Raw genomic sequence first — 243,793 nt, forward strand, 5'->3', positions numbered from 1 at the left:
ATCGTTAGTAGAACAGTTTTTTTTTCAGATTTGAGTATGAAAATCGAGTTTTTCATTGTCTTAAATAGGTTTTTTTTTTGTTTCTGAGAACTTTTACTCTCTTTAAAAATGGGCGACCAACGGTATTAACTCCTTATCGAAGGAACATTCATGTTTTAAAACTTTGCCGGGAATGAAATTCGATCCTAGGTCCTCGGCATGAAAGGCATGTGCTTCGAGTCAAACCCAATAACGCAAATTGTACGTTTTGAGCATGAAGAACATTTGAGCCAAACAAAAAAAAATCGTCATTTGCGGGCTCATTTACAAATTGTCAAATTGCATTTCTGCGATATCCTCCTCTCGAGATTATGAAACCACGTCGTATCGATTACATTGTTCGCAATCCCCCCACTTTCCGTGAACCGATTGAGCTTCTTCGAAAGAACAACTGTTCCTGATCATGGGATTTGCTTTGTTGCAGTTCACGCCACCACCACTTGAACTTGAACATTCAGCGTCGATTTGTTTATTTATTTCGGAAGAAATGCTCTTACCAAGAACCGGCATCATCAAGCTGATGCCGTGCCTGTTTCGGAGGATTTATTTTTGCCATCCAGTGGATCATGCGGACTTTGCTGTTGAAGTGGAAATTTCGCGGCTTTCCAAGACCGGATAGATTTGCGCGGGGTGGTATATGTTACGGACGAACGAATAACAGGTAATGTGCCAATTAACTCGAAATCAAACGGTTCATCGAGCTGTGATATGAGTTTAACGCTTTTTTTAAGTGGAATCAAAGGTGCTGACTTGTATTTGAATGGGATCGTTCATTAAGCGTTCGGTGTAGATATAGTTACGTTAGCCGTTTGGATGCACCCGGATCTTCAGGTTATAATCAACAACGCCTACGTTCTATTTTCACCCATCAGATCAAGAGTGGTTTGCAAAGCTTCGAATTACCTTTACTCAGGTACTGCTGCTACTCGTTAATGTTTATTAATCCGCATAACTCTTCATTTATACCTTCGTTCGAGCAGGTAGATTACTGCGACCCACGTAATTTATCACCCACTCTTCAAGGCTCGGAGGTTTGTTCCATTATTTCTCATTAACCCTCTAATACCCAATCCCGCCTTTAGACGGGGTATAGTTTGAGCATTTTTGTAATTTTTGTTTCGTAGAAAATCAATTTTTTTATATTTTTGGCTGATATTTATGACTGTTCTGTATATCTCAAAATGGTTTTTGGTGTATTTTAAAGCGTATTTACATTTTTCAAAAATCATTGAAAAATTGATGTTTTAGTCACCTTTTAGAAGTCATTGTTTATTTTGTATTGAATCGCTACAATTAACATATTTTAAATTTTTCCCAAATCATTCTATCCTTGTTTAATAGTTTAAGGGAATCGAATACACTCTAAATTTTTTTTCCTTAGAATTACACGGAAAATAAAATTTTCTGTGAAAAAAATTTAAAATAATAATATTTCAACAATAACCATAAAATCTCAAAATGTTTTCATCTCAAAAACTCCGTTTCCCAAATTGACTTTCAGGAAAAATATAAAAGTGTAGGGATGTTCAAAAATAAAAATTAGAAAAATCAAAAACTGAAATTCACGAAATTGAGAATTAAAAAGAATCATCTTCCAAAACATGTTTAAATCGATTTTAGATGACGAAAAATGATATTTAGATCAAAATCAAAAAAACAAGCCCAGGTTAATCATCATCAAAAATTTGGGTATTAGAGGGTTAAGCTTGCATAGCTGCCGGCAGAATTGGGTTTTTAAATTTTAGAAAATATATTAATTTTTTGCTTTTATACGAAAGAGCACCTTTTTCTGGGCCACTATGATTTTTTTCAGATTTTTAGAACCTTATTTTGGTACCGAAAATCAATTTCAAATCAATTTTTTGAAATCACCTTTTGACAGCTGGGCAGCTGTTTGACAGCTCCGCCCAGTACAAAATCCGACGAGGGGTGATTCGACAAATCGCTCCCATACAAACTTCAAATTGATTTTTAAATAGGTTCCCGGGCTTCAAAATTCATGAAAATTTGGATTTCGGCTCAGTTTGACATGCAGATTCAGAATATCGAATTATCTCAACACCGTTAAAGAAGCCAATTAAATCCCGACCATAGCGAATCTCTTCAAATCCAAGCAGCAAGTAGGTATGTACCGTCATGAAGCTCTCACTGCCGCCAATCCGCAGCATAATCATGTCATTTACGGTTTTCTATCGCACATTGCGGCCACACATCCCGCGTTCCTCCAACTCCGGGACGCCAACGTCACCAAGTTGCCAATTTGAAAGAAGAACCATTTAGGTACCTGCATCCTTCTAACCCTTTGTGGTCACGGTAATGACACACGACACGGCACATGCTGGGCTTCCTCACCCCCCATAAAACGGGTCTGATCCGGTGATGCGGTTAGAAGACCTGCCAATGACAGGCCGGAGCGGGCGGCGACAAAAAGGGGATAGGATGCTGCCCAGCACAGCAAACACCAGCACCAGTATCACTGATTAATGTGATCAATTATTCGGTGGCCGGTGTTGTTGGTTTTAGATATAATTTATTTCCAGTTTCCAACCCACCGCAGCAGCTTAGGGCGGGTAGCCATGTTTACTGATGCTTAGTTCCACCGACGGAGAGGGCCAATGAACCGGTCTCTAACATGAGCGTGATCTCCTGTGCGCCACGGTTTGAGGGAGATAGCTATTGACTCATTAGTGACGTGATGGAGGATAGGGTCACCGCCTGTTTGAACAGCGGAGGTAATCACTTTCAGTACGTGGCGTGAGTTACACATGCACTTTACTCTGGCAGACAGCGATTAGGGTGGCTCGGTCCAGTGAAAATCTAGGCTAATTTGCTAATATCCCTGCCAGCGGGGAAGCAGGCAGCTAGAAAACATCAGATCAGCAGATTCAGTTGCTAGGTTGAAGCATCAGCAGCTTACAGGATCAAGTGCTGAGAGGACGATGATTAATGTTTTGCAATTACAGTTCAATTAATGTGATAATTATGCATGACATTTATACGGTATTCTCTGGTGTGTTGGGCTCCGGTTGAGCCATATCAAGCTACCGGAGAAGCAGATGGTAGTGAAACACTGACACAGACTGGTTTCTCGTTGCTGAGCTGAATCGATGGTGTGGTTGTGGTTGTCCCACAACCTATGTAATTAGGGATTTATTCATTTATTTGATTTGCATTCGTGTGGGACGCATAATTGCTGCCTTATTTGCACTATAAGTACAGTTTATTGTGGCAATGCAGAAAATATCCCCGACCTACATATGTGGCCACACGGCCAGCAGAACAAAAACGCCAATGGATTATTTGTTTATTTACGAGGCACTTTTGAGCTCCCAAAAAACAGCACCGACATTGACACACGAATAGCTTTGCTCGTATCGGATCAAGTCCATAAATTTCTGCTCAACTGTGGCACACTTCTCCTTTATAAATCTTAATCCTATTGCGAATAATCTGTTTCGATTTGGGGACAGTGTGCCAAACTTGGCTATCAATGCCAACAAACCCCAGAGGAATTAGTGGTGCCGATTGCAAATTCAAACTCAAAGAGTTTTAATAGAGATCACACGAGGCTTGTGGGTGAGGCCGAATCGTGTTTGCTTTGTACAGTTTCGATACTACCCCGTACACGTAATCCCCAGCTCACGATTTTCGGGTTCTGTCTCATTTCCAAATCGACAAGATCCCAGCTTCACCGTTTGGTATAGTGTAGGGGTGTAGGTACCGTAGCATTTGCATAAAAGGTAAACACAAACTCGAAACATACGGCGAGAAATTCTAAGCTCTCGATTTAATGCAACTGCATACTCCCTAGACGGCCATATTGCCGACACTTATGAGCCCTAGTCGAGTTGTTTAAAAGTTTCTCGAACATACTCGGCTCGTGTTTGCTTCCGAAATGCTTGTTGGAAATCTGAGCGGGTCGATGATGTGCGGGTGCTGGGTGGTAAGCCGGAAACTGTTTCGACATTATATGTATTTGGGTCGGAAAGGGATTGAATGTCTCAACTGTGCTCTCTCCTGCTGATGCTACCGGAAGTAGATGCATTTTTCAACCACATATGCATAACTCAATTGAGGATGCATTTTTACTGTACTGTTGTTGGTTTGCACTCAGTAGCACAATGAGTGCAGAACATGGGATCATCAGAGAAGGGCTGTCAACGGTATGCATGTTTGTATGTTTTCGTTGTTGGCCATTCTGGGAATAGCGGAGAAAAGTTCAAAATTTACATACAACGAGGATGACACACTGTGTTGCTCAGTTGAGTTTATTTACATGAATATGTTGAAATTATGTGCTGTTGGGTTTATTGAGTATACGTAAAAAGTTCTAAAAACGGCCATTCGGAAACGGCCATTGGAACCAATTAGGTAGCGAGAACTTTCAAAATGTGAGAAAAGTTAACATGTTCTAGGAATGTTTTGGATGGAATGTTTTGTAATCAAAATTATACAAATCGTATTATTGAGTTTGCTCTACTAACACGATAAGATGCGATACCATAAGGGCAGAAGTCATATTCATGAAAGTAGGGCTGTTAGCCAAGTTGACTCCTGCCAATGAAGTTTTATAATTTGGAAAAAAAAATCTTGTTTTTTGTATGTAGACAAAAAAGTAACTTTTCTGAAATACCATGATTTTTTTTCAATTTCAAGAAATTTGTTTTGATATCTAACTGCTTAACAGCTACAAAATCTGAAGAGGAGTGATTCAACAGATCGCCTTGTAAATGCTCAAACTGACTAGCGCCAAAAATCATGAAAATTTAAGTAGAAGTAGAAGTAGAACCAATGTTAATGAAGCCAGATAAATATTGTTTCTTATTCAAACCACCAACCAATCATTTGTTCTCACTCCTACAGAAAGTATTTTAGATTTTTCTCAAATAGTTCGAAACATTTGAAAGGCATTTTGTCTTATTCGAAAAATTCTCATTTCCAGCGAAATTTTTTTTGAAGAATCTCTGATGTTTGCAATGTAGGGTTTTTATCTAATCCCCGTCTTGCTAATCATCGACCAATAATATTCGAGTTTATTCTTGCACCTCGCCCAATGCTTCACGACCAGTTTCGATTCACATCTCTTACGTGAAACTATGGTACATAGGATGGTCAAAAAATATGATTTGATCATTGCTATTTATTCGGAAACTCAATCAAATTCTTCGCAATCCAAATCAAAACATTTATTAAAATTACACAAATTTACAAAATAAAACGAAAGTCGTGAACTTCTGTCAACGACCAAAATTTTTGGAGCACAATTCAGGGCTGATTTCGAAACCGACCTTCAAAAAATTTTAAGTAGAACAGTTTTTGAGTTTTGGCTTAATATCCAGTTTTGCAACTTTTCAAAATATGTAATTTACTAAAATTCAAATAGATTGCGTTTTGTTCAACCAATTTTAAATCTTTTTTCATAAATTAAAAGCTGAATACTATACCATTCGATCATCTGAATGCAGGTTTTGCGTCAGATTGATGAAATTCAAGATATTGGCGAGTTTTAGGGACGATCTTCTTAAATTTTAGCAAGATTCCCAAATTTTTTTGAAGAAATATATTTTTTTTTCAATAAGAAAAAAACTACTTAAAAACTCTTTTTCAACGTTTTTTTGACATATCATATGTAGGCGGGTTACAGTAAAAATTTCAGCTCAATTGGAGCATTTATTACGGAGAATGAGATGTTTGAAGTGAGCGACTTTGCTTAAAAATAGAACAAAAATCGATTTCAAATCATCAACCTTGTATGGAAAGTCGAAAAAAATCCGCTCAACTGTATTTTTTTTCTTTCGTGTTTTCGAACTCAGGGCATGATTCTACACCAAAAATGATCATCAGCTTACCGAGTTCAAAAATGCTGTAAGCTAGTGTTAAAATTGAGCATAAAACCTTTAAATTGAGAAAGTTATAAATTTAAAATTATATACGACCAAAATATTTCAGTTAATATTTATACCCATCAGATCGCAAAACGCCATCACAGTGCAGCGAAGAAATCTTTCTCTGTGGTTGTGACATACGATGTTTCGTATGCACCAAAATCCACGCATAAATTTGCCTGCATCTTCCCTGGGACGTAGACAACTGTTTGTTTACATTTTACCGACGGGAAAAAAACAATTTATTTCAATAATTGGGCAGCTTTTGCTGCATTTCAGAGAAATCCAACTTTGAAGTGCTACAGAGCTTTTTTGGGGTATGAATTAAACACAGTTAGTCGCGTTCGGTCATTTTTACCGAAATCTCAACTGCTGAGCGTTCGGTAATGGATTTTTACTGAAATTCTGCAAAAATCTACAAAATTTCGGTAAAATGTTATCGCTTATCTGTCAAACTTTAGCAAAGTTCGGTAAATGTTCTCTGCTTTACCGAATGTTTCTGGTAAACAAAACTTTACGGTTGAGACTTCGGTAAAATATTTCCGAAGTCGGTGATTTTTTTTTCTAAGTGTGAAGGTCTATAAAAAACAAAAAAAAAATGTATACGACTTCAGTGAAACGAAATTGTAACGTAACATTTTGAGTAATCAATCGATTTCTATAGGGCGGGTTTTTGATAGTCCACATTTTTTTACTTCTATCTTATGCGTCATTGGCGAAGGTAAGTTGGAATATCTTTAATTATTGGCTATTTTCGATCTGATATGACGGGAATTAGCGCATGTGACGAAGTAAATTTCTACCATATTAAGATTATTTCCAAGAAATTTCCTTATATCTCTCAGATAATTTGCAGTCATTACAACATGTATTTAAGAACTATTCAGAAACAGTGTACCTCACATTATGGGTCACAGCTCACTAGTGGGTCGCCATATGATATTAGTGGGTCACGAAAATTTGGGCACTATCATAAAAAATTGGAAGCTTTTCCAGTTATGTCTCTTTTGAAAATAGATGATTTTTTTTATTTTATTGCCATAGCTGAATAGTTTTTGCAACAACTAGTGTGTAAATAAGAAACTTTGAATTCAAAGTTCGATTTAAAAACTTAAATTTGTTGATAGATTTAGGAGATTTGACACAAATTGTAATCATTAGGGTCTGAAGAACTGTTGGCCCCAAAAGGTTGACAAATTTAAAAAAAGTTTTGACCGCAGAAAGAGAAAATCAAGAAACCTTGATTTATTTTTATTTTTGATATACGCTGAAAACATTCTGAAAATCTAGCGTCAACCATTACTACATTTGTGGGTCATAAAATGCTTTGATCATTAAAAGTGGGTCGCGCCGTGAAAAAATGTTACAAACCCTGCCATAAAATGTTATCCAATACAAGAGTATGAGTGGCTTCTGTAAAACTACCATATTTTCAAGCTTTACTTTTTTAACTCATTCCTATCATTTTTCTCTGAGTACGGATCTTGAAGTAAAATCCAAAAATTTATCCTAAAGTTTCATTATCTGGGCACCACAATTTCAAGAAATCGTAACTGTTTTGGAAACATCGCCTTGTCACAAAGCTGCGTATCATGTTTTATGACTCTCACGCAATTTACAACTATCACTAGGCAGAAAAATTGGCTCCTCATTCCCATAGTAGCAGTAGTTGGTATAGGAGAGATGAAATACGATCTACAGCTTTGAAAGAGAGTAAGGACTGTATCGGAAATTAACTATAAACATTCACAATTGCCTGAAAAATAATCTGTTCGAAATAAACAACACTTTTTTTTTTGGAGATACTATATAAATCTCTTAAATAAAGAATGGCAGTTCTGATTTTCAAAAAATAATCATTTAACTGGGACTTTTATCTCAAAGATTGCACACATGTTTTAAAAATTTTGCCCACCTCCTAAAAATTGAAAATTGCGAAAACTGTGGGGAAATATTTAATTTTTTCTCTTATTTTTGCGCAAATATATTCCTTTCCAGAATGCTCATGATATAGGAAAATTATTTTTATCAAGAAAAATTCCTTTCGCAGTTTAGGGCAATTCTTAAAAATGAAAAAAAGGCCATTTTTCGAGGAACTCTTTTTTTATGCGTCTTCAAAGAACGATTATGCAAATTAAAAAAACATAAAGTTGAAAACTTGCAGTTTTTTTGATTGGGTATGTATTTAAATCTATTGAAGAGGTAGTATTACCAGAGAACGGAATTTTATAACCTCTGAAGATATTTAAAACATAGTGTCAAACTTCGGCCAAAAAGTAGGTGTTTTTTGGGATAGACCATATTCTTAATGTTTTTCTATCCAAAATAAGAATTTGAAAAGTCGGTATTGAGTGATATGTAATGTGTACATAACTACTAGTAATAATCATTATTTTCCAGATTTTTCCCCGTACATTTTTTTTCGCTACAAATTATTGAAACATTAAAAAAAATGAAATTGTTATTTTGTGTGGTATACTCATAGAAACATATTTTCAATAATACTAAACATTTTCCAAATTTCTTCAAGCTGTTCTAAACTTAACTATATTGTGAAGATTTCATAGAAGAATCGGAATAAAAAGACCAACCGTGCTACGAGGTAGAGCATTTTGAATGTTTATAGTTAATTTCCGATACAGTCCTTAGTTTCAAAAAGCAGTTACATATTTTTAAAAATGTTGGTTTTGACATAGCTTACTCATACTACAAAAGAGACGACGACAGAGATACTTAATGACCGAAGAGATGAACCAGCCTCGGGCTGAAAATCTCTCTAATAAAGATACCTAACCTAATACTTAATGACCAAGGAAGTCAACAGTTGTTCAAAAAAATTCTGAAAATGTTCACTCATCAATTCCATTAGCTTTGTAATGTTTTGAACATTTTTTGGGAAGTATTTCGATTAAATTTCTAGAAAACTGCATGATGAACTTTTGATGAACACTTTTTGGAAAAACTTATTGGAATAGCTACAGAATAAAGGAACATAAATATCGTTGAAGAATTGTAAGAGGATTCCTAAAAAATCCTCAAACTCCTGGAAGTATTTCTGCAAAAAAAAAACAATTTAATTTGTGTTGAAAATAACCAAAAAGCAATAAATAATTTTGTAAGTATCCTCAATGGAATTTATAGATCAGTTTCGTAAAGGTTTCTGTGAAGTTATTTCTAGGAATTCTAGTTTGGTTCAAATGATATAAGGACTGTTCAATTTATAAAACGGACAACTTGCTTGTGCAATATCTTTTTTATTTTTCAATAAAATCGTTATCAGTTTTTTGCACAACTTTCAATAGCTATTTTGAAATGTAGGAAAAATATAACATTGAGTAAAATGATCTTTATTGTGTAACTGGAGCGATTTTCGTGAAACATCAATAAAAACCCAGTTCTCAAAATTCGACATAACTTTCCACATATTTAACATGCACATTTTCATGAAGTTTTCAATGTATTGCAATCTCATACTGTTCTACTGAAGGTAAAGCTCAATAGTTGGTCAATAATAATGCACAAGGCAGCCTGCAGCTTGATTTAGCGAGTTGCCTTGTTTTCATAGTAATTATTAAAAAAATATTTATTTAAGTCCTGTATTGCAAAAGCACAACGGCTTTCTGAGTGCTACAGAAGAGAAATTTACTTTAAATGGCATTCTTCATCAAAAATTTAATCCATAAAGATGGTCATAGTAAAAAACTGCATACTTTTTGCTCCAGTTAATGCAGTTTTTCGACTCTAGCGAATCTTGTTATTATTTATTTTCAACAAAGTTGGCCCTATGCTGTTGTACGCCTTTTTAATAATAATTAGATGTAAAGTTTTCATTTCTAACATCATTGTCATGCTAAATTTTGCATAAGGTGGCATTGTTATTTGGAAGAACCTTCAAAGAACGAAACTGTTTTGATTACTGTACGTGCAATGGCGCACAGTATCCAAACCAGCAATGCTATTAAAAAGCGGTTTTCTGCATTTGAAACCACATTATTCCTACTTTCGACTGAATGCATAAAATAATTGTTTATTTAATATTTTCATGTCCTTTTTGCTTAACAATTGTATTTTATTCAAAAAATTGAATCTGACTTGAGACTTTGATATCTCAACAACTAATTTTCCAATTGAGTTTAAATTTCGCCAGAATGTTTATTACTGATGCTGCTGCAGCATGGCACTTAGTTTTCTGATATTAAAAACGATATACCATATGTGAACAGTAGTTATATTTATTTTTCAAATTTTCAGCAATCAAAAATTTCACCTCATTTTACATCTGGCCGATTTTCTATAAAATAAAACTATATTTATTCGATTCAAAAATGATTACCATAATGATAGATGATGTACTGAAAAATGAAGCAAGGGTGGTTAAATTTGAACTAGGCGTATTTTTTTTATAGCCTTGTAAAGTTGTCCGTTTTATAAATTGAACAGTCCTTACTTAAAACGAATAATCGTGCAAATGCTAAAAAATTGTCTTGCGTAAATTCCACAAAAAAAACTGGCAATTTCTTTCATTTTCAAAACAATTAAGAGGTTTTTGGAATAAGAAGAAAAATTGTCTAACAAAAATTAAAGTAGGAAATTCTTTACGAAATACCGAAAAACAGCTTAAAAATTACGTTGAAATCAGCGAATTTTTCCCTTGTTGCAATGTAAAAATGTTCCAACGAACGAACACTAAAAACATTCAATCTACGGCACATAGTGTTTTAGTTTTGTTTATTTATGCGTCTTGGAAAATCGTAAAAACTCCGTCGCTTATATCTCAGTCAATGTAATATCAACTAAATTGAATTTTTATGCACGTGTACAAAAATATGCATCAGGAAGACCTCACATTCAGATGTCTTCTTGTTTGTATCCGTTTTATGATCCCAGTGCAGGAAGAAGGCCGAAGTATTTCGTTCGAGTCTTTTGTTTCTAAAGCGGCCCAACAATCGGTTATGGAACATTCTTGTGCCATGACGTCATTGCCTGTAACAGATTCAGGCAAGAAATAAGACACAAGAAAACGCGAAAATTGTACATTCACACCACCAACCGACTTGTTTGATTCATGGTTCTTGTATTTCTTTTTATCTTCGGCCACTTTGCTTAAAAGAAGACAAACGTTTTCCACTTAATGTATACGGTGCAGCTCACACAAACAGTTCCCATTTGAACAGGATGATTCGTTCATATTTATGCAAGATCGATTTCGATGAATAGCTTTCGGTATGACTCCGGAAAAACAACAAGAATCGAATTATCAGCCAGGAATCGAACAAACAATCCCAGAATATCCGAGTCAGCTTTTTGCTGATTCCGTGCACGTTTTCGCCTGGCACGAGTGGTTGAGTGTATTCCAAGTCGAGCTCCCACACTATGCAACGGAATGACTGAATTGGAATTAAATTGCCTGCCGGTTGGTCAGTTTCTATCCTGATATGTTCAAAGAATAACCGGTCAGCCGGCCACGTCCTATGCATTCCTACGAGTCCTGCCGATGATGCTGGTCCGACCATCGGAACCACCCGACGCAACTACACAGCAATTTTATCTAGTTGCACTTTGGCCTCGATATCCGCTTCGCAAACGTCGCATGTGAACCGTGTCACGGAAATGCCAACGGGAAAATTTTGCTGTTGATTCAATTCGTGCAGCAGAGGGCGAAAAACAATGGACCGACCGACACAGTGACAGGATGGACGATGGTCCAACAGGGCATTATTGTTTATTCCATGCACGTGTCCTCCTGTTTCTCTGTGGCAGGGTATGCGGACTTACATAGTTTAGGTTGCTCTGCTCTGGATGCCATCCCGGTTGGTGTGTTGTGAAGTTAAAGATGAAATTCACGGCTTGACTCGAAGTGACGACGATAAGATACGCTTTTCCTGACAAATCTCTATTGACTTGTTTCATTGTCCGATAAATTCCGGTAAAGACCTCACGTGTTGGAGTTCCTAATAACATGGGTGCTGTTTTTCCTTCGCCGATTCTGAAAGGAAATATTTCTCGCTTCGATTAGTTTATCAACAAACTTATAAGTGTCTCTAACCTTTACCTAAATAAAAGTTAAATGGATCTTGTTCGGACATTTTATTTTGTTATAAGTTTCCGCGATTTGTATTATATTCTTCATTTTACTTATTCTAATTTTACAACTATGTTGTCCACTAGGCCACTACGTGGGCGCGGGATTTTTTTGTCAGTGTCAATCGACGATGTCGACGAGTGTCAATCGACGAAAAATTGGCCATGCTCGGCTGGGAGTTAAACCCATGACCATCCGCACACATTCGTTGTTCAATCTACTAACACTCTAAATTTATTTTCTCTTTTCAGATTACCTGTTGCAGCTGTCCCGCCAATCCGAGAATAAAACGCTCAGTTTGTTCTCGACCGTGTACCAAAAGATGTCCCCATTGTCGCGGGACCCGATTCTGGAGCTGTACGGCACCATTCGGAATCATCTGACGTCGACGTCCTACCAGGACGATCTGGAACTAGTCACCGACAAATTCTTCCGGGATCTGTTCCCGGTGGCGTATCACCACGCGGTGGTCCATGCCGATAAGGATGTGGATTTTCACAGTGATTACAAAAATTGTCTCACACACACCTACGACGATCTGAAGCCGTTTGGCAACATCCCTCAGGAGCTCTCCAAATCGTTGGTGGCCAGTGTCAGTGCTGCCAGTGTGTTGTTACGAGTACTGAGCGAGGGAGCGGAAGTACTTCACAAACTAGACGATCTAGGAACGGAAAATTTACAGTCATCCTGCAAAGCGGCCCTGTTGAAAATGAACTACTGTGCTAGCTGTAAGGGGCGAAATCATCACCACGCCAAGCCTTGCGCCGGATTGTGCAAAAATGTGATGAGGTGAGTGCTCGCTTTATGCAGCTCCTCTTTTGATTCGCCAGGACTCACGACTAATAATGACTCAATCTAATCACCATTTCCCAGGGGTTGTCTGATGCAGTACATCGGCATCCTGAACCAGGATTGGTACACATTCACCAACGCCATCGTACCGCTGATCAATACGGTACGCTCGGCTGATGGCATCGAAGCCGAGATCAAAGCCCTGGATGGAAGGCTGTCCAATGCCATCATGCACGCGATGGAAAATGGGCCCCAGCTGGAGATGAAGGTAAGTGTGCCCGTTCAAGCAAGCCCATGGCTCATTTAAATTCCCTCATCTAATTGACAGAGGTTCGGCCTGTGCGGTGTGTGTGCGATGACCGTTGATTGCTGACGCGGTGGTAAATCGAATCAGCAGTTTTCTGATACAAAGGAGCTTATTTTTCTGCCATCAAGCAGTTCCGAACGAACGCGAATAATTAATTGCTGCCATGCGTGTGTGTGCATGTGACTTCGTTCGAAATTACCGTGTGGCGTTTATTTAAATTTCTGCAAAATAAGCACAAAATGATTCGCTTCGATTGACAATACACGGCAATCGCGAGCGCGGTTCAACCTTTTGTGAGTCCTCCAATTCGACGCAAATTTGTCGCAGCGTCATACAGAAAGCACTACTGCTTAATGAACGTTTCCACTCCACAGCGAAACGATGTTGCAGCGGTTTCTGTGGCGTTTAATTTGGACGGTTCTTTCGAACTATTTGTCGTCAATGCTATCAATCGTATGCCGGTTTGCTGAATTTCTGTAGGGAATAGTGATCTAATATTCAGTTTAATTTTTCCAATGATTTTTCCCGCCTAAGTTATATAAAGAGATTACCATTTGTGTTATAAGTTGGGTTAAACATGCGGGCAAATGTTCCTGCCATAGATCAATGTAATGTTGCTACACATTGAGATTTGTATGAAGCACCAATACTAGATGGGCACGCTCTTCGTTTATAACACACTGTGTTCAGCAAATATAAGCAACCAAGCGTCTCCATGTGTTAACTTCTAAGATAAGAACTCTACGAAATTTTTAATGATGAATGTGAACTGAAAATTTTCAGAACACACTTCAGGGAGAATTGAAGTGAAAATAAATAAATGATGATTAACCTGGGCTTGTTAGGGGAATATCTGTAAATAAAAAGAAAATCGCGTTAAGTACTGTTCCTTTGAATTCCACTAAGAATTTGCATCTTTTGACAGATACGTATTTCGACCTCAACTGTAAGGTCGTCTTCAGTGTCTTGTACTTGACTCGACTCGAGTCAGCAAATATATTTTTATAAATGCCCAGAGATACACGTATAATGAAGCTAATGACCGTGTTATACGTCTTTTTATGCGGTAAAGTTACATCGTATAGGATGCAGCCCCTTATGCGTACCAAAGTGGAGGTGATATACGTGCGTTTGTGGTACAATAATAACGCTATATGACTTAAAGCAATACATTATGCGATGTACGGTGTGAACTATTGCGACGCAATATATCATCTTAAGTGACGTAATAATATTTGAAAATAAATGTTGCCCTATCAGTTTTATATTCATGACATTTGGATTACTGAGCCTTAGACTGAGCCGCACTCTGTACATAACACCAAACACTATATATGAAACTAGCTGAATAATTATGAACGGTGTTTATTGAAATATGTTTGGTTTATCTGCGCAGTACGTGTTTGGCATCTGGAGCTTAAAACGACGAAGCGTGGTTTTCTGCACAGTTTTCACTACCCCTCTTTGACTCTGATTGTGGATAATCAGGTTCACAAAACAAAAAAAATGTGACTTTGATGGCTGTACAAGCTATAAGAAGCTTTTTGGCACTGCATCCGTAGTCAAGCAGTACCTCTTTCAATGTTATCACATAACAAATCATTGCAGCTTGTGTGAGTGTGTATGCACACTTTAACGAGTTCATTTTTGCATTTATGCGATTCAACTTGTACACCAATGCAGATTAAACTGGTATAATAAAAAAAGTTCCAAAATAAAAGTCGTATAATCATCGTAGTATGAAATATGCGTGTATGTCTGTATGTGTGTATATCCATCGCCCATCTACCGGCAGTGCTTTTATGGAAGAAAAACGTCTGCGTCTATTTTTTATATATACTGATATATATTAGAGTGGGTCATCGTTTACATGGAAAAATGAAAAATTCAATGGTATCCCATCAAATCAAAGCTTTTTTGATCCCATTTCAGGACCCAAATAACTGTGCAAAATTTGAGCACGATCAGTTATGTCTACGTTTTGCGCATCGCGTTTGAAGTTTGTATGGGGTTTTACATGGGAAAACACACTTTTTGGCATTTCTCTCATAACAAGCTCAAATTTTTCTATAACCATGTAACCGATAAAGTGAAAACATAGCCTAGGGTTTCCTGAAAAACTTTCTCGAAGACCGCGAAGTGATCTGATGCTTATGAAAAAAGTTATAGCGCTGACATTGCTTGGCGAAACAGTATGATTTTGTTGCTATTGTTATTACTTTACATGTTAAAACATATTCACATGCATGCGGTTCGTTGGTTATAACTATTTTCACAAGCATCGGATCGCTTTGCGGTCTTCAACAAAGTTTTTCAGAACATCCTAGGCTATCATTTTATAGTATCGGTTAAAAAGTTTCAGACAAACTTTTTCAACCTATGACAAAAATGCAAAAAAGTATGTTTTCCCATACAAAATCCCATACAAATTTCAATTGCAATGCGCAAAGTGTAGACGCAACCGATCGTGCTCAAATTTTGCACAGATACTCAGGACCCGAAACGGAACGAAAAAAGCTTTGATCTAAGAAAATGGTTCCGATGACCCACACTAATATATATTTAGACGCAAATATTTCAAGTCCTGGAGATAGAAAGCGATAGCTCTACTGCACATCTTACGACCCATTTCGAAGATGCCTGGACTTCCACGTACATCCTGAGGTCGTCTTCTGTAACAGTAAGCCCCGTATTAATGGATCCAGACATCAAATGGATATCTGAAATTCATTAACACTTCCTGAATCAAAAACTTGAATTTTTGTTTCTGGCACGTATTTAGTAGAGTAAATTTCACATGTATGAATAAAGTGATGCAAGGAAAGGTCTCACCAAATTTCGCATAGTCTGCCAGTACTCTCAATTTTCCAGCAACGATATATCCAGCAGTTCTCCAGCAGCGGTTTCGGGACAGACCCGGGTGGCGTAGACCCGGCCATAGTAGCGAAGTTGTCGAATCAAATTCACAACATAATTCGACCAAAACCCCAATTAACCCCATTTCACAAAACTGGTTTAGCTAAACTTCACAAAATAAAAAGCAGCGGCACATTTTTCACTAAAATCACTTCACCCGAAGTTTTTCTAAATGTTTTCAGCAATACAAAACCTCACCGGCCATTTGAACTTTTCTTCAGCCGAATTGAATTCAATTTCACGAAGAAGCGAAAAAAACGTGACACAAAGCAACGATGCAGCGACCCGCGCGCACGACCTGCTGCAATCTCCAGCATTTGGAACTTAATCATCGTAGTATGCAATTACGCTTATATGAATAATTTAATATTATTGCAATAAAACATCAGCATATCGTTAACGAATATACGATTTAAACTTAAAATAGTACTTTATACGATGTACTGCGTGCATCCTACCCGAGCAAAGTCTGCCAGCAAATTGAAAACTAATATTGATGTGGTGATATTGCGAATTATGATAACTCAGGTTGTTTTCGTTTTGGTCGTTTTAACATCAAAAATGAGAGCAGAAAAATGTTCCCGTAACAGCAACTGTTTTTGCTATCAGTACGAAAAAATGGGAAATCTTTAATCGTTAAATATAGAGGTCTTTAGAATAATATAAAATACTAAATATAATAAGATAATTACACTAATGGTACATTCTTAAAGTTATTATACAAGGTTGGCTAAAATATTGAAATACCGTCAAACGGGGTTACTTGCAACAGCGGTGTAACTTGCAACACGATGACATACACTAAATGTGAAGCATTTTCTAATAACAATGAAAATTAGTATGCTCTACTATTTCGGTTATAGAGATTATGTGTATCAAAGACCGATTTAGAATAAAAATTAGCTTTGTTTCTTTGTTTATGGTTTAGCTACACTGTTAAAACGGATTGCTCATTTTATGCCATAAAATCAAGTATGAAAATCGTGCTTGACCTCTCCCTTATGGTAAGTGCGATAAGTCTGATGACCTTGCTTGCAGTTAGGGTACCTAATAGTAAGCTTAGCTAAACGGTAAAAGTTTGATAAACTTATCCACTAAGTAATGCAAAAAATCATTATTATATTCGACAACCACTATGGGGTAACTTGCAAGAGTTGAATTTGACGAAACCTTCTATTATTTACCTTCATTTCACGATATAGGGTGATGATGGGTATTATCGGCAGGTTTGTTCTCTTCGTCATGGGGGGTTTTTGTCGGCCAAATTTCCTGAAACTTTATCGTATAACTCAGCTTGATTGGGAAGGATTTGAGACAAAGTCTGAGTTCAGCAGCTTTCAAGAAACCCCCCTTGACGAAGAGAACAAAACTGCCGAAAATACACAATTTCCCCTATATGACAGAAATAACCGAAATGGATCATTTATTGATTACGTAACGCGTTCATTTTCAAATGACAATTCATTTTTTACAGTTTTTTTTGCACGTGACCTTCAAACATTGTTAGGAAATACCACATTTTGAAGTTTTATTCATGTTTCATCATGTTAAAAGTTCAATTTTTGTTCATGAACGCTGTAAAGCAATCACCAACATCAATTCTGAATCTAGATGGAGTAAATTATTTCAACTTAATATCCAAATTAGCGAGTTTGACATTTACAAAGTAGAATAGGTGTGTTTCAATCATGTTAATTTAGCTGAAATTGCCAAACACCACTTCAAACTGAAAACTACTTGAAGATGACTCACTCTACCTTTTCAAGAAATGACAATTATCATTGTTGACATTTTGTAATGAGTGCTAAGTCACGAGAATCATATATATTTTGTGTTTGAGGAACGTGAGACCTGTTGCTGAACGATATACTCTCGCTTGCAATAACTATCAATCCTTTCATGAAAAAATATATGTCAATTGGTTAGTGTACATCTTTTCATGGTAGGTATGTTTCATGCATAACATCAACAATTTAGAATACGATTAAATACTAGAAAGTTAGTGCTGTTTAATGATGGCTTACTTAGCTTCATGCCCTATGTTGCAAGTTACCCCACAGATGGAGAAACTTGCAACAAGCATGTATTTCGCACCTCCTGATTAGGTGGCAACGTATTTTGGTAAACCAAGTGCTGCGTAGTATTCTACTCGGGGTAATTAGCGTACACGATGCTTCACAGGATGTTTTAAATGTTTATATTTTCAATAATATTGCTTCAAAGTCGAAAAGTGTTGCAAGTTACCCCATTTGACGGTAACTTAAAAACTTATTTTTTACAAAAGTTTGAAGTGACAGCAAAATGAAATCTAAATATGGAATCAAATTTAGTCAAGACTAACAGATATCAAAATGTGATATCAATTTGCTGTTGAATACAAATCGAGTTTTCGATTTGCTATCATTTTGTTGTCAGACTCTGCTCGGGTGATGCGACTCCTGGTTGTCTGGATATAAGCTGGACATATTTCTTTTTGAATGCATCATGAAATGCCTTTTTTATTTTATTCGACAAACAATTTAAAAGGACACGGGCGCCGTCTTCAGCCAAAGGGTGTACAGACGGAATGAAACCACCAGTGGATACGAGGAAGAAACATTTCATACGAAAAGTGGCATAACTTGGAGCTGTAGTCGAACCCTCACCCCATGTCATGGTACAGTAGAGTGGGTCAACGTTGTATGGAGAAACTTTAAATTTGATCATATCAACCCGGAACAAAGCTTTTTCAATCTATATTAGCGTCCAAAGCAACTGTGCAAAATTTGGGAGCGATTGGTTGCGTCCCCGTATTCCGCATTGCGATTGAAATTTGTATGGAAGTTAGTATGGGAAAACGTAGTTTTTGCATTTTACTCAAAAGCTGAATTCTTTTGTCTAATACCATGTAACTAATAACGTTAAAGTATAGCCTAGGATGTGCCGAAAAACTTTGCCGAAGACCGCAAAGTGATCCCATTCTTGAGAAAATAGTTATTCGCCTGGTAACTTAGGCCAAAAATTGAGATTTTATTATTGGTGTTATTCTTTTACATGTTAAATGTTAAGCACCACTGGGCAATCTGTACGCTATAACTTTTTTCACAAGTGTCGGATCACTTTGTGGTCTTTGGCAAAGTTTTTCGGCATATCCTAGGCTATACTTTACTGTCATTAGTTAGAATGTTTTAGACGAAAAATTTCAATTTATGAGAAAAATGCAAAAAAGCACGTTTTCCCATACTAAATTCCACACAAATTTCAATCGCAATGCGGAATACGGAGAAGCAACCAATCGCTCCCAAATTTTGCACAGTTACTTTAGACGCTAAAATGAATCGAAAAAGCTTTGTTCCGAAAAATCGACTTTGTTGACCCAGTCTAATGGTACAGTTATACGCTTGGTGACGCATGGCCACAAGACTCCACATTTTGCTAAGATTGTAGCCTCGGACTCCCACATTAATGAATTTGAAGACACGGACCAGCGGCGTCATGGTCGCGATTTTTTCCGCAGTTAAGTTCGCAGATAGTGAACAATCCTCTGTTCCGACTTACGTAATTTTTTTTGGTCCTTTGCTGTCAGATCGGTGTAACACGCTAAATATAATTTACACAAAATGCAATTCACACGGATGCAATTTACACGGTAATGAATATTATTGGGTACGGACTGGACACACAAAATTAAATGGTTTTCTTTGGTACATCGAGGACTTGAAATTAGTCTATGCAAGGATTCTTCCAATCAATTTGAAGCATATACATAAGTTACTCGATTTTGTCAGCCCCTTTTCGGAACACATTTTTTGCTCTCTTCAAAAACTTAAACAGTTTTTCAAACTTTTTATCCCTCTCCTACGTTCTGCATCTCAGCTATAGTTTGATGATTAATTAATAGTAATAAATTTCTAAAAATATTACCCTGCTTACTGCAATGAAGAAGATATGTTGGACAAATTTTTGACTGAATTCCTATTCGTTCTGGCAATAAATTTGAAAGCATTTTAAGAAAATTCAAGGGCCCAGAAAATTTAAAATATGTAGTGACATAATTTTAGGTAGGTCTCTGAAGAAGAACAATAGGTGAGACTGAGGAGACTTGATGCCTGGGGAGAGTTGTTCCCTTCTTTTTTTTTGTCGGAATCAAAACCAGTATTTTTCTTGCATATTTTTTCAAAACTTCTTTTTGACAAAATACTATAGTTAAGCTACAAGTGATTTCGTTTGTGCGTTGCAATATTCTATAACGGCTGATGGTTGGTTTTTAGTCCTTCGGAAATCTTTTTGGCGATTCCGAAAAATCTCAATAACTTTGGGAAAATTGAACCAAATCGAGTTAAGGACAAGGTATTTGGAGTACCTTGCTCAAAATTTCTAGAGCACCGTTTTTTATAACCGTTGGACGGATTTGGATTAAAATGCTATTGACAACCACTGAACAATTAGCGTGATGCATTTTCATCCAAATCCATTCAACGGTTCTAAAAAACGGTGCTCTAGAAATTTTGAGCTATGTACTCCAAATACCTTGTCCTTAAAAGTTGACAGCATATAGTTTAAAAACAAAATATTATCAAACATGTTTAACCAAATAAGGTTGTTATAAAAATATTCTAGTTACTGCACCTTAGTGTACTCAACAGTCACATGGGGAGTCTTGATCCCGCGAGAATTACATACACATAACATGTACGAAAAATTAAATTTCATTCGGAAGCCTATATTTGCTTGGATTTCTATCATATTCAATGATCAAATGTGTCAGATATTTGATATTTTAGTATGCATCATGAAAAGGGGGATCAAGTCTACCCATTTTCAAAATATAGCATATTTTTACAAATATAAGGAAATTTTACAATTTTAAATACAATATATTCATTAAAAATACAAGAACACATGAACAAAAAATGAAAAGAAAGCATTTAAAGTTTTTTCCCCTTTAAATGAATCATGTGCTCAAAAGGGGGTCAAGTTTGACCCATTTTTGTAATATATTATAAGACAAGCCTCCATAAAAACACAATTTTGAAAACTTTAACAATAATGTAAAGTCTTTATGTTGTGTATAAACTTACAATGGGTGTTTACCTTCCATTCTGTGCCTAGTTTTGTGTTTTCTTTCAATTTACAGGCAAATTAAGAAAAAGAGATCAAGTCTACAGTAATATTTTCAAAAACCTCCGAAAGACGTAGCTTCCCCAGAATTTTGTTTATTCTGACTAGAATACGATCTAAATTCACTTCAAAAGTTGTCAAACGTGCCTCGCAAAACATTTTATTGAAAATCTAGCATTTCTTAGAATTTAACTAGGAATTGCCACTACAACTTTCTTTGACTTCTTCATTGGACCTTTAGGGCTGGAGGGATCATTTATATTATCTACACACTTAAAAAATCTGAAATTTACACGAGACGGAATTATCAAAGATCATAAACATTTTTAAGACTGAATCATAAATTGGATTCAATTTTATACGCAACATGTAAACACTGGTTGGTTGCGAAGAATTTCAACAATTTCAATCCATTTGACCAGAAACGTAGAATCAGTATCATATTTATCAGGCACTCTCTAACTCACTGGAATAGCCGAGAGGTAAGAGATGTGGCTCACAATCAACGGATCTGGATACGAATCCATGTATGTCCATATTTTACTTTTATATGTTGAATCTGTTAATTCGGAAGCATTATTCAGGAAAAGTAAACAAATCATTATTTGTGATCTGGTTTGGTACTCTGTTATTCTAGTTTCATCAAAAAATAGCCTCCAAATTTTCATTCAATGTGTTGTAAAATAAAAATCAAAAATTGATCTCTATTCTCAAATTTCCCAGCACATATCCTTTGGAAATACGCTTGAAATGTTTCTGAAAATAAATACGCTTGAAAACTTCTCTTAAAATTCCGGAAATGCTTTTGTACATTCAGTCAGGTTTCCATGTACACTGACGAAAAATTCTTAAAAATAAAATCTCGAGAAGCTAAAACATACTTCTCAGGAAAATAACAAGTATAAATTAATGATTCAGAATGCTTTTATTTGGCTATAATGTAAAAATACATTGCTGAAAAGCATTCCATAACCATTGACAAACGGTGTGTTCACATAAGGAATCCTTATAGGACTCTGGTAGATGAACCAATTAACACTCCTTTGAGTTTCTCATGCAAGCTTACAACCCTCCGCTATTCTGTCTTGCTTCTTACCCTATTGTGGTGATTTCGTTACCAATCAGGTTGTTCCAGAATTTGAGAAAACATGGAGACGCTTGGTTTTTGGTAAATGGCATTTTACACCACATCCGTTTTTTACAACTAACTTATATTGTCGCTGAAATACGATCAAAATGCATCAATCATAAGAATGACCCCTATGCATTTCTACGGTTAACACAATAGCCAAAGAAAGTAGAAATACATTCATCAAGTATATGTAGGTCTTCATAAAGAGCTCGTATTTTGCATATTCTCATTTCCAATTTGATTATCAGTATCGCACACATCGGAAGACCTTGCACTTTTCCTGACCATATTTGATGGTTCTTCTACGCGCGCGCTTCGATTGTTTTAGACATTTTTTGAGTCTTTCTTGTTTTGTTTGAAGTAAGAAGATATTGCTTATACACTTTTATTCAGCCCTCGGATCGGTAGGATACATCTCAATGCTTTCAAATCGCTATGATTACATCGACCATCATCATCATCATCATCGGCGCAAGCAGACATGGGCTGGCAAACCTGCTGCATCATTATTTTTAAATTCCCATCAATTGGGTTCTCGGTACAGCAGCCGGCAGATCCATCCCTAGGGGAGCCTAGGTTTATGCTGCTTGTATAAAAGGTACTAGATCCCTGCATATCCCGGCGATAGATCTATGTAATCTTCATTTTTTTGTCGGAGCCTTGTCGTCGACAGGACACCGCTTACCCAGACACACTTTCAAGTGGCGTCGAAGCCATTTCTTTTGTTTTTTTCTGCGTCGAATGGAGAAAAGCAACTTTCTTGCTGCTGTCCTTGTTTGGGCGCAAGGCTCTTGAAATTTATGAATGGATTAGCGCTCGCAGAACACATAGTTGGGTGGGAAAAAGAAACTGGTGCGAAGAAAAACCCAATTTCCATTCCATTAGCGCTAATAACATTATCGAAGAGGATCAATTAAGTGGAGCACTGCTATTATTGGGAACTGTGTTTCCCTTTCAACTGTGGTTGCTTACTCTGGTTTTTCACAAGAATGGGAAGAGAACAATCAATCTCCAAGCTGCCTACGTGTTCAACCCTAACACGATTGATACGATCTGCATGACGCACACCATGTCTGAGACCACGGCCAATTCTAATTGCTTCATTAAACGGCCGTCGTGCCGTGGATAATTACTGTTTTACTCGTCTGCTCAATAATTGTCCATTTCAATTCTAATGTTTTTGTTAGCAGCGCGGGATCACGCACCCGATTGGAAATGGTCGTAGAACAAAACGAGAAATCATGCATCTAGGCAGCAATTTAAAATCACTTAACACTCCACGCCGGACGGCGCGGATGGCAACACCAGGCCGAAAGAGAGAGTGAGCATTCAATTACCGAGTGCGACTCCCATAGAGCATCTTGTTAACAAATTATGATCGGTCGAAAGAATTTTGGCTCCGTCGTCGTATCCCCTGGTGTTCCGATGCGCGGGCCAGCTCCGCTTCACCTTAAGAGGTTTAGTCATCAGGTCTTGTTGGGAGGCCCCGCAGACGAAGTCGTGTTCGTCGCGATCGTTATCAGTAGTGGGCATGCCGTGAGCATTCTCAGTCTCGATAGAGGAGGAAAGTTAAATGTTTAAGGTCAATCATTTTGTTTCTTCTAATGCTTTCTTAATAGGGGGAATTATCAGAGTTGTTTTATTGAAAGAATCGTTTTCTCTTTCTATGTTTTCTTTTCTTCAATTTGCTAGCCACTTCAATAGGTTTGTCCCAACAAAATTTAGAAAACCATTCAAATTTTGTTATGTATCCAGAATACTTGATTCTTGTACGATGCTATCACTTTTTAAAAGTTTTGAACATACATTTGAGGTCAACAAAATTGAATATTGCTTATGAAAGAGCTAGTAAATCGAAGATATAACTACAAAACAAAAGTCTTAAAAATGTCCACAGCCAGATAAACCCAACGCATTCTATACCGATTCCCCCTACCAAGCCACACTATGCAATGTGCTTTCCAAGCGAAACGAAGGCGTTGCAGCCAAGAAAGCGCTGGAACTGGAATTTACATAGAATAGCATTCCTGTGCAAGCATGAAGCGTTCTTTTCCGGAGGCTTCTGGCACTGTCAGCACATGCAGTGCTCCCCACACTACCGCACCGCCTCACCCCACTATGCCAGTACTGGCCCGAAGATGAAACTGGTTACACGTTCCTCTGGTATTCCTCACACCTTAAACCACACGGTCAGCCACCACAGATGATCAAAGAAGATCCACCACCACTTGGGCTTGGGTTTCGGTGGCTCCTCTTTGGTTGGTTTGCTTTCTTCGCCAGGTTCTTCGGCGAGGCTCGATCCAGCGTGGAGCGCGTCTGATTGTCTCGATCTTTCACATATGTTGGATTTGCTATAGCCGCATCCAGAGCTGTGAGAACAAACGACGAACTTCATCATAGGCACACGAAACAATCCCCAGGAAGGGAAGGTTGCAGAACGTTTAACCTTTGAATGGTGCACGGGTTAGAATACCTAGACTTTGGAAAAGGGGAAACTATAACAAAACTCTATTTTTGAATGATTGGCTAAATTTGATTTTACATTTTAAAAGTAGCATTCAATCTTCAATTTGAACATTTGGTTAAAATGCACATTAGTTATGGTGCAACATCGCAGAAATATAACACGGTCATTATTATGACCAACTCATGACTTAATTTTACATTGGTAATTTTTTTAATTTTATTTTCATTTCTTTTATTTTTTTATTTTTATTTTGTATTTTATATTTCTTTATTCGACTTGATCTGTATATGATGAAGCCATCAAATGTGGAGTCACTTTATCAAGAGTACACTGTTTTTTTTTTGTTTTCGTTTTCTTTCATTCGTTTATTTCCTTTTTTATTTTTTTTTATTTGACTTGATCTGCATATGATAAAGCCTTCAAATAAAGAAAAGCAGCTTTGAGCAACATGTACCTTTCTTAAACATTTCACTTTTGTGTTGCAAAAATGAAAACTTGGTTTTCCTTTTGTGTGCATTTCAACCTATAGAACCACCAATGACATATTTTGCAAAAATCTATATCACGGTCAAAATTCCATAATTTTTATAAGAACATATGTTTTCAAATAATAATATGAACAAAGTATCTAAATATACCCCAAAGATACTCCTACATGACAACCTTTTATTCAAGTTCCTCCAAACCCACAAAAAAAAAACAAACAATTCATACATGAAGTTTGTGCCCCTAAAGATTTGGTAAAATTAAGAAATTAGATTCTACGACATTGAACCTTACGCAATATGTGCATTACACTAAATGTATTTAGCTTAAAAATACTTTCAATTCAAAATTTCGCCATTTGTTTGCTTATATCCTAAAGCCAGTTTCCCAAATATTCAAAGGTTAACCATATTCTAAAGGCTTCCATGCCGCCTCTCACCAACAACCGTCCCCAAATATCCCACCTCGATGAGCAAACAGCGAAACGGATTCAATTTCCTCGTTAAGTGCGGCCCGCGGTCTCCAAGTAATAAAACACACATAAAACCAGTTTCGCTGGAATTTTTTGAATCAGAAATACATTCCTTTTTGTTGCAGTTTTTTCGCCCTTTTCTACCCCCACTCAACCAACGTTCGCTTCTCCGGTTTGGAGCCGCTTATAATATATTGTCTTGCTTCTTATCGCTTTCCACGAGGTTCTCACCGTCGCGTCGTCTCTCGTTCTACCCAGATTTTGCTCTGCAAGTATCACCTTACACCTCGTTCCACATGCACCGTTCCAAATCATCCGACGTCTTCGGCCACGTCCTTGTTGGCCAGCACACACTCACACACAGACGTCCGTCCCAAAGTTTGCAATCGCGATCGTATTCAGCTTCAGCTCATTCCCAAAAAGAACTTCGGGACGTATCGATCAACTTGCATCGTATTCATCGTCATCTTTTTGGGGATTCCAGTTCCCTGAGCCTCTTTAATTTAACGAGCTTATTGACTTTGGATCTGGGGATTAAGTGATACTGACTGACCGGCACCGATTGGCGTTTTCTCGCGCGCTCGTTTCGTTCTTTTTTAGCTACATACCCAGAACGGCTTCGTGTAGGTGACATTCTGATCAACCTGGAAGGCCTCTCCGAAACTTGTTTGATTTTTACGGACTTGCAAGGCTCTAATACATTTGTCAAACAATATTGGGGCTAGCCTCTTAGAGACGAATGCCCCTTCAGGGTAAAGTCTCTATAAACAAAAAAAAAAAAATGGGGCTAGCTCCCTCCAACAGCCAGAAACCGGGGAGACTTTTTGGCAGATATGCAGAAATGGACCGTACCACCCGGATCGACATGTGAAAAGAGGGGCTCGAATTATTTGTGTAAATATTGTATGTGCTATGTTGAATGTATTTTGAAAATGTTAGAAAGCAACAAAACAACATAATCAGAGTACACCAAATGGACCCAAGGTGGGTGCCATTCGACGATCGGAAGCCGAGTTTGTTCAAGGTTTGTTTGGCTTTGTCATTTAGATGAAAATGTAATAAGAAATACAAACTGCTGGCATTGTTACATTGCCGTTTTAAGGGCATGTTGAATGAAAACGTTTGTAAATTAATAATAGTACAAAAATGGTCTGCATGTAAAGTGGGACTAAACATGTCTGGAGGATTTGCCGTACGGTGAAGATCTGATTCATAGTCCGGTCATCGATGAAACCGGCTTTATAACTTACCGCGAACTTATTATTTGTGTTAGGTAACACATGACGGAAGATGATAATAAATTGGAGGCGTCTTTCGAAATGGTGATCGCTTGGAAGTCCTCATAAACCAAATGGTCGCTTTCTTGTGGAAAGGGACAGATTACCCCTTCCTTCCATTCCTTTGGTAGCAGTTCGTTTTACCATAATCTGACTGTCAACCGGTGCAAGAAGGTAGTCGACTTTTCTGGGCTCATCCATCCTTTGTTGGTTTTAAGTTGGTGAATAGCATCCTTAACTTCCCTCAGTATGGAAGATGGGTCATTTCCGTCCTCTGTCGCATTGACGCAGGACGCAGTCGTTTCCTCCGTTGCCTTGATCTCCCGTGCTTTTAATTGCTCGGAACTCTGTCCGAACCTGACCATAAAAGTAGCTATTGCAGAGGCTCCGAAGATGTTCAGGTCTGCTATGTAGAAATGCATGGATGAGGGAGTTTTTCTAGAAGTTTGGAAGAGGCGGAGCCTGGTTCTATTGCCAAAGACGGGAAACCACCCGGAGATCCGTCGGCATGTAGGCCAATATTATTGATAGACACGGCGAGGAAGGTGCTCGGAAAGATCATCCTCAATAGAATTTTGAGGCACACCGAGGTTGTTAATGGTCTCTCGAGCGACCACCCAAGCAACACACATATTATAATAGAGTTACGGCAGCGCAAGTTTTGGTTGTATAGAAGTTTATTTTACGTAATTTTAACATTGTGTTGAAATAACGTAAAATATACTTCTATACAACCAAAACTTGCGCTGTCGTAACTCTATTATAACATGTGTGTTACTTGGGCAGTTCGGCTTAAGGAAGGGGTCCTCGATCGTAGACGCTATCCTGTGGATTACATAAACCGCCGAAATAGCGCTCCAGTGTACGCGGAGGGGGAATCGCTACTGTGCAGTAGTGACTCTGGATGTAAGGAATAAAGGGTGAGTCGTTAATTATTGTGCCACCCTACCTTCAAGTGATTTGCAAATTGTCTACAGTTAACGAAATTAAACCAAATTTTTACTGAAGTTTCGTATATGTATGTATTTCAACTTTTTGGTATAGGTTCAAATTTAGGATGCGTTTTAGTGAAATTCACGACATTTTCAATTAACGCCCTCCATGTGGACATGTTCAGGCTCCATTTGCAACAAATAATTAAAGCTCTCTGGTTTGTTTATGCGCATCGTGCCTGGTTTTCACCCAGCTCCAAGCTTATGTTTCACTGACAACCGTTCCTGAAACCTATTGACGAACATTAAGATGACCCGATAATGTATAATCATCAATTGTTCCAAAACGCTATAACATGATTTTAGATTTTAGCATGTGATTGTACAACATCTTTTTTAGAACTGTGAACTAAATTTATTCTATATTGAGCGGAATCCCACTGATAACTGCTCAATTCATTTTATGTAAACAATAGACTCTAAGGATAAACTGTACAAAATTTGGTTGATTTTGGTGAAGTAGGAAAAAAGTTACGTTAGTTTGAAAATGGCACAATAATTATCGACTCACCCTTTACGTTCATTTGCGTCAGTTGGCCAACTATTGCCGATGCGTTCCTGCGTCTGGGGATACCCGGGTACCTGTACAACAATCTCGGAAGTTACTTCCAGAATCGAGTACTAGTTTACGACACAAAGGTGGGTCGGCAGTACTTTCACATTACCTTAGAAGTCCCGCAAGGTTGCGTCCTGGTCCCGGTGTTATGGAATGTCATGTCCGACGAGGTGCGGGTAGAGATAGTCAGCTTCGTTGACGGCATTACGCTGGCAGTCTACGGTGTATCGATCGAAGAAGTGAAGTTGACTATTGCCCAGTGCCCACTCGATCATGGTTGTAAAGGCTTGGATGAGATCCAGCAAACTGGAGTTGGCTCACCACAAAACTGAGGTGGTGGTTGTGAACAACCGAAATTCGGAGCAACAAGCGGTGATCAGTGTAGACGATTGCACTATCACTTCGAAGCGCTTCGTTAAACACTTGGAGGTGATGATCAACGATAAGCTTACCTTCGGTAGCCACGTTGATTACGCCTGCAAAAGAGCCTCCACAGCAATAGTAGCACTGTCCCGAATAAGTTAGCTAGTTAGCTAGTGTCGCTACGTCCAAACTAAAGCATGGCGGCCCTACGAGGGGCACGGCGCTAAGTTTCGAAAGCTACCGTGGGAAGCTGAAAAGTACTTGTAGGTTGATGTGCCTGAGGGTTGCGAGTGCGTACCGTACTGTGTCAAACGATACGCTCTGCGTCATCACTGGTATGGTGCTTATCGGCATCCTTATTAGGGAGAACAATGACTGCCAGGATGGACTCCACGGTCGAATGGCAACGCGTTTGGGATAGTTCCACCAAAGGAAGGTGGACCCATAGGCCATAGGTTCATTCCGAGGGTAGATAGTTCGATTAACAGGCGCCATGGGGAAGTAACATTCCACCTGATACAGGTCCTTTCAGGTCATGGTTGCTTCCGACGGTATCTACATCATTATGGTCAAGCGGTTTCTCCCGATTGTGCAGTATATGCTGGTTTAGAGCAAATGGTGGAACACGATTTGTTCATGTGCTCGTGTTTTTGCACATGCTTGCCATATTCGGGGAGGACAGAACTGCGGACAATGTCATCCAGAGGATGTGTAGGGATGAGTTTGGCTGGCAGCGATTAAGTGGCCGCGGAGATAACATCCTGGTAGCGTTGCTGTCGTAGCGTCGGTCTACTGGATTGGATCCGAGCCCGCTCTTGGAAAGGGGTCCACTTTTAGAACCGGGGCAGGTGACCATTCTACCGTCAGCAACCTTCTGGTGCAGTTGATAGGGCCTGAAGGGTAGTAATACCCTTGCCTTCAGTAGGTCAAATCGAGTTGGGCGTAACCATCATGCTTGCAAAAGAGTTGATCGAAGGCGTGGTGGTTGACGCTGCTTCGAACTTGAACTGGCTAAGCGCCAGCATGCTATCTTATGGTGGACTCTCCAAAGCGAGTTCGTTGCTGCAGGCTTCGCAGCTAACCTTGAGGGTGTAATGTGCACTAGCCCCTCTCTGAAGCAATTCCTTTTTGGTGGTTCCGGAGAGACGTAGGGTTTGACGTCCATGGGAATGTGTTTAGTGGGTCGAGAAGAGGGTAGTCCTAGCTTTTATTGTGGAAAACGTCCTTAACTCCACACTATCTGAACTTTCCTGTTTGGGTATCTGTTGTGCATATTTCCCCCCCATGGTTTAAAGCCTGTATCCGCAATAATCGGGACACAGAAGTTCGGCTGTAGCTCTGTAATGAATCGATAAAATTGGCCAAATTATTGACTGAGAACTCTTTGGTGTATGTTATTATTTGTGCCAAATTTCGTAAAAATCGATGTATTACTTTTAACTGTGGATGAAAAACAAATATATGTGATTTTAAGGATTTTGTACAGTCATGACCAATTTTCATTCGCATAGTAGATGGTTCTTTTACGCTACAGTTCAAAGTTCTGTGATGATAATTATGAAATTACGTTAGCAGTTATGATACTTATAGAGACATGTTCTTGCAAAATTTCATCAACTTTTATCAATTGGTTAGAAAGCTACTGATGTTGCTAGGGGTGAGTGTTAGTGGAAATTGTTCGAGTTTTTCATGTGCGATGTTTGCCTATCCATAACTTTTGAATTTCTCAGCCAATTTTCATAAAATGTTCACAGAAGGCAGTTGATTATGTGTTTATTATGTCTGCAAAATTTGGTGATTATTGGTATAGTACATTCAATAGTACAATCGAAACAATAAAGAGTGCTGACTAATTGATGTCTGAGGGGCTAAAATCACGTTCAGTCCCAATACATGTTTCGATTATAAAACTGTTGAGAGTACATCGATTTTTTTTTAAATTTTGCCTATGCAACGAATATAGATTGAGTGGTTTGTGTTCAAAATTTCAGCCATTTCCTTTGCCAAATTCACAAGTTACAGCGCTGACAAGCAAAACTAGGGGCTGTACAAAATACAATGGCGCACATTCTACTGTTTCATAGCTACAACAAAAAGTACTGCACCGATTTACATGAAATTTTGTAGGTGAAATGAACACATCTTAAGATGTTATAGGGCCAAATTTGAGCAATTTTACAGATTTATAGATGTATTTCTATGTCTCGATTATTGCGGATACAGGCTTTACAAGGAAAAAAGAGGGGCCACATCGAGGGGCCAACGCTGTCTCGAGATTCTGCGCGTATAATTTGGCGACATCTGGTTGCTTTAATCGCTCAGGGTTGTACCGTGACGGTCACTGGTACCGTCAGAGCCGTAGCGTGCGGTTGGCCAGGTTGGCCCCCGCCAAGGGCGCCAACCTCAGAGGGGCGCCGAAAAGGCCTAAAGCTATAAGAAAAAGTGTTATGCTAAAGTTTTCTTGAAAGTTATCAAGATTTCACTATTTTTAGTATTTCAGATTAATAATATATTTTTTAAGTTTTTCCGTATTCTCGAAAATTCAGATTTCTCTAGTTCATTTTGAAAATTTACCATAATGTAACCGGAAATTTATTGTATATTTTCATAATGAGCAAAGCAAAAACAATATGCTTTCAAAATTTAAGTGAAAGTTTCTTTCTAAAAATTTCTTAACATACTCTCTGTGGAATGTTTTGATGTAACATTTTTTTATCTGTATTAACGAGATTTTTAGTCCTTGGCTAGTTCATCTCGGGACCCACGCTTTACTTACTGGAAAAACTTGTAATTAGAACGCACGAAATGTTGCTAATTGACAAATTGAGAGATGAAATTTGTGAAAAAATCGCGTTCTGGTGGGATTCGAACCCACGACTCCGTATTCGCTAGACCGGCGCTTTAACCAACTAAGTCACACAACAGGTAATGACAGCAGCAAAACAAACTGCTTGGTGGCTAGGTATGCGGAGTGCGAGAGTAAGTCTCGGCTTCATATAAATAATTCGCTCGCATTTGTAGTTAGTGGGCACAAACAGGAGTGTGTTGTGGATTGAGAGAGATGAGTTTGTGAAATAGAAGTGTTCACGGTGCGGCTTCGGAGTCAGTTTGGCTTTCTACTCCGCAGAACCATTACCTGTTCTGTGGCTTAGTTGGTTAAAGCGCCGGTCTAGTGGGTTCGAATCCCACCAGAACGCGATTTTTTTCACAAATTTCATCTCTCAATTTGTCAATTAGCAACATTTCGTGCCTTCTAATTACAAGTTTTTTCAGTATGTTTCAGACATACCACCAAATCTGGTAAAATGCCAGTTAAATGGGCAATATGTATCATTGCACGCTTTACTTCCCTTCCGAAGGAAGAACTCACATTTTGTGAGTTTGTCGGGAGTGTAGTTCGATCCCAGGTCCTCGGCGTGATAGTCAAGTGTTCTAACCATCACACCAGGTCCGCTCCACAACATCCGTTTCTTTCAGCGATGAGTTTGTAAATTTTTTTCAAGGATATTTTTAGAAGTTCCTTCACAGATTCCTATAAAAAAAAACCTTCATGCTTCTATTTCTCAACACTTTTTGTTGACAAATATTCCTGGGTTTCTCCTGGAAAATCCTGGAATTTTTTTAGAAATTATTCAGATTTTCCTTCAGAAATTCATATAGAGATTTCTGTAAGAATATCTTTAAATATTACTTTCAAGCCCTTCAAAAGTGTTCTTTAGTACCTCCTCTATGCATTGCTGTGGCAAATCCTGCTGAGATTCATTCAGGAAATCCAGAAGAAATGCCTCTGAGAACTCCTTCAGAAATTCTGCCAGATATTGTTTTAGAAAATCATATAGATTGCTTTAGAAATTTTACCATAGTGTCACAGAAAGTCTTCTATAGATTCCTTTAGAAAGATAAAGTTCAAATAGCACTCAGAAAACCTTCCATTGATAGCTTACGAAATTGTTACATGTTCACTAGAGATTGCTCCATAAATTTCTGATAGAATTTCCCTTGAAATGCTTTCATGAATTTCCTAATTAATTCCTCCAGAAAACCATAAATTTGGAATTCCTTCTGAATTTTTTCTAGGTTTTCTGTTTGAAAATCTGTCATTGATTTTATACAAAATTTTCCCAAAGGATTCTTTTGAAAGCCTTCCATGGATTCCTTCAGAAATTTCTCAGGAATATTTTCATAAAACCTTCAAGGTATTTTTTTTAATTGATTTGTCTTTATTTGAGAGACTTTCAGTACTTGACTGGTTCGTCTCTTTCCCATATTTTTTTTTAGAAAATCCTCAAGAGATTGCTGAAGACATTTTTTTTAGGAATTCCTTCAAAAATTCTTTGAGGTGTATTCTTTCAAAAAATTCTTCCAGTGATTCTCCACAAATTCTTACGAATTACTCCACGAATCCCTGAAATAATTGCTACATAAATTCTATAGTTAATTCTTTCTGAAATGATTCCCGGATTTTCATATTCACTGGGTATTCCAGCACAATTTCTTTAGAGATTCCTACATTATTTTATTTATCCACACCAGCAGGAATTCTTCCGAAGATTCCGACGAAAACTCATGTATCAAGAATTCCTTTTGGAATTTATCCATGTACAAGATGTGTCTAATGATTACTGAATATTTTCTTAAAGATCTTCTGGAAAATATTTTGATTAAACTTCAGAAGAAATCTCTGTAACTTTAGTTATTGAAAATTCTGGTAAACAGGCACCAAATTTTTCACTCACTCACGAGAGCAACGATCTATCACACAGTGATATTATCCGGATAAAGCAGCCCGCGATATTTTCCATGCACCCACAGACGATTGAAAAGGCGCTCACTCCGGCTCCTTTGCGTGATAAAAGTATGCTCTCTCCAACTAACGCTCGTTCGCTCTCGCAGCAGAAAAGGGTTGCTCAGTCTGCACCAATCTACGTTTTCACCCGGTTGACGTCTGAGCGGTGCCGTGTTATCTAGATTACCTTGAAAAAAAGTAGATTTTATGTAAACACGGCACCACTAAACGTCAAATAATTAATCTCGTGCCTCGGTGGAGACGTTATGTGGCTCGCGGACGGAGTGAAAATGTTGATGCTTTGTTGTTTATCCGTGAGTTGTGCATGGAGAGAAAGAGAATTATCGTGAGCGCTGGAGTGAGAGATTTTTATTTTTCATCCCATGCAGTGAATAATCATGATCGCGGAGGCGGATAAATCCGGGGATTTTGATCGCGTGAGTGAAAAATTGGATGCCTGGGTAAAACTAATTGAGCTAACCGCTGAAAATTGGTAAAATAGATCGTTTAAGGTTTCCTGAAAACCCCTGAAACTCAAATCAGTATTTTTCAAAACAAAATTCAGTTGAACCAAAAATCCAGAATAAAAATAAATTATGCATTATTTCTGTGAGGAATCTGAAATGTCATTACTAATTATTGTGCTGGTCCTAGTGCAAGTTTTGAAATGCAAAATGTGCTCGTACTCGTACTAGTATGAAAGAACGAAATTTTGTAAAATTTTTGGGCGACTCTCACTGGAATTCCTAAAGAAAAACACGAATGTAAAACATAATAAGAAAATAAAAAAAAAAGTTGGGAGGATTTGTTTCTTTGCAACACCAAAATCTAACTTGATTTTTTTTTTGAAAAAAAAATAATTACTAACTTTTCCAAATTAACATTGTTCAACTGTCGTGGGGCGCCAATCCGGATGCTTGCCAAGGGTAGGGCGCCAAGCGCTACGGCTCTGGGTACCGTACATTGTTGATAATGGAAAGTTTTAGGCGCAGTTTGACCATCATAAGGTTGGCGTCAAAGTTGAAATGAGTTAGGTCCTGGATGTCGATAATGTCGGAAAAGTGCCGTCCGTCAATCAGCCGTCAATTTGCGATTACGCATAACGATATCCAATTTGTTGAATATTGTCCAATGTGGAGAACTTCGCCAACCTAACCCCACCTGCGTTACAAGTTGGCGCCTTTGGGGCGGTGCATGTTGATTGTACTGTTGAAACACATGTTGATTGTGTTGAAGTTGAAAAATCGGCTCTTGATCCTCAACCTGTACATTCTTTCGTCGATCGTCCACCAATCGACCACGCGCCTCTGCATATCGCCCATCACGATTAATAATGCTGTTGTGAGCCTTTCCTCCTGGAAAACAGACGCTCAGACTTGCAGCACGTTTCACTATGAGGTAACAAACTGATTTTCAATTCGATGAAAAACCAGGCCATACTAATCCAGAACCATGTAGTTTCACATACCCGATGAAATAAACACATATATATGATGATATTGTAGAGAAAATTAAAAATTATGTTTTATCAGATATGAAATTTAGCGACCTGTGTACTTTTCAGTGGTTTGAAAATTTTGATTGTCTTCAGTTTCATGCGCAGTCTTGTAAACATTTTAAATTATTTTTTATAAAATAAGCCTGTTAGAGACCATGGAATGTTGATTGGTTAACGTCAAATAGACGAACATGAGGTTTGAAGTTGAAAAAACCCTTTTGTATTTTTTCCTGCCGCATACTGTAGATGAATGATTTTTGTTGGAAATTCTACGAGGAAAATCATTCGAAGGCCGTAAACGATATGGCATACGTGAAAAAAGTAATTGACAAGATGTTAACATGTAAGAAATAATAAAAAAAAAATCTGGTCTTTTTTCGATCAGGTATGACTTAGAAACTTTTTTCTCAAACGTCGCATCGCTTTACGGTTTTCGCTGGTCTGATGTCACATGAAGTATCTTATAAATATCATTCATCGATTTATTTTTGGGAATCAAGCTAAGAGGCAGGCTTTGTCCCAGCGTGGACGTTACTCCAAGAAGAAATAGATAACGGGCAATTCCTGTTGTTACCGAAACGACTTCAATTATTCAATCATGATTGTTTTGCAACCTTCACTTCAATCAGCTTTGCATTAATTTTCCGAAGTCATTTACAATTGCTGTGACACAGATTCGCCAGGAGCCGTTTCACCATAAATCTCAATTTTCATATGCTGCACACGTAGCCTCGTCTTGCCTAATAGAATTCAAATCAGAACTGGACAAACGCGTGTATACTGACGTACAGCAAATTAAATAGCATTGCTGGGTAGTGCAACTGAGCAACTGCACCGCGGATTGACGCAATAATTCATTCGGACCGATCTACATACACTAATTTTCAAAACTACACTAGATCTGTAGCTGTGACCATTTCTCTCCATTGCTGCATTGACAACCCTGTTTTTATTGAAATTTATGAATTTCGCTTGCATCTGTCCCAACAATCTCTAAATCGACCATTAAACCATCAACGACAGGCGTTGAAAATCAGCTGAAAGCTTGACACCGGTATCCAACGTCATCGCGCGGGTACTCCATTATTCAGTGAAAATGCCCAATTTAGGTTGTCAGTTTCAATTCAAAATCGCTATTTCACTGAGGCTCTGCCTTTGCACATGCTCGCCAAACAGACGACCGATAAGACGACCTTGACAGAGAAAGAGATGCTCGCCTCTGGTTTGGGTCTATTTTTGGCATCGCCACCGCCGCCACGCCGGTCCACTAGTGCAGCATAAATCATCCCGGCGACGGACCCGAATACCACCTCCAGCTAGACCAATTCATTTCAATTTATTTCTCCATTTTTTCCCCCACCACACAGGTCAAGAAAGCATGCGGATTGCCTTCGCTGATGCACACCGATGCCCTGACCGGGGCGTACGAATCCACGGGACCCAACGCACTGTTGCAGCACAACAAGTGGATCCTGGCGCCGAACAACGAAATGCTACAGTTCGAGATGACCATCGATAGGAATAAGGACCTGTTCCTGCAGCTGTCATCGACGTGAGTATATTGAATGATCGATAACTTGAAAAGGTGGGGGGACTGTTAGGTTATGGTCATATTTGGGGGTGATGCTTAACTCAATGAAAGACATTTTCGATTCACAAATATGTATTTGCTGTGTCAAGCACATCAATCTAAGTGCTATATGGTCGCTCTGGTGTGTATTGAAATACGAGAAGACACAATAACTCTTCATAGCAGGAATGGAAAATATGGAGGCGCGTGGTAGTTCATAAGATTATGAACTCCGGGCAAGGGCACGGTTGTTAGAATACAAAGATGGCCGCCACAGGTAGTCATGCTACTCATTGCAATTTTCAAGAACACAAATCAGATTATCTAATAAGCCACCAAGACTGAAAATGCCGCTTGTTGCTTGCTCACCAGTAAAGAACATTGAGTTACATTCAATACCCGTTTCTTTCGACGGATCTCTAGATTTGTGCTCTCAAAACATGAAGGAAAATGCATTATTTAGAAAGTGGATGCAAGAGACCTTTACCTTAAGGTGGGTATAGAACGAAGCCACACTTTGAACTTGAAATCTAGTTCCACACCTTGGCCAATTGATCAGCTTTTTTAATACATCGGTCCAGTCGTTATGGGACTTCGTCTGTTTTTAGTTTTAGATCTCGTTTGCATGATCTTGGAGCAAAATCCTCTAAATATAATGAAATAGATATAGGCATTTTTCCCAGTTCAGCTATAGGGTAGCGAGCCACTTGGGCAGTGGCCGGCATTTTGGACACTCTTCGCTGTAACTCAATCAATTCCAAACCAATTGACTTGAAATTTTGTACACGGCTAGATACTATCCGCATCTCACCGCGTTCCTAAAATTGTGTGAATTGGTTCAAAATTGGCTGAGTTATAGCAGAAAAGTGCCCAAAATAGGACCCCTGCCGAGATGGTTTCACTTCCCTATATCTTCCAAACTTGTCTGAAATGGCAGATTCATTTGCAGCGATTGCACAGAATTCAAAAACTAATGGAGTCCCATGGTGATTCAAACCATCATCGGTTCCAATGTAACAAAATGTGATCTCTCTTGAAATGATCTCATTCAATCAGAGCAATAGAACAATAAAGAATGCCATTGTAACGTAGCTGTTCAACGCGTCTAATGTGTTGTATAATAGTTATGACACGTATATGTGCGATCAAAGGCTGCGCCCCGTCGCACGCGGAGCTGTGCAGAATCTGTCCCAAGTGAAGTACCAACAATGGAATTCCTTTGTAGTCTCCTCTCTTCTGGGCTCGACAAGATATTCGTTGTTCCAGAGCTCGCTCAGACTGTACGACACACTCATGGACGTTAATTGTGCGACGCGTGCGCCGCCGGTACTTACTTTGCGAGCGCCGTGAAGTGTGTGTGTGGAGTGAATGGAAAATTGTTCTAATTGAAACAGAACGTTTGACCGTGATGTAATAAGATCGACGATGATGGTGATGAAGGTGGGTGGAGGAGTACATTTATATCAAGTGTAATAATGATTGGTCGTGTTAGTTGTAATTTTCACGAAGAATGACAATGTCTTCCGTTTCCGTAAGGTTCGAAATAATGGAAGGGATGTTTGACGTGTTCGACTTCTTCTGCTTCTCAGCTAACTGAGAGCTTCCTCTGTCACTGATCATTTTGCATGTGTATATCGTGTGGCTGTGGCAGGCACGAAGATACTCTATGACCAAGGATTTCCTTTACTTAGTTCCTGGACCGACTAGGAATCGAATCCGGCACCCTTAGCATGGTCAAGCATGGTCATAGGATATTTGCAGGATTTTCAATCTATAAATTACACCACCAGTCATAAGTACGGACTCACAAAAAGTATTGCAACAATATTGCATCACCCTGACTCACCTCGATATCTCCAAAACCTGAGAACTTACAAAGATGCTGTCTTCAGGAAAAATATTCAGAAGATCAAAAGCAACAACTTTTCTGAAGGCGGCATTTTTGTAAGTGTTCTGGTTTTAGAGATATCAAGGTGAGTCAGGGTGATGCAATATTGTTGCAATACTTTTTGTGAGTCTATACTTATGACGGGTAGTGTATATTTGTAAAACTTTTAGTTTATATAACTTATTCATTGTTTTTTTGTTTGTTCAAAAATTGTACAAAATATTCTCTAAATATATCCAATAGTTTTAACATTTGGCAATACATGTACATAAGGGCTGTTCATTTAAAAAAAATGTTATTTGATTCTCAGGTCCATCCTCACATATTTATTGGCATCGAAAAACAAGTAATTCGTCTAAATTTAATACTTCAATACTTTTTGTAGTTTGTCATCTGGTTATGTTTGTCTATATTTTTTTCCAAGAGATGTCGACCAAGATGGAGTTTAATATGCCTCCTGAAGGTTAGACTTTTTCAAGTTATTGTTGGACTAGCAAACATTTCAAAAATGTATCGGAATCTCAAACAATTTTGTCAGAACTGACGTAAAAACCTGACACCTCAATTTACCCCCAACACGAGAAGAGTGTTATTTGTGAAGAATGGAATTACAAAGTTTAGAAACTTTTTTGTCATCTTCCACTTTGTCATCTCATGGAGCACCATCGATGATTAAGGGCCTGTCTATAAACTACGTAGACTCTTAGGGGGATAGAGGGGGCGGGTCTTGCCAAATTCCACGGTTCATACAAATTTTCGAAAAATTTTCTATGGACAACAGTCTATCAAGGGGCAGAGGGGTCTAAGATTGCCAAAAAAAAGTTTACGTAGTTTATGAACAGCGCTTTCCTAAGTATCAATGATAGTTGAAAAAAAGTGTATTCAGCTAAAAATTTTAAAATCAAGCTTAAGAGCGGTCCCAGCCAACCAGTGCACTGTGGAAAAAATCGACCCAAAAAAAACGGATCTTTTAACGCCGCTGGTTTCGTAACGTGAAGTTGACCATTTCTGACTTAAAAAACTACGAGAAATCGATTCATTCACCGCACGGCACAGGAAGTGGTCCATTTTGCCCCATTTTGCCCTTTTTTCATAAAAAAAGAGAATCAAAATGTACTTTCAAACAACTAACACGACTGCAGATCGTTGAAAATAGCTGCAGGTGTCATTAGAGGTAAATAGAAATCATAAACATTTATGAAAGATCCTTTGAAATGCTTATTTTGCCCCATATGACCCAACAACTGCTGGAAATTGTGAATTTTATATAATTATGAATGGATTTTTAAGGTTACTGATTTGAATTTGATTTTTTTTTGCATAAACAAAAAGCGCAAGATCTGTTATCACCATAATCATCTTCAGTAGTTGTCCAATTTGCCCCATTTTGCCCTATTATCATAGAAAAATGAGAGTTAAAATGTATTAATAAGAAACAGATATGCTATGGAACGTTGAAGTATGTTTTAGTTGCAATTGGAAGCTAACAGTGATCATGCGCATATTTGAAAGATATTTTCCCTATTTTACCCTACATGCCCCTAAAACTGCTGGGTGATAACATTTTTCGTATTGTTTTGTGATGTCACTCGTTGCAATACATGAAGTCCTGTTAATTTTTATATACCGTCAAATGGGGTAACTTGCAACACTTTTTGACTTTGAAGTAATATCATTGAAAATCTAAACATTTGAAACATACTGTAAAGCATCGTGTACACTAATTACCACGAGTAGAATACTATGCAGCACTTGATTTACCGAAATACGTTGCCACCTAATCTGGAGGTGCGAAATACATGCTTGTTGCAAGTTACCCCATCTGTGGGGTAACTTGCAACACGTGACATGAAGCTAAGTTAGCTACTACTAAACTGCACTAACATTCTAGTACTTGGTCACATTATGAGTTTTTGATGTAATGCACGAAAAAAACATTGAAAAGATGTACAATAACCAACTGAAATATACTTTTTCATGAAACGGTTGGTAGGGAATCGCGCCACTTGGGCGGTGGCTTCTATATTCGTCTGTTTTCCACTATAACTCAGTCAAAATTGAACCAATTGACACAACTTTTGGAATGTGGTGAGATAGGTATAGTATCTACCCGTGTCAAGGGGAATGACATATCCTTTTCTAACCGGAATATCCGCATTTATCCGTTTCTAACCGTCGTTAACCGTTGCTAAGCGAGCTGCTAAGTGAGCAGCGGTTGGACACGGTTAGCGACGGTTAGAAACGGATAAATGCGGATATTCCGGTTAGAAAAGGATATGTCATTCCCCTTGACCCGTGTACAACATTTCAAGTCAATTGGTTCAAAATTGACTGAGTTATAGTGGAAAACAGACGAATATAGAAGCCACCGCCCAAGTGGCGCGATACCCTAGTTATTACAAGCGAGAGCATATCATTTCACTGCAGGTCTCACGTCACTCAAATATAAAACAAATATGGATCTCGTGACTCAGTACTAGATACAAAATGTCAACATTGCTTATCGTAATTTCTTAAAAATGTAGAGTGAGTCATCTTTAGCTAATTTTCAGTTTGAAGTGGTGTTTGGCTACTTCAGGTAAAATAACATTATTTAAACAACACCCATACAACTTCGTAAATATCGTAGCCGTTAGTTTGAGCATTCAGCTGAAATAATTTGCTCCTTCGAGGGTCAGAATTGATATTGGTGATTGTTTAAGAACGTCCACAAACTGATTTAATCTTTCAACAAGGTGAAACATGAATAGAATATTAAAATATGGCAGTCCTTAACTATGTTTGAAGGTCTCGTTAAAAAAATGTTAAATTGAGTCGATTTTTTTTAAATGAGCTTGTTACGTAATTAATAAATGATTCATTTCTATCAGAAATATCGTGAAACGAAAATCAAAAATATTTTTTTTGGTAATTTCAACTGTTACAAGTTACCCCATAGTGGTTGTCGAATCTGATAATGATTTTTTACATTACTAAGTCTATAAGTTTATCAAACTTTTATCGTTCAGCTAAGCTTACTATTAGATACCCTAACTATAAGCGAAGTCATCAGACCTGTCGATCTTACCATAGGAGAGATGTAAAGCACGATTTTCATACTTGTTTTTATGGCATAAAATGAGCAAACCGTTTTAACCGTGTAGCTCAGTAATTAACAAAGAAATAAAACTGATTTTTCCACTTAAAAGATCTTTTGTATTAATAATTTTGATAACTGGAATAGTGGAGCATGCTAGCTTTCATTATTATGAGAAAATAGTTCACATATAATGTATGTCATCGTGTTGCAAGTTACACCGCTGTTGCAAGTAACCCCGTTTGACGGTATACAAATACGGTTTATCGATTAGCTTTAGAATCATTCTCGAGAGGGTACAAATAGCTGTCCATTTCACCCCAATTTGCCCTGATTTGTTTTCGCCTTGATTGATTGATTGATTTCCCGCATTTGCTTATGCACGAATTGATGAAATTTTGGTACTGAAAACAATGTAATCGAAAGGACAGATAAAAAATATGACTGGTGGGGAATCAGGGTATAATAAGCATTAATGATAATCTTATTTGTGATAAATATGCACACAACTGATTAAATGAGGTACCATTTGATAACATCGGTTTCAGTACCAATGCTAATAAGGGAAATTAACTTATTCATTACATGACAAAAAATCAGCGCAAAATAATTTATTCATTACATGACAAAAAATCATGGCTAATTGGGGTGAAATGGACAGCTATTCATACCATTCCGAAAATGATTCTAGTATAAATCGATAAACCGCATTTGTATATATCCAAGATGTTTCAGGACTTCATGTTTTGCAATCAGAAACATTACAAACCATACAAAATATGTTATTATCCAGCAGTTTTAGGGGCATGTAGGGTAAAATAGGGAAAATATCTTTCATATATGCGCTTTATAACTGTTAGCTTCCAATTGCAACTAAAACTTATTTCAACGTTCCATGGCAGTATCTGTTTCTTATAAATACATTTTAAATCTCATTTTTCTATGATAATAGGGCAAAATGGGGCAAATTGGACCACTACTGAAGATTATTCTGGTGATAACAGATTTTGCGCTTTTTGTTTATGCAAAAAAATCAAATTCAAATCAGTAACCTTAAAAATCCATTTATAATTATATAAAATTCACAATTTCCAGCAGTTGTTGGGTCATATGGGGCAACATAAGCATTTCAAAGGATCTTTCATAAATGTTTATGATTTCTATTAACCTATAATTGCACCTGCAGCTATTTTCAACGATCTACAGTCCTGTTAGTTGTTTGAAAGTACATTTTGATTCCCTTTTTGTTTGAAAAAAGGGGCAAAATGGGGCAAAATGGACCACTTCCCGTGCCGTGCGGTGAATGAATTTAGCACCAATCGATTTCTCGTATTTTTTACGTCAGAAATGGTCAACTTCACGTACCGAAACCAACGGCGTTAAATGATCCGTTTTTTGGGTCGATTTTTCCCACTGTGCAGTGATCGCATATTATGTCGAATAAGATTTTAAAGTGGAGGAGATAATATTTTACATGCGCTTAAATGGAGGCATGCACGCATATTGCCTCCACTTTATCATCATATGCAACATCTTATACGGTTACTGGTTGTCTGGGGTTTATTCATCCATTGTACAGTAATAATGTTTGTTGGGGTAGCAGTTTTGAAAAATTCAGTGGTGCCCAACTTAGGATTAAGGAGATGAGCAAAGTTTCTCCGAAGTTTAAACAAAAAGTCTGCTTGTAGTTTCGCTAGAAATGAAATTAAAAATTGCATAAAACTAAACACAATGGCGGTTTGAAGTTTAAACAAACAAATTCAAAAACGCTTTTATGATATCATGTTCTACATTTTCCGTACTAATGTTATTTCCAATAGCATTTTTTCAAGTGGTTTCGGTTGACGAAAATCGTTACTTTATTCCAATATACTTTAGATACCTTTACGAAAAATAGAAGAACTATGTGGTCAAAAAATAAATCTACTGATTATTAAAAATGTGTTCTAATTAGTTTGGAAGGGTTGTTCAATTGTTGTGGGGTTTTTTTGTATAAATATTTATATTCACAAACTTCTCAAGGCATACAGATGAAAATAGTTTCTAAAACTTACCATTCGAAGATCTCGAGTCAGTACTTTCTTGGTGTTAATCGATATCCCACTATTTTTTTTTAATTTCAACACCTTTGAGTACACTCGATTTTTTTTGCACGGATGTGGTTTTTGCTGTAACTCAGTCAATTTTGAACCGATTCTCATGAAATTTTGTACAGTAGGCACCTTCAGTACTTTACGTGTACGTGTGCTTTTTTCGGGTTTTGCATTTCAAGGACCATTACATTACATGTATATATTACAACAAAAGTGGTGTTGCACAGCTCAGTAATTCCCAAGCAGAGGCGACGGGCCATGCTGATTTCTCAAGTACCAAAAGTACAATTAGAAAATGGAAAAGGTTTTCAGATTATACATCTCAAGAAGCATTTATCACAGTATACTGTCTCTCCCCGTTGGTTTTAACGACACCTTATGCGACACTAGATCAGATAATAAGTCGCAGTGATAAGTTACCCTGTGAAAAAAAAACCCTGTGGGCATCAAAAACACACTGCCGATTACCTTATTTGCTGTTTTGTTTTGATTCTGCGTTCCATTTCATCCCCTTCCATGAGCAGAATGACGTTTGAATCATTTTTAGTTTGAACGATGTGCACATCAGCGGGGGTCAAACTAAAAAGTGTTCAGATTGGAAGCGGTCAAACCAAGGGGGTTGGGCAGTCGGTAGTGGCGTTACAAAGCTCAGTGGTTCCCAAGCTGGATTCACGGGTAATGCCATTTAGAAGACTCTGATCGTGAAAACATTATGATAACCTAAATGAATTGTCTTTATCAAAGATTGCGCAACAGATTATATGTCTTCCCTACACATTGCATACAAAAACCATACAAAAACACCTTATATTTCTTATTAAATAATCATTTCCAATCTGGCTTAAATTAGCCTATAGTGGATCCCGGGCTCCATTATTGGGTTGCTGGGATCCACTATTGGTTAAGTTGTATTCTCTTACCATGTTGAATCAGGGACAATAGTGGACCCCCAGACATGTTTACATTTACAAATTTGTTTAGAAAGTCGAATTATTGCTTTTCAGCGTAATTCTAGCACTTGGAACTACTGTCTAGGAGCATGAGTCATCGTTTCCCAATTGAAGTACATCGGGAGAAACAGATTTGAGCAGGAAATTTAGGAAAAAAAATTGAGCAGTCCACTAAATATAGGTTAGGGGTCCACTATCGGATAAAATAGCGTAGTATCTATGGAAGAAAACATTGAGAACGACCTAGAGTTTAATGCATAATAACCATAAATGTAACAAAATTATCCATGTCGCGTACATCATTTTGCAGTAGTATGGCAAAAAAGGTCTGAAGCTTTAAGGATTTTATAGCTCAAGGAACACTAATTGCAATAAAGTGTTATTTTTTTCTAGGTTTGATAACCGCATGACTTTATGATAAATTTTGATTGGCTGATATTAATACTACTCAAAGAAGGAGGAAGTATCGAAAGTAATGGAAGAAACGATGACAGAATCGCAAGAGTGCAACGAGAAAAACTGAATAGAAATTGAGGGCCATAATTGAACAACATAATCACAACGACGACCACCTCTCCTAACGTCCTGATTTTGAACGGCTAGTGACTATTAGTTCGATGATCACTACTAGCCCTAGACAGGCAAAAAGATCGTGGTTGTGATCTGTTAAATGTTGTTCGGCTTTTCTTTCGGCTCTATAGATCGGTGCAACTTGTTCAGAGATTCATGCCAGAAAAAAATGAAATAAGTTACGTTCGCTCGACATAAATCTTTCCAGGTTTCCAGCCTGGGATCACGGGCCATGCTAATTTCTTAAGAATTTAGAGTGCCATTAGAAAGTTAAAATGGTTTTCAGATTCTGCATCTCAAGAAGCAATTATACTATAAAGGGATAAAGGGGTGAAATCCAGTGATTCTGAAGTTGGGGTCACGGGCCATGCTGGTTTCACAAGAACCGAAAGTCTGAGCAGAAGGTGTGAAGATTCTGCGTTTCAAGTAGTACCAATCGTCCAATCATTCCCCTTAAGCATCCATGAGTCCTTTTGAGATCTTTCTCAATCCCCCTGAGAATTCCTAAAATGCCCACGAGTTCTCGTGAAACTTCCTGAAATGACTCTGCGACCCCCTGGAACTCCCTGAGAACCCCTTGAATGACATTTAGACCCCCTGAAATGCCTCTGAGGCCTCTTGGGACCCCTTGAGAGCCCCTGAAACTACGTGAGACTTCCTGAAACTTCCGAAAAATAATTTCATTTCGTTTTCACACTTTCACTTCTTTAGAAATTCGTATGGTCCGTGACCATAAATTGAAAACCACAGACATGAAGATACTCCTTCTTAAGATGATTAATCGAATAAAATGAACACTTCTTTTATTATTATTATTATCTTTACTAACGAGATTTTCAGCCCAGGGCTGGTTCATCTCGGTACTTCTTTCTAGCTCTTTTGATTATTGCGAAATTCTTGTGGCCCGTGGACAAAGTTTGGAAATCACTGGGTTTTCAACATAGCTAATTGTTATCAGTGCTCCGTGAGGAGTGAATCGAAAAAAGTCATTTCATCCTTAAATTCATGGTTTTGGAAAATTTCGCGTGGCCCGTGACCATGAATTGGAAACCACTGATAAAACTACATTGTGACTCCCTGAAGAGCAGAATCCGATAAAACTTTTCTCTTCATTCACACACCTTCGGTTCTGGAGAAATTCGCTTGATCCGTAGGTGGGGAACCCCTGAACTTAGCTAAACTGCTAAATTATTGATTTAAATAAATATCTAATAACTTTTTCACGAGTTAGAAACTTTGTAGTTCGAAATTAATCTCCCCCCCCCCCAATTTACGCTCCCCACAGTTTACATTCTTGATTAAAATAATGAACTTTGAAACACGTTTGGCTTGATCAAAAACAAGTTATGGTGAATAAAAACTTATGTTTAATACAAAAATGGTTTGTTGACATGACGTTGAAGTTTTGGCAGTAAAAATCTCTTCTTTTTTTTTTTGAACAAATAGTTAAGTCAAATGTTTGTCGAAGTTTAACATATATGTATATTTTACTAGAATCTCTTCATGTTTAAGAGCCCAATCTTGCCCAATTTTCGGGATTTTTATTTAAAAAAAACCCGGATTGATCCACCAAGTGGTGATAGTGCCTTTCTCGTCGAATATGTACTCATGACGTTTCCGTTGACGTGAGCTGAAATGTTCCTGAGTCATTAGAATACTTTACTTAGAATTTTATCAGAGCCATCATTGAATTGACTTTAAACTTATTGATGGCACATATTCCGACGTTATGTTCAACGTATAGGCAGAGCTGAAAAATATCAGACCTCTCAGTTGACAGCTTGACCTCCTTAATTATCACTGGAGGCCGATCAACACCAAGACAATACAATTTTTTCACAAACACAGATACCTTAACGATTTTCGACAAAGTAATTTCTACACACTTCTACACACGCTATATTTTATTATCATTGGCTACAAGATGCATGTAAAATTTGACAAAAACATGCAAGTAACTGAAATTTTTCATACTGAATCCCATTCAACTTTCAACCACATTGCAGTGCGTGCGGGAGCAACCAGTCGCACAAAAATTTTACGCAGTCATTTTAGACGCGAAAGAGAATTGAAAAACTTTGTTCGAAGTTATTATGATTAAATTTAAATTTTCCCATACAACGTTGACCCAACCTTCTGCATTATTACACCTCAGGAATCTGAAATGAGATGATTGAATGAGATCGTCTTAGTTTTGTCAAGATATCTATCGCTTGCTTTAATTTTTCTCACTTTTGAATTCCGACGAAGCACCCAACGCTAGTTTTGGAATACTACCGGTAGTTTCTTATGTGGTCTGAGACTATTTGCTTGCTTGCCGTTCATCAGGTTATCGGAAAATCCGCGATTTGACGTGTCGCATGCATGCGTTTGGTTCGCTTTTATATTTGGCCACTTCCAGCGGAACACTCGGAACCGGTTTCGGTACACCATCGGTTGTCCCAAATGTGGTCTGAAACTATTTTCTTACTAATTCACTCCCGACATATTCACAAAACGTAGGTTCTTCCTTCGGAGATGAACTAGCTTCGAGTTAAAAATCTCGTTAATAAAGACAAAAAAATAATATTTGGCTACTTCCGGAGGGAACCCGGAACCGGTTCCGGAACACCACCGGTTGTCTCAAATATGGTCTAAAACTATTTTTTACTAACCATTCATCAGGTCGCCTAAGGAGCCGCGATTTGAAGTGTCGCATGCATGGGTTCGGTTCACTTTTATATTTAGCCACATCTGGCGGGACATACGGAACCGGTTCCGGAACACTACCGGTAGAATCTTAGGTTGTCTGAGACTATTTTCTTGCTTATCATTCATCAAGTTATTGAAAAAGCCGCGGCTTGATGTGTCGCATGCCTGGGTTTGCTTCACTGTTATATTTGGCCACTTCCGGCGGGACCTCCGGAACCGGTTTTGGAACACCGGTAGTTTCTTATGTGATCTGAGACCACTTTCTTGCTAACCGTTCATCATCGCAAAGGGCACGATTTGACGTGTCGCTTGCATGGGTTTGTTTCATTTTTATATTTGTCCACTTCCGGCGAGACGCCCGGAACCGGTTCAGGAACACTACCGGTCCAGATATGATCTGAGACTATTTTCCTGTTAACCGTTCATCAGGTTATTGAAAAAGCTGCGATTTGATGAGTCGCATGTATGGGTTTGGTTCACTTTTATATTTGGCCACTTCTGGTGGAACCTTCGGAACCGGTTCCGGAAAATTACCGGTTCAGATATGGTCTGCGACTATTTTCTTGCTTACCGTTCATCATATTATCGAAAATGCCGTGGTTTGGTGTGTCGCATGTGTGGGCTTGTTGCATTTTCATATCTATTCCTTCCTGGGGTACCGATCCGGAACGCCTAAATGGCCATAATTCCGGAACGGCTGGACCGATCCGAACCATTTTCAATAGCAAACAATGGGACCAGATTCCGCGTCGAATGAATCGTCGGTCATTAAAGTCGGTTGAGATTTATTGTCGAAAAGTGACGTGAGTTCGTTTGTACACATACACACACACATATATACACACACACATACACACACACAGACGTCACCTCAATTCGTCGAGCTGAGTTGATTGGTATATGTGACTCGAATCTCCGGGCCTCCTATCAAAAAGTCATTTTTGGAGTGAACATATAGCCTTTCCAGTGTACGAGAAAGGCAAAAAGTGTTATGAAGGTGGAGGGGGTCAAACGGACGATGCCTAATGTCGAATTCGTTTTTGATTCAGTTCCAACCTGGGTTGGAACTGGATGAGATCACAGTTTCAACCCCAACCCGACTTCGGTTTCGCTTGTACTAAAGTTTGTTTGAGTTTGTTTGACGTTTGTTTGTTTACACATTTTCCGCCAATCCAGTTCTAACCCAGGTTCAAAAACGAATTCGACATAAGACATCTTCCTAATCTGACCTTGGTTAAACGCCCGTCTCGTGTTTGTCGCATCGTCATTAATCTGAACACGCGGCTCCCGCATCGTCCGGCTCCGATGCAACGCAACGGCAGCCGCAATAATCGAATGATTATTTTCCATATCACATCCAATTTGAAACTAACTGAAGTCATCAACTCGCCTCGACCGACACTCATCCAACACCTATCGCTGATTGATCCCTATCTGTCGGACGGACCGCAACGGTCCGCCTTCGTCGAATGCAGCTGCTGCAACTGGATCCATCGCGGTGTAGGTACACGGAGTTCAGTTGCACCGTGGCGGTGCATGTGGGCATGAATTTGAGCGGATCTTGCACATTCGCACACAGCTTTGCCCTGCATTCATTCGCTCGCTGGTTCTGGCGGAGCATCTATTTGCATGATAATGATTGTTATTAGTTAGTTCCATTATGACACCCATCAACGCACCACCGTCGCGCCGTTCCTCCCTGAAACCGTTCGGTGTGTTTGGAGCGAGCGAAGTGCAGTGCCATGGCATTGATTGCGAACCGTTTGTGTATTCTGCGCGCAATTTTCGAACCATTAGCAATTGATTAATTGAAGGGGAATTTTAATTAGACATCAGACATCTCGGCGCGGTCGATTGGCGGCTGGTTTTGAATGTCGGGTTCTGGATCAGCTGAGTTGAGCGCGGTTTTTTTTTTCGCTTTTCATAATTGACTGATGCGGGACATTTCAAGGTTATAGATCTAGTTGGGTAAATAGTGGTATCATTTTCGCTGATTGATACCACGTTGGGGCTCAATATGGGTAGAACATCTCCATGTCGGCTAGAACACTTGTTTTTAACTAATTTCTATTACATATGGTAGGCGTCAGGAAGAATTAAAGGAATACAATGAGTTTCAATGGCATTAAATCTAGAACTATAGAAAGAATTACTTATTTTACCGGTCAGACTAAGGCCTGAGTGTCCTCTGCTGTACGTATGAGTCGTCTCCATTCTACTCGGTCCATGGCTGTGTGTTCCGCACTCTGTGGAGGGCCCGCAAATCATCCTCCACTTGATCGACCCCCCCCCTAGATTGCTGCGCACCACGTCTTCTTGTACCGGTTGGATGACTCTTGAGAACCATTTTAGTCGGGGTGCTATCCGACATCCTGATAACGTGACCCGCCCACCGTAGCCTCCCGATTTTCGCGGAGTGCACGATGGTTGATTCTCTCAGCAGCTGATGCAACTCGTGGTTTATTCGCCTTCTCCAAGTCCCGTCTTCCATCTGCACTCCGCCGTAGATGATACGCAACATCTTCCGTTCGAAAACCAAGGCCGCGTTGGTCCTCTGCACGTAGAGTCCATGCTTCGTGCCCATAGAGGACTACCGCTCTAATCAGCGTTTTGTAGATCGTTTACTCTGTGTGACGGCGAACTTTGCTCAATCGTAGAGTTCTGCGGAGTCCAAAGTAAGCACGATGTCCTGCCGCATTGCGTTTCTAAATTTCTCTGCTGGTGTCGTTGTTGGCGGTTACCAGGAGTCCAAGTACACGAATTCTTCAACCGCCTCGATTTCATCATAGTCAATAGAAATTCGGGGTGGCGGGCGCGGTGACTCCTCTCTGGAGCCATCATGTACATTGTCTTTGACACATTACCAATTCGATACGCCTGGCATTATGTTTTAGTCGAATGCACGTTTTCGCCATCGTACCAAATTTGCGAGGTATAATATCAATATCACCAGTGAAACCAAGCAGCTGAATGGACTTCGTGAAAATCGTTCCACTCATGTTTATCCTCGCTCTCCTTATTACATCCTCTAAAGCAATGTTAAACAGCAAGCACGAAAGACCATCGCCTTGCCGTAACCCTCTGCGAGATTCGACGGGATTCGAGAGTGTCCCTGATACTCGAACTACGCACATCACTCGATTCATCGTCGCCTTGACAATCATATTAGTTTATCCGGGAATATTCATGCATAATCTGCCATAGCTAATCTGGATCGATTGTATCATACGCCGATTTGAAATCGACGAACAAGTGATGTGTGGGCACGTTGTATTCGCGGCATTTCTGCAACACCTGGCGGATGGCGAACATCTGATTCGTTGCAGCGCGTTTGCCCATGAATCCAGCCTGGTATTACCCCACGAACTCTCTTGCAATCGGTGATAGACGGCGGCATAAATTTTGAGAGAGTATCTTGTAGGCAGCGCTCAGTAGTATGATCGCGCGATAGTTCCCGCAATCCAACTTGTCGCCCTTTTTGTAGATGGGACACACGATACCTTCCATCCATTCCTCCGGTAATACTTCCTCCTCCCAAATCTTGGTAATGACCCAGTGTAGTGCTCTCACCAGTGCTTCTCCATCGTATTTTAGAAGCTCGCTTGGTAGTTGATCTGCTCCAGCGGCTTTGTTATGTTTTAAACCGGCCAACCTCCTCCTCAATTGCTCAATCTCTTGGAGGGCAAGGGCTGGAAATCTTTCGTCCTGCGCACGTACTCCTTGATATGTTACCACGCCACCTTCGGTGCTTGCAACGTCGCCATTGAGGTGTTCATCGAAACGCTGCCGCCACCTCTTGACCACCTCACGTTTGCTTGTGAGAAGGTTCCCGTGATTGTCTCGACACATTTCGGCTTGTGGCTTGAAGCCTCTGCCGCAGTGGTTCAGGTTCTCGTAGAGCTTCCGTGGTAAACTCATCCATCGTTTCGCGATGTTGTTCTTCCTGCTGGCGTTCTTTCTCCGGAAAACTGAGTTCTGCCTTTTCCACGCCTGTCTATAACGTGCCTCATTCGCCCTCGTACGGTGTTGCAATATAGAGCCCATGCTGCATTCTTCTCGTTTTTCAACTGTTCACATTCGTCGTCGTACCAGTCGTTTCAATGACTCGGAGTCGCGAAGCCTAGTGCTGCAGCCTAGTTGGTAGAAGTGTAGCTGCGCCAAGCTGCTTTTCCGTTGGTAGGGCCACTGCTAACTGCTATACGTAGTCTTGAGCCACTTCTACGTTACACAACTGCTCGATAGCCGCGGCGTTCGACTTCGACGCGTGGTAATAACTATCAAAAGTTTTGAGCGCATGCATACAGCGACTAGGTAGTGGTCCGAATCTATATTTGCACTGCGGTATGCGTAAAAATGTTAAATAAAACAAATAGAGGCCTTCAATAACAATATATTGCTCAATACTTCAGCTGGAATTACACTAAACTCGCGGCTCATTTTCAACTTTCCTATGATATTCCAGGCTGTGTGAAGACGAAGAATACCACACCCGCAACGAAGACTGCTGGACCGGCACGAGCCTCGGAGATTACACGCACGACAGTGCACCGACGATGTCGCAGAAGTACAACCCCGAGGTGCCATACAGCAGCAGCAGCGAGCAGTTCCCGCGGGACAGCCGGTTACAGATGTTGATCGACAAGCTGATCACTTTGAAAAATGTGGCAACGAAAGCGGTATGTTGTTATACGAATTTTCTGGAAAATATGGGAATTAACGTTTGGGACTTTTCACAGGTTTCCAGCCATGCCTTCAAGAGCGATTCGGACAAAATGCTATCCGATATGGCGGAAGGTTCTGGCGATCACTACCGGGAAGACTACGACTCCAACGAGGATGACGAGTACAGTGAAAACGGCTCCGGATCAGGAGAAGGTAATTTTATATTTCTTATGGCGATATTTCACTTCAATGATTCAATTCAATTCTTCGTAGGTCCTCGTCGTCCGGACATCCTGAACGTGAACGTACCGGTCAGCGGCAACAACACGCCAGCGGACGGTAAAACAAGTAATTCCAACCGAATCTCCGTGTCGAGCATAATGCTGACATGCTCGGTGATCCTGCTGGCGGGGTTGGCCGGATCCAGCAGGCACTAATGGTTACCCCCCTGGGGAACAGTAAGCCACTCCTCATACGCGGGAGGGCACGCTTTTCGTACTCGTTGTCTTCTTTCGTCTCATTAACTACTTCATTCAGGAAAATCGCGCAGAGAAACTCACACGCACATGCCCCTCGGTCAACCGTTTGTACTCCGGTCCAGGGGTAGCGCGCGTGCCCGTGTTCATTTAACGCGTCAAAGTCAAACCGTAGGATTGTAAAATTATAAGTAGTTAACTAGGAATTAACAAATCTATTCGTATAGCAATGATGTAAATCAAATGTACACATGCATGAGCCCCTCGTCGTCAGCCAGAGGGGGTTCATGGTGGGAATTCGTCGAATGCTTTAGACATTTGAGGGCAATTCCGAAATATGATTTCAACACAAACACAAAACCTAAACAAAATGTTCACAGAATAAAAGTATGGAAAGCTCAAGCAATAAGTTGATATACTCTTTGTTCTACTTAAAACATTCGTGAAAACAAGTATACTAAAACTACTTGCGTTTGGAAATTTGCTTCCCTTTTGTGTAAAGAGTCAGAAACTAGGTGTGGAAGTGTACAAATTTTACCAAGCAAAACCAACCGTTCTAATCTCATTTACCCCCTACTTGATGGATACAACCAATTTATGTATTTAGATCATGGAAAAAATATGTTAATTTTACTACTGAAAAAAAAAAACTCCCCTCCTTACTAGAGTTACAAGCAAGTATCGCATTCAGAACAACCAAGTCGCCATATTTAATTAAATGATAACACACAATACCCTTAGTTAGGTAACAAACGCAATCAGATATCAGCCTCGACAATACTACACAGACTGGGTCATTCGAATTTCAACTGCTTTGGTCAACTGCGTTTTACAGAATTCTTACAATTTATGTGGGATTGAGTTTCCTAGCAACTGCATAAACATGAAGACCTCTTTGGCAAACTAGCAGCACTGTTGAAAATCAAGATACGTTTTACCAGCGCACCCACGTATGAAGGTGGAACTATGCATGCCCAAGTAACACATTTGCCACAGAATAGTCACTGTGACTTAATTCTTACACATAAATAGTTACTTGCTAGAAGTAAGTCACAGTGACTTCTGCGCAACAGAAATCTACGCTGCCCTGACTCTTCGGTGACAAGTGTGTTATTTGGGTGAAATTTTGAGTGAAGCTTCATAAAAGCTACCCCTCTCTCCTTCTTCTTTTTGATTCAACGATAATGAACTTTTAAGGGCTCAGTATCAGTTCTTTTGTAAGTCCGATTTCAAATTTGCACAAGAAATTTAGCATTAATTTGATATGGCAACACAAGTAGAGTGACAGATTCAGATCGAATTCCTACTCAAAATTCGAGAGATAACTTTTTCTGTTTGGATATCTGTTCACTGTGATCAAACAAATTGAAGATAACTCATATCATATGTGCTCATTCTGCGAATGGAGTGACGTGACAAAAGTCTCGGATTTCTCCGACTCCGACTTGTCATGTCACTCCATTCACAGAATGAGCACAATATTGTCTATTTTAAAAATGCTATTGAAAATTGCACGATGAGACAAAGAATATTTATGGGTTAGAAAAAAAACTCACTTCATTAACGTTGTTGACTGAAATAGTTAAAAATCAAATGACTCACCTAATATATATCCTTTATAAAACATCGTACTGAGAACAGTAAGCTACATAGTTTAACTAATTACTTTCTTTTCCTCCCCTGTTGAATTCCCCAGAAACGAACGCAATTTTACTCTAATCAACTAAATTTAACAACAAAAAAGTATGGTACTGTAGTTAGAAAACTTTTAAATGAAAGCATTATCCGCTCCGTTCAGTTTTGGTTTATGAAGAAAAAAAAACAAAACAAAATACTATGCTAGTGCTATCCAATTGTAAATAGTCCCCGATAATATTTGTGCTAAGCTAAAACACGTGAGAGATGAGACGATTAAAAAATAAATGCTAGTTAACACAATTATGTAAAAAAAAAATAAACAGAAAATGAGACCCTACTCTTTTCAAAACCCACGTTGGGTGGAGAAGAAGAAGAAATACATTGTGCGTGAAAGTAGGAAACCAATTTTCGATTATGTAACCAAAAATGAACGACATCCTTTAAGGGAACACTCACACTGTTTGTCGACTTGAAAAGTATTAGAATTTGCGCCCGGTGCTTGATTCACTTTTTGCCGCTAATATTTTCAACCCCATGGAATGAGAAAAAAACGCAAATATGGAACATTTCAAGGCTATTCTATTGATCGACAATGTGTTCATCTGACCAATTGATACAATCTTACAGCACTACATTTCATTCTTAAAAGATCTATTCAAAAAATTGGATGAAGTTTACTATTACGTTTAAATTATTTCACAGACATACACTCATCGATCATTGGAACGAAAATCATGAAATGTTAACGACCTTCTTTCAATCATTTTTCTTAGTTAGATTCATTTCGGTTCCTTTTTCAGATATGAAATCATGATAGTAAAATCCTAAAATACAGTAATAATTTTTGGTATTGAGAGATACAAAGATTCAAATGCAAAAGACTGTCATTTCAAATGAATAGCCATTGAAATCCATCAAAATCATCTCCACTGAGACAACACCAAACAATAGACCACACAGATTCAGACTGCCATTGTCATTATATGTTATGAAATTGACACTCTGAATCTGCGCTATCTATGTATTTACCAAAATCTCCTTCCGAAGCATCCATTTGCCAATTTACCAACAATACTCAACCAAGCCGTCATGGCGGTATTCATGTGTCATCCAGGAAGAGGAAACAATTGCATCGACTATTGCTCTAAATCATCATTACAGTTTCTCAAAGCCAAGTTACCAAGCAACAAAGTTCGCAAAGTGCAGAAACTCTCAAACATTCATCAATTCGACCGAGTAAAAGGTGGAAGTTGTCCATCCCTAGATGGGTGAATTAGGTACTCTATATGCTCAACCAGTAGACCATGCCCGATTATTTCTATATTTTATATTCGTAACTACGATGTTGCAAGAAATATCAACTCTTTATCGCACTTATGAGAAAATATGTAAGAAACTGTCAGAATGTGCGTAAAAAAGCAAAACATATTTCTTTCTCCTTTTTTTCACGTAAGCCTTCACATTGAACGATTTTTCTTAAATAATATTTTCAACATTTCAAACATTTTCAAAATGCTTTAAAATGTGGAAATTCATGGAAATTTTAACTTTTTTCGAAGCTTTTAAATTCCCAGGGAAATTTTTTGGGCAAATAAACTAGAAGTGGTTCTTAGAACCATTCAATAATCAAAATGAAAGGTAGTCGGTTTTATTAAGGTTCTCAAAATCTCTTCTAGACTAATTGCCTAATTGATCATCAAAATGTTACTGGGGTACTATTCTGTTTGCAAGATATGTAAAAAGATCATATTCAAAATGAACTTTTCGTGAGATGTTTAATTCGCATATTCTTGTACTACGGTCATCAATAATTATGAGAATAATTATAATTTTGAGATCTGGTGGGCATGGTTTACAATACACGACGATGAGCAGTTGGACAATATGCTACATACAAACATTATTCGAAGATGTTGAGAGCACATACTGAACATGATCAGAAGAAAAGCAGAATAAAAAAAAATAGCGCAAACCCATTATTGCCTCCATCTGCTACCGTTACCGCCCATAAAGACAGAAGGCATCTAATAGGCTCTGACGGCAGCAAAAATGCACTCACTCCAATGGGAAATCCCATTTGTATCTGTCATCGTATGCGTGAAGAAATATAAACAAACGTGTTTTGTCTCGTTTTTTCTCACGTTTGCCATACGACTCCCGCCAGGCGGCAGCACTGCGGCGCTGTCAGGGCCTATAGAAACCCACAGAATGCAAAACGGATTGAACCAATATTGGAAGTAAGGATGAAAGCCAGACTATCGACGAGAACTAAATAAAAAAAAATGATTGTGTTTGAACTATCTGTGATTGAGCTAAGGAAGAACATGTATAGGAAAGGAAGCAAGCAAGAGAGAGAGAGAGAAAACAGTTACTAAACTGTGTGTATGTAATAAGATAAGCTACGTGAGAATCTGTAAGTGAGGAACCCCCTACCCCCTTCCCTTCCCCCTTCCTTTCAAGAGGGTGGCGATTAAGGAGTGTATCGGAAATTAACTATATATGTTCAAAACATCCTAAAAAATTATTTATTCGACTTATACATAATTTTATTTTTGGAAGTACTGTATAAATCCTCAGAAAAAAGAATGGCACTTTTGCTTTTGTAAAAATAATAATTTTACATGGACATCAATCTCAAAGTTTAAACGCATGATCTTGAAATTTTGGACACCTCTTAAAAATTTAAAATTGCGGAAAAAATGGAAAATTTTTAGATTTTTTAAAATATTTCACCGCAATAATATTCTTTCCCAGATTGCTCATAATATAGGTAAAAAAATATTTTCAAGAAAAAAATCGACTCCATTTTAGCGCAATTCTTTGAAATGAAAAAAGGTCATTTTTCAGGGACCCCATTTTTTGATGCTCATTCAAAGCAAGATTACGCAAATAAAAAATACATCAAATTGATAATTCAATTTTTTTTAATTGGAAATGTTTTTAAAATCAACGACGAGGTAGCTTTAGTAAAGAACGGAATTGTATAACCTTTGAAGGTATTTAAAACAGACTGTCAAAGTTCGACAAAAAATTAGTGTTTTTTTAGGATAGGCCATTTTTTAAATGTTGAGGATTTTTCGATCATAAATATTTTTTTTTAAGTTGGTGTTCGGTGATATGTTATATGTACATAACTGCTAACAATAATTAATATTTTTTGGATTTTTCGCCGTACAAGTTTTATTCGCTACAGGTTATTGAAACGCTGAAAAATCGTTAAAAAACAGCAATGTGTCCAAAACTTTAATTTGTGAGATGTATTCATTCTACAATATTTTCAATAATGCTAAACATTTTTCAAATTTTTTCAGGCTGTTCTAAACTTGACTGTATTGTGAAGATTTGATAGAAGAACCGAAATGATAAGACCAAACATGCTTCGAGATAGAGCATCCTGAATGTTTATAGTTAATTTCCGATACACTCCTTAGGTGTGGTGGAACAAAGTTCGCCGATCGCTCCCCCAAAAGCGATCGTCGCGAGAAAAATCAGAAATACAAATAATTTATTGTTATTGAATTGTTGTTTACCGAGACGATGCCCGCGGAAGTTGCATTTTTCGTCGCAAAATCGTCATCGTCTCTAAGCGAAAGAGTTTAATCATTTTTTCCCCCCTTAATCAGCGAGGCAGCCGATGCTTTTCTCCGGTCCCAACAGTTGGCTTCCAGTGATAATTTTTAGGTTTAGGTGTTGATTTTTCCAAAATTTCAGTCAAAATTGTCCAACCTGCGGGATGGAGAGATGTTGCAGGTTTAGTGTAGAACACGATTGAAGAAAAGCGTCCGGCATTGAGACCCCCTGACTATTTGTACTTTTTGCAACACGAACCATGAATAACGATCCGATAGATAACGTACATAAACCACGTAAAAACGACGTGCAAAACAAGCGTAGCAGTTCTTTGTTCTTGCAAGTTGAATTGTTTTTCGCTCGTACAAATCTCAAGAGAGATCAGGCAGCGTAAAGAATAAACATTAGTTGGAGAATTGTATTTATATAATAAATACAGCAGGAAAACAGGAATAATATATTTAAAAACAGAAATTAACTGGATAGTAATATAAACAGAGAAAAAAACAACAGCGAAGGTCACTACCTAAAATAGGACGTTGTATTATAGAACTTAGGAAAATAATAAAACAAGAATCATTTCGTGGAAACAAGAAAAAAAAGAGAAACAAATTAAAAAGAGTTATTTTGCTTATGTTGAAGCGTACATGGATAGGTAGATTTGAAGAAAAAACAAACCTATGTGAGAAATGTGAGTATCAAGGTGAAATAATAAACATATTATTCAAAAAAAAAAAACCTCAGTTTTACAAATGAATGACATATTGTGAAAATTCCTTATTATTAATATTTTTTCTAAATCTAACTATATTGGAATCAATGATAATGGGCTTCTTCAGTTTCTCCTAGTAGTGCCTCTTATCCGGATCATTTTCAAGAGGTTTCAATTCTTTTCTACATGACCACTTTGGAAAGCATGCATCACGCTATGTCTGAACCAGCAGATTATAAAAATTGAATGTACATCGGGTTTCTTTCCATAAAACATCAGTATTCAAGCTACATTTTCATTTGCAGAAGGTTTCAAAATATACTATCGGGGAAATTTTGATATTTACACCTTTTTAACCGTTTTTCATACAAATTTGCTTGAAATCCTCATTTTCGGTCAATTTCTCTCCCATACAAAATGTATGGAAAATTTTTCACCGATAGAATATTTTAAAACCTTCTGCAAATGAAAATATAGCTTGAATACTGATGTTTTATGGAAAGAAACCCGATGTACATTCAATTTTTATAATCTGCTGGTTCAGACATAGCGTATACGGTACAGTTACTTGAACAAAATTTTGCGATTTTCTCCGATACGAAAGGCTGCCCATTATCACATATTGCGCATTTCCCACCCCACTGGATCCCTTTCGCAGTTAGCATGAGTGCGGGATCATGAATAAACTGCTTATAACATGCTGAATAAGTGCGCAGAAAACACTGACTCGATTCGATGCGAAATCGCAGTTTTATCCACGTTCCCGTACATATGTTAACTGCGAAAGAGGTCCAAAGTGGTGGGAAATGCGCAATACATACTATAACTTCTGGATAACCAAAACGTGTAAAGGCTTCTCGAAGTTTGGTAATTGTTACATTTGTGGTCATTATTGATTGATTTGCTACTTCAATGTTTCTATGAAAACGAAAATTAAATTTATAATAGTCTATGTATGAAAAACTGAAACTTCGAAAAATATTAAGTCATCGCACAAGCAAGTGATTTCTCCCAGATATTTCCATGAAATAAGTGGCATAGCAAGGTTTTTTTTAATAGCGAAAGTTTCCTAAGTACAAGTTGCATTTCGTGGATCTGTTGATAGCTATGTAGTTCGACTCTTCGTGATTATCAAGAGTTTTTGGAATGGGGCTCACATATGGTAAATTCAGTCTTTTTCATTGACAATTGTTAATGTACACACTTTATTCAAGTAGTTCAGTTAACGCTCATAGCTATTGTTATGATTGCTCTTTGGTGAATTGGTGAAGGGACTATGTGGTGTATTATTATTATTAGCTTTATTAGGGAGATTTTCAGCCCGAGGCTGATTCATCTCCACCGTGGTGTACGGCCTATATTCGCATAGTTGACGTAAGCACCACTGTAGTTTTCAACACACTTTTCAAATTTTAACAATAAATAATGGAAATTTTAGGATTTTTTTTTTCACGTTAACATCTAGTTAGTGATTAGATCTTGTGCTCTATTGAATAAAACTGGTCACAATTATGCACATGCGATAGATATTAGCTTGAGAATGCTTACATTGTCAGTGGTGGTTACGTCGACTATGCGATCATGGGCAGTGTAGATTCAATGAATCGTACGTGGAAATCTTTAAAAAACTCTTTTTTCGAATTGTTGAGAATATTAAAGAAGAAATTTCTTCAGAAATGCTTGGAGGAGATCTTGAGTATATGAAACTTATCTCAAGCAACACACTTGTTATAATAGAGTTACGACAGCGCAAGTTTTGGTTGTATAGAAGTTTATTTTATGTAATTCTAACATAGTGTTGAAATAACGTAAAATAAACTTCTATACAACCAAAACTTGCGCTGTCGTAACTTTTATATAACATGTGTGTTGCTTGGGATGTACGACTTCTTGAAGCAAGCTGAAGTCTTCGTATTATATCCCCGTCTTATTGTTCCACTTGTCCACCTCGTGTCTTTGTTTGATATCCCAGTCTTGTTGCTCCACTTGTCCACCTCGTGTCCTTTCGAAAATCGTTTGTTTGTATACAGGTTGTTTGTTCACTCTACGCTTGACCAGCAGCAGTACGCCACACCATGCTGTTACGTATCAACGAAAAGCCCCATCATCCAATCCTTTCCTCAAATATTTTTGTTCCCCCTAACCTCGACCAAACCGCGAGTTTTTCGGTTCCCCAAAACTAACATAGTTTATAAGAAAAAAACATGAAATTGTAAACAGTTTTATTGCTGTGTGCATTCGAAATGCAAATATCAAATGCGGGAGCACCAAATGCGGTAAGATTTTCTAACAAGTAACCCGATGTCAGTGGGAGCCTTTGCATCCTAGGTTGGCGGTGGTTTTGACTATGGTTGCTATGTTGCCTTTGGTAACACTGTGTTACCGCGTTTGGAGCGCATTTGAGCACCGTTTGCATCTTGAACGCACACAGCAATAACTGAATTCGGCTCCGTTATGCCTGTTGGCGCATGAGCCTCAAATAAATGATTGAGTTTATAAAAAATCGCTGAAGCAACTCACGAAAGAAATCTTGGAGGAATTTGTAGTGAAATCTTTGAAGTTACAGGGGATGGCCAAAATGTTTGGGATAGGCAACTTTTTTTTCTCTCACAAAAAAGTTCAACATGCTATAACTTTTTATAGAGCGCACCAAAAAATCTCAAATTTTGACTGTTTATCAACCTACTACATGTGCATCATTGGTACAAATTTGGGCTCGATTGATTAATATTTCGCAAAGTTAGAACTGTTCGGATAAAACACTATTTTTTAGACAACTCATTTTTGAGCTGTCATATCTTGGAAACCAGTAAACCAAATTGAATGAAATTTTAAACGTACACTAAAACATAGGTACTTTTTAAATGTTGAAAAAAGTTCTCATGGATTGACACTTTTTGGATTTTTCTCGAAAAAATGTAATTTTTTTACATCAATGTCAATAAATTTGCGTGTTGATATCCAAAGATTTTCCACTTCTGTTCTCAAGTTATCTCTAATCAGATATATTAGAGCCTATTTAGATTGATGGAGGAACACATTTAATAATTTTTGTGTGGTATTGTAAATTTCACTTATTTTCCTCTATATGGGTAAAAATTTCATCTCGGTATAACTTAATTCGTCGTGAGAAAATATTGTATTTTATAACGTCGTATTAAGTATCAATATATTGTTGATAAACGTTAAAAAATTCATTCAATTCGGTTCACTGGTTTCCGAGATATGACAGCTCAAAAATAAGTTGTCTAAAAAATAGTGTTTTACCCGAACGGTTCTAACTTCGCGAAAAATTAATCAATCGAGCTCAAATTTGTACCAATGATGCACATATAATAGGTTGACAAACAGTCAAAATTTGAGATTTTTTGATGCACTTTTTAGAAGTTTCGTGAAGCAAATGCGGACGAAATCTTCAAAGGTATCAATAGAAAAATTCCTTATGGAAACCTTGGAAGAATACCTGGAGGAATTTCAGTTGTATTTCTTGAAGGAATTCCTACTTTTTAATATTTGAATCTCTGAAGTATTCATTGAAGGAATTTCTAAAGCACTGCTGCTGCCGTTGTTGCATGGGGTGGCGGGAGGCATCACCACCCCCAGAAACAGCAGCAGCCAAGGCAGCAGCTACAGTGCTGCCGATAAAACAAAACAAAAAGCCGTTCGTTGGATCACTAATTGGTAATAAATCAATAACTTTTTCCACAAGCATCCAATCGTTTTGCGATCTTCGAAAGAAAGTTTCATAAATGATTTTTCTACAAGGAACGTTGATCGATTTGAATTAAGGAGACAAAGGGCGACCTCTGGGATTTTTTGTTTGAAAGTGTAACTTTTCCCATAGTAAATCCTATGAAAACTTTGAACCGCTTGCGCTAAATTATAGTTTCACCGATTGCGCTGAAATTTTGCACAGTTCATATTGGACCTAAATGGAATCAAAAAAGTCGACTGGAGCGAGAATTTGATGTTTGTCCCATACTAATGACCATCCGCATATGAAGCGAACGTGTGACCAACTACGCCACGGGCTCCGGCAGTTCAACCGTCTTGAAAGTTGAAAAGTAGTCCAAAGATTGGTTTACTTTGAAGCAAAAGCGCGGGAAAGAAAATAAAATCGAAAAATATTGAAAAGGTGCGGGATACCAAAATTTTGAAGCTCTTATAGATTACCAGGGGGTGAGAAACTCGGCACACTTCATTTTGTGCCAATGTGCCGGCGATGTGCCGAAGTGTGCCGCCGTACTGGCAGTCATGCTGTCAGTTGATTTGTGATTTTTTTATATATCTGGCAACTATGCGTTTGTTTTGGTTTTCGTTTTGTGTAGTCATAGTCAAAAAATATTTTGTGATGCTGCCTCTATCCATTTTGTGGCTTAGAAGGCTGTTTTTTTGGGAAAAATATCACACCACAAGCTGGAAAATTTGTAATCGCCATCTGTGATAGCCATCTCAAACGCAGAAGCCTAGAAATGTAGCATTTTAGTATTACACGCAGAAAAATGACGCTTGTTTAAAACAATAAAACGCATGGTTGATTTTCAAGCTGAGAATTTACTTATTCCAAAGTTATATTTAATTGTTTTCATTTAGAGTTTATCGATAAAAACAACCGATTACCATCATTTCATATAATGTCAAAAATTTCATTTGTTTCAACAAAATAAAAACCATAAACATGGTCCGAAAGCACTCACACATCTAAAAAATACTTACCCCAACATCGCCACAACGAAGAAGGTGCAGCAAATCCATCACGCCAACTTCCAAGTGCAGCTTTGGTCGTGATGGATAACGCGCAGGTACTCACGACAGCATTCACAAAATGTTTCGACTTTTTTTACTTTTTTTTAGTCGTTCTCCTCCCCATACGCTTACCGACGGTCTAAAAATAGATTTCCGAGCTGCCGCAGCTGCTGCCGTCACCAACACAATAACATTCCGGGTTTGTTAGTGGCAAAAGTGCAGTCGTTTGAATCAATCTATTATTTCATGTTTAAAATACCAAATCTCTGTTTGTTTTAACAAACGGTCAAAAATTTCGACAAATGAAAATATTTGTATTATCAAACAATAGGACAGTTCAGTTTAAACTAGAAATCAGTTTGTCGCTATAGTAAACTGAAAAATCGGTTGATTTGAACTAAAATTTAATTGTGTTTACAATTTATTTTTCTGCGTGTAGTAATAACCTGGGACATTCGTAATCGCTGGCGCGATGGACATCTTAATTCAAACCAAAATGATCTAGCGATTGTTCTCTTAACGACCTGTATAAAATTTCAATCTTCACAGCCTGCTTCACAGAGTTTTGTTGCTCCGTGAAACCTCGTTATTTTGCTACATTCCCAGGTGAGCTCTCAGAAACATTCAGTTCTTCATTTGAGAAATAACTAGAATATTCCGCTTGATATTCCGTCAAAAACATTGCCCGGAGAACTCAGAAATTTCATTTTGTTGCCTTCAGTGTCCCAGATTCTAATCCTCGCCGTATCTCTCATCCGAAATCTCTCATCTTTGAAATATAATATTTCAAAGGACTTGCGATCCCGCCGTTTATTATTGAAATATTTACATTCGATGGCATCTTCCGGGCGCATCTAAACCAAGTTCGAAACCCCTCTGAAAGTCCCTTTGTTTTAGTTTAGCCCGTTTAACCTTTAACATTACATGAAAATACAAGAGGAACTTCCATCAGAGTCGTGTTTTGTGTATCAAAGTTTGGTTTTGTGTTTTTTTTTTGTTGAAAACGAAAACATGGAGAAGTGATGCCAGTTTTATGACAGCCAATCTAAAAAAGGGCCAGCTTGTGCCAGCAAGTGTGCCGAAAGTGTGCCCGGCACATTGTGCCGAGTTTCGCACCCCCTGTGGCGATCCCTGTGTCGATCACAAATTTTCCAGTTTTTGGTGTAATATTTTGGCAAAAAACAACCTTCTCAGCCACAAAATGGATAGAGGCAGCACAGAGAACAGACATCAAGGCTAGAACAAATTTCATTCGGAAAGTTGTGTAAGAAATTAACCGATTGCAGCGCCACGCTATTGCCACTTGTGTTGCCGATTTCAAATGGCCGTTAAATTCCTTACACAGTTTCAGAACTGGACTTGGATCACCGACGAACCGACGTGACAGCTAGAACAAATAAATTCAAATTTGTTGCCCGCGACGCCATGATGAAAAATAGCCGAACACTATCGCCACCTCTATAACGACCCGCGATGATTTGATAGCTCGACACCAAACCCCCGTGTGTTCATATAGGAAACGGTTCGCGTCTGAGCTGATTTGACAGAAGCGATCGCTCGCTTCGCTGGTCGACCGTTAAATTTGGGGGGGACAGTTTTGGATCGCCACTGTCACGTCGGTTCGTCGGTGCTTGGATGTCTGTTCTCTGTGGTAATATTTTCTTAGCGTGTGTGTGAAAAAAAAAACTCAATTTGGTGTTAGATTTTCACAGCGTGTTTTTCATTTGACAGCCTGGTTTGGTGGTTTGTGCTCAAGCTTGCAGCAGGCATCATTTAAACCAGGCTGCCAGCACTTTCAGCTGTTTTGTGTCAAATCAAATCAAATCAAAACAATGCCCAAAATAATTAGTTGGGGATTGTTTCACTCGGTGAAAAACGAAAAATTTTGAATGAAAACCCGTGAAAATTAGGAAGAAAACGTTTCCAAAAGTGCCGTGCAAACATGAACTTTGTAGATGTGCTAAAATCATGCTGGCTGATGACCTTGATCGGTTCGGTTCTGCTAACTGCCGGCACCTGTGTGCTGTTCTGGAATGAGGTAAGATGAGCGTAATTTTTGTTTTACCTCGATTGATTTTAATGTTTGTCTCTTACGTTTACAAAGGCTCGTGCAATTAGCACATCTCTCTCGTTGGACGAGGCACTGAATGATGCCATCACGGTCAGCGGAGAACGGCCTTACGACAAGACTTACGAAGGAAGATTAGTACATTTAACTGGTCCCATTGTTACCGGTGAACCACTGACCGAACCGGATTATAACATTCAAGTGCAGGCCGTTAAACTGAAACGGCGGGTGCAAATGTACCAATGGGTTGAAGAATATGTGTAAGTTTGATTTTTTCTAGTATTTTGATAAAGTTAATTTCAAAATTAATGTTTTAGAGAAAATCGCTATGGCGAAGCAGTTGCTACTGTTCAAACAGAGGAACGTACCTACTACTATACCATGGATTGGCGTGACGAGCTGGTTGATTCACGAAGTTTCTACATCCGTACCGGCCATCACAATCCCACGTCTTTCCCCATGGAGACCAAAGTTTACGTTTCAGAGCGAGTTCACATCGGTCAGTATGAACTCGGGGATGCTATGAAGGAGCGATTCAAAAAATTCATCGAAGTAACTTCGGACACCAGACCGGAAGATCCGTCCGTGAAGCTGCATGCTGGCCTGTATTATCATTGTAATGATATTTGGAATCCGGAAATCGGTGACATCAGGATTCAGTTTGCTTACGCTGGCCTGGAAGGCTCGACGGTAAACAATCTCAGTCTTCAACTAGGCTTCTCACTAAGTACCATCATTCTTGCAATTTCAGTACACGGTCGTTGGCAAACTGGAAAACGGTAAAATCGTTCCATACGAATCATCCCACGCCAGAAAGGTGCTTCTGATCTACCCAGGGGAGCTTTCTCTGCAGGAAACATTTAAACTGGAACAACACTCCAAGCGTTTGACCACCTGGGGCTGGCGGCTAATCGGCTGGATTATGCTGTTTCTGTCGGCCACCTGTTCGGCATCGATCTTGCAATATGTGGCAGCACAAAGTCGCGTTCTTCGGCAGTTCGTGCCGGATCCAAGTTTTCCTGTGTCCACCAATTTGACGATGTCGTTCTCGCTGGCTCTGGCAATAACCTCGGTGGCCTGGATTGTTCATCGACCCATGCTGGGAAGCGGAATATTCTTTGCGGCGGTGTCTCCTTTTTTGTACTGTGCTCGTGGATTATTCAACAACAACTATCAACGCATGGACTGAACTGAAGCGACTGAAACAGGCGGATGATGTATGCCTTAGTGTGCGTAGGCAGCATGCTCTAACAGAAAGGAAGATGGAAAGTTTCGTTTCTTGGCGATTTTGAAAGAGCAGGACATCTTTATACTCGGGGAAGTCAGTTTATTTTAAAAAGTTTCTTTTGGTATTCTAATTTGTTAATAATTCATAATTCAATAATAAGCATTCAATAAGCAAAGTAAAAGTGATTATGAGTCAACATTGTTTATCAAAGTAATAAATTAAAAAAAAACATGCTTTATTTCAGTAATATGTAAGACTAGAATTATTCTAGTCTTACATATTACTGAAATAAAGCATGTTTTTTTTTAATTTATTACTTTGATAAACAATGTTGACTCATAATCACTTTTACTTTGCTTATTGAATGCTTTCCAAAATAATGCATTTTTGAAAATATTAGAAGAAAATTTTACCGAAACGATGAAAATTATTATTAAACGGCTCGGTTTAACGTTACACAATAATTAGTGTGCCATGCCTTGGGCCTTTGACAAAGTTTTTGGCATATCCAAGGCTATACTTAAATGCCATTAATTACATGGTATCAGACACATTTCTACAACTTATAAAAAAAAATAAATAGCGCAGTTTCTGTACTAAATCAATCAATTTAACCGAAAAAGCTTTGCTCCAAGAAATCGACCAGTAGAGCATGATCAGCTACATCAAAAATTATTTCACCAAACCATTTGACACGTGATGCAATTTAGCCCTTTTCGCCCTAAAATTATTCAACAGCGGATAAGTTAGTTCAATGCAGTCAAAAAGCTCATTTGCTGGTTTTTCTTTTCACAAACAGATGGCTCTCGACAAGCTTCGGAATTTGAACACGTTTAAAATCAATCACTCACCCCGTATAATATTTCACTCAAAATTGTACCGGATCATCCGACTCATTCTCGTTATAGGCCATTGTACGAGCTTATCGCTCATTTGGGTTCATTCACAAATTTCATAACGCCAAAATTGGCCTTTCCTGACACCCACCCACCCCTTCGTAACACTATTTATATGGTGAAAAATTTTATTTATTCGGGCTGTAACACCATGAAGGACACCCACCCACCCCCTCCAGCGTTATGACATTAGTGAACAAGCCCTTTCAGGAATCAAAATTTCGTAAATTTGGCAGGTGGGTTGACTCTAATTGACAGTCAAATTTAGGTTAAAAAAAATATATTTCCTACTCTTGAGAATATATTTTTATTTGCTGGAGGTAAAGGCAAACTACCTAGAATGTTTTACTCAATTTTAAGTTATTGGGCTCGAAACCGTTTTTGCATACCCTTTTATTTAGGCTAATATTTTATGCAATTCAGTGTCATAATTTATATTTTGTACTACTCATTTTGTACTACTCATTGGCCAACTTTTCTGTACCGGTTCATAATGCAACTGGAGTTGCATAATGAAAAATAGTTTCATAATGTTCATAATGTTACTCATTTGAGTTGCATCATGAACATTATGAAACTCAAATGAGTTGCATTATAAAAAAAATCATTGCATAAAATTGTGTATGGAACTCGTTGCAAAACTCGACTTTTTCAGCACTCTTCGTATTTATCCAATTCGGCAAGCCTCGTTGGATAAATGTACAACTCGTGCTGAAAAAATCAACTTTTTGCAACTCGTCACATAAATAACTATTTTAAACGTTTTCGCGGATTTAAAATAAATAATCCTGGTGTTTGTCGCAATCGCCTCTCAGACTTGTGCAAGGTTAGCGTGCCTGCCAGCAACACGGCATTGAACGCACTCTTCGAAACCAAAACTGCGAAACTGTCACGCAAAATGCGCCCGCCTTGCGCGCTTGTTTACATCGCTGCGTTTCACGCACACCACCGCAGAAAAGCGCTAGTTTTTGACAGCCGATTTTCAAATTTTCTCGTGTTGCCTTTGCGTTGCGCCAAGACTCAAGTGAGTGGTGGTGGTTCGTTCGCTCGCTCGCTCATTCGATTTGTAACGTTCGTCCGGAAAGTCGTCGCGGTCGCGCAGATGAAAAGTGTTTTTCGGATTGGCTTTGGCTCGCTGAAATAATGGCTAATTTTGTGCACATTGCGTCGAGTGCGGTTTGCAGATTGTGGACGATTGATTCGTGCGGGTGTAGACGCAGTAAATAGTGCAAAAACGGTTCAGGGAGGTGCAGTTTTTGTGGTCAAAAGTTGCCATTGAAAAGTGTTCCACTGTGAAGAATTTTTGCGTTGCGCTGTTGTACAAAAAAAAAAGTTCGTTATACCTGGGGTTGGGTGACTGGAAGCGCTCGATGATCAGTGTTGAGTAGAAGGAAGATTATTGAGTCCGGTTTGTCTTGCAATGGTCGGAATTAGGTGTGAGCGCTAAGAAGGACGAAGAGAAGCTCGAAAAATGAAAAAGTGAGAAAAAGGGCCCTAACCTCGATTTTATGCCAGGTTTGTAAATGTTTACAGCAGGTCTGGTAAATGTGTTAGTGTTACAAACCGGGAGCCGGGAAAATCGGTCAAGAGTTTGAATCTTCTGTGTTGAGCAAAGTTTGATCAAAATTATTTTGTGACCGATTGAAGAAACTAGTGAATTATATTATGAAAGAGTTAGTGAACCTTGACAAGAAGCTGCCCGCCGAAAGCCACCACATCAATCACCGAATTCAGGGGAATCAAAAACAGTTGGATAGTTGCAGCAACGGACCAACGGGCAGTCGAGCGGAACACAAGAGTTGGTCAATCTCGCAGAAAACGGAAAACGAAGCGACTGTAAAAACTAATACAAAAACCGTGGTAAGAGCGGAACAGCAGCCGTTGCATTCTATAGAGAACCGAGATTTGCCAGCAGCGAAGATGGACCACTCCACCTGTGACAAAAGCAAAAGTGAAGGTGAGTTGAATACAGATATGCCATAGTTTACAAAACATGGATTATACTAAATATTTTCCTTCCGGATTTTTCGACGTTGATACTAGAGATGGGAAAATGATTCAATTTTGAGAGTGAATCGCTACCGATTCATTCTTAAAAAACAGTCGACTATTTTGACCGACTCAGCAACTCTTTTCCGTAACTTGATGAAAAACGCCATTTCTCGATGTTAGCCGTTGAACTAATTTGTAATTTTGTAATTTGTTTATTTATTCTTAACGATAACCTGTTAGTGAGTACCTTATACCAGGTCAAGGAATGACTAATATTTTGTCATTCAATAAGTTGGCATGATCTTAAGATTTGTGCTCCTGAAAATTCAACAAAACATCTCCAGAAAACACGCAAAATACACCACAGTTAACTGAAAACAACAAAAGGTTTTCACCGCATCTTTGTAATTTCGGTTTGCATCTGGGAATGCATAGATACTGCAGTTCATGGGACTCCTGCAACACTTATTTCTTATATAATTGTTTCTCAATTTCTTCAAAAAATATTCCTGGGATACCTCTAAGTTGTCTCGTACCATTCCGCTTGATTTTCTCTTTTGAATTCGATGTGAAGTTTTCTAAAAAATGAGTTTCTGACTTCTTGGGTTTCTCCTGGAGTTTTTTTTATTGTATGTATTAACAAGATGTTTAGCCCTAGTCTAGTTCATCTCGAGACCCCCGATTTACTTCCCTTGCGAAGGAAGAACTCACATTTTGCGAGTTTGTAGGGAGTGGGATTCGATCCCAGGTCCTCGGCGTGATAATCAAGTGTTCTAACCATCACACCAGATCCGCTCCACTTTCTCCTGGAGTTCCTTTTCACATTTGTTCAGGAGTTGCTTCTGTGATTAACCCAGATGTTCTTTTGAAATTCCTTCTGGAGTTTCTACGGAGATTCTTTAAGCAATTCCACCAAAAACCGGTATTCATTAAGAATTTTTCTTTCAAGAGTTGCTTTTAAGATTTAATAAGAATTTTCTTTTGTGAAATCTCCTGGAGTAATTGCTGCCAATTATGCTGTAGTTTCTTCTGTAAATATTCACGAAAATTTCTGCTGGGAGCCCTCCTGGTATTCTGTATGGAAATTTTCCAAAAGTTATTTCTCGGAATCCTCCACAAATTCCTTCTGAAAATCCTCTTGGAGTTTTTTTTTTGTGGAAATTTTTCAAAAGTTACTCCTGGGAATCTTGCAGGAATTCTTTCTAGAAATTCTCCAGAAGTTCCTTCTGAGAATCTTGTAGCATTTCGTATATGGATTCTTTCAGGAGATTCTTCTGGGAATGCTTCAGAAGTGGATGGAAGAATTCCCAAATCGAATTTTAGGATCCCAGAATAAACTCCTATACGGATCCCTATAGCAGCATCTGAAAAATTGCCTGTGCAAATCCCCAGAAAAAAAAAAATTGCAAAAGGAATCAGGAAGGATCCACAGAAGGCATTCAAGGTAGAACTCCCAGAAGCAATTTGGAGGAATTATTCGCAGTAGAAATTTCTGAAGGAATCTAAGATGACATTTTTGAAGCAATCGATCGACTAAACTCCTGGGATGGAATCACGAACAATAATTTCTGTAGATTCAGGAGGAATCCACAAATAAAATTTATGGAGTAATTCCAAGAAGCAAGTTCTGTTGGAATCCCTAAATGAGTTTCCTGGAGTTATTAATTGCTCCTGAAAGAATCTCCGGAAGAATTTCCTGTACCTAGAAATTCTTGAAGTTTCTGCAAGGATTTCCAAATTGTCTGAGGGATTCCAAAACGATGTTTTGGGAATAATCAACAGATGGAACTCCTAGATAAAGTTTTTGCAGAAATGTCCCAAAGGAAGTTTTCTGGCGTTCGTAACTAAAGTGCAAATGCATCATTAGGCGCTGTCCATGACCTACGTAGACATGTCCTTGGTCATCTAAATCTCCCCTCCCCCTTTGTTCATTCAAAACATTCGAAATTTGTACGGAGCGTAGACTTTGGCCAGATCCCCCATCCCCTCCTAAGACTACGTAGTTTATAGACCAGCCCTTATATATTTTCAATATAACAGTACAGGGTGTCTACTACCTGAAAAAAACCTGGAAAATCGGGAGTTCTCAGAGAATTTTGTTTACCAGGAAAACACCTGGAATACTCAGGGAATATCGTGAATATTCTGGGAAATTTTGGATCGATAAAAAAATAAAACTTTGAATAAATTTGTGAATAAAAAGTAGCCAATTTTATTACTTGTAGATCTACTCAGAAATAGAGTCCACAAAGTTTACTACATTGTGGGTACGAACAAAAAAACTTTCCGTTGATGTATGAATACATCGGCTACAACAATTACTCCAGAAATTATGTCAGGGTTTCTCTCCGGAATTTCTTCGGCAATACCTCTTAAAATTATCTTACCTTACCTTACCTTACCTCTCGTAGTGTGTTTTTACGAGATTTTTCACGCCATTTGTCTTGGTATTCCTTTTTGAATTCCTTCCGGAGATTCTTCCGGATTCCTACCAGCATTTTTCCAAGACTTCAACTATTTTTTTTCCGGGATTCTTCTTTGAGAAGCTTTCAGGATTCCGGAGTCCGGATCTATTTCTCATGGAATTTTTACTTGGATCAGACAGAACTTCTCTAGAAGTTTTTCCAGTATTTCTCCCAGAGATCTCGTGGGTTTCTACTAGGATTTATCCCGAGATCTCCACAAGATTTTCTCTCAGGATATACCGGCGATGTTGTTGCGGAATTTGTATTAGAGTTTGAGTTGAAGTTCTCGGGATTCTTCTTGAAGAAGTTATTCCTGGGATTTCTACTAAAGCTGCTCCAAAGGTTTTAAGGAGTTTTTCATTAATTTTCTGCAGGAATTCCTTCCTGATTTCTCTCCTGTGATTTCTTCAAGAAATTTCCTATAGCTTTTTTCTGGAGTTTCCACTCGGATTTCTACAGAAGTTTCAGCCGGTATGTTTCCCAAAGGTTCTCGCAGTATTTCTTTTCAGATTTCTCTCGGAGTTTAGCCCGGGGCTTCTCTCAAAAGATTCCTCCCGGTATTGATCCTGGGAAGTTTTTCAGAGTTTTTCAGAATCCTAAACTTTCTCCTCGGATTTTTTGAGGATTTCTTTGATTTCTGCTGGTATTACTCATAGAGTTCGTCCCGTGATTTTTTTCGGATATTTTTCAAGGCTTTTCCTGGTAGTTCATTATCTAATTTCTTGCAATGATCCACCTGAGATTATTCTCTTACAGATTTTTTCAGGATTATTCCCAGAGCTCTTTTCGGAATCTCTTCCAGAAATTATGCATGTTCCTTTTTCGGACACTTTTCAACGCTAATCAGCGGTCAGTAACCTTTCATTAGTAATAAAATCTTGTGAGAATTCTCACCATCATCTTCAGTGAATTGCTTGTTTTATTCTTTATAGAAATCATACGAAGATTTTTTCCTGAACACTTTCGGGAACTCCGGATCAAGAAACACTTTTTGGTATCCCTTCCAAGATTTCTAGTGCGATTCTAGCGAAGGATTTGAATTAGTCTTCAACCTCCATAAAATATCAAATATCATCATCTTCTAGTCAATAAAAAGAAAATCGGGTTAAGTACGGTTCCTTTGAATTCCACTAAGAATTTGCATCCTTTGACAGATACGTATTTCGACCTCAACTGTAAGGTCGTCTTCAGTGTCTTGTACTTGACTCGACTCAAGATTTTCTTTTTATTTACATATATTCCCCTGACAAGCCCAGGTTAATCATCATCTTCTAGTCTTCATCTTCTAGTCTTCATATATCGTATTGTATCACTACACGCAACTCAACTAGCCAGTACCATTCCATTTCATCGCCAACGTCACGACCTTGCAGTTTGACCTAGAGCTTGACTCATCTTTCTAATGATTTGCGTCGACCCATAATTACCCCCATTTAGCTTTCCGCGTTTACTATGTTTGTTGTATGTGTTGTTCGATATGATTTACTTGTCTGTACCTCTAATGACGATCGAATCGAATTTTCCACCCATTACGCCGTGTTGATTTTGGTGTCCATTTTCGATCATATTGTATAACAACACTGCTGCGTGTATTCAGGAACAGCAATAAATTGCGTTTCGCTCGCAACCCCCAAAGCAGGTACATTTCTAGAACCACACTGTGCAATCTACGTCCGATAGCGTTCTACACTGCAGATCTTCGGTTCGGAATTCATCATCAACAACAGCAAAAGTATATACATACAACACACATGTCATTCCGCAATGCAAAGGCAGCGGCGGCGCAGGCAGCAAAAATATTTTGAGTCACATTGACGACATCGCCGGCCACAGTCAGCTCAGCACACGCAGGATAAGCCGATATGCGAAGAAGACAACGCCGCTGCGCTGCTCGGCTGCACCTGTATTGGTGGAGGCGGTAACAAAACCTGTGAGGGAAGAAACAAACTTTGCGGTGTCGATCAGATCGGACGGACACCCCTGCGAGAAGGGGAACAGACGAAACTGAAAACGACCAACAGAACAGCAGAGTAACCGAAGACGAAGAGGATCGCGGCTATTTTTTGCCTACTGTCTTCAATGAAATCGGCAAAAATGTGTGTGTTTTTGTTGTTCTCCTCGGTCGAATGAATGGAAGACGTTAAGAATGCTGGGAAGAATTTAGGCATGCTGATAAGACGGCTCGGATTATGTTTTGGAGGAGCGTGGTAAAAACATAAAGGTAATTTAAGTGATAATGAGGCACAGTTGACAGTTACGTGTTGCACTGCTAAAAAGAGTCGCTCTGGTTGTTTGTATAATTCATTCTTTATGCTGCTTTACGATTCAAAGATAACTTCAGATGAGATGTGGTTGATACATGATACTGCAGAAGCAAGTGAACATTATTGTAAAAATGAGATTCTTGGATCTTCAAAATGAAATAATTTGGATTATAAGTTGTCGTTAAGCTCTGATAGCTCAAAAGCAGCGAATTACAAAACATGTTGGGGGTTTTACTTGGCATAATGCAACAAATGGCAATTACTCACAGTAACTGGCAGCGTAATTTAATTACTAGTTGTATTGCAAATAAAATTCCGGTTTTTTTTAATCCTGAGACGAATTCCTGAATCCATCGCATAACAATACCTAGAGATATATTGAATTTCGTGGTACCTTAAGGACAATTTCTGCTAGTATTCTTTGAGAAACTTGGAAAATTTGAGAAGGGAAATTTCACCAAAAATCTTCTCAGAATTTTCTTGTGAAATATATATAAAAAAATGAAATACCCAATATAATGGTAGTACTCGTTGAAAATATTTGCGGATTCTTGAAGGAATATGTCGTCCTACGGACGATTTTGCAGGTCTAGTTGCTACCGTTTTGATTCGTGTACAGAAGAGCCTGAGTTCCATTGTGCCCTGGTCCGTCCCTTTTATCCTACTTTTTACACTGGTTCGTTATGCATTTCGATTTATGCAGTTGCGTAATGAAAATAATTAGCGAAGTAAAGAAATTGTATATACGCTCAACAATTTGTACTTCTAGACCAACATTTGAATAGGGAACAACCAAAGACAAAATAAAGACCTACAACTCCCATACAACGTTTAAAAATTTTAGGGCGCACGAAGTACTAGAACAAAATGTATAATACCTTCAATCAACATTACCTTGCATTTCACTCTAGATTGTATTTCTAGTACTCCCTTATTGTTGCTAAGGGTCACCCGAGTATCCAACATGTTGTTTATGCATATATAAACAAGAAAACTGATGGCGGTGGACAGTAACAGTAACTCAAACTTCGTGCGATATGTTTTATTATAATTATTCCCTTCTATTTTAGGATTTCATATAATTACATGAGCGACTGTTGAAGAGCTGTTAATGTATCATCTGGCAGGCATATATTCTATGAGGAAAATCTCCCCCGAAATTGCTCTGACTAATTTCAGAACACGGTGCATAATGTCGCAAACAATTTGTCGGAACTTATAACTTTTTCGTGATCCCGACCCGGTCCAGTAGCAATTTGAGGCTATCTCTAGGACTATCTTCATTACATCGGGTCTAGCACTGGACTTCGATGTTTTTACAACAATTTTATGAAGTGTTTCCATGTGTGTTTCTCACTAATCATACCGGGACTCGCTTGGGCCAAGTCTTGGAAAAAACACGCCATAATATCATTGAAATGAAATTGTTGTGTGGGACCCAGTCGGGATTCAGCCCGGTATAATGTAAATAGCTCTTTATCTGATAACCTTTCAATGAGTAATTTGTTCAACGCGGTTGAAATTTAAAGTTTCCCTACGCCCGATAAAGGTTTTTCTTCAAATTCATACATAAAATCCAATGTCTATCCAACGCACAATGCCCAATATACATCCCATGCACGGTGTAGGGGGAAAAACGATTTTCGCGTATCAACAAAGTTTTTAACTTCGCGGATGATTCGGCATTTCAGAAGAGACATTTTTGAGCATGACGTTTGTGAATCTTTAGTATAGTTAAAATAACAGTTATAATTATATAAGGCGTTGCGCGCAGTTGCTATGCCGTATCTCTTCAACCGTTATTACCGGCTTTGAGCTAAAATATACCGCTTGAGTTCAAAAAAATATTATCGCTTTAGAATGTACAGGTGAGATCAGCTTTTGAACAGAATCAGGTTTTCGTTCTGTTTGATTGACAAATTGAAATTTGTTTGTTATTATAAGCTATTACATCGCTGTGGACTACTAAATCACAAAGTTAGTCTAAAATGAGGTAGTCAGCCAAATGTCAAACTTGGGTACCGGGGACCAAATGTAGTTCTAGAAGTACTACCCAGTTTGAGCCCGACTGCTACGTCTTAATTGGGTCTTTGGAACAACCATTGTACGCCTCAGCCTCTTCCATCACTGCTACGCGTTTTTGATTTATTTATAAAAAAAAAAACTTATCTCGTTATCAGATAGAGGGGAATTTTCTCTATCTGTTACTGGTAAGAGATATCATGAATATTTAAAAATACGCCCAGGAGGTACGGGAGAAGCAGACATTGGCAATGGCTGTTACGCTCTGTTCACTTGCAAGTCTAGACTTACATTATTCTGAAAATCTTTCATAATCAATGGTGATATAAATCAAAACTTTAGGACTAGCCCAGAAATTTCCTAATGATTTCCTTCAACATTTTCATCAGTCCGAAGATTTTTTTGGAAATGTCTACATAATGTCTTCCCCGACTTACTGGAGTTCTTGCAGTAATTTATCATCCAGTTTGTTTTTGTTTATTGGCAATCTTTTTTTTTTGTCTGTATTAATGAGATTTTTAGCCTTGGGCTAGTTCATATCGGGACCCACGCTTTACTTCCCTTCCGAAGGAAGAACCCACATTTTTGTAAGTTTGTCGGGAGTGGGATTCGATCCCAGGTCCTCGGCATGATAGTCAAGTGTTCTAACCATCATCCGCTCCTCATTGGCAATCTTTCAATGTCATGGATCTCTATTCCTCTAAGAATAAAACTTCAGTCAAATTGTTTCGAATCAATACATCCTTGCCAGAATTTCCCTAAAGACAGTTTCATATACTGCACTGCACATATTCATCTCTCAGGCATAATCCTACAGAAATGTCAATTGACGTATTCTCGGAAGGATCCTTGTATGATTTTTTGAAGGCATTCTCGTATAAGTCATTGAAATTTATTACTGGAGCAAACTTTAGAGATATTCTTGGTAAAAATTCCTAAAGCGTGTGGAGAAATTCCTTATAAATTTCCTGGAGGCAATCGCTAGCATTTATTTAAAAATAAATGTCTGGAGGAATTTAAGGACAAGGTATTTGGAGTACACAGTTCAAATATTCTCGAGAAATCTAGAGAACCGTCAAATGGATCTGGCTGAAAATGTAACTCAATGTTTACTGTGCGTAAGTAAGCATCAAGTTACATTTTCAGCCAGATACGTTTCCAGGTTCTCTAGATTCCAAATACAGGGGGTGGCCATAGACTTAGGGTGGCCAAAATGTTTGGGATAGGCAACTTTTTTTACTCTTTCATAAATATTCAACATGCTGTAACTTTTCATAAAGTGTATCAAAAATTCTGAAATTTTGACTGTTTGTCAAACTATTACATGTGCATCACTGGTACAAATTTTGGCTCGATTGGTTAATCTTTCGCGAAGCTAGAACCGTTCTCGTAAAACACTATCTTTTGGACAACCAATTTTTGAACTGTCATATCTCCGAAACCAGTTAACCGCATTGAATGAAAATTTGAACGTTTATCAACAATATATTGATACTTCATGCGACATTACAAAATGAAATATTTTATCACGACGAATAAAGTTATACCGGGTTGACATTTTCACGCATGTGGAGAATAGTAAGTCAAATTTACAATACCACACAAAAATTACTAAATCTGTTCTTCCTTCAATCGAAATAGGCTCTAATATATCTAATTAGAGATATCTTGAGAACAGAAGTAAAATTTCTTTGGATATCAAAACTTAAAACTAATGACATTGATGTAAAAAAATACATTTTTCGAGAAAAATCCAAAAAGTGTCAATCCATGATAACTTTTTTAAATTTTTAAAAAGTACCCATGTTTTAATACATAATAGGGCCCATATAGCCGAGGCGGTAAACGCACGGGTATTCAGCATGACCATGCTGAGGGTGACGGGTTCGATTCCCGGTCGGTCCAGGATCTTTTCGTAAAGGAAATTTCCTTGACTTCCTTGGACATAGAGTATCTTCGTGCCTGCCACACGATATACACATGCAAAATGGTCATTGGCAGAGGAAGCTCTCAGTTAATAACTGTGGAAGTGCTCATAGAACACTAAGCTGAGAAGCAGGCTTTGTCCCAGTGAGGACGTTACGCCAAGAAGAGGAGAGGAGCCATGTTTTAATAACTTGTGAAGCACTTATATATTGTTGATAAACGATTGTTGATAAATGATTCAATTCGGTTCACTGGCTTCTGAGATATGACAGTTCCAAAATAAGCTGTCTGAAAAATAGTGTTTTGCGAAAACGGTTCTAGCTTCGCGAACGATTAACCAATTGGTCTCAAATTTGTAGCAATAATGCATATATAATAGGTTGACAAACAGTCAAAATTTGAGAATTTTTGATGCACTCTTTGAAAAGTTACAGCATGTGGAATATTTTTGGAGAGAAAAAAAAGTTGCCTATCCCAAACATTTTGGCCACCCCCTGTACTTTGTTATTAAAAAGAAATTTCTGAATTTCCTAGATAAATTCTTGGAGGAAACTCTGGAAAAATTCCGAAAGAGTCTTTCTTGGGTGAATTTTCAAAGGATCCCCTGAAGAAATGCCTGAAATGCTTCCAGCATGTATGTTCTTATGTCACATGTGTTTTGCCTTGATTCCCTGGATGACTATTATAAGAATTCCTCAAGGAATCCCTAAGTAAACCCCTGAAGAAACTGCTGGTGAGATTCCTACAGAAATCCCTAGAAAATGTTCAGGCAACTTCTTAGAGAAATCCCAATTGAAATTTCTGGAGAAATCGCTACACAAAGTTTGGATGAAAACAATCGTGGGAGGAATGCTTCGAAGCATTCCCGGGGGAATTTCTGAATGAGTCCCTGGAGAAATTTTGGGAAGAACCCCTGGAGCATTTTCCAAGGAACACCCTTTAAACCTCCCTGGGAAAATTCCTAGAGAAATCTGTGGAGGAGTTTCTGAAAACGCCACAATAGATAACTTCTTGATGGGTTTCTTGGAGAAACAAAAGAAACTCAGGATATAAGGACTGTTCAATTTATAAAACGGACAACTTCACAAGGCTATAAAAAGAAGACGCGTAGTTCTAATTTAACCACCCTTGTTTCGTTGTTCAGTACGTCATCTTCCATTATAGTAATAATTTTTGAATCGAATAAAAATAGTTTTATTTTATAGAAAATCGGCCAGGTTTTAAATGAGGGGAATTTTTCGATTTCTGAAAATTGAAAATATATATAAAATTACTGTTCACATATGGTATATCGTTTTTAATACCAGAAAAGTATGTGCCATGCTGCAGCAGCATGAGTTATAAACATTCTGGCAAAATTTGAACACAATTGGAAAATTAAGTGTTGAGATATTAAAGTCTCAAGTGAGATTCGATTTTTTGAATAAAATTCAATTATAAAGCAAAAAGGGTATGAAAATATTAAATAATCTTTTTTTTTATGCATCTAGTCGAAAGTGGGAATAATGTGACTTCAAATGCAGAAAACTGCGTCTTAATAGCATTGCTGGTTTGGTTACTGTGCGCCATTACAGACACAGTAATCAAAACAGTTTCGTTCTCTGAAGGTTCTTCCAAATAACAATGCAACCTAATGCAAATTTTGAATGACAATGATGTTGGAAATAAAAACTTTGCACGCGATTATTATTAAATAAGGTGTACAATAACATACTTACCTTACCGGTCAGGCTAAGGCCGGGGTGGCCTCTGCTGTACATAGTAGCCGCCTCCATTCCACTCGGTCCATGGCTGTTTGCCTCCAGTTCCGCACTCTGCGTAGGGTCCGCAGATCGTCCTCCACTTGGTCGACCCACCTAGCTCGCTGCGCACCACGTCTTCTTGTACCGGTCGGATGACTCTCGAGAACCATTTAGTCGGGTTGCTATCCGACATCCTGATGACGTGACCCGCCCACCGTAGCCTCCCGATTTTCGCGGTATGGACGATGGTTGGTTCTCTCAGCAGCTGATGCAGCTCGTGGTTCATTCGCCTTCTCCAAGTCCCGTCTTCCATCTGCACTCCGCCGTAGATGGTACGCAACACCTTCCGTTCGAAAACTCCAAGGGCGCGTTGGTCCTCTGCACGTAGGGTCCATGTTTCGTGCCCATAGAGGACGACCGGTCTAATCAACGTTTTGTAGATGGTTAACTTCGTGTTACGGCGAACTTTATTCGATCGTAGAGTTCTTCGGAGTCCAAAGTAAGCACGATTTCCTGCCACAATGCGCCTCTGAATTTCTCTGCTGGTGTCGTTGTCGTCGGTCACCAGTGAGCCCAAGTACACGAATTCTTCAACCGCCTCGATTTCATCACCGTCGATATGAATTCGGGGTGGCGGGCGCGGTGATTCCTCCCTGGAGCCCTTGGCCATCATGTACTTTGTCTTCGACACATTAATGACTAATCCGATTCGCCTGGCTTCACTCTTTAGTCGGATGTACGTTTCCGCCATCGTCTCAAATTTACGAGCAATAATATCAATATCATCGGCGAAACCAAGCAGCTGAACGGATTTCGTGAGAATCGTCCCACTCGTGTTTATCCCCGTTCTTCTTATTACACCCTCCAAAGCAATGTTGAACAGCAAGCACGAAAGACCATCACCTTGCCGTAACCCTCTGCGAGATTCGAAGGGACTCGAGAGTGTCCCTGATACTCGAACTACGCACATCACTCGATCCATCGTCGCCTTGATCAACCGTATCAGTTTATCCGGGAATCCGTATTCGTGCATAATCTGCCATAGCTGTTCTCGATCGATTGTATCATACGCCGATTTGAAATCGATGAACAAGTGATGTGTGGGCACGTTGTATTCGCGGCATTTCTGCAACACCTGGCGGATGGCGAACATCTGGTCCGTTGTAGCGCGTTCACCCATAAATCCAGCCTGATATTGCCCCACGAACTCTCTTGCAATCGGTGATAGACGGCGGCATAAAATTTGAGAGAGTATCTTGTAGGCAGCGCTCAGTAGTGTGATCGCGCGGTAGTTCCCGCAATCCAACTTGTCGCCCTTTTTGTAGATGGGACACACGATACCTTCCATCCATTCCTCCGGTAATTCTTCCTCCTCCCAAATCTTGGTAATGACCCAGTGTAGTGCTTTCACCAGTGCTTCGCCACCGTATTTTAGAAGCTCGCTTGGTAGTTGATCTGCTCCAGCGGCTTTGTTGTTTTTCAACCGGCCAACCTCCTCCTCAATCTCTTGAAGGTCAGGGGCCGGAAGTCTTTCGTCCTGTGCACATACTCCTAGATCTGTTACCACGCCACCTTCGATACTTGCAACGTCGCCATTGAGGTGCTCATCGTAATGCTGCCGCCACCTCTCGACCACCTCACGCTCGCTCGTGAGAATATTCCCGTGATTATCTCGGCACATGTCGGCTTGTGGCACAAAGCCTCTGCGCGAGCGGTTCAGCTTCTCGTAGAACTTTCGTGTGTCCTTAGCGCGGTACAGCTCTTCCATCGCTTCGCGATCTCGTTCTTCCTGCTGGCGCTTCTTCATCCGGAAGACTGAGTTCTGCCTGTTCCGCGCCTGTTTGTAACGTGCCTCATTCGCTCTCGTACGGTGTTGCAGCATTCTCGCCCATGCTGCATTCTTCTCGTTTTTCAACTGTTCACATTCGCCGTCGTACCAGTCGTTTCTGTGATTCGGAGTCGCGAAGCCTAGTGCTGTAGCCGAGGTACTACCTATGGCGGATCGGATGTCCCTCCAGCCATCTTCAAGTGTAGCTGCGCCAAGCTGCTCTTCCGTTGGTAGGGCCACTGCTAACTGCTGCGCGTAGTCTTGAGCCACTTCTACGTTACGAAGTTGCTCGATGTTGAGCCGCGGCGTTCGACTTCGACGCGTGGTGATAACTGTCGAAAGTTTTGAGCGCATGCATACAGCTACTAAGTAGTGATCCGAATCTATATTCGCACTGCGGTATGTGCGGACGTTGGTTATATCTGAGAAGAATTTACCGTCGATTAGAACGTGGTCGATTTGGTTTTCTGTTTGGTGGTCGGGTGATCTCCAGGTGGCTTTGTGGATATCTTTGCGGGGGAAGAAGGTACTTCGGACTACCATACCACGGGAGGCTGCAAAGTTTACGCATCGCTGGCCGTTATCATTCGATACGGCGTGCAGGCTGTTTCGCCCGATTACCGGTCTGTACATTTCCTCCCTTCCTACCTGCGCGTTCATGTCGCCGACAACGATTTTCACGTCACGCGGCGAGCAACCATCGTATGTTTGCTCTAACTGCGCGTAGAACGCTTCTTTCTCGTCATCGGGTCTCCCTTCGTGTGGGCAGTGGACGTTGATGATGCTGTAGTTGAAGAAACGGCCCTTAACTCTCAACATGCACATCCTTGCGTTGATCGGCTGCCACCCGATCACACGTTGTCGCATCTTGCCCAACACTATAAATCCTGTTCACAGTTCATTGGTGGTGCCACAGCTTTGGTAGAAGGTAGCCGCTCGATGCCCGCTTTTCCACACTTTCTGTCCAGTCCAGCAAAGTTCCTGCAACGCCACGATGTCGAAGTTGCGGGGATGTAGTTCGTCGTAGATTATCCTGTCACATCCTGCGAAACCTAGTGACTTGCAATTCCATGTTCCAAGTTTCCAATCGTAGTCCTTATTTCGTCGCGTGGGTCTTTGCCGATTGTATCGAGTCGTATTTTCTTCTATGTTATTCGCAATGGGGATTTTTACGGGTGGCTTATTGGGCCTACGCCAACACTCCTGTCTCGCCGGAGGGCCATCGTGCCAGTTCTGTTTAACGTCCCAACCAACACTGGGACGACCACGCTGATGGGGCTACCACCTTGGATCTAGCTGGGCGTGGTGCAGCGTTTCTTACTCAGCCGCTGGATGCCAGAACAGACGCTGTTTGAGCCGCACCTCCTTGATGAACAGACACTCGGATCGTACCTCCTCAATCTAGCTGAAGTCAGAAGGACAACAGTGCCCAGGCTGCACTACCAGCTAAGCACACAACTCTTAGCTGGCGGTCTTTGTCATCGCTTGACCCGTGGAAGCATGAGGTAGGAACTTGTGAGGACCAGAGCTATATTGGACGCTCTCCTTATCGACTCACCGTTTCGCAGCCCAATAACATAGGACCAACATTGTTGAAAATAAATAATAACTAGATTCGCTAGAGTCGAAAATCTGCATCAATGGAGCAAAAAGTATGAAATTTTTTAATATGACCATCTTTATGGATTAAATTTTTGATGAAAAATGCAATTACAAGTAAATTTCTCTTCTGTATCATTCAGAGAGCAATACTCTACTACTCTAGACAAATTTTAGCCGAATCCGTGATGCTATTGCAACACAGGACTTAAATGAACATTGTTTAGTAATTTCTATGAAAACAAGGCAACTCGCTATATCAAGCTGGAGAATGCTTGGTGCATCAATTCTGACCAACTATTGAGCTTTACCTTTAGTAGAATAGTATAAGATTCCAATACATTAAAAACTTCATGAAAATGTGCATGTTAAGTATGTGGAAAGTTATGTCGAATTTTGAGAAATGGGTTTTTATTGATGTTTTACGAAAATCGCTTCAGTTACACAAAAAAGAACATTTTGCTTAATGTTATATTTTTCCTACATTTGAGAATAGCTATAGAAAGTTATGCTAAAAACTGATAATGATTTTACTGAAAAATAAAAAAAGATATCGCACATGCAAGTTGTCCGTTTTATAAATTGAACAGTCCTTATTCGCGAAAGGATCACAGGACGAATTTATGAAGGAATTCCTTTGCAGAACCTACAGGGGGCATTCTTGAGGAAATTCATGGATGGATTCCCGAACAAGTCCGTGGATGAACTCATATAATATTTCTTGGAGTTAATTGTGAAAGAATGCCTTGGAGAATTCCAATACAAATCGCTGGAGGAATTCGAGATTTCCTAGATAAATTTAAAAAAAACCTTCAGGTAATCCTGGAGAAATTCTCTGGTGCATCTTTGGAAATGATGATGGAAGAATTTCCGGAGCAATCCCTGGTGTAATTCCTCGATTAATCTCTGGATAAATTTCTGACGGAATTCATCGAGAAATTTCTGAATGACTGGAGGAATTCCGGGATGAATTTCTGAAGTAACCCCTGGAGGAATATCTAAAAGTATACCTGGATGAATTTCTGTAGCAATCACTTGAAATCTTATGGAGGAATGCTTGGATGAATCCCTGGTGGATTTCCTGGAAGAATCACTAGAGAATTTCTGGGAGGAATCCCTGGAGAGATTTTTGAAAGAAATTTAATGAGAAATTCCTGAAGAAATTCCTAGAAAAATATCTGGAGGAATCCTTGAAAAAATTCATGGGAAAGTCCCTGAAACAATTCCTGGACGCAATCCTGGAGGAATGCTTGGAGGAACCTCTGAACAAATTCCTGGCGAAATCCCTGCAGGAATTAGTGGAGGAGACTTTAGAGGAATCATTAGAGGAACTCCATAAAAATTCAATTTCTGGAGAAATGCCTGGCGAAATTATTAGAGCAATTCCTTGAAAAATCACTGCATTCCAAGAAGAATCCGTGGAGTAAATCCAGAAGGAATCTCTTGAAGATCTCCTGGAGGAATCTCTAGACAAATTCTTGTAGGATATCCTAGAGGAGTTCCTTAAAAAGTCACTGCCGGAGAAAGCCGCGGAGGATGTTGTAGCGGAATCCCTGCAGGAATCTCCAGGTATATCCGTGGAGGGATTCCCGGTGAAATTCCTGAAGGAATCCCATGGAAAGTTACTGGAGGTTACTGGAGGATCCTGCCGAAGTTTTTCAAATAATGCTTGGAGTTGTTGGAGGAATTTCTGAAGAAACTCCAACAAGAGTCCCGGAACCAATTCATTAGCAATTCCCAGGAGAGCTTTCTTAACGAATTCATGGTAAATTTTTTTATAGGAATCTCTGGAAAAATCAGGAGGAATCCATGTCTGCAGTAATTACTGGACGATTTGAACTAATCCTTTGGATGGGCTGCTAAAGCATTTTAGTACCACATTTCTAAGGAATTTCTGGATTAATTTTTGAATAATCTCTGGTGAAATTTTGTGAAACAATTCTGGGATGAAATTACTACAGAAATATTTTGAATAATTACAGATGAAATTATTAGAGCAATCTCTGGCGGAATCCTTGAAGAAATATATGGAGAAATCTCTGAAAATATTTTTTTGGAGGGATACCTGTAAAAATGCCTATAAGGATTTCTAGTAAAGTTCCGTTAAAAGTCCTGAAGTAATCCTCGAAAAATGCACTGCAACAAACACTGGAGCAACCTCTAAAGATATTACGAGTGAAATCTCTGGAGGAATCCAAGGTTGCGACCATTCATTTGCAAAGATTTACATTCATTTGCTCAGTTCAAAAGCATGCTATCGAAAAACAATTGTATGGATGAATTTAACCTTGTAGTTTTATCTGAAAGTTTGCCGAATAACATTGGGGTCGCACACGCATACCAAAGTCGTGAGCGAGCTGTGAAGGCAACTTTCCACAGCGTGGAGAGTTTCCTTAACAGCTCGCTCACGACTTTGGGGTGATACACAAATTATGTCACCAAAAATCGACCTTTTCAACCCCCCTCCCCCCTATGTCACACTTTTCGTATGGGGCCTCAATATATTTTGTAAGGGTTGTCACGCTCTGCAAAACTCCTCTCCCCCCTAAAAGCGTAACGTAATTTGTGTACGGCCCCTTTGGTATTCGTTTGCGACCCCAATGCAATGTTATTCGGCAAACTTTCAGATATAATTACAAGGTTAAATTCATCCATACATTGTTTTTCGATAGCATGCTTTTGAACTGAGATGAAATCTTTGCAAATGAATGGTCCCAACCTTGGAGGAATCCATGATGGAATCACTGCAGAATCACTATGCTGGAGGAATTTGGCGATGCATCCTTACAGAAGTATCTATAAACATTCCTTAAGGTATCGTGGGAGGAATTCCTGAAGACTACTATGGAGTGTGGGGCATGCCTTCCTCACCCCCCTCTGTTTACGCCCATGGAAGACGGAGAAGTTTGGGTGCAGTTTGATCATCATCAGGTAGCGGTCAGAGCGATAGGACTCAATAATGTCGGATAAATGCCTTCCATTAATTAGAACGTGAACATTTAAAACAAAACAAAAAAATAAGTGTAGAACCAAAACAAAATCTACATACTGTTGTAGATAACATAAAGCCTTTAAAGTTCCCACGAGGTGAAGGAACACGGTTCACCTGCCATAATGTCCTTGCCCGTTAAATTATTCTCCCTCACGTGTTCCACTTGACGAGTGCTGGTTGGTAGCGCAACAGCATTCTGTTCTGGAACTAGCACCAACTACGATAAAACTATTCCCAGACTTGCTGTGTTGCTCATTGTTTCCCATTCTCTGCCATCCACTTCGCTTTGCCCCAGTCGACACAGTAAAATTAATAAGCAAAAAAAAGAGATACGAAAATAAGGCAAAAGTATCGTTCTTTCTTTTCTATGTGGAAAACTTCCCAGCCCCCTAACTAGGAGTGATATACGCAAAAACTCCATCCTTAAGCTGTGCTATCAACTTTGGAAACGTGTACTTCTTTTGCTTCTGCACCGCCGTCGTCGTTCCAGATCCCGAAGCCGAAAGACTGCAATTTTATTGCACCGCAGCTGTTTACTTTTTTTCCTTTCCTTTCCTTTTCCAAAGTCCCTTTCGTCGTTGTCGTCAGAATTAATGCAAATGAAGGGAATCACCACGTAGGAGTACGGTTCGTTTCCTTCGTTACTCGTAGGGTACTGTCGTCGTAATCCGATCATTTTGTGTTTATAGTTCTTAAATGTTTCGAAATTTGGAAAAAATCTAAACAGATGTTTTTGTTTAACTTATCGAAGTAACATTTCTATAATATAGAAAAAATTTAACCTCAAGACGAATTAAACTTTCACTACCCTATCACAGAGAATTCAGATCCCTTTCACGTACCTACCTAGAAAAACGAGTTGACAGGAATAAGCAAGCCCAAAGGGCAACTCTGGGTCTTCGACAAACGCTTCGTCATTGCTAATTTTGAATGGAATTTTTCTCGTTGCCGCCGCTAGCTGTCTATTCTTGGTATCATCATCATCCAGCAAGCAAGCAAGCAACCGATACAAAGTGCATCAGTGGAGAAAGTTGTGAGAAAACTGCTGTCACCTTTTTTCGGGCACTAGGTGCCATAGTTAAGACACAGACAGACCGGGGCCCGGGATCAGGATAGGGCCCGCGCACGCGGATGGGCCCGGAAAGAATCCCGAGAATCCAAGAAACATGACCAAGTTTTCTCGTTGACGCAAAAATTTCCGCTTCCCATTTCGGTCTGCATTCATTGCAGACAAGACTAGAATACGGCTGCTGCTGCTGCTTTTGCTGCATCGAGATGGTGCTACTGCATCACACCCACGAAAAACAAAAGTTAGTGGAAAATAGTTTCTGACAGGGAATTGAGTTTACACCCCCCGCTCAGTCCGTGGTTGTTGGCTGGTCTGGCGGAAAGGAAGGCCGCCTCTGAATCGGTGCAAAACTTGGCGCGTTTCTATCTCTCCGTTGGAGCGTGTTGGTGGGTGTTTTCCGCTGGTGATTCCTCAATGCTATTTTAATTGATTAATTACGTTATCGTTTGCAATTACAAAGTTTAGTTTTTCACGGAACTAATTTCGAACTTTGCACGGCGTTCCGAAAGCGGTGGATTTTCTCTCTTGAATGGAGATCTAATCATCCACCCGGAGCAGAATCGCTCGACGCGGGGTTGCTCTCGCTAAATGAGACAAACGAATACATTGTTCCGCAGTCACAACTGTGATGAACTACTGATGAGGACAAAGTTTTGCGACAGCTTGGCTTATGTTTCAATTTGGGTTTGCGATATTGTGAATCTCGTGGCGACGAGACGGGTCTATCGCAGTGAACACCAATCCAAAACAACGAGAACTGATTTTGGATTTCATATTGATACTATACTATACGTATCTCATCACGTTCCAAAAATTGTGTCAATTCGTTCAGAATTGGTTGAGTCATAGCAGAAAAGGGCCCAAAATAGGACCCCTGCCAAGATGGTTCCACTTCCCTATCTTTAATGAAGCTTGAAATTGGACATTTTTTCTGATCTAAGCCGAAATTCGAAATGCGTGGATTACTATTTCTAGCCCAATTAATTTTTACTATAATCTTTAGTAACATGCAAGGTTATTCCATTTCTCTCTATCGTTGGTATGCATTTTCAAATTTTAATTTAGATTTCAGGCCAAACATTTCTATAGGTCCTATCTGCATTTGAGAGGCTCTCTTTGTTCACTTTCTCTTTCTATTATTGCAATGTAATGGTACACTTTTCAACTACTTTTTCAGTACAAATCAAAAGACGGTTGTTTTGGCCATCGTTCTATGCAAGGAGACAATCATAATTGAAATTAACAGCTGAGATATTAACAAAATAGAGAGAAAACAAAGAGAGCCTCTCTTCTGTAGATAAGACCTTTAGACATATTTGCCCTGAATTTATTCTCATGCACTGTCGAAATCGCAAACCCTAGTAGGTATAACAAAATCCATAGGGAAAAATACAGAAAACAATTATGAAAATTCAAGATTAATAAAGATAAATCTGTTCAAGAGAAGTCTTATTCAATGTGAATTAGCAAACAACTAGTAAAAATCTTCGGAAGAATTCTAAAGAAAAAAAATCTCTGAAAAAGTACCGAAATAAGTAATTGTGGAAAGTATACTTGTAAATATATAAAACAATTAGCTGTCCCCGGCAAACTTTGTCTTGCCTACTGCATTTTTTGAGGTATCAGGTCCAAATCCCTTAAAATATCTTATATTCTTCATATTTTTGCTTCATTTACCTTGGGTGAAAACTAACAGAACAAAAAAAGACGACCCAAATCAGACGTTATTACGTGCATAATATGGAACTCTACAAATGTTCTATTTTATTTTTCGATTGGCGCTCAGCCGCGAAAAAATAAAACAGAACACTACAAATGTACTCTAATACACGACGTCACAAATTAACACTTACAATTCAACGCTAAACATAAATATGCTCGGTTATCCCATTGGATAACCTTGCACTCACAGGATGACGAGGTTCATATTTGTTCTAGGTCCATCAGTCATCCTGGAGTTTGTGTTTTGTATGACAGTTGGCGAACTAGTGCAGCATCTGTTACTACTTTCATTGCTTGTTTTCGCCTAGGAATACTAATCCTAATTGGGCCTGATTCGAGATCTCATACAAGCCGTCTACATTTTGATGTCCATGTTAGGGAATGGGTTACATTCTTTTAGATTACACTCCTCCTCTTCTTGGCGTAACGTCCTCACTGGGACAAAGCCTGCTTCTCAGCTTAGTGTTCTATGAGCACTTCCACAGTTATTAACTGAGAGCTTCCTCTGCCAATGACCATTTTGCATGTGTATATCGTGTGGCAGGCACGAAGATTAGATTACACTAGTTTACAATATAAAACGAAAGTCGTGAACTTCTGTCAACGATCAAAATTTTTGAAGAATAATTTAGCGCTGATTTCGAAACCGTGCTTCAAAAAAAAAATTTAAAAATAGAACAGTTTTTGAGTTTTAGCTCAATATTGAGTTTTACAAGTTTTAAAAACATGGAATTTAATAAAACTCAAATATCTTCCGTTTTGTTCAACCAATTTTTAATCTTTTTCCATAAAATAAAAGCTGAATATAATACCATTTGATCATCTGAATGCAGATTTTGCATCAGATTGATGAACTTCAGGATATTGGCGAGTTTTGGGAAAGATTTCCTTAAATTTTAGCAAATTTCCTAAAAATATATGAAGAAATGTATTTTTTTTCAAAAAGAAAAATACAATTTAAAAATTCTTTCTCAGCGTTTATTTGACATATCATATGTAGGCGAGTTACAATAAAAATTTCAGCTCAATCGAAGCATTGATTACGGAGAATGAGATGTGTGAAGTGAGCGACTTTGCTTAAAAATAGAACAAAAATTGATTTGAAATCATCAACCTTGTGTGGAAAGTCGAAAAAAAATTCCGCTCTACTGTAATTTTTTTCCTTCGCGTTTTCGAACTCAGAGCATGATTCTACACCAAAAACGATCATCAGCTTACCGAGTTCAAAAAATGCTGTAAACTAGTGTTATCATTGCATAAAATTACCTGAATATAGGCAATCAAATAGTAGCGCTATTTCATGACCCAACCTTAATCCGGAGCACTACAAATGCTCAAATGACGATCAGGGATACATTTACTAGAACAAATACCTATAACAAGGTGTTTTTATACAATTCTTTTCTCTTCTGGGCTTCCTCCGGTAATGCCTACAGAGATTTCTCAGGGAATTCCTCTAGAGGAGAGTTTCCTAACCTTCGTATCGCGACCCCCCAACTGCTTGCAGGCACGCTTCGACTGTTTTACGAAAAGCGAGGTGACAACAGACTGGAGGGTCACGAGAGCCAAGATTGGGAAATGATGCTTAAGAGATTCTTCTAAACTGTCCTCAAGAGATTCCTCAAGGAGTTCCTCCTGAGATTCCTCCAGGAATTTCTGCAGGCATTCCGTTCCTGGAATCCAGTGAATTTTCAAGGAATTCCTCCAAGATTTTTTCCAGAGATTTCTCTAGGAATTCCTCCAATTCTTCCAAAAACTCTCCAGGGATTCCTCCGAAAATTTATGCAGGAATTCGTCCTGTAATTCCCCCAAGACTTTTACCAGAAATTTCCACAGGTAATTCTCCAAGGTCTCCTCCAAGAATTCCTCCAGGGATTCCGCCAAGAATTTGTTCATAGATTCCTTCAGACATTGCTGCAGGAATTACTTCAGGAATTTCTTAAAGAATTTCTCCAAGAATTTTTCCAAGGATTCCTACAGATATTTCTCTAGGAATTCCATCAGGAATTTGTCAGAAAATTTCTTCAGAAATCTTTCCAGGGATTCCTCCCAAAAAATTCTTTTGTAATTCTACCACCAATACAGGGATTCATCAAGCATTCCTCCAGGAGTTTTCCAAAGATTGCTCCAAGAATTTATCCAAGATTTCCTCCAGGTGAGGTATACTCTCAGATATTCCTCCAGGGATTCCTTTAGAAGTTCCTCCAGGCATTACTACAGGAATTTCTCCAAGAATTCCTCAAGGAATTCATCCAGGGATTCATCGAGAAATTACACCAGGGATTGTTCCGGAAATTCTTCCAGGAATTCCTCTAGCGATTCCTCCAAAATCGCTTTGATCTCTTCAAACATTTATCCAATATTTAAAATTCAGAAATTTTAGGAATTCTTCCATCTTTTTTTCCAGGGATACACCCAAGAATTTTCCCAGGATTCTTGAAGGTTTTTTAAATTATTTCAAGGATTTCTCGACGAATTCTCCCAGCCATTTGTATTGGAATTCTTTAATATGATTTTAGAAGGATGCATACAGAAGCCAAACAAACTCTCCAAGAAGTCATCCAGGAACTTTTTCACAACTATTTTCAAGAAATCTTATGGGAGTTCATCCACGGATTTGCACATGAATCCATCCAAGAATTACGTCAAGAATACCCCCTGCAGGTCCTACAAAGGAATTCCTTCAGAAATTCGTCCTGCGATTCTTTCACGAATGTATCCTGAGTTTCTGACTTTCTTCAAGAAACCCTTCAAGAATTCACCTATTGACGTTTTCAGGAACTCTTCCAGAGATAATTCTAGGTATTTTTCCACGGATGTTTTAAGGGTGTTCCATTGGAAAATGCTTCAGGGATTCTTCCAAAAATTTTCAACTTTATCAGCAATCCCCCCGAGGAATGCCTCAAGAATTTCCTCCAACGATTTCAACAGGGATCTCCTTCCGAAATTCTTCGGGGAATTACTTGGTAAATTCCTTGCGGAAATCCCAAGGGAATGGAATGATTTTCTTTGAGGAATTCTTGGTGGAATTCCCTGAGAATTCCTTTTAAATTCTTAGGGGAATTACTTGTTGAATAACTGCTTGGAGAATTTCTTGGGCAATTCCTTGGAGAATTCATTAGGCAATTCCCTGGTGAATTGCTTGTTCAATTCCTAGGGAGATTTTTTGAAAATCCTCGGGTAATTCCTAGGAAATTTTCAAAGAAATTCTTTGAAGAATTTCTTGTGGAATTCTTCGATAATTCCTTTAGAATGCTGAGCAATTCCCTGGAAAATTCCCTGGGCAGTTCCTTGGAGAATTCCTTGGGCAATTATTTTGAGAATTCATTAGGCAATTCCTTGGGGGATTGCTTGGAAAATTTCCTGGAATACCTCGGGCAATTACTGGGAAACATTCAAGGGAATTCTTTGGGGTATTCCTTGTGAAATTCTTCAAGAATTCCTTTGAACTTATTTGGGGAATTACTTCTTGAACAACTACTTAGAGAATTTCTTAGGCAATTCCGTGGACAATTTCATAGGAAATTCATTTGGCAATTCCCTGAGGAATAGCTTGGTCAATTTATTGAGAAATTCGTGGATGAATTTCTAGAAACTCCTCGGGTAATTCCAGGGAAATTTTCAAAGAAATTCTTTGGTGAATTCCTAGTGGAATTCTTCGGGAATTCTTTTAGAATACTTTGGGGAATTACTTGTTGAGCAACTCTTTGGAGAATTCCTTAGGCAGATCTTTGGGGAGTTCCTTTGGCAATTCCCTGGGTAATTGCTTGGTCGATTTATTGGGGAATTCCTAGGGGGAATTTATTGGAATTCCTCCGGTAATTCCTGGGAAATTCCTTTGGCGAATTACTTGTTGAGCAACTCCTTGGAAAATTCCTTGGGTAATTCCTTGGACGATTCTGGAAAATTACATGCCCAATTCATTTGGCAATGACTGCTCTGACTACTTCTTGGTACATTATTTGGGCAATTTCTCGAGCGATTTCTGCGCAATTCGTTGGCCAATTGGTGAATTGCGTTGAGAACTCCTCAGAAATTTCTTGGAGAATTACTTATTAGGGTAGATAATCAAAAGTTGAACCAAATTGCAGCTTTCCGAAGTAGCGCAAATTTTGAGTGATTTTTACTCCCACATGGAAATAATTTACTACGGCAAAATTGTATGTAAAAGTTTGTATTTGTACCGCATTTCATTAAAAATTCGATTATTCATCAACAATGATTTTAATCTTAATTTGAACCATCGTTATCATAATTTGAACCAATTTTAATCTTAATTTGAACTACTGGCGGCAGCAGCTCGAGCATCTCCCACAACAGCCAATTTCGTGCTGAACAATAGAAAAACACATGGATCTGCTAATTCCCATAACTATTTTTCATTAGGCAGTGGAATTTCAACTAAGAACGTTTTCAACTCTTCAGGAACTTGGAAACTAAATTTGGAATTTTTCATCCCCCAAGAGTAAACAAAACAACCACTAGCGCAGTCTGTTGGCCAACACTGGAAGCTCGCCCCCGTTTACTAGTTCAAATTTAGATTACAAGTAAGAATCACATAAATTTGATAATTTTATGACAAGTAATGCGGAATACTATTCGGTTGGTCGATTTTCTACGATAAATAAGCTTTCATTTGACGTGTTCACATATTGCGTGTAATACAATGCATGAGCTGTACGAGTGCACCGAAAATGTGCTTTCTCTGGGGGGAAATGGGTGAAATTACAGTGGTTTTTCAATTGCCTGTTTTCCATGACAAAAACGCTTTTTTCAATGCTTTTAAAGTCCAAGTTATCAGGTTATATTACGGAAAGCTGTTTAACATCTTTTTCGGAACCAACAATATTTGCCTAAAAAGTACGTCGTTTTAATGGGTGGGGGCTGGCTCACCAACACTTCCGGTCCGCTTTAGTGCTTTATGCATCATTGTGGCCAGGTGTTGTTCTAGTTTTTCCAACTGTATTGTAAAGCATGAGCGGTGATCCTTGGCATTCTTGTGTAAATTGGGGTACTCGGAATGTTGATCGATCACCGATTATTGCTGGCAGATGCAGTGGAAAGTTTGTCTTAATACGTATCAATCGTCTCTGACAAACGAGAAAAACTGACCTCACTGATTACCTGTCTCTGAGCCAAATTTGGTATAGAGTCTTCAGTCTCCGATTAATCGCTTCATGTTAGATGGAGGCTTTTAATCCAATGGGTTACATAGCCGCTATCCGAATGAAGAGAGTAATGTTCCGCGTAATATATCACAAATCAAAAGAGGTGCGGTATATTACGTGGAGCGGATATAGGTACTGAATTGGGTACCAGACCAAGTCCCTGCTGGGTGGCACGAAATAGGTGAGCCATAGACAATAGAATCGTCAATGTCGTAGGGCATAGTATGTGACTATTGTCGAAACCAAAAAAACTTTTAATGCCCAACCAAATCATTAGCAATATCAATTTGCTTCAAACGCGTTCCAGTGATAGGGTTAAGATTAGGATCAATTATTACAATACAATTTCACGTTTCAATATGTGTTTAGTAGTTTTAGAGGTAACAGCCTAATAAGAAATTTTCTGTAGGTTCATAACTTGCCCTCAACGAGTTGAATGTTATATTGCCTCACAACTGTAAGCAACATTATTACTCATTAATAAAAGGTTGTATCATCAATATGGACATAGACTTGCTGAACGAAACATTTGACCAATTAACATCTTTCAGGTATAAAATAGGTAGTATTGCTGTGTGCATTCAAAATGCAAATATCAAATGCGGGAGCACCAAATGCGGTAAGATTTTCTTACAAGTAACCCGATGTCAGTGGGAGCTTTCGAATTCTAGGGAGGCGGTGATATTGGCTATGGTTACTACGTTGCCTTTGGTAACTTGTGTTACCGCGTTTGAAGCGCATTTGGACACCGTTTGCATCTTGAACGCACACAGCAATAGGACAAAACTTTTATTTTTAAAAGTAGTTATCTATGTTCATGATAGAAGAGTAGCGTAAAGTGATACCACCCGTTCCAGATCCAGAAACGTTTCACACTGAAAGAAGGTTGGAATGACAGTGTGAACAGAAGATCCGAACTGCTAGGTGTAGGAAGAAGTATGTTTATTTCCCGTCCCCTTCCCCAACACTCTGTAGAATTTTGATACAACTTCACGTAACTGTTTTGGACGCTTCACTTATTAACAAATTTACAACAAACACGCTATAACAGTATCTAGAGAATCGTGGAGGGTGAGAAACCTGAACTAGTAGCAGTATTCATATAGATTAACAATTATACTCTATTATTTTCAATCATTGCAACATTATACTAATATGTGCGGGCCGCCCATTTGCGGAGTTGTGCGGCCAATTACTCTCTTTCCATTCCAGAAACGACCGTTTTGAAGCAAGAAGTGTCCTAATGGCCAACACAAACGGGACTTGTCCGAAACACACAAGATAAGTACAACAATTTTATAATCAGGCACCCAACTCTTTCTACTACTTTGCTAATAGATAAATACTTTAATATGCATACTTCAATATCAATTATTTGTTTGTTTGCGCCTTTATTTATGACACTATTGAAGCATTCGTGTCGCCGCGAAATAGTTTACAATTTATCTTATTCACATTTTTCAATTCACTTTAAAGTATCTGACACTGCTTTTACAATTGTGTATGTAAACTTGTATCTTAATTATGTTCATTATTAATAGTAGTCTGATAATCCAAGTCTAGTGATTTTTTTCCCAAGGAATAGAAAGAGTTGGTGTCATAATCAATACAATACTTGAAACTGGAAACTCCTTATTTCCCCCTATGGGTTATAGGGAGGGGCGGGACATTCGAGCCTACTCATCAGTGGAAAGGACTTGATATGCTAATCGGTTTAGCATAGGGCAGATACAAGTCTACTGGTAGACGTATCGCCCAGCGAAACAACGCAGATTGGCCACGGCCAGGGGGTGCGTTGATTATAACAGAACAGAATAACAGAAAAAGTACGTCGTTTTAATGAATTTCGAAATGGTTCAAATTAAGATTACAATTTGACTAGTTCAAAGTTTGGTTTCTTACCCTACTGGAACAACTTGTAATTAGAATAAAACCTTGATAAAGGCTTGATAGAGCCTTGGGAAATCTGGGCCTCTCATCCCAAACAGGTATTGAATTTCATACGAAATGCAGTACCTGATTGGGAAACACGCCAATAGCTGTGAGGATGATCATTTCTCCATACACACTTAGAAAAAATGACGGATTACGGTAAAATTTTACCGTAATCTCAACAGCTGAACGTACGGTAAAAAGTTCGGTGATTTTTCAAATCACCGAACGTACTGTGAATCTCAGGAAAATGCATCTGTCAAAATTACCGGAACGTTCGGTACTTTTTACAAATTTACCGTAAAAATCACAGAACGTTCGGTATGTTTGTTTACGAATATTACTGAACGTACGGTAAATTTTACAAATGATCCGTAAATATTACCGACTGCACAGTAGTTTTTCACAAATTTACGGCGATTTTATGAGAGCACAAAAAAAAAACTCTATTTTCATAAAAATGTCGATCATGGGATTGAATACACGGCCTTCTGATCAGGAACCACACTTGTTGCCACTGTACAAGAGAGTCTTGCTTGGAGATGATGCGCAAATTCTAATAGAACTGAAGCTCAAAGCTGACGGCGTGGCTGTCGAACGCATTTTACAGTAGTACGGTAAAATACTCCCATCGCCGGTTTGTTCGGTAAAATATTCACTGATCTCCTGTAAAGTTGTCTGATTTCATCGATTCTTCGGTGATTTCTTAGAATTCACCGATTTTCTCCTGTAATTTTATCGATTTCGCCGTAATACTGTAGTTTGCTTGTTTACTGACCAGTTTCGGTGATTTTTTTCACCGAATACTGTAATTTATTCTAAGTGTGTAGTGATGAGTCTTTTCAGTATGGCAAAAGTAAAGAGGATGACACCACAATAGATCAAATTAATGGTCGCAGTGGTACTATGTCCCCAACAGGGAAAAAAAATTAGAATAAAAAAAAAAATCGCTCTCACTTGTAGTTAGTGGGCACAAACAGGAGTGTGTTGTGGATTGGCATCTAAGCCGAAAAAGAGATGAGTTTGTGATATAGGAGTGTTTACGGTGCGGCTTCGACTTTTCTATTCTGCAGATTCATTACTTGTTCTGTGGCTTAGTTGGTTAGAGCGCCGGTCTAGCGAATACGGAATCATGGGTCCGAATCCCACCAGAACGCGATTTTTTCACAAATTGTACCTCTCAATTTGTCAATTAGCATCATTTCGTGCATCATTTCAGACATACCAGCAAATCTGGTAAAATGCCAGTAAAATGGACAATTTGTTTCATTGTATAATTACTTGTTACTTGGGGAATTTCCTAGATAATTACTTATGGAAAACCTTGAGAAATTCCTTGGGCAAATCCATGGCAAAATCGCTAGAGAATTCATTGAGCAATTCCATGAGGAATTTATTAGAATTCCTCGGGTAATTCCTTCTGGGATTTCAAGGGAATTCATTGAGGAATTTCATAATCATTCCTAATGGAATCCTCTGGGAATTCCTTGATAATGTTTAAAAAAAATCCTCGGAAAACTCTTGGCAATTCCTTCGGAAATTCCTTGGAATATTACTTGGGATATTCCGTGGAGAATTCCTCAAGAACTCCTTGGGGAATACCTTCGGGACTGCATTGGGCATTATCTTGGGGAGTTTCTTAGAAAATTCCTAGTGGGGAATTTCTTGCCTTGGATAATAGCTTGGAAAATTGCTTTGGAATTTATTGAACAATTCCTATGGGATTTTTTAGGAAATTCTTTGGGAAATTCCTAAGACAATTCCCCAGAGACTTTCTTTGAGAATACTTTGGGGAATCCGTGGTGAATGTCTTGGGGAATTGCTTGAGGAATTATTTCACATCCCCAATGTGGTCCGCATAGTCACTTGATCTTAGAATCACTGCGCTGAATGGACGTTGTAGGGCAAACCGTGAAATCTGTGAGTCATTAGGCATTAAAAAATTCAAAACAAATCATCACGTTTGCAAAGTACCCATTCTGTATACGTACATTTTACCGCTGGCCGCTCGGGTTGAGGACGGATGTGTCACTCTCTTTCCCATCCCTTCCATCCCAAAGCGCGGTGTTGAAGTTCAAAAGCACCTGAATACCTACGTTTTTACATTTTAGATACAGAGAACAACGCCGCCGTCGCTGCCACAAGTGACGACCGACCGGTGTGGTGATAGCAAAACGCAAACGTCCCATCTGTGTGGATGAGCGCTGTGCGTTGGTTCGTTTGTAACCAGACTGACGATGAGTGGCCAAAGCATTGTACCGACCGGGATTTATATTTAGCGACACGCGCACATCAATGTGAAGGAAAATTCATTTTCGCCGTATGGAGCAACAAATGTAATACTTTTTCCGAAAGGTGTAGGCAATGACATTTATCATAGAGTTGCAAATTTCTGATGTATGAAACAGTGGTTCCCAACCGCGGGTTCGGATCAAAATTTTGTTCAAACTAACTTATTTTTATTTTATTATTTTTCGAATAATTCATGGTTCCATCTGAATTCCACGTTGTAACATAAACTACAGATTCGTCATCATAAGCTGCATAATCAAACATAATATTTTAAAAAGAATATTGCATCTAGAATTTCAAACGAAACTAAATTTCGTCAAAATTTTCTATATATTCTATAAGACTGATTATTTGGCAGAGGAAGCTCTCAGTTAATAACTGTGGAAGTGCTCATAGAACACTAAGCTGAGAAGCAGGCTTTGTCCCAGTGAGGACGTTACGCCAAGAAGAAGAAGAAGAAGACTGATTATTCCGTGTTTAATATTCAATGAATGACTGTGTGCTTCTCATTGTTATTAAAGTCCTCTTCTGAATGTTAACTTTAAGTCGCACGGCAGGCCAGTAGGTCCCAAAGGGCTCTCAATGAATGTATGCACTGCTGCACATCGCTTAACTGTGTAATGCTGCGGTTCGGTGTTCCCCGTTGACACCCGGTGGTTTGGTCAAAATAAATGACACCTTTCTTCCACGCGCGCCCGCGACCACACCACATTATGATGGCAGACGGTGCGTTTTTCCAACCGATTCGTTTCCGTTGGGATGACGCTCGGTGTGCGAGCTAGAGAAGCTTCCTGCTCCCTAATGACAGGGACTGAAGGTGGGGCGACACAACGCAACAACACCATCCAGTGGTGGTCACTTTCGCGGTGTTTCGTTATGGCTGCTGGTTGGCCCACTCCGCTCTCTCACTGGATGAATTATGATCTAGGTTTGGGACTTTCATGTTCTCAACATCGGCGGAAATGTTTCTACTTTAAACAGATGCCATATCTGTGAATTGCCAGGATCTGGAGTACTGTAATCAGATGAAAATAGGGTCATCATAAAGTATTAATGTTAAATAAAACTGTTATTGCCGTGGTTTTTTTTTTTTTTTTCATTTTATTCAATGTTTGTTTAAAGATGCCGTTAAGATCAAACAGTAAAATTTCCAAGCTATTTGCAATCATATCCAATATACATCGCTGCCTCATATTTTTACATCTGCAGTCGTAGATTTTTACATTTTATAAACACGTCAATCAACAAACTGATTTTTTTTTTTCAATTTTTATTTTGACAAAAAGTGTATCAATCAAAAATCAATTTTATGCTTCTCTTGCGACTGATATAGTCTCATTGCCCCATGTAATAGCTGCTTTTTTAATATGCGTATAAAATGTAACAAATGTTTTTGAAATACATTTTGACAAAAACAATGCACATAAATTCTAAGCTGTGAAAAATAGGATTAAACAACTCGTTGGAATGTGTAGTGCAGCATCTCTCAAAGGAACATAAAGAAGCGATTATTCAACAAGTCAATAAAATTTTACTATTCCATCTTCACTGGGCACCCAAGGCTGTCTGGTCGAAATGATAGCAACTATTATTTGGAGCTGCTCCGATTGGAAACCACATCCAAGCAATAAACTTTGGACGGCCAACTGTGGATGAAGTCCTGGCAAACGAGGGCAGGCTTGGAAGTATAATGGGGCAATGGCTTCTGCTTCAATATAGCAGCAGTGATACGTATCTTTCTAGCCTTTAATGTTGCCCATCAGACGGGCAGTATTAGGAACAACTTCCAACTGGATACTCCGATGAGCTGATGAACATAATAAAAATCAAAACAATCTGAACATTCACACATACACTTTCCGTCCCTGCGGCCCACCGAGTCAAACAACCAGAAAACCTCTAAATAGCTTGGTTGCTTCAGATAAACTTTCGGAGAATTTCACTCTTTGAAGCGCTATCACTGGACAACAATAGAGTCGGATGTTGCTGTTGGTGGTGATGTCCAGTTTACACTCATTCCATTCCGGGCCATAAACCTCTCTCGAACCAAAAGGGTATCGTTCCCGGCCATACTTGACCTCGCCGGTCGCACCCATTCCTAGCCGACAGGACAATGAGGTTATGGTTTAGTTAGAGCATGTTTTTGTTTGCGCACTGACCACCACAAACAACAGCTAGCGGCAGCAGTAGCAGCAGCATGGTGCAATGTTCAAACAAGCACCGCAAGGCGTAATAATGTTGCAGGAATGCTCTCTCTCCAATGCGGACCAGCCAGACCTACGCAAACTGGCATGTTCCGTCTTCAATAACGTCGTTTATCGTTCGTCGTTGACCTTTTCTCCGGTACGAGTGGCGGAAGTAATAATTTAATGTGATCACTCCAAAATGCCTCATTTTCCCGTAGTAGCAAGCAATTAAACGGTCGTTTCAAAAGTGAGATTCGCATCTACCGTTTCGATGACTAATCTCTGCAGCTACTCCGGACCGACATCGACATGAACCTGACGTGTTGTTAGTCGTGAGGAGCGTTTATGCTAATCGAGAAGTATCTCGCCTGACGACGCTCGAAACGGACTTCTTTTTTTACGTGTGGAAGTCTAATTTCCTTATTTGCTTTATTGGCTTCTTCGGCTCTCTCTAGTGTTGCATGATGACTTCATCCTTTTGGGTATATACTTGGTTAGTGGTGATGAAGTTATGCTTCGTTGCTCAGTCGGTGAAGAAGCAATGTTTGCGTACCGACACGCTTAGCTTTTGTGTGTGAGCCAAGCTTCGATTGTAACCGTCTTTTCAAATATGTACCTACTTCAGACGGAGTGCATGTTCGTTGGAGTTTATCTCTTTCCGCCAATCGTGAGTTGTCCATTTAGGTGAGGTCACGCATATAATACGGATGAAATGATTGATATCTTTGAATTGGCAGAATTCAAATACTATACTTGTATACTTGTAGTATTCCGGTCGAAAATCACCTATAAATTTGAATTGTTGAAGTATTCAGCTATGTACGTACATGCGCATCTTTGTGTTGGACAGCAAAATTTGAATTTGCTGACTCAGTGCTTAAAGCCGAAGCTCTACCTATCAAGCTATTCTGGATGCAGGAGAAGATAACTAAGTTAAAATAAATTCGTAAAATGATTGCTGGAGAAATTGTTGGTGCACCTTCAGGCGGAATAGCTGGTAACAAAAATGCTTCATTTGATTCAAAGACCATAGTTATCCGCATTGATTGCCACGAAAAACTTTGAACTTTGATACAGAAATTAGTAAAATTCCAACCCAACGTACTATTATTATCGTTATTATTTGTATTTTTTTTTTCTGACTTAAACTTGATATCTTTCAGCATATGCGTAAATATTTTCTTACGTAACTGAGGCGGGTTTTAAGTATATAGATTAGGGTAAATCAAAATCGGCAATTGTTGCATACCTCATAAGAAAAACATGGAATGTGCAACAATTGGCGATTTACCTTATGTAAAAAGTTGTTTTGGAGGAATTTTAAAAAATAATCCTCATTTTTTAATGAAATATTTAGCTGAATTCTCGGAGGACATTTTGCGAAGAATCTTCGACAGGAATTTCGTAGCGTTGCGTTGCGTGGTAACGGAGTAAGTAATTCGTAGATTGCATACTGAAAATTGTCATGTTAAAACTTTAATACTCCTATAGAGATAAGTGACATTTCAACACACGAACACTAGCGCAAAATTTTCCTCACACAAAAGTGCACGCCGATTCAAAGGCTATTCAGATTGCATATGCAAATATTACCCAATCGAATTGGGTAAAACGGGTAAATAATGATAAAACTAACGTCCGGAGTAAGAGTGCAAATATTTTCCTCGCAGTTTCACAACTACATCTACAAAAAAGGCACGCATACATTTGAACGTGATTACCTCTATTCTAATTGCTTTTGGAATGCTATTTAGGAAGGAACAGCTATCAAACCAGAGATTGAAGTAAAAAAGACATGAAAACTTCCATTGGAGATTCACTATAAGCGAGTGTTGCGACAAGATTCGGTGTAAGTGTATTTGAGTAGATCATGTAGATGTGTTGGTATGAGTGTAAGTGTTGAAGTATATTTAAACACGAACCTTGGGGTGACGTAGCTAAGAGACTTAGTTACTCCATGGGCCCTTTTGCTTCAGGGATGGGGCACAGGCATTTTCACTGTGTCCTGGCTAAAAAGCCTAGGCTTAAGCGCCATTGATCGCTCTCTGAAACGATAAGAAATACGTTATGTGGATGGGAAGGGATAATAAGGAATGGAAGAAACCTATTCATCGAGATGCCAGCGACTCACCGACGCCCTCGTAAATAGAAAGACATGGGACTTTTGTACAGGATTAATCTGGAATTCTTTTTTTTTCCTCGACAGGAATTTGAGTTAATTTCTGACATGAACATTTATTTTTATTAAACCTTAATTGACCAGCGTTTTACATGAAAATGAACCAAGTAAATAGCTGGTGTTTGATATCTCAACGCGTATGCTTCCACTACATCATTTTCCTATCTTGCTGTGTGGGCTTTGATATCTTCTGATTCGTCTTCTTCTCTTCTTCTTCTTCTTCTTCTTCTTCTTTGTGGCTCGACGTTCGCATTGGAACTTGGCCTGCCTCTCTTCAACTTAGTGTTCTTAGAGCACTTCCACAGTTATTAATTGAAGGGCTTTCTTTGTCTGCCATTGCATGAATTTGTACATTGTGTGGCCCCAGTGACCCCACACCGATGAATCACATTAGTTTTGTACACTATTTATGAATCACTATGTTGATCAAATGAGTGATCCATAAACTGTGGTCATTTTTGCCGATTCACTGTACAATGATACACTACGCCCAGGGAGCCGAGAAAATTTTCCCGATTGGAACGGGAATCGAACCCGCCGTCTCCTGATTGGCGATCCATAGCCTTAACCACTAGACTAACTGGAGACCCCGGGTGTTTGATTCGTATTAAGACTGTAAAATAGAAGTTGTTCAGGCGCGAAAGCTAGTTTCAGATGGGTTTCAGTGGGTTTCAAGGAGGTTTAAGGGACGTTCCAGGGCTGGTTTAGGGGGTTTCAAAAATGTTCTAAGTTTCAGGAGTTTTTCAGCGACATTTCAGGGGGTTTTAGAAGGATCTTCAGAGACTTTTCAGGGCGTGTGAGGGGCGTTCCAGGGGGTTTCTACGGTTTGCAATTTAAGGGTTGTATCCAATCCAGGGTTTTCAGAGTGGTGCAGAAGGATCTTTAGGGACGTTTCAGGGATTTTAGGAGCGTTCGGAGGGCCTTAGAGTGTTTCGTACAGATTGAAAGGGCGCTGCAGGACGTGTCAGGTGGTTTCAGGGATGTTTCAAGGACGATTCAGGGACATTTCAGTACGTTTCAAAAGATTTAAGGAGGTGTCAGTACAGTTTCAAGGGGTTTTCATAGGCCTTTGATGGCGTTAATGGAGGTTCAGAAGCGTTGAGTGTTGAATGCGGAATCAGAAGCGCGCAACTATTTTCGTTGGTAGGTCGGTCGATTTTCTCGGTAGTGTGATGGAGACGCGAGTGTTGAATGTGGAATCATAAGCACGCGAATATTTTCGTTGTTCGGTTTTCTCGGTAGTGTGATGGTGATGCGAATATTGAATGTGGAATCAGAAGCGCGCGACTATATTCGTGGGTAGGTCTGTTTTCACGGTTAAGTAAACGATTAATGCGCTGACGCGTTTAATATTGAACGACCATTGTCATATGTACATTACCCTCACAATTGTGTGCGGTGGTCATCGCGACCAAATAAATCATAATTGTGATGAAGACCGCGAAGTGTATTTTTACTTAATTAGTGGATCATATCACGTACCAAAGCTGGCTTCAAGATCCACGCTTTACTCTGCCCTACTAACAAAAACTCTTTCCCGAGACAACTGTGAGGATGCTGTAGATTCCACGGTTTCTAATAGCAACGGTTGTCGAACTAAAATTCCTTAACTTTCCCGATGACCGTAAGGACGTGGCCGGCGCCACTATTGACGTTTAAATATTGAACTCTCGAATTGTGCATATTGAGAGCGTGTAGCTAGTCCCAAGCGCCATTCATTGATTCTCTGAGCAACTTCGATTGTTCTGGTCAATCACGGAGTAGCAACTACGATGTGTATGGTTATCTTTGCTTTATAAGGATTAAGGATTTTAATTCGGAGAAACGTTATCAAACCAAAAAATAACCCGTTCATAACTTACCAGGAATGTTAACAAAGCATGAGAGAAGCGGAATTGAGATTGAAAAAGGAAACGTAGGGATTTAGCCTCATAAGTGAAATCTCCCAGTCAACCAGTGATCGTATAAGAAGTTGAATAAGATGCTAAAGTGGAGGCGATATGCGTACATTTTACATGCGCCTAAATGGAGGCATGTACGCATGTGGCCTCCACTTTATCATCTTATGGAACATCGTGTACGATTACTGGTTGTCTGGGCTGCCCAAGCGGAGTAAAAGCGACCACCTTGAACGGGTTAAGACGGCCACCCCTTAGTTCATAGAACAATATAGCTGCAAACCAATTTAATGAAAATTGTTTGTTAAAAATATGTAATTTCACATATATAAACTCATGTTTGTGTTGTTTGCACTGAACGTAAACAGAAGCAACATTTTTGTGATAATAATGGGTGTTTGAGTATCCAAATTTACAGTGCCCAAATAAAAATAATAAATGGTAACCTTTGGACAACTATGCTAACCAATTTTCCATATGAAAGACTTAAGGGAGTCATATCTTATTCCAACATATGGAATTCAAACATTCCTAATCACAGTTATTTAGAAAAATTGTGCTGGTCCTTCTTACCCCTCTGGTGGGCCGTCTTACCCCGTCGTTTAAAATTAAGGTGCTTTTTAATCACATTTTCAAATCGCTCAAAATTATAAAATTTTTAACAGCAGGGATCGAAAGATAATTTTCTTGCATGCCTAACACTTTGAACAAATATGTGTTAAAACTAGCGTAATTAATTGTAAGTTTTAAGTTATGTTTTTTTAACTTAGGGTGGCGGTCGTACCCCGTCTTCCCCTAAATCATTTTCAAATACGAATTCTAACTTGCCCTTTCTCAAATCATTTTTAATTGACGAGTCAGCTCCAAAATATCCAACTATTTTGTCCTCCCAAATCACGTTGAAATTGCATTTCCTCAAGGTTCCCATTACCCAACAACTCGCAATACGTTCATCCTTTAAATTACCGTCATTCGTGGAAATTTGATACCACACCAAATTACATTTCACCGAACTGCACTCAACAGGGCTCTGGCACCTTCTCGATGCACCACCAACAGTCGTCGTATTTCGCGTCTTTCAGATTGCTATGCCAATCCCGGACTCGATACAAGTAGGTACACCCCCAGCGCCGCTTCTTCGTCGTCACCACCTCTAGCCAAGCAGCTAAGTGGGTGGCGGCCGCGGACAGTCGCATGTCAAGGAATCCGAGTAATTAGAGCGCCATGCACGTATCTTTTTCCTTAGCTCGACGCAGCGTGCATTTTTTCGATCTTTCTATGTACCTACTACGGTCGGTGGTGCGCCGGTCTTAGGATGCAGTTGCATAATCCACCTTTCGATGCAGATTAAAACCAAATTCTCCATCAGCACTCAAATGTGCGGTGATGATTGGGCGCTTGCGGTTTCGAAAGGCAGAAATACTTGAAAGGCATAGATTTTTCACTTGAGTTGCAAATCCTCTTTCTCTGTTTCAATGTTTTGACGAGTAAGTACTTTCATTTGGTAGGTGAGAATGTGTCGAATTTGAAGGATGCCGAATGGTGATGATTTATTTTATTTCTGGTTTTGTGGCAGTGCTTGGCGGTTGGTTGGTCATACAGGGGGGGGGGGGGGGGGGGCTTGGGAGGAGCCCGTGCTTACATGAAATTACTCATCGATCGTTTCGACTCATGTTTTACATTTGAAAACCAGTTGAAGATCTATTTTCGTGCTTGATTGAATGTAGTTTGCTCTGATGGTATTTTTTGGCAAACGTTAGTCGTTTAGAAGTAAAAGTTGTCGCTATCGAATGAAAGGGAAACCATTTTTGGAAAGTGTACCGACGGTATTAGTTAAACAGTTAGTGTGTCATGTTGCCTGGAAGTCCTATATATTCCGCAACAATGTAAATTCCAACACTAACACGATTCACAAAGTTTCTGCACGGTAGATGTATCACAAACTGCACCAATGTAGTACGCTGGTTTCCTCATGTTGAAATTCATCTTTCGTGGGTAAAATTTCATTTAAGCGAAGGGATCATCTCTTTCGGAAGAAATTGCAAAGTATGTCGTTAAAATTAAAACTTTTCTCCCCTCATCTTCCAGCTATACACCAGATTACAATGATAGTAACTATGCTTGAAATAGAGCTTATTTTACATTTTTCCTCTCCGCGATTCATAGCCGTTTCGGTTCATTGCTGACTGCTAGGCTGACAATAGGACAGTAAAAAAAATGTTGGCTCAGAAAGTTTTTGCTTTTGTTCCTGCAATGCAAAGCGATGTCGTTGCTTCGAAACTTTCGGCACTGCTCGGATCGACAGGAAAAGTTCTTCGCTGAAGAACATTTCACTGTCGCGATTTTATCGTTCGCGGACGCCGGCAGTCACTGTCGGGTTCGAGACATTTGGAAAGGGGCATAGTTGGGTTAAACAATTTTCTATTTTTTTTCTTCATGTTTTAGTGATTTGTTTTTCTCATTATTTGCAAATGAAATGGAATTCCGAACGTTGTGTGTTGAAATAATATGGCACATATTTTTTAATTTTCAATGCAAAACCTCGAGGCAGGCTTCTTTGGAACCGGCAATTTGAAACCGTAAATTCCTCTAATATTAATTTCTTTGGTCTTCATTTTTATTATTTTTACTTTTATTACTATCAAGTTATTAACTGGGTTGGGAATCAATAACACAACGTGGTATGACTGTGCTATTTTTTCTGATCAGCTAAGATGCCTGTTGTTACCAAGTAGTCATCTTAAGCTGCTTCGGTCATAGTTACGGGTGGCGAATCCCGCTTAAGCGAAAACTTTTGCTTAGTGCAGTGTCATCAATATAAGATTATCACAGTCTTTTCACACATATATAAAAGTAAAATTATCGTCAGAGGACATGCGTGCACATAAAGTGTTCCAATATTATTGATTGTGATTAAATTTTTAGATGTACAATCGATTAATAGATATTGATCTTCTGTATATTCAAATATGGTAAGGACTATTTTATTTTACTTGTAGTTTACTTAAAAAAACACGAATCCCTTAAACTACCACTGATCGCAACTCGTCCATTTATTACCACATTCTGCCTCACGCATACGACGCGACGACATGATATTTCTCTCGTTTCTCGTTCGTCGAGTACGTCATGTTCTGGACGCTTTACTTCCGCTAATTTGTGTGTAGCCTGGTAGTGTCTGTCGTTGGTGCTTCTTGTCCGTGTCGCCGGTTCCGGAAAACTGTTGATTTGTCTCGTTATTCCAGAACAAGAAACGAAACACGCCGCCGAAAATGCCAACCAAGCTAGCTGAGCTAAGCTTCCTGCAAGAGAGCTTTTTCGTACTCGAAGATTTCGTTTTGTTTCGGTACAACAAGCATCTGTTCATACGCTTTCTATTAGTGGGCTACTCGTGCATGCCGAACACGGAGACATGGGTGTTGTGCACTGGGAAAAAATATTCCTCAATATCGTTTGGATGGATTTTGTCCAAGGTTGCGACCATTCATTTGCTAAGATTTACATTCATTTGCTATTATCTCAGTTCAGAAGCATGCTATCGAAAAACAATGTATGGATGAATTTAACCTTGTAGTTTTATCTGAAAGTTTTCCGAATAACATTGGGGTCGCAAACGTATACCAGAGTCGTGAGCAAGCTGTGCAGGCAACTTTCCACAGCGTGAATGTAATTTACATTCACCGCGTGGAGAGTTGCCTTCACAGCTCGCTCACGACTTTGGTATACGTTTGCGACCCCAATGTTATTCGGAAAACTTTCAGATAAAACTACAAGGTTAAATTCATCCATACATTGTTTTTTGATATCATGCTTCTGAACTAAGAAAATAGCAAATGAATGTAAATCTTAGCAAATGAATGGCCGCAACCTTGATTTTGTCATTCATGGATCCAAGTTTTAAACGCATCCTAAAAGAAGCTCATTCTAATGTTAGGCGATTATCGTTAATTGTTCAATGGTGCACCCCTCGGTAGTGGAAAAATAAAATTACAAATTTGTTAGATTTTCATTTCCATGTTTCATGAGAGTTTCAGAAAGGCTTCGGCGGGGTTCCATGGGGCTTCCAAGAGTGTTTCAGGGATATTTTAGAACAAAACGTACTAAGGCTTTTCAAGACGTTTCATAAGGTTTATTTAAGGACAGACTCATTAGAATCCCAAGATTGCCGCCCCAATGGCCGACTTTTGCACCTACTCACGATTTTCAGCGCACAATTTTCATTTAAAACTAAACCAACGCACCAGATTCTCTAATATTAAGTTTTAGTCGAGTGAGCAAGAACAGAATAAAATATTCACTATCGGTAGAAGTTCATTTCTTAAGATTTGTGTATCTGAAGTTCTGGCGCAATATTAAGCTGGGATTTCAAGACGTTTGTCCTTATGGAAGCTTTCAATGGAGTTTTAGAGGAGTTTCAATATGTTTTTTTATCTGTATTAACGAGATTTTTAGCCCTAGGCTAGTTCATCTCGGTATCAACACGTTTCAGAGTTTTGCAGGTGGTTTCAAATGGTTTCGGGGGATTTCAAGGCGGATTCTAGGAGATTTGGAGGACGCTTTCAAAGACATTTAAGGAATGCTTCAGCAGGGTTTCAATGCGTTCCAAGACTTTTCAAGAGGTTTCAGGGGTTTTAAAGGCCTTGAAAGCCCTTTCAGAAAGGATAACAGAGAGGTTTTGAAAGGCTTCAATTTCAAAGCTTTTCAGACGGCTCTGAATAACCCCTGAAATACTATGAAATCCATTGGAACCCCCGGAAACACTCCGGAAATCCACTGAAAACGCCTGAAACGTCCCCAAAACTCCCTGGAACGTTTTTGAAACACCCTGAAATCTCCTGGAACGTCCTTGAATCCTTTTGAAACCTGAAACACACCTGAAATCCACTGGAACTGCATAGAATGCTTAATAAACCTTATAGAACACCCATTAAACCCCTTAAGACCCCATAGAACGTTCCTGAAATCGTGACCTTCTCCTCAGTCCCAACTGCTCTGAATACAATTGATTTCCAATAAGTTCCTATCTTTCAAAACTATGGGTCATGTATATGTTATCTCTTACTCACAATCTACGACCACTAATAGACGGATGACATACTCCTCTTTTCGATAGCAATGGAAAATTCCTTTAGAGGGATAAAATCCGATTCACAGCTTTGGAAGAAAGTGCTGTTTTGAAAAGCAGTTACGCTCTTTTAAAATGTTGGTTAATCATCCTATTTACGATAACACTTAGAAAGGAACAATGTAAATCTTTGGAATATAGAATTTCCTTGCTTCTCGAAAAATCATCAAGTATAGCTCAGATGGTTTATAAATCTTGTGCCGACTTTTCGAACTCTCTATGAAGAATACCCTCTTCGACTGAGTGTAATCAGTTCTGTACCTTTTTAATTCCACCCTTTAATGCTTATCCTTTGACATATACTCGTATTCCAACTACCCCTTGTAATCTTCCTCAGTGTCAGTTATCCTCTGTTACAATTATTTTTGAAGTTTCTACATAAATTTTAGACTAGATTTCCTTTGTTTAATTCAAGATAATATTCAAGGATTTCAGAACGCGCGCCTGTTTGATGCTAAAACTTCACTGCGCCTGCGTTGTGTACGACGAGCGAGGTTTTTTTGAAGTGTTGTACTTTCCACAAAATTGTTTCATGTTGTACTTTCCACTAAATTGTTTCGTAAAGAAGACCCTTAACTCCAGTTAGCCTAGTGGTTAAGGCTATGGATCGCCAATCCGGAGACGGCGGGTTCGATTCCCGTTCCGGTTGTGAACATTTTCTCGACTCCCTGAGCATAGTGTATCATTCTACTTGCCTCACAATATACAAATTCATGTAATGGCAGGCAAAGAAAGGCCTTCAATTAATAACTGTGGAAGTGCTCAAGAAACACTAAGTTGAAGCGAGGCAGGCCAAGTCCCAGTGGGGACGTAGAGCCTTGAAGAAGAAGAAGAAGAAAAGAAACCTTTTAGATTTTCTGAGGCTTAGAATATCCCAGGGGAATAGCGAAAATTTTAGCCCGAAATAAAACAGTCTTAAAATATTCCTCTCTACTGAAGCGAAGTGTCTAGTACTTGACACTAGACTACCTTACAGTTGAGGTCGAAATATGTATCTGTCAAAGGTTGCAAATTCTAAGTGGAATTCAAAGGCACTGTACTTAACACGATTTTCTTTTTACTTTTGATCTGTTCAACATTTTGTTTTCATTGGAAATGTTTATTCAAAATGGCAATAAGTAACGTGATGTTACAACGTCGTAACGTCAGAATATAGAAAATTCCATCATCACCCTGAGCTTTTATTTATTTATTTATTTCAAGATACTCGTAGCGTAAGAGTTCACTCTTATAAAAATACTACAATCGGTATATTATTGCTGTTCTAATTTACCACTTCTGTATGCGAAAATTCAATGACTACAAAACAAACATACAAAAAAAAACTAACTAATTTATACTTCGTTGACATGCTTCTCCTCGATCACTTTAGTCTCCCCCATTAAGCCAATTCAAACATTCACGACGAAAACTTGTCGCAGAACGTATAACTTTGATTTCGTTTGGAAGCTGATTCCACAGTATGATAGCACGTACGAAAAAAGTATTGCCGTAATGTGAGGAATTGTGATGTATTAAATTAAAACATAGTGTCGTACGCGGATGCTCCTAAAAGGTTGCAGCTTATCAGCGAGATATTGTGGTCCGTAATGTATGATTTTAAACAATGTGGTATAACAGCGAAATTTAAAATAATTAAAAAATGAACAGCCTAAAAGTTGACGCTGTAGATGCGTAACCCTAGAGTATCTATGAAGATTAAACACCCACCGCACACAACGGTTCAAAGCAACTCTTAAACGATCATAATCAGAGGCCGAAAGATTTAAGATCAGTTCTATACCGTAAGTAAAATGTGGCAGTAACAGGGATTTAAACGGGAAGAACTGAAGCTGTGAGTTTTAAATGACGAAGACCAGCATATATTTTCCCGCATTGAGCATTCGCCTGGAAATTCCATTCAAGGTTATTTTGGAAAATGATTCCTAGATTGGAAGCTTTGTCAACATATTGAATTATTTCTCCATTAATACGTAAGTCTGGCAAATGTGGATGAGATTGTTGTCTAGAAATAAACATAGCCTTAGTTTTGGAGGAATTCACAGGTAGAAGATTGCGCTCTGACCAATCTCGAACTCGTTCTAGATCGGAATTTATCAGCAATGCTATGCTGTCAAGATCCGTACTGTTCGAGCAATAATAAAGTTGTACATCATCCGCAAGCATATGTATCAAACAACATTTCAAAACTGAAGGAAGATCATTTATGTATAATGAAAACAGTAAAGGACCTAACACAGATCCCTGGGGTACACCTGACAGAATAGTGATTGGTCCAGAAAGAGTACCGTTGGCTTCCACCACTTGAGTTCGTAAGTTCAAGTATGATTTTATTAATGCCACAGAATCACGGTGGAAGTTAAAATGACTCGAAAGTTTATTCAACAGCTTTACATGTGGGACCCTGTCGAAGGCTTTAGAGAAATCAATGAGGAGTAAAAATGCTATACCTTTTTTATCAATGGTTTGATGGATGTCATCGTGAACCTTCAGTAAAGCTGTTGTAGTACTGCGCCCTGTTCGAAATCCGGACTGGTACGGACTCAAAAGGTCAAACCGTTTAATATAGTCCTGAATTTGTGATTTCAAAATCTTTTCAAAAGCTTTCGAAAGTGAACATAATATGCTGATTGGTCGAAGATTATCTAAACTTTTTCCAAACGGTTTTTTACGAATCGGTAAAACCTTGGCAGTTTTCCATGCTCTAGGGAATTTGGAAGTAGAAACGAATAAGTTAAAAAGATAGGTTATAGGAGTAATAACAAATGGCATAATCATTTTTATGAACCTCAAAGATACACCATCTACACCAACTGCGTTCGATGATACAGAGAAGATTGCAGATGAAACTTCCAGCTCACTACTAGTAATAAATTGGAAACCATTGGAGTTCATCGGTGGTATGGAATGAAAGTCAGTTTCATGTGTAAAGTTGCCACTAAAGAAAGAATTAATTTCGTTACTAGTATTGCAGAATTCAGCATTGTTCCTCGAGGCAGTAACATTTAACTTCTTCAGTTTTCTCCACATTTCCTTACTAGACGACGTAGATTTTAAGTTTGTTGTAAGATAGTCGGTTTTGGCTTTATTAATCATGCAGGTAACTTTATTGCGAAGCCTTTTATACTGGTCACGATCAAAATCTCTTTTACTGAGAACCCATTGACGATAAGCTACATCTCTTATTATCATAGCATTCATAATATCGTTTGACATCCATGGAGCATTTGACTTAGCTTTTGACAAGCGTAGTGGTACAAAACTTTCATAAAGTTCTATGATTATATTATTGAAAAAAATCTAGAGCCAGATCGGAATCGGTAATACTATACAGCAACGACCAATCAATATTCTCCAAGGCGTTTCTAAGGCGAGTAAGGTCGATACGATTATAATCTCTAACCGGTTTTGGCTGGTCAGAACGGATGCGAGTAATGTTGAGCGATGAAAAAATAATGTCGTGTTGTGAGAACCCCGGAGCAGACACTTGGTTAAAGTTAAGAACAAAATTTGAATTGTTCGTTAACAACAAATCAATTAACGAACTAGCCCCTTGGTAAAAATGCTGTTTACACAAAAAAACACCGTAATTTGATAAGACATCTAAAAAACGACTTGTTCTAGGACAGCTTTTCTTAAGATTGGTATTGAAATCGCCTATCAAAACTATGTTCGAGTAATTCAATGATAATTCAGCCAACTTTTGTTCTAATACAGATGAGCAATCAACTCCTGGAGGACAATAAATTACACCCAAGAGAAATTTAACTTGACCAATAAAAACTTCAACAAATAAATATTCAGTACGGTTCAAGTCTCCTACACCTATTATTAGTTCGGAAGCTGAAATTTGTTTGCAACTAACACCTTTTTTGAAATAAACACAGATTCCTCCACCACGACCATATTTTCGATCATTTCTTAAAATTGTGTAGTCTTCAACATCAACAATAGTGTCAGAAATACCGTCGTGTAACCACGTTTCAGTAACACAAATAATGTCTAATTTGCTATTGACGAAGCAGGATTTAAATTCATCCAGTTTACTCAGTTGACGAGCGCACACACTTTGAGCATTCATATGACATAAATTGATGAGATTATCAGGGAGAGCAACGTTCATGACAGCTCTTGGAATATTGGCAATACTTGTATTTGCACGTGCATCATCTCTTGATTGACTAACCGGCATCATGAATAGGAAACAAGTTACATCGTGGATGCGTGAACCAGCTGAAGGGGGTAGGAATAGTGAACGAAAAAAGTAACAAGTCAACGAACAAACTAAAAACTATTTCTAGGTAACTCATATTCATACTAAATAAAGAAAGTGGTAATGGATCATGAATTAATTGAAAAGTATTATTCTTAATATTCTTAAAATTCTTCAAAATAGATCTTACTCCGTCCAAATCAGTACCCAATGAATTGTCCAAAATGTTCTCATGATTGAGAATGTTTTCGAATTCGCTGGCAAGCTAGTATTCTATTTGACTAACAGAATCGCTTTGCTTTGTTATTTGTTGCTGTTTATTCGTAGTTGGGATCGGAAGCGAATGAATTAATGATGAATGGTAATAAAATGAGGGAGTGGTCGATGCAGCTATTATCATAATTAGCACAGATGTTTCACATGTAGTGTATAAAGTATACATTTTAAGTGTCTTGTTATTGAAATAGTATAATAGTAAAGAAAATAGTAAATAATTTTCGAAAACGTGAAGTCGAAATCAGGAACCCTATGTTAAATAAATCATGTCCTGTCCGTTGTTAGTATTAGTAATTGTTGGTCTGTGCGGTCTCTGGCTGAAGACGGTGTAAATTGTCTTTTCATTTAAGCATTTAATGAAATATTCGTCGGTTTAAACCAGCCTCCTGTAACCGCAATACTGCCCCACAGGAGAATAACGAGCCAACATCTCTGGTTCCCACTTCCAGCCGCCTCGTTGAACACAATAGCGGCGGCTCGGCGGCATGGTTCCCCATGACAGCGCAAAGTTTGTAAACAAACATAGTTTCAGGAGCAAAAATAAAAAGCGGTGAAACTTTTTTTCACAACCAATTTTATTTTCACCTTTTAAAATCGTTAGTTTAGGCAAAACATGATTTTTAATTTCGCAATTATTTATTTAAAATTGAAGTCGTAATAGTATCAGCTCGTCTTCGTCACGGGAATAAAGTTTCCATAAAATATAGAATTGTTATTGATATGATTCAGCCACAGTCAATAATCGATCCTGGATTTTGATGCTGACCTCAAAAACATGGCCGCGTGACAGGAGGCTGGTTTAAACCTGTAAAATTTAAAGAAATAATAGTATTGACAGCAATATTTGCCTCAGTGTATGATTTTGGTACGCGCTTGCTTGTCTTGCGTTGGATATTCGCGATAATTTTGACTCGAATTATGATGCCCTGTACTCTCATAATTCTCATCCATTGTTCCTTCCATTGGTTGGAAACGGAATCTCAAGTACTGCTATTTCATGAATCGTTTCACAAATATGAAGAGCTATCATTTTCATGCAAGCACTACTATTGCTGTTGTCAGCTTTTTAGTTTCCCAAGGAACCGGGACAAAGATTTCTAGTTCGTTTAAAGATTTCCAAATACCTTGTAAATTGTCTATTTATTTAAGCATTCAATGAAATATTCGTCGGTTTAAACCTGTAAAATTTAAAGAAATAATAGTATTGACAGCAATATTTGCCTCAGTGTATGATTTTGGTACGCGCTTGCTTGTCTTGCGTTGGATATTCGCGATAATTTTGACTCGAATTATGATGCCCTGTACTCTCATAATTCTCATCCATTGTTCCTTCCATTGGTTGGAAACGGAATCTCAAGTACTGCTATTTAATGAATCGTTTCACAAATATGAATAGCTATCATTTTCATGCAAGCACAGCTATTGCTGTTGTCAGCCTTTTAGTTTCCCAAGGAACCGGGACAAAGATTTCTAGTTCGTGTAAATATTTCCAAATACCTTGTCTGAAATATACATCATGTATCTCGAAGTTGCAGTTGCAAGTGGTGTTAAGATATCAATAAAGTATTTGATTGGTAATAATAGCTTGGTTTTAAAATAGCTTTGTTTTTTGAGTTTATAATGTTTTATTGCATACAAAATACTTGAAATACTTTGAAATTTTAGACTGCTGTGGGAAGACTTAGCTGACATTGATACTGAAAAAAAATTTATTCGGGGACCAACTGTCTCCATCCTTCGAGGATGATATGTGCTATGGGATGGATTACGATTTGCCGCTCCAGACTGCTTGACACGTTTTGCCAGCCAGAAACGCTGAAAATTCATACATGAACAGAAATGTTCGCAACGGCTAGAACACTGGTCGTTCTGAATAGGTATGCGATTCCAAAGTCGTTCTCGACGCCGCCGCCGTCCGTCACCCTGTTCTTGGTTGGAGTTGGGTGTTAATAAAAGCTACGTCGTCGTTGTCGTCGTCGTGTTAAGTTTTGTTGCCATGTCGCGCGCGTGAACATTGCTGCTCATTGCTGAGGTATGCAAATGCAATGTTGATCATCATCGCTCAGCGCTAACGGATGTTCTCGCGCTTCCATTATTGTTGTGTGTGGTGTAGAATCTGTGTTATGTAAACAAATATTTACTAGCTACGGGCCAGAACACGGCTAATCTGTCACAAGGTGCAACGGTGAGGCCTCTTCGGTGATGATGAATGGGGCCCCGCATGCAGAAGTGGGTCACTTTTGTGTGATTTGATGGTACAATGTGGACTCAAGGGCAGTTGTCATAACTAAGCTGCCTGGTAGCTTGTTTTACAAAAGGGCTGAATAAAAATTGGAAGAATATGGTGTAGTATTTGAACATCCGGAACGCTTTTCATCCATCAACACATACCACTTTTAAATAGCCTGTTTCTATGAGCATTCTCCTAGTTATCAACCATCTTTCTTCCACGACTTTAAACAACTAACTATGTCAAAGTTGTTTCTAATTTACAGTCGTAACCTCTTCTCACCTCACTTAAAAACACCGTCTAATTTCTTATCCGCACTCCGTAAAATCAATCTTTGTTGCGGCAGCTCAGACGTGACCTTCCGCGGAGACACGATTACGAACATAATCACATGCACAACGACCCTGCCGAAATCAATAGACACACTTTTAAAGACCCCGTCTTTATTCAATTTCGGTCCGCCACCGAACAACCGTAGGTACCGAAAAGGTAGCAGAAGCAAAAATCGAGAAGCCCAAAAGCGCCCATAAACACAACCGAAGGCCCCGTTTTTGTCCCATGTGATGGCGTCCTTTCACCTTCGCTATAGACACCGAGCTTGTTTAGTCCTTTTTTGTTGCTTTCCCTGTAGGCAAAGTTCACGTGTTTTCCCCCTACGCGAACGACGACGGATAACAATCGACCTTGAGCTTGACTAACGACGGGGGTGGAATGGATCAACAAGCGATCTTTTTCTTTCGTTTGATGGCCCATCCATCTATCTTGCTGCCTCGTTCGATTCCGTTAACGATGGTTCCACCAAATCCTGTACGGTGCGAGATTAAAGACAGTAAGCGCTTTTACGGGAAGTCTTTGCTGCAGCTAAAACGAATGGTGGTAATCCTTCTGTTCTGGGATTGTCAATCAGCATCAGTCCTACCATTTGAAAGAACGGCTAACGAAATTTCAGAAAATGAAAAAATGCAGCGCACATTCTTTAGGAGAGTTTGCATTTTATATCTATTCGGTTGAACGAAAGTGAAAAAATAAACACTGCGACGAACGTGACGTGACGACTGCGTCGACAATTTGCGTCTCCTTTAATTTCTGACGGGAAAAACTGCGCTGGCACGTAGAGAAAAAAAAATAAAACGATGACAAATGTGACCGTCTTTTGGGAACGGGTTAGTCACCGAGTGCCAACAGAGCCGTGGGAAATATTTACTCGCAATTCTTTTATTTGGTAAGCAATACGGATCCGCTCGAGCGTTTTAGTTCCCGTGGAAGGATGTGTGTTACAATTGTAGGTAACAAAGCGACCTAATACTGTGTCGAAAGAAATGAAACATCTTTCAATTAGTTCAATTAATTAATTAATGCGTTCAGGCAGAACGGTTTCTTTTGGACAGGAAAATGTTAGATATTGTTTTAACTTAAATTGGAATAAGAAAATATCAGTGAATCAAAATTCAACCATCGCGCAACAATAACGACAATGTCGCAACCTGAATTTGTTGCGACATTCTACCCAATGCGACATAGGTTTGTCCCAACTTGAACAGAATAGGACAAAGATCGTGCACCACAAATTTAGAGATTTTTGAGCCTTGCATTGTGATTTCCGAGCGGTAACTTCGAGTCGGTAAACACTGCAACGCTGCTGAATATGGATCAACAAAAAGTTTCGATATTGAGTCAGTAATAATTGATTATTCACGAGTTGAAAAGTACGCAACAAATTCAGCTTCCGTTTTGTCTGCAACAAAAATTTTCGAGATCATGTCATTATCTGTTACCAGTTGGGATAAAGACTAATCGCCGCGCCTTCTTTGTTGCTTGTTTTGTGCCTATTTTGTCTGACAATTCTCTTCACTGGAAAATATATATTTAACCTAATTTTTTGGACAATTTTTTGGAGAATCTATGAACAAATCTCCGAACGAATGCAAAATTCATGGATATTGTATCGAAGATTTTTTACAGTTAGACATTGAGGAATTGTACAAGGAATCTTTGACAATTTTTTGAAGGAATCCCTGGAAGAATTCCATGAAGAATCCCCGGTGGAGTTTCTGGAAAAAAAAAATCGTAAAAAAGCTAGTTAGCAGAAATTCTTAGAGAAATCTCTGAAGCAATTGCTACAGTAGATATTCGGTAAATTACCGAAAAAAAGTTTAAAGTTTCCTCAAGAATTTCCCCTTAAATTTTTCAAGGAAACCTTGGAAGAGTTTCTGAAAAACAAATTAGATAAAACACACGTTATTTTTACATCTTTCTCCGACAACAAATAATCTTCATGTGGGGATTTTTTAGTTAGCCTTATGAATTAGGCTTTGGATTGCCAATCCGGAGACGGTCAATTCCCGTTTTGGTCGGGTACTTTTCTCGACTTTCCTGGGCATAGTGTATCATTGTACTTGCCTCACAATATACAATTTCATGTAATGGCAGGTAAAGAAAGACCTTCAATTAATAACTTGTGGAAGTGCTCAAAGAACATAGGCCAAGTTTCAGTGGGAAAGTAGAACCACAAATAAGAAGAAGTGGGGATTGTAACAATGCAGTGCAAAGGTATTCTTGGCCCTAGTAACGAAAACCATCACATCCTAGCATTTTTTGCATTCGCAACTTGGTCTTAGCCGAAACTCATGAAAGTTATCCAGTACCACACTACCCAGTAAACCAGACTTGTACTAAAACTTTTTAGTACAGGAACTTATCCAGCCGGTACCGCAATTCATCATTAGGAGGAGCAACCATTGCCATGAACAGTCAATTAAAATTAAGCTAAGCTATACTTATAAAAAAAAACTTATTGGAAAGAATATTTATCTATGATTAAGTAATAAGTGATAACATTTACCAAGATACAGATGATCACATCTGGAATTTCATCCCATGAAAGGTAGGTTATGCTTATCAACATAGCAATCTAAAATACATTCTGAACTTTAAATAAAGGATCTTTCTACAGTCCTGCGGGATGCTGGGGCATTGAGTTTTCTATGTATGAAGGGGTGAAGATTGGAGCAGAGTTTTTGGGGTGAAGGACAAGTGCTAAAGTGCTAAAGCTTCCAACGGAATCCACCAATTTACTAAAACTCTAGCTAACGAACACCGATCTGCCAAAAGACAAACATTAATGACAACTAAACGACTTAAAAACATTAAATTCTCCATTTATCACAAGTCCGCATTGTTCCGCTTTCTCACTGTTATTCTTTTGCTTTCTCTTTTTTCTTCCCCTACAGGTAAGAGCAATTTTCGCCAACATTAGTTTTTATTGGCACGAATCTGCCAGGAAAACGCGGCTTCCCACATTGTGAACAGAACAACCCGAAAGAAAATCACAACCATTTGGCTGGAATGACAACAGAAGCACAGTGTAATCTGCTTTCAAAATGGTAACACGATTTTGAATTACAATCACCTTCTTGCTTGCGCTTGGTTCTGGAATGTGGCGACCTAAATCGTTTCGGGTAAGTTGCGCACGGGGCCGTCAAAGTGGGGTGGGAGAAATTTCTTCTCGGCGTGAAGCTACATCCAGTCATATAGTCCTACACACAGCCAGCATAAGCCGACAAGAAAAGGGTAGCATTTTTGCGCGCACTCTCGTTTCTTTACTTTGTTGGATCACATCCAGCAGATGCCGAAGGTGAGGTTGTTGGCGTGTGGTTGAGGGTGGACTCGAGTGAAAGCCAAAGTTGGTCACAATAACGGTTGGCGATGAATTATTCATCGCGGTCGGATAAAAATGCTATTCTCATAAAAATGAGGTGTGCTTTATTGTAGGATAACGACGGTGCTCTGGACGACAAGAATGTAGCAGATTTTATTCTACTGCTCGGAGCGACCATACATGGGCACTAGCGAAGAAAAGGGTATCGGCCAGTTATTTGTAACAGTTGCCACTACATGGCTTAATCAACGTGACCAAGAGCAATATAGCAGGCAATCCTGTCCATAAACATAGTTTGTTTGCAGTTTGACACAAGTGTGCTCTCGCCTTTCCGTTCGCAATAATGTGTGAGAATACCTACATAGATCCACATTCCGTGGTTAGAAGCAGTTGACGCTTCTGGAGGGTTTCTAATTAAAAACATAAATAATCGATTGGATGACCGGGTGTTGAATGGAGTGTAGCATTGTGGCAATTTGGAATGACTTTTGCTATTTGCATACGAATTTCACCGCAGCGATATTGTTGCATTGTAGGGGTAGCATTAGAAATCCAATTAGTTTGGAAGAAAAAGTATCGTCATTGGTTGAGTTCCATTTTGAAAAGCATTTCAGCTATCAAAAAAGTATTGATTTAGTATGGCCTGTAGAATAGTGAATCACCAACCCGAAAGCAGCGTTTATCATACCATGTTCTAGTCTTCACAAGCTCCTACCTCGCTTATGCTTCCCCGGGTCTATCGGATCGCACAGTTATCCTTCTAACTTTCGAGAAGGTGCCCTCGAGCGTCTATTCACCAAAGAGGTGCGGCTGAATATGAAATGCTCCTCCATCGGAAATTATACCCAAGGTGGCAGCGCCACCACGCTGGATAGGACATGTTAGGCCAACAACCTACTGTTCGCGAAACCTGTTCAAGAAGTCAAAATTGTAATAATGTTACGAACTGACTTCACTCACATCGGCAAAGGCCTCAAGCGCGAAACAACGGATGTAAATTGAACATTGGAATGTATGTATGAACTCAATTCCAGCAGAATACTCTGGCACAACTTGTCAATCAAGCGTGCCGAATGAAGCTTGTGATTCTAGAACTGAGTGGAGAATACAATTGGCACTGAGTCAAGTTTTGCTATTATCTGGCCTACGAAGATTGTCACCGTGGATTTGGGTTTCTCCTTAGTGCTCACGTCCACGCTGCGCTTACGGTGGAGAAGTTAGGCATGTTGGAAGACTAATCAGGATGTTTTCTACGTGGAAAATCTGGAAAACCGGGAATTTTATTTAACAGGGAAAACCAGGAATACTGAATAAAACGTAGTGAATTACTTGTTGATCTTCTCAGAAAAAGAGTCCACAGACTTTACTGCATCGTGGGTATCATTAAAAAAGTTTTCGATTATGTAGTGTTAATTATCCATCTAAAAAATCGGTTGCAACGATTTTTCCAGAAATTTCGTCAGGGTTTCTTTCTGGAATTTCTTTGGAAATACCTCTTGAAATTCCTCCCAGGCATGCGCGTAACAAACTACAGTGATTTGGCCCCCGAGCTCCAAAGTCGCATACGCTGGCTATTGTGCATAACAAGAACGCACGGCGTTAAAGCCGAGGGGGCCAAATGAGCTGCTCCCAGAATTTTTACAAGATTCCTTCCGTATTTTTCCACTCCATTTGTTTTGGTATTCATTTTTGAATTTCTTCCGGGGATTCTTCCGGATTCCTACAAGCATTTTTCCAAGATTCGAACGGGATTCTTCTTTGAGAATCTTGCAAGATTCCAGATTTCCGATCGATTTTTTCTGGAATTACGGGGATCATACATAATTGAGTCTGTCTTGGCTCGTCGTTGCATCGCGTCGTCGTCCTGTGTGCGTGCTTTTGGAGGAAAAAAACTAGTTTTCGTGCGAGTCGGTCGTGTGATGCCAGCAGCGGATGACATTTCAGTCTGTTTTGGTTCGTCGTTGCATCGCGTCGTCGTCCTGTGTGCGTGCTTTTGGAGGAAAAAAACTAGTTTTCGTGCGAGTCGGTCGTGTGATGCCAGCAGCGGATGACATTTCAGTCTGTCTTGGTTCGTTGTTGCATCGCGTCGTCGTCCTGTGTGCGTGCTTTTGGAGGAAAAAAACTAGTTTTCGTGCGAGTCGGTCGTGTGATGCCAGCAGCGGATGACATTTCAGTCTGTCTTGGTTCGTCGTTGCATCGCGTCGTCGTCCTGCGTGCGTGCTCGTCTTCGTACGGGGCGGTTAAGTGTGTTTTTGGAGGCAAAGTGGAAGTGCCGCTTTTTTTTTCATTCGGATCGGCCGCGTCGTCGTCGACAATTTGAATGTGCACATCGTCGTACCCGTGTGTTGTTGTAGCGGTGCAGTGTGATTTCGAGGCCAGTTTGTGGAAGATGCTGCAGCACATACGCACTGGACACTTCGAATGATGTTTATTGGTGAGCTCGTTCCATTTTATCACAATAATTAATGCTATAGGATGTATAAAATTCTGCACTGGATTTTGTGTATTTATCTAACAAATATTGAAAAGTTCGTCACGTCATGTGTCGGCGCTAGTTAAAAATGCACATTTAGTTGGTAATAAATATTTTTCTTTCATTTTTTGCATGTACACAAAAATTTGAATGGTTCGTCATCTTCGGTGTCGACATTTGTAATATTTTAGCCCAAATGAATAAATGTTTTGACTCAAATAAACGTTGCATGAATTTCTGGAAAAAAGAGAGGGTCGGTAAAAGATAGACGGCGAACCATGCGGTAAGATCTTTCTGATTTATTTATCCCGTGTTATTTTGTTAATACTTGTGAATCGATCGCGTTCAGCATTGTCTCGCGCGGAAACGCAAACTACAGATGCGTCGGTGTTTAGCATTGTGTTCTCCTTAGTTGCGAATGAATAACTTATGCAGGGTGAGTTTTAAGGCACAATAGATCGCGTTCGTCGTCCAAGGTTTAGAAGGGTATTTCTTCGCGAGCGCATTATTAATCGCGAATCAAAACATTACATTCGTTTACCACGTCAAAATCCTCAACACATCTCCATTTCCCCGGTCCAAACTCCTAGTGATTTCTCGTAGTAACGCAGAGAATTCCTCGGTTATTGGCCTAAGCGAGAATCACGTCATCATTTCCTTCCCTATCCTCAATTGACCTGCATTCGGACGCGGCCGGCGCTGGTATTGCTTATTGAAAAGTATTGGGATTCCAGCATTTACACAATGAAGAGAAAGCTAATCCCAAGCATCATCTGTTGGTTCTTTGTGTAAATGCAGTTGTCCTTGCAATAACAGAGGAGCAACCGCGGGCGGTCAATCATGCTCATGCTCATGCTCAATTACGGGGATCATACATAATTTTTCTAGAGTTTTTCCCAGCATTGCTTCCAGAGTTCCCGTGGTTTTCTACCATGATTTATACCGAGATATCCACAAGAGTTTCTCTGAGCATGTACCGCAGATGTTGTCGCGGTATTTCTGCTAGAGTTTCTCTCGGGATGGCTCTTGAGTTACTTCTGGATTTCTGCTAAAGCTCCTCCATGGATTTCTAGGAGTTTTTCACTAATTTTCTACAGGAATTCCTTCCAGGTTATCTTCCAAAGCTTCTCCTGTGATATTTTCAAGAAATTTCCGATAGCTTTCTTCTAGAGTGTCTTCTTGGATTTCCTGAGAAGTTTCTACTCGTATATTTCACGGGATTTCTTTTGAGATTTCTTTCGGAGTTTCTCATGGAAATTCTTTCAGAAGATTCCTTCCAATGTTAATTGATGTCTCTCAGAGTTGTTCATAATTTATCCTGGACTTTCTTTTTTTTTGGATAGTCTTCTGGGATTTCTGCAGGAGCTACTGACTACTCCTTTATGGCTTTTAAGGCTTTTCCTTGAAGTAATCCCGGTCAAATTTTGCGAATATCTTCGTAAAGACTTATTGGAGAAATCTCGAGAGGAAAATCGAAATAAATCCTGAGAGAAACTGGGACTTTAAAAAAAGTTTTGGGACTAATCCTAGGAGGAAATTTTAGGAGGAACTCTGAAATCCCCTAAAGGGAATCCCAGGAGAAATTACGTGCGAAATCCCGCAAGGAAATCCTCGAGAAATGTCTGAAAACTGTCTCTGGAAGAAATCCCTGGAAGAACTTCTTCAAAACTCCTGAGTGAAACTGTTGGAAAGCTACCCCGAAAGCACTAAGTGAAATTCCTAGAAGAACTTTGGTAAAATTTTGGAAAGATCACCGGGAGAAATCCAGCGAGAAACTCTGGAAGAAAATCTGGGGGAACGCAGAAACCCCGTAAAAAACATTGAAAACCCTGAAATAGTGAAAAATCTCCGAAAAGAGCTATTTATGAAAGCATATACGTAAAATATACTGGATATACTTGGGAAAACTGGAAGAAGCCTGGAAAGACAATTCTTTGATAATTTCAAAGAAAAAGTGCGAGAAACTGGAATCGAATTTAAAGGAGGAACTCTGGAAGGATTTGAAGGAAGAATCATGGGTAGGATTGCGACATTACTTGAACACCAGCACAATACAAACATCCAAGTTCATATTCTAAACTGTGTATGGAATTTAACAATCATATAGTGGAATTACTGATTGATCTCCTGAATGTTTTTTTAGAGTATTTGAATGTCGTTGTAGGTGGAAATGTCAATTCAATTTCTTGCAATTAACTCAAAGAAATTTCGGAAAAATTTGGAAACATTCCTCAACCGATTTTTGTATTATGTATATTCATATGTATATTCATCGACGGCCGGTCGACAACGGACCAGATCTTCACCGTACGGCAAATCCTCCAGAAATGCCGTGAATACCAGGTCCCAACGCACCACCTGTTCATCGACTTCAAAGCGGCATACGACAGTATCGACCGCACAGAGCTATGGAAAATTATGGACGAGAACAGCTTTCCCGGGAAGCTGACTAGACTGATAAGAGCAACGATGGACGGTGTGCAGAACAGCGTAAGGATTTCGGGTGAACTATCCAGTTCATTTGAATCTCGACGGGGACTACGACAAGGTGATGGACTTTCCTGCCTACTATTCAACATCGCCCTGGAAGGTGTTATGCGACGAGCCGGGCTCAACAGCCGGGGTACGATCTTCACGAAATCCAGCCAATTTGTATGTTTTGCGGATGACATGGATATTATTGCTAGGACATTTGGAACGGTGGCAGAACAGTACACCCGCCTGAAACGTGAAGCAGCAAAGGTCGGACTGGTGGTGAATGCGGCTAAGACAAAGTACATGCTGGTAGGTGGGACTGAGCGAGACAGGACAAGCCTTGGCAGCAATGTTACGATAGACGGGGATACTTTCGAGGTGGTAGAAGAATTCGTCTACCTCGGTTCCTTGCTAACGGCTGACAATAACGTGAGCCGTGAAATACGAAGGCGCATCATCAGTGGAAGTCGTGCCTTCTATGGGCTCCAGAAGAAACTGCGGTCAAAAAAGATTCACCCCCGCACCAAATGTACCATGTACAAGACGTTAATAAGACCGGTGGTTCTCTACGGACACGAGACATGGACGATGCTCGAGGAGGACCTGCAAGCACTCGGAGTTTTCGAGCGACGGGTGCTAAGGACGATCTTCGGCGGTGTGCAAGAGAACGGTGTGTGGCGGAGAAGGATGAACCACGAGCTCGCTGCACTTTACGGCGAACACAGTATCCAGAAAGTGGCCAAAGCTGGAAGAATACGGTGGGCAGGGCATGTTGCAAGAATGCCGGACAACAACCCTGCAAAGTTGGTGTTTGCTAACCATCCGGTTGGTACAAGAAGGCGTGGAGCGCAGAGAGCACGATGGGCGGACCAGGTGGAGCGTGATCTGGCGAGTGTTGGGCGTGACCGAGGATGGAGAGCTGCAGCTGCAAATCGAGTATTATGGCGGCAAATTGTTGATTCAGTATTATCATGAATTTGATGTGAACTTAATAAATGAAATGAATGAATATTCAATAGAGTTTTGTTAAACAGTTCTTGAAAGAATTCAGCGATTTGGTGGAACCTCTTACTTAGGTAATATATCTTCCCTAAAAATTTTAACTTAAGTTTTGAGGATATATTTCTGTATATTTTGAGAAATATACAAATTTTATAAAATTTGGGCTATTTTTTGAGTTATTAACATTTAAAATTTCCCCCTGAAAAAAACCCGGAATATTTGGAAAATTGTCAAGAAGTGTCATTAAATCACCACCGAAATGGGTGAAAATTTGACAGGGCTCTAGTTTTGCACCAAGAAATGTAATGAACATATGCGAGCTTTGAATTTTTAACATGTTTGAAGTCTGAAATGCCCTAACCTAGCATATGGAACCATTGTTGTGCTAAGTGCAGAGTCTAAGGTAAAATTAATCAGGACATCAAGAGCTATCCGATAGTGAACTAGTTGATTGAAGGTTTATCCGAAAGGTGGCGCTAGTGATGACGGCATCCAGAGGAAAATAAAGGAGCGAAAGAACATCAAACCCGTGATTGAGTGAGCAAAAATACGAGGAGCCAAAACCTTAGTTCGTCTCCACTACTCGATCCTTGAGAAGAACAAGATAGTGAAACCCTCATATATACTGGAAGCGTAAGCAGATGGAGTTTCACATTCAAACTAATTTTCTCCGATTTATTGTAATTTTTCAATAAAGATAAACATTATCTTAAAAAAGTTCCGGAAAGCTTGATGTTTAAAGAATTTTTCGATATGCTTAACCGTTATGTGTCCGACAAACTTTTTGCTTTTTTCTACACCGTGCTTTTTACATGGGCGCTGGGTACCCGGGTACCCTGTCGGCCACATAAGGGTCAACTCAAATTCGACAAAAATGCCGCTTATGTACATCCCTTTACATCTGCGCCCCTCAATTCAATGTATGTGCAACTGTTTTGCTTTTCCGATTAGATTATTATCGCGTAATCCCGATGTACATTTCGCCTAACTCATCAACATTCCTTCCATTGTGAATGTTAAAATTAATATTTCCGACATCCACTCTGTTGTAGTCGTAAATTTTCCTGGTATTACCTAATCGGGCAGTTACTTTGCGAAACAATGTCCGGCGCGTCATTGTACGGATCGACTATAGGCAATCTATTTATTAGCCTGGCCTGCTGCATCCGAATATGTATTCAAAATATGAGCACTGCCTGGAAATTCAATTCATTGTATATTGGCTCCGATTTCACAGCCGAGGTACATCCACAGCCTGTCGAATCGAAATGGTTTCACAACAATTCTCTTTCCAGTATGTGTGTGTATACCCCTGATTCCATCCTTGCCAGTCAGTGCTATATTACGCTTAATGAGAATCAACGCTGCACGCGCGCGAATACTCCAAAACACGTAGATTAAGCTCAGCAACAATTCCCGTTCTGCAGCTCGTGCCATACCAGAGGAATTCCACGGAGTCATGTCAGTCGATCCTGAGCGACCATTTCAAAAATATCTGAAACTTTGCACAGTTTTTCAATTTCATATAAATCGCCCTTGTTTGATATTAAACCTTCATATTCACTCACGACTAACTTTTCAAAAGGGTGTATGCGAAAATAGTTCTAAAATATTCTAAAAGCTGTACAGCAAAAACGGATTGTTCGATTGTTATAAATTTTTCAGCAAAGTTAGACAACTAAATGATGATTCCTTAGAAAATATACACTGTAAAAAATTTCTTTTTCTACTTTGAAAAAATATGATATTTGTCACAAAAACTCAAATATCTCAAAACCCTATCTTTTTACCAACTTCAATTTTTTAGGGGAAATGGCCCATTATATCAGCTATCTACCATAAAATTTTGGTGATGGTAAACTGATAAACAAAAAAGTTATGACATTTCAAACATTTCACAATTTTTACATTTAGTAACAAAAAAAATTTTTTTTCTGTGTAAATTATTTCGAGAATTATATTTTGATGCTGATTTTATTGTAAAGGCTACCGCCTGAATTAAACAAGTTGTTTTCATGATACTTTAGTTTGATTATTCGTAATTACTATAGTATCTATTTGAAACTTAGACGCGATCCAGTGTTGTGATCAAAAATATTGAGATTGTCATACTTTTTATTGTACGTGACTGGTGAAAAAATCCCTTGATAGTGTTGAAAAGCTGTTGATTATAAGAAAAATGGAATTGAATTTATTTTTAAGACAAAAGCTGTATAATAAAAGTTTTTTTATACGCGTATACGTCTAGTTTATCCGCAAAAAAAATCCCTCTTAGAGAACAGACTTTATGATCGGAAGAATGCGAGTAACTTCAACAACAACAAATGCATAAGAGGTACATACCACAGACAAACAGACGAAACGCCTAGAACAATTTTAGTGAAAATTCATCGCCCAGTTCACACTATCACCACCTGGTGGAAATGTTTCACGAAACACTGCGTTGTGCAATATCGTCATCAGAAGGCGCTAGTGTGAAACGTCAAACGCAAAGAAAAACGATGGGCGCTCTTCTTGTTATGAAAGCCACAACCAAGATTCAAAATGATCGTTGAAGGCGTGGTCAATGAAAATTTCGCCAGTGTTACGTTTGTTTGTCTGTATACATACCTGACAATGCTCACGAAAAAAACAAAAAAATACTACCGCTATGAATATTAAAAATTGTATAGTATTTTTTTTCTTCAGCCACCAACACCAAACAAGTAAGTTAAAATTAATAAGTGATTTTGTTTATTATAATCTAACGAACAAGATGAACAGTCGCTTTCTCAAAGGTCTTCAACTCAACGCTCTCTTGTAGACCGTTTGATGAAAAAAAATGTTCAAAAGAGTTACGAAATCTCACCGAAAGCACCATAGATAAACTGAAAGAGAAAGGTTATGCCCAAATGTCCACATTGTGTACAAAATTACGCATTTGCACGTCCTGCCGTCTAGAATTTGACAAACGAGCCATCTGTATATCATCGGTAAAGCAGGGCGCAGGAAGTTCGAAAACGACAACAACTGAGAAATTGCCATCAGCGACATCTGTTTAAACAATTTAATTACGCCCCTTTTCAAAAATGCCCTGTAATATTCTTCAACATCTATACCCATTTCAATATTTTTAACGTTGCAAAACACGCTTTCAACATTCATCTTGAAGAAGAGGGAAAACACTTGTCCTCAAATGTAACAGCAAATTAATGAATAAACGACTAATGCGCGGAGGGCGTGATAAAATCGGAACATTACGGTACATAGTATATTATATTATATGTATATATAATATATAATAAAAACAACTTGTTTTACTCACGCAAGGCCATTAACAATAAAATCAGCATCAAACTTCAATTTCCGGCCGAAATAATTTACACTAAAAAAAATTATTACTAAATGTGAAAATTGTGAAATGTTTGAATTGTCATAACTTTTTTGTTTATTTTCATGGTAGATTGCTAATACAATGGACCGTTTTCTCTAAAAAATTACGTTGGTAAAAAGATAGGGTTTTGAGATATTTGAGTTTTTGTGACAAAAATGACATTTTTTAATGTTAAAAAAGATTTTTTTCACAGTGTATATTTTCTTAGGAATCGCCATTTAGTTATCTAACTTTGCTGAACAATAAAATCAGCATCAAATCGCGATTCCCGGCCGAAATAATTTACACAGAAAAATTTTTTTTACTAAATGTAAAAATTGTGAAATTTTTGAAATGTTATAACTTTTTTGTTTATTAGTTTACCATCACCAAATTTTTATGGTAGATTGCTAATACAATGGACCGTTTTCCCTAAAAAATTCAAGTTGGTAAAAAGATAGGGTTTTGAGATATTTGAGTTTTTGTGACAAAAATGATGTTTTTCAATGATAAAATAGATTTTTTTTCACAGTGTATATTTTCTTAGAAATCACCATTTAGCTATCTAACTTTGCTGAAAAATTCATAACAATCGAACAATCTGTTTTTGCTGTGCATATTTTTGAATATTTTTGAACCATTTTCACATACACCCTTTTGAAAAGTTAGTCGTGGCTCTAAATAAAAATTTGATATCGAAAAATGGCGATTTAGATGGAACTGAAAAACTGTGCAAAGTTTCAGTTCAATAGAAAATCATGAATTAAAAATTTTCCTTAATTTTGATGCTGTTGCTTGGAATCGCTCACCATACGATGCCTTTTAGTGCGAGGAGGATGCGTGTGTTTGTTACGCCATGAAATCAATATGCTTTTCCGCTAGAAGGCTTAAGGCTGATATGTACGGTTCGGACTAAACACTACATGTTTGCTGAGGCGTGCGTTGTTCCTCTTCGGTGGCATAGCCATTTCGCTTGCCAGGCGCGACCGGCCGTGTGATATGACAATGAAGAGGACTTGCAGCCGGATAAACGGGTGGTCCATATGTTTAATTAAGGATTTACATCGATTGTTTCAGCTAAAGTTAGTCCCGATCCCCGGTGATGGTGGCGGCACCCGGCCTTGGCGCCAACAGGAGTGACAAGAGTGAGCGAGCGGTGAAAATTGCCGCTAGGGGATTTCAAAGCCTATACAGATAACAACCTAGATCAACAACGGCGGGAAGGTTCGAGTAAATGCTTGTAAATTACACTCTTCAGCGGTCCATGGCACTGCGCCGGACTGTGAAACATGTAGTTTGATGGCAGATGTTTCCAACTGAGTTCGATATCCGGGGATGTTGCAACGTTTTGCGTATTGGAAGTATTTGACTTTTTAGAATATCAGAAATATTACGCATTACCTTTTTCATTGACATAATCTGAAAGTATAATGTGGTTAAGAGCGTCGAAGACCAATCGAATGTTATATTAGACACTTATTTATCGGTGAGCTTGTTCCAAATTATTAAAATAATTAACAGTATAAGTTGGAGCGGACCTGATGTGATGGTTAGAACACTTGACTATCACGCCGAGGACCTGGGATCGAATCCCACTCCCGACAAAATCTCAAAAAAAAAATGTGAGTTCTTCCTACGGAAGGGAAGTAAAGCGTGGGTCCCGAGATGAACTAGCCTAGGGCTAAAAATCTCGTTAATACAGATAAAAAAAAAAACAGTATAAGTTATTTAACTTAACAGTCGTGGAGTAGCAACGAATTGTACGGTCATCCTTATCTAGCGAAGTTCTAAGTAACATGTAGAGCAGTGGTCACCAAACTGCGGCCCTCGACCAGGTTTTGTGCGGCCCGCGAACTGATTTTGAAATGTTTTAGAAAGTGGCCCACTCATAGATTCCATAATGAAAATCAGAAATTTCACCATTTTTTAAAACTTTCATGAGAATGAATGTTAACTACTAAAATTTTGCCAATATCATGGAGAGTTTTTTAAAAGAAGTAAGATTTTTTAAAGTTTTACAAACAGGAAAAGACAACTTTTCCGATGTTTGTTCCGAAAATATTCGAAGCTGTTGTTGAGAACGGTGTGTTTCGCTTAAACAATGAGTTTGGGCCATGGATTTTAGACTTGTGGCAGTACTTGTCAGTAGTAATTTGTTTTATTTCACGAAAATGAAATTGGAATAATTTCTATTTTGTTTTTATCGGCGAAAAATTCCTTGTTTTTGATATAAATAATCAGCACTTCTACCATGAAACTATTCCACCAAAATTTACGGAGTTTTTGCCGACAATTTCTACCGTTTTTTTTTTTCATTAGCTTTCTTCCGAAATCCCTGAATTCCCTACAAATCATTCTGAAGTTTCTCAAAATCCACGAGAAGTCCCAAAAAATCTCACAGTTCCACTTTTTTTATAAAGGGTTCGATATACTTTTTAAGAAATCCCTAAGCTGAAATAAGAAACTTCATTCGGAAATTTGTCAATACTGGATCCAGGGGGTTTTTCAAGAAATTTGTCCGTATTCGTGTCTAGAACTTCCAGGGGTAGTTCCTAGGGGTCTCCAGTTAGTCTAGTGGTTAAGGCTATGGATCGCCAATCCGGAGACGGCGGGTTCGATTCCCGTTCCGGTCGGGAAAATTTTCTCGACTCCCTGGGCATAGTGTATCATTGTACTTGCCTCACAATGTACAAATTCATGCAATGGCAGGCAAAGAATGCCCTTCAATTAATAACTGTGGAAGTGCTCAAAGAACACTAAGTTGAAGAGAGGCAGGCCAAGTCTCAGTGGGGACGTAGAGCCATAAAGAAGAAGAAGAAGAACTTCCATATTGAAGGGGTCTAGTCAGCTCTATCTCTTGCTCTAGCCAGCATCGCTATTTTTTATTTTTAGTATGACTTTCAAGTAACTATAGTCTGAAAAATTTGCTCAACATTATCAATACCAAGAACTACAAAACTTAAATATTGCGGTCTTGAAAACCCTGTTTTTGATTCCCTACGATTTTTATAGGATTTTTCCAAGTAAAATAAGATATCCTGATAACTCCAGGTTGTGTAGTTCTTTGCTCTTGTGCAATATTTTCAAAAAAATTAAACACATAGATTTTGTGTTGAATTTCGAAAATCGTTGAAAATAAACTCTTGAATGATTTGCGGCCCGCAGTCTCTTTTCAAAATCCAATTTTGGCCCGCAAAGACAGTGAGGCTGAGGATCACTGATGTAGAGCAACTTTTAAGATGAAGATATGAATAAGCCACACAAGGGCACGTGACCGCCCAGCGGTAATGGAGGTGAAAGTTACTGCGGTGATCGAAATTGGCTGAAGGAAAGCAGTAAGCCGAAACTTCTGGCTCACCGAGAAATATCAATAAAACAGTTAAATAACATTCAATATGGTTTGGAGGGCATTATAAACCTATTGGAACTGACACCGAAAGCAAACACAGAAAACCAACCAATAGGATTACCCGGTGAGTTCGTTCCTTGTTGTTCCCTTTTATATTTGAACATGGCGGTATGACTGCAGCTATAGGTAATCCTTGCGTTGATGATGGGTACACATTCATCATCACTATCATCATATAAGTAAGCAGACTAATTCAATTTTGAAAAAGTTTCAAATGACTTCTGAGAATATAGTTTCTTTGTTTAGAAGAGTCTTTCTATTGAAAAAATTGTAGGAAAAATATCGTAATCAGTCTACGAAATGATATATCGTCAGAATCCCTTCATTTATTTAGGAAACCACTGACATATTCCATTAGTAAGTAAGTTCATACCGCCGACTTGTCGAGTTCTCTGTGGTTCAAATCACTTTCCCCTGTATAAACTATCCTTCCTAACAGGTATTTCGTAGATTATTCACGGTGAGCCCAGCGCTCTAAAAGTCAGGGCAAGGTTGACGGAGGGTGGGCCCAAGCCAGAAGCGCTTAATTAATGTCCGATGATAGTTATCTGCCTGAATGACGAGCTGCTTATATGCGGATAACCGGGTAACCCTTCCGACGGCCACCACGCACCGCATCGCATCGTGTCGTGCCGTCGTTGTTGTTAGTTGCCGCTGCGGCAGCTCATCATCACCGGAGCGACGATAATATCGATATTGTGTCGTTACCTAGGTTAACTGATAATTCGAACTATTGATGGCATTAGAAAGCCTCTCAGTACGATGCGGCGCTATTGATTTTTGATAATGTCTGGTTGATTTCAATTTTCAGCTATTTGTGTTGGGTTAGTTGGTACCGATACGAGATGGAAGGGTGTGGTAGCGTAGCAGCGATGAAAATTGTTCCCCGTGGTTCAATTTGCGATGCTGATAGTGGTCGGAAAATTCATGCTTTCATATAATCCTTTTCAATCCAATTTTCATGTGGGGATTGCGGGATGCGCGCGGTTTGAAATTGGTGAATAGCATATGGTATTAACGAAGATATGATGAACAATTGTTTCGGCTAGAATCAAAATCTGTGAACTTTAACGTTCAAATGCCATCGAATTTTAATGGTTTGGATTGATGTGTTACATAGGTAAAAGGCACATATTAAATTCGTGTTATCATGGAATGTCGTATTGAAAAGTCTGCAATTTTGTGAAATGTTGACCGACAAAATTTTTGCCGGGAATAAACATTTATGTGTTTTTAGCTGGTTGTATTGGTTAATAAATAATTACGTACCGCTCATTAGTTCTTGATTGTTTCAAACGCCGGTGTTCATTGTAGTGCTACTTCTACCTTTCAAATGATTCAGTTGTCTCATCAACATACCTTACATATGATAAGTTTGTTCTACAGCCATCAAATTGTCACCTTGACAACTATTGAAACAAATAAGTTTGCTCAAAGTCCAAATTTTCGTTACACCGGCCAATGTAGACAATTTTAAATCCATTTTTGCACTTCCAACAGGAAACTGTATGCAACGGTGAAAAGTGATTCGCTACAAAATATCTCCATATACAGTACCGTAGATGTGTCCACGTGTGGCCAGTGTGATGGGTTACAAGTGGGTATCGTTCGCTTGCTTGGAGAATGGTCGAAGATTGGATGGTAATAAGATTGCATTTTCCTCCTTTGCTTGCTGGTGAACCGTCCGACGGACACAGCCATTTGTGCGCTGAGTGCATTGTGTATCGGAAACGTTGTTATACTAGTTGCAAGTTGGTACCATCATATAGCGAGATATTGTTGGTCGTTCATTTAAACGACCAAATTGCTTCCCGTGCCCGAACCTAGTGCGCTCGATACTCTGTGTGCTGGGTGGGTAGTCTGTAGAGAGTGGTTCTACACCCTCGCCTCGGTGGAGCTGTGAGATGCAAGTCGACTGTAATAATATTTTGAAATATTGAGTGATGAAAATTGATATGCTTTTAATTTCATGCATTCATTTGGATGGAGCCGTAGTTTCAACAATGGCCAAGCTAGCTGCCAGGAGACTCGGTCTATACCTTGTTCTATACTAGTATTACATTGCTCTCCACTATTTGGTACTTGATGAACACGACAGCCGCCATTGTGCCAAGGCTATAGCTTGCAATCGGTCCAGTCAGTGTGTACTGGACCGAGTGGAAATGTGTGCAGCAACGTTGCATTTAGTTTCTTGGTGGCTTCGGTGCCGGGGTGACATAAGGGAGGAAACAAGACCAAATTGGTTTTAGCTGGTATCAATCAACACGAGCTACATTGAAGCTACTTAACTTCTCCATCAGCCAAAGACAGAACGGAGGGAGCTGTGAAGCTGAGGTTGTAGACCATAGAGTATAGCACCGTCAAATGATCAGCAAGCTTGAAAGGGAAGAACGTGCGGTCACGGTTCACTGAAGTGGATACGATGTATCTGCTGCAGCTTCAAACCACACTCAATGCCAGGCTTGTTGCAGTTGCAATCGTCTTGTGGTACTTTGCCGACTAATAGATAATGGAACATCGGATTTCAAGTGCAATCCATCACGCATAGAATAACCCTGTGAAATTGGTTATGATATCAATATTTTCAATGCTGACGAATTGATCTATTAAGAAGCGAGGCGTTTATGATTGAATAATCTCGAAGCAAGGGCTTTAACAATCGAATACAGTTTTGTTCTAATTCGGGGTAATCTAATTCGGGGTAATGGCTTTCAGTCTGTGGCAATTCAAAACGGATTCTTCGGATGAAAACACCGACGTTTCGGACACATTTATTGTGTCTTCTTCTTAGGAATTGATTCACACTTGTGTATAAGTGGCGCGAAACAGACTGCACCTCATTTCTGCGAGCCGGATCGATTTCCGAAAAATCAGCCCATCACCGAAAATCAGCCCACGGCTTGAACGAAGTGGGCGAATTGTCGGAACATAAGTTGACAAAGGTGCCTATGCTGTAGGCCCTTAACGACAAAACGGGACTTTGATAATTCCTAAGAATAAGGCACAATAAATGTGTCCGAAACGTCGGATGAAAGCATAAGAATCCGTTTAGAATTGCCACAGACTGAAAGCCATTACCCCGAATCAACACATCACAGTCGTATCTATAAGAAAGTTTTGTTCCAAGAAAAGAGAACGGAACCTGCCGATATGCAGCGGGTTTCTAGATCCTGCAAATTCATGAAGAGGTTCTTATCTGGAATTCTTCTTGGATTCATAGCAAGACCCTTTGTCTTTGCTTCTAAAGATCTTCATTGAATGTCCTGTGAAATATGTTAGAGTATTCCTACTCAGCAAAATTCAGCATATTTGTAGTTCCGTGCTACAATTTGCGCTAAGCTTATCTAAATAAACCACAGTTACACTGCCGTCCTACTGCCGCATAATTGTTCCATGTTATATGGGAATCCCATACAACATGGACCATAACGTACAGGGGATACTCAAAATAACTGGGTCAGGTAAAATTTTCACTTTTCAAGAAATGTTCAAATCGCTGTACCTTTTCGAAAATGGCATCAAATATTCTCAAATTTTTACTGTAAGTTCATCAACTAGTTGTGTAACAGTGGTCAAAATTTGGAAGGATCGGGCCATTCTACACAAAGTAATAAAGGTTCTAGAAAAAGGTATAATTTTCCGATAGACAATTTTGAGCTGTTATATCTCCGGATTCAATGAACCTAATGCAATGAAATTTTGATCATTTATGACGCATATAATAAGCTATTAAAAACATTTGACTAAACTTAAAATTCTTCACACGAAAGAAAATTATCTCGATTAGATTATTTTTCTAATATAACACCAATTTTTCCAAAACTTCATCATCGTTTCAAATTTCAAGATAGTATTTATAGTTCATTTAAATTCCCTCTAATTGAATTGAATATATTTATGTTTCAAAGAAAAGCAACCAAATAGCCTTCATTAAATTGAAAAAGTAATGGGATGCATATGAAAAATAGATAAATTTACTGAAAAACAATGGAATAAATTAAATCGCCATAACTTTTTTTCTTATTGAAATTATAATTAGGTCAACTGATTTTCAAAGTTCATTATTTAAGTCATAAATGATCAAAATTTCATTGCATTCGGTGCATTGAATCCGGAGATATAGCAGCTCAAAATTGGCTATCGGATAATTATACCTTTTTCTAGAACCTTTATAACTTTGTGTAGAATAACCCGATCCTTCCCAAATTTTGACCACTGATACACAATTAGTTGATGAGCTTACAGTAAAAATTTGAGAATATTTGATGCCCTTTTCGAAAAGTTACAGCGAATTGAACATTTTTTGAAAAGTGAAAATTTTGCCTGTCCCAGTTATTTTGAGTATCCCCTGTACTTAGAACGGCAGTATAGCACCTCAAAATTGACAATTTTGTATGAAATGTTGTCAGATGTTTGTCAGATCAGTTATACACCTCAGAGTATGTTAAAAAGCCTAGCCAAACCTATGGAACTAATTTATCTCACTGTTCTGTGAGTATTTTTGGGGCTCAATTGGAAAACTTCGAAGAGTGCCGAGAACCAAGTCAGAAATGTGTCTAGACATCGTTATTAGCATTCTAATGCAAGTGTTCACAAAATAGTCTTTTTTCAATTGATTGAAATTACTTTTGTACCTTTTAATTCCTTATCTAATGCTTACTTATGATTTGACAGATACGCGTATTTCATCCATCACGTAGTCTATTCAGTGGATAACTGACACTGAGAAAGACTGCAAGTGATAGTCGAGATACGCGTATCTGTCAAAGATTAGACATTAGAGCCCCAGCAGAAAAGTATAACATTTGCATATCAAGGTATTAATCCTGAATAAATACCGTTAGGGTGAATGTACCAATTATGGCTCTACCCAAGGAAAGCTATTTATACAAAAATAACGAGAAGACCAACGAATGTAATCAATAAGTTAAAAGACAGCTTAGTTTCCATACTTTACAGGAAAAATATAGAAACGGAGCCAAAACTACTTTTAGTATTGATTACAGCGTGTGCCAATGATAGGAACCCTGTACCAGTTATGGTTACATTTTTAACCGCACTATTTGCATGCATTCCTTATGGGGTTAGCCATAACTGGTACACTATTGCGAAAAAGGGTGTGAGGAAGCCGAAATTCAAGGAAAATGATTTACCATGATTTGAGGGAAATGTGGAGTTTAATTGAGTGCGACTATCTTTTGTAAACGTGATCTGTGTTCACAAATTTTTTCTTGATGATTTACATCGTTAAAGGGTGAAATTTAACTATGGCGAATAATTGGTACTATAGCCATAATTGGTACACTTACCCTATACCTTGATATTCCCTACGTTAGGTTGACATAAGAGGCAAAATAACGAAAACGAATACCATAATTTTGTATAAATAACACCTCAGAAATAACAAGTATTGTTATTTCAATAATGAATGCATACCTGACATTTTAAGTGCTATAGTTGTTATGTAGTAGGTATAGAATAGTGAAGTAATAACATTTCTTGCTATTCAATTGTACAATTGTTCGATACCGTTTTGAGGTAATACCATAACTTGTTCTTAAGTTATTTTCACAGTAATTAAAAAAAAAAATACCACATAAATACCATCCTCTGTACAAATATTGTTATTGTTATGTCCTTTCAACATATCGTTGAACAACAAATCAATAACAATTTTAGGCCTTATAGTACAGGTTGCTCTTTGCATGGTATTTGTAAGGTATTCCCTTCTGCTCGGGAGGGCGGAATCAAAACATACAAAAACTCATTTCACTCATTATTCTGCTTAGAGGGTTCGAAAATCCGGTACAAGAGTAAGTCATTTGCTTACTCTTGAACAAATTAAATACGTCTTGCTATACGCAAGGCTGTGCAGTAGAAGTAAAGATATCATTACAACATGCTTCTCGAAAAATAGCCGGAAACTATACGTGCTCCAATTTCCTTCGAGAATTATTCACTGATTTTCCACCGCATCCTTTCGTCAAGTGACTGTCGATGTTGGTGTTGGTCCTATACTCGAGGAGAAGATGCAATCATTATTCCAGTCAATGCCTGCATCCTGCCCAAAGCTAAATGCATTCAGTAACACCTAGATTAGATCCCCGTACCTTCCTGCGATGGGGAGATTCATGATGTGCCGTCGTCCTGCGGCGAATCATTCGAGCCACCACCCATGGAATGGAAGAGATAGCTACCATGCTGGGTAATCAAACAGCAAATTAGCCTAACGAGCAATTAACGCATAGAGAAATGAGAGGAGATTCACTCAGCACTCTCCGTTCCTTATTGAGGTGCATGCTCTGGAAGTGCGATGATGGGATGCAATCGCACCTGCTGCGGAGGCGAACGGCATGACCATCACCATGAGAGCGTCGTCCTCGTCGCCGCCGCCGCCGCTGGGTGCAACGTATGCACGTGTGTGTATTCATTTGTGCATCAAATAATCACAGAGCTCTAGTTTCATTCCACTCACAAACAGTTTGTGTATCTAGTACATGTGAGCCAGTATCCTGGGAGCATGGTCTCAAATCTACCAACGATGGCGACGACGCAACGTGTTCTTTCGATCCCATTGAAAAACAACGTGTGCCACTGAGCAGCATTATACAAATATGTATATCCCTGTGACCGATATCGCCGGCGGATGTGGCTCTCCAACATGCTATAATCGTACTGAGAACTTTCACGATATCGAACAGGTCAGTAAGAGGCAAAGCCTGTGTGTGTACCGATTACCAGTCAGTTCCATCAAGTTCCAACTTGCAACGACGTCCAACAGTGACTCAGTTTGGGTGAGAATAGTTCTTGTCATCACAAGCTACCGTGCAGCACGTTTGCGCTTGTCTTCGTTAATGGGAAATGAAAGGTAAAGCTTTCGAGAAGTTAGAGTGATGGTGATTAGGACTTTTCAGTAGCTCATTTGTTCAGGATCATCCTCTAGTGCGGCTCTCTTGGCTGTTGATTAGCCTCATTAAGTGTGTTTGTTGCGAACTTGTGTAGCTTTGTATGGTGAGTAGTTGACTGCAATTTCGAACGCTAATTGAAGTCACATTTCTTTGAAGGCGTAATAATGAGAGATTGGTTTCTTCCACGTACTAGCTTATATGTTATTTAACTCATTGAAATTATCATGATATTCGATAGGCAGTCGAATAAATTGGGTCCATCCAGGGGATGCCGAAGGAAGAAAGCTTTGAGAACAAGATTGCAACGATATTCCGATATCTCCCTGCAAAACAAATCCAATGGTATAACCCACATTGGCATCACATATTCCACTGCTTTCAAACCAATGCATCATTTTCCACCCACTGGAAATTATCATAAAACAGAAGCCCACTTCGTGCACCGTTTCTTGTGATCTGCGTAGTAGACACAAGCATCGTGAGGATAAATAAATCAATTTAATAAAATAACTCATAACATTGTTTGCTTCCGGAAGCATATCAACAGCACTCTCAGTAGTCGTCCTCACATCGCATCGGTTCGTTACGGCCACGTTCACGTTGTGCGGCTGACTCGCTCGTTCGGTTGGCTTGTGTGTTTTGATGCAGGAGGATCCTTCTGATAGGGAAAAATTATTCCATTCTCACAATTCCCAGTTTGCAACATCATCGTCGGAAATGCGTCTATTTGCTCGTTCATATATTTGTTGAGTTGTTTCTTTGCGCTGCACGCTAGATATTTTTACCATAGTCGTTAGCGTAATTGTGGCGGTTACAGTAACAAGTTGAAATGTTTATATTCTTGCTCTCCTCTTTTTTAACCATTAAGATATAGTACTCAAGTTACCTTTGGACGATTTTTTAAATGTAAGGATACTGATACGCAGAAAATAAAGCCATTTTCGTTTATAGAATATATCGTTAGAAAGTGGTGCGACTCACATCTGTGTGAGCCACATTTAGCGTGTGAATCTGCGCCTCAACCATCGGACTCAGAAGTGTTGTATTCGTTCTGTTGAAACAACTAAGCGGAGCGCAAAGTCTCCACCCAGGATGAGCACCGGAGTGTGTCTGATTTTCTAACTTGTTCGGCAAACAAAGTCATCACGACAAAAATGGCAATAATCTTCACGTTTTATGGTCAGTCCTAGATGGTCCGCACATTCGTGCGAAAAGCAAGAGTCAAAAAGAAACTCGTGCGACCAATTGCAATGCATTGTTAATTAAATTGAGTGGCAAATTAGCGCCGCTCGGAACTAAAACGTGAGAACGATTTGATCATAGTGGGTGTTGAAGTTACGTTTTATCACAAATACTTCTACTTTGCAGCATTACTTCCAAACTGTAATAACGTTTGGGATTCGACATGTATGTGCTACAGCGGATTCGGTAATTCTCTATTCGTATATTGTACGGCAGTTAGATCTTTTCAGGAGATTTATTTCATCTACACATAAACCCTTCATGATGCTGTTATGGACGATTTCTTCATCACAGTAAGATTGATCCGTGCTATTTTAAAGCGAGGATCATATCAACTGGTTCTAGTCAAAAATTTCTAAAGACAACATGTCGAATGAAATATTTATGACAATGATCTCATTTGGAACTCGCAAAAGATCTTATCGGAAAATCTGTTTTAAGGAACTTGCAAAGAATCTGCGGCGGATCTAAAAGAAAAACAATTTTGATTTTGTATATCTTTACCATGATCCCATTTCATTCAGATCAGTCTGCCCAACAACTCCTGTCCCTACCTTGCCATTTTAGGACAGCCTCTGTTCGCCATGTTAAGAGCGGCTGATCTACAATGTCCGTGAGATAGAGTGCTCAACTGTGCACCTTGGTCCTCTAAAAAGATAGGGTGCAGCTGTAAGGTGCAGTTGCTGGAACTGAGCCATAAAAACAAACAAAAGAAAGCAAGACAAGTACATATACGAAACAGATCCAATGATCTATGCAACGGAAAAGGATTTGCGAATGGAAACCCTGTACATGGAACTACAGATCTCTTATTTCATCGGGAGCACCCGCATACTCGCTGATGCACTGAAGGACCGCAGATTCGGCATTGTAGCGTTGTAGGAGGTGTGTTGCACGGGAACTATGGTTTACAGGTAATCATGCCATCTAATAGAGCGATAATACACGCGAGCTGTGCGGTATGCAGAAGCGCGGGATCGCTTGGTGGTCGATCGAAGAAAGAATGCGTAGCTCACACGCGAGTACGTCCGCTGCCCAACATCATCATAGGAGACCTACACGGAAAAAAATCCATTCCCAAGACCATGAATATGACTCATAGTTTCCCGATATTTTTATGATTTTATGTTATAAATATACACCATGATTAAATTTTATGATCTTATGATTGATTTCACCATAACGCTATGAACCCGTTATTGTTTTGGCTTTCGACGACCAAAAATGGAAAATATAATCATGAAGCTATGATTAAATAAGCTGGGATCATGAGTAGCATTCATGAAGCCAAGAATAATTTTCATAAACCTGGATACCGATCCTGATGCTTTACCACCAGATTCATAAAATTATGGTTTGGTGAGGTAGAACCATGCATAGAATTCATGGAATCAAAAAATACTTTTATGATTCCGTCGTCGTCGGACCTATATGCTTCTCAGTCAAATTCATAAAATCATGGTTGAGGGAAATGGAACCATGCATAGAATTCATGGAATTAAGAATTACTTTTATGATTCCGTCGTCGTCGGACCTCAATGTTTCTCAGTCAAATTCATAAAATCATGGTTAAGGGAGATGGAACCATGCATAGAATTCATGGAATTAAGAATTACTTTTATGATTCCGTCGTCGTCGGTCCCAAATGCTTTTAATTAGATTAATAAAACGATGCAAGCTAAAATCATAAGAAAATAAAATACGTGATATCAGAGCCCATTTCTAAGATTTTGGGACCTATCCATCATCCTTTTTTTCTATGAGCAAGCAGCACTTTTTAGTTGGCCTCTTGTTAGTGAAGATATGTAATGTTCAAATAAAAAAGAGAACAACAATGATCGAACTCACCGGATAATCATATTTAGCTGGTTTATTATTTTTGTCTTTGGCACCTACATCCAACAGGCTAAGGATGCCCTCCAAACCACATCAATTGTTCACTAGTTCACATCACTTGCTGAGTCTCCGAACTCGTCAAACGATGGATAAACCAAAAAAATAGAGAGAATTACCGAAAATTAACGCGCGATTCTCACTTTGCTTCACCCTCCTGTGGTGGATGCAGTTAGAATTGTAAATTAAACATTGTGATTTAATTATGTGTGTATTGAAAATAGCGTGCTGATTTAGACATCCCTAGCGAATCAGCGTGGAAACGTGGCGAACACGCAAAACTTAACGAAAGTTTGCTTCGGCCTGAAACGAGACAATGGAACGAGTCAAGATCGAGGCACGGACTGTGAATGTAGTGGTATAGTCAAAAAGGTTCGCGTGTTGGAAGAAATAGATACAGCTGAATGACATTCTAGTAACCAAAGTTGTACCGATCTGATGTGTTTTTGAAATCATCCTTCGTTACGACACCTCCGTACATAAACTCGGAGCTACGACGGATGGCACAACGAAAACGCGAACTAGGCACTGTTTACTTTTTGCGCGTTTACTTTTTAGTCAATCAACTCCCAACAACCTGCCGAATCTTACGGGCACACTGTTTCGATGTTCCATTTCCTCATATATGCACATTTATTACTCTAACCAAAAAAAAAAACTTTGCAAAAATAGCAGGTTCAACTTTTTCCACGTGTCTGTGCTGGACGACCGCGCGATTTATATAATTGCATATGGCAGATAAATGTAACGCTAGGAAGCGACCATGAATATAATTTATGAAAATGCTTGTATCTATTCATATTTCTGGCCAACTCATTCATGATATTATGAATTTTAATTATGATATTATGAGTTGGCAGACATCATAAGAACATGATTTTTTATTCATGATTAGGGGAATGGATTTTTTTCCGTGTAAACGCTCAGGAAGGCCAGGTGGAGGGATTCAGATCGTCAATTGGAAAGTTCAGCGCCCAAGAGCTGGCTCACGAAAACGGGCTACGACTCATCGTTTTCTCCGCCTGCAAGAACATGGCCATTCGTTCCACCTTCTTTTAACACAGCCTCTGTTATCGTTAGACCTGGAGCATCACAGCAGTCGGAATCCTCAATTGACTACGTTCTGACCGATGGACGGCAATTCTCCGACACTATCGGCATCAGAACCTATCGTAGCGTAATCACTGCTGGAGTACAGTTTTAGCATCCATTAACGGCGTAGATGAGAAGCATCTTCGGGTACATGGAACGGAGTCTAAAAGACGATAGGTTCAACGTCGAGCGCAACCAGATTTTGGAGGAGAAGAACGCAGCGTGGCCGGTCATGCTGCAGCATGGAACCAGGCAGAACGTGGAACGTTAAAAACGGAAGCAGGAGCAGCAGGCTCACTCGTTTCTTTCGGGAGAAAAAAAAAACGCTATTTGCTGTCCCTCGGAAGTTTCAGCAGAAGCTTGACTTTATGTCGTGAGCCGAAATGTGCCGAGATAAGGACTGGGTCTCTTGACGGACCAACGACAACTAAAGTAACACTTCGATGAGGGTCTCTGTCAGAGTGCCAATACGAACCCGTGGGGTGACGCCTACAGGGTCGTTATGGCCAAGACGAGAAGTGTGATGGCTCCTACAGAGCAATCTCCAGAAATGTTGGAGGGGATCATTGGAGGACTTTTTCCGCGTCATGATCCTAGTCCTTGGCCTTCTTTCGTAGGACAGCCGGGGACTGGGGCTGGCGATGAGGAGAGAGTCACCGATGTGGAACTTGCGGGGATAGCTAAGTCCCTTAGCGTAGGTAAGGCCCCAGGTCCGGACGGAGTTCCGAACCTGGCCTTAAAAGTAGCTATTGCAGAGGCTCCCGAGATGTTCAGGTCTGCTATGCAGAAATGCCTGGACGAGGGAGTTTTCCCAGAAGCTTGGAAGAGGCAGAGCCTGGTACTATTGCCAAAGGCGGGGAAACCACCCGGAGACCCGTCGGCATATAGACCAATATGCTTGATTGACACGGCGGGGAAGGTGCTCGAAAAGATCATCCTCAATAGAATGTTGAGGTTCACCGAGGGCGAAAATGGTCTTTCGAGTAACCAGTACGGCTTCCGGAAGGGGAAGTCCACCGTAGACGCTATCTTGTCGGTTACAAAAACCCAGAGGCGCCTCCTCCACATGTTCGACCTGTTCTTGGAACGGGTACGCGCTGAGAATAAAATTCATAAAACAATGTACAAATTAAATTAAATATAAAATCCCACATCGCGCAAACCCTATTTCCCAACTGCCGCACTAGGCACCATCGTCGTTCTCTGGTTATGGAGAACGGTACAGCTCAAGCTTCTCGGTCGGTCAGGTTCGTCATGCCATGCTACCGCAGTTAGAAAATAAACAACACGAGCATGAGGGAGCCGATTTGTGTGCTCTCTTTTGATTTCCCGAAGCCCCATGCTACCGGTTCCACGATTCATGCGAACGTCGTAAGCAGTTGCCAGACTAACAGTTTCTTCACCTTTTTGCCTCTGATTGGCAGCGTTCATTCGAATTCATTTCACTTTACTCTGTCTCCCATACGTTCTCCACTCGGTTAGAACCTACAGCAGCCTTGCGACGTTTTCGTTGCATCTCCCACTTCTCAGTGGGGAGAAGTTCTCACATTCATACACGTACACGTCAAGCTCAATTGACTGAAACTTCAAATAATTCTGTTAAAAAGAAAAGTGTGTCGAACAATTTATACTTTTCCTGATGGGAAATAAAGGATTATTATATAATTTCTGCTACAGAAACATGCAATTTCAAACTTTGATTTTACACCATTCAAATCAATTACAACTTAATTAATTAGCTAATATGAACTTAGCTTGGCTTCAAATTTGTGTGAACGGTTATTAGCATGTCGTTTACAGCAGATGGCAATGAGCGCCAAAACCACACATGTAAACAAGAAGATTTTCTTCGGGTTCTTCAATGATCAGTTAACATGTGTGTGTAGCTGAAGCAAAAAAAAATAAAGAATGAATGGTTGCAGTGCGGTTTCTCGGTTTGTGATTCGTTCTACGCAAGTGGGGAACAAGTAACACGTTGTCAACTGGTTTCGTTTTTACAATTTTGAAACGGTTATATTCTCGGATTTGAGGCGTTTTCAGACAACTGAAAGGGTAAATATGATCTATTAAAATATTACCCAGTCATTATATAATCAATATTTTAGATGGAGACACCAAACTGTGAAAGCTGTATCATTGAAGACTTGCTGGAGAAGCCGTTTTCTTGTCGGCCGATGGAGCAAAAACGCAGCTTGGCTGCACGCGCCGTTCCGAGGCCCAAGATGGAAAATCTGAAGTCTTACTATTCAAAAGGAACTAAGAAAATCACGCGAAACTTTTGTGTTGATTCATATGAGTCGCACAAATGGCTGTGTGGATCGGAAAAGTTAAATAAACTATTTTGCTGGCCGTGTTTGCTTTTCCGCGGCCCTAAGGATAAAGGTGTATGGTCGAAAGCAGGGTTCGTCGATCTGAATCACCTGTCGGCGGCAGTGAAAGCCCATGCGTCTTCCCGCGACCATATAGATAATTCTATGGCACTTAAAACTTTCGGTCGCCTTAGGATCGATGAAGCTTTGGATCACGGTCGAGAAGTTGCGCGGCGAAACCATAATCTCTTGGTGGACAAAAACCGCAAAAATATGCGCACATTGGTCGACGTAGTTTGTTTTTTTGGGATCGCATGGTCTAAGCTTCCGAGGACACGATGAACGCGAAGGATCATTCAACCGAGGAAATTATAAAGACTTCTGTTCCTTTATTGCATCAGCCGATCCTTGTTTTGAAGAATTTCTCGCAAGCAACGTGTTTTCTGGAACATCGGGTACTATCCAAAACGAGCTGATCGACTGCGTTGGAGAAATGGTTTTGCGCGAAATTCGCCAAGAGGTACAGACAGCAGATTTCGTCTCTGTTCTTTTGGACGAAACAACCGACTCGGCGAGAATCTCCCAACTATCATGTGCGCTGCGTTATGTGAAGAAGAATGGTAAATTCATGGATAAAATAATTCCGTAGCATAACAAACATCACAAATTAATGTCTTGATTACAGGTCAACCGGTTGAGCGCATGGTTCGGCTGGTGGATGTAAGCGGCGATAAAACTGCGGTAGCCCTTGCGAAACAAGTGGATATCTTGGCCGAAAAGTTTAATCTAACGGCTGAGAAAATCGTCGCTCAAACGTACGATGGGGCTGCAGTAATGTCGGGATCAACGGGAGGAACACAAGCCCTCGTGAAACAGAAATTTCCGCGAGCTGATTTCATTCACTGCAGAGCACACGTGCTTAATCTTGTTCTCTTGCGGGCTTGCGTGAATGATAGAACAACTGGAAGCTTTTTCAAAACGATGTCATCGATTGCTTCTTTTTTCTCGCAGTCGTCAAAACGAAGCCACGAGCTCAAAAAATTCATGGAGGCTAAAATTCCGAATGTTTGCCGAACAAAATGGGCATACACGTCTCGCTTGGCTAATATTGTGCAAGAAAATTACACAGAAATCTTGACCTGTTTAGGTGAAATTTTCTTGGGGGATTCAGACTGGGACAGCGACACCTGCGCATTGGCTAGAGGCTTGCATTCTGCAATGCTGGAGTTTAACTTCGTGTTCCAATTGGAAATTTTCGGTGCCATTTTCGCGCACACAGATGTTCTCTATGGGGTGTTGCAAAAAGAGGAATTGGACATGATTGAGTGCAACAAGAACGTACAGTCGTGTCGTGAAAATATTCAAAAATTGAAGAACGAGTGTCGCAAAAAGGAGATATTGAACAAAACAATGACCATCACTGGAGGTAGCAAAACTAAAAATTGCTATGAGTTGTATGAGAAAATCATTACCAACATCCTTACTGAACTCGACCGCCGCTTCCAGTCCCTCGATGCTTTCCGGTACGTGGGACTGTTGAATGCTTCTAAATTTGAATTGTATGAGAAAAATTTCCCAGCGGATTTGGCCCAGTCCTTAAAAGCTAATTTCGGAGAAAATTTTGATATGGCCAAGTTGATGAACGAACTGAAAGTTTTGTACACCAAAAAGGAATTTGAGTCAAAAAAAGTTTATGAAATCCTCAATATTATTTTGGAGGAAGATCTGGAAGAAGTTTTTTCGGAAACTTGCAAGCTGGCAAGGCTGGTGTTAACTTTGCCGAGCACTACAGCTTCGGTAGAACGATCTTTTTCGGTACTGAGGCGGCTAAAAACGTATTTGCGGTCAACGATGGGTGAAGAGAGGTTGTTTAATTTGATGTTAATGGCAGTTGAAAGCGAATTGTTGCATACCGTGAAGCAAAAACCTACGTTTTATTATGACGTCATTGATCTATTCGCGAATCGAGTTCAAAGGCGCATAGCATTATTATATAAGTAACTAATGTAAGTTTGCAACGGAAATAAAGAAATTAAAAAAAAAACTCATTTTTTTATTTATTTATTGAAACTGTAGTCTGTAGAACAGGTTGGTCAACTGACCACGAGACGCCTCTGCAAAAACCGCCGAGAAAGCACTCGAGCCTAAGAGGAGGGGAATTCGCTTTTGCGCGGTAGTGACTCTGGATGTTAAGAATGCGTTTAATAGCGCCAGCTGGTCTGCTATTGCCGATGCGCTCTTGCGTCTGGGGATACCGGAGTACCTGTACAAGATTCTCGGAAGTTACTTTCAGAATCGTGTACTAGTCTACGACACGGAGGTGGGTCGGAAGTGCTTTCACATAACCTCAGGAGTCCCGCAAGGTTCCATCCTGGGTCCGGTGTTATGGAATGTCATGTACGACGAGGTGTTGAGGTTAGAGTACCCAGTGGGAGTGGTGATTGTCGGATTTGCCGACGATATTACGCTCGAAGTCTACGGTGAAACGATCGAGGAGGTAAAGTTGACTACCAACCACTCGATCAAGGTTGTGGAGGCGTGGATGCGGTCCAGGAAACTGGAGCTGGCTCACCACAAGACAGAGGTGACGGTTGTTAACAACCTGAAGTCGGAGCAGCAGACGGAGATCAGTGTAGGAGAGTGCACTATCCTGTCAAAGCGCTCCGTCAAACACTTGGGCGTGATGATCGACGATAAGCTTACCTTCGGTAGCCACGTCGATTATGCCTGTAAAAGAGCCTCCACAGCTATTGCGGCACTTCCCGGATGATGTCCAATAGCTCAGCGGTGTACGCCAGTAAGCGCAAGCTTCTGGCTAGTGTTGCTACGTCCATACTTAGGTATGGAGGCCCGGCGTGGGGCACCGCGCTAAGTACTAAATCCTACCGACGGAAGCTGGAAAGTACTTACAGGCTTATGTGCCTGAGGGTTGCGAGCGCGTACCGTACCGTGTCACACGACGCTCTCTGCGTCATTACTGGTATGGTGCCTATCAGCATTCTTATCAGTGAGGACATGGAGTGCTTCGAAATGCGCGGCACAAGAGGCATACGCAGGACTGTCAGGATGGCCTCTATGGTCAAATGGCAGCGCGCGTGGGACAGTTCCACCAAAGGAAGGTGGACCCATAGGTTGATACCGAGGGTAGATAGTTGGATTAATAGGCGCCATGGGGAAGTTACATTCCACCTGACACAGGTCCTTACAGGTCATGGTTGCTTCCGACAATATCTACACCGTTTCGGGTATGCGGATTCTCCCGAATGCCCAGTGTGCAATGGTTTAGAGGAAACGGCGGAACACGTTTTGTTCGTGTGCCCGCGTTTTCGCACAATGCGTGACCGCATGCTTGCCACATGCGGGGAGGACACAAACCCGGACAACTTGGTCCAGAGGATGTGTAGGGATGAGTTTGGCTGGAACGCCTTTTCAACGGTTATCACCCATATCGTCTGGGAGCTACAGAGGAGGTGGCGCGTGGACTCGGAAAGTGGCTATTCCAGATGCAGTACAAGAGGTGGTCCAGGGGTTCGGAGTCGGCTTCGTAGGTCATACAGGTGCCCTGTGGTCGAGATCGACCCTTACAGCGATTATGTGGCCGCGGAGAGGAAGTCCGGGTAGCGGTGCTGTCGTGGCGTCAGTCTACTGGGTTGGATCTGAGCCCGCGGTTGGAAAGGGGTCCCCGGCAAGGGTCGGGGTAGGTGAGACCCTGCTGTCTGCAACCTTCGGGTGCATCTGATAGGGCCTGAAGGGTAGTGATACCCTTCCTTACGGGCAGGTCAGATCGGGTTGCACGTGGGCATCAGTTCTTGATGTCTGCAAAGCAGTGGTTCGCGGGCGGGGTTGACCCTCCGAGGACAAAGGGAGTGGCGAGGACCACTCGGGAAACTGGCTAAGCGCCAGCATGCTACCGTGATGGACTCTCCAAAGCGAGTCATCGATGTTCGTTGCTGCAGGCTACGCAGCTAACCTTGTGGGTGCGATGTGCACTAGCCCCTCTCTGAAGCAATACCTTCTTGGTGGTTCCGGAGAGACGTAGGGTTTGGCGACCATAGGAATGGTTTAGTGGGTACGAGGAGAGAGTAGTCCTGGCTTTTACTTTTGTTGTAGAAGACGGCCTCAGACCTACACTACCCTAACCTTCTGTTAGGGTGTCTGTTGAGCAGATTATCCTCCTATGGTTTAGAAGGAAAAAAAAAGCAACACTTCGAAGAACACCTGAATTCGTTAACAAGACCGGTGGTCCTCTACGGACATGGACCATGCTTGTGAAAGACTCACTCACACTCTCGGAGTTTTCGAGCGACCCGTGCTAAGGACGATATTTGGCGGCATGCAGGAGAATGGTGAACGAGCTCGCTGCGCTTCACGGGAAACCCAGCATTCGAAAGGTTGCGGTGGGCAGGACAATGTTGCAAAAATGTTGGAAAGTAACCATTCAGAATTTGTGTTCGCAAAAAAACCAGATAGTACTAAACGTCGTGGAGCTCAACGGTCGTTTCCGATGTTGGAGAAAAGCAGCAGCGAACCGAAATGGATGGCATAGTATTGACATTGTGGCCTTGATTTCTTTATTCTAAATCTAAGTTAGAAGAAGCGGGTTAAGTCAAGTATGCTCAAAGGACTTCTCAGAATCATTTTAAAACCAGCACAACATTAAATAGTTATGACGGGTTTATGACGGTTCTCAATTCCATTATAGATTTGACATTTATTCAAATCAATCACAAGTTTCTATCGTCGTTCAACGCTTACCTGACAACATTTCAATTCATTTTCCTGCTTTCCCCAGATTGATGGCACAACATTGAAATATTTCTGATGCGATCAAATCTAATCCATTCAAGCGTTTCCCCCCACTCAATATCATAATCACTCACGCAACAAGCACCCGCTGCGTATTACCATATCAATTCCTCCTAATCCGTTCCGGTCCATTTCCGAGCAGAGGCTCGGTAGCATGGTAAAACACAGATAAAACTAAATGACAAGCTATTTTTCACCACAGACGCCATCCAATCATGCAAAATGCGGCGAGGGGGGGATTCCCGATATCATCGACTGCGATAGGGATTATGGTTCGTGGGCGAGCGAGCACACATGATAGCAACTCTCTGGTATTTCGCTGAAACGCATCTAATCTCCACTCAATCGCTGTTTAATCTTATTGTCCAACTTTCATGATGCCATAAAATTACCCGTGACCATTTCCGGATTGGGGCGTCCCATAAGCCGGCAAGCCGACAAACCTGCACACATCCACAGTCCACACCCATGGTGATGCGGCAGCGTTCTACCCCCGTGGGCCACTTTTGGAATCAGAAAGCGACGATTTACCCTTTCGGGAGGGTGAGCATTCAATTAATTTGATTTCGATCTAAATCGGATTACACAAATTTTGCGTCGATGCTTCCGTTCGTTCGTTGATTCCAACTGTTGGTAGTCGAGCTGACTAAACGTCGCTTTTGTCTTCGTCATCGTTGCTGGGCTCCCCGTGTAGAGAGGATCCATTTTTCAAATATGGATCCGAAGCCGTCAAATGGAAACCAAGTGTTTTCAAAATGTTAGTCGGGTTCGGGAAACTGGGACTGGCGCCGTAATCAACTTGCTGCAACATAGTATTACAATCACAAGCATAAATCATTTCTGGTCTCCAGGTCGAACTCGAGTGGTTCGTCATAGCAATAGTGAGTACTCCAACTAAACCGTCGTCGCGTCGTCGCATATAGGCAGGCAATTGTAGCTAGAGGCAACCTAGTATGATTTGAAATCGATGGCAGTGATCATGGCGCTTGAACCGGGATACTGCTAAGGTACAACGGAGTGTCGTGCACTGTGCCAGTCTATGAACATTCTTTGCAAAAAGAAAATCGACGCTATACTTCAAGAATTTCACATTTTTTCTGTCTATCCATGTTGAAACTTGTTCTTTTTCTTCAGTTGCTCAACTCTGAGTACCTTTTAGTGCATGTATTTTTATACTGTGTGACATTTTTCTCAGAATGTTGGCAAAATTTCACATTCAAAAGAGATTTCCAACAGGACCGTGCATCGAACCCGTTAGTTACAGATTGTCCACCCATAGTCTGCCAGGTACTCCCAAGTAGATATCGGTACACATAGAAACGAAAACGAATCGAAATACTTCATCCCTGAACCTCGATGTACCCTAAAACAGCGAAGTTGAAAGGACCCAATGAGACAGAGACACACCATTCAACGAGAGTGCTATCCAGCACCAGCGGGTGGATCGGTGCTGAAATTAAATCGGATTAAAATGTCAAACAAACACATTTATTGCACCCAAGTGTGCGTGTGGATTCTGACCGAGCCTGACCTGAATTCTCCGAATGGCGTCAGGGTTACGGAATATAATTACCGCAAAAGATCAGGGATCAATGTTAGTTCTGTTGGGTTTGGGGGTGAAGATTTATCATCAGTTGGTACTAATTCTAAGATGTTTGGAACAAATTAAACTTATTTGATTTGAGAAACATACAGAAGTATGAAATATCACAAAGCAAAGCGGCAAGAGTTATTTTAACATTCCAGAACGATAGTGTTCAACGTACAGCGAGGTAGATTTTTCAAGTCACAATCGTACAGTAATTTCTTTTCTATTATTACTATTTCCAAATTGCTGTAGAGCAAATCATTGCCATCAGATATAACGACAGAGACGCACGCAGCTTTTCTTTACAAGTATTCTTCACGCTTCGATCTCTCAACGAGGCGTGAAAAATTATTTCATAAAACACCAAAACAAGCAGAGCCCGCTGAAAAAGCTTTTCTTGACGAGAGGCCATACCTTGCCATACCTTGCACTGTTTTAGTTGCCAACTCCTCATACACTCCGAACAAACGAATCCATGAGGCGCAACAAAAAACAACCGCATTTAACAATTTCTTAATACTTGTATCCATTAATGTAGCAGCTGGTAATCGTCTATATAAATAATGCATGTAAGCGAAACATCTCGTTTTGGAAAATCCATGCTAACTTTGCAGCGTACTTGTCCAATTGGTGCACCTAGGTGTATAAATTTGAACGACTTTGCAAAAGCGATCAAAATAGTCGTCTGAAATTGACATTACAATGATCCCAGATTTGTTTTTATCAATGTTGAAGTTTTCAATTAACTCTTTAATATTTCTTTAAAGAATTTCCATGGTTTTCTTAAGGCTTATCACAAAAAGAAATCTCTTACATCTTGCATATTTTCTGGGAGAAATTCCGGGAGAAGTTTCCTGAGATGATGAACAAGCCTTGGGATGAAAATTGCTATAATTCTTCATTACACCAAATGAAAATGGTTGACATTTCTCAGGTCATTTTAACCGTGTGGTCGAAAAAAAACGGACCATATATTCTACTTTATCGATCTTGTTACCGTTGTTATGATCTGCGAGATGTCAGCAATTTTGAGGTTAGGTTCGTTGTTGTAATAAAGAATAAACAAATGATAGAAGTCCTACAAAATGAAGTTCATTTTTGGAAACTTATTACAATAATGGCGCTGTCCATATGTACGTAGACTCATTTTTGGTCATCTCAGAGACCCCCTTCCCTCCCCCTCGTACACTATCGTCCATACAAAATTTTCGAAATTTGTATGGAGCGTACACTTTGTCCAGATCCCCCTGCTAACCCCCCCCCCCCCCCCCCCCCTTAGAGTCTACGTAGTTTATGGACGGCCCCTAACATGTGTAAGTGTGAGAATGTTCTATCATAATCATAGAAAATTGTTTATATATTTCTATGGATCCAACTTGGAACTCCCAAGACAATTTAATTTGACTAGAATCAAGCAATATTGACACGTATACAATAGATGTTATACCGTAGAAATCAATCAATACACTGTTTGACAGAAGTTGATTGCCATTGTTCCACATGCTCAAGGTGCACATCAATCATATCGAAGTTACTTAGAGTAAGTTATCATCTGCTTTTAGCATATACTTCATGGCAGTAATCAACTGTCAGATACTTACATGTACCAATTACTCAAACCCTTTATTTTCTCACTTCAGATAATTCCGAGCTCGTCGCTTTTCGTTAGCCAAGATACTTATGTCACTATTTCACGCTACATCAAACAATCAATCTACACACGTGCGCTCCGTGCGGATAAGCTTCGAATCCACTCCGATTTTCCGTGGGCACTCCACTCCGAGTAGAGGTAATCGCTGACAATCCAAACAAACAATTCGCGTGCGTGTGGGCTATTCTGGCCGCGACCGCACCAACAACGGTCGGTCGGTCGGTCGGTCGTCGGCTTAACAACGCAGCGGCGCAGCGTGGAATATAAATCCGTTTCACGCTCTGAATCCGACAGTGTGATCCATCTATTCAAACCGTTTGCGCTTAATGATCGTTATCGGGTGTGAGGCATACCCGAAACTCAGGCATGCCACTATTTACTACGGGCCACCACCCATGTGATGAATTTAATTGCTCACTTTTTCTTCTCAATGCCATTTGCAAGACGACGATGACGGATGGATACCTTCAGGGAGAAAAGGATGGGTGTTCGCTCAAGCCACCCAGTAGGGAGGTCCTCACGCTTCTACTTTGATGCCTTAATGAAGCGGCGCCGTTTTGTGTCGTTCGAGCTTTCCGTAAAAGCCGCCACCGGACGAGTTAAGCGCGTGTACTTTATTACGGCAATAATTGCGGGATAATCCCGGGATCTCTCGACAGACAGCCTTCTAATTATGATAAATTGAGAGAGCGACATTCCACGGGAAGCATTTGCTACATTTTTTTTCAGCAGTGAGAAAGCATTTCCCGTCTAGTGCCATAGAAACTGTAGTACCCCAGGAACGAAATTTCTGAATGGTGCCTTTGAAGCGTGAGTGTGCAGGATTGCTTCCGCGTTACCGTGCACAATTGAAAGATGATTGGAAAATTGTAAGCGAAAAACTTTTGATCTTTTTGATGCAAGGTGTGCTGCTCTTTTCAGTTTGGCACGGCACAAAGTTCATTAACGTTCGATTCAGGGAACTTGAATTTGTTTTTATGCAATTCAGTATCATAATTTACATTTTATGTAACTCATTTTGGTATCATAATGGCCAATTTTTTCAAACTGACTCATTATGCAACTGAAATGAGTTGCATAATAAAAAATAGTTGTATAATGTTCATAATGCAACTCATTTGAGTTGCATTATGAACATTATGCAACTCAAATGGGTTGCATTATGAAAAATCATTGCATAAAATTTTGTATGAAACTCGTAGCAAAACTCGATTTTTTCAGCACTCTTCGTATTTATCCAACTCGGCAAGCCTCGTTGGATAAATGTACGACTCGTGCTGAAAAAATCAACTTTTTGCAACTCGTTACATAAATAACTATTAACTCAATGTAATTAAAGTTGTTATTCAAAGTGCCTCATTTAAACCTAAATTGGGCGATCTCAGTTAGATGTTTTTCTCTCAGTCAGAAAACTACATGACGTCTTTGAGAATAGCACTTTGGGCTACAACAAAGGGAGGTAGAATTAGAGCCATACCTTTTTTCCATTGCTTTGAGCTGTTATTTTCCCCACAACCAAATGAATGAATGTTCAAAATTTAATTTCTTTCGGTTCATTGTATCCGGATATACAACATTTTAAAATTTGCTAACAGATAAATAGGGTGACGATGGGTACTATCTACACAGGTTTGTATTCTTCGTTATAAGGGGTTTTTGTGGGCCAAATTGCCTTAAATATGGGCATATAACTCAGCTTGGTTGGGAATGATTTGAGGCCAACTCTGAGTTCAGCAGGTTTCCATAAAAAACCCCCATGACGAAGAGAACAAAACTGCCGAGAATACGTAAGTTCCTCTATGTATTTTTCTAGAAACGCTCTATTTGATGTAGGATAGCCTAAGCTCCTATAGCCAAAGCTGTAAAGGCGTTTCCTTGACTTCCTTGGGATTCCTTGTGCCTGTCACACGATATTCACGTTGGCAGAGGAAGTTCTCAGTTTATACGCTCAGTTTGGAAACGCTCATAGAACACCAAGCTGAGAAGTAGGCTTTGTCCCAGTGAGGACGTCACGCCAAGAAGAAGAAGCTCAACTGAATGATTGAATTTGTTTGACGGATTGACGATCCATAGCTTTAATCACTAGGCTAACAGCAGACGTCATAGCATTATGGTGTCTTTGGAAAATATGTTTCTTATGTGATGAATATGGATATGGAACTATCTCAACACCGCTAAAGAAGCCAATTGACCCATTCTTACCTCTTCGAGAGGGTGAGAATGGGTCAAGGGATCCGAATTTGTTCCGTATTGACAATAAAGCAAATTAATAAAGTTCTGATCAAGGTTGATAGTATATTAAATGAGTTTGAGATCCTTAAAAGTATCAATCCACATAAAAGTGTGATGTTTCATCGAGCCTTAAAAGTGGCATTTGAAAAGGCCTTATTTTCAAGCATTTTTCGAAGTTTTATCATAAAATAACGAATTGTTCTAGAAACGTAATTTTTTGAGAGGAACTGCTGGCAACTGTGAGTATGACACCAGATTTTTTGATTCGATGTTCGCAGTAGTAGATGAGATATTTCAGACAATGTTTTGACTCAATATCGCCCCACTGACCCATTATCATCACTAACGACGGTAATCGAAACTTCCTTAGCTTCCCCGGGCATATAGTGCAGAAGCAACGATAAGTGATAACATACAAATGCTCGTAAAAATAAGGTTCAGTTTTTCAAAGTAGGTAAACTGATGTTCTGGGTAGGTTGAGCATTGATTGATTTGTCTTTATTAAAGAGACTTTCAGCCCTTGGCTGGTTCGTCTCTATTTGTGTCTTTCTATTTGTGTGATTGAGTTACTCCTACTGGAAGGGTTACCCGTGTTTACATTCAACGACTTTGTCTTGTTGACGTTGATGGTAAGACCTGCCGCCGAGAATTTCTTGCCACAAGAATTTCTTGCAAAAATCATAGTTACGAACTATGATTTTAAATTCAAAGCGCCAACTATTATTGTCATACTGTTACTGTATAGTTACTGTATAGTTACTGTATAAATTTCATAACACTCACGTATCAAAATCATACCGATAACGTTTAAAAACTGAAACTATGTCTTATGACAATCGTACATATTTTTATGAAATATTTTGCACAAATTAAAAAAAAATCGCAACCTGGAATCGAACCAGGAACGTCAAGATTGGCGAGTGCGTGCTATCCTCATACGCTCATCGACGCTTCGGAAGTTGAAGTGGTTAGAAGCCAATAAGAGGTTTTGTTGTTTTTTAGCAATGGTGTTTCATAACATATCTTATGATTTTCATACGATGCTTCTTATGAGATTATTCATACGAAACTTCTTATGGATTTCGCTCTTCAATGTATGAAAAGCATACGAGAACTATGAAATGATGAAAAAACTAAAAATAACTGATTCTTAAAATGTAAACCATGAAAAACATACGAACAGTGTCCTCAGTGTAGGGAAGCAACGTTCGAAGTCATTTAGGTGCTCCACGGTAATGGGCTGTACCAGCAATCCACAATTTGGTTCACGATTAATCGCACCTACCAGAATCTCGTCGATTACGATGAGGAACAGTTGCGGTGACAGCATACATCCTTGCCTCACTCCAGCAACGACCTGGATGGGATCGAAAAAAACACCGTTGTGCAGTACTCTGCACAAAAATGCTCTGTACTCTGTACTCTGTACTTCAATAGGTGAATTCAGATGACCCCCAATTGTAGAGGCGCTAAGCGAGATACGGTGAAAATCGTTTGTTTACATCAAAAATTCAATTTTTCGTTTTCAAAATTAACTCATATTTTGCCTTGGTGGTTGCTATTTTCCATTGGTAATGGCTTCTATTATCATCAATCTCGATGCCCACGGCAACAGACACCGGATTGGCCAGCTAACAAAAAATCCGGAAGATTGCCTGCCGGAGGCATAGCAAGAGCTCCTCAAATTTATCATATAAATTGGTCGTAAGTACTTACCGGATCTAAGCGCATCTGAAAGAGAAGTAAATTTTCTTTCCAAAAAGTGCTCGTTTGTTTCTCTACGATGCGGAATTCGATATGAAAAAGTGAAAAAAAGTGCAGTTTGCCTATGCTGCGCAATGGCAAATTTTGGAGGAGCCCCTCTTTTTATAGGTTTCTCATTCCTGCCACCAGATGCGGAGGGATCGTTAGCTTCCGTTGGATTTACCTATGAGGCTGATGATTTTCTCAGGGACACCCTTGCGCCTGAGGGCTTCCCACATGTTTCCGTGATTGAGACGGTCGAAAGTTTTTTCATAATCAATGAACACCAGGTTAAGAGATTCTTGGAATTCATTCATTTGCTTCTAGATGATACGGAGCATGATAATATGGTACACACAGGGTCGTCCGGCACAGAATCCTGCTTGTTACCGTCGGAGAGTTGCGTCAATCTTCTCCTGTATCAAGAACGATGCACGGTGTCAAAATTTCGATTATTATCGAACTTTCATGTACCTCGGATTTTTCTTCGAAAATGATTAGTATTTGGGCTATACATTCATAATCGGAAAACTAGAAAATATTTCATCGGCGAAATTTTTTCCATACATTTTGTATGGGACGTTTTTTGGGCTAAAATAGTAATTATTGATTTTTAGTATGGAAAATAGCTAAAAACTCATCTAACTCAAATTTTCCCCGATAGAATATTTTCAAATTTTGCATTTATAAATTATAGCCGAAATTCTAACATTCTATGATGAAAAATCCGAGGTACATGAAAGTTCGATAATAATCAAAATTTTGACACCGTGCGATGCACAGCAACATGATGCCCCGATGCGGATACTACGGGGTCAGCTTTCAGAATCTCGGCTAATATGAGATTGACCCAGGGTTCTGTTCGATTTCATACTACAGATCGCTGTTTCTATCTCCTGCAATGATGGAGCTTCGGTGTTGACACGACACGGGTAATGCGTCGAACCCTTGGCGGATCATGCTGAGGTGTTGATGACGTGGCCGACACTTGAAAAGGCTTCGAAGCTGCTCGAACCAGCATTTCAGCTGGTCAGCCTGATCGGTCAATAGCTGTCCAGATGGTGCCTTTCACGGGCATCGTAGCATTTATGTTAGTCTTGCCTCGACTAAGGCGATGTAAGACATCGTAAAGGAGACGATTGTCGTCGGTATTTGCGGTTTTCTCGCCTTCGTCGGCCAGGGAGTCCGGCAACGCTCTTTTGTCCCGCTCACATGAGCACATCACTTCCTTCTCGAGAGTCGAATATCGCTGACGGGCTACGGCTTTGGCTCCTTGTATTTTCGCTTGTTGGCTTTAGCGTTCCTTCCCTCCTCTATCTTCCTCCAGGTGTCATCTATGATCCATTGCTTTCTCTGGGTACGTAGCTCATCTAAACTATTCTCTCCTGTGGCGATGAAGGCGTTCTTGATGGCGCTTCATTGATCTTCTACACTTCCACCTTTTGAAATATCCGCAACACGGTTCTCCAGTTCCTCGACGAAGGATCTTTTCACCGCAGTGTTTTCCAGTCAACGTGTGTTGAATCGGCGCCCTTTCTGTTGAGATTGTAAGATTTCGAACCCGTGTTTTGAATCTGGCTACAATTATCCTCTTCTCATTAATATCTTCCCACTGCATGAGCACAGCGTGGACGTGAGCGCTGAGCAGGAAACTAACTCCACGGTGATGAGGAGCGTGTGTGCCTCGTAGACCAGAGTATAGCAGAATTTGACCCGACGCCAATCTGTGTTCACCAAAGTTCGGTAAACGGACTTCGCTCAGTCCTACGATCTCAAGCTCCGTAAGGCATGCCTCATTGACTAGTTATGGCAGTTTACCCTGCTGGGTAAGGGTTAATACATTCTAAGCTCCAATTCCTGTCCGTTGTTTCCAGGGGAGTAAGCTGGCTGTCAACTGGGAACAAATTGCGTCTACCCTCTATTTAATTTTAGTACCATTAGAAGGACGTAACGGCCAACCAAGAAAATATCTATTTTCGTTCGCAAAATTGATTTTAACACCGTTTTATCATGCTAAAAGCAAGTCAGCATGTGATTGAAGCATAATCCCACACATTTTATTTAGATTATATTGAAAAATTTTATTCCGAAAAAAATCAGTGTTTTATTTTCGCCATTATGAAATATTTGCCTCTACTCTCACTTGTTTTTGTTTTCGTTTTGTTTGGAGTGCGGAAATCGGTTGCAAATTGAAAACTCCCAGAGCGGTTCTGGTGCTTTAATATGAGGATAATTTAACACTCCAACTCAAAAAATTTCGATAATTACCTAAAAAACTGAGCATCAGCACCGAAAGGAAGTGGTTGTTTCGTGCTAAAAGTCGTTGCCGTTGAATCAGTTCATAATCTTTCATTTTCGGTTTCTATAACGGTTTTTGGGTTTCGAAAACAGTAGGTTGTTGGCCTAAGGTCCCCTATCCACCGTGGTGGGGCTGCCACCTTTGGTATAGCTTCAGGTGGAGGAGCATTTCATACTCAGCCGCTAGATGACAGAACAGACACTGTTTGAGCCGCACCTCCTTGGTGAACAGACACTCGAGATGTACCTCCTCAAACTAGCTGAAGTCAGAATGACAACAGTACCCAAGCTGTACTACCAGCTAAACACACTACTCTTAACTGGCGGTCTTTGTCATAATTTGACCCATGTGAGCATAAGGTATGGACTTGTGAGAACCAGAGCTATGTTCGACGCTCTATTTTATCGACTCACCGTTTTCCAGCCCAAATAACTAAAAATATATATCTTTGATTTTTTATGCCGAATTTTCCGAATTTTTTGCTACCATATTAGAAAAGCAGCTATTGTGACACCAAACGATCACGTTCGTTTTTGTTTTCATACGTGCTTACTTCTAACAAAAATACAAACAAAACAGAAACACAACTGCTTTAATTTAATTTAAACACAACTGCTTTAATTTAATTTAATTGTTTTGAGTGAGGAAAGCCTTTCAGATAACTCTGTAGCGTTAGGGAGGATTTCCTTATATTGAGAGATTGCAGTTTCCAGGCAATGTTGAGATCGTTACAAGTAACTTGACTATTTTTCTCCATCTTTTGCGTTGGCGTTTATTAACGATGAAGACCCATTTTTGTGTAATGGTACACCCCCATCCCCAGAAATCAGTATTTTGTTTAATTTCAGAGAGCGAGTAAAGACGCGCAAGCCTAGGCACCAGGGCCAGGACACAGACCAAATACCTGTGTTCCATCCCAGGAAGCATCAAGGACCAAGGGGTGACATTAACTTCGTCACCCCCATCGATTTTCACCGTATTTTGCTTTTCTCATAAACTGAGCGGTTGGTACGAGATGTCACCATTCGTTGTCTTTATTGCTGAATTTAAAATGCTGCACAGTAGGCCTGGCCGCTTTAATGCTTGTAATGCATCTTCTATGTACTGCAATCATTAATAATGACAAGAAAAATGATGGAAGTAGTCGATTCTATAATTTTCCAGGATTCTTTCAATGAATGGCTGTGTATGTGTAGACTAGACTAGACTAGACTAGGTGAAAATGGAACCGCTTTGTTTAAACTTTTAAAGGAAACCAATACCCTGTGTACTCTTTCGGATTCTGCTATACTATGATTATTTTCTATGTTTATGCAAATTTAAAATTAATCGATCCCTTTTTCCTAATTTTAATCTATACACTAATGCTTAATCTTCATGTCCTCTACAAAACATTATAGTCACCGACAAATGATGCAGACGAATTATGGTGTGGTGCGACAGCAGCACATCGGTACAGTCCAGCTCAAAATTTATTAACATGTACGCCATCTGCTACTTTCAGACATTCTGCGGGATTAGACCCGGTAACATGCAGATTACTCTCAATTTCTCTGCCTACTAGTGGGTCGCTTCGATGTCGTCTTCCTAACAGGCCGGCCGGTCACCTTCTGCTGGCAGCCGACTCGAGATTGAGCCCGAACCAGGGAATGTTACTTTATAAAATCAATATTAACCTCTGTCGGACAACGCTCATAATGCTCTGGAGTGTGGTTGTCGGACACGTATTAGAGGCGAGCATACATAAAACGGAGGAAACAAGGAAGTGTTAGCAACTTTAGAGCGCAGCGTTTGGTCGTACAAGGACAAGCAGACGAGCACTAAGCTGAATGTCCCTTTGATCCTGACCTTAATCTCCGTAGTCCGCAAGCGAACAATGATGCATGGGTGCTCGAGGGCTGGCCGTTAGTGTTGCAAGCATAATCTTCCCTCAGTCGCTTGAACGACTCCATAATTCTCCAATTTATTCTTCCGAAAGGGTCCGTGCCACTTGCTAACGACATTTCTGCCATCGCGCCGACCTAGCCCGGCCAGCCAGCACCGAGAGGCCCAAGTACTGGATATATCTCTTCAATTTATTTTAGGGGTCCTTTCTGTACATTGTCAATCTGTGTGCTGCTCCAGAGTGGGAGAAGCATTACGGAGAATTATTGGATTGTGTATTATTGTCGGAATGAATTGGTGGGATGACGGGGGGGATGGAGACCGTAGAAGAGAATAAACCATTATTTTAAGCAGCACTTTCGCACGTTTGTGAAGCTTGTGTTTGAAGAGGTACTCGAATGAACAACGGCACACTGTACTGTGTTGAAATCGGCGTTATTCGTTCGAAACGGAGTATGGCGATTATGGGTGAAGGAGCTTGATTAAACTTGATTAAAATGACCTCTCTTTAGAAACTCGACGAAAATTTTGATGTCTACGCAATTATGTTCTTCAGTGCACGGCTTATCTGTCTTCCGACTATTGTTTATCATTAAAATTTCTCTCCGTTGCATGATAACAAGCTTCATTAGTCTATGAAGCAAAACCGGAAGATGTCAGTATGCGTGTCAATTGGTTAGTCTCTTTGATTCTTTATCATCTCGTTTAGTAGCTGCCAGAAACATTCAAATCATACGATTCTCACGACAGATCGCGCATTTCTCGCGAGTTGCTACTGTGTTCTATTCGGATCCAAAACAATCCGGTGTGGTATCGGCGAAACTGAGCAGCACTAGCAAGTGCAGCAGTTTGCGGTTTAGGATCCAGTCTGTCTGTGTCTCCCGAGTTGATTGTGGTCTCGATGTGATGATTGATTTCGCCTTCCAGCAAGCTTTGCTTGGCACAATTAGAGCAATGGCAGCAGTGCTAGTGGAAAGTGCGGGAAAATCCTCGTGAGCCACACCGCAGAGCCAGCAAATGGCACATTGTGCGAATCGTATTTCAAGTCAAGTGCAGAGATGTCTGATGTCTATAAATTATCAAATCGTGGCGCATCGAAGCGCATTGGTTGCATACAGCTGCTGCTGATGCTGCTCTTCTTGCTGTTTGGCTCAGTCGCCGCAGAATGTCAGCGCAGTGGATCCGGATAGACCGAGTGATTGACAAACAACCAGCCAAGATGACATAATTGATATACTGGCGAATCCAGTTTTGGTTAGCCAAATCCCGTGCGGACAGGTTGGTGTTTGATTCCATAAACTGGCATTGAGAGGAAGCTGTATATATTCCATTCAGTCTGGCAAATAATGTTTCCGCAGATGTCGCCCGATTTTCCTGCTGATCGAAAATACTGCCGTGGGAACAGCAGGATGACGTATACTCAATTGATTTTCCAATTCATATGAAGTTGACTGCTCACATCTCGATATGATCGAGATAAAAAGAAATCAAGACGAAGAATCCGTTTTTCACGAACACACAATTCTAAAGTTCGGTTTCTACATTAAATTTTACAAAGTTAATCTAATGTAAAAATTTGATCTAAATCTCACCGAGACAAGGAGGTATCTATAACACGAAAAGTAAAGTATTGCGGTATGAAATAGCGCTTGTGAATTGCTGATATCTCGAAAAAAAATTGTTGCTTTGGATTTGTGGGTTTCTTGACCAAGCGGTTAGCGGCGTCACTCGTTTAGGTGGTTCATAAACCACCTCGGAATGTGGGTTCGGTTTCCGCTCCAATCGGCGAAAACTTTTCTTCAAACGAAAAATTCTCCAGTGGACTCTTGGGTGTCATGTGCGTTTGTCCGTTGTCTATTGTTACTAATTTTCAGTCGGTACATTCGCTGGCTGAAGACAGTGTTCAAATTTTCACTCGGCTTTGTGAAGCTTGGCAAAAGTTCGAAAAACTGCTGATATCGGTGCAATCTGAAATAAGTGTGTATTATAGCTACGGAAATTTACACAGCCAAGCTTGAAAAACGAAACACGTCAGGAATTTGTTGTAGATTTCATTAGAATATCATTGATATTTTGGCTGGTACCTATACATTTGTTTCAAACAGCGTATTGTGAGAAGATTTTTCTATTGCCTGCTAGGTCAATATGAGTTCTATATTCTTCATACATGGCGAAACTCGAAGGTATCATGTCTATCAAGACAAGCCTTCTTTGAAGTTACGTTTTGTAAAAAATCCTAAGTTTTCAAATCGACATTTTCTAAACTATATGGAGTCCCATGAGCTGCCCTAGTTAGCTAAAAGTTGCACAAGGCAAAATCGAATTAAAAAATACACAAAACATTACGTTCCAGTACACGCCAACCAATTCATCACCATAGCCATCCACTTAATTCGGCAACAAAGTGTTTTTAAACTGCTGATTATCTTGGACATCAACTCGGCATTTCCTCACCCCGGCCATTTTCCATGCACCCATGAGCACCACGCTTTTCCGTTGGAGTGTTATTGTTTTTGTTTTTGGTGATTTTTCGTAATTAGCAACGTCCGTCCACCATCAACCACAATCTTGTCTTGCATTCCAACATTTTTTTTTCGGTGGTTATGGTGTGCTGCATCTCGATTGCCATCTCCGCTGCTCCGTTGATTTCGATACGACACCACCTTTGCGCCGCTGGAGGTGTTCGGTTGGTGCGGGATGATGGTGGCGAAGTGACTGATTTTAATTAATTGAGCCCCATTAGGCTGTAGTTTATGGAAAGGAACGTCTCACGGTTCGTCATCGAGTGCCGCCGTCTATGCGTTGCATGAGGTTTTGTGCTATTCGGCACTGACCGCAAAGAAATCAAGGAAGTGTTGCAAAGTGCTGACATTAATTCTAATTCAAGGGGTAGATGTTGTTTTTTTTTTTCGTCAATGATGAGTTGTGTAAAATATGGCAAAACTGAATTACAGGTAGATAACATCTCTCGCGTTTCGAATATGTTGGCTTGTCGTCGTCAATTAATATTTTCGAAAAAGCAATTCAAAGATGATGAGCAATCATTACACGAGTAATGTATGCTTAATTATAGGGCATGTAGCAGTTTGCTCAATGGCTTGAATGTCCACCATTAATCATGTACCTATGGCTACGTCCATTCATGCAATCCGAATAATTTATTCAATCAGGTTTACCACCAAACAGAACGAAAACTTTAATTAATACTCATCGCTTACGCCATTGACTGAATGGCTGTGGGGATACAATTTGATCCCATGATTAGCAAAACTACATAGAAACTGCGTCAGCTCACAGTTGGGCGACGACTTCTGTCGTCAAGTAAAGAGGCTATTCACATCTCCAACCACTAAGTCATCATCATCATCATCATCATCTTGTGGAACACATTACCGGCCACAGCAATTTCACTTTTGTTCGCTTTGAAATCCAATACACCTCCGCATGATTCAAGAAGTGCACTATCATTTTACGAGAGCTAATGGTTGGAGTGGTGTCCGTATACTCCAATCGTTGTCTCATCACCGGAAACTGGATAGCATTATAATGGCAACCTAAGAGTGTACAATAGTTGCACGACCAATGTAGGCGGCGGCGTGTGCTGAAAACAATGCTACATGTATCAGATCTCTCGTCAACAGCATTTACCGACTAATTAGCAATCTGGAGTAGATTCTCTTACCGGACAAGTGACGAATATGTTTCGCTTTGGTGTTGCATAACGCAATAATGATGCTTATTTTAGAAGACTTGATTTTAATTCACTTAATCGTGTCAGTCTACGAAAGACAACGATCGAGCGCCGTTAACTAAACAATAAACTTGTGATATCATTATAAAGAGCTAATGATAATTAATGGACGACGCCGTCCTACGGAACCAACTGGCTATGAAGTTCATGGGTGGGGTAGCGTAATACAAACTCTTGTTTAAAACCATCTCGTTAGATTTTTTCCCGCTCGGCTCATTCTCCGCTCATAACCTGCATCATAAATCATTTAGCGGATCATTGGTATGAAGTGCTCTGACACAAGGGGCTCTTCCACATCACTGGCATCTTCACCCGCTCCCGGCACACGGGCAACTTCTAACTCCTCGTTATCATCGTAAGAGATTTTCTTCTCGAAGCTCTTTGCGCTCTTCGTTGACGTCGCTAGCAGTGTAGAGGATTACTCCCGAGAAGCGGTAATACCATAAGCGAATTAATTTGAATTCATGGGATTATACCGACCTGATCTCGGGCTAATTATGTTCACACATTAACTATTTAATTACAGTTTTTCTTACATTTCCGGCACAGCCTATCCCGTGCGTTGTCGTTTAAGCGATTACCTAAGCGGTTCCATAATTAATAACGCGCCATAACTAATCCCAATTTATCTCCCTGTTTTCCGTTTATTTCGCAGCCATGTCGATATCGCCGCCGCCTTCCCGAGAACAAGTGCGCATCTGTTTGGTCGGTGCGGTTGCCCACGACAAAGCCAGTCTAGCCGCGGCCCAGTCGTTAAAGCTGCCGCTCGTCCTGTCGGAAACCGGTGCCGAATACGTGACCGACACCAGCACAGTGACATATTTTGTCCTAAATCAATTTGACGGCCCCGTATACGATGCAATTTATCGCTCAAAGCACAGGTAAGTGGTTAATAGTCAAATCATAAATACATTTTAAACATGTTGGCTTGCCATCCAGTGGCAAATAATTATTCCATTACTGAACCGTTACATAAAACGACAAAGTGCACCAATCGTCCACCACTGCACCACAACCGGGCAGGTGTAAAATTACAACAACCCCCTCTCGGTTGCCACGGTCGGAAATATGAGAGTGCTGAGTTCTCAACAATTTAACCTTAAAGCTCGACTACGTATGGCACATTTGTTGGTGATATTTTTACATGTGTCGTACGACCACAAACCGACGAAAGCAAATATCGCGTGACTAAGAAAAGCCCGTTTCGTGTTGAGAAACTTGACACAATGTACTAGGAGTACGATGACCATTTTGTTCTCAGTGTCCGCTCTGTTGATCAGATTGCCAGATGATCCACTCAAGGAGAATGGGACAATATAGCGTTTACCGCTTCGTTGGTATGGGTCTTTTGGTACGATATCACCAAATTTTGGCGGACCACAAAAACCATTTTCTGTTCTGTAAAAAAATCTTGTCGAATTAAAAAAAAAAATCAGATCATATCAGCCTGAAACAAAGCTTTTTTAATCCATATTAACGTCCAAAACAACTGTACAAAATTTGGAAGCGATTGGTTGTGTCCATTGCTCTCTTGCAATATCACGCGACTTCGTGGAGCAATATCAGTCTTGATTCATGCGTGAACGCGCTACAACGGATCAGATGTTCATCATACGCCAGGTGTTGCAGAAATGCCACGAATACAACGTGCCCACACATCACTTGTTCATCGATTTTAAATCGGCGTTAGACGCAATCGACCGATACATACTAGCTATGGCAGATTATGCACGAATACGGATTCCAGGATAAACTGATTCGATTGATCAAGGCGACGAAGGATCGAGTGATTTGCGTAGTTCGTGACCCTTCGAATCTCGCAGAGGGCTCGGCAAGGTGATGGTCTTTCATGCTTTCTGTTTAACATTGCTTTAGAGGGTGTAATAAGGATAGCGGGGATAAACACGAGTGGAACGATTTTCACGAAGTCCGTTCAGCTGCTCGGTTTTGCTGATGAGATTGATATTATAGCTCGCAAAATTTGGGACGATGGCGGAAACGTACATCGGGCAAAAGAATGAAGCCAAGCGAATTGGGTTAGTCATTAATGTTTCGAGGACAAATCACATGATAGCAAAGGGCTCTAGGAACAAATTACTATGTCTATGGCTAAGTATATGCCATAGGCTTTACTTCAACGTCATCGGTTACATGATTTTATACAAAAAAATTGAACTTATTAGAAAAATTTGAAAAAGTACGTTTTGCCATACCAAATCCCATACAAAATTCAATTGCAATGCGGAATACGGGGACGCAACCAATCGCTCTTAAATTTTGCGCAGTTGATTTGGATCTTGAATGGAGTCGAAAAAGCTTTGTTGTAAAAATCGACCTTGTTGACCCAGTCTAATACTCACATCCTACATGCATCTAAATCGGCGCGCAATATTTTTACTAGTAGATGTTATTGTGAACACTAGGTATAGAATTTTGTTAGAAGATGGTGTAAAAAAACTTTACAAAACCTAGGGTAAAATAGGGTAAGTGTTCCAATTATGGCTATAGTACCAATTATTCACCATAGTTGATTTCCACCATTTAACGATGTAGATCAACAAGAAAAAATTTGTGAACAACAGATCACGTTCACAAAAGACGGTTGCAGTCATTTAAACTCCACATTTTGCTCAAGGTGTGGTAGAAATAAATCATTTTGTTTGAAATTTCGGCTTTCTTGCGCTTTTTTCGCCATAGTGTACCACTTATGGCTAATCCCATAAGAATGCATTCAAATAGTGCGAAAAGGAACCGAAGTTGTATCCATAACTGGTACAGGGTTCCTATCATTGGCACACGCTGTAATAAATACTAAAGGTAGTTTTGACACCGTTCCTATATTTTTCCTGTAAAGTATGAAAACTAAGCTATTTCTTTAACATATCGATGACATTCGTTGGTCTTCTCGTTGTTTTTATACAAATAGTTTTCCTTAGCTAGCGCCATAATTGGTACAGGCACCCTATATCTATTTTGGTCCGAGTGCTTTCAACTTGGTCACTCGTGAAAAAATACATGCTAAAGTTTAAAGCACAGCTAAACCTTGTGCTTCTAACTAAGTTCCAGCCAAATTTATGCATTTTCCCCATAAAATATAGATTGTTAGACTGGACAAAATTGGTGCTTATACCGTGTATGCAATACACATTTGGTTTGAAGTTTGCCAAATTCTTAATAGGGTTTTTATTCTCATAGGGTAGCGAACCACTTGGGCAGCGGCCGGTATTTTGGTCACTCTTCGCTATAACTCAGTCAATTCCAAATCAATTGACTTGAAATTTTGTACACGGCTAGATACTATACGTATCTCATCGCGTTCCAAAAATTGTGTCAATTTATTCAGAATTGGCTGAGTTATAGTAGAAAAGTGCCCAAAATAGGACCCCTGCCGAAATGGTTTCACTTCCCTAGTTGAGTAAGATTGTGTAGACAACTTGATTGCAAAGGGGGTGTATATAAGATTTACGACTATAATAATAATAATAATAATCAATAATCATGTTTCAGTCAGTACTATTTTGATTACTTATTCTACAATGCTTAGTTTTGAAATCAAAACAAATACGCATGCGGCTTTCAAAAGAAACTTAAAGCCTCGACTGAGGTTCAGCAAGCAAGCACAAGGAACTTTCTTTTCTTTATTTTCATCTAGCTATTTAATCTCTGCACTCGTTCTAGCTGTTGGAGAAATACTTAGAAAGGCCGAGCCACTTCCATTTAGTTTTAACCACTCAATAGTGACTAGACTCTTTTCCGGACACACCACATTTCGGTTTTGCTGCTCCGTTCCATTCTAACACGTGTTTCAAATTCACAGCTCGTTGGATAGTGCTTTCGATCCGATATTACCACTAAGAATTTTCCGTCTTGTGCATTTCCATTCTCGCCGAGATGGCTCTATCTCGGGGGTCAAACTAGTGAATTTCGCACTTTAGCACTTCATTTGAAAGGCTGACTTTTGCCGTTGATGCTATTCTAAAACTACCACCACATTCTTGTGGTACGACCGGATTTGGCTGAGGCTGAAACTGAAGGCAAATTCAACTCGATGTTGAACTGGGTCTATATTTGGAAATCCGTGCAGATTCCGCTCTTCAAAATATCTACATCGATAATTATTCATCTGTAATGCCACGAGAGACACTTAAAAATAATTTCCAAAATGCGATGTGCTCAATGCTCAGCTTATACTTGGACCCGCTTCATGATAGGTAATCTGATTACAAATTCAAAGCCCGCGCTACACACAGTCTGACATCCCAATAAATTGTCCCCCCGCGTTCTCCCCGTAATGTCGATTTTCCATCTAACGCCCAAATGGTGGCAAAGTACCGTGTAATCCACTTGGCAACAATTGTGTGATTCAACGTAGCAGCCAGCCGATGTGCAGTGCGGTGTGTGCTAGCTACCTGGCACCCTCACCGCACGCGTGCCACTAAGCCGTTCAGGATCAGGAAGAATTGATTTTCCCTCATGATATGAGCCAGATTGGGAGGGGACGAGGCAGCCAGCGAGTCAACAAGCAATAAATTCGCCAATAAAATAATCAACTGCGCTCTGCAAAATCACTTATACCACTTATCCGACTGGCGGCTGGGAGGAGCGATATGTAAGGTGCAATGGGGACAAGTTGGGAAAAGGTTGTGTTGCGAGAAACAACAAACAACTATTTTTTTTCAGAGTTTGTTCATTTAGTCGAACAACGCCCACTTTTCTCTTCAGCATAATCACATCCTTCAAAACTTCTTTAAAAATATCGTCAAGAATTAAATTCTGCTTGAAGTTTCTAATCCACATTTAGGATTTCAAGTTTCTACCGGAACCAACTAGGAGTCCATATACATTTTTGTTCATCGGCCTAATGTCCATCTAGTTCTGCACAAAATTTTGAATATTCTGGACACAAGTATTTTTTTTTACTATTTTGAAAGGTTTTCCTGAAAATGTGCATTATGCGATACTCAATGCAGCTCACAATTTTTAGCCGCTAATCATATTTATGTTAGAAAAGTCGCCGTTTTGTAACTTTTTTGCAATTTGTAAGTCAGTATTTGGTCACTATTTTCTTGAACTTGGTCACGAAAATAATCATTTCAACTGTCGGATTTTGAGACCAGCCCTGGGATTGCGCTAAGATCTCTTAAAGGAATATTTTTTTTGAAAAAAAAAATCTGTAAGAAACTTCTAGCGAAACATCTTCTAAATTCATTTGCAGAAATCTTACTTCGTGTCCAATAAGTTCTAATACGTAATCAAATTGAATTCATTTTACATCTGTTATTAGGATTTTCAAAGTAAAATTATTTATTGAAAGGCCATCTAACACTAACGTTAGTTCATTTCAGCTGGCACGCACGCCATTTCATTGGTATTTTGACTCATTTTAACAAGTAATGGTTTTAAGTTAAAACAAATTAGGTTTCTGTCCTCGTCGTTGATAGTAGACCAGTAGAGAAAAAATATGAGATTCTGTATTGGTAAAGTACGAAGCCGTTTTATTTTGTTCAGAATAAAACGCTAATTAAACAAAAATGTCCATTTTGTTTTAAGGAGATATGTTGTGTTAAAGAAGCATGCCTGCACAAATTTCCCAAATGGAGGAGAACGTGCCTCTAGAGCCGACCTATCTTATCTTGTTGATTCACACCATTTTCACTACTAAAACATGCTTGTATCCCTTGTGTGGTAAATTTTATCCAAAATTTACGCTTCATGGACACATTCTACCATGACGTTACAACGTTTTGATCACTTTTTGGCCAGATTTTTTACTCTAACTCATAAATGCGTACTAGAGATGGGTAATCAGATTTGGAGCCGTTGAAAAAATCCGGATCAGTGCAGTGAGCTAGTGAGCTGCCCATGATCACATAGTTGACATAATCACCATTGACAAAAACAGCATTCACAAGCTAATATCTATCACATGTGCATAATTGTGACCAGTTTCCGGGAATCCTCAAGGAATTTTATTTAACAGGGAAAATCCTGGAATACTGAAGGCATCCAATCTTGAATATTCAGGGAAATTTTACTCAGAAGTACATTGCTGGTATAAATAAAAAAGTTTTTGAATAAGTAGTGTTAAAGCTTTCACTATGTTTGTAGTAAGAACGATCAAAACACATATTTTTCTTGTAATACTGAAGGATCTTACTGGAAGCTTCTGGTTCCGAGAATATGTTGGAAAGTCTTCCGGATGATTATCCTTCCCGGGACTTCTCCCAGAGTTGCTACAGGAGTTATTCCTGAGATTTTATCTAGGGGTCCTCCAAGGAGCTTTTCACGAATTTTATGTTGAAGCTCCTCCCAGGACATCTTCCATAGTTTCTCCTGTGTGGCTTCGTGGTCGTGCGGTTAGTGTCACCAAGCATCGTTCTAGGAGCGCGGGTTCGATTCCCGCCGCAGCTGTCAGGAAAAGTTTTCGGCTGTGCCACTGGGCGTTACATGCTAGTCCGTTGTCTAGTGTCGTGCTTCCTTCAAACAGCGAATAGCTCACTGGAAGTACTAAACGCTTTTTTTTTTAAATTTATTCAAGAAATTTTCGTGAGCTTTCTTCTAGAGAAGTCTTTCTAGATTTTTACAGGAGTTTAGGCTGGGATATTTTCTAAAAGTTCTTGCGGGGTTTCTTTTAAAGTTCAACCAAAGATTTCTTTCAGATTTTCTCCTGAGACTTCTTTTAAAAGATTTCTTCCGGTGTTGGCCCTAAAGACTGCCCCAGAAAGTATGGACGCACCTAGTCTTCAGTTGTCTGTGCCTAATTAATGGTTCTTGTTTCGGGCTTCGTTTTCGCTGTTTCTGCTTACTATAGGATCGACAATTCAAATGTCCTTTACCACGATGAGCATTGAAATTCGAAATGGTAACTTTTTTGGTCATACCCCGCTTTGTGTAAGTTAGGAGGTTTTTTCTTGTGCTCAAACACCTTCATTATTTGTTTATCCAAATGAGGGTTAGCAGGATCTTTATTTTTTACCCAATGCTTAAACGTGTTATCCCCACCGTGGTTACTGATTACACAGCGCAACATTTTTTTGTCTCAAGAGCAAACTTATGTGTCTCCGAAGGATTTTGGGCCGCTGAATCCGAATCCGGACTCAGATTTGCTCTAACACGTCACAATTTTGAGCTATACCTCAATTTATAGGGCAAAATGTGTGATTTTGGGCTTTTTTGAATGCAAGTCATTAAGCAAGGAAATATTTTTTTTTAATCAATCAAAAGGTTAATTGGTCAATTAACATCTAAATTAACGACTCATGCAAAATATTTCGTTTTACCTTATCAAATTTGATAGATTGAAGCATTTTATATTAGTATAAAAACTTGCATGCAACTTTTGGAGGATGACTTGTATGGGAAATATCGTACCTAACATAAATCGCTTAAAATTATCAAATTCAATTTGGTAAAACGAAATATTTTGCATGAGTCGTTAATTTAGATGTTAATTGACCAATTAACCTTTTGATTGCTTAAAAAAATATTTCCTTGCTTAATGGCTTGCATTCAAAAAAGCCCAAAATCACACATTTTGCCCTATAAATTGAGGTATAGCTCAAAATTGTGACGTGTTAGAGCAAATCTGAGCCCGGATTCGGATTCAGCGGCCCAAAATCCTTCGGAGACACATAAGTTTGCTCTTGAGACAGACAAAAAGTTATTTTTTGTTACGCTGTGTTACTGCTTGCACGATTTTCTCCCTTACTCCCACCATATTTTGTTCATTTCCTAAGTGACCTTTCAAACTCTGTACATCGTTTGTGCACATTTTTTCGATGATGTTCAGCTTTCAGTTCATGTATTTTGAAACAAACTGTTGGAATCGCAAAAACCGCTATACAAATGTTGAGGAAATAGGTTGACCAACAGGATGTAGCTTTCAAAAAAAAAACTAGTCATCAATAGTTTTGAAATGCCAATATTTTCTTACTGCGTCCATACTTTCTGGACCGGTCTTTAGGATGTCTCTCGGAGTGTTTCTGAATTTACCCTGTACTATTTCGTAAGATTTTGGAGTGCCTTATGGGACTTCTGCGAAAACTATTGCTGATTTTTCTCATGATTTTCTTTCAGATCTTTTCCAAACTTTTCCTCGTAGTTGTTTACCGAATTTTTGCAGTGATCTGCCTGAGATTTTTTCCACATATTTTTAGGGATTATTCCCAGAGCTCTTACCGGATTCTGGATGTTCTTTGTGGGATTTCGGTAATAGTTGCTACCAGAGTTCTTGCAAATATTTTACAGAAATGTCTGCTGGGATAACTTACGAAACTCCATATGAGATCAGAAAGAATACAGGTAAAATATTTAGAGAAACATCAAAGACTTTTTGGAGAAACTTCGAGAGGAACTTCGAAAGAAATCCCGAGAAAAACTGGGACATCTCGAAAATGTTTTGAAGGAAATATTAAGGAAATTCTAGAAGGAACTCTGAAATTTCGCGAGGATCTACGGGTGAAATCCCGCGAGAAATATGGGCAAACTCACTGTTTTCTGCATAAATCTCGCAAAAATCACGACAGGAATTTTTGGAAAGTTATTCCAATGAACTTTTTCTTCTTCTTTCTTCTTTATGGCTCTATCCCCCACTGTTACTTAGCCTGCCTCACTTCAACTTAGTGTTCTTTGAAGGGCTTTCTTTGCCTGCCATTGCATGGCATGAACTCGTGGAAGAATTTCAATATATCTGAAAATATCGCCAAAATGCTACACAGATTACACAAAAATAAAGAGATTACCCAGCCTGGGGCTGAAAATCTCTAATAAAGTAATTATAATAATAATGCACTCAAATAAATCTTATCTTTTGGAGACGGTATTTTCGCCTTTCCGGATGCAAACCTGATCCAGAACACGTTTGTAAAGGTCGATTTTCTCGGCTGGGCTTATATTACCCATACGTCTCCAAAGGGTTAAAACATGTTGGAAATAATGTAAAAATTCTTTTTGATCGTTATCCTCTAGAGTCTAGATCATCTCCAAAACCTTAGCAATATCACTGTAAAATCCCCCTATAATATCTGGATGCAGGATCTTTGAATTTTCAAGTATAGTTTAACGATAAAAAAATTAAGTAAAAAGAAAATCGTGTTAAGTACTGTTCCTTTGAATTCCACTAAGAATTTGCATCCTTTGACATATACGTATTTCGACCTCAACTGTAAGGTCGTCTTCAGTGTCTTGTACTTGGCTCGACGCTTAGTGGAATTCAAAGGAACAGTACTTAACACGATTTTCTTTTTACTTACAGATATTCCCCTAACAAGCCCAGGTTAATCATCATCATCATGGATAAGAAATTGAATTGATATTGCTCTAAAATTTCAGTTTTCAATATTCAAACACTGAATACCTTTAGGAGCTCCATCGAACCCCCAACATCCCCTACAGGGTGGTATAGATTGCATTGCCGGGGCGTGAAGCTCTTTTCAGCATGCATTGACTGTCGCTGGCGATGAAATTTATGGTCAATACATGCCACATACTTGCTCTCCATTGCAGTAGCAGCAGCAGCAGCACAAGTAGGTACTAGCCGCCAGCCAGCAGCGAAAAACGATGCTGCAAGTGCAAATCGTCTCCCTTTCGGAATTTGTCTGCAACGGGTGAACGCACATCTGTCAGTGCCATGACGGGATGCCGTATCAATAATCATAAAATTAATTGTTTATCTCACACGCTGCTGGTAGCTAGTGTGTGACTGGATGAAAACTTAGCTCAATCACTGGAAATCCGCGATTTCATTCTGAGCACTTTTCTGGGTATCAATGCACGAATCACTTGAGCTTCTTAGTTTCCCACACAGTTTCATTCTGCGTCCGTTACTCGATGCAGGATATCGATAAAAAAAATGTTGGATCGATTGTGTTTTTATTGGGCTTAGCCACATGTACGAGCTGCTGGTTGCGGTCGATCGAGCTCCATACTGGCTCCGAATGCACCACGATACTTGTTGTGTAAGCGAAGGAAATTCGAGATAGCTGTACTGGATGTTGTTTTGCTTCAGCTCCACTGTATGTACCGCAACACGATAGCAGAATCCAATAAAATGACAATTTAGTGGCTCGGTATTGTCTCCATCAGTTCGCTATCTGTGCAGGACAACGCAACGCAACGGTGGGATTGAAATGCTTGTGAGAATTCCGCCGTGATCACGATGAGACAGCATCAATTTATTGATATATGCTCGGTCATCATGTGTGTTGGCAGTGGCCTTCGTTGCAGATATTCTCGGAAGCTTAATTGGATGATAGCTCTGGGGTCGTCGCAAATCGTTTTACTGTTTCTATTGTTCGGTTAAGGGAATCATCTCTGGTTGTTTATTTTTATTTACAGTCTAAAATGCAAAACCCGGAATTATCTTCTAAAACATCGTTTAAATATTAAAACTACAAAAAGCATAGAATGCTTTCGCATTCAGGCTCTCAATGCTGTAGGATAAATAAAGTTCTGATAAATATGAAATAATTAAATTATTATACACAACACATTAAAACTATAGCATCTGATTATACTACTGTATCATTCCACTGACTTGTGATTTCTCGATTCGTGCTACTTCTAGTCAATAGATCAACCAAATTAAAACTTCTGTCTTCCGTTCCTATTTTTTTCCAGAATCCTTGGCCCACCGGCTCTGCAGCAGGCTGCAAGAGGCGGCGATGGGATCCCACACAACAACCGTCCAATCTACAACTATTGCATGCGGGGCGTCATAACGTGTTTCACCGGTATTCGCAAGAAGGACGAGCTGGTAAGTTAATTTATTTGCTACATACAGGAGAAAAACCACATCCTCAATTAGGGGTGGCCATACGTGCACATGAACCATCACCGACCAATAGGGCTTCTCTATCATTTCTGGCCAAACATTTTAATAGGTCCTATCTGCATTTGAAAGGCTTTCTTTGTTCACTTTCTCTTTCAACTATTGCAATGTAATGGTACATTTTTCAAATATTTTTGGAGTAAAAGACGATTGTTTTGACCATCGTTCAATGCAAGGAGACAATCATAATACAAAAAAAAAATAGCTGAGATATTAACTTAAGAGAGGGAAATTGAAGAGAGCCTCTCTTCTGCAGATAGGACCTTAAGACATGTTCGGCCTGATTTTCCAACCATCGCCCTAACCTTTTTGAATTAAGACAACTCGACATACACATACAACGACTAATGACAGTGAACCATTAGGAGGGACTGGCCTTCAATCTACATCTCATTTGAGCGGGGCCGTGCTACCGTAATTTAGCAATTTCGGTTTTCACTTTGAAGTGGAAATTGAAAAATGAATCCTAATCATTTACTGCCACCAAGAGAGAAAAGCTGGTGTTGACCGTTTGTTGTTGCTTCTAGGAAGTATCCCCCGCATAAATCGATGAAATAGATTGTGTTTCTGTTCTGTGTCTCTTGCCATGATTACCTCCCTCGATGCCCTTTGGTGCGGTTTGATTGGGTCCAGGTCGCGGCCTTTTCCCTATGGCTCGGAATTGTTCCTTCCGATCACGTGTGAAGCCCCTAACCGATTCGATGGGAAAGTTGCGGCAATGACAAGGACGGCGATGATGATGATGATGATGATGTCTTTCTCGTTTGTCCTTCCTTGATGCCGATATAATGTAGAAGAAAATTCTGGTTGGAAACTCTAGGCTTACGGGATGGTCGTCGGTCCAACGAAGAACAGTTTTCTTTTTAACGCTAGAAAGAGCCGGTAATTTGCGGAAAGGAAATACACACTACAACACAGAGCCCATACGGAACGAGGGAATGGAACGTGACATCTTTTCCGGAGCGTTCGCCCTTAGAAAAAGCAGGGAAATGACCTCGGGCACTCGAAATTGCCATATTTGGGTAATAGAGGGCGACCGGATCTCTGGGTAGAATCATTTTGCGGCACGCGGTGAATACGAATAAGATTTGCTGATGCAATTAAGGGCGATATGTCAGCGATTTCTGAACGGACCGACCGGATGTGATGAAGTGTAGGGTCTAGGGAAGTTCACAATGCTGGAAAAGTGATCGTTTTGGATCCTGTTAATGTGAAACAGGATGAGAATGATGATGATTGGATATCGAAGGAGTTCATTGATGTGCACTTGGCAGTCAATATTGTTTGATTTGTGTTTTGATTAACTGTAGCACTGATACGTTTTGATTATTTTCTATTCTTGAATTTCGACGAGTTTATATAGATAGTATACAAAATAGTTTTGATGAGCATCATCAATGAAAATGATGTACATCATGTTTACAAAATCCCTAACATTTTCAGTTCAGCTGAAAGATCATAAAAAAAACATATTTTGAAACATACATTCCGTTAGCTTGACATACTTTACAGATGGGCTTTTAAATAATGTAAATATTTTCTGTAGAATCCCTTAAACGTTTTTTAAACCTCCAAAGGATACCTGGGGTCCATTGGACCCCAGAGCCACTTTGAAGTGGTCGCAAAAAAGTTTGGATTGACATATCGGCCCCATTTTTACACTACCTTCAAACTATATCGAGATGAGTTATTTGTTCAAAAATATCGATAGTTTCATGACGTACTATGGGTTATTTTGGATTTCAAAGTTGAACCGGGCGATTTTGTACCCCTGGGGTCCATTGGATCCCACGGCACGAATGGTTATATCTTTTGATCGTGACTTCCTAGAATAATACTGTCTTCGACAAAATTGTTGAATAGGCCAAAGGCTATCTTATGATAAATAAATTGAATCGAAATTAGCTCAGTAGATGGCGCTAGTGTGTGTATAAAATAAGGATTAAAAGTTATATTTAGCACGAACATTTTTGTTTTCTGAATGTATAGAATATTCGTGTCTTCGGCAAAAGTGTTTAATACATCAAGAACTATTTGATAACAGTTTTTCTGCAAGCTGGCGCTAATAAATACATATCCGCCCAGCATCCTAGACACTAGCCTGGTACACGGTTTATATGAGAAAATACAAAAAAAAATGGAAAAACTCAAGCTCCTGTATACTTTTCGAGTTCCACTTTGATCCCATATCAACTGTGCAAAAATTCAGATCGATCGAAAAAAAAAAAACTATATTTTAGCGCCCGCCATTCTCAGTTTTTCATACGATTTACTATGGGGAAATTTTACTTTGCAAAGAAAAATCGCTAGAAATCACCCTTAGATCCCTAAAAATAAGTCGATGAACGATTTCTGTAGAAAACTTCACTAGGAATCAGACCTCCGAAGACAGAAAATCGATGCGACGTTCGTGAAAACAATTAATTGGGCCTCACACGAACGATAAAATGACGAGATTTTATTATTTATTGTTATTCCTTACATGTTAAACAGCGTTTGCATGTCATTCGGTTTTCAGTCAATAACTTTTTCCACATGCCTTAGATCGCTTTGCGGTCTTCAGAGGGTTAGTTCCTCGTAAAATTTCCAACAGAAATCATTCATCGATTCACTTTTAGGGGTCAAGGGGCAACCTGTGGCGATTTTTATTTGAAAAAGTGATTATCCCCATACTAAATCGTATGAAAACTTAAATTGGCTGGCGCTAAAATATAGTTTCTCCGATCGAGCTGAAATTTTGCACAGTTGATATTGTGCAAAATGGAACACAAAAAGGGTACAGGAGTAAAATGTCTTTCTGTGTGACACGCTACTAGACACCCCAAGCGACAAATGTCCGCAAAATGGAAACTTCTTTTGAGGTGAATGTCTTAATACAATATGTCTTGACACAATATATTTACATATTGTAAACGATACCAATAATTCCTATTTGGTAGATAATTTACTTCAGAATTGTCTCATCTGGTGGCGCAAATGTAGATGCAAAGATCATATATAAATAAGACTTTTAAACCATATTTCAAAAATGTAAAACATATGTACATATTTGTTACGTTGATATCTCTATGGAGAGAAAATATTCGAAGTTGCTGTCTTCGGCAGAATTATGCATATGGATGTAAGTTTTCAATTTCAATAATTTCTAATTTAATACAGGGATTCTTTCAATAATTCCTCTCAACGTTCCTCCAGGGCTTCATCTAGGAAATACTCTTGGAACTCATCCGCATCTTTTTCCAGAAATTCTTCCCGGGATTTACCCAGGAATTCCTCCAAGTATTCCTTTTGGGATTCCTCCAGAAACTCGTCCAGAATCCTAGGATTCATCGTCCAGAAGAAATACGTCCCACCTCGGATTCCACTCGGAATTCCTCTTGGGATTCATCTAGGAATTTGTCCTGGGATTCCTCTAGGATTTTCTCCTGACATTCATCCAGGAATTTTTACAGGAACTCCTTCTGGGATTGCTGTAGGAATTCCTCCCGGAATTTCTCTAGAAATTTAACCCGGAAATACTCCAGGAATTTATTCCGGGTTTCTCCAGGAATTGCTCCTCGGATTACTCAAAGAATTTCTCTTGGGATGCCTCTAAAATATAAACTGTGCATTCCAATTACATTACTGGGCTATGCATTCGCAAGTCTGTCGATTCTATAGTGTCTATATTTTTTAATCCCATGTCCTACCAAAAATGTTGCCGTAGACACCATCTCTATAAATAACAAGTATCCGGATGTACAACAGATATAAAATGTAAAAAAATGCTCATTAGCGCCACCTTATGGCAGAGTTCAGAACCAAATAGATTTTTATTCTACCGAACAACTTATCTTTCTAAGTAATCAGGATCCTGAGATATATAAGATATAAATGTTGTATGCTCACTAGCGTCGCCTAGTGATGGAATATCAAATCAAACGGTTCATCATCTATAGGGGGTTGTGGGGCAAGATGGCCATTAGTATGGGACAAATATCAAATCCTCGCTCCAGTCGACTTTTTAGATCCCATTTAGGTCCCATATGAACTGTGCAAAATTTCAGCGCAGTCGGTGAAACTATAATTTAGCGCAAGCGGTTCAAAGTTTTCATAGGATTTACTATGGGAAAAGTTACACTTTCCGATAAAAAATCCCAGAGGTCGCCCCTTGTCTCCTTAATTCAAATCGATCAATGTTTCTTGTAGAAAAATCAATTATGAAACTTTCCTTCGAAGACCGCAAAACAATTGGATGCTTGTGGAAAAAGTTATTGATTTATTACCGATTAGTGATTCAACGAACGGCTTTTTGTTTTGTTTTATTAGCAGCACTGTAGCTGCTGCCTTGGCTGCTGCTGTTTCTGGGGGTGGTGATGCCTCCCGCCACCCCATGCAACAACGGCAGCAGCAGTGCTGCTGATAAAACAAAACAAAAAGCCGTTCGTTGGATCACTAATCGGTAATAAATCAATAACTTTTTCCACAAGCATCCAATTGTTTTGCGGTCTTCGAAGGAAAGTTTCATAATTGATTTTTCTACACGAAACATTGATTGAATGGGATCTAAAAAGTCGACTGGAGCGAGGATTTATTTTTTCCATACAAGCGTGTACCATACTAATGGCCATATGGGGCAAGATGGCCACCCTGTCTTTTAAGCATTAATTCGCAACACAAAAATATTTTCTGCATGGGTTGTGATTATAAACAATGCTTTATGTTTATAATGTGCGAAAAAGTTACTATTAGTTTAAAAAATCTGCTATAAAATAGTGTTTGAAGTTTGAGTGTTCAAAAACAGTGTTTTCTTATAATATCAGGTCATCTGATTTTAAGGATTAGTAATGAAATAACATTGTTTTAAAATTTATTTTTAATTTTTAATGGTGTCTATATGTGACTGCTGTTCAGCCTCGACAATAAAATTTTAATGTTTTAAATTAATTATGTCATATAAAAAATGATAAACATATCGTAATCATTCGGGGCAAGATGGCCACCTGTGGTAAGGCCTATGTCGCCATCCAAAAATCAATCTAAAGCAGCCTCAAAACTATTATTGATGTTTAGAAATATTGCAAAACCACAGAAAATTGCTTTTCATATTAGTTTAAGCTGTTAAAATTAATTACGATGGAGATGATACCCCAAAAATACTTTGAAGTTATTTGCTGTTGAACGGTGATTGGTTTCATTGAATATTTTGGCACAGGGATGGAAAATCGTAGCTAAAAGCGCTATAAGGGTTCGTTACAAGACGTTGAATTACAGTATAGTGCATGAAAAGAGTAGCAATGTATCTAAATCGTTTCGAGAAAAACAAGTTTGCTGAAAAAATAGACCAAATCATAGAACATTTCCAAATAAATTTCTCCTCTCTCCTCTTCTTGGCGTAACGTCCTCACTGGGACAAAGCCTGCTTCTCAGCTTAGTGTTCAATGAGCACTTCCACAGTTATTAACTGAGAGCTTCCTCTGCCAATGACCGTTTTGCATGTGTATATCGTGTGGCAGGCACGATGATACTCTATGCCCAAGGAACTCAAGGAAATTTCCTTAACGAAAAGATCCTGGACCGACCAGGAATCGAACCCGTCACCCTCAGCATGGTCATGCTGAATACCCGTGCGTTTACCGCCTCGGCTATATGGGCCGAAATTTCTATCGATTTTATTTCAAACATTATCATAAAGAAAATGGTGTCAAATACTACACCATCTGTAGGCAAAGCGTTGCGGATGATTCGACCTTGGTTTATTGAACGTTGCTTAGGGATTAAAACATACTAATTGTAAAAATTTAGCTCTGTGGCCGTCTTGCCCCGATGGGGTGGCCATCTTGCCCCATATGGAAAAAAATCTATGTCGAAAGTAACATTTTTCAAATGAATTTATTTTGCAATGGTAGTGCAAAATAAAATGCTTTTTTGTGTTAATAAGATAGAAAAGACATAAAACAAAGGGAATGAGTGTTAAATAGCCATATTCTAATGAAAGTATATGCTCCCAAGGCGCCTAAGCTTAGGGTGGCCATCTTGCCCTACAACCCCCTATGTCCTTCCAACTTTGCCGAAGACACCAACTCTATAAGTTATCAGGATCATGAGATATATGAGTTGTTAACTTCATAAATATTATGTATACATATTTGTCGTGATGTCTCTTTGAGTTCATTCAAATAATACGTAACGCAAAATTTGACAATTTTGAAACTCCTTCCTACTCCACGTAACAACTTTTCTATGGTAATTTTTGAATTTTTGTATAAAGCGTACAGAAGTGCGATTTATTTTTTGTTATGTGCGTCTTGTCCACTTGCTTTGGTACGTTACATCCTGTTGATTAGTGGCGTTTTGGAGTGCTCTCTAGCGCCAACTCTCGGAAATTTCCCAAACTAAATTGTGCAGCACTAGATAGGCATTGACTTTGCCGAAAACATCAACCTTTTAAAAAGTAAGGATCACGAGATACGTGAGAATATATGTTAGGGTCCAATGGACCCCAGGGAACTATTTTTCCAGAAATTCAGTAAGGGTTTCTTTCTGGAACTTCTTTAGAAATGCCTCTTGGAGTGCCTTCCAGGATTTTTCACAAGATTCCTCCCGTATTTTTTCACGCCATTTTCCCAGGTATTACATTTTTCCAACCTTTAAATAATTCTTTCCGGGATTCTTCCTTAAGAATTTTCCAGAATTCCGACCGCATTCTCCTGGATTTTTTCACGAGAATCCTACAGAATTTCTTCCGTAGGTTTTTTTCAGTGTTGGTTGCTTTTAGAGTCATGAGAAATTTTCTTGAGTTCTTTATGCGTTTTCCCCAAAGAAATTTTTAAGGAATTTCCTCCATGATTTATCCCGAGATATCCGCAAGATTTTCTCTCAGATGTCTTCGCGTAGTTTCTCCTAGAGATTCTCGGGATAAAACCTTTCCGCGATTCCTTTTCTTTAGCTTTCTTTTCCCGAGAATGTTTCAAGGAGTGTCTTCTTGGATAACCTAAAAAATTTACCTTAAGAAATTCCCGGAGAATAATCGGAAGAAATTCAAGTGAAATCTTGCGAGAAACGCCACAAGACCTATCAGAGAAAACTCGAGAGAAACTTCGGAAGAAATACTGGGGAAATATCTCAGAAAAAAGTCCGCAAGTAAACCTGGAAGGAAGTATTAAGGATATTCAAGAAAGAACTCTGGAAATCTTCAAGAGAAATCCCGGAAGGAAATATGAGCGAAATCCCGCGAGAAGAGAAATATCGAAAACCACTCTGGAAGAACTTCTTGGAAGAACTTCTGCAAGAGTCTCGCAAAAATTCCGACAGAAACCGTTGGAAAATTAACCTTAAAGTTAAATCACTAAGGAAAATTCTTGAAGAAACTATGAACACATTTTGGAAAGATCTCCCGAAGCAGTCTAGCGAGAAACTTTGGAAGCACATCGGGAAAACCTCTCAAAGGAATCCTGGGAAGAATACTCAGAAGTCTCCAAAGAACAAAAACTGTTGATATGCTATTTGCTAATGCCCAGTTTTTCGTAATATTTTCATTGAAATCTCAACATTATTACACCACCAGGAACATACATCACAGTTCAGTTTCAAAACTATGTAAGAAATTTAGCGGTTATATTGTTCGTTGAATTACTGATTGGACGCCTGAATGGTTTTCCTAATTTTTGTATGTACTCCTTCTAAAAATAAATTATCAGTGGGAATTTCAAAGCTATCTTCTTAAATTAACCCAAAAGAACACTGACAGATTTTTGTATTATTTTCGATGAAGTATTGCAAAAAAGTTCGTGGAAGAATTAGACGTTTTGGGATCAAATCCCACTCCCGACATACTTACAAAATGAGAGCTCTTCCTTAGGAATATAAGTAAACCTGTGGGTCTCGAGATAAACTAGCCCTAGGTTATAAAATCTCGTTGATACAACTAAAAAGAAAACATTAATGGTTTAATCTGGAATTATCTGAAAAAATATGAAAATATCGACTTGGAATTCCATTCTTACAATTCAGTACATAACCTGCTCCTGCCACATAGAAGATTTGATGGCTACTCAATAAGCATTCACGTTTAACCTTCTCTTCATTTCTTTCCAGACCCGCCTGGTAGACCTCATTCACTCAATGGGTGGATCGATCCGAAAAGACATGAATACCAAGGTGACACATCTCATTTGCAATACAACCGGAGGCGAAAAGTACCAGTAAGTATTCACAATAAGAATCACAACCAACACGCCAAACTCACTTTCACACACAATTATCCCCCTCTCCTCTCTCTGTGTTCCGTCCCCTCCAGGTACGCAATGACTTTCCGGTTGGCCGTGGTCCGCCCCAGCTGGGTTGTACAAGCGTGGCAGAACCGTAACGATCCGAACTTTGCGGCCAACGTGGAAGAGTTCACCAAAAGTCACCGACTGAAAGCGTTCGAGGGGCAGAAAATCTGCTTTTTCGGCTTCCCGCCGGAAGAGCACCAGCACATGGTCGATGTGCTGAAGATGAACGGAGGCATTCCAGCGGACCTGGAGGACCCGGAGTGTTCGCATGTGGTGAGTGTTGTTGTTGGTGTTGTTCTCTTGGTAATTGTTAACCGCCGGGGGAGAAGAATCGATTGATTAATTACTCCCCAATCGGAATATGTTGGGGCACGTGAATTTTAAAAATGCATTTTCTCGGATGCCACAAAAAAGCCTTGTTTTTTTTTATTTTATTTTGGTTGAATGACTCATTAAATTACGCTTCAGTTTACAATGTGCAGTGATTGCAACGCACCATGCTCGTGACAGCGAATTTATTTCGTTTGTTTTAAGCAAATGTGCGATCATAAAAGTCCTATTGAACAATGCATAAATGCATTGAATGTTCACTGCTGATGATTGATCGGAAGCCATCGGAAGCATTATAACAAATTAAACGTTACGTAATGCTTGAAGTAACTTGAAGATAGTCAACCAAAATATACATTATAGCAATAATCTATAATGGCCTTTGAGGTAATGAGCATGAGCGAATACTCAGAGATCCGGTCCATGTGCGCACACGTAATATAGTGAGAACGGAGCAAAGGCGGCGTATATCAATTCTATTGTGTCGGTAATGATGGGTAAAGGACGCTTTGGTGCCTGTTTAGTAGTGTAATTTTCCGACACAACGGAAAATTGGCTGCCCATTCAGGATTTAGCGGCGGTTCTCCCTTCAGGAGGAGGTCTTTTTGATCTATCACCACACGTTAGCAAAATGATTTATTCAAATTGTAATTAATAATTGGTGTATTCACTTATACTCGGTGCATGGGAGTGGGGATGACGGGGTTTGTGGATGTGTACGGCTGATGTGTGCATGTGCATGGGAGTTTCTGGATGATGGGTTGCTTTAATTAATAGTTCAATTATTAAAATTATTCATCGCAATCCTCATATACTCATAAGGGTCCAGGTTTGGTTGAACACTAAGTTATTCTCGCTGATACCAGACCGCCACATAGATTATGAGAAAGCCAACCAACAATCATCTCATAACCCATTTTTTAATAAGCGATTTCTAAACATTCTAAAAACCAACCAACCTAACGAAACGAAAATGTATGTCATCAAAATAATCGAAGAAGGAATCCAGCTGTTTCAAAAGGGAATCTTCATTACAGCATCCGCACGATAACTGACTACTGTTTAAACTGAACTGCTTTTTAATTGGTCGCTCGATAACTGGATCAAAGACCAGTTAACAAGCAGTTTACAAATGGATAAACAAAGGACAGGACAATACAACAACAGCCTCCGGCGACGAGAGCTCAGTCCAGTTATCGAGCGGCGCTCGTTAACTGTACTGTCGTCAAAGTCCAGTTATCAGACAGAAGCTGTGTATGAATAAAAATACATCAAAATATAAACGAAAACACACAAGTTTAAATCAAGGTTCGAACAGAATAGCTAAGGTTCCGCTAAACCAGAGATCAGGAAATGATTGCTGTTAATTAAGAGAAATGATTCTAGAAAAAAACTCAATTGTTATGCTTCAGTTACAAGACCTAGAATTTTCAGTCATATAGACTAGAAAGTCAGCGAATTTTAAGAAATTTGATGTATAATATGTATGCACAAAATATATGTGTAAACAGTGGTCTGGTTTCAGCGAAAATTGCTTGTAGACATTGCAATCCTCATGGATTGCCCAAATCCTTTTGTTTATTATGAACACAAATTATTCACTTTCAACACATGCTCAGTTGTTATCAATCCATTATCATAACTGAAACGTTTCTCTCGCGTGGTTAACGTCAATGACAAATTCGCGTCCGCAAGGTTTTCATCAATCACATGCCCGGCAATTTTCTCAATTAGTAAGTACATTAACTAATCTCGATATACATTCCAAACACCAAGCACCGGAAGACGGGTTTCTATCGTGTTTGTTTCGCATCCATTCAAGACGGAGCGGAAAGCTGCCAAAGGAAAGATAACACCGATAAAGTACACCTAAATGCACCCATTCCAGCGACAAACACGTGGCACGTGCACACATACGCATTCACACTTACGCACCCACATTCTCTCATGCACACTTCCATGCCCCCATATAGTATCACAATTCGCACGCTCTTTCACAGGTTATGTCCAATACGGGAGAACATTTCGCCGATGCGTTGTTGCCAAACGCAGCCTCACCGAAAGATAAGAACCGCTCATCTGCGTCTTCGTCCTCGTCATCGTCGCCAGCATCTCCAGGTGGAGCAGATAACAACAACGGACAGCAATCAAATACTCCCCGCATGGACGGCAAATTGGTCGAGAAGCAGGAAGCTTTCATTAAGCGACTCAACGAGTGTCAAGCGGAAGACGAAGGGGGCAAGCAGGGGGAATGCTCCGGAATGCTGCGTCCCCTACCAGCCCTGGCGGAGGAAAGCGAAACCAGTGACAGTGCTTGCAGCCGAGTGGATCATATGAGCATAGCCGAGAATGAAAACAATTTGAACAAGGATTGCGAACAGCAGAATCAGTTGGACGTGTCTCCGATTAGATTCATAGATGAGAATGCTGAACATTCGGGCTCGGTCAATTCGAGCTCGACTCCGGAGGGTCCGGGAAAGATGGATGGCGTTGTGTTGACTTGTGGCGATGAGAATGAATTCCTCAATCCTAATAATATTTCACCTATTTTGAAGGTGAACCGAGTCAGTGATGAATCGCTGAAGAAAATTACCGAAGAAGATGAGGACGATGAAGATGATATAGACGATTATATCATTGCCAATAAGGATGCTCTGAAACGCAGACGTCAGGAAGACAGCTTCGATGATATTTCTATGATTTCCACCGATTCGTTAGCTACAAGTGTTGTTTTTGGTTCGGCCAAAAAACCTAAATTGATCCGTACTGGATCCATTACCAGGGGTCTACGAAGAAGCATGAGTTTCGCTGCCATCAAAACGCCAATAGCTTCAATGCTTCGCTCTCGTAGAAACTCCGTTGATCCAAACGCGTCCATTAGTTCCATCGCATCCATAGAAACTACTTTCAATGAATCAATCAAAAAGCCCGTGAAGGAAAAGCTACGTAGTATTCGCGATAAGATCACTAAAAGCAGTAAAAAAGAAACTCCAAAATCTATCAAAAACAAAGGTTTGATCACCTCCGCCAATTTGGACAGTCTCAAAAAAGTTTGCAAATTTAAGTCGGACAAAAATGTGGTCAACACCCCAGAACATTCGAAAAACGGTGACAAAAATGAGGTGGATTTCAAAACGCCGATCGCCCCTCCTCCCTACCCCAGTAGCTCGTCCTCTTCGAAAATCAAGAAGATGACCAACTTTTACCGACACTCGATGATAGCCACAACCTCTGCCAATAGCACAGCCCTGCTTGACGTACATCCACCGGCGCAAACAGGCGTCCCTCCCGAAGAGTCTAAGGATGATGAATTGGCCACTCTGTTGCCAATCGCAATCACGTCCGATTTGAACGAAACCGTCACAACGATCGAAGCTGTTGTAGGTCAAGATCTGGACTCCACCACGGCGACAGCAGCGGTACCACCAGCGACGACTACGGTATCTATCGCATTTCATTACGATTTTATATTCTCGACATCAATTACACCCCATTAAGAAGCACCCAATTCCGTTCTGTTGTAGATTTTCGTGTGTGATGTAATCAGATTTCATCTATGGTGATTGATTACCCTTGCCCAAACAGGTTTTCGTATAAAATGATGGATGTGTATTTCTCAGTTTTTGAATTCTTTGCATATAGAGTTTTGTATTTCACCCAAATTGCCCCGACCACACTGGCGCGCCTTTATGCTTTTATCACTGACACAATAGAATTGCAACCGTCCTTGCAGAGAGTTTGAATTGAAACCGCAGCCTTCGATTTCACTCGAATGTTGCAAAACATGCTCATAGTTCAAACGAGCCCTTCATCATCGAATCATTCATCTAAAACACACACACTCGCCATCGTATAAAACACTCGCAGCACATTAAATAACTATTTCTCTATATGCTTAGAATATCAAAAGCTCATTTCTACCCTCGCCTTTCTATCCCACCCCGTATTTGTAGTTACTAACAGCTATCCTTCCTAATACACTAACGTTCTGTCGCTGTTTTTCCACTCTCTCCCCCCAAGCTCTCCCCAGATCAATGGAATCAAAAACCAAAACTATGTTTGCTTTGCGTGTTAGAACATGCGGCAATCGAGAACAAAAAAAAACACCATAACTCTGATTTGATTAGCAAAACCGCCAATTAATTTGCATAATCGTTTACCCGTATCGATTTCCAACCTTTTAGCCGGAGTAGCGTCAATCCATGCTCGTGGAAATCATGGCTAGAGAAGGTCGTAGGTGTAGCTGGAGTATCTCTCCAGAGTACCTCAGTACATGCCCTTCTGAAAAAAATGTCCATGATTTTAGACATTTTTTTTATCAGCAGCAAAAGCTGACACTGCACCGTGCAAAAGATAAAGAAAGATATATCTTTTCCCAACATAAAGAACTGTACAGAACTGAAACATTAGTTCAATAGTATAAAATGGTATTTTTAACGATGAGTAAGTTCCATTTCATTAAAGGTCTATCCTCTATCCACCAAATAACAGGAGATAACAATTACTAGGGAAAGATTTATTACGCTTTCCTGACGGTACCATCGCCATCGTCAGTTGAGTTGAAAATTCATGATAGTTTTTTGTTGCTTGTCGTCCTTCTCCTGCTCAATGATTTGTAGACCAAAAATTCAAATTTATTATAATATTTTTGATTAACACCAGGAGCGGCGGTGGGGCGCTCTTTTCCCGTGTTAACACCCTCACTGCAACTGCAATTCTGCTCTGTGGCTGGGTGTGTGTGTGTATGTCATTAGTTAGGACGGCAAGAACCGTGGGAAGTTTTTTCACCAACAGGTGGGATGTTTCAACAACGGAAACAACAACACTAACGTCCTGTCCCCGTCGTCATCGTTGTTGCCGTCGACGTCGACGTCATTCGGGCTTGCACATTCAACAATAAGAGATGAAGTCATCCAGGACTAGCGGCATTTTTTTTTGTTTCGCTTTTCACTTTTGACAACATTTTTGCGTTCTTTTTTTCGTTGAAAAATATGACCGACCGTATGTGACATCCACCCTTACCGCAGCGTGAATCAACAAAATAAAGGAAAAAAACGGGGAGAATCGTGGTTCATGTGTTAATCATGAAAATTCAGTTGCATCCCACATAATTCTATTTTCATTTTATTTATGTTTGCTTTTTTGTACGGATAATACTATTTAAAGAGCATAAATATTGTTTCCATTTGGATAATAGAGTGACAATTCATTAAAAGTAGGATTCTGGAAGTTGAGAAAATCCATTTCTCAAACATAAATGCCAGAACTATTTTCAAGAATCTTTGACATATACTCCTATATCGTTCTTGTGGATCTGTTTACAAACAATGACGATAATTATGAGCATGTTAAATTTATTGAATATCTGTACTATTTTCACTATATTATTTTGCAATATGCAAGTAAAGTATACCGTTTTACTGAGAGGCGAACGAAATTTAACGATTAACAGGTAGTCCATGTTAACCGTTAGCTATTGCGTTTGTACTAATTCAAATCATATCTCGCATTTAGTAGGCATATGGATGCAACCGCAATGATCACTTTTTCATCATTAAGTTTCTATTTGGATTATTCTCTGTGTATTTTTCAGTATTGTGGAATACTATTGACGTGTATATCAGAGGATATTGTTAAAAGTCTTCTATGTAGGATATAGCAGGTATCAGTAGGTCGGCTTCAGAGGCACGTTTTCCTCCATTTGGGAAGTTTGTGTCATCGTCATAAACACGAGCCTATTCGTCATTTACCTAAGGAAGACGGGACGGAAGAAAGGATGGTAAAAGGACAGGTAAGGGGATACTCTAATTCACGGTGACGTCATCAAGAAAGAGCTCTCTTTCTCTCCTACAGGGAATTAGAAAACAACAGGACCAATACCTACCAAATTTGAAAGGTACTGGTCCTGTTGTTTTCTAATTATCTGTAATAGCGAAAGAGAGAGAATTTCGCCGTGAGGTGGTCTATAGGATCGTCATACACGCATAAGCGAACCACAATAATGGGTTCAAACAGCGCCCTGAAAAGGGCTATGTAATAACGCATAAAGTGTAAAAAGAGCCTATAGCTCTTTACCACAGCGGGCAAAGAACATCAGAATATCCTGAAGATTCAGTTTTACCCGAGTACCGAAAACTGAACAGTTACAAATGATACGAAGTTTCATAATCGAATGCACAACTATCGCATACAAATGAATCAGCTTGCTGTATTTTCAACAAGTCATAGATGAGTCAGCAGTGGCCAGTCAATGCTTTGACCAGCATGCTGCAATTCTGCTTTGACAGATTTGTAAGATACTTCGTCACCACTAGAGACGGCTCAGTACAATACAATTTTGTTTGACGACATGACTCCATACTATTCCAATATTGTTTGGGCTGAGTGGCAGCCCAGGTGTCGATCTGAAGCTTAACCTAACACTTATATACCGGAATAGTTGGCTCAGGGCCAATGAAGTCATGTGTTAGCTCCAGTGCGAGCTCACTCATCAGCCAATTCATTTTCAGCGCTGGAAGAATGGACATTGGATAGGTACCCATACAAGGTGAACAGCGTTTGCTGAATTCAGCTCCTCGATTTGAGTTCGACAAGCGATAACTATCGACCTGGGGTTGGCCGAAGCAAGTGTTGTGAAGTGTGTTGCAGTGAAGCAAAGCAGCCTGGCTATCTGAACAGAAGTATATTACTTTGCCCATTACGTGCTGCTGAAGTGCTGATTGCACTCCGCACATAAGAGCAAAGATTTCGGTCTGAAAAACGGTGCAGTGTCTACCAATTGAGTAAGACGGATACAGCCTTAGCTCACGAGAATAAACTCCAGCACCTGCTCGACCTTCGAGAAGGGAGCCATCAGTTTAACATACGATGTCTGAAATACTTCTCTCCAGATATCCAGATGTCCACTCTTCCCGGGAAGGGAATTTCGTGGAAAATGTCCTATATGGAAAATTACAGGCAATTGTAAGATCACTTGGAGCAAAGACATTTTTTTTTCAATTCACCAAAAGTGGAAACAACGAGGTGTGTGTTGATGTGCGGTTCACAGGAGTTTCCTCTAGTAGACCGAGTACCCGTAACCGGTAAGTGCAAGAAAGTGCTTCTTGTTTGAGATGAATGTGTAATGGAGCAACGTCAAAGAGAACTTCGAGCGCTGCCGTGGGAGTTGAAGAGAACGCTCCTGACATCGCCATTAAGCACATCCTTTGGAGATGGCCTAACTTTGATTGGACCACTGGCGTAGCCACGGGGGGGGGGGGGGGGGGATTTAAGGTTAAAACCCCCCCCAGAGCCAAAATTTGTGGAACAAATTTTCAGTATAAAATACTTTTTGGTGAAAAAAATTTTTGGCTGCGCCGCTACTTTGACACTTTTACTGAAATTTAATATATATGCTTTTATTGTACATTGCTGTTTACGCAGTGTGATGATCGAATAACGAAAAATGTATCATTGATCGTCAAAAACCCCTCCCAGAGCAAATTTCTGGCTACGCCACTGGATTGGACCGTTCTCATTTCGCCCTTTTGCCACCACACAAGATATCCATAAGCCAATATTGGCCGAACAACAGTTGTGTAGATCCATTTGATATACTTGGGTTTTAGACCCCAAGTTGTACCAAAGGTTCGCCGGCATCGTCCGAAGGCCATACAAGCTTTCTTGATTCTGAACTCAATGTGGGGTGTACAGGAATGCTTGGAATCAGGAATAACTCCAACGTACTTTACCTGTTCAGTCACATCGATTTCGGAATCGAAGAGACGCAAAGGTCGAACGCCATTACGGTTTCGCCTTTCCGTAAAAAGAACAATTAATGTTTTACTCGGAATTACCGAAAGGCCATATTGGCGACACCACCTATCAATTACCTGAAGGGGCTTTGCATCAGGTCGAAAAGGGTGCTGATGCACATACTGACTAACAATGTTAGGTAGTCGTCGGCAAAACCATAAGTAGGAAAACCGCTATTATTGAGTTGCCTCAATAGCGTATCTGCTACGAGATTCCACAAAAGCGGTGACAAGACTCCCCCTTGGGGGCATCCATAAACACTCAATTTCCTACACTCAGCGAAAAAACTAGCGAAATTCATCGAAATACCTTATGAAAATTTGCTATAACTCATTCTTATGGATGACATAAGAATACCTTATGAAAATTGATCGTGCTTACTATGACAAATTTCATAAGATAGACTTATGAAAAGAACAAAAAAATCTTATAATGATGCAGACTGGATTCGAACCATGAACGTCGAGATCACCGAGCCCGTGTTTTATCCTCACGGCTACCGACGCTTGAGAATACCATGTTGCTAAACATGAATAAAAGCCAAGTTGTGAGACGATTTTACGTCATAGAGTGACCTTATGAAATTCATCCAAATCATTATGATTATTTAAATGCCGTTTCATAAGTTGGGCCTTATGGAAATCTTAAGGTTATTTGGCTGAGTGTAATCCCTGCTAGACGCAATGTCGAGAAGAGATATCGGTTTTTGAGCATTTGATGAATCCAATTGGAAATCATTGGAGATATACCATGGTCCATGACTCCGTGCGGCTTCCAATATGGCATCGAAAGTCACCCTCGATATCTAAGAAAACATCCAAACAAGATTGCTTTAGAACGAATGCTTTCTCGATATCGTAAACAACCTTGTGTAAAAGAGTCACAGTGGACTTACCAGATTGGTAGGCATGTTGGTTCAGAGGCACGTTAGCCAGATGAACATCACGGATGTGATGATCCACAATGCGTTCTAAGCATTTGAGAAGAAAAGAGGTCAAACTGATAGGTCTGAAACTCTTTGCTTCTTCATACGACGCACGACCCACTTTCGGAATAAACTTTTTTTTTTTTTTTGCTAGGTTTCTAGCTGCACTCTGAATAGAGTTGAAACCTATACACTAGACCCGAAGATAGAAAAGAGTACGTAATCTTTCAGAAGCAGTTTGCCAGCCGTACGCGGAAAATGATATCCATTAAGACACTGTTGCAACTGACTCAGAAAGTTACGGTAGAAGATTGGAAAGTTTTCAATTGGTCAGTCAGTCAGGATTTGCCTATGTAGTGTTATGGTCACACGGTTTGTGTTTGTCTCCTTGTTTAATTTTGTGGTATGGTTAAATATGTTTTTCTCCTCGTTAAGTCAGTTGTCGTATGTTGTTTATTTTTTCATCGAATCAATCGAACCCTGTATGTTAAAATATAGTCGATCCTGTGTCAAATTGTTTTCTTGATTTGGCTAATCGTTTTCTACTTGTGTTCATCTCTTGTGTCCTTATGTCATCGGTCCAAAATCCACAGAAACATGTCACTGAACTTCTGAACATCTTAGAGACAATCAAAAATACGCCAAGTTGGTCAGTTGATTGCAATAAAATTTTAAAATAATAAAGATTTCATGTCAACTTTCATCCTGCTACAAATACTATTAAAAATATTCAAATTCGTTCAATTGTCCTATCGGTCCTACCTAGATGAACCATGTCATTTTCTCAAGCGTAGCCTAGAAATGTCAACCTAGTCATACACAAGTAACGTTGTTCAGTTAATATAAAGCAGTCAGTTTTTGCCCAAAATGTCACGTCGAACGCATTGACGTCAACAATGCGTTTAAGTGTTCGCACGTTAGCTTTGAATCTATCAGCACAATTAAGTGCTGCAAATCTCCTTCCCACTGTTGATTCTTCGGTCGATTTTTATTGCTTTATTTAAAGAAAATATGACCAACTAACATTGTAAAAATTCGAAAAAGCGACTATGACATTAATAAATTACTATGTAATAAAAATCAACCGAGAAACGTGGGAAATAGAGCCCAAACAACATTTTGAAGTCAGATGGCTGTAAAAGGTTCCAAAACCTGTCACGAATCCTATAATACTTTTATTAGGATTTGTAACGATCATCAAAACCTTCTCAAATCCAACCGACTTGGAACTATTGCTTGGGAATAGACTCTACTGAGCCCCGGCGGTTCCTCCTGTTTATCGAGCATGTCTGATGCATATGATCAGCCATACTCCATCTGCAGCAGCCGGTTCGTGATGAACCGTTGGAGGCGCATTAAAGTGTTAAAAAGGTGATATGTTTCACTAAAGAACACTACATTACAATAATCAAAATGAAACTCCTTCACTTTAATACCGTCAACCCCTGCGAACATGGCCAGGGCACTTTCGGAATAAACTTCACAGCAATATCCCGCCAGGATTTGGGAATATACCCTGTAGCAAAACTGCAAACAAGTATTTTTTTTTCAAAACATGATCAAATAATGATCAAATCCCTTCTGAAGCAAAATAGGATAAATCCCATCTGCCCCAGGAGATTTGAAAGGAGCAAAGCTATTAAGTGCCCACTCAATCGATTCTATAGTTACAATACTCCGACATCATGTTCATCTCTCTCTCTCTCTTCTTGGCGTAACGTCCTCATTAGGACAAAGCCTGCTTCTCAGCTTTCTATGAGAACTTCCACAGTTATTAACTGAGAGCTTCCTCTGACAATGACCATTTTGCATGCGTATATCGTGTGGCAGGCACGAAGATACTCTATGCCCAAGGAAGTCAAGGAAATGTCCTTTACGAAAAGATCCTGGACCGACCGGGAATCGAACCCGTCACCCTCAGCATTATCATGCTGAATACCCGTGCGTTTATCGCCTCGGCTATATGGGCCCTGTTTATCATGTTCATCCGAAGATGTAATATCCACACATCCAGGGAAGTGTGTGCTGAATAAGCATTCCAGAACTTCCTCATCAGAGGAAGTCAGATCGCCATTTGGCAAACGAAGTGCGTTCACTCGGAAATCCTTAGATTTCGCAAGGATTTTATTTAACCGACTGACTTCACTCAAACTGGAAACATTTGTACAAAGTTCAGCAGACCGAAGAGCTTTCTGGTAGGCCTTGCGAGCCGACCTGAAAGCCTCCGATCCAGCCGAACGTCGTCTGTTCCAACTCTTTCTACATTGTTTCCTGAGTTTCGCCAGATCAGAGTTCCACCAAGGGGTTCCTTTTGTGGTCTTCACAGACCGCAGAGGGCAAGCTTCTTCAAAAGCTTCCATGATGAAGGCCGTTGTAGTTTCAACGGCAGCATCTAAATCACTGTCAATGGATGGTTAGGGTGGGGCTAATTTTAAAAAATCTCTCCGGGATATGATTTCCCAAGTGGAACGTGATCTACTAGTCGAAATAAGTGAGCTGTACGAAAATGAGCGATTTCGGTTGATATTTAGGGGTGGCGCAAAGGGTTTAAGTGAAATTTTTGCTAGAACAAACCTGCAAAAAACATTTCAAATTTAATTTTAAAACAAAACATTTCTAGACTAAATCGGTGATTCTAGAACGCAATTGGGCCAAATTTGTGCTCAAAATTGCAATATCTCAACTGGTTTCTGAGATATTTAAAAAAAATGTCGTATTTCGGTATTTTTTGGGTTGGATATTAAAACATAACATTTTTTTCAAATATCTCGGAAACCAGTTGAGATATTGCAATTTTGAACACAAATTCGGCCCAACAGGTAGCAGCCCAATCATCCGTAGAGGATGAATCATCATGCGATAAACAAATCGAACAACAGGCATACTTCCTGATGAGGTTTTCAACAGATACATCAATTGTGACAGCATCTCTGGTGGTTAATTCAGAGACGAGTGTAGCAGCGATTGCCTTATCGACAAGCACTCAGCTCGAGTTTGCCGTGAGTTTGTCATTTCATTTTTACGGAAAGTAGCAAACACCGGATTCATAAGGTTTCCTAGATAGAAATTCCCCTTATGAAAGAAGAATTTCTAAGGTTTAAGGTCACTGTAAGAGTTGTACCATTTTGCATTAATGTGCGAAGATTGATCGTTGCTGTTCTATTATGCTGAATATTGATCTGAGCTATCCTTATCGTAGCCACTAACCAAATTAGGCAATTTTCAATTCTTTACAATCACAGCACAAAAAAGAACAGCAGCAATGCAACCAGATCGGTATCGATTGGAAAACGCCAAAGGCGAGGAAACACAGAATACACTGTGTAAATCGCATAATGTGAGACCATATAGGAGAAACACATCTTCATCTCGCCTTCATTCAGCTTCAAGTTTGAAACTTAAGAAGGGCAGCTGATTGTCTAGGAGAAACACAAGGTCCATCGCGCTATTTTGTCGGTTAACGCAGTTAGGGCAAACTACTGCGGAGGATGTCGTGGTACTCCACAGGCTCCGGGTTTTATTAGACCTCCCTAACCAAAATGAGATTTGAATTGCTTAAAGAAATTCACGTGCTCCGTTGGGAATCGGATCCTCGACTCCCAATTCGCTAGACAGGTGCTTCTTTCCTCCAAGCTACGGAGCAACTTGAAAATCTCCGTCCCCTGAGGGCGTAGAACTGAACTCGATTCCACTATCACACAAATCTGCTTCGGATACGATTAGATGAACATCACTCACACATGTCTGTTGTGCACATGTGAGTCAAAGTGGAAGAGAAATTGGGTTTGAATTGTCGTGAGCTTTGGACACTGCCTACCGATGACTTTACGATACCATGGGAAAATCGCTCAAACTATAATATTTAAGGTCAATGTCATCGACTATGTTCGAACAATGCCAATTGATATTCATGATAAACATTAATAGGCATTCTTCGAAGCTAGTCGATGGCATTTTCCTTAAATATTGGTGTTAGAGCGGTTTTTCTGGTGACTTTCTTGAAGAACTGGTCTAGCCACAGAAGTTTTTCATAAACCATATTTTTAGGTTAAGCTTCTGAATGAGCTGCAGGCTAGGCTGCAAGTGATTGAATCTAGATATGTCGGAATGACAATTTCAGCACTGCTTTCAACTGGTTGATTCTCGGTAGACCTATCACGGTCGAATGACATGGATGTAGAGCACATGGATTAAGATTTATAGATTTATAAAAATCTACCAAATTAAAGAAACCTGCAATTTTGAGATTGTTCATGCGAACGCGAAATTCAACTGAAAAACGAATTTAGAGTTACAATGGATTTTAGTTTGTTGACAACCTTTTCATTTCCAACAAAAAATGTATTTCCTTGCTTGCTAACATCGAACGCGTGTTGTTCATCATAATTTTTCCTATTTGTTTGTTTTTATCATCCTCCTATATTTTCCCATATAACTCTACCATCGGATGACAAAACATCGCCGCCTACATAGAGCGATTGATTGTGAGTTATTTTTTTTCCTGACGCATTCTCTTGTCACTGTACCGCTTCCAGTGAACTTTTTTCTCCATGCCTACATACTTTGCACATCATGTGCGCGGCTGTGATTGAACAAAAATAATTCCTCATCAGCGATTTACTTGTTGCCTCCGCGCATAGTGATATAACATTTTTGAATGGACTGAATATAAATAAATACTAATGATTAAACCACCTTCTGGTGGGTGTAGTCTATCTTAGGTCTTGTTCAATGAAAATTTGCTCCGAACTTTTAGCTATAGGTTTTCAATTTTGAGCCAAAAATTTCGACGACAGTTTTATCAGAGTCTTCCCCAACTTTGTGCTACGTACAAGGGGCTTGACCTCTTTTAGGTATTTCTAGTTACCCGATAGATAAACTCGCTGATCAACGACAGACCAGCTGCCGACGATGGTATCATCGATTTTGTTGTCGGCGTTGACGTGTATATCTTGTGTGCTCCAATGTTTGCTGAATGATTGTGTGATATAATTGTTAGTTTTTTTTTTAATTTAACAACAATCAACATGCGAAAAGCCAGAGTTAATTATTAATATTGATTCTCACTCGTTTAATGCTTTTTCGCGCGCGTCTCGCGGTTGTGCGTAAATTGATGCAGTGGATCCTGTGGTGCTTCGTGCCTACATTTTACTTTTTTTTATTTGCTGATCCACTTGTGTCCAGCTCCAGCGAGAATTGAATCCTCCATTTGTTACTGCAGGGGTGTCGCTGCTGGTAGGGAAAAATGATCCCACTGTGTGTTAGTACCATTTTAATCCGTTTGGTTTTGGTCAATTTATTCGAATAATAAATGCTTGGGAGAGCGAAGAGGAGACTGAACTGGAATGACGTACGAACGTGATGTCAATTTGGTATTTATGATGGGATCCTGTGGCGAGATGCGTTTTCAATTCAAATTTAACAATATCGCAATAAACGTGCCAGCGCCAGAGAATTGTGGTCCACGCTGCAGGAGGAATTTGCTGACCACGTTGAGGTTTATTGATTAGGGCTCGTGTAAACGAGTGCTGCGGCGGCTATGGCGGTCGGTATTTGTAAAAATGTACTTGTTTATTGTGCGGTATTGCCACTCGATAAAAATAGATTAGGTCTATTATTTTTAATCCATTCACGTAATATTTGTTATTGGGTAAAACAGTTGTGTAGGCTTTAGCATAATAGATACAATATTCAGCACAAGTTTAGTATTGTGTGAACCTGAACAATTTAATGTTTGACTGGCCATACAAAGTAGCTGTTTTTCCAGCAACGATTTTAATCAATTTGAATCTCAATCAGGATATTTACCTGATCGGCGAAAAACATACAGCAAACAATGGTTAGGCCATCGTGTTTTAAAAAAAGAACACATATTTGAAATTCGTGTTTAATCTCGTCTACACTAGAAACGAATGAATTCTATCTACTCTAGACGCTCTTTGGATATTGTTAAGGTTCAAAACTGCCCACATTCGCACAACAGTCCTATTCACATGGATACGAAACCCAGCAAACATGGGACTCTTATGCGAATAGGGGCAGAAAACCACTTAGTTCAACATTCATTCAATTCTGTAGCGAATATTTATTATTGCGCAGTTGAATCGTTGCTCTACTGCGTCATAGATTATTGCTGAACTAAAAACAAACGGGAAAATATAATGCAACAGTTTATAAGATATTACTCTAATAACAACCAGAATCTGGGCTTGGATTATATCTTCCAGGAAGCTTTGATTTCAGGCATGTAGTCGATGTGCTTTGCTGTAATGATTGGAATAGCTGAATGTATAATCAATGGCAAACAATTCTGTAAAAATCAGATCTTTAAGTCATCTGATATTGTTATACTGATCAATGCTGCATAGTATGTCGAACATTTGTCGAAGTCATTTATGTGCCGGGAAAATATAATTCCAAGTTGGTGAGAATATTACAAACTGAGGGAGGGTAATAGGCCCAGTCAGACCCCTGAATGGGCAATGTGGGATAGTGTATGGGAATGCCATTGAAGGTTTGTAATATTCTCCGAGGCTTTCGAAATCCAACAGGGCGCGTCCCCGGGTTGCGGATAGGGAGAAAAGGGAGATTTTTCGCATTCGTACTGTTATCAGCCAATGTGATATTATCTCCTATGGTGTTGTAGTGCGAATGAATGATCTCATTCTATGGGAATTCGAACCTTGTAATGTATTGTTTATTAACTCCAATTTTCTAAGCTTGACAAGGTTTTGAAGACAAACATGTGATGAGAGAATTGCCTAATAGGAAAGTCACACCAGCAAAGCTTTTACATATGCAAATGCTATCCATGAGGTCATGTCTAGCATTTAATATATATGGCAATGACTGGTTCTTATCTAGCAGGGGTACTACAAGACCACGCGGACAATTCGATTAAAGGCTTAATTGGGGATAATATATTTTCCAGAACTGAAGGGACATTTTTTCCGGGGTGACTGGCGAGTCGGAGAGGGTAGAAGTTTCCGTTTGTTATAATTGACAAAATAAACAATCGGGCGCTTTTTCTTTCTTTGACTTGCTTGGTATTTTGTGGATTATTGTTTTTTGGTTTTGGAAGGTATGCTATTCACTATTGAGCCTTAAAATTATTTTTCATCTGAATAGCATTGATATTGTCAAGTCTGTACCAACACCCTAATCCCATACCAAAATACCCTTTTCCTATCCCATGGCGTTTATGTGGTCAGCAAAGACTATTCAGCCATTACCCCTCCTTATCATCGGCTTTGGACTGACTTGCGCTCACATTGCCCCACCAAATGCTGCAAAATGAAAATGAAAATGAAATAACAACCAGAATCTGAAGTAAGGTACACCGGGGCAAGTTGAAACGGGTGGGGCAAGATGAAACGCGAAGTTTTGAAATAGATTTCAATACAATTTGGAAATTTACCCTTCGCTAAAAGTTTGTTTGAATCAAAAACTATGTGTTATGGCAATCAAATGGTTTATCATCATTAGATAACATCAAGTTAACCCGCTACTAACAAAAAATTCCTTCCTGAGACAAACGTGGAGATGCAGCGATTCGCGGTCTTTTTAACAACGTTTGTCTTACTAACATTCCCTTCCATCCTCTATGACCGTAAGGACGTGGCCGGCGCCGTTATTGACCTTATTAAAGTTGAGAGCTCTCGACCTGTGTACATTGAGAATAGTAAGCTAGTCCCAAGCCCTATTCATTGGTTCCTTGTGCAATTTCGATTGCTCTGGTCAATCACGGAGTAGCAACTACGAATTGTGCGGTCATCTATGCTCATGCTCATTAGATAACATCAAGTTAACCCGCTGTTTCATCTTGCCCCACCCGTTTCAACTTGCCCCGGTGTACCTTACCAAGTTCTAAGAAAATAAAGTATGTACTTCAACTAGGTACAAAGTAGTTTGTTTGTATGCTTTCCTTCTCTGCATGTTCGAGTCGATATACATTTTTTTTTGACATACTCCTGCGTAGCATCTTGAAGATAACTGTGCTTTAGAATGTGTAATTGTATTTCGGGATTACCCAAGACATAAAAAATCCTACATATTTATGCTCTGCGTTTTCATTTTTAGGTTGTTGACGAGCACGTAGTTACCTCCAAACCAGAACCTAAAAATACCAAAACACACATCGTCAAAGCCGATTGGTTCTGGTACACGATACAGAACGGATATGCCGACGAAGGTTACTACCTATTCGGAGACGTAAGCAACCCTTAAAATCGCCTAACCTTCTCACTATTAACCGATCTTCTCACTTTTCACAGTACCTAGATAGTATAGCAAATACCCCTGGGGTAGACCGAAGGGATTCGCTTCCGATCAGTTTCAACAAACGTAAACGAAAACGCCTATCCCATCGCACGCCAGCCGGCGAAGGAACTCCTTTGGGTGCCGGAAAGCGACGATCTTCGGTTTCCGATGCTGGTTTACTGTCCGTGTCGGGTAGTTTTCTCGACTGCACCACCAGCCCGGATAAACACGAGGGAAGCAAGAAGAATGTCATCACCGAAGCGGCGGACGCTTCGATCGATCAACCGATCAAGAGTCAATCGATGCGGCACAATCACTTCATGGACTTTTTCCACACAGAGTCGAACTACGTTGGGATCTTGGACACGATCGTTAATGTAAGTTTCATCCGTTTGTTGAGTCATTTGTATACTGGGTTTACCTATCGATCTTCCATCAGCTCTTCAAAGTACCGCTGGAGGAGATGGCCGAGAACGATCCGGACAACGCACTGCTCAACAAATCGGAGCTGAAGTCGATCTTCAGCAATTTCCTACCGATTCATGACGTCCACAAGGATATGCTGAATCAGCTAAAGGAGATCCACAACAAATGGGCCGAGGAGCACCTGATCGGGCAGATCATTCTCGACTATCGGGACGATCTGATCAAGGCCTATCCACCGTACGTGAACTTTTTCGAACAGATGAAAGAAACACTGCTACAGTGCGACGCGTCCAACCCAAGGTTCCATGCGTTTCTCAAAATCAATCAGGCCAAGCCGGAATGCGGCCGGCAGACGTTGCAGGATCTGATGATTCGGCCGGTGCAACGGTTACCCAGTATTAGTTTGTTACTCAATGGTAGGTGGTTTAGTCTTTCATTCATTTTATGTCGTTGTATAAGGGTCTGTTCATAAACCACGTAGACCAAAATTTGGTCATCTCAGACCCCCCCCCTCCCCCCTCGTAGACTTTTGTCCATACAAAAATTTTGAAATTTGTATGGAGCGTAGACTTTGGTCAGACCCCCCCCCCTCCCCCCAAAAAGTCTACGTGGTTTATGAACGGCCCCTAAACAACTCAATTGTTACAGACATTTTGAAACACACCGCCAAAAGCAATCCGGATCACAAGAAACTGGACGATGCCCTGAAAGCAATCAAAGAAGTGATGACCTACATCAATGAAGACAAACGTAAAACCGAAGGTCAGCTTGCGATGTTTGATATCTTCAACGACATTGATAATTGTCCGGTGAGTGTCCAAAATGCTCAACTGTTGAGAACGCCTAACAGTTATAATTTTTCAATTCAGACAAACAGCAAAAAGCTAAAGGAAAACACCTATATAATTGAATCCCAATTTCTCTCCCTAACAGCCCCATCTAGTGTCATCGCATCGGCACTTTGTGTCACGCTGTGAGGTCACCGAGCTAACCGACAGTCTCAGTGGCCGGGGCGACTCGCTCATGCTGTTTCTGTTTAGCGACACGCTGGAAGTGTGCAAGAAGCGGTCACGAGCCTTCAACAACACCAAATCGCCCAGTACAAATGGTCTCAACTCGACCCGGTGCCAAACGACGAAACCGTACAAGCACGTCAAACTGATGCCCCTGAGTTCGATCCGGCTGGTGGTCAACATCCAGGACAGCCCGCGCGCCTTCGCGCTCAACTGCAGGGCCACCGCCGACAACAAGGACCGGTTGCACTCGTTTAGCATCTGCGACGAGGAGAAGGATAAAATTATCTATCTGAAAAGCTTGTGCAAGCAGCTGGCGGAGAACGCGTGCAAGGCGGACGCCGACAAATTCATGCTCAACTGCGAATCGGAAGAGCTCGGCATCGACGTGAGTGACATCAACGTGGGAACGCTGTCGAAGGCATTCAAGTTTGCGACCAGGACGAGATTGAGGGTGAGTAATGATTATGGTTGTAATTGGTTGGTAATGCGATTACCGCGCTTTGGGTGGGATAATACTCTGGGGATTATTTGCCAATGCAGAATCAATAATGGGTTGATTGCTGTTTGAGGACCACCATGCGGCTCCATTATTTGGAAAGTCATGGATGATTCAGTGGTGCACGTTATGTCTGAACCAGCATGTTATAAAATTTGAATGTAAAGTCTGTATTGGCAATAATCGGTGTACCGAAACACGACTGTAACTATGCAATGGAAACAATGAAATGCTCAAATTGAGCCTGGAAGCATCCTAACCGTATTTATTTTAAATCTATAATTCCATTTAATCGCTGCAATTCTTTCGTTGTACCAATGAAGTAGTAGAACGTCCGCAAATGAGTTTTATACAGTACCTACCTAAAATTTTGAACACATACCTCTCAATGTGCATTTCTTGCACCAACGTGCAAACGCTCCGTTTTTGTGCGATTGTCTTAAAATATGTTTCATATGTTTTTCGGATGTGATATTGTGCTGTACACAGTTAGAAAATATCACCGACTTCGGTAATGTTTTACCGAAATCTCATCCGTTAAGTTTGTTTTACAGGAAAAAATTCGGTAAAGGTAGTAACTTTTACCAAAGTTCGTTAGAGTTTGACAGATAAATGATAACATTTTACCGAAATTTGTCATTTTTCCACAGAATTTCGGTTAAAATCCATTACCGAACGCTCAGCGGTTGAGATTTCGGTAAAAATTACCGAATGCGTTTAGCTGTATAAAATTGTTATTACCACAGATAACAGATGTTTATCCTAGAACAAAACTTAACTCAAAACCTGTGTCAAAAACCAAATACGTTGCTCATTGCTGTACAATGAATTGCTACAGTAATTTCTATCTGACATTTGTGCAGTAATTTCTATTCGTCATTTGTGCTGAAGCGTTATGAATATGATCGTAGCGTCATTTCTAAATGGTTGCCAGTTGGGATTCCTTATTGAAATGACGGTTGAAGGGGTTTACACACATGTTGAATGTCAGCATGAACGTCTGTTATCTGTAATAGTATCTTAATATATGTTACTTACAGCCGCCCTTCGTTAGATGGGCTACGTTCAGGTGTGCTTCGTTTTAACTGGTCGCTCGTTATGGCTATAACCGAGTTAAAACGAAGTCAAACGTCACTTTTTGACGTGAAGCACGCTTCTTCGAGGTTGGTAACCCTCGATCTACATAACATCTATTGTTTTTTGACAGCTGGAAACTCAGCCCAGCTAGTGAAAGTTTTTCATCAACTAAGCTAAGAGTTTAGTGCAACGAATGAAAGTTGACTGTATTTGATCTTATACTTAGCCTTAGCTAGATGACAGTTTCTGGAAATTCTAAACAATCGTGCTGATATTGCGAAGGCCGTGCATTCGTTCCTCTTTGGAGCCACCAAATGTTGGTGTCAGCACAATCTTCCAATTGGCAGCACGATTCGTGTGATGTTCCTCTTGCGGTGGGACCAGACCAAATACTTACTGAATGCAGTCGCACGATTAATCGACGCTGATCAGGATGGCGTTTCACGGTACCGGTGCGAAGGGATACGATATTGTATTCCGTGTGTGCCAACCAACAGTCTAAGCGGAACGCTTAACTTTCGGACACTGATATTACTCAGTCAGGGCAGGTTCGAGAGCGAGAATAATTAAATGTATACGTCTCAATCGTGTGTGATAGTGTTTATGCCTTTCTAGACCAATGATCTCGCATTTCGGAACCTTAGCTTACCATAGTGAGAAATGTCTTTCATTTTTCAAACTGGCTTTTTCTAGACTTATGCTAACGTTCTCGCATTCGTAGCTTGCCAGAGTGAGAAAAAGTTTGATCGATCAGATAATTTTCGACTTCCACGATTATACGTATCCACTTGTAATCCACTTGAGTGGATAACTGACACTGAGGAAGATTACAAGTAGTAGTCGAAATACGCGTATCTGCCAATGTTCGCCCTTTTGAAAAGAGGTTCAGATGAACCGAATAGCCAAATGTCATTTTTTTTAAATAAATAAACATAATTGAGTGTAGTTCGCATACGACCAGACGCGTCTTTATTGCTCGTATAAAAGAAAGGAAATACCGCCCGTAATCACCGTTTTAATCGCACATTTTGGTCTTATCGGCCGGATTGGACAGTTACTGGAATGGAAAGCCGCCTTTCCTACCGTCGTTTGTCGTAATTCGTGGAAATTTTGATCGTTTTCCGTGCGTAATTTCAACACCGAGTTGAGGTTATGGTCTACCGTTTCGAGTATGTCTGCCGCCGGACGTACACCAAATTCGCCGTCGCGAAGTCAGGCGCCGCCGCCAAAACAACAATTCACCGTCGTTAAAACTCCGCCACCGCCGCCGCCGCGTACTTGGGAGAAAAATCAGCCGAGGGACGAGATCAATACTCCAAAAACAGCGTTCGGTGCCAGCTCTGTTTATCCTATGCGGCATATGAAAAGTCGAGGATTGATCCTGTCCAGCATGCAACGAATATATTCCTACGTGGAGCGCTTCAACCCGGAAAAAACTTCCACGTCGGAGCTGGAGATAAGATTGGAAACCCTGCAGAGCATCTACAGCAAATTCAATGCCGTTCAAGATTCCATCATCGCCCAAGCCGAAACAGAAGAAGAAATGCAGGATGTAGAGGAGAAAGCTGAGCAGTTTGAAAGTATGCTGTTTACCACGAAAGCAAGAATTGTCGATTTGATTCGCAGGTCAGAGGATAGTCAATCAGTGCCTGATGCCCCGTCGGCGGTAGCTGATCTTAACGTGTTCAAACTTCCGCCGATACAGTTACCAGTATTCGACGGAGATGTGATGCAGTGGCTTCCGTTCAGTGACTCGTTCACGGCTATGATACATGACAACCGTGGGCTTTCGGAAATTCAAAAGTTCCATTATTTGAAATCGTCACTGAGAGGACCGGCTTTGGAGATAGTCAATACGCTGGAAACCACATCGGGCAACTACAACATTGCGTGGGACTTACTGCGGAATCGGTATCAAAATAAGAGAGTTCTAATGGAGAAATACGTCAGAGGACTATTCAACCTAGCGACTCTCTCGAAGGAATCCGGCAAGGATCTACGTAAACTTCATACGGACCTCAACAAACATGTGGCTGTCATCAACCAACTTGGTATTCCTACGCAGGCTTGGGACAAAATTATCGTCATTCTGCTATCCCAAAAATTAGACCCTTTCACGTACAAAGAGTGGGAAAATGACACAAATCCGACAGAACTGCCTTCACTAAATAACTTCAACAGTTTTTTGGAAAGGCGCTGTCAAACACTGGAAGCTCGTGAGGTTAACCGGTTGAGTCAGCTCAGCATCAGTACGGGAATGAAGCCAGCCATTCGAGCAACACCACGGCCAATGTTAGCTCATCCCAGCACACAGGTACCTTGTCTGCTAGAATGCCCAACGCCGCATCCGTTATTCATGTGCCCGAAGTTCACGGAAAAGCATCCATCAGAGCGTATCGATACGTTGCGAATCCTTGGCTTGTGCTTCAATTGTATGAGGTCAAATCACATGGCTAATGTTTGTCAAGCTCGCTGCTGCCAAAAGTGTGGTGCTAAACATAACACCATGCTACACATTGAACATCAAGATGATACCGTTGTTTTGAACTCTTGTGGATTGCCGTCGGTTCCAGCAACTCAAATCCTCCTAGCAACAGCGGTAGTTTTGGTTGCTGATCGCCAAGGAGATTACATTCCGTGCCGTGCCATGCTCGATTCTGGATCTCAAACGAGTTTTATTAGCAGTAACCTGGTCCGCACACTTCGACTGCAGTCAAACGGCAAGCAATTGGCCATTCGCGGTATCGGGGGCACAAGTTGTGTGGCTACGCAGAGTGTCCAAGGTACGGTCAAGTCCAGATTCAACGATTTCACCGTGCAACTGGAATTTGTGGTCATCGACGAAATAACCGGAATCATACCAGCGAGAAAATACAATCCTTCCGATTTGGACTTGCCGACGGGAATAGCAGTAGCGGATCCAAGCTTTTATAAGCCGGCCAGAATTGACGTTCTGCTTGGAGCCGAAGTATTCCACGAAATTCTTGTTGGGGAGCCCATCGTTCGTCGTAATCTACCTGCGCTGCAAAACACCCAGTTTGGCTTCGTCGTGTCAGGAAAAATGAACAACTCAACGCCGCAACATAGTGGTCCACTCTGTCATCTACAAACACAGCGGGAAACCTATGACGACGCTAACGTGGAAATGCTATGGAACCTCGAAGAACATGGTAGTGTTGCATCAAGAAACGATGAAGAGTTGGAATGCGAATCACATTTCGTGAAAAACACCGTTCGTAATAGTGATGGGCGTTTCATGGTGCAGCTTCCGCTGAAGGAAAATCCGACTGTTTTGGGAGATTCTAAATGCTACGCTATGAGTATGTTTTCAAAGCTGGAGGCTAGACTTAGCCGGGATGAATTGCTGCGTTCGATGTACATTAGTTTTATGCGTGAGTATCAAACATTGGGACACATGATAGAAATTCCCGAACACTGCCTTCCAGCTACATCCTATTTTATCCCTCATCATGCCGTGTTGAAAATGGAGTTCTTCAACAAAACTGCGTGTTGTTTTCAACGCCTCGGCCAAAACTACTACCGGCAAATCTTTGAATGATATCCTTCTGATCGGTCCCAATGTTCAAAACGATATCCAATCGATTTTGATTAGATTCACAATGCATCGATACGTTTTTGTTGCCGACATTAAAAAAATGTATCGACAAATCCTTGTCGACCATAATTCCGCTAATCTGCAAATCGTTTTGTGGCGAGAATCTCCCATGGATGAACTGAAGTGGTACAGACTACAAACCGTCACCTATGGAACTGCGTCTGCGTCGTTTCTGGCTACCAGATGTTTGAAGGAATTAGCTGATGTTCAAGGAGTACAGTTTCCGCTGGCCAGAGAAATCATCATTCATGACACCTACGTAGACGATGTGGTAACTGGAGCTAACTCGGAGGAATGCTTGATTCGCAAAAAGGATGAAATAGTACAGACCTTGGATGCCGCCAAGTTTGAGTTGCATAAATGGTCATCCAACTCGAATGAACTATTAAGCGGAATCGACGAAGCAGACAGGGAACCACCAAATGAGCGACGCGCTGTGAAGACCCTTGGTATATACTGGGATCCAGAGAGTGATTCGATTTTGTACAACATATGTAACGACAAGTTTATCGATGAATCGGTAACAAAACGCCTCATGCTTCAGTGTATTGCATCCGTGTATGATCCTCTGGGATTCATATCTCCTATACTAACGTCTGCTAAGCGTTTTCTACAACGTGTATGGACCGACGGTTATGACTGGGATGAAATTGTATCGTCGGATATAGCAGCTCCTTGGATTGCATTCGTCTCGGAGCTCTCTTCAGTCAATGCTTTGCAGATTCCTCGTCACATCATACTGAATTCTCCATGCAACATTCAATTGCATGGATTTTGTGATGCATCCGGTATCGCATATGGCGCGGTACTATACGTGAGGAGTGAAGACCTGCATGGAGGAGTCCGTGTACAAATACTGTATGCTCGTTCGAGAATCGCACCTACAGGAAAGAAAGGAACGAATTTGAAAAAAAGAACGTCTGTTGAGCTCGAATTGTGTGGTGTAGCTTTACTAGCCGAAATGACTGTGAAGGTTGTGCAAGCATTGGAGATAGTGTTTGACTCTGTTTCACTGTGGACTGATTCGGCAATCAATCTAGCTCGCATTTGTAGTGATGACAATCGTTGGAACGTCTTTGTTGCAAATCGCGTAAGCAAGATTCAAAACACAACATCAGTAGCATCGTGGAAACACATAAGTGGAACAGAAAATCCAGCTGACGTACTATCCAGAGGGTGTCAACCAAATCAGTTGCAATCAAACCAGTTATGGTGGAATGGTCCAACCTGGTTGACAGAGCCGTTGGATCAATGGCCGAGACAGTACCAGATAACTGCCAGCATCGTATCATCCAACGAAAGGGTGTGTGCACTCACAGCTCTTGATGAACCGTCGGAACTTTTCGGAAGATTTTCCAGCCTGTCCCGTTTAGTGTCCGTAGTTGGTTGGTGTCTACGCTTCGTGAACGGTGCTAGAAAGCGGTTGGTATCCAAACAGTCGTCACTGTCGGCTGACGAATTGGACGGTGCTCTTGCAACTCTCGTTAAATTGTGTCAAACTGAAACCTTTGGAACGGAATTAAGGTTACTGAGATCTGGAAAACCGGTACCCTCCGGAAGCCGTTTGTCAACGCTGAACCCTACGTTAAATGATGGACTAATTGTGGTTGGAGGTAGGTTGAACAACGCTTCCTTAAGTCAGTTCCAAAAACACCCCATCATCCTTCCACAACACCACCCACTAACAAGGATGATTGTCATGAACGAGCACATAAAAGGTCATCTACCCGAAAAGGCTTTGCTGTATGCAGTTCGTCGAAAATATTGGCCGCTTTGTGGACAACGTGTAGTGCATAATACTGTACGTAGCTGCTTGCCGTGCTTCAAGGCCAAACCACGAGGAATCCAGCAGCTTATGGGAAGCATGCCATCCGTCCGTGTAACGCCGGCACGTGCTTTTCTCAACACGGGAATTGATTTTTGCGGTCCAATAAAATTGAAGAACCCTCTCCAACGCAAACACAATATAACGAAGGCCTGGATTTGTGTGTTTGTCTGTATGAGTGTAAAAGCAGTGCATCTGGAAATTGTGACCAGTTTGTCTACAGACGGTTTCTTGATGGCATTGGATAGATTTCTGAGTCGTCGTGGGAACTGCCAAAACATATATTGCGACAATGGCACTAATTTCATTGGGGCCAAAAACGAGATGGAACAGCTGTACAATAATCTGGCGGATAATGCGGACTCTATCAAACGTCGTTTGAATGAACACAGAGTGCAATGGCACTTTATTCCCCCACGTGCCCCAAATTTTGGGGGCATTTGGGAAGCATGTGTCAAACAGGTTAAGCTGTACATACAGAGATCCATGGGAGATACAGCGTATACCTATGAAGGCTACAGTACCCTGCTATGCAAAATCGAAGCTTGCCTCAATTCCAGACCACTCACGCCTATTTCGAATGACCCGAACGATTTGCTACCTCTTACCCCCGCACACTTCATTATAGGTGAAAGCATGATCGCTCCAGCAGAACCCGATTACAGCAACATTCCAACAAACCGCCTATCGATGTATCAGGACATTAAGCAACGTCAACAAGTTTTTTGGAAACGGTTCTCCAAGGAATATCTCAACACGCTGCAGCAACGGATGAAGAATCGACGTTTGACACCGAATTTGGCCAAGGGTCAGTTGGTCATTATCAAGGAGGATAATTTGCCGCCGCTAAAATGGGCTATGGGACGAATCGTTGATCTCACTCCCGGAAACGATGGACTGGTAAGAGTTGCGGAAGTTCGAACCACTGGAGGAGTCATCAAGCGAAGCATTTCCAAGATTTGCCCGCTACCAACGGAACAGCAACTAGATAACTTGGAGGACGAACGCCGGGGGAGGATGTTCGCCCTTTTGAAAAGAGGTTCAGATGAACCGAATAGCCAAATGTCATTTTTTTTAAATAAATAAACATAATTGAGTGTAGTTCGCATACGACCAGACGCGTCTTTATTGCTCGTATAAAAGAAAGGAAATACCGCCCGTAATCACCGTTTTAATCGCACAGCCAAAGCAAAATCGGGCGGAATTAAAAGGTACAAAACTGATTACACTCATTCGAAGAGGATACTCTGCTTAGAGGGTTCGAAAAGTCGGTACAGAAGGCCGGCTCCAGAGGCACGTTATCCTCCATTTGGGACATTTGTGCCATCTTCTTAATGCTGGGTTCGCCGTAAAGTGCAGCGAGTTCGTGATTAATCCTTCTCCGCCAAACACCGTTCTCCTGGAGCCGAAGATCGTCCTTAGCACGCGTCGCTCGAAAACTCCGAGTGCTTGCAGGTCCTCCTCGAGCATGGTCCATGTCTCGTGTCCGTAGAGGACCACAGGTCTTATAAGCGTTTTGTACATGGTACATTTGGTGCGTGGGCGAATCTTTTTGGGCCGCAGTTTCTTCTGGAACCCGTACTTCCGCTGATTATGCGCCTCCGAATTTCATGACTCACGTTGTTATCCACCACCTCATAGGTATCCCCGTCTATCATAACATTACTACCCAGACGGATCCGGTCGTGCTCGGTTCCGCCTACCAGCATGTACTTTGTTTTTGAGGCATTCACCACCATTCCGACCTTTTCTGCTTGGCGTTTCAGGCGGGTGTACAGCTCTGCCACCGTTCCAAATGTTCTGGCGATAATGTCCATGTCGTCCACTAGGCACACAAATTGACCGGATTTTGTGAAAATCGTTCCCCGGCTGTTGAGCCCGGCTCGTCGCATCACACCTTCCAGAGCTATGAGAGTCCGTCACCTTGTCGCAGTCCCGGCGAGATTCGAATGAACTGGATAATTCACCCGAAACCCTTACGCAGTTTTGCACACCGTCCATCGTTGCTGTAATCAGATTTTTAAAGGCTTGACTTATACAATCAAGTGATCAGAATGATTTGAACTTCGCTAGTTTAGGATCAAAGGAATTTGAGTAGTGAAATAACACTTCACTGCTCGTATCGAGAGTGTCCATTTCCCGGCCCTTTTTCTTGTCGCGGGATTTGGAAGATAATCTTAGGGAAATCCCGGGATCCCGGGAATTTTTTAAATTTCAATAAACCGTCGATGGGGGTGACAATGGGTCTGGGGGGTGAGATTGGGTCAAAACGGAGAAATATAAAATTTGAAATAGCTTAGGGGCTGTCCATAAACCACGTGGTCATGAGGGGGGGGGGGGGAGGGGGGGTTCGGCCAATGACCATTTTGTATGGACAAATAAATTTTTTTGTATGGACAAATGACCACACGGGGCGGGGGGGGCTTGGGGGTTGAAAAGTCCCAAAAAAATGACCACGTGGTTTATGGACAGCCCCTTATCAACTATCGCTAATTTATATTGAAAACTTTATATTATTTCAAAGAGGAGATGTTTGTACACGTCATGATGCAGATTAAAATGTTTGGCAATTAATCGTTTTTTTGATAAATTTGTGGCTAAACTTATATGATGAAACTACTAGTAAATCACTCTTAAAAAATTTCTCCTTCGTAATGTTTAACACAAGTACCTAACCATAAATTTTCTTATAAGTGGTTAGCTGTAGGTATTACCTGGTTGATGCAATGAAAAAAGCGGGCTGTCATTGCTTTTTTCATTTTAAAATTCAATATTTTCGACCCCATGTCTAAACATTAAGAATGGGGGTGAGATTGGGTCAAGTAAGTTATCGAGTGCACATAACCTTAACTAAAAATTCAAGTTGTTATCCTGTCCTCATTTGACGTTAGAATGGTGCCATGTTTACCGTATCTTCATAAAAGCACGGTTTTGTTTCGAAAATAGTGTCATAGAAGGATCATTCATAAAATACATACAAAATACTAAAGAAAGAAGAATAAGTCTATCGTTATGCTAGAACTATTCTATTCTATTCTATTCTAGTGCTTGCACAGCCAGTATTGAAAAGCATCCTGGAAATATCAAAATTTATTTTGATATTTTCTTGTCAGCATTAATGTTTGCAGCATGTCAGAGACATGACACAAACATTAAAATGGCCAGGCCCACTGTGCAGACTAATGGATTGGAAGATAATTCAAAAAAATAAGGCAATCAGATTATTCACTTATGAATAACATGATTGACAAACCTTTTTGAATTGAATGAAGGAAGAAACGGGGACAACCGTACCAACCGTTTCATTTTTAGGGGAATTGTGTTTGAACATAAAATCGTTGGGAGTGGTGTTGCTAAGAAGGTTAATTCACACTCCGTTATAGTTGGCGTCTCTTCCTGGGATGGGGCACAGGCATTTCTCCATGTGTCCTGGCTTCAAAGCCTAGGCTTAAGCGCCATTACTCGCTCTCTGAAACGAGAAAAAACGTACAATGATCCCTTCCCCGAATGTACAATAAAACCATATAGTAAATACGAATTTTAGTACGGAAATTACTACGAATTTGCCATTCTATCAGAAAAATTGGAAATAACAGTTTAAAAAATTCTTATCATGTTTTGCATAATTAATTTCTTCTACAACCTATGAGGAATCTGATGGTTATAGCAACGATTGCAACGTGAACCCGATTTTTGGAACCAAGCAATGATTATTGAATAAATATATAAAACTAGCTGTCCCGGCAAACATCAGCAAGCAATCGATGAATATAAAAAAAAAAACTATTTATCCAAACACGAATTTATATTTAGAAGATCATATTTATCAAACAATTTCATGCAAAAAAAAAAGAAAAATAGCCTATCCATGTTTTGTTTCGTGATGACCGATGCGCTCGCCAAGAAATTCCCTTCGAAACTGTTCACAATGCCGAATGCTATGAATTGTGCAGCGAAGCTCACCCAGCTTAGCGATGCATTAACGGCAAGAAACGACATAATTTAAGTCTAGATTTGAGTATTAAAGAGAACGGCGAATTGCAAATGTGCCAAAATTTGAGAACTCAAAAAAACATCATGCAAACTTATATCCAATTATTTTTAACTCACATCACAGTACAGTATCAAAGCGCTTGCTGAATGCAGCGAAGCAATGCGCTATAGGCTGAATTGCGTTACCTGCAGATAGAATAGCGAAATAGCCACCTCGTCCACCTATTCACACACTACTACTTCTGATCACTTATCTGACTCCTAGGAAGTTGCTCCAAAGGGCACCGCACGACGGTGAAAAGCATCTAAGGATCCGGTGGTAATTGGCCATCCTATGGACGTCAGATAATTGGTTCCGCACTGCACTCAGGTAATTTAGCTCCTAGGCTCCATACAAGAAATTCAGAAGGTTCACTTGCGGAATAGTATTTTCTGGACGACGCGACCGATATACGAGAAATAAATTTCGGGTTTCATCATTTTTCATAACACAAACACACACAAAAACTGTTCTAATTTTCCAAAATTTGGAAAAAAATCACACAAGAGAAACTTGACAGCGGTGAAAATTTGCGACCGCTCACAATCACAGGCCACTATCTAAGTCTATCGTTATGCTAGAACTCAAACAAAATTAATTTATTGCGGGAGAGGGTCTAATAATGTGAAATGTTGTGTAACATAATATTTGATCGACCCTCTATCTCGAGATGGAGTGATTTGCTTTGACGATATAGAGGCCACAGATCATGTACATAAGGGTTTATAACGGAAGGTTTGGTTAAACATGCCTTATACAGTATTCTAAACATATATTTTTTTAATCAATCTTTCAATGCGTCCCCCCCTCATTACAATCCCCCTCCTCTCATGGAGGTTGAAACTTTAAATGAGGATGATTATGGTGGGTAAAAATGGCGATACAACATGCAAACGTTATTTAATCAAATTTCAACCATTTTTTCGGATGTATTAGCCCTTTTAGGTGGATTAACCATCTTTTAAAATTACCTAAGTCTTGATTCGTAATGATTACATCGTATTTCAAGTAGGTTTACTAGATATGATCAATAAAATTAACTTATATTCTTGGATAGGCGATTTTGAATACTTTGACCCATTCTCACCCCCTCTAAGGGGTGAGATTGGGTCAATTTTCAATCATTTATAGTTTAGTAAGCAATTCATTTAATGTGAAACTTTCTTGCTAAACTATCATAACCACATAGAAGAGTATACATACCAAATAAAAAGTTATTCTGACTTCAATTGTAAATGCTATTTATCAAACAATCTTTGAGTATCCTTTTTTGACCCATTCTCACCCCCAACGACGGAACATCTAGATAATTAGTTTTGTTTTGCTCCTGTGCAGTTGAATTATTCACATTTTTAAAGTAATATTAATAAGCAATAAGCATATGCTTAAATTTTGTTTTCATCACGTGATATATTATATGGTTGTGCTTCTTTTCCCCGAATGCCGTTTACCCGAATGGCATTTTTCCCCGAATGACCCATTTCCCCGAATCTCACCCTTATTTATTTTATAGGCGGTTCTTTCAAGTTCTAGTGCTCCTCATCTTGTCAAATTGTGATCGATTAACTTTTTGAGCAACCTAGTCAACAGGATCACGAACATTTGCCTCAAAGTGATCATTTCGAACAAGAATCTAATGTATATTCTTTTCGGGGGAACAGGTCATTCGGGGAACTGGCTTTCGGGGAAAAGTAGCACTATCATATTATAAAACTACACGCTAAAAATTCTGCACGCTCGATTCAAGGGAAAAATCCATTAACTATTCAACATATCAATCAACATGATCAGAAATGCTTTATCCTTTGAATTCACAATGCTGTCACTGTTGACCTAAGAACCAAAACAAACCCACCGAAGAAGACAACTGAAAATCACTTCGATTTGCACTAATGCACAAAGCTACACGATCTGATGTGAAAAGTTCTTGATTTGGAAATGACTGCTTTAGACATGAAAGTTAATCTAGTTGACAGATGGTAGAAAGTGTTTCGCTTCGATTCACAGCTTTCTAACAGTTGTGAAGTAGAGCAGTGGTAAGGCTAGAGATCATAACGGTCAAGGTCCAAGTATCAAATCTGGATTTGGGACGAACAGGACGACAACTATTTTTTTTTTATTTTCGTTTTCAAATCAAAATATTGTCAACAGCGTATTGAAGCGATGTTCCATTGAAATTGAAGAGGCATTGGATGTTACTTTCAAAATGATATTCAAATGGTACCGAATTGATAGGCAAGTAGTGCGAATTCAAGTGCCAATCCCCTCATATCAGCGTGCAGATTTTTTACCGTGTAGTGTGCAATGGACTGAACAATTACTTTATGTTCAAATGTCAATAATAAAAAATTAAAGTATCAACGTTATGTTCGCTTAGAATGTAGGTTTTCAACTATTTAGCTGACAATTTATTGCGAGTAACTTTCTATAAATATTTTATAATTTTAGTGAAATAAGCACCATAATTCGTATAATATACGGATGATGTTATTATTGTTGGTCTGTTCACACAACAGCTTAATAACGTTTTTGACTAATTTTAAAAACTTCGTATGTACTTGCTTTTGAGATTCATTGGTTCCTATCTGAAGCAAATCAAATTAATTACCTAGTAAAAGTTTGAACTCAGGTTTACAAACATTACGGTGTAAAATGATTGTTGGGCCATGTTCAGTAGCGGCCAGAACAGCTACTGAATAAACCAATATGGTTGACAATTCGAGTTCAAGGCATAAAATAATAGGGTGCCTGTAACAGTTATCGCATTATCTAAGCAAAAGTGGATAATGAAATGATAGATATGATAGTATTTGCTAGGTTGCGAACAGACGTCGATAGTGTTGAAGAAGTGCAGTTCCATCTATCAGAGTGGTTGATTCGTGATTTCGTTTACACTGGTGATCTCCAGGTGTAACGATAAAGATGGCTGTGCTGAAAGAAGGTGCTACGAATGACCATCTTCTTGGAGGCGGTGAAATCAATAAGGCTTAAGCCATGCATACAAAACAGGCATATGCCTTGCAATAGCGACCACAAAGCAACATTTTTGGCAGCACACAAGAATTCATCGATGTATCACATTTTCTTTATGCAGAACGTCCCTTATGCCAAACGTCCTTTATGTCAAATTTCGTTTAGATCAGACCCAAAAATACTATCACACTAACAAAGAATATCTTCTTATTCTAATATTTGCTTTATTTCCCCACAGGTCGGGCGAGCGTTCTCCTTCAACAAGACACCTTCGAAGCTGAAACGTGCCGTCTCAACGATGATGACATCCCCCTTCGGCAGCACCCAATCGCTAACACCGGCCTCCCAGCTGGCGCAAATGAAACTGGCAAGCTGTACGAACATAAACGTATGCATTTCACCCACTGAGCACTGAGTTCAATATTTCAAGCATGCACCCTTTTCCTCTTCCAACCTTCTCTGTGGCCGTTTTTATTGTCTTTGACAATATCTCATTAAATACACCATAATCAGGGGGTGGAATTATTCGCTGCTTTATTGAGGGTTTCTTTAGAAAGAAAAAAACTTCATATCCCGAATAGGAATGAATAATAGATAAGAACAAAATTGAGTTTGAATAAGGCGAAAGTAACATGATCGATTTCTTTTCTTCGACCCTCTCTTCTTCAAAGTGACAAGATGTAATCTGCCGCCACTCGAATAACTGTCCCATCTTTGCTGGGTTTCCTATTCATATGGGACTGTTTTGCGAGTGGGGCAGTAATTTTGTGCAGTATTTAGTACTTGCAAATATAATTATTATTTTTCATTGTTTAGTAACATCTAGACTCATCACCAACATTGATATTTATATTATTCTTCCAAACCCGGGATATACCTACATGACTTGCCTCATTAAAGTCGGGAACGATTCCGTGCTCCCCGCAGCGAGTTGTTGTATTTTATTAACCATCGGTCTTCCATCTTTTCCCAACTTATTCCAACCATTCGCCAACACAGGAAGTCGGTGAGGAGTCGTCCGAAACGGACTCGAAAGCGTCCTCGTCGCCATCGTCGGCGTCGGAAATCCTGGTGGCACCGATGTCCGTCCAACCGATCCGCAAAAACAAGAACCCTCCCATGTCGATGGCAGCGCTTCGACGTTTCTGATGATTCGCGAGAGAACACGAAACAGTATGGCCACCAAGAAAACTGGATTCGAATCGGGTGTTTGCGACACAAGAGCGCGGAGTCGTGGAAGGGGTCTCTCATTAAGGGTACCATGTTGTCGTTCCGGTTTCGTCCATTGTGTATGTTGTGATTTAATTTTACTGTTATTTTTTGGTCGTCCTTTGAATCTGGTGCACCAGGAGAGGGAATCAGAGCAAAGACAGGGATAAAACTAAAATATATATGTATAAAAATATTGTGCCAACATCACACAATCACGAAAAATGCTCTCGATTTTTTGTGGATCCCAGGCTAGCTTTTGTTTCTCCTCTTCTTAGTGCATAGATAGGATAAGAAAAAGGACACTCGAAAGATTTTTTTTGTTGCTTCCCGGTCTACATTGGGTGAAATTGCTCTTACCATAAAGAAACATGTACAGAAATAAAGAGTGCAGTTTCCCAAAGCTTGGGATTTGCAAGATAATCAGCGAGGAAAGCTTGAAGAAAAATATGTTGTAAATATTTTACCTTTCGTTTTGGAAATTGAACGGGCGGATGCGAGCGATACAGAGAACACGAGAGATAGGAAGTAGAATGCAACTGTAATAGCATAAGGTGAATAAGATTGCTCTCCGTTTTTTTCTCCTCTGATAGGTTTAAGAGTTCCGTTCATAGCTCTTATTATTTGTGTACGTCCTTCGTGTTTTAAGCTAAGCGATTATATCTGTTATAAATAGCTTTTTGTGCAACACAGAATCAACGAGAGAAACAAGACAAAAGACAATAGGAGAAAGGAAATGTGCGCGTTCTTTCGCGGTCTGAGATTTTGCAGTGTAGGTCTTCTAGAGGTACACGAGACTAGACAGATGAAAAAATTAAAAAAGGTATATAAGTTTGAGCTCGTATCAGGAAATGCGAGTATGTTTTATATCTAGCAGGTTGTTTGAGTTTGTTCCGAGAGAATGCTTTTGATGTAGACCATTTAAAAATTAATTGTGAACGAGTGAAACGAGCTGAAAGATAATATAGCAAGATGAAAGGATACTTTTATCCTTTTGTGTAAACTGTGGTGGTGGTTTGATTATTACAAGGCAAGAAAGAAATTCCCGGTAGGCTCGCAGCTTCTTACGGAGGGTCTTTGCTGTAATATACTCTATGAAGGTCATGTTCAAAACTAAAACACGGGCAATTTGTGTCCTTGTTTCCTTTTTTGTCTAACAACAACATCGCCATATCCAAATCTATTTCCATAAACGAGTGCGCCCTGAATCATTTACCTGTTGTTTTCGACATCAAATCTTCTGCCCTTACGGCATCTCATAGAGTTTTTGGTGTAATACCCGTGTCCTTTTGTGCTTTGGATGCGATACTGAATTCAACTGATCCACTGTTTGCCACCATACTAGAAGAAGAAAGAATCAACGCTGCCCTGGCCTTTGAAATATAGTCGTCGATACTGAATCAATTGCTGTGCCGTAGAGCGTCCCTCGTCCATACGCTGTTTCTGAATCAGAGACTACAAACAACTAAAGGTCGTAACTTGCGGAAGCAGCAACGAATGGGTTTCGATTGTGCTACTTTTCCCTGAAAGTCGTTTCTCCGAATTCCGGTTCCCCGAAATGCATGTTTCCCCGAACGTCAGTTCCCCGAATGACCCGTTTTCCCGAAAAGACTATACATTACATTCTTGTTTGAAATGATTACTGGTCACAACATGTTCGTGATCCTGGGGACTAGGTTATTACAAAAGTTAACTGATCATAATTTGATAAGTCGTTAGAGTCAATAGACGAGTGCACCGATGAACTGAATTCATCACAGTCCGAGATTTTTGACACTAGAGCGGGGCCATTCCCAATCAGAATTGTTCAATTCTGATTGGAAATCGTTCACTTTTGATTAGAAGCGGCCCCGCTCTAGTGTCAAAATTATCGGACCGCGATGAATTCAGTTCATCCGTGCACTCTTCTATTTAGCTCTAGAAAGAACGAGCAGCAATGAAACAAGGAGTCATATTACCCTTCTTCATTCAGCAGAGTTTCAGCAGGTCCGTGAAGCAAAAGAACTTGAAAGAACCGCCTAAAAATAAAGAAGTGTGTGATTCGGGGAAAAGTGTCATTCGGAGAATCGACATTCGGAGCGAAAGTGGAGGTGGGTCGGCCACACTTTATGCAGGGCCGGTAACGAAATCTGCTAACAAGTGTTAGATTGGAACGCAGCAGGACATCGTAGCAGAGGCAGCCCCAGAGGCTCATGGCGGCGCAACCTCAATAAGCAAATAAAGGAAGTCGACAGAAATTGGACCTGGCAACAGGTCTAAGCAGTGACAGGCAATCGGAGATCTTTCAATACGGCTTTCTGCACAACCATGGATGTGAGGACTGAAAGTAAGCAAGTAGTGTGAAATGCCTCACTCGTCTCCATAAAAATATCTGCTTGCGTAAAACAATGCTTCTTTCCCGTTATCAGTAGGTCGACTCCAGAGGCACTTTCCCGTTATATAAAACCCGTAAACGATGCTTCTTCTTAGTGGCTACTTCCGCAGTGTACTCAGTACACGACGCGACCGCTCCCGGAGTAATTGAAGGGCTTCCTTTGCCTGCCATTGCATGAATTTGTATATTGTGAGACAAGCACAATGAAACACTATGCCCAGGGAGTCGAAAAATATTTCCCGACCGGAACGAGAATTGAACCCGTCGTCTCCGGATTGGCGATCCATAACCATAAGGCTAACTGGAGACCCCATAAAGGATGCCATTGATCCACCATAACTACATGCCCTACTTCCAACTCAAATCAAACTCCAGGTCCAAGTCTCTTGTGGTGGATTTTAACCGTTGGTTACCTCGGTATGACTCTGCATCAGAAGCTGAACTTTGGATTCCATGTGACATACTCATAGGCGCCAACTTGTGACGTAGTTGGGGGGGCGAAGCTCTCCAAAATTGGACATTATTCAACTTTTTTCAGCTCAATGCACTAGTTATCACGTGAATATGCCTAAACTAGATGAACTGCGTCGATATTATCCGAATTTCATTGATTTTGAGAGGCCTTGCCCCCCAACTACGTCACAAGTTGGCGCGTATGGACATACTGCATTCGGAAATGTGATACACTGACGTAATCACTCAACCCGCGCAGCTTCCACATGTTGATCATATCCCGTCCATACGTCAAGATACAGGGGATGGCCAAAATGTTTGGAATAGGCAACTTTTTTTCTCTCACAAAAAAGTTCAACATGCTATAACTTTTTGTAGAGTGCATCAAAAAATCTCAAATTTTGACTGTTCATCAACCTGTTATATGTGCATCATTGGTACAAATTTGGGCTCGATTGATTAATCTTTCGCAAAATTAGAACCGTTCGAGTAAAACACTATTTTTTAGACAACTCATTTTTGAGCTGTCATATCTCAGAAACCAGTGAACCGAATTGAATGAAATTTTGAACGTACACTTAAAATATGTAAATGCTTCACAAACTATTAAAACATTGATACTTTTTTAACGTTGGAAAAAGTTATCATGGATTGACACTTTTTGGATTTTTCTCAAAAAAATGTAATTTTTTTACATCAATGTCAACAAATTTTAGTGTTCATATCCAAAGATTTTCCACTTCTGTTCTCAAATTATCTCGAATCCGATACATTAGAGCCCATTTAGATTGAAGGAAGAACACATTTAATAATTTTTGTGGGGTATTGTAAATTTGACTTATTTTCCTCTATATGGGTAAAAACTTCAACCCGGTATAAATTAATTCGCCGTGAGAAAATATTACATTTTATAATTTCGTATTAAGTATCAATATATTGTTGATAAACGGTAAAAAATTCATTCAATTCGGTTCACTGGTTTTCGAGATATGACAGTTCAAAAAATAGTTGTCTAAAAAATAGTGTTTTACCCGAACGGTTCTAACTTCGCGAAAAATTAATCAACCGAGCCCAAATTTGTACCAATAATGCACATATAGTAGGTTGACAAACAGTCAAAATTTGAGATTTTTTGATGCACTCTATGAAAAGTTACAGCATGTTGAATTTTTTTGTGGGAGAAAAAATGTTGCCTATCCCAAACATTTTGGCCATCCCCTGTACTCTCGTCCTCATCCCTTCACATTGTGGCTCGCGACCCTAATCCTTTGCGGGATGCGTTGAGCTTCTGGTAGAACTTCCGAGTTTACTGTGAACGGCATAACAGTTCCTTTTGTTCGCACTTCGCTTTTTCTCCCGGAAGAAGCGGGTCTGCTGGTTTCGCGTTCTTCCATATCGTTCCACGTTCTACCAAGTCCCGTGCGATGCAGCATGACGAATCATCGTTGAACCAATCGTTCCTGGGGCTCCGTTCCACATGCCTAAAATTGATCTCAGTTGCGTTGTTGATGGATGCTTTTATCGTACTCCAGCAGTATTTGAGTTTGTTGGGGGGGTGGGGGGTGGGTTCATTGAGTACGCTCTCCTCCGGCTACGTTGCCTCGAGATTCTGCGCGTCGGTACCGTACGCCATGGAGAGTATTGGCGCATTTTTATCATCATCAGGATGTGGCCACACACACGATAGGTCCACGACATCGATAATGTCGGAGAAATGCCGTCCGTCACTCAGGAAGTGGTAGATTTGGAACTCCGTCTGCTGTGGTGATCGCCTGGTGTACCGATAAGGGAGGCTGTGCCACATATGGCCATGTTCTTAGAGGTGGCGACATCAATCAGTCGTAGGCCGTTCTCATTCGTCAGCTAGTGGGTCAACTTTCCAATTGTCGGTCTAGATTTCGCCTCCTGGCCTACCTGAGCGTTCAAGTCTCCTAGGATGATTATTTTTGTGGCTGGGCACACTGATTTTCGAAGAAAACTTTGACAAACGTTCGAGCAAAAGAGAGAAAGGTTTGAGGACGAATTGTAGTGTGTGAAATTATCACTATTGTTTACATTAAGCCATATGAATAAAGTTGAGTAAATACTCTTTACTAAATCTATGTGAAGCCGTGGAGAAAATCTCTGTGAAACTTCACAGAGATCTGAGCAGGCTTGTAAACATTCGACACTTTTCACTACCTTCGTTTCGTTGCCGCGATCGGGTGTCAGCTTGCTTTGTTACATTCGTGCGCTACCGCTACCTCTCACACACATCACGAGCGGTAGAACGAAGATAAATAAACATTAAAGTGGATCAATTCAATGTCGTTTGACACGAAGACATTTGTCTGATTCCAGCTTTTTGGATAATATCAGCCAATTTTGATTATGATTAGAATAATATTAGTTTATTCGTGCGTGATAAATCGATTACGACACATACATATAGCCAAAACAGCTCTTTATGGGGAAGACAGGAAAAACAAAAACCGAACCATCTCCCGAAGACGGTAGTTTGATCGCTTGTGTTGCGAATGTTGGAAACAAAGGCAGCCGAATATCGACGAAAAGGTGTCAAAGACTGTGATCGCTAACAAGACTGGATCTGAGTATTTACTCAGCTTTATTCATATGGTCTATTGTTTCCATTGTAGTTCACTAATGAAGTTGATGTACCGTCGTGCGGTGCTTCTTTTTACACTTTCTCATGGTTTTTCAACTTTATGACATTATAACTCCCAGAGTAGTGAATGAATTTCCACAATTTTTACACCTAATAATCGTGAGTAGGCTCAGTGTATCAGTTATGGCTATAGTACCTCAAATTCAACAAGAAAAAAATAGTGAATAACAGATCACGTCACAAAAGATGATTGCAATCATTTAAACTTCACAACTTGCTGTAATTACGATAGAATTATAGTTATTGATGTAACAAGTTGCAAAAAGTTAATTTTTTTCAGCACGAGTCGTACATTATCCAACGAGGCTTGCCGAGTTGGATTAAACGAAGAGTGCTGAAAAAATCGAGTTTTGCAACGAGTAACATACAAAATTTTATGCAATGATTTTTTTCATTATACAACCCATTTGGATTGCATAATGTTCATAATGCAACTCAAATGAGTTGCATTATGGACATTATGCAACTATTTTTTCATTATGCAACTCATTTCAGTTGCATAATGAACCAGTGCGGAAAAGTTGGCCATTATGATACCAAAATGAGTTATAAAAAACTGAAATTATGGTATTGAATTGCATAAAATCATTTTCCTTAATTTTTCGGCTTCCTTGCAACCTATTTCGCTATAGTGTACCGGGTAGCAGTGAAGAAAATTGTCAGACAAAAGAGGCACAAAACAAGCAACAAAGAAGGTGCGACGATTAGTCTTTATCCCTACTGGTGACAGATAATGACATGATCTCGAAATTTTTTGTTGCAGACAAAACGGAAGCTGAATTTGTTGCGTATTTTTCAACTCGTGAATAATCAATTATTACTAACCCAAAGTCGAAACTGTTTGATGATAGAGCTTCACCAGAGTTGCAGTGTTTACCGACTCGAAGTTACCGTTCGAAAATCGCAATGCAAGGCTTAAAAATCTCTAAACTCGTGGTGTACGATGTTAATCCCATTATTTTCAAGTTGGGACAAACTTATGTCGCATGGGTTGTTTTGTCACAACAAATACAGGTTGCGACATTGTCATTATTGTGGCGCGATGGTTGAATTTTGATTCACGCGATGGTTGAATTTTGCCAATCCCATAAGGAATGCATGTAAATAGTGTGAACTGGATTTGAGTTCCAATAAATGTGTCCATAACTGGTACAGGGTTCCTATCATTGGTACACGCCGTAATAAATACTAAAAGTAGTTTTGGACCCGTTTCTATATATTTCCTGTAAAGTATGAAAACAGATCAATCATTTGACACATCGATGACATTCGACGGTCTTCTTCTTATTTTTGTAGAAATAGTTCTTCTTAGGTAGTGCGATAACTGGTACAGGCACCCTATGTATGTAGGACGTAAACTGTGGTGCATGATTGATCGGACAAACGCCGATTTTCATACAAAACGGCCAAGTTTGGGATGATGTAACTACGGTTTTCGTTGAAGGATTGGGCTCAATTTTTGACACGGAACTACTAATATGCAGAATTTTACGTACATGAAGTACAAAATGTTTCGTTCACAGGTCTGGGTGTGGCACTCCTTTGATTTACACGCGTGCCGCTGTCCGATCACTTGCACATTTCGAACGCTTTGCCACGCCCATATCTGTGAACAAAAAAAATATTGTACTTCATATACGCAAAATTCAGCATGCTAGTAGTTCCGTGTCAAAAATTGAGCTCAATCCATCAACGCAAACCATAGTTACAGCATCTCAAACTTGGTCATTTTGTATGAAAATCGGCATTTGTCCGATCAAAAATGCACCGCAGTGTATGCAAAATTTGAGCTAAATCTATCAATAAACAAAAAATAATTGTTCATGCACCAATCGGACAAATTTCATATAGAACCGCATGGGAGCTACTTTAGACATTTTTATCTGTAACAATACTGCATTTCAAATTCCAGGGTTATTTAGAAAACTACTTTCTACCAATAGTGTAGTAGGGTTTTTTGCCCTATTCCCGGCACAACATGTAAACAAAATTATTTATAACCTAAATTCACAATGAAACAACTGTTTTCAACAACTTCTTCCGTCTGAATCAGATACCTTATTGATTGAACTTGTTGTTAACAGTGATTGTTGTGAAGATTTTCTGCCGGAAGGTTGATTTTGAACGAGTTTACTGCACCTAGTCCAGCACCAATTCTCGGCACCACTGCCGAACTTCCAGCAAAATCAAATGGGAAATCACTTCGGCACCCTTCTTTGTGCTGCCGAAGTGCATCCGTCTGCGAGTAATATTTGTTTTGAGCACTTGTGCGGCTTCAGAGTGAAAGTGTAGTTCATTGACTGTGGATTCCGTTGCGAAAAGGTTGCGGGAGACGATTACCTACGGAAGGGCGTGTGGAAAATGTGCGGCAAGTGATATTTTGATTTGTTTTGCTGTGAGGTGCCGGAAATTGACGCGGGTGCCCAAGTAGTTCGAAACCCTATACTATATCATACATGATTTCAATAGATATGTGCGTTTTGAGATGGTTATGTGCTACCTGATTATGAGCAGCGTGATATTGTAATTTATACAGCCTTAAAAAAAGACCATCAATCCTTTATTTAAAAATTTAAAAAAAAATCAGATTTTTTTATCTGTATTAACGAGATTTCTAACCCTAGGCTAGTTTATCTCGGGACCCACGCTTTAATTCCCATCCTAAGGAAGATCTCACACTTTGCGAGTTTATCGGGAGCGGGATTCGATCCCAGGTTCTCGGCGTGATGGTCAAGTGTTCTAACCATCACACCAGGTCCGCTCCCCAAATCAGAATTTAAAAACGCATGAAAATATATGTTTTTGTTATTTATTGTCATCAAGCAGTGGCGTAGCCAGAAATTCTAATAAGGGAACGCCCATAAATTACGTCACGTTAAATTTTTATTTCTCCCTTTCCCCTAGTCACACTTTTTGTTTAAGATCGTTGAGGTTTTTATGAGTCGTTACACTTTGCTGGGGTTTCAGCGTTACTTAAGATATAGACGTTCCCTTAGCATATTGTATACAGTGAGACCCTGAGAGTAATTAAAGTTGATAAAATAGGGATTTTTTCGATAACTCTGAACTCAATGAAAAAGGTTCTGGGTCTATAACACAAAACAAACAACAACAGGAAAAGAAAAGGAGAAGGGGTGTGGTTTTAAATTTAAAAAAATGCGCGTTAATTTTCAAAGAGTTCTTGGCCAGAAACAGCCTCCAGCGTGTGTCTTTGACACCCACGTAATATGGGGGGAGGATGATCAATACCGCAAAACCACGCTAATTTCAATAGATATTACAATCTTGTTAGAGAGATCCCCATAAAAATCTTAAAATATTTCTAGATTTGTCCCTAGAGTAGAGAAACTACAGGGAGGAGTCTCTAAAAGAATCACTATAGAAATTACTGTAATTCATACATGATTTCCATCCATGGACAAACTACTGAAGGAATGGATGTTGAACTACTTCGAGAAATCCCTAATAGAACCTTGAAGTATATCTGGAAGAGTTTCTGAAAAGTCCAAGCAAGAGTTTCTGTGGGAATGCATGGAACGAATCTTTGGAGGAATTCCTGGAAGATTCCGAGGAGACATTCCAGCAGAAATACCTGTAGAAATTTCCAAGGACTTCTGGAAATATCAATAGAAAATTCTTGAGCAACTTCCAATGGTTTCGCCTTGCAGTCACAGAAATAAGCGTTGGTTCTTTTATTTCATCGCTGACGTTTCGTTTGGATCTCGCGTTTGGATCTTCTTCTGGGCTCGAAGTCTCACCAAAATCAGTCAGCCATAAAAACAATTCTGGAGAAAGCTTGAAGAAATTCCCAAACAAATTCTTACAAGAATAGAAAATTTAGGAAAATTTCATAGATTCCCGTGATTGTAGTTTAGGAAAAATTATTAGAGTCTTTGGAGATTCCCCGTAGGTAGAATCCGTGAAACAATTTCAGTAGAAATTGCTGAAGGAACAACAAGAACAAGAATCTCCGGATGAATTTCAGTAAAACTTCTCAGAAAATATTTGGTGGAATTCCAGCAGGAGTTCTTTGAGTAATCTCAGCAAAAATAAAAATTTCTGAAATTATTACTGAAAAAAAATCTCTGAAGAATTTGCCCTTGGCGAAATCCATAGAAGATATTCTAGAAAAATCCCAGCAGTAATATATGAAGGAATCCCAGAAAGCAGTCTTTGAAAATTACTGTTTGTTTCACGGCATCTTTTAAGAACGAATAATTTCTCTGACACAAACAAAATTGTTTTGCCCTTTTCAAATACGATGTGAGATGTTTTGTTACGTAATTTGTATATGGCGTCAAAACTTATCAACTGAAACTGAGATTGAATGGAAAATGGTAATAGTGAGAGTAAAAAAACCTTTATTTTTCTTCAAAAAAAAAAGGCTCGCATAGAGCCGATAAAATCGGTGGAAAACCAGATCGGGGGCTTACAAAATCGACCCAGCAATGTGTTGTAATTAGGCTTACCAGATTTGTCCCGTTTATATACGGGACACATTTTGGAAACACAACAAAAGGAAATCAATGTCCACAATCAGAACTGCATATGATTAATAATGCTATTTGAGCTGGAAAGAAAGGATAATTGAGTCAAAAACGTTAACTATCCTACAGCGACAAGTGTTTGGAAATTTTGTTGTCCCGTTAAATACGGGACGGATGAACACTGGTCAGCCTAGTTGTAATACTAAATTGATTCCTGCATTAAATTAATAAAAAAAATCTCAATAAAAGTACTCCGGATAATCGAGTATAAAATTCCGGATAATCGAGTCTCCGGATAATCGAGTCCGACTTGTAGTTTACAGCACATTTGAACTCGGTAAGCTGATGATCATGCCCTGAGTTCGAAAACGTGAAGAATAAAAATTACAGTAGAGCGGATTTTTTTACGACTTTCCATACACGGCTGTCGACTTGAAACCAAGTTTAGTTCTATTTTTAGCAAGTTGCGTTAAGATTACAGAATTATAGAATGTGTTTAAGCAAAGTTCTTTTCATACGTCTCTATTTCCGTAACCAATGCTCCGGTTGATTTTTTTTTACTGTTACTGGCTAACATCTAATGTGTCAAATGTACGTTGAGGAAGAATTTTTTAATAGCTTTTTCTTACTGAAAAAAAATACAAATCTTCATTATTTTCTAGAAATTTTGATCAAATTTAAGGAGATTGGCCTGCTTTTGTTTATGTCTATTCATGAGATTTTCAGCCCGAGGCTGGTTCATCTCAGATTAGCCTGCTTAATCACTAATTTGATGCAAAATTATGTTCAGATGATATTATATTCAGCTTTCTTTTTATGCAAAAAATTCGTTGACTGCAACCCACAATAATTAAATTAGTTGATTTCATATTTTCAAAAACTGTAGAGCTTGATTTTTAGGAACAAATTAAAAATGGGCAATTTTTGCGTGACGTAATTTATGGACGCTCCCTAACGGACCGGCATCGCAGGCCATATGTCTAACCTGTCACTATTTATACTCCTTGAATTCCTGTTAGTCCGTAGACTTTACAAATTATGTTTTAGTATCCGGAGACTGCATCTTTCTTTCATAGTTCGTAGACTTCCTCACTCACCCCTGATGGGGGTGGGATTTCTGATTCAGAATCAGAAGCCTAGACTACTAGCCTACATCCCCCCTCAAGCTTCAACATTGCCTTTAACTTGATTTTGTTTACAGCCTGAACCACAAACACAAACTTTTACCGCAATTTTCAGGATTCCCCAACACTTTGGATAACCCCGAAACAAACTGCCCTTTCATCGTAAGTTCACAAGTTTTCGCTGCCCCAAATGAATCATAATTAATGCGCATTTACAAGCTAACAAGTCGCAGTCAATACCCCTAATCACTGCCGCCAACAGATTCTCCCCCCTCATAACAATTTGCACAATTCATCAGCCATCCGAAAGAGCATCATCGATTTGAACGCCATTCATGTTCGCTTGCACCGATATGATCGTGCCTGTACGTACGCCAGTGTTTATTTTGCAAATAACTATGAATTAACACATTAAATCATCCATTAGGCAGATAAACAAAATCCAATCGGGCTCTGTTCTGACCAGCGCGGTCCGGTGATGGAGACGCATGGTCTGGCTGTGGTTGGGTTTGGGTGGAAGCATGCCACAGAAGCGTAGGCTTGGCCCAGCAAAGACGAGGTTATTCCAGTTCCAGGGATTGTTTATTTCCCAAAGCTGATTCGCCTCCCATTGGTCATAATTTGCTGCATTGGCTATACAGTAACAGAACCGCTAACAGGCACAAATAATCATTAGTTGCCGCCACTAGCAGGATTCTAGGGAATAGATACAATACCGACACATATTGAACACACAAACGCAGAAAAACAGTGCAGTTCACTTCCACTTGGGGATGCGTTAATAAATACTCCGGAGGCGTGTCGTTCGTTCCGATCCAGACTTGAACAAGAAAATCAAACACCGCCGCCGCCACCCACTCGCTAATAGCCGAGTCATCCTTTATACCAATAAATGGTATCCTACGGAACGTGAGCATGGACAGGGGCACCCACCTACTTGACTGCACAGAGAGTGCCGAAGGGGTTGTTTGTTTCGCTAGCAACTTTCAGTTCCAATGGAAAACCTCATCGGAATGTGAGCCTCGCCTGGAAAATGGTTCGAAGTCGAACCACCCAAGACTCCCGTAGGCTTCGTTCGAGTGCATGCAGAAGAAGCATAAATTCTGTTTGATGTATTTAATTTTCATCATTTCCTTCGGTTTCCGGATCTTGTTTCTTGAATCGCATAATGCCTACCGTGTGAGTAAAAACGGCATCGAAAGATATGGAGAAGACGGTTCAAAATGCTTTATCGACTGGAAATATATTTTTGTTCTATGATGTGAAGTCTATAAATTTATCTTGCAGAAGAAGCACCCAGAAGCAGTTCTGAGCACCCACGGTGTTGCAGAGGGCCGACCGAGTTAAAAGATCTTCAACCTGGGCGATTGCCAGCCATCGCCTTGACCTGTGAGCAGGTAAAATTTTGATCGACTTGCTTTATTTTGTTGTTAAGGCTGCGTCGCCATGAGCCTCTGGGGTGCTCTAAGTCTGCCTCTGCTGCGATGTGCTGGGTTTCAATCTAACGACTGTTTGCAGATTTCGTATGATTTGGCCGACCCACCTCTACTTTCGCTCCCGAATTTCTGTCGCTATCGGCTTTTGATGACATCGACGAAGGAGCTCCACGTTGGAGATCCAATTGATGCGTCGACTAATCTGATTGTTTTTCTATGCATTTCTTAAACTCGCAAAGGTGGCCCTCGCCTTCTTGATCCGTGCACTTATGTCGATCTTGGTGCCGCCATCGGCCGCCATTTGGCTACCAATCAGGTATCAGTAGGTCGGCTCCGGAGGCACGTTCTCCTCCATTTGGGAAATTTGTGTCATCGCCATGAACACGAGCCTATTCATCATTTACCTGACGGAGAAGGGAAGGAAAAAGGATAGGACAGGGGAAAGGACAAGTAAGGGAATAGGATCGTCGTACACGCAGAAGCGTACCTCAATGGGTTCACATAGCGTCCTGAAAAGGACACCGTAATTACGCATAAAGCGTAAAGAAAGCCTATAGCTCTTTACCACAGCGGTTCAGGAACAGCAGAACGTCCTGAAGATTCAGGTTTCTGAAGTCAGTTTCACTTAATAAGTGTTTTCCGAGTACTCGAAAACGCAGTTGCGCAAAAACTGGACAGTTACATATTAAATGGTACGAAGTTCTATAATCGGATTCACAGCTATCACAGGCGAATGCATCAGCTTGCTGAATATTCGCCATGTGATAGCTGAGCCGGCAGTGGCCAGTCAATTCTATGACCAGCATGCTGCAATTCTGCTTTGACAGATTTGTTAAATATTTTGCAACCCCTAGAGATGGCTCAGTACACTACAATTTTGTTTGACGACATGACTCCAAACTATTCCAGTATTGTTTGTGCTGAGTGGCAGCCCAGGTGTCAATCTGAAGCTTTACCCAACACTTGGATACCGGAATAGCTGGCTCAGGGCCAATGAAGTCATGTGATGCTCCAGTGCGAGCTAACTCATCAGCCAATTCATTTCCAGCGATGGAAGAATGGCCAGGTACCCATACAAGGTGAACAGCGTTTGCTGAATTCAGCTCCTCGATTTGAGTTCGACAAGCGATAACTATCTTCGACCTAAAGTTGGCCGAAGCAAGTGCTTTAATAGCAGCCTGGCTATCTGAACAGAAGTATATTATTTTGCCCATTACGTGCTGCTGAAGTGCTGATTGCACTCCGCACATACACTCCCGGTCAAAAGTTTGGGGTCACCCCCTCAAAAACATGTAATTTTTTTAGGCCCATATCTCCGCCAATTTGCGTCCGATTTCAAAATCCTAGGTCTCATTCAAAAGATAATAAGTCAAAGAAACTTTGAACATGATTTAAAAGAAACTTTTTCAAAAAAATGTATGTAAACTTAACCCAATGTTGCCAAATTTTCTAAAAAATGAATATAAACTTACGGCAGTGTCGCTGGAAATTGGGTCTACCAAATTTCAAGATGAGAGCGGTAATATGACCCATTTTCTATTAGCTTTCAACTGATTTTTACAGAACTTAGCTAAAAAATCTAGAAAAAAAGTTATTAAGTAAAATAACTCTTCATGTCATCGACCAAAAGTTTGGGGTCACTATCGTAAAACATGGAAAAGTGATTTGTTGATATCTTTGTCATCTTTCATTCAATTTAAATTCTTCTTGGCTTATTTGAAACACAATGAATGATACTTACTGCATACACATTGAACCACACATATTTGTTGATATTTACATACTAAAACTTAACGTAAAGTTGCCTCATTTTTTGAAATGTGGTGAAATGTGTTAACTTTACATAACATTTTTATATACAAAAATCGTTAAATACGTTAAGTTAAAGACATCAAACATAAATTTAGTTTTTTTTGTCTTTATTAAAGAGATTTTCAGCCCTAGGCTGGTTCATCTCTGTTAAATTTAGTTAATTATCTTTGAAATAAGCCAAAAAGAATTAAAATTGAACTATAGATGACGAAGATATCACCAAATCACTTTTCCACGTTTTACGAAAGTGACCCCAAATTTTTGGCCGATACATCATATTGAGGGGTGACCCCAAACTTTTGGTCGATGACATGAAGAGTTAATTTACTTAATAACTTTTTTTTCTAGATTTTTTAGCTAAGTTCTGTAAAAGTCAGTTGAAAGCTAATAGAAAATAGGTTATATTACCGCTCTCATCTGGAAATTTGGTCGACCCAATTTCCAGCGACACTGCCGTAATTTTATATTCATTTTTTAGAAAATTTGGCATACATTTTTTTTTTTGAAAAAGTTTCTTTTAAATCATGTTCAAAGTTTCTTTGACTTATTATCTTTTGAATGAGACCTAGGGTTTTGAAATCGGACGCAAATTGGCGGAGATATGGGCCTAAAAAATGACATGTTTTTGAGGGGGTGACCCCAAACTTTTGACCGGGAGTGTAAGAGCAAAGATTTCGGCCTGAAAAACGGTGCAGTGTCTACCAAGTGAATAAGACTGATGCAGCCTTAGCTCACGAGAATAAACACCAGCATCTGCTCGACCTTCGAGAAGGGAGCTATCAGTGTAACATACGATGCCGTCTGAAATACTTCTCTCCAGATAACCAGATGTCCACTCTTCCCGGGAAGGGAATTTCGTGGAAAATGTCCTATATGGAAAATTACAAGCAATTGTAAGATTACTTGGAGCAAGGACAACTTTGTCCCAATACACCAAAAGTGGAAACAACGAGGTGTGTGTTGAACTGCGATTCACAGGAGTTTCCTCTAGTAAACCGAGTACCCATAGGCGGTAAGTACAAGAAAGTACTTCTTGTTTGAGATGAATGTGTAGTGGGGCAACGTCAAAGAGAACTTCGAGCGCTGCCGTAGGAGTTGAAGAGAACGCTCAAGACATCGCCATTAAGCACATCCTTTGGAGATGGCCTAACTTTGATTGGACCGTTCTCACCTCGCTCTTTTGCCACCACACACGACATCCATAGGCCAATATTGGACGAACAACAGTTGTGTAAATCCATCTGATATACTTGGGTTCTAGACCCCAAGTTGTACCAAAGGTTCGCCGGCATTCACAGAAAAAAATATGTAATTAAAATTCAGCAAGAAATTATGCACATAAAGGGAATGCTAGAGTTAGTGCACTTTTACATGATATATAATGTAAAATTTCATTACTTTCGTGTAAATTTCAGCCAACTATCGCGTAAACCATCATGGACACCAACCGATCACGCGACTATTAGTGGAAATATACACGAACGTAACATAATTTTACATAATATCTCATGTAAATATACACTAACTCTAGCATTCCCTTTATGTGCATGAATTTTCGCTGAATTTTACATGAATATGTTTTTCTGTGTTGCCCGAAGGCCATACAAGCTTTCTTGATTCTGAACTCAACATGAGGTGTCCAGGAAAGCTTGGAATCAAGAATGACTCCAACGTACTTTACCTGTTCAGTCACATTGATTTCAGAATCAAAGAGACGTAAAGGTCGAACACCATTACGGTTTCGCTTTTCCGTGAAAAGAACAATAGATGTTTTACTCGGATTTAGCGAAAGGCCATATTGGCGACTCCAACCCTCAACTACCTGAAGAGCGTTTTGCATCAGGTCGAAAAGGGTGCTGATGCACATACCGACTAACAATGTTAGGTAGTCGTCGGCAAAACTATAAGTAGGAAAACCGCTATTATTGAGTTTTCTCAATAGCGTATCTGCTACGAGATTCCACAAAAGTGGTGATAAGACTCCCCCTTGGGGGAATCCACAAACACTCAATTTCCTAATCGCCGCTTGACGCAATGTCAAGAAGAGATGTCGGTTTTTGAGCATTTGGTGAATCCAATTGGAAATCATTGGAGATATACCATGACCCCGTGTGGCTTCCAATATGTCAAAGGCACCCTCGATATCTAAGAAAACACCCAAGCAGGATTGCTTTTCAGCGAATGCCTTCTCGATATCGTAAACAACTTTGTGTAAAAGAGTCACAGTGGACTTTCAAGACTGGTAAGCATGTTGGTTCACATGAAGAGGCACATTGGCCAGATGAACATCACGGATGTGATGATCGATAATGCGTTCTAAGTATTTCAAAAGAAAAGAGGTCAAACTGATAGGTCTGAAGCTCTTTGCTTCTTCATACGACGCACGACCCACTTTCGGAATAAACTTTACAGTAATATCCCGCCAGGATTTGGGAATATACCCTGTAGCAAAACTGCAAACAAGTAGTTGTTACAAAACATGTTTGAAATGATCAAATCCCTTCTGAAGCGAAATAGGATAAATCCCATCTGCCCCAGGAGATTTGAAAGGAGCAAAGCTATTAAGTGCCCATTCAATCGATTCTAAAGTTATGATACTGCGAGCTGAAGGTAAAGAATCATCACTACAAGAAAAGACACCAGGTTCATCCGAAGATGTAATATCCACACATCCGGGGAAGTGTGTACTGAATAAACATTCCAAAACTTCCTCATCAGAGGAAGTGAAATCACCATTTGGCAAACGAAGTACGTTCACTTTAAAATCCTTAGATTTTGCAAGGATTTTGTTCAACCGACTAGCTTCACTCAGATTGGAAACATTTGTACAAAGGTTTTTCCAGCCGGATCGTTCAGCAGACCGAAGAGCTTTCTGGTAGGCCTTGCGAGCCGAATTGAAAGCCTCCGATCCAGCTGAACGTCGTATGTTCCAACTCTTTCTACATTGTTTCCCGAGCTTCGCCAGATCAAAGTTCCACCAAGGGGTTCCTCTTGTGGTCTTCACAGACCGCAGAGGGCAAGCTTCTTCAAAAGCTTCCATGATGAAGGCCGTTGTAGTATCAACGGCATCATCTAAATCACTTGGATTGTCAATGAATGGTGAGTATCCATGAAATTTGGCTGCAACCAAATCGGTAAAGAGATCCTAGTTGGTTGACCGGGGATTCCTGAAACGCAAAGTTGGCGAAGTAACACTCACATGTTCAAACAAGATGTAGCGATGGTCAGATAAAGATTCTTCATCTGACACATGCCAATTGGTCAGCTCGTGACTAATTCTGCTAGAGCAAAGCGTTATGTCTAGCACTGCCTTTCTAGCAGATACCATGACGGTTGGGCGGTTGCCTATGTTAAGTAATCCAAGATCTGTACTACTTAAGTATTCCATCAAACTGGAGCCTCTCAAATTGATGTCTGAGCTGCCCCAGATTATATGGTGAGCATTAGCATCACTACCAACAATTAGCGGAAGGCCTTTTGAGGTGCAGTATGCAATGACTTGCTTGAAAGCATCCGTAGGGGATGGTTCATCATGCGGTAAATAAACCGAACAATAAACGTATTTCCTGTTGAGGTTTCCAACAGATACATCGATTGTGATAGCACATACATCTCTAGTAGTTAGTTCAGAGATGAGTGTAGCAACGATTGCGTTGTTGACCAGCACACATGCTCGAGGCATGACACGCGAGTTTGCCATTTCATTTTTACCGAAAGTAGCAAACATCGGATTCACAAGGTTTCCCACATAGAAATTCCCCTTACGAAAGTAAGGTTCTTGGATTAACGCCACTTGGGCTGTACCATTTTGCATAAGTATACAAAGACTGATCGTTGCTGTTCTTTTGTGCTGAAGATTGATCTGAGCTATCCTAACCGTAGCCATTACCCAAACTAGGCAAGATTAAACTCTTAACAATCACAGCACGAAAAAGAACACCAACAATAAAGCCAGATCGGTATCGATTTGTGTGCGCCAAAGGCGAGGATGCACAGAATACACTGTGTAAAACGCATAATGCGAAACCATATAGGTGAAAATTTGAACTAATTAATAACATCTTCATAATCCCGCCCATATTCAGCCTCAAGTATGAGATTGAAGAAGGGCAGCTTATTGTCTCGGAGAAACACAAGGTCCACCGCACTATTGGTCCGGTTAGCGCAGTAAGGGCAAAATACTGTGGAAGGTGCCCTGGTACTCCACAGGCTCCGTTTGCGGTTAGGTTTTATAAGACCCCCTAACCATTCATTCCTAGGCACGGTAAGCGTAAAGCCGCATGACACCTTGAATTAGGGGTCACCTGATTAGTGGACTCCTACCACTGGAACAGGCGGTCCGTCGTGCTATTCTTAGCCAGTTGAACCAACCGCTACCGACACTACACAGCTATATAGGCTGATCGGGAAAAGAAGTTAATATCGGTGATCAACTTCATACGGGCCCGAAAAGCCTGGCTTTTGATGACATCGACGATGGATCTCCACGTTGGAGATCCAATTGTCAGGCCACCATGCACGATACTACCGCAGGCATCTATTGATGAAGACCTGCAGGCGTTGAGTGTTCTCCGCTGATACACAAAAAGTTTCACTGGCGTACAGCAGCACAGATTTCACGTTCGAGTTGAAAATTTGGATTTTGATGCGTCGACTAATCTGATTGTTTTTCCATGCATTTCTTAAACTCGCAAAGGTAGCTCTCGCCTTCTTGATCCGTGCACTTATGTCGACCTTGGTGCCGCAATCGGTCGCCATTTGGCTACCAAGATATTGGAACCTTTCAACATTCTTCACTGATTGCCCAGCTACCGTAAAGCTGGAAGGGCTGACCGTGTTTGCTCTGCATATCATAGCGTCGTTGAGCTAGGAGAGCAACGTCATCAGCCAGTTCGAAGTCATTTAGCTGCTCCATGGAACAAGTCATGGTAATGGGCTGCCACAGCAACCCAAGATTTGGTTCACGATCAATCACACCTACCAGGATCTCCTCGATTAGGACAAGGAATAGTAGCGGTGATAGGATACATCCTTGCCTCACTCCAGCTATGACCCGGATGGGATCGGACAAGACATCGTTGTGCAATACTCTGCACGAAAATGCCAGTACAATGCTTCAATGAGGCCGATGATTTTCTCAGGGACACTTGCGCCTGAGGGCTCCCCCTTTTTATTTTGATTGAGAGTTTGACACGGTCAAACAATTTATCGTAATCAATGAACACCAGATAGAAAGATTCTTGGAATTCATTGATTTGCTCCAAGATAATACGGAGCGTGACAATATGGTCCAAACAGGATCATCCAGAACGAAATCTTGCTTGCTGCCGTTGTAGAGTTGCGTCATTCTTCTCCTATACCCGGTTAACGATCACCCGGTTATCGCCTACAGTTCGGTCACCTTTTTTGGGTACCTTCTTTTACTAAGACGCCTTGCATCCAGTGGACCGGAAATGTCGCGGTTTCCCATATGTTGCAGAATAATTGGTGCAGCAGTTGTGCAGATACTACGGGATAGTAGCTTTGAGCATCTTGGCTGATATGCGAATGCGACCCTCGGGACACTGTGCAATTCCATGTTACGGAAGGCTGTTTCTAAAGACTGTTCATTTTATAAAGAGGACACCTTATTTGTGTGATATCTTTTTTATTTTTCAATAAAATCATTATCAGTTTTTTGCATAAATTTCCATAGCTATTCTACAGTGTAGGAAAAATATAACATTATACAAATTGTCCTTAGTTATGGAACTGAAGCGGTTTTCGTTAAAACTCAATAAAACCCCATTTCTCAAAATTCTACACAACTTTCCACATACATAACTTTAAAATTTTCATGAACTTTTCAATGTGTTGGGATCTAATACTATTCTTCTAAAGGTAGAGTGTAATAGTTGGTCAGTAATAATGCACCAAGCATCATACAACTTCATATAGTATTGATAAAAATTGATAAAAAATACTTATTAAGGTCCGGTGATGCAATAACACTACGGAATCAGTTCAAAATTTGTCCAGTATAGAAGAGAATCGCATTCTAAATGATACCGAAGGAAAATATGCTTTAAAGTACATTCTTCATCATAAATTTAATACTTAATGATGGCCATAATGAAAAATTGCATACTTTTTGCTCCATAAATGCAAGTTCTTGATTCTAGAGAAGCTTATTATTATTTATTTTCAGCAAGGTCTGACCCTATGTAATTATATACCTTATTTGAAAATAACTACATGTTAATTTTTATTTTCGACATCATTGTTACGTTGTATTTGCAATAGAGTACATCGTTATTTAGAAGAACTTTCATAGAACGAAGCGGTTTTATCTCCGGTAACTGCCATGAAGCACAGTAACCAAGCCAACAATACTATCAAAAAACGGTTTTCTGCATTTAAATTTGCATTATTAGTACTTTCGACAAGATCCATTGAAAACATTCAAAATTTAATATTTTTATACATTTTTGTTTAACAAATAAATTTTATTCTGAAAATCGAGTTTAATTTGTAACTTTAATATCTCAACAACCATTATTCCGATTAGGTTTATATTTCGCCAGAATATGTATCACTCAAACTGCTGCAGCATGGCAAACACTTTTTTGCAATTTAAAACCATACACCGATGTTTTACAGAAATTTTGTGTTTATCTTTAGTTTTTGAGAATTGAAAAATTGATCTCTCGAAACACTTTGCCACATTTCTATGAAGTTCAATAATTTTAAACCAATTTATTTATGGTTATTATCTGCTAATATAATGTACTGAACAACTAACCAAGGCTGCTCAAATTTGAACTACGCGTTTTCTTTTTATAGCCTTGCAAAGTTGTCCTCTTTATAAAATGAACAGTCCTTATCTCCTGCAATGATGGAGCTTCGGTGTTGACACGGGTCGAACCCTTGACGGATCATGCTGAGGTGTTGGTGGCGTGGCCGACACATGAAAAGGGTTTCCAAAGTGCTGGCACCAGCGTTTCAGCTGGTCATCCGGGTCGGTGAATAGCCTTCCAGACGTGTCTTCTACGGGCATCGTAGCATTCATGTTAGTCCCACTAAGAAGACATGAGACATCGTAGAGGAGACGAGTGTCGCCGATGTTTTTGCAGCTTTCTCGCCTTCGTCAGCTAGGGAGTCCGCCTACGCTCTTTTGTACCACCTACATGAACGCTTCACTTTCTTCTCGAAAGCCGAACAGCGCTAACGGACTACGGCTTTGGCTCCTCGTGTTTTCGCTCGCTGTATCGCGGCTTTGGCGTTCCTTCGCTCCTCTATCTTCCTCCAGGTGTTCTCTGAATGCGTTGCACTGGCAAATTAATCTCGCCGGTGTCGATGAAGGCGTTCTTGATGGCGCTCCGTTGATCTTGTATACAATCTTCCGAAATACATATCCGCAGCTCGGTTCTCTAGCTCCTCGACGAAGGACCTTGCCACAGCAGCGTCTTCCGGTTGGCGTGTGTTAAATCGGATCCTCGTGACACCTTCACGGGAAACCCACGTCACTTTGAGCGCTGGTAAATGGGGAAAGAGCGATCTCCCAATCACCAGTTGCCACAAAACTCTGCAAACAGCTCACTGTTCTCGTTCATTTCTCTGAGACCATAACATCTGACGTGCTCATTAACGAGTTGTTGGAAACTACCTTCGCGTTGAAGTCGCCCATGAGGATCTTTATATCACCTTTCGGAATCTTGTCCACGACAGCATTCAGTTGGCTGTAAAAGTGTTCTCTTTGTCTTGCATTTCGACAGCATCCGTTGGCGTGTAACATTAGATCATGGTAAGGAACGAAGTGAGGCCTACAGGGCGGCTAAACTGGCACTGAATAATGAGATTAAGTCACGTAAGCGGGCGTGCTTCGAAAATCTCTGCCAGGCAGCCAACACGTCCCCATGGGCTGATGCCTACAGGATAGTCATGGCCAAAACGAAGGGCGCGTCAGCACCCCCAGAACGCTCCCCAGAGATGCTACAGAAGATCGTGGAATCGCTGTTCCCGCGCCACGATACAAGACCATGGGCCCCCGTCCCCTATAGCCAAAACGGCCATAGCGAGGTAGCCCCGTTGACGAAGGACGAACTCATTGCAATAGCGAAATCGCTTAAGTTGAACAAGGCTCCGGGTCCAGACGGTATCCCAACATTAGCCATCAAGACGGCCATCGAGGCTAGCCCTGACATGTTCAGAATGGCTATGCAGATGTGCCTAGACAGAGGCGAATTTCCGGAGAGGTGGAAAAGGCTAAGATTGGTTCTACTGCCCAAACCCGGGAAGCCACCTGGCGACCCGTCGGCATACAGACCTATCTGCCTGCTGGACACCGCCGGAAAACTGTTGGAATGGATCATTCTGTCGAGGCTGATGGTCTATACCGAGAAACCCGATGACTCGGATAACCAGTTCGGCTTCTGGAAGGGTCGATCGACGGTGGACGCTATTAGGGCTGTAACCAAAACGGCCGAAATAGCGCTCCAAAAATGCGAACAAGAATCCGCTATTGCGCGGTCGTCATGCTGGACGTTAAGAATGCGTTCAACAGCGTCAGCTGGGCCGCCATCGAGTGCGCAATACACCACCTAGGAGCAGGGTTGACAATCGTCCTTCTCGTCACCACTGCGTGAAGATAACAATAAAACAATCTTCGTCCGAAAGAACAACGGTGACGATTAGCCTTTTCGTCGCCGACTGCGGGCGTCACGACGAAGCTCAATCATAAATAGTCACCCACCAACTTTTCCGTCGTCCTCTTTGTTCCCTGGAAATGAGCGACGACGGGCCAAGCGAACGCCAACTAGGAATAGCTTTTATTGGCGTTTCGGCACTTACGATGATGTGAAACCTGACTAGCTCAGTTGGTAAGAGTGCTGGATTGGCAATCTAGAGGTTCGTTGTTTGATTCCAGGTACAAATATTTTTTTATTAAAATCTTTTTTTTTTGTGTGTTGCTGGTGGCAACATTGACTCCGTCGGCTAGATGCACTTGGTCGAAGAGCAAAACAAAGCGAATGAAGATTTTGTTTTCTTCACGACGCAAGCCCTTCACGACGATTCGCTGGCTTGAATGAGTCATCCGATGTGGAACGAGCAACGATGACGATCTAGTTTTCGTTCTCGTCGTAGACTTTTTTGGTCGTACGGCGACGATTTTCAGCCCTGCCTAGGAGTCCCGGTTAGCCTATGTCGGATACTGAAGAGCTATTTCCAGAATAGGGTGTTAATCTATGACACCGAGGAAGGCGAGAGGAGCTACAACATCATCACAGGGATACCTCAGGGGTCCATCCTGGGCCCGGTACTATGGAACGCGGCGTATGATGGCGTATTGAGACTATTCCACCGGGCGTAAAACTGGTCGGCTTCGCAGATGATATTGCGGATTTTTAGAAAATTTTCCACTCTGCGGTAGCCGCCGAGTTCTACCGCAGCTGTCAAAGTCCTACCGCAGCCATGAAAATGATCGTATCATTGAAAAGTTTGGTCAAACCAAAGCATGCTTGCAAAGTGAA

The 243,793-nt window shown here is 39.9% G+C and overlaps 3 protein-coding genes and 1 long non-coding RNA gene across 7 annotated transcripts in view; 3 read left to right on the forward strand and 1 right to left on the reverse strand.

Moving 5' to 3' along the window:
• Nucleotides 1-56,794, forward strand: part of LOC109420434 (division abnormally delayed protein) — a 325,353-nt gene extending 268,559 nt beyond the window's left edge. The window contains exons 3-8 of the mRNA XM_062854521.1: nucleotides 12,258-12,795; nucleotides 12,880-13,066; nucleotides 36,518-36,702; nucleotides 52,451-52,664; nucleotides 52,725-52,863; nucleotides 52,924-56,794. Coding sequence (XP_062710505.1) covers nucleotides 12,258-12,795; nucleotides 12,880-13,066; nucleotides 36,518-36,702; nucleotides 52,451-52,664; nucleotides 52,725-52,863; nucleotides 52,924-53,087 — 1,427 coding nt within the window. The 3' untranslated portion in view covers nucleotides 53,088-56,794. The remainder of the gene's footprint in view (nucleotides 1-12,257; nucleotides 12,796-12,879; nucleotides 13,067-36,517; nucleotides 36,703-52,450; nucleotides 52,665-52,724; nucleotides 52,864-52,923) is intronic.
• Nucleotides 56,795-65,598: 8,804 nt separating this feature from the next.
• LOC109621845 (transmembrane protein 43 homolog) lies at nucleotides 65,599-67,218 on the forward strand. The gene is made up of 4 exons (XM_020076024.3): nucleotides 65,599-65,830; nucleotides 65,897-66,120; nucleotides 66,178-66,550; nucleotides 66,612-67,218. The coding sequence occupies exons 1-4, from the start codon at nucleotides 65,735-65,737 to the stop codon at nucleotides 67,047-67,049; spliced, it is 1,131 nt and encodes a 376-aa protein (XP_019931583.1). The 5' UTR covers nucleotides 65,599-65,734; the 3' UTR covers nucleotides 67,050-67,218.
• Nucleotides 67,219-69,010: 1,792 nt separating this feature from the next.
• LOC109404753 (protein ECT2) lies at nucleotides 69,011-220,936 on the forward strand. 4 transcript variants are annotated; one of them, XM_029870296.2, is made up of 13 exons: nucleotides 69,011-69,941; nucleotides 167,527-167,752; nucleotides 177,489-177,624; nucleotides 185,776-185,882; nucleotides 185,978-186,227; nucleotides 188,285-189,724; nucleotides 203,083-203,214; nucleotides 203,277-203,639; nucleotides 203,702-204,104; nucleotides 204,337-204,497; nucleotides 204,622-205,155; nucleotides 218,963-219,098; nucleotides 219,724-219,817. In XM_029870296.2, coding segments are annotated over exons 1-13 (4,182 nt in total). In that variant the 5' UTR covers nucleotides 69,011-69,649; the 3' UTR covers nucleotides 219,726-219,817. The 4 variants fall into 4 exon arrangements, with proteins under 4 accessions (XP_029726156.1, XP_029726155.1, XP_029726158.1 ...); XM_029870295.2 differs by having other exon boundaries at nucleotides 69,013-69,941; nucleotides 218,963-219,112; nucleotides 219,724-220,936; XM_029870297.2 differs by lacking the exon at nucleotides 69,011-69,941 and adding an exon at nucleotides 163,934-164,398 and having other exon boundaries at nucleotides 218,963-219,112; nucleotides 219,724-220,936.
• LOC134288739 (uncharacterized) lies at nucleotides 132,620-243,441 on the reverse strand. Its single transcript, XR_009998115.1, has 3 exons — nucleotides 242,864-243,441; nucleotides 143,988-144,266; nucleotides 132,620-143,670 (listed from the first exon to the last, which is right to left on the reverse strand). It is a non-coding gene; the product is annotated as an uncharacterized LOC134288739 (long non-coding RNA).
• Nucleotides 243,442-243,793: the final 352 nt, after the last annotated feature.

Source organism: Aedes albopictus, chromosome 2 (assembly GCF_035046485.1).
Source record: "Aedes albopictus strain Foshan chromosome 2, AalbF5, whole genome shotgun sequence".
NCBI classification, from domain to species: domain Eukaryota; kingdom Metazoa; phylum Arthropoda; class Insecta; order Diptera; family Culicidae; genus Aedes; species Aedes albopictus.

Excerpts from the sequence above, each read along its gene's own strand:
- LOC109621845 (XM_020076024.3), top strand. The coding sequence starts at position 65,735 with ATGAACTTTGTAGATGTGCTAAAATCATGCTGGCTGATGACCTTGATC. Across the intron at positions 65,831-65,896 it reads GTGTGCTGTTCTGGAATGAG|GCTCGTGCAATTAGCACATC; the intron begins GTAAGATGAGCG and ends ACGTTTACAAAG. Across the intron at positions 66,121-66,177 it reads CAATGGGTTGAAGAATATGT|AGAAAATCGCTATGGCGAAG; the intron begins GTAAGTTTGATT and ends TTAATGTTTTAG.
- LOC109404753 (XM_029870295.2), top strand. The coding sequence starts at position 69,650 with ATGAAAGAGTTAGTGAACCTTGACAAGAAGCTGCCCGCCGAAAGCCAC. Across the intron at positions 186,228-188,284 it reads ACCCGGAGTGTTCGCATGTG|GTTATGTCCAATACGGGAGA; the intron begins GTGAGTGTTGTT and ends GCTCTTTCACAG. Across the intron at positions 203,640-203,701 it reads TCTTGGACACGATCGTTAAT|CTCTTCAAAGTACCGCTGGA; the intron begins GTAAGTTTCATC and ends ATCTTCCATCAG.